The 276505-nt window shown below is 49.6% G+C and overlaps 15 protein-coding genes and 3 long non-coding RNA genes across 34 annotated transcripts in view; 11 read left to right on the top strand and 7 right to left on the bottom strand.

Moving 5' to 3' along the window:
- LOC135280113 (uncharacterized) overlaps positions 1–23251 on the bottom strand; it is a 41374-nt gene extending 18123 nt beyond the window's left edge. The window contains exons 1-4 of one of the 3 annotated variants that reach the window (XR_010347172.1): positions 23191–23251; positions 20789–20875; positions 10575–10672; positions 5964–7663 (exon numbers count right to left, since the gene is read on the bottom strand). This is a non-coding gene — a long non-coding RNA (uncharacterized LOC135280113). Of the gene's footprint in view, positions 1–5963; positions 7664–10574; positions 10673–20788; positions 20876–23180 lie in introns of those variants that run through there. The other 2 variants (XR_010347173.1, XR_010347174.1) reach the window with 2 other exon arrangements.
- On the top strand, positions 4936–19014 carry ADRA1B (adrenoceptor alpha 1B). The gene is made up of 2 exons (XM_064387863.1): positions 4936–6832; positions 18216–19014. The coding sequence occupies exons 1-2, from the start codon at positions 5860–5862 to the stop codon at positions 18725–18727; spliced, it is 1485 nt and encodes a 494-aa protein (XP_064243933.1). The 5' UTR covers positions 4936–5859; the 3' UTR covers positions 18728–19014.
- Positions 23252–23283: 32 nt separating the features above from the next.
- TTC1 (tetratricopeptide repeat domain 1) lies at positions 23284–44101 on the top strand. Of its 2 annotated transcripts, none has more exons than XM_064388248.1 (8): positions 23284–23340; positions 24049–24372; positions 32916–32976; positions 34027–34139; positions 34336–34372; positions 36091–36239; positions 38128–38182; positions 43533–44101. In XM_064388248.1, the coding sequence occupies exons 2-8, from the start codon at positions 24055–24057 to the stop codon at positions 43664–43666; spliced, it is 867 nt and encodes a 288-aa protein (XP_064244318.1). In that variant the 5' UTR covers positions 23284–23340; positions 24049–24054; the 3' UTR covers positions 43667–44101. The 2 variants fall into 2 exon arrangements, with proteins under 2 accessions (XP_064244318.1, XP_064244319.1); XM_064388249.1 differs by having other exon boundaries at positions 23309–23340; positions 24046–24372.
- A 1215-nt stretch (positions 44102–45316) lies between these two features.
- On the bottom strand, positions 45317–74980 carry PWWP2A (PWWP domain containing 2A). Of its 7 annotated transcripts, XM_064388246.1 has the most exons (4): positions 74272–74974; positions 63378–64345; positions 46036–46115; positions 45317–45413 (listed from the first exon to the last, which is right to left on the bottom strand). In XM_064388246.1, exons 1-3 carry the CDS (start codon positions 74922–74924, stop codon positions 46084–46086), a joined length of 1653 nt encoding a protein of 550 aa, XP_064244316.1. In that variant the 5' UTR covers positions 74925–74974; the 3' UTR covers positions 45317–45413; positions 46036–46083. The 7 variants fall into 7 exon arrangements, with proteins under 7 accessions (XP_064244316.1, XP_064244313.1, XP_064244312.1 ...); XM_064388243.1 differs by lacking the exon at positions 45317–45413 and having other exon boundaries at positions 46101–46115; positions 62633–64345; positions 74272–74980; XM_064388242.1 differs by lacking the exons at positions 45317–45413; positions 46036–46115 and adding an exon at positions 50617–53245 and having other exon boundaries at positions 62633–64345; positions 74272–74980.
- Positions 74981–89720: 14740 nt separating this feature from the next.
- Positions 89721–92123, top strand: FABP6 (fatty acid binding protein 6). Its single transcript, XM_064388148.1, has 4 exons — positions 89721–90332; positions 91137–91312; positions 91744–91833; positions 92009–92123. The coding sequence occupies exons 1-4, from the start codon at positions 90266–90268 to the stop codon at positions 92060–92062; spliced, it is 387 nt and encodes a 128-aa protein (XP_064244218.1). The 5' UTR covers positions 89721–90265; the 3' UTR covers positions 92063–92123.
- Positions 92124–92560: 437 nt separating this feature from the next.
- On the bottom strand, positions 92561–101774 carry C1QTNF2 (C1q and TNF related 2). The gene is made up of 6 exons (XM_064388147.1): positions 101641–101774; positions 101416–101542; positions 98026–98078; positions 97503–97911; positions 94631–94879; positions 92561–93482 (listed from the first exon to the last, which is right to left on the bottom strand). The coding sequence occupies exons 5-6, from the start codon at positions 94869–94871 to the stop codon at positions 92869–92871; spliced, it is 855 nt and encodes a 284-aa protein (XP_064244217.1). The 5' UTR covers positions 94872–94879; positions 97503–97911; positions 98026–98078; positions 101416–101542; positions 101641–101774; the 3' UTR covers positions 92561–92868.
- Positions 101775–102097: 323 nt separating this feature from the next.
- Positions 102098–104986, top strand: GDF9 (growth differentiation factor 9). Its single transcript, XM_064388146.1, has 2 exons — positions 102098–102685; positions 103726–104986. Exons 1-2 carry the CDS (start codon positions 102157–102159, stop codon positions 104643–104645), a joined length of 1449 nt encoding a protein of 482 aa, XP_064244216.1. The 5' UTR covers positions 102098–102156; the 3' UTR covers positions 104646–104986.
- A 2492-nt stretch (positions 104987–107478) lies between these two features.
- LOC135280338 (cytochrome b-c1 complex subunit 8) lies at positions 107479–108582 on the top strand. Its single transcript, XM_064388144.1, has 2 exons — positions 107479–107805; positions 108361–108582. The coding sequence occupies exons 1-2, from the start codon at positions 107652–107654 to the stop codon at positions 108453–108455; spliced, it is 249 nt and encodes an 82-aa protein (XP_064244214.1). The 5' UTR covers positions 107479–107651; the 3' UTR covers positions 108456–108582.
- Positions 108583–112006: 3424 nt separating this feature from the next.
- Positions 112007–114681, top strand: LEAP2 (liver enriched antimicrobial peptide 2). The gene is made up of 3 exons (XM_064388145.1): positions 112007–112935; positions 113358–113509; positions 114418–114681. The coding sequence occupies exons 1-3, from the start codon at positions 112879–112881 to the stop codon at positions 114452–114454; spliced, it is 246 nt and encodes an 81-aa protein (XP_064244215.1). The 5' UTR covers positions 112007–112878; the 3' UTR covers positions 114455–114681.
- A 587-nt stretch (positions 114682–115268) lies between these two features.
- Positions 115269–161865, bottom strand: AFF4 (ALF transcription elongation factor 4). Of its 2 annotated transcripts, XM_064388143.1 has the most exons (22): positions 161543–161865; positions 145398–145524; positions 143260–144039; positions 141932–141976; positions 141009–141095; positions 136069–136105; positions 134597–134645; positions 133469–133489; positions 132874–132928; positions 131898–131935; positions 131400–131562; positions 130034–130951; positions 127425–127513; positions 125712–125949; positions 124665–124762; positions 124096–124159; positions 123840–123976; positions 123375–123446; positions 122636–122729; positions 121907–121950; positions 120884–121104; positions 115269–120354 (listed from the first exon to the last, which is right to left on the bottom strand). In XM_064388143.1, the coding sequence occupies exons 2-22, from the start codon at positions 145518–145520 to the stop codon at positions 120236–120238; spliced, it is 3492 nt and encodes a 1163-aa protein (XP_064244213.1). In that variant the 5' UTR covers positions 145521–145524; positions 161543–161865; the 3' UTR covers positions 115269–120235. The 2 variants fall into 2 exon arrangements, 1 of the variants encoding a protein (XP_064244213.1); XR_010347337.1 differs by lacking the exons at positions 115269–120354; positions 120884–121104; positions 121907–121950; positions 122636–122729; positions 123375–123446 and adding an exon at positions 124942–125095 and having other exon boundaries at positions 123902–123976.
- Positions 161866–162054: 189 nt separating this feature from the next.
- LOC135280214 (uncharacterized) lies at positions 162055–163114 on the top strand. The gene is made up of 2 exons (XR_010347241.1): positions 162055–162913; positions 162978–163114. It is a non-coding gene; the product is annotated as an uncharacterized LOC135280214 (long non-coding RNA).
- On the bottom strand, positions 162487–173179 carry ZCCHC10 (zinc finger CCHC-type containing 10). 2 transcript variants are annotated; one of them, XM_064387993.1, is made up of 4 exons: positions 172972–173179; positions 171623–171784; positions 168795–168836; positions 162487–164270 (listed from the first exon to the last, which is right to left on the bottom strand). In XM_064387993.1, exons 1-4 carry the CDS (start codon positions 173010–173012, stop codon positions 164006–164008), a joined length of 510 nt encoding a protein of 169 aa, XP_064244063.1. In that variant the 5' UTR covers positions 173013–173179; the 3' UTR covers positions 162487–164005. The 2 variants fall into 2 exon arrangements, with proteins under 2 accessions (XP_064244063.1, XP_064244062.1); XM_064387992.1 differs by lacking the exon at positions 172972–173179 and adding an exon at positions 172293–172673.
- A 3028-nt stretch (positions 173180–176207) lies between these two features.
- HSPA4 (heat shock protein family A (Hsp70) member 4) lies at positions 176208–192230 on the top strand. Its single transcript, XM_064387987.1, has 19 exons — positions 176208–176366; positions 180408–180465; positions 182097–182237; positions 182438–182560; positions 183017–183116; positions 183501–183634; positions 184930–185174; positions 185552–185628; positions 185902–186053; positions 186176–186282; positions 186630–186763; positions 187200–187381; positions 187728–187814; positions 188308–188460; positions 188920–189045; positions 189764–189871; positions 190165–190284; positions 190678–190839; positions 191044–192230. Exons 1-19 carry the CDS (start codon positions 176260–176262, stop codon positions 191239–191241), a joined length of 2514 nt encoding a protein of 837 aa, XP_064244057.1. The 5' UTR covers positions 176208–176259; the 3' UTR covers positions 191242–192230.
- A 377-nt stretch (positions 192231–192607) lies between these two features.
- RNF14 (ring finger protein 14) lies at positions 192608–199593 on the top strand. Of its 3 annotated transcripts, XM_064387990.1 has the most exons (10): positions 192608–192758; positions 192976–193099; positions 193634–193815; positions 194321–194472; positions 194759–195286; positions 195941–196169; positions 196773–196945; positions 197431–197561; positions 198125–198207; positions 198899–199593. In XM_064387990.1, the coding sequence occupies exons 3-9, from the start codon at positions 193662–193664 to the stop codon at positions 198183–198185; spliced, it is 1428 nt and encodes a 475-aa protein (XP_064244060.1). In that variant the 5' UTR covers positions 192608–192758; positions 192976–193099; positions 193634–193661; the 3' UTR covers positions 198186–198207; positions 198899–199593. The 3 variants fall into 3 exon arrangements, with proteins under 3 accessions (XP_064244060.1, XP_064244058.1, XP_064244059.1); XM_064387988.1 differs by lacking the exon at positions 198899–199593 and having other exon boundaries at positions 198125–198748; XM_064387989.1 differs by lacking the exon at positions 198899–199593 and having other exon boundaries at positions 192626–192758; positions 192979–193099; positions 198125–198748.
- A 305-nt stretch (positions 199594–199898) lies between these two features.
- On the bottom strand, positions 199899–204925 carry GNPDA1 (glucosamine-6-phosphate deaminase 1). The gene is made up of 6 exons (XM_064387991.1): positions 204694–204925; positions 204519–204620; positions 202868–203050; positions 202122–202306; positions 201369–201543; positions 199899–201099 (listed from the first exon to the last, which is right to left on the bottom strand). Exons 1-6 carry the CDS (start codon positions 204815–204817, stop codon positions 201002–201004), a joined length of 867 nt encoding a protein of 288 aa, XP_064244061.1. The 5' UTR covers positions 204818–204925; the 3' UTR covers positions 199899–201001.
- A 6723-nt stretch (positions 204926–211648) lies between these two features.
- On the top strand, positions 211649–229755 carry NDFIP1 (Nedd4 family interacting protein 1). 2 transcript variants are annotated; one of them, XM_064387479.1, is made up of 8 exons: positions 211649–211807; positions 220574–220661; positions 221391–221521; positions 222372–222459; positions 222628–222752; positions 224321–224387; positions 224945–225050; positions 226150–226305. In XM_064387479.1, the coding sequence occupies exons 1-7, from the start codon at positions 211763–211765 to the stop codon at positions 225046–225048; spliced, it is 648 nt and encodes a 215-aa protein (XP_064243549.1). In that variant the 5' UTR covers positions 211649–211762; the 3' UTR covers positions 225049–225050; positions 226150–226305. The 2 variants fall into 2 exon arrangements, with proteins under 2 accessions (XP_064243549.1, XP_064243548.1); XM_064387478.1 differs by lacking the exon at positions 226150–226305 and adding an exon at positions 226983–229755 and having other exon boundaries at positions 211650–211807.
- A 19030-nt stretch (positions 229756–248785) lies between these two features.
- SPRY4 (sprouty RTK signaling antagonist 4) lies at positions 248786–262420 on the bottom strand. The gene is made up of 2 exons (XM_064387470.1): positions 262242–262420; positions 248786–252995 (listed from the first exon to the last, which is right to left on the bottom strand). Exon 2 carries the CDS (start codon positions 252947–252949, stop codon positions 252056–252058), a length of 894 nt encoding a protein of 297 aa, XP_064243540.1. The 5' UTR covers positions 252950–252995; positions 262242–262420; the 3' UTR covers positions 248786–252055.
- Positions 262421–262551: 131 nt separating this feature from the next.
- Positions 262552–276505, top strand: part of LOC135279905 (uncharacterized) — a 57193-nt gene continuing 43239 nt past the window's right edge. For all 3 annotated transcript variants that reach the window (XR_010347052.1, XR_010347051.1, XR_010347053.1), the window contains exon 1: positions 262552–262671. This is a non-coding gene — a long non-coding RNA (uncharacterized LOC135279905). The remainder of the gene's footprint in view (positions 262672–276505) is intronic.

Here is a 276505-nt window from a genome sequence, read left to right as displayed (position 1 = left end):
AGCCACTCAGTGCTTATAAGACATTTATGCTGCAATTGCAAGTTCTAAATGTCATAAAGCTGAAATTAAGTACTGTGCACACCATGATCAGAGCTTAGTGATGTGGAGAGGAGTGGAAAATAACTTTATGTTGGGTTGGTTTTTTTTAAGGAAATATTGATCTTTCACGCAAATTTCCAACGTGGAAAATGAAAGTTGAAATTTGAAAGTCCCAGGACTTCGAGCACCAAATTGCTGTGACCTCTTACAGGCAGAATAAACCACCTGGCTATTTAAAAACAAAGGCAGGGCTGTCACTGGTACAGAAATAATCCTGGTGCACAGATCAGGAGGCGTTTCCAGAAGTTTCTGAGGTCTTGTGGTGCTTAAAGATGAAGGTGAGAACTCTCAAGACAGCAAAATTCCCACTCAGCCCAGATATCTTTGAAAATCCCTTTCCCAGCCACATTTCTGTTGTGTTTCCAATTCCTCTGGGCTGGGTACTCATTCTTAGAGTGAAGAAATCACTGAGAAGGAGGCACAGAATGAGATTAATTACTTGTGACAGCAGGAGGAGCTTTATCCAGCCTGAATGCACCTCCAAGTTTATTTCCTGAGGTGTGGAGATTTACAGCGCTGTGGTCACCTCAGCCACTTTATCAGGGCTTGTTTCATGAGCCACAAACACCTCGGAGCTGCTCCTCATCTTGCTCAGCCCTTGGCACAACGTTGGTTTATGCCAGTGAGTAACAGGAGCTTTGTGCTGTGTTTAAAATGGTTTTCTTTTTCCACCATTTAATTCCTGTCCTTTTAATCTCTGGCTAAATATTTTCAATGAAGTTTAACTTATTTAATGTAACTAAATATAGCCAGCCTTTTTTAAAAAAGACTGGGCACTCTGTATTAATTTGAATTTCTCAGCTCTAGAACAGAGAGATTAAAACCTCACATTTATTCTATTAGAATTCTTCCCTAAAAGAGGCAGTTCTGAAAGAGCTGAAATGTGGAGCAAAGGAGAGGATCCTTCCAGGAGAGCCTGGTGACCCCTCCAGCCTCCCCACCGGAATTCAGCTGTTCCCCCTCTCCTGTTTCCCTCAAATCCCCTGAAATTTGGATTTAAACTCCGACAGATTGCAGAGTCAGAGAGTTCCCTGGGTTTGGATCCTCTCCAGGTGGGATCAGGCAGAAATCCTCTTTCCTCAGGGCAGCTGGCAGAGCTCTGGGGGGATTTGCACTCCTTTGGGCAGGAGGTGCCACTGGCACAGCCAGGAGAGCCCAGCACTGCCCTGTCCTGCGCCTCCCTCTCTCCTCCAGGCAGGGCTCACTTTTCCCAAACACTGATTTTCCCAGCCCAATGCACAGTCCATTGCTGGCACCACCCTCACAAAGCCTCTGAAATAAGGCCTCCATCAATAACACAAATTACTGATAATTTTGAGAGCCCCCAGCACAGTTCTGGCAGAAATGCACAGTGAGAAAAAACGTGGTTTAGTGTGAGAAATGAGCCTGCAGAACCTAAGGCTGGGAGGGGATTTAAGAGCCAGTGACAGTGTGAAAATAATTGTATTTTAGTTAATTCTACCCAAAAAATGCTCTTGAAATCCTATTTACATTAAAATGACAAGCACTGAATAACTACAAAAAAAAAAGATTATTGCAAATTGCAAGTGTGTGCAATCCTGTTTTGGCAAGTTCCAGCTAATAACCTTGGCTCTTAATACAAACCTCAGAGATATTTCCCTTACTCTGGAAATAAACCCACAAGGCTCTAAATATCACCATTGGACAACTGCAAATTAGCATTTTAAATGTATTTTTTTTCACTTCTCATCATGGAAATTCTCTTTCCTGGGTTTCAGGGTTTGTGTGTGCCAAGGAAATGTGTTCCTTGTTAATGAGGAAAGGTGAGGAAACCATAATCCAGTTATTTCCAATGTCTGTGGGAAGTTTTTATAATTCTGGCTGAGACAAAGCGGTTTTCCATGAAGGACAAAGTTCTGTCCCTCAGAAAGAATGGCAATGAAGGAAATACATTTTGTGGATGACACTGTGTGATGTTTTGTGGTTTCCAGAAGAAAGACTTGAGGAAGGAGCCTTGTACCAGCCCTGCAAAGGTACAGCACCAACCTTATCCACTGTAATTAATAAAACAAGCAGTAATTAAGTGCAGCTCTGCAGCTAACACGTTTCTATCAAAAGCAGACAAATTTCATCTTTTTATCAATGTAGTTTTAAGGACCTCCCTACAGAGAAGCTCTATTTGGAACACAATCTAGAGCCAAACATTCACAGGTTCTCAGAGCTGCAGATCCAATTCCTCATCACAGGAACCTAAACACCCACCCACAATGACACCAGAAACCTTCCCCAAGCCCAGCTCCTCACTCCACTTCTTGATAATGCTTTAATACCAGGGAGAAGAGCAGAGCAGTGAGATGGAAAGGCTCGAGAGGGGTTGTGCAACACTGTATGGAGACATTCCCATTTACCTCCTGCATCAGCTCATCCCCATGCCCAGTTAGGAGCAGAAGGGCTCTGGGAGTGGCTCTGCTGTGTCTCAGAGCCAGATCCAAATGCCAGCACATGTTTTAACATTTGCAAATGAGGGAAAGGAGCACAGCCCCTTACAAAGCTGAGCCCTGCTAAAGGGCTCCTCTTTCAATGAAGGAGCCATTGAAAAACGACTCTGGGAGCATTACTGAAGTATAATTGACTAGGATCTTTGGGTTATTAAATTCACTTTTTCACTGAACACTGTGATTCATCTGGATGAAAGGAACTTTTCCATGGATCCTATCTGCACTTCTCTGAGCAGGTGTCTTTGACTGGCTCCAAGTGCCACCTCAAACCTGTGGCAGAAAAAGTTCCCTTTTCCTGCAGTGCCTATTCCATCCCTCCCCCCAGGCAGGGAAAGAGTTAATCTGAGTTTCAATACATTTGCTTCTCTTACAGCACCTGCTGCTGAAGATCTCAGAGCAATCTGTGAGCATTCACCAGCTCAGGCTCGTGAGCATCCAGGGTTTGTTTTTGCATGCTGGTGAGCAGGGCTGGGAGAACACACCTGGCTCCTCCAGGGGCTGTGGGAGATGAGCCACAGCTTTGTCTTCCTTTGGCCCCTGGAATGGGATGTTTTTTGTCTGTTCTTTGCTCCAGAGGGCACAGAATGCAGCTCCAGGAAGGGAAGCAGACTGGCCCCGGTGCTGAGCAAATGTTTTAGTCCAGCCATGAGCAGTCAGGGCCCTTTCCCTTCCCTCTGCTGTGGGCACTGTGTCCTGGACACGCTGCTGAAAGATCTGGTTCCTTGGGACTACAAAGTCTGCTTGGAGTGTGCCCAAAGCCAGGCAGCAGTTTCAGGGCACTCTGTCCCCCTTGGCAGGCCGGGCATGTCCCACACGATGCCAGCTGACAATTCGCACCCTCACAGAGCTTTTCTTACCCAACCTCTCACATTCTGCACTGATCACGTTTTCTCACGTGCCAAAGGCTGTAACAGGGTTATGTCTGAGCTAATGATCTTATCAAACTATTTTAAATGGGTGTAGCTCAGCCCCCAGCAGAGGGAGGCTGCAGTGACTCCGTGCTCTCTGTGCCACCAGGACTGCGTTGGGTGGCACCAGGGCAGAGCTGTGGCCCCAGGACAGAGCTCCCACCCTGAGGAATTCACAGACAAGGCAGAGAAGCACGGTCAGAAATCACAGACAGAGCTGAGAGTGGAGCCCAGAGGAGCTGGGAGTGTGAAGGATGAATGCCCCAGTGCAGCTGCTGCCTGCCTCTTCAGCACTGAGAGCTCTGCTGTGCACAGGGCAGGGCACAAAAGCTGAGCTGAAGCTCAAAAATCCAGTGTTTGTTCCTCCTCCCTCCAGTGACTCCATGGCATCATCCTGTCATTCTTGTGAGCGTTTCAAAGAGAAGTTTCTGAACAACAAAGCTTTGCCACAGCCCTGCTGCTGGGAAGGGCCACACCAACATCTGCCATGCACTCCCTGACTAAAATTCAACTTCTGTTTACAAGGTTTGTCCTCAAAACCAGCAGTCAGCTGCAACTCTCAGCCATAGCTGCCTTATTAAATATGAAGTTTTTATTTTAAACACAGTACACTTTGTAACAGGAAAATCAATATAGAGTAACCCAGAGGACAGCAGACAACAGCTGGGGGACGTAATCTGATGGCAGAAAGTTGAGAACAGGATTTTGGCAGTTTTATATTCAGCAAATCTCTCACTTGTTGTTTTTCATGGCACTGAGTTCTAAAGATCTGAGATTTCTCCCTAAAGCGTCACAAGATGAAGAAACCAAGAAACCACTTCTGACATTAAAGGCCATTATCTACAGAATAAATCATTCTTTATATTTTGCTTTATAGGCTACTGTAAGAGGAGGACTCTTCCCAGAGCTATGATGAGTTAACATCAGTGACCTCAAAGCCCTGAGCAAAGACTCAGGAAGATACTTCAGCATCAGAGGACTGAAGGTAAAGTATTTCCTAAAGTAAATCCTTGTCTCTGCCTTCCCTTGGGCTGTGGCTTGGGGTGCTCAGCTCTGCTCAGGGCTGGGGTTCACAATAAACTCTGCTGGAAAAGTTACAGAGGTGGAAAAGAGGAGATGGAGCCACAGATGTGCCCGGTACAGGAGTACAGAACAGCATCAAGATTTTGCTGATCTGCTACAATTTTATTTTATTATCAGATTCTTAATTAGAAACTTTATGCCATCATTGAATATTGAATAGCAGTACTGAATATTGAATAGAACAAATAACCCAGGGATTTTTGGAACCAAGCTATTTGTCCTTAGGAGATGATTAGCTTTCTAAAATGATATGTGACTCACAAAATAAACTCCAATATATTTCCTTAACCGGCAAAAGGGTAACAGATCATTCTGTCCCAAAACTGCTTTTTTCACCACGTCCTACCAAGGAAATTCTTTCTCAGACAATGCAGTTGGTTTTTTACAGGTTTGCACTGCAGGGTCCTGTGGCCAACGAGTGAAAAATCGTGATGTTCCCGGCCAGCATTGCTGTCTAGTGCTGTCCCCTCACCGCTGTCCCCTGCTGTCCCCATTGCTGTCCCCTCACCGCAGGTCCCCGCACTGGCAGGGCACTGTCACAGGCAGTCCCCGCACCGCCACCGCACAGTCACCAGCAGCCCCTGGCAGTCACCGCACTGTCCCCGCACCGCCCCCGCCACCGCACTGCCCCGCGCTGTCACAGCCCAGCCACCGCAGGGTCACCGCACTGGCCCCGCACGGCGGAGCCGCGCAGGGGCCTGGGGCTGTCCCTCGGTCCTTCTATCGCTCTGTCCCCCTGTCCGTCGGTCCCCCTGTCCCTCGGTCCCTCTGTCTCTCTGTCCCCGGTTCCTCCGTCTCTCTGTCTCTCTGTCCCTCTGCCCCCCGGTCTCTCTGTCCCTCTGTCTCTCTGTCTCTCTGTGCCCCGGTCCCTCAGTCCCCCTGTCCCTCAGTCCCTCAGTCCCTCGGTCCCTCTGTCCCTCGGTCCCTCCGCCTCCGGCGCGGCCGCTCCGGGGCCAGCGCAGAGCCCGCCCCGTGTCAGGCACGGCAGCAGCGCAGCTCCCCCGGCTCCGGGCAGGATTGCTGCTCCGCTGCTGCTCCGCTGCTGCTCTGCTGCTGCTCTGCTGCTGCTCCGCCGCTCTGCCGCCGCTGCAGCGGCTCGGCGGGCAGTGCCGGGCTCGGAGCAGCCCGTGCCCGGCTCGGAGCAGCCCGTGCCCGGCTCGGCTGCCCCGGGCTGCCCGGGCCGGGCTGCGGCTCCCCGGGACCATGAATTCCCCTGCCCGCACTGCCCGCGCCTCTGCAGCCACTTCGCGGGGCCGGAGATGACTTTGAGCTGACTCGCCGAGGGATACGAGCCCAGCTTGCTATGGAGGATGAATTTTAAGATGAATACCTACCCTGGTGATACATCCAGTACATCAATACCGGGATATTTCAAAGGCTCTGCACTAAATTATGGCAATTTTTCTGCAAACAACTCCAACGAGACGGGAAGCGACCTGGATTCACCTGCCTTGGCCACCAGCAGGGCGATCATTGTGGGGCTGATCCTCGGTGCCTTTATTCTCTTTGCCATCATAGGTAATATCCTGGTAATTCTCTCAGTGGCTTGCAACAGACATTTAAGAATCCCTACGAACTATTTCATCATTAACCTGGCCATAGCAGACCTGCTGCTGAGTTTCACCGTCCTGCCGTTCTCTGCCACGCTGGAAGTGCTTGGCTACTGGGTTTTGGGGAGGATATTCTGTGACATCTGGGCAGCAGTGGATGTGCTGTGCTGCACAGCCTCTATCTTGAGCCTGTGTGCCATTTCCATCGACAGGTACATCGGGGTCCGCTACTCCCTGCAGTACCCCACGCTGGTCACCAGGAGAAGGGCGATCTTAGCGCTCCTGGGTGTCTGGGTCCTGTCCATGGTGATTTCCATCGGGCCTCTGCTGGGCTGGAAGGAGCCGGCCCCGCAGGACGACAGGGAGTGCCGGATCACCGAGGAGCCCTTCTATGCCCTCTTCTCCTCCCTGGGCTCCTTTTACATCCCTTTGATCGTCATCCTCGTCATGTACTGCCGGGTCTACATCGTGGCCAAAAGGACTACCAGGAACCTGGAAGCTGGGGTGATGAAGGAAATGTCCAACTCCAAGGAGCTGACCTTACGGATTCACTACAAGCACGTTCACGAGGACTCCTTGAACAACACCAAATCCAAGGGTCACAACCCCAGGAACTCCTTAGCTTTCAAACTTTTAAAATTCTCCAGAGAAAAGAAGGCGGCCAAGACGTTGGGAATTGTGGTTGGCATGTTTATCCTGTGCTGGCTCCCCTTCTTCATTGTCCTGCCACTGGGTGAGTTGGGATGCGAGGGCAGGGGTCGGGGTGGGTTTGTTGGATCCACAGAATTATCTTGGAAAGGACTCGGATGGATGAGAAGGAGATTCTGTTGGGAGAGCTGCAGTGAGCAGATGAAAGGAAGGGAATGAAAGGAAGGGAAGTCCCGATGTGCAGAGAGTCACGCTGGAACTTTGGGAATTGTGCAGCTGCACAAAGCTGCTCACCCACAGTGCTCAGGGCCCGTGTCACCCCAGGGGACAATTTCTCCAGAGTTCATATCTTAAATCCCCCTTTGTTGAATTGAATTAGGTGTCAGAAACATTACCAAAATGCTTTACCCCAAATCCCAGATGAGACCAGAGAGCTGCAGCCCTGCAATGCTGGGGGCCATTGTTCCAGGTTTGGGATATAACAGTAGGATTTTGGCATTTTTAGGTGCCCTCACTGGAAATGAACTCAGTTAATTGTGAGGGGCAAAACTCCCCTGAGCTTTGGGAAGCCAAAAAGTTCCAGTTGTGAGTTCAAACGTTACTGATCAAATCCCAAAAGCAAAGGAGATCCCCCAGATGCCCAGGAAGGTTCTCCTTGGTGTCAGTCGCTCTCCTTTTGGACACTGCCATGGGAGCTTTTCTTTTGGCAGCCACATTGTTCCCTTTCAACTTTAAAATACTGTTCAAGCATTGGCATAGCCTTAACACATTGCTCAGTGTGCCCAAAGCTGTGAAATGTTCTTGTATTGTTTTTAATATTAGCACTGCCTCTGAAGGAGAGTATCTCAAAATAGTCAATTACTGAGCTCTCAGAAATATCTGTCCAAAATTAATTTCTCTGAGACAATCTGGCAGCCTAATTATGGAAAGAGGTGGATAAAGAAAGGGGAGAAAAAGCCTTTATTAATGTTCTGTATTTGTGTTTACTTAGTTACCCAACCAAAACATTTCTGATTGAGTGCTAAGCGAATATTTTTAGAGTTTGTTGTAGAAAACTAAACTGAGTTCAGCAGCCTGGTCCTGGTGGAGTATTATAAAACTATAATTTCTGTGTATCATTAAGAATCTTTACTGCTTCAGCTATGGCAGGGCAACTTTGTCATCTCTAGCTTATTATATTGAATTTTAAAATCTTTATGACTCAACACTTGCATAAAGGTCACGTTAAGGATGTGAAAAATTCCAGACAGAAGGAAAACCATGAGTAAAGTTCTGTTTGGCTACTGAAGTTTAAGTCCTTGTGCTGGCTCATAGAGGAAGTTTATAACATAAAACAACCAAAACACCCAGCTGTGGATAGAAATGTATTTCACCATATGGAGCAGCATGAGATTTGTAGCAGTAGGTCATGATCCCCTGATAAAGCAGATGCCCTCCTTGATTTAGAATTATTGAAGGAAAAAAAGCAGCTGTGACCACAGCAGCTCGTGTGGGTGGGTGGCAGGAGCCAGGACTGCCACCCCTCAGCCAGCCCAGCAAAACCAGGGACACGGGGCAGGAGCAAAGGGAGCCACCAACCAGCTCCCATCAGAGTGTCAGCTTTCCCTTTGAGGAGTTCAGATCTGCTGGGCTCTGGGAGTTTAGTGAGAGCCTGTTAAACCACCTGAGGGAGAACTGATTGCTTGCCAGGACATGATTTTATCTCCTGTGTAAACTGTGACAAGGCAGCAGTGGGTGACAGGCTGGAGCCTCCAGCACAGCAGCAGGGCTGGCACAGGGGCTGGGGACAAATCCAGTGCTGGGGAACAAACCAGAGCTGGGACAAACCCAGAGCTGGGACAAACCCAGAGCTGGGGACAAACCAGTACTGGGGGATAAACCCAGAGCTGGGGAACAAACCAGAGCTGGGACAAACCCAGAACTGGGGACAAACCAGAGCTGGGGACCCCAGCCCAGCCCAGGGCTGTGACCCCAGCACCCCCAGGTGGGGGCACTGGCACCCCAGAGCTGAGGGCAGGAAGAGCTGCAGGGGTGAGCTCTTGGCAGTGCCATAAAACTGCTGGAATCCCCTTTCTGTCAGGAAAAGGGGACAGAGGGGGTCCACAGCAGCCCACACAGGATCCAAATGCATTTCCACAGTGGGTTTTCCCTTGGTTTTGCTGACTAGGATTAGGCTGGGTTTATCCCTTGTCCCTGATTTTCCTTTCTAAATTTATGGTGCAGCACTGTCCAACCCCTGTATTTTTATCTGTGTGTATCAGTGCAGAGCCAGTTGAGGATGGCAGGCATGATTCAAGCATTGCTCACTAGGACAGGTGGGAAAAGTCCATTCCTGACGTGCACAATGCAGCTGCTCTCAACTGCAGCAGAGGGGAAAGAATTCCTAAGGAGATGTGAGCTGCACTCCTCACAGCAGGAACCTTTTGCTGTGTATCTTGAAGACACAAAATTCAGTGAAACGCTCTTAAAAACCCTTTAGAGAGCACCCAGTGGTATGAAACCAATTCCTGGGATAGACAAACTGTAGAATCTAAAAGGTGCTGATGTTTTCCAAGCTCTCCACTGGTCCCTGGGCTGTCCAGCTGAGACAGCTCCCTTCCTGCAGGACGGGCTTCTTCCTCAGCTTCTCCTTCTCACAGCTCCTGTTTGTCCCAGTGACCCAAATCACACCCTCACATCTGCATCCTTGCTATTTCTGTTTGCATTTCCCTGCTCCCTGTTCCCCTCAGTAATTCCACGGCTCTGCAGGAGGCTGTTGGCAAAGCTGGATTTCTGTGGATCCAGCCACAGAACATGTGCCAAGCTGGTGAATGTTATTTCTGCAGCACCACAGCCCCAGGTCTGAACAAATCTACTTAGATGTAGCAGAGTTTCCTTGGTATTCTTAGCAATTCCTTGAGTTTCCCAGGCAAAATTATTCTTCTTCCAGTCTGGCATTTCAATTTATTCCACAGTTCCCCATTTGATATTCCAGCCCAGAGTTACTCCATCAGGTGGCAGCTATGCCTGGGAACAGCTGTGGTGCTGAAAGCAGGCAGATTGCTTGGAAAAATGAAAAGAAATTATATCAATGCTTCCAGAGTGTTTTTCAAGCAAAAATCCCAAGGAAATCTCTGCATCCAGTGCAGATTGGAATTGCAGCCTTGACAGCACAGGCACTGAGCAGCATTAAATTCTCAGCACTGAATTACCCCCAGTCAGGTCTGGGGCTCTGAGCTGTGCTGCCTTCAGCACCTGGGGAGGCAGAGCTGGGGTCAGGGAGGGCTGTGTGAGAAATTTGGGTTATTCCTCTATTGGATATTCTTTCCAGGCAGCAATGGAGCTGCAGAACATCCTGGCTGCACATTTATAAAAGCTCCCTGCCTGTGCAAACAGTCACCCTGCCACTCAAAATTGTTTGTGATTCAACATGAAAAATAAACTAAAGACATTTGTGTCTTTGAGACAACTTGTTGGACCATAAATTCAGTGACTCAGCTTTGAGGAGTAAATATCTTGGTTTTTTAAAATAAATGTTTCTTTTCATCCCTTTCATACAAATTCTTCCTTAGGCAGTAGGACTACATTAAATATTCATTGCTGATAAATGATGAGTAAAAGTGATTCTTTTTATTTAAAGGCTAGAGCCCTGCAGAACTAAGGTAACAATCATTAAAACTCCCTCCTTTAAACAATGGAGTGTCCAATTTTATGTCAATACCTTTGTTTAAAAGATGAATACAAAATGAAGGATTGTATAAGGACAGGTTTAGTGTCACTCCTGTAAATTGAGATGTCAGAGCAGATTTCCCAGTCTCCTCCCAGACATTCCCAGAGGGAAAACTCACCAGGCTCTTAACCAGGGCACTTCCCCAGCCTGCTGCATCATTCCAGTGGAGATCAGAGCAGGATCCACTGCCCAGTTCAGAGCCTGCTCCCACAGATCCTGCAAAGAAAAATAAAACTCTTGGAACTGAACCGACATGGGAGAGGTCCCAAGAGCCCCAGGATGAGAATACACCTGGTGGGACTGTCACTATGGATCAGGCTTTTGGAATCTCTCTGTAAGTAATAAAAAATAACATAAAATGTTCCACACGTTGAAGGTCAGCCAACACAAAATTATTCCTAAAATAAAATGCTGTTTAAGTACAGAATGTAGATTTATGTTATGTCAGGTCAGCCTCTGAAATAGCAAATTAGGCCCCTTGGTTTCCATGGGAAACCTTCCAGGCTTTAGGTCTGGTGCTGGCAGTGCCACTGGGCTCTGTCTCTGCAGGGCTTTAGGCCTGGCTTATCTTCACCTCGTTTGCCTCCTCTTCCCCTCCCTGAGCAGTCCAGCTCTCTGGAATCAATGACCTCGAGTTCATAGTTACAGAATCAGATAAATCCATGAGATGTGGCAATCCGGCAGGTCAATGCTGGTGCAAAGTTCAGCTGACAGGAGCCAGCAGGAACTGGACAATCAAACATCTGAGGGCACTCACTGAGCAGCACAGAGTGTTTTGGCACGTGGGGAGCACCAGATTGCTTTAGGATGATTTCTTTTCCTACTGAAATAGCCTCCCTTAAGCCCTGGTTTAAGCCTTTGCTTTGCACAGGGTGTCAATTACCAGTCACTTACAGATGTCTGGGGTTTAGGACAAAGTTGTTATCAAAGGAGGGGAAACTGCACAAATTCCTGGGTAATTCCTCTGTAGGCTTTGGATTTGTGTGTCAGAGGAACAAAGGGAAATCCTACAGTGGTCAGTGTCACAGAAACAAGTATACAGAGCAATGCAGAAAAAAACACAGAGAAATCACCCAGTGCTGACTCTTCAGCCCCAGGGATGGCAGCAGCTCCTGGTCAGGAGGTCAGAGAGATCCAAGGGGAAAAAAAATCAGGACTGAGCCACTGGGCAGTGAGAGGAAATGTCCCAACTCTTAAAATCAAAGGCAGGAGGGAAGGGAGTCTCAGAGGAAACGTTGCTTTTTGCAGGGCAGTTGGACATGAGGGGTTTGCAAACACCTGAGGAGCTGCTCAGGCTGGAGGGCACAGGAGCAGCACTGAGGAGAGGGACACAAATCCAGAAATCCAGAAATCCTAAAGCACCCGAGGCCAGAGCTCAGGGTCTGGAGCAGCTCAGGTCAGGAGCAGCACTGAGGAAAGGGACATAAATCCAGAAATCCTAAAGCACCCGAGGCTGTGCTCAGGGTCTCAGGTGCTTCAGGTGGAACACTGCCAGGACCAAAGAGCCAGGAGGTTTTCCACATCTTTCCTAAAACAATCCTGCACAACCCACTGCAAGGTTTGGAGCTGTTCTGATGGGCTTCAGGTGAGCCCTGGGGACTGGAAAGCAAGAACCACCCATCTCTGAGGGACCAGAGCCAAAACCTGTCCTGGAGATTCATCCAGCACCTCTGTAACAGCGCTCAGCTCCATGCTGGAGCCATTTCCTGCCAGCCATGGCCAGGACAGATTGGCTCAGCTGCCAGGCAGAAGCAAGGAGGAGAGAAAACACCAGAGCATGTCCACTAACTGCAGATATTTAAGTACAATAAATGAAATGTCAGCAGACTCAGATTAGCTTTTCTAGACTCCCTCAATCAGCTAATCCCTTGCAAAACAAGGATAATCTTGGCTCGTGAGCTGTCTAGTCAGGAGCTGTAACTCTTTTGGGCTAACTAATACCAACAGTAATGCTGTGCTTGTGTCCCTGTGCACTGCCAGCTTTAGAGACTGAGCAAGATTCTGCCCAAAACTGATCCTGGTTTATCATATTTGTCTGAGGGCAGCACAGTTTGAACACAGGCGAGTTCTCTCAGTGGTGTAAGTCACAAAGCTGGGCTGGGCTGAGAGCTGGTGCCCAGGGCAGGAATTCTGTGTTTAAACCCAAGGCACTGTCCCTTCAGAAATCAAATGTAGCTGCTGTGCCTTGCAACTGCTTGTAATGCAAGGAGGTGTAGCAGCTCTGGGGTTTGGGAAAACAGATCATGCCTATCTGTACTCCTTGAAGCCCTGGTTTTATTTTGGCCACTCCAGATAAGTTTCTATTTTCAGAGCCTTTCAAAAGCTCTCAAATTTGAGTCATTGTGAATGAAGTTCATGCTGTTCTCACTGCAGTGATTTGTTCATCTGAAATATGAGGCATCTGCTACAGGTTGTCAGTCCTAGGACATAAATTCCTCACAACCAGGACACTTTGGAGCTCTCAGCAACCTGGGATGGTGCAAGGTGTCCCTGTCCATGGCAGGTGGTGGAACTGGATGAGTTTTAAGGTCCCTTTAAACCAAATCATTCCATAATTCCAGGATATTCATGATGTACCTATCACTACTCTGAGAATAACAGCTGCCAGACTTGGAGCCCCATCACATTTGTATGCTACCCATTGTTACTCATCATTTATCCAGTTTTCCTTTCTTTTTCCTTATTGAATTTGATTCTGCTTATTTTGGATGCTCTCTGTGTTTCTTAAGATCATTTTTCACTGTTTTCCAGCTGTTTTCCCTGTTATCCTAATCCTCTTCTCCAGCAGCCTCCCAGCTTGACCAACCTTAGTTTTATAACCATCCTCTCCACTTCATCATCTACTGTTTGTAAACATTTACTGTTGGGATTTTTTTCCCTATATTAAATAAGTCCAGGGGAATGTAAACAAACACTGGATGCTGGAAGGGAAGAAATCGGGAGCTTTAGAAATCCAATTAGCTCTAAAACCTTGGCACGCTGGCTTGGCTGAGCCCGGGGTGCGAAGGGCTGCAGGAAGCTTAAACAAAAGGCAGCCACATCCTTTCAGCACATTCTAAACTCACAACACGCTGCTCAGGGGCAATTATTGCTCCTGCAGGGAGGATTGTGCTGCCTGTGCACACAGTGCACGGAACTCAGCCATCAGCAGCTTCCAGGAGTTGTGGCTCACGCAGGAATCCCAGGGCAACACGGAGGTTCCCAGCCTGGGAAGGCTCGTGCTGGTCACAGCACAGATCTGATCAATCACTTTTCCCAGGGAAAGCTCCATCATAAAGCAGATTCCTTGCACAGCAAGGCTCATTTCTGCACAAGCTGACTCCTGGGGGACAGATGGAGATGGGGGTTGATGCTGGTGAAGTTTCCTGTGTTCCCTGTCTCAGGACTCAGCTGTTACCATTTGGTGTTTTTCAATGCTTTCCCCCACCAGAGCAGTTTTTAAAACCTTGGAATTTTCTCTTGAAAAGTTCATATTTAACTCGAGTCAGAATGGTTCCAATCTGCACCAAATTGGAATCTCTGAAAGAAGATTGGCCTTGGATTGCCTTCCAAGGGTACCTGTACCCCGTCACTAATTACCAATTCTCCCTTTCTATTTTATGGTGTGCAAAAAGGAGGTTTTGAAACACTTCATTTTCAACCTGTTATTAATAGAGAGAAGGAGTTTCATGTTTTGTGGCTCTTTAACCTTCAAACAATGACAAAGGCATGCAGGATCTCCAGTTTCCCAGCTGGAATATCCAGTGGCACACAGCAAAGCCCTTGCACCATTGTATTGCAATGAATCCAGATGTTGTATTTGTTCCAGGAAACTGGAAAGGAGCTCAACACACTCCCCCCTAAGTGTGTTTTCATCTCAGCAAAACTGGATTTAGAAGATTTTGAAATGCAATTCCTTTGTAAGGCACAGAAAACAGCACCTGACAGCCCCAAATTCATCCCTAGTGACTTGTCCTTAAATCCAGGGAATCCACAGTACTCCTCCCCAGTTATTTTCTAATCTAAGTATCAAATTCAGAGCAGAACTGATCATTCTATGAGTAATTTATTATACTTAATTGATATCAAACCCACAATGCATTAAAAATGAATGTTTAATTAAAACCTCCTTCAGTGAAGAGTTTCCCTTAATTAAGAGTGCAACAATTAAGCCAATCCAGAAGATCTTCCTGCTGGCCACCCTGATATTTTAAGGACTCTTCCCAGGTCCACTGAAGTCCTTAGGAGCCTTTTCAAAGGGTTTCAAGGACTTCCCTGACTCCAGTGGACTCTGAATTTTAATGTCTCAGTGGTGCTCTGCCTCCATATTCCGCAGAATATGTGAGCAGAATTAATATGGCAAATTGTTTCCCACAGTGTTCCCTAATTTCATTGAGAAGACTTGACTGACTTCTCTGTAATAAAGCATTCATTATAAAGAACCAGTCAGAGCCTAAATGAAATTAGTTCTTCCTAAATAAAATAGTTCTTAATGCCTTTTTATGATACTTGCTCAGTGTATCTCCAAGCTCCACAACAGCTCCATCGAGCCTGGGGACTGTGGGCAAAAAATGGATCCCTCCAAACTGATGCAGCTGATTTTCTGAAATGTTTCCTGTTCTCCACTTGTGCTGTGTAAAATCTCCTTGGTGTCAGTGGTGCAGTGGGAGGGAATTGTGGTGCTGTGATTAATGAATCACAGGGTTAGTGCCAAGAAATAAAAGTGAGCAGAAAATACACATCCCTTGGAGTGGGGCTGTTAAACGTGGAACACCAGGAGAGCAATCACTTGGAGCAGGGATTTCCCTCTGGCCACCCCACAGGGAATAAATCACTGAGGAGAGAACCACGGGCACATTTTCCAGGCATTTTAAAGAGCAATTTAAATCAGCAAAGGGCAATATTTAATCTCCTTATCAGGCTGCAGTGGGGAAGTGATTGGAGATTAGAGCAGGAAATATCAGTCTGGTGTTCAAGTGTGTCCAGCAGAATTTGCTTTAACATTTTATCAAGGCATCAAAACAGCCCACACTTGTTTGCTCCTGACAGGTTAATGCAGCTAAATAGAAGGCATTGTGGTTAATTAAAATAAATAAATAAAATTAAAGATCAGCATTTAGCTACAATAATAGAAGGGTTTTGAAACTGAGAAATTCAGGAGTAAATTCTTGTGTGATATAGATGAAAGAAGCATGGCTTGTTTATCTGCATTGGTTCCCAGTTTTCATCTCTAGACTTTCACTCATTTTATCTGGCCTGTACAATTCCTCATTTATTTATTTATTTTATTTATTTATAGCATTTTCTCTGCCTACATTTAATCTGACTAAAATTTGGTAGAGGAATGTCTTACAGATTTTCAGCTGTTACAGTATCAGACAAAGGCAGACCTTTCAATCCACCTCTGTGGATTCCAATTTACAGAAAAAATAGAGGCTCCTGAGCCACTTCATGAGGTTTGCTAGACTTTAAGAGCTAAAAATAATTTCTATTTTAAAGGAATTCCAGAAAACAATTAAAGAAATTTATCAGTGTGAACTCCAAAATGTTCCTTGTACATTATGGTGCTTTGTAGCTGTTTTATAAAGCCACAGAGCTTCTCTTCTCCCTAAATTGAAATATTAGCAATTATCACTTACAAAACAAACCCTGCAAAGGTTTTGCAGCTGAGCATGGGATGCAGCAGCATTCTCCTCCTCTTGGCTGCAGTTCTAAACTTAGATCAGCTTTTCCTAAAGCGTTATGAGAATGTAATGGCTCATTCCATGGAATCCCAGGAATTGTCACTGAATCCTTCACCCGAGACATTCAGGAGACGCAGTTTTGGGAGCTGCACTGATTTGGTGCATGCTGGAAATTTTTCACATGCATTTTATGGTTTCTCTGATGTTTGACACGTTGTGCTCTGTAATTGCTGCAGCATCCATCAGGATGGAGGCAGGACCTGCAGGATCTGCAGCAGCTGCACAGAAAAGGCTCTGGCCAAACCCTACAGATCCCTGCCAGCAGCACAGCCCTGAGGGACAGGGGCTCACCCTACAGGAGCCCTGTAAAACCTCAAGTGCAGAGTCCTGAGGAAATACCTTTAAAATCTCCTTTTAACCCTGAGTGAGGAAATCCCTTTAAACTCTCCTTTTAACCCTGAGTTCCTCAGCCCCAGGGCAGAGCCAGAGCTGGCACCATTCCCAAATTCTGGGATCTGGCTGCACAGGACCCTTCATGCAGGGAGTGCAGCCCAGCCCTGGCACCATTCCCAACTCTGCCAGGATAAATCTGGGATCTGGCTGCACAGGAGGCTCCGTGCAGGGCGTGCAGCCCAGCCCTGGCACCATTCCCAACTCTGCCAGGATAAACTCTGGGATCTGGAGCCACAGGACCCTTCATGCAGGGAGTGCAGCCCAGCCCTGGCACCATTCCCAACTCTGCCAGGATAAATCTGGGATCTGGAGCCACAGGACCCTTCATGCAGGGAGTGCAGCCCAGCCCTGGCACCATTCCCAACTCTGCCAGGATAAACTCTGGGATCTGGAGCCATAGGACCCTTCATGCAGGGAGTGCAGCCCAGCCCTGGCACTGTTCCCAACTCTGCCAGGATAAATCTGGGATCTGGCTGCACAGGAGGCTCCGTGCAGGGCGTGCAGCCCAGCCCTGGCCCCACACACGCTGTGCTGGCTGTGCTGGCACCCCAGAGCTGTTGCCCAGGAGCAGAGGAAGTGCTCTTGCATAGTTTTGAGGCCCCAGGCTCGACCTCTGCGTTGCTGTGAGATGGGAACCGTGCCCAGAATCACATCCCTCCCCTCCTGACAGCCACCACTGACTCAGCTGCTTTCACAGCCCAGCTAATGCAAAACCACTCCAGAGGAAAAGGTTCCTTCCCAGCCAGGCTGGGCTGTCAGCTTCCATTTGAAAGGCTCTGCAAACCCAACTCCAATCCTTGACAGAGGAATTCTCTCCTGGATCCCCACTCCTTGGTCACTTGAGGCAGACACAGAGGTGTTTTCCTGGATGAATAACAGATCCAGCTCTGTTTGCCATAAAAATCTCATACATTCTTTTCTCCAGCCCCATTTGCTAAATTTAGCTGATCAATTGCCACTGAAAGGACAGGAAGTGGATTCCCCAGTGTGAGATTTTCATTTGGGCAGCCTCATTAGGAAAATTGTTTGGTTGTGAAGGGAAGGGGAAGTGTCCACAGAATGACCTCTTGGTCTGGGTTACACCATTTTTATGAATGCCTGAGATGTGGGAAGTTCCCCAATTAACTTCAGGTTTCGGGAGGTTTGAACTCTCACAGTAATCTGGATAAATGGAGGGCATTCAGGAGCTGCCAGAGGATGTATTAGAAGTTTTAAGGTGTGTCTGGAAATGCTCTTTTTGAGGGGCCTGGGAACACTTTTCTTTAAAAATTACTTTTGAAAGCTCTTTGAAGAAGGCAGAGCCTTATTCCTTGTGTGCCTCATGCAACAGCCTGGACAGGGGAGGTTTGATCTGTCCCTAGGATCAGGAGATGTTCCTGCAGCAGGTGTGGGCCTATAAACACAAGGACTGCCTCTTATTTTTTACCCTTCATCAGTGATGTGCTCCTTTAGCTTTCAGATGGGAAACATTTCCTTATTAGCTTTAAAAATAGCATTTTAGTACCAGAAGACCAACACTGAAAGCAACATGCATAAAAGAGTTTTAAGACACAGATTGTAACAGTGATCTGATGAACATGTTCCTTCCTAAAGGCAGACCAACCCCTTATCTCAGATATTCTCTGCTTGTTTCCCCTGGACAGGATCCCTGTTTTCAGCTCTGAAGCCCCCTGAAACGATCTTCAAGGTGATTTTTTGGCTTGGCTACTTCAACAGCTGCTTGAATCCCATCATCTACCCCTGCTCCAGCAAGGAGTTCAAGAGGGCTTTCATCCAGATCCTGAGGTGCCAGTGCCACCGGCGCAAGCAGCTGGGCTGGTGGCCCTACAGCTACCGAACCTGGAACCGCTGCTCGCTGGAGCACGCCCGCAGGGATTCCCTGGAAGACAGCGGCAGCTTCCTGAGCGGCAGCCAGAGGACTTTATCCTCGGCCTCGCCCAGCCCCGGCTACGTGAGCAGGATCAGCCAGCCGCAGCTGGAGCTGTGCACGCTGCACGAGTGCAGGAACTGCAGCTCGCTGCTCAGCCCGGCCCGCGAGGGCGGCGGGCAGCAGGGCCACTGCCAGTTCTTCACCTTCCAGCCCCTGCCCGAGCGCAACGGGCACGGCCCCGCGGCCGGCCGGGGAGCGGGGCACCAGCCCCCGGGCACGCCCTGACCGCGGCAGGGCCGGGCGAGCCCCGCGGAACCAGCGGCTCCGAGCGCTCGGGACACTGCCCTGCCCCGGGGCCAGGGAGCCAATGGACCCTGCTGTGCTCGGGAAGGAGCAGGGACAGGAGGGACAGGAGGATTCGTGTCACAGCAGTGCCCAGAGCACTGCCCAGGTTCCCGATAATTCCCAGAGAAACTACTGAGGGCAGGGAGGGTGCAATGCCCAGGGAAGGGCACAAGGGACTCCTCAGGTGGCCTGGGAGAGCTGAGCAGGCACACACAGCTGTGTGGAGAGAGGGGGAAATGGGGTGGGCAGGGTGGGGTGCCCAGCTGTGCCAGGGTGGGGAGGGATGGATGATGGATGGATGGATGGATGGATGGATGGATGGATGGATGGATGGATGGATGGATGGATGATGGATGGATGATGGATGGATGGATGGATGATGGATGGATGGATGGATGGATGGATGATGGATGGATGGATGGATGGATGGATGATGGATGGATGGATGGATGGATGGATGATGGATGGATGGATGATGGATGGATGATGGATGGATGGATGGATGGATGATGGATGGATGATGGATGGATGGATGGATGGATGGATGATGGATGGATGGATGGATGGATGGATGATGGATGGATGATGGATGATGGGTGGATGGAGCAATGAGGAATGCACTGAGGTCGTTCCTCTCCAGGCTGTCCCTGGCTCTGCCCATAATTCCCGATTGTTCCGTACATCGCTGTACACTCGCACTTTAGAGATGGAAAACAATGATTAAAGTCATTTCTCAACAACTGAAACACTTGCTGCTGTTACTGTAGGGCTGGGATTCAGCCACGATCCCTCATCAGGATTCTCACTACAGAATAAAACACTCATGGCCACTAAATTTGCCATTGTGGCTCGTGGGATGTCATTGCTTCCCCCATCACCAACACACATTACTCTTCCATCTGGAATTAGTTACAGGAGTTCCTTCACCGGGAACTCTTTAACAGTTTGAAAATTGGGAAAAACTCCACATGGATCTGAAGGAGGGACTACAAAGATTACAGAGGACAAAGTCTGATATGCCACCTTAAAATATGAAACTTTAGCAAGGCCACCTGGCTTGTCCAGATGAGATCTATTCTGAATATCTTCATTTTTCCCACTGGAACGTTTCACAACCTCCACCAGGCAAAGCCCGCCCAAACGAGGCTGTACAAATCACCCTCTTCCTTATGTTTAGTCCTTCTTTTGATGCAATGTTTTCCTTTAAAGGAAAAACTATTTGGGCCAGGGCACAATCACAAGGTCTTGTGGGACAAACCCATTTTTTGTTACAGCCAAACTGAGTTTGCCAAGCAGAACATGCAGTGGCAGTGGCACATGGTATCTTTTTATGCTCACTCACAGACTTTCTGATGAACCCACTCTGTGGGCAAACAGATTTGCCTTTCTAAATGAACTGCTGCCATTTAGCACCCAAGGTGTTCATAAAACACTGAATTTCCCCAGGTTAAGCTGCTGTGTGGAGCTTCATCCCTGAGGAGGGGCTGCTCCAGGGCCACTCAGTGGAATTCCACTCAGCTGGAATGGCTCAGGGAGCTTTGTCACAGCCCAGCTGTACAGAAATTAAACCCATTAGGCTTCAGTGCACTCAGCTCTCAATGTGCTGCTTATGTGTGAGAAGAGTTATGCTAAAATCAATCCAGCTGAATGAGGCTGGAGCTGGAGAGCATCCTGCATCCTTTGCTCTTTGGAAACGCAGCTTCCCATTATCTTTACAAATGTGATGGGGAGAGGAGAGAGAGGACATTGGCGTTACAAAGTACAGTTCCAGTCTGGAAAATGTCAAAATAGCAACTTTCTCTTCAGCAGCTGAGCTCTGTGCTCTGGGTTTGTGTGCTTGACTTTCACCTCAGACAAATGAGCAGAAAATTGCCCGGCACGGGAGATAATCACAGCAGTTATGGGATGGAATTATGGGTGTGCTCACATCCAGTGTTCCTTATCCCACAGTACAGGGAATACAGGGATTCTGGCTGGAATCACTCCACAGGAGCTGCTCACCTTCTTGCAGCTCCTCTCTGGCTCCCACATTCCAGAGGGCAGGACACGGAGCTCAGGGCTGGTGCTCCACACAAACACCACCTGCACCTGGAGAGGCAGAAAGAAACACTTCAGAATATGGACACACGTCACGCTGGGTTTGTGAAGTGTTTGCACCCACTGTGATTTTTGGGGACTGGAAGGTGGCAGTTCCACCACCAGATTTAACAATCCCAGGACAACAGGTTGGTTTGCTTGGAACTAAACTGAGGGGATAAACCAGGTTTGTCTGCTTGGGTTTGAATTAAACTGAGGGGATAAACCAGGTTTGCCTGCTTGGAACTAAACTGAGGGGATAAACCAAGTTTGTCTCTTTGGGTTGGAACTAAACTGAGGGGATAAAGCAGGTTTGTGTGCTTGGAACTAACCTGAAGGGATAAACCCAGTGTCCCTGGGGAGAAAACAGGGCTGTGATGCCAATTTATGTCACCGTGACAGGGACAGATCCCCCTGCACCCCTCTGCTCTCCTGCCTGGGTTACAGCAGAAAATTACATTATGTTTCTACTCAGGTCTAATCTATGACCTGGCTTTTTCCCAAAACAGCCAAAATTCCACTGCCACATAAGTGGAAGGAGACAGGGAAAGGAAACCTGGGGCTGTAACTGGGAATTTCTTATGACAAAACCCATTGGCGTGAGCTGTGAAGAACATGCCCCCTGTCTAGCAATTCCCATAATCTTTATAGCACTCCAGCCAAGACATAGAGAAAAAGAGAATGGATATTCAAAATTAATAAGAATCCATCACTGTTTCTCTAATAAGTCAGCCTAAAAAGCGGATGTAGTAAAACTTTAATTTATAGCTGTGATTAAAAAGCCTTTAATTGCCTATTTCACAATTTCCTTTCAAAATGTTCTTTGGGAAGCACAATCATTTGATTCCACTGAGACTTGTGTGCAAATGTTTCATTCTGGTGAAGAACCTGAACTTTCTGTGACCTCCAGAAAAATGGAAATTATTTTTCCTTTCCTTGATTTGTCGGGCTTTGGTCTCTTCCCTGTGAAGATCAAAAAAAAAAAAGCTGTGCAGAGAAGTAAATTTAACACGTGGCCTGGAGCCTGGGGTACTTGTGCGACCTTTGTCCCTCTCCTGGGGGGTGACAGTCCAGCCCTGCTCCGCTGGACACGGGGGAGCCCCAGCCCGGCTGGCACCGAACGGGACCGCTTTGGGAAATCCAACACCGCCACCTACGGGACTGCTGTGCGGGAGAGGCACAAATCCCATCCCTGCAGGCTCCCGCTTTTACACGGCTCCGATACAGCCCTTGGAACAAGAAGGCTTCCCCTTAGGGCACGGGGGGAGCTGGATACCCTGCGTTTAATAATTATAATAAATAAAGAGGAGGTGTTTTCCCAGTTCTGGGTTTATCAGCTCGAATTGTCACCTGGCTCGTGTTGAATCTTCTGCTGTAGGCAGCAGTTTGTAGGAATTTCTAAAGAGCCACTCAAGTGCAAAACCTCCCGAGTCTGTGGCTGGTTTTATCCAGGGTGTTGTTCCATCCCCTGGCACTGTTCAATCCTCCTTTGGACTTAGATTTGCAAAACCTTAATGCTTTATTTAATGTTGTACAAAACCTCGTGAGTCTGTGGCTGATTTTATCCAGGGGTGTTGTTCCATCCCCTGGCACAGTTCAAGTCTCCTTTTGGGCTCAGATTGGGAATACCTTAACTCTTTAATGTTGTACAAAACCTCCCGAGTCTGTGGCTGGTTTTATCCAGGGTGTTGTTCCATCCCCATTCAAGCCTCCTCTTGTGTTCAGATTTGGAATATCTTAAAACTTTAATGTTGTACAAAACCAGAATGGGGCGTGAGGCTGAGCAAGAGGAGCATCATCCCGATGTTCCAGGGAAAACCAAATATTCCTGAGCTGTACAAACATGAAATGTTCATGGGGAGAAGCAGGTCCTGAGGATCTCATGGGGTTGGACACAGCCAAGAGCTGGAGCTGCACCTGGGTCAGGGGAGTTCCTGGGATCAGTCCAGGCTGGGGAGGCACAGGTGGACAGGGAGGCGATGGGGGAGAGCTGGACATGGGAAATGAGCCCCCGTGCCCTGGGCTGATCCCCGTGGGCAGCAGGAAGGGTGGGCACTGTGCCCCTCTGCCCCAGGTGAGACCCCACCTGCAGAGCTGCCCGGCACAGCCCGGAGCTGGAGCTGCTGGAGCCAGGCCGGGATGAGCGGAGCATGGAGCAGCTCTGCCGGGAGGAGAGGCTGGCTCAGCTGGGATCGGCTGCCTGCAGAGGAGAGGCCCTTGTGGCCTTACAGGGTCTGAAGGAGCCACAGGAAACATGGAGAGATGGTTACACCAGTGCGGCCCTGGGGAGAGAGAGGCCACGGGCGGGACGAGGCACCTGCCCTCACCTGCTCTCACCCGCCTTCCCTGCCCTCACAACAGAGAACTACAGTTCCCGGCATGCCCCGCGGGCGCCCCCTCGCCCATTGGCTGCCGCGGCCGGAAGCGGCCCCCTCGTGCCGGGGGCGTGGCGGAAGCCGGAAGCGCGGCTGGCGCAGGTGAGTGCGGGCCCGGGGCTGCGGCCCGGCCCGGGGCCCGGCGGGGCCGGGGGCGATGGCCGCGATCTGCACCGGCCCCGCCGCTCCGGGCAGCGCGGGGCCAGCCGCGCACGGCGCCCCGGGGGCCGTGGTGGGGCTGGAGGGGCCGCGCTGGGCGAGCCGTGCGGGGCGCGGGGCCGGGACTGCGGGGCCGGGCCGGATCCGAGCTCGGCAGTTCCCGCACTGGCGGGCGCCGTGTCCCGGCCCCGGCTCTCTGCACGGCACATGGCATCCGGGGAAGTTGCCCCCGCCCCCAGAGATCCCAGTTTCCCTTCGGGATGTCAAGAGCGCTGTAAAGATTTGTAAATGTGGCTGAGAGCAGTTAAAGCATTAAATACGTGTAGATGTGTATAAACATGCAAGGGGAGGGGGCAGAGCAGGGCCAGGCTCTGCCCCGGGCCCAGCGATGCCCCAGAGCCCTGGGCAGGGCTGAGCCCAGCAGTTCCCTGCCCTGGGCAGTGCCAGCCCCGGGCAGAGCCCAGAGAGGGGCTGGGGTCTCCCCCCGGGGTGTTCCCCATCCCCCTGTGCCCTGGTGTGGGAATGCAGGGGTGGCCCCAGGGCCCCCTGTGGTCCCCTCACCCCCCGGGAGCTGGGATTCGTTTGCTGATGGCTGTTAATGATGATAATTGAGTGTCACTCCTTTCTCATCTCCACAACCCCTCCCAGCAGCCCAGCATGGAAGAATTCAAAGCTGCGAGCCCGCTTGAGGAGTCGCTGCACCGCCTGAAGCTGTCGGAGCAGAAGGCTCCAGAGACTGGCCCCAGAGATGCCCAGCACCCCCAGAGCCTGGGCAGGGGCTGTGCCCCCTCCCCAGGCCAGGAGCCCGCAGAGGAGTGCTTCCATGACTGCCAGGACTCCTTTGAGGCCAAAGCAGCTGTGCTGGGTGATGAAGGGAACGTTCAGGGTGACGGCAGCAGCTCCAGGAAGCAGACAGAGCTAGAGGAAGAATACTTGCTAGAGCTAGAGAAAGATATGCCAGAGGAGGAGAAACAGGTAATGCAGAGCACGGTGCTGGTGTGGGATGATCTGTGTGCAGGTATTAGATAATCTGTGTATGAAATAATCTGTGTGCAGGTGTAAAATGATCTGGGTATGAAATAATTTGTGTGCAGGTATGAAATAATCTGTGTATGAAATAATCTGTGTGCAGGTGTAAAATGATCTGTGTACGAAATAATCTGTGTATGAAATAGTCTGTGTGCAGGTGTGAAATAATCTGTGTATGAAATAGTCTGTGTGCAGGTGTGAAATAATCTGTGTATGAAATAGTCTGTGTGCAGGTGTGAAATAATCTGTGTATGAAATAGTCTGTGTGCAGGTGTGAAATAATCTGTGTGCAGTGATCTCTGTGCAGTCAGTGTTGGTGTGAAATGATCTGTGTGCAGGTGTGAGATGATCTCTGTGCAGGTATTAAATAATCTGTGTGCAGGTATGAAATAATGTATGTATGAAATAATATTTGTGCAGGTATGAAATAATCTGGGTATGAAATAATCTGTGTGCAGTGATCTCTGCAGTCAGTGCAGGTATGCAGTGATCTGTGTACAGCTATTAAATGATCTGTGTGCAGGTGTGCAGTGATCTGTGTGCAGTGATCTCTGCAGTCAGTGCAGGTATGCAGTGATCTGTGTACAGCTATTAAATGATCTATGTGCAGGTGTGCAGTGATCTGTGTGGGATGATCTGTGTGCAGTGATCTCTGTGCAGTCCCTGTTGGTGTTTGGAGTGCTCTGGCTCTGACACAGAGCCACCTTTAAAGCCCTCGAGTGTCTGGATTGTTCTAAATTCCCTCTTTTAGTAACAAATGTTTGTGGCTCTCCCTGCTGCCCTTATTCCAGGGCAGGTTCTGTGTGCCCCGAGCAGAGGGTGGGGTGGCTGTGACTCAGGAATTTGTAATTTCAGCAGCAGAACTCTCCCTGCTGCTGCTGTGACTGTCTGTGCCTCCCTGGGTGCCTGCAAGGTGCCTCTCCAACCCTGCTGATTTCAGGATGGTTTTCCTGAAGGTTGGTTGTGGGTTCAGCTGGAATAGACCCCTGTGCATTACTGGGGCTCCAGTCAAACAGAAGCACATGAAAGGTGTGGGATTGTTGCTTTCACTGCTGTTACACTGGACAAGCTCATCCTGCAGCAGGGAACAGACAAATGCAGTTTTTCATCTGTAGAACCAATCTTTGTAAATATAGGAGTTCCCTGAGGTGAAAAGCAATACTGGGGAAGAACAACATGGGGTGGAGTGTCCTTGGAGGAGGAGTGGGACTGAAATACTCCTGGTGTCTGCTGGGAATCCCTTTGGATCTGTGTGCCTCAGTCTGGGCTCTGAATGGGCAGAGTGGTGCTGCCAGGTGACATTCAGTCGTGAAGAGTGGGGGTGGCAGTGCCAGGAGCTGTTCTGCTGCATCCTTGGGGCATTTTAGTGCAAGCCTGTGCCCAGAGCCAGGGGCATCTCTGGCACAGCCCCTCTGGCTCCCTGTGCTGCTGTTTAACTAGCCTGGAAGCTTTTGTCCTGTGTTTAATTAGAATCTCCTTTATTGCAGAGCATCCTGGAGTCCCCCTGGGAAGTCAGGGTCTTGTGGTTGCTGTTGTAGGAAGGAGTTTGTTTGATTTGGGGGTTTTTGCCCCAAACAGGGCATCCTCCAAATGCATCTCTCAGGTGCTGAGCAGAGGGCAAAAATCCTTCCTTGACCTCACACACAAAAATCATTTCTTTGCCCTTGGGTTTTTCCAGTGAGAGTGAGCAGTCCCTTTTTCCTCCTGGTGTTTATTCCTGTCCAGTGAGGAGCACTGCCAGCATGAGTCACCCTGGGGCTGCAGCACCTGCCTGGCACTGGAGGGCTTTGAGAGAAACTGCTGAAAACTGGGGGAAATTGTTCTGGAGCTGAACTCTGAAAAGAGCAGCAAGCCTGGCAATGGGCTGTGTTCATTTTCCTGCTGTTCCTGCTTTGGGTGTATTTTTAGATAATCATCTCATTTTGCACATGGATCTTTGCCTGCTGTCAAATGACCAAAATAATTGGGAATGCTGAATGTTGGCACTCAGCTTTGTGGAACTCCTCTGAAAGGGGCAGTGGGAGTGCAAAACAACAACTGCTTCAAACGGGGAAGGTTTCCTCAGAGAAAGGCTGGGGCAGCTGCAGCTCTCATCTTCCTGCAGGGTTATTTCCAGTGGTGTTGAGCAACTCTGCCCTTCAGGGTGGTTTGTGATTTCAGCTGCCCAACCTGAGGGGTTCTGTCTCACCAGCACCACAAGTACTGCATCAGCAGGTTTGATGTTCCACTGAGAGGTTTCTGAATCTTGCAGATTTTCAGTTGTAGTTTTTTTCTCTAGTAAAATATTGCTGGTGTGTGATACAGGCAGAGCTGCAGAACTCGGAATGCAGAGCACAATCAGGAGCTCAGACAGTTGTGACAGGCACTGGAGTGGCCCCTGCCATGATCTCCCCTGGGCAGGTCACTCCTCAATTGCTGCTCCACCTCTGCTCCTTGTACTTGCTGCTGATGGCCATGAATTTATTTTTCAAAGTGAAACATTCTGTGTATTCTGATTATAAAAGATTCTGTTAAATGCTGCAGCTTTTAAGGAAAAGTCCTGCAGTCCCAGTCTTAAAACAGTGCTGTACATTCATTTACTCAGAACTTTTTTAAACCTTTTAACCTCTTTCCAATGACTCAAAAGGTTGGGGTTTTTTGGGAAGGGCAATGTGATTTTTTATTTATTTTTATTGCAGCTGCAGCAAAGGAGACAGAAATAGTCAGCAGTGGTTTTTGGCTGCTGAGGTGGGAGCAGCCTCCCAGCAGTGCTTGCTGGGCCCTTGTGAGCCCATGCTGGCACACCTCAGGGCCAGGGCAGCTCTGAGGGAGGTGGTTCACAGCGACACCAAGCTGCGTTTTTAGATCCTGGTTGAAGCAGACATCAAACAGCAGCTGGTGCTGGCACCTGGGGAGATGGATTTGATTTGGCTGCTTGCCTACAGCACAAAAGCTCCCCAGGAACTGGTGCTGCAGCACCAGCCATGAGCTGGGCTCAGGGCACAAGGAGAGCTGGGTGGGAGCCCTGCTCCAGTCAAGCTTTTGGAGCTTCACCTCCTCAGGTTGGGGTTTTTGTTAGCAAACCCACTGCTGTGCTCAGCAGCTGGAATAAACGGGCTCTGTGGAGGGAGTTCAGTGCTGGGCTGGAGGAAAAGCCTCTGATTTATGCTGGAGGTGCACAGGCAGGTCCTGGGCCTGCTCTGGGTGTTGCAGATTCCAGCTCAGAGTAAAACACTCACCTGTGCAGAGGCTGCTGCAGAGCTCAGAGGGAAGGAGCCAGGGAGGGATTGTGTGTTTTCTCTCATTACATTTCAAGAGCCCCATACAGGGAGATTTCTAAGGTTTAGCAGCAGGATTCCTTCCAGGGAGACAGCAGGGATGCCCTAAGAAATCTTCTGTGCACAGAGAAGCAAAACAAGAACTTGCAGGGATATTAAGACACAAACCTGTAAGAAGTGTTCTCAAAGCCAGAGCCTGGTTCCTTGCCCGGGGTTGCACCTCTGAGCTTTTCAAGGATTGCAATTCACCTCTGCAGGGTTTGGTTGTTGTTTCCCAAGGCTGCTGCTGCTGCCTCAGCAGAGGCACTGAGCAGCAAATTGCTTTTGATGCATTCCAAGCAGATTTTTCTGGCTGCTTGTCAGTGACAGTGATGGCTTTGACATGGGGTGCTCTGCAGAATTAATCTGAGGACAGCCAGCAGCTGCTGCAGGGTCATTGTTCAGCCTGGCCAGCCCTGTCTGAGGGCACCCTTTAATGAGGAGCTGATCCAGTGCAGCACTCCCAGTCCCTCAGCTCCTCCCTGTGGCAGATGCTGTCCTGTCCTGTGGCAAGGACTTCAGCACCTGGCCTCTAATTTTGGGTATGGAGGCCTGTGTTCTGTGAGACACTCAATAAATACCAATATTCCTGCTGGGCAGTTCCTTCTCTGGCCTCTCCATGTGCCTGGATCACAGTTCCTGTTTGACAGCAGGAAATGGGTCAGCAAGACAAGCAAGAGGAGATTCTTGAGGAGTGTCTTGTGAGCAGCTCTGTAAGGATGTGATAGATCTGAATTTAAGAAATAGGATTTTTCAGTGATGCCTGAGATTCCTCCTGGGCTAAAGAGTAAAATTTCCTTTTTATAACCCCCCTGTTTTCTGCAGGCTGTAGGATATGTTAGAGAACATTGGCTTAGTGAAGAATTTCCTTTAAGCTGCCCCCTCCTCACCCTTCCTTTCCTCCCCGTGCCTTTGGGTTGATCCCATTGTTTCCATAAGGGGAAGCTTCTGTATAGAATAAAACATCCTGTTCCATGGTCTGGGTTAAAGCCTGGAGAAGAACAGTGAGCAGCAAATCTGTATCTGCTGGAGTCATTAAGTGCAAGAGCTGGTGAGAAGAATTTGAATAAAAACTGGAATTAGAATCTCCCTGTGTGATTTCTAATTCTTTGAGTTTTAAACAAACAAAACTCTTTTGCTGAGTGGCAGTTTAATAGGAAGAGGGGAAATTGTCCCTTGGTGTCCCTTTGAGTGCTGCTGAGTCCTGTGTTCAGCTGTGCCTTTCAGAGTGCTGCTGTCACATCCAGCCTTTCCCCCGTGCTGATGGGTTTGGGGGCAGCTCCTGGCCCTGCCCCAGGCTGCTCCTCTGGAGCACCAGGGAGGAATGGCAGGAAGAGGCACACTTAGGCTGGGCTTAACTGGAGCTGTCAGGGAGGGCTGTGACCTCCTTCCCTGGTCTGGCAGTGCTGCTTCCAATTCCGTGGGATTGGGTGCTTTGGTGGTAGAAAGAGGAAAGTTCTTTTGTGTGCAATCCCAGGGAGCAGGGACAGGCCAGGCCCATCCCTGCCGTTGCCCTGGAACCTGCCAAGTGCAGCTTTGGGTGTTTTCAAGATTTAAAAAGGGGATTTGGGGGTGACTCCAACCCTAAACTGAAATCCAAAGGCTGGGATGCAGGATGGAGCAGTAGCTTCCCAGAACTGCAGGGGGAGGCAGACAGCTGCTGCTGAGTGACTGAGAAGTGGGACTGGCATGAAAAGTGCATTCCTGATCTGCTTAAAATCCCAGTTCTGTGCCCCCTCTGAACTGCAGGAGTTCGGATGCCCCTGGTTTTGGTGACCTTCCAAGGGGCTGAGGGGCAGGCTCACTGGAAGCAGAATGTCTCCAGAACTGGAGCCAGGAACAGTTCCCAGCAAAGGGAAATCCAGGATCAGTCCCAGCACAGCAAGAGCCAGAGGAAATGTTGTGGGCAGTGTCACAACTGAGGCTGTTCCTTCAGCTCCCACTGGCTGCTCAAGGATTTCACTTGCAGCACTTCTGTGGCATTGCTCACTTCCCCAGGAAACAGGGAATGTGTAGGGTGCTGTCTTCTCTGATAGCAGATAAATGCTGTTATTACTGTAAAAATTACATTTCATATCCAAATAAAATTTATTTATAATTGTATAGTTATAAATAAATTCTAGAAAATTCTATTTTATATAATGTTTTTCTTGTTAAACCTGAGTGTTTTGGCAGAGCAGCCGAGGTGCAGGGCTCTGTGGGATTTAGGTTTGTACTTTATTGTCACAAGGCCAGGCTGTCCCTTGTCATGACTAGAGATCATGTCCAGCAGTCCTGGCTTTGCCAGGCAGGTTTGGGTTAAATGGGTTAAAACTGACTTTTTCTGGGTCTGGGATTGGAATTCAGTACCAAATTTAAACATTTCTAATCAGACCCTGTGAGAATCATCACCAGTTACATTCAGTTATTTCTTCTGAACTTCAAAAAATATTTAAACCACATCACAACCAGTGCCTGCCATGCATTTTGTCATGTTTGCATTACTAAAATTCACCAAAAAACCCAAACCTTCAGATTTTGCTGCCAGTGAAGAGCAGAAAATGCTGCCCTGGGGGGCTGTGGGTGCCTGCAGGGCTGTGTGGGAGCAGCCCAGGGTGGCTTTTCCTGGGAATCTGGGAGTCAGGCTGCCCTCATTCCCTGCCAGGGAGGGAGGGAGGGCAGCTCCTGGGGTGTCTGGGGGGATGCTGGAGTGCTTTGGGCTTTCCCCTGGATCTGAACAAGTTTTCCCAGCCTCCCTGCAGCAGTGCAGCTGAAATGGAAATCCTAGGAGTTGTAGGAATCTCTGTTGCAGGAGTGTCTGACTGGATGGAGGAATAAATAATGCATTTATCTCACACCCAGCCTGCTTTGCAGGGCAGTGCCTTTGGCATGTGAGGGGCTCATCCATTTTTCATGCTCCACATTTGGTGGAAAAGCCAGAGGAATTGGCTTTGAGATGTTGCTTCTTGGTCACTGATACCTGAAATGCAAATCCATCCATGTGCAGGAGGTTCCCTACAGAAAGAGAAATCACCTTTTAAAAATACTTTGGCCACTCAGTTTGGAAGTGAAAGCCATAAACCAGGGATATGTTGAAAATGTTGGTCAGGCTCTCACAGAAATGCAAGCTTTGAACCATGGCTGCTTTGCAGGGAGCAGAATAAATTACAAAATCATACACAGAGCTCTTAAAAGTGCTGCTTTGTTGCTTTGTTGTTTTTCCTTTTAGCCCTTTTTTAATATAAAGCTTGTTCTTCTGAAGCTTTCTTGCTGCAAATCACTTTTTATATTAGCATTTTATGTATAATTAGGGTAAACATGTAATATTTTAAAATTATTTGGATAAAATGAAACAAAATATTGATAATACAGGTGAAACTTTTCATCCAGCATCCTTTGATCCCAGGGTTTCTGCCTCAGGACTGCTGTGAGCATGCTGTAGTTGTGTTGATAATGAAAATCCTTTCATTCTCGTGGAGCTGTAAGTGAACCCTGTGCAGCAGAGAGTGCTCGTGGCACTGAAAGGCCACTTCTAAATAGGTCATGAGCAATGAAGTCAGTGGGGTTTGTGTTTCAGGCAGCCCTTCCCCTCTCCGAGGGCATCGTGGAGATCTTTCCAGCAGGATCCTCATCCCAGGCCTGCCCTGTGCTGAGATGGGGCTGCTTTGTTCAGTGCCACCAGAGGCTGGGATCACTGTCAGCCTTTGTGCACTGCACAGTATTTAAAATATTTATTGTCAGCCTTTTTGTGAGGTCCAGGCAGGAATGTGTGTCTGCTCCCTGGAAATTGGAGGTGTGGCAGTTCCACCCTCCCTGTGCTGAGCAGCAGAGTTCTGCATTACAGAGCTTTGGGGTTTTCATGCAGCCTGAGGTGTGGAATCTGTATGGTCATGTTGTAAAGCACCAGGTGTGTCCCTTGGGGTGCTGTGGAAGGGCCTGGGGGTTTGTCAGCCCTCCCTGAGCAAAGGCACTGCCTGAACACAAGAGTTTGTGTGCCCTGTGTTTTGTGGGGCTTCTTTAAAATGTGAGCACTGATGGCTATTGGAAAAGCTAATTAATCAGCAATAGGAACAAATGTGATGGTCTGGGCATGTATCAAAGGGGTCAGAAGAGACTCTGCTGTGGAATTTCATGCCCTGACTCAGTGTCCCTCCCCTGAGGCTGGTCTGTTCCCGAGGTGTGCCAGTGGTCAGGGGAATGAATCCCCAAAGCCCCAGAAGCAGGAGGGAGAAGCTGGGATTTTGAGCTGTTTGTCAGCTCCTTGGCAGAGCTGGAGCTGCTGCAGTGCTCCACACTCTGTACTATATTTAGCTGTTTCCAAGGAGATGTTCTGTGTGATATTGATAATTGCATTAATCCTTGATTCACACAATCTGCAGGAAAGGAAACTGCTCCTTTTCCTACTGTTGGCTTTTTAATTGCTCAGTGATCTGTCATTTCCAGACACCTCCACTGAAGTCCTTTGTGTGCTGGGAGAAAATCCAGTGCTCCAAGGATGGTTTTGTAGCCCTCCTGAGCTCTGTGGTGTTCCTGCCCTTGCCTGCTTTGTTTCAGGAGTGTCTGCAGTGGCAGGGGGTGGCAGGGCTGGCCTGGGGACATCCTGAGTTTTCTGTGTCACCGCCTGAGCCTGGCCTCCCCTTGTGCCAGCATGTTCATGGTTGAGAACACAGCTCTGCTCACACGTGCACCTCTCACTGCACAAAGAACCTGCTTCTGGGGGTTCACTTGCTCCCCCTAAGAAATCTTCCAGGGCAGGAATCTTTCTCAGCCTGGACCTTCTCCTTGTGCATCTCTGAAAATAACCAGAATTGCTGAGGTGGAATTATTTCAAGCAAAACTTGTGAGACTTTACATTTAAAATACATTCTGCACAGTTGACCTGCAGTGAGTGAATTAAATGGAGTTGGAAAGGAGAAGCAAACAGCCAGTAAAAGCTGATGTGTGGGGTTAAAGCATGGAATTCTCCATGGATGCTCTCCCTGCATCCTGGTGGCTGTGGAGTGGAGCTTTTTAATTGCCTTGCTGTTACACTCCAGTGTTTCATGGGTCTAGAAAGCATTTCATGTCACAGGGTCTACAAGCAGATCTTGGCAGAGTTAAAACTCTTCAGGTTCTGTTTTATTCTGCTTCCCTTCAGTACTTTATTTGGAGCTGCAGCTGACCTAGTTGCTCATTTCAGTGAAATACTCTGAGACATTGTCTTTCCTTTTGCAGAAAAGAAGAAAGGAGAGCACGGGGCTGAAGGAGAAGGGAAATGAGCACTTCAAGAAAGGAGGTGGGTTGGACATCTCAGAGCACCCCGTGCATGGCAGAGAACCCCACGTTAGCACTGAGCCATCGTGGTGGTGCTGCAGGAAGCTCTGAGGAAGACCTCACACACTTCTTGTGGAATTTTCTCACCTCTTGCATTTTTCATCCAGGGAGAGACAGAGCTATCAGACCTCCTTTAGAGTTGTTTAAATCCAAGGGTTTGGATACTAAAGCAGGATTCCCACGAAAGCTGAGTGTGTACATACAAAACCATGGATTTTGGACTGCCTTCCAAGAGCCAGGCTTTCTTTTACTGATCAAAAAAGGCTTCCTTGGGGCTCTGAGCTGGGCTGATGGTTGTGCTTAGAATTGGTGCAAGATCTGGGGCTCTGTAGCTGTTTTGTAGCCTTTATAAATTTATTTTAGTGAACAAACTGAAGGGGGGAAGTGGTTTTGAACCTGCCTTTGATTGAACCTGCTGTGGGTGGAGGATTCCCAGAGAAAGCAAGGATTGCAGGCTCCTGCTTCCCTCAGTCAGCAGGACACAGGCAGGGATCTGTGTGCCCTGAGGAGCAGCACAGGCTGGGGATGCCTCGTGGAGTCTAAGGGAGCAGGCCTGGGGATGATCCCCAGCTCTGGAAGGCACCAGAGAGGGCAGGAGGGAAGTGCTGAGCCCAGGAGAGCCTCAGGCCTGGAGAGTTGCTGGAGTCTCACCCCTGGCCTCTCCTGGATCTTTCAAGGTGAAGTTGATGTGGCCATGGAAGCTGCCTGCAGCTGCTCTGGCAGTGCAGTGACAGCCTCCAGCACTTCTCCCAAAGGGATCCCACCCCTGCCCAAGAGGAAACAATGTCAGGGTTGATTTACATCCACTCCTGCTGCACTTGTTCCATTCAGCTCAGGAGTGCATTCCTACTTTTATTAGCAAAATTAAGTAAATCCTAAAAGAATCAATTGTTTTATGAACTCAGTAATGTTCTTTGAGAGCAGATATTGAGAACTGTTCCCAAAGGAGCCTCAGCCATGGGGTTCAGTGGGTGGAAATGAATGGTTTGGTTTGGGTTTTGTTGCTCTGCAGATTATGGAGAGGCAGAAGAATCCTACACCAAGGCTCTGCAGATCTGCCCAGCCTGCTTCCAGAAGGACAGGGCTGTTCTGTTCTCAAACAGAGCTGCTGCAAAAATGAAACAGGTCAGTGCTGCTTTCATTCTGTGTCACACTGACTGAGGCTGCCACAAATTGCACAAATGCAATTGTGAAGTGAGCAGAGCCCTCCAGGACCAGGCTGTCCCCATCCCCACCTTGTCCCCAGCCCAGAGTGCCACCTCCAGGGCTGGGGACATGAAGAAATGTGCCTTCAATGTAACAGAAGTGTTTTGTGTTCTAGGACAAGACAGAGGCTGCCCTCACTGACTGCACCAAAGGTACTTTTTCCTCTCTGTGCTGCTCTTGTGCCAGATTTTTATACATCAGTTGTGTCATTTAGTGCCTTTACTGCAGAGCTGTAATTCTGGGCATAAGGGGCTTTAAAGAGCTGAACAGAAAACACCTGATTTGTATTACTTATTTTGTAAAATGTCTGTCAAGCCTTTCCTGTCTGCAGTGATTTACTTTCTATTCTCCTGTACCATAAGGCTGCAGTTTGTACTTGTTTGTAATAGGAAAGGGTTTTCTGTGGAGACTGTTTCCCACACCTGTGATTTCAAACCCACTTCCACCTGCCCAAATCCTGGTTTAATCCCAGCTTCCAAAGAACTCTGAGGCTTTATAGAGTTAACAGCATTATCAAGTCCCTTTCCTGCACAGCTTTTGCTTTGTCACCAGGGCTTATGTTCCCCTGTTCCTGCCCTGCACAGTTCTGTCTCTGCACCTTCTGGTGGAATCAGTTCAGCTGTGCTTTGCTTTATTGCTTCCACCCACTCACCCACCCTCGAGTGTTTGTTAAACTCCCTGTGACAGCTGGGGAAAAAATCCAAATTACCAATCAGAGAACTAATCCAGTGGCTGTGTGCCAGCACTGCCTGCACAGAGATGGGAGCTGTGCTTGCTGAAAGGGCTCCTGGAGGTACCAAACCCTCCCTGGCCTCTCTCACTGGGGCTTTGCCTGGTTTTGGAGCTGCTGCTTTCTGAAAAACACCTTGAATTTTGCAGTGGCTCGGAGGGAATCAGTGTGCTTTGAGCAGGGAGACTTCAGCTGCCAGGGCCTGACACTCCCCAGGGACAGCAGCACAGCAGAGCAATTCTGTCACCTGCAGCTTGCTGCCTGTGCCACTGCCTTTGTCCTTGCCAGAAGATAAACTGGAATATTTACCTGGATAAGCTGAGATTTAATTGTCCCCAGAACCATTTTAATGAGCTGGGAATTATAAAACGGACAGACTTCTTTCTGTGATGAAAAATCCTCTTTCTGAGGTGAAATCTTTCACATTCCCTGTTTCTGTGGTGAAATCCTTCACATTCCCAGTTTCTGTGATGAAAAATGGATGAAGGAATTCTTGAGGAATTACCATGTGGAGGTGACTGCTGAGTTTAGCATTCAGTCTGAGCTGCCACTGCCAAGGGCCCTGGCTGCCAAGGGAAGGAGGGGAGGAAGAGCTGGGATTCAGTCAGGATGCCCCTCTGCCAGCTCACAGGGCTGAAATCACTGCTTGTGCATTCCCAACACAAGCTGAACTGTTTGATATTAAATTCAGAAGAGCTCCAGAAATTCTCCTGGAGTTTGTCTCCACTTGAACTGAGATAAGCATGGCAAGGCTGATTTTCCCTGCTGTGTGTGTCTGGAGGGATGTTTAACTTTAGCTGCAATCTAATAATAGCCACTTGCTAAACACACAAAAACTGAAATATCTTGCAGGTCCTTCAAGTTTCTGTAGCATCACTTAGAATCCCTGCATGGATAGGATTGCACATTTAAAGCTTTGTGATCATAAATCACTTCCATCTGTGAGAGGTTGTGGACATTAAATGAAATATGATCATGAGACTGTCCCAGGCAGCTGCTTCTGAATTCCAGCTTAGCTTTAAGCTTGATCCTCAGTTACATTCTAAGGACAACTTACAAATGCAATACACACTTCAGAATTCATTTGAGGGCTGGAGAAATGTTTCAAGTACAATCCTGGGCTTTGCTTTTGTTTTGCAGCTGTGGAATTAGACCCTCACTATGTCAGAGCTTTGCTGAGGAGAGCAGAACTCTATGAAAAAACAGAAAAATTAGATGAAGCTCTGGAAGATTATAAGGCAGTCCTAGAAAAAGACCCCTCAGTTCACCAAGCCAGAGAAGCTTGCATGGTAAGCTTAAGTATTTCAGTGAACTTTGGCCTAACTTATTTATCATTATTTTAGTTCAGCTTCACACCAGTGAACCTGCAATGGATTCTGCCTCAGAAGGAAAAAAAACCTCACGTGCATCACCTGCAAATTTGTCTCTCAACCCACTCTGAATATGTTGTTACAAAAATCTTCTTGAAAGGCTTAATTAAGTCTCCATTTGGGAAAATAAATCATTAGCAGTGATTGTGCCCCCCTTTTCCCCACACTGTGGTGTTGTAAGTGACAGATTAGGAACAGCTTTTATGGCATATTAGGCAAGAAACCTTGCCTGGAATGATTTCCTGGGGGACTGGATCAGTTGCACTGATGGCAGAAAATACTCTGCTTAACTGTGTGAGTGCTGTTGGTGGGGAGGGGTGACCCCATAAAACAGCTGAGCTCCCACAAAGGACCTGCTGCCTCTGGAGCTGGCCTGGGGCTTCCCCTGGGCCAGGAACAGCTCCCCAGGGAATGGGCACAGCCCAGAGCTCCAGGAGGGCTTGGACCCTGCTCCAGGGATGCCCAGGCTGGGCTTGTGCAGGGCCAGGAGCTGGGCTGGATGATCCTGGTGGTCTCTTCCCACTGAGGATGATCCAGGAGTCTGAGTCAGAGCCTCGGGGGTGGCTGGTTCTGTTCAGGCTGCTTGGAACCCCAGGCTGTCCCTGGAGCCCTGCAAAGGCAGGATTTTCTCCCAGTGGCTGTGCCCTGCTGGTCCCACAGCAGAGCCCCCACAGTGCTGCTCCCTCAGGCCCAGCTCAGAATGCCCAGTGTTCATTCCTGATTTCTGTGCCTGGGCTTGCAGAGGGTGGGGTTCACACCCTCCTGCTCCCTGAGCTCCCTTGGCCAGGCTGAGCCTTTGGCTGCAAAACCCTTTGGGCAAAATGCCCTCAAATTCCCCTGCCCTGGCATTTGGTCTGTTCTGCCTTCAGCTGGCAGATTTGAGGGGAGAAGCAAACTATTGAGACTAAAGCATAAAACTCCCTTCTTGAAAACCTGTTAAGGAAATCCTGACAGCCATAATTTTACACTTTTCAAATATTCATCATAAATCTCTGCATTTCATAATGAAAGCCCCCAAGCTTCAGCTGTGGACTCCACATTCCTGGTTACATCTCTGACCTGGAGGAGGCTGAGAAGCTTTGCTCTGCTGTCAGTTGAAAGTGTCTCTGCCTTGCAGGAATATCTCAGGATCTTTTTCCCCTCACTGGCAATGAAAACGATGCCTCAAGAAAATCTGCAAATGGGCTTCATTCACAGTTAGGCAAATCTTCCTCCTCCCTGCCCACAGGAATGATCTCACCCTGCTCTAGGGAATGTCATGACCCTGTTAAGTGACAGATTAAAATATGAAATGCACAACAGTTCTTTGATTCCTGATGTGGTACCTGCTCCAATACTTGAGCACTGTTTGTATTTCAGGAGTCAGAGCTGGGGTTTCATTTCAATCCTCAGTTATTTTTGACTTTTTCAATGCCAGACTAAACAGTTTGGAATTATCAAATTGTGCTCAAATCACCCCTATTGCTGCTTTCCCAGAAAGTTTCATTATACGGAAGCAGTGGTTAGGTTGGGGTTTCACAGGTGTGTAACTTTGGGAGAATTTCAGCCCCCACACAGTTTTTGAGGGATTTTAGGGCAGATGAAGAGATTGGCCAGAAGCAGCTGTACTTTGGGATAAGTGTCACAGACACCAGCTAAAAATGGGTGTCCACAAGGGCATTCCTGGACTGGGAGGTGCTGGGCTCTGCTTTAGCAGTGCTCAGAGTTGGAACTGCACACCAGGATTTGTGTCTGTCACTGCTCATGTCCAAAATGGGAGCATTAGTGAAAGAAGGGATCTGACTCCAGATTTTCTCTCTCTCCACAGAGATTACCACAGCAAATCGAGGAGAGGAATGAAAAATTAAAGAAAGAAATGTTGGGTGAGTAGTATGTACTTCCATAAAAACCTTCACAATCTACTAGAAAAAAAATGCATGAATAGAATCTCTTGTATAAAATTTAAAGGAGGTAAATCTGAAAGGAAATATTTGTTCAATGTTAAACTAAGCTCCTGATTTCTTTGTAGTTCTCAATTGCTTGGTTTCGCCTTCAGTAAATTGGAGACAAGGAATTCTCCCATGCAGAAAAGACCATGAGTTCCATTTAAAGAAAGAAAACTCAAAACCCTCTGAAACAATTTCATATTGGTGTATGTAAGAGCTGGGGAAGATGATCTGACACAGCCCAACTGCTCAGCCCTTTCTCCCTGCAAATAAACCCTCAAAGCAAACATTCCCATGAAAGGGATAAGCCAGGGCTTTCACTAAACCTGTGCCTAAAGGAACTCCCCCAGCTGGAATAACTGGGCATGTTTGATCTGGGGGCTGAAGAAATAAATGTGATTCTTTCTGTAGCACTTCCAGCCCAGAGACCTCCAAGTGTTCGTGTTTGCCTTGATTTATTCAGCATTTCACTGCCTTGATTTATTCAGCATCTCATTGCTCTTTGGTTGGAGGCTGAGTTGGACCTAGCCAGGGTTAGCACCAGGAGTGGAATTGCCATTCCTAAGGCAGTGGTTGGCTGCTCTGCAGAAAATCAGGTTAAACAAACTCAGCCTGTCTTCCACACTGATCTTGGGATGTTTGGGAAGAAGAGACTGTTTCAGCTTATGCTGATGTTTTTCTGTAATTTCTTTTCTGCAGCCTCTGATTTGCTCTGGCTTTGTTCTGCTCTGACCTAGCGAGTGTCAGTGAGGCTTTGCAGAGCTTTGCAGGATCAGAGTCTGCTTCCCCCATTGTGCTGAGAACAAGCCCCAAATAAAGCAGGTTAAGGGTGATGGGGCTATAAATAAATGACAAATGCAGAAAATCTCCGGAAGGATCAGGCCCACTGGTAGGACATGGGATGGGTTTCAGCACAAAGTAATATGAAAATAATTCCTGATCTTTGCTGAACTCCAAAGGGCCTCACTAATCACAAGGGATTTGACTGGAACAGTAAATCCAGCCCCTGCACTGCTGCTTTTTTCCTGGGTGTCAGACTAGGTGGGATCTCTTTTAACAGTGGTAATACTTTAAAAGTGGCAGCTGAGATTTCAAAACTGAGCTGGGCTTTTGGAACCACTTCAGACTGTTTCTGTTGGGATTCTGGAGAGAGAAATCCCTTCTCAGTGATGTCACACAAGGAGTTCAAACAGCTGGAGAGCCAGACTGAGAGCAGGGCAGGACAACACAGCACCTGGGTTCATCCCAGCCTCGTGTGTGGCAGGGCTGTCCCAGCTCTGGTTAAGTGACAGTGATGGTGGCAGTGGTGCTGTCACACACTCTGAGGGGTTTCTACAAAACATTCTCCTGAAATGAAGTCAGGAATGTGGGCAGCTCCTTCTCCTGAGTGCTCCAAGGTTCCCTGGGTGCTGTTGTTAGGGGAGGCACTGGTGATGCCATGGAGGAGGGAAACCTTGCAAGGTTTGCAAAGTGCTGCAGCTCTGAGGTCAGGAAAGCCCTGGAGGGGGCTTGGGTGGGAGTTCTGGAAGGAGTGGGAGAAGAGAAACTCGATGGAATGTGGTGGTTCTGAGATTTCTTTGGGTTGTTTTGGTGTACAGTGGATTTGTTGGAAGCTGTGCCCACTTTCCCACCTTTCTGATGGCATTTCCCACTGCCAGGATGGACCTGGCTCGTGGCACTGGGGCTGGGGCTGGGTGACTGGGCTTGGGCAGTGCCAGGGGCACATTCCTGCCTTCCCAGGGGGCAGCTCAGGTGCCTGGGCTGTATTCCAGACTTTTGGGCTCCAGCACAGCAAGTGAAGCATCCTGATAGTTTCAGGGCAGGCCTGCAGCAGAGCACTGACTCTACACTGAAATTAGGAGCAGTGCCCAGTTTGTGCTCTGGCTCCTTTGGAGCTGATCCTCAGTCAGTGACTTGGCCTCTCCTGGTTCTGCTGAGCTTTTATTCTTCCAACTCAAGCAAGGCCTGGGTTGCCCAACCATCTCCCAGTGTCCTGAAACTGGAGCTGTGTACAAACAAAGGCAGACAAATGAGTGCATCCTCCTCCTTCCCAAGTGTGCTTCCTGTTTCCCAGGGCTGCAGCTCATTTCTGTCAGAGGCTGAAGCCCTGTGCAGGGCTGCTGTGTGAGTAACCCAGAGCACACATTCCTGGCTGGATTTGCCTTGTGGCCCCTGTGACTGCAGAGGCTGATGTCACCAGAAGCATCCTGCTTTGTGGCCAGGCCAAGCCCACTGGTGCTGTGTCCCCAGGGATCTCCCTTTTGTGAGGCTGCCATTTCAGTTTCAGTTCTTGCCACTCTGATCATCTCCTCTGCCACTGAAGTTTGCTCAGGATGAAGGGAGCCCTGAGCTCACATCACAGAGCTGACTTGGGGCAGGAGGTTTGGAATCCAAGTGGCTTTTCCCTCTGTACTCCCTGAGCATCCTCTGCCCCAGTGACTGAGGGTGTGAACAGTGACTGAGGATGTGAACAGTGACTGAGGATGTGAACAGTGACCATTTTCTGGAGGGTTTTTGTTTCTCTCCTTAAAGCCAACAATTTGCAATCTTGTTTTGAGACTTTTCTAATGATTGTGATATCTGGGACCACTGGGGAGAGGGTGTGAGGAGAGGGGAGCTTTGGAATGGTTTTAGCAGTTTGGGGGCCAGGGCTCCTCACCTGGGCCTTCCTGCCCAAAGGAGATTTTTCCAGCTACCTGAGATCAGCAAAGGCATTTATCAGGCTTTGTGCCTAAAGAATTCTGGGGTTTGTTTGGTTTGTTTTTTTTCTATTGACAGTTATGTTGTGTTTGCAGCTGAGCTGCTAAACCCCAACCCTGCCCAAGGTGATTTTAAGTAGTTAAATCAGAACCAAATTACAGTTCCAGTTCAGTCCTCATTTACCATTTAGGGAAGGGAGAAGGATTTGCCCTTGCTCTTTTAATTGCTTAAAAATGTTGGTAATACAAGAAGTTACACAGAGAAGAGACCTCATCAGGAAATTTGTCTTTTCTCCAAAAGAATTCTTTACACAAGCAAGATGGAGCTTTTCAACTTCCAAACCCCACATTAGCACTAGCAACTAAGCCAGAATTATTGCCAGAAAGACTGAATAGCAATTAATTTTGGCTGTTACATCTTAATGTAAATTGTGAGTAATCTTTTCCTGCATCTGCCTCTTTCAATAGGGTGTTGAATTGCAGTTTAGGTGAGTAATGAATCACAGACTTCTGAGCCCTAAATTGATTTTTACAGTTCTGTTTTCTTGTTAACCTCTGAATATTTGCTTTGGTGAAAAACCTGAATGCGCTGGAGTTGCAGGTGGAACACAAACAGAGTGTGTTTGAAAGAAAAAGAGCAAAATGTGTGAGAATAAGGGCAGAGGGAGGAGAGGGTGACCCTGCCTGGGGACAGGGAGTGGTGGAGGCTGGGCAGCCTCTGCAGCTGAGCCCCAGCTCCACGTGGTGCCTTTTCCTTCCTCCCAGCACAGGCTGTGAGGGAGCTTTTCTTTGCCAGGGGGTTGCACTTCACTACAGCCCTTAATTTAGGGCTGAAAGGAGCTGTGGGAGGAGGAGACAGAGCTCCCCTACAATGCTGGCTCTGTGTGTGCCAGGACAGCAGCAGCAGCTCCAGGCTGGAGTGCCCGGAAAAGCCAAGGCTTTCTCCTGCCTCATTAACAATTAATTCAGTGTGGCTGCCCCACAGCCTGCCTGGGGAGGCACAGAGCAGGAAGGTGAGCTGGGATGTGCTGCTGGAATGATCATAAAGCCCAAATCCCTGCTGTGCTGGGGAGCTGCTCCAGCTGCAGGGTGGGTCCTGAGGCAGTCAGGGGGTGTTTATGGGTTTGGAAATGAGCATCCAGCTCCCTGCAATTGGAAAAAACCTCTCCAGTGTCCTGCCAGGCAAGCTCTGCTCTCCTGCCCAGCTGCAGGGCTGGGGGGCTCCAGCCATGCCAGATTCTGCAGCATTCTCACTGAGACACTGCTCAGCCCTGACCTAAAGCTCAGCCCTGGCCAAATGTTTGTCCAGAAGTACAAAAAAACCTCTTCATGTCACTCAGATGCTACCAAAATGCTTTTATAGCCAAAATGCTTTCAGGGTGCTGCATAAAGGGATGAATGTCATAGTTAATTTATCTTCAACAGGTGTACCTTAAAAAAAATGTACAAAGAGGTGAATGCTACCTGAGCTGCTGCTGGACTGGCTTTGGCCACATCCCTGAACCACCTCATCTGTGAATTCCCATTAAAAAAATCATGTTGAAGGAAACTTGTGTCTCCCCACCCATTTGCTTTGGTGGGGTAAGGCTGTCTTTTTCCAGATACTGGGAAGAAATCCTTCCCTGTGAGGGTGGGCAGCCCTGGCACAGGTGCCCAGAGCAGCTGGGGCTGCCCCTGGATCCCTGGCAGTGCCCAGGGCCAGGCTGGACAGGGCTGGAGCAGCCTGGGGCAGTGGGAGGTGTCCCTGCCATGGCAGGGGTGGAATAGGTGATTTTTAAGGTCCCTTCCAGCCCAAACCATTCCAGGATTCCCCTGCTCCAGTGTCCTTGCCCCAGAGGCCCAGGTGAGGCGAGCACAGTGCCAGGGGGTCTCAGGACTCCAAGCCCCTCCAGGCAGGAATAGCTGTGGCATTCCCAGGTGTGGTTCCAGGCCCTTGGCTGCTGCAGCTGCTCAGTGGATTTTCCATGGCAGCAATTTCTGTTGTCACGCTCAGCTCCCAGCAAAACAAAACCCATTCCCTGAGGATCAGTGCAGGTGGGAGCTTTTGGAAAGATGGGGCTTGCCTGGGGAGGCAAACCTTGAGAAGGCTTCAACTTGTCCAAACTTCTGCTTTCCTTTGGGAAATCTACAGTTCTGCATTGAAACCAGGAGGAAAAGAATGTTTTTCTTTGAAAACTGGCCATCTTCTTCCTTTGTGTTGTCATGCCAGGGGTTTGTGTGCAGCCAGCAGTGAAGTTGTTACCTCTGCTTCCTGTTTCACTTTATCTAATCTGTAATTTCTATTTAGGATTTTTAAAAGGATGTCCTTTTGTTGTCCTTCCCCTCTTACAGCTGTAGCAAGATCCATTTTCCAGAGTCAGGAATCACGTGTGCTCCATATACTGACTTTATTAACTCTCATACTCTGTGGATATTTAACAGTGATTATTTAATTCCTGCTAAGAGCCTAAATATCAACAAAATGCAGAGATTTCCTCAGCATTTACCTGAGCCGGATAAATCAGCAGGGCTGGGCTGCAGCTGGGTGTAATCCCATGGGATTTTCCTCTGCTCAGCTCTCACTGTGTTCTCTTGGAATGTCACTGCAGGCAAACTGAAGGATCTGGGCAATTTGGTGCTGCGCCCCTTTGGCCTGTCAACAGAGAACTTCCAGATCAAACAGGATTCATCTACTGGCTCCTACTCCATCAACTTTGTTCAAAACCCCAACAACAACAGATAACATGGGTTCAGTGTGGCTCTGCTCAGCCCGTGCCAGGATCCAGCAAACAACACCCTCCACCCCAGGGCAAGAGGAGACTCAGCAAACTCATTTCCCAGCTTGTGAAATTATTTGCAATGTGGATGTAAAGCAACTCATTCAACTTCTCATAGTGATAACTGTGTCCAGTGTGTGATTTATTATTTTTTATTTATTTATTTTTCCCCTTCCCTCGTGGTGTTTGGCTTTTCCAAGGGGCAGTTCCTTGGTTTGAGCCACTCAGTGCTGGCAGCAGCAGCTCAGGGGACCCCAAAGGCTGGGACAGAGGCTGGTGGTGTCCTGGGAGTGGGGGGATCCAGCAGCAGCACTGCCCACCTCAGCTGGGTGGGACTGGCACCCCTGCACTCAGCCCTGCCCTGCAATCGTGGATCTTCTAATAAAGGCTTGGTACTTCTGCTGCTGGGCTTGTGAGGTTCTTGCCTGGGCTGAGCCCTCCCCAAGGGGGGTTTGTGTTGAAGGTCCCACAAATGACACCTGGCAGGACATTCAGAGGAAGCTGTGGGGTTTTGGGCCCTGCTTGCAGCAGTGCTGTCATTTAAGTTCATGCCACCCCTCCAGCAGTTTGTTTACTGGGTATTAATTTTTCTGAAGGCAGCAAAGACATTTTGTGCCTCCTTCTCCATCTGCACACCTTGTGAAGGTGCCTCCAAATGAAATGTGCTTGTCCCAGATCCATTCATGTTGCAGGGATGCACAGGAGCTGATTGCAGAAGGTCTCCACAGTAACTGGACCTTGAGGACTTGGAAATGTTTCTAGAATGAGGTGACCTCTGAGGTCCCTTCCAGCCCAAACCAGGCCGTGACATAAATATAAATATATGTATATATATTTGTATGTTCTGTTGTGGTTCACTCAGGTTTTGGAGAAGGTGCCTTTTGTAATTCCTGCTTTCCTGGGGTTTGTCAGAGCTGGAGTGCTTACATTGGAGGCAGATTCTGCAGTTGTCTCCATGCAGATTTCATTCAGTACATGCTTTAATTAAATAATTAGCAGTGCCTGCCTTGGCTATTGGGTGTCATCTCCAAATCATTTCAGGAAGTCTCTGTGTCTGAAATTCAGGAGCTCCAGCCTTCCCAGGCACAGCAGGTTTGGTGCTTTAATGTCATTTTTGTCTCTGCAGCTGTGCAGAGTTGTTTTGATTGTTAAACTCTCTCCTACTGCATTTTTAGTTTAGTTTTAATTTAGAGCTGGGCCTGGGCTTAGATCAGCTGTGAAACCTCTGCTGCCTGAGCTGAGCTCTGCAGGGAAGGCTCGGTGGCTTGGGATTAGTGGAAATGTTAATAATCTTCCCTGAAGCCTGGAGCAGTGCAGAGCAAAGGTGCTGCCCTGGGCAGGGCTGGGCTGGGTTCAGGGCAGGCCCCAGCAGCACCAGCTGGGCCTGCTTCCACTCACCTGCAGCATCCCAGCACACCCCTGCAGGGACAAAAATGGAACTTTGGAACTACCCTGGATGCTTTAAATTTTAATATTTTTTTAATTCTTTAACATTTCTTTGCTCTGACAGCGGGTTTCTGTCCCTGCCCACACTGTGTGCAGTGTCACTCACCCGTGGGTGGCTCTTGTGCCCAGTTACCAGTGGCCTTTTCCACCCTGCTGCTTCAGGGAGAGGATTTCTGTTCCTTCCACTCTCCACTCTGTTCCTGCTTCATCCCTTTGGAAGCCTGGGGAGCTGCAAATATTCTTTCTCAGCTGGAGACTGGGGAATTTCTGGGAAATAGAAGCACAACAAAGCTTTTGAATTTCCTACCTGCTGTGCAAACACATCATCAAATCATTGTGCAACCCCCCTGCAGGATGCCTGATGTGCACCTGGAGCTTCCAATGAAGGGAAGGGCAAAGGAAGCAGGACTGCAGCTGATTAGTGTTTGTAATTTAATTGGATTGTGTGAAAGTCACTGGGAGCTGGGCATGCTGGTACTGAGATCTCAAACCTCCAGGTCATCCCTCCCTCCTCAGTGCCACTCTCCAGCTGGACCAGAAACCTCTGGCAGGTGTTCTCTGCCAGCACAGCAAGTTCTCCTCTAGGCAAAATTCCAATTAATTGCCTGAAAGTCCTTTTGCATTGTCCAAATCCTGAACAAGTGCACGTGTCTTGCTTTTGATTTTTTTTAATGGTTTTTTATGTCTAAACTAGTCCTCACATCTAGACCAGTAAAATACCTGGTGCCTCCTCCTGGTGCCACTGGCCACCACTCAGGGAGATTTGAGTCACACTTGTGGGATTTACAACCTCTACTAGGAAAAAACTGTTTTATGAAACACAATCTTTTAAATATAAGTGCTGCTAAACCAAACAGTTCCTTGCTCAAGTGTTCCAGCAGTTACTCACCCTCTGGTAACCAGCATGTGCCTCCTTTCCAGCTGCAGTTGTCCATCCTCAGCTCCTGCCTTTGTTCCTCCTTCCTCTGCCTGCCAAACACAAAACCTTTCAGTAGCTGGCCTCTCCCCTGAGGTGTTTGCACAGAAATAAAGGCAGTGCTGGTCTTGTCCTTGAGCTGGCTTAGGTCTCTCCCTACAAAGAACTTTCTCCAGGATTTCCATAACATTTGTGGCTCAGACCTTCCATTATTTGACACCAGAGCTGACAGTGGGATTTGTCTCTGCTTTGTGCAGAGGCTCTCACTCACTTCTCTGGCCCCTCACAGACTTTGATCCTTTTGGCTGCAGATGGGCTGAGGTTTAGGTTTAGATTGTCAGGATGGTTTGGGCTGGAAGGGAGATTGGAGCTCATCCAGTCCCACTCCCTGCCATGGGCAGAGACACCTTCCTGAGACCAGGGACACCTTCCATGGGCAGAGACACCTTCCTGAGACCAGGGACACCTTCCATAGACCAGGGACACCTTCCACAGACCAGTTTGCTCCAAGCCCCATCCCACCCAGCCTCATTCCAGATCCTGCTTGTGAGTCCTGACCCTCAGAGGAGCTGAGCACCTGCACTTCCCTCCATCCCACCAAAGATTTGGAGCATTTAACATCTCTGAAAAGATAGAAAAAGCAGCTCCCCAGTTCACATCTTCAGCTCTGTCCCCCAAAACCCCAGCCCCAGAGCAGGCTCAGTGGGACTGACAGAGGCCCAGCACAGCCAATCCCTCCTGCCCAGCAGGATCCAAAATCTCCCCCAGCTCATCCCTTGGGACATTCAGGCTTTGACAAAGCACCAAGCTTTGAAGCCCAGTCCTTCCCTCCTTGATTAACACAAAACTTCCAGGGATCTACCTGCCCCTGATTAGCACAGCCCAGCCTGGGAGAGAGGAGAAGCTGCTGGTCACCAGCTCCTAGGCTTTAATTAGCTGTGTTATTCCCAAGGGATTACTGCTGCAGCCAAGAGCCAATTACACCCCAGTGCCTCCCCCCAGCACGGCAAGGATGCGCTGGGGCACATTTAATGTGCAGCATTCATACATTGCTCATTCACAAGCTTTCCCTCTTTGGATGAATCCCAACATTTTCTTGCTCAGCAACTTTTTCCCACCCCGGGCAGGGCTGTGACTGCTGGGGGGGCTCTGGGTAGCGCCTGGCACAGGAATTGTGGCACTAAGCCAGAGGCATCACTGCCTCCCCTGACAAAGATTAAAGGCTCTAAATCAACTGAAAATTAAAATAAACCCCCTTTTTCCTGATTCTGCACGTTCAGTGGGAATCTCCCAATTGGAAACCATCTGCAGCTGCAGCCTGGAGTCCCCAGAACTGCATATTTCTCCCCCATTGTTTCTCAGAGACAATTTACAAATCCTGCATTCCCTAAATGGATGCAGCAGGATTAGGTTTGCCGTGCCTGCTCTGGGATAAGCACAGGCTGGCCAGGGGGACTTTTGTTCCTGTCTGCGGCCAGGGAAGGGCAGCACCCCTCCCTGCAGACACTCCAGGGAGCAGGGATGGCAGGAAGAGGGGGAATGCTGCTATCTGGTCTGGGCGGTGGCTGCTGGCTCAGCTCCCTCAGTGTATTCCTGAGTGGTGCTGGCGAGTGCCCAGCAGGTCCCTGGAGAGGCAGCGGGGCCAGGGCTTTGCTAATTGCGTTTGTCCTATTTCCATGAGCTCCTCTGGCTGTGACCCTCCATCCTGGGGCGCTTCTCTGTCTGAGGGATGAAGAATTGCAGTATTTGGAACTCGGGGAAAGGAGGAGGCTGGGAGCTCACAGATTCCCTGCCCCTGGCTCCAGCCCTGAGCTGCCCTTGAAGCGTCAGCTCTCGCTGTGCCCCAGCACATTTGTGTCCCTGCTCCCAGCTGGAATGCAGCTGAGGCCCTGGAAGCTGGAGGCAGCAGCAGGTTTTCCAAGGCAAGATGCAGCTGATGGCTCCTGACAGGATCCCGCAGTGTTAATGCAGAGGGTGTGAAGTCCAACCCCCCCAGCTCTGCTCTCACAGCTCATGCCCAATGCTGCCTTTTTAAAGGCAACCACAGCCAACTGAGTGAATCACAGCAGCACCATCCCCATCCATCTGAGCAGTGTCAGTGTTCCTGGGGTCTTATCCTCAGCATGGCCCAGAATCCATCCCTGAACACTCTGGGGCCCCCAGCCCCTTCCCCTGACAGCCCAGAGCCTTCAGTGTTTGGATGAGCCCTCCAGCAGGAGCAGCCTCACTTAATATTTAATGACCAAGACAACCACAGTCAGAAATTCCAGTCCCCAAGCTCTTAAGATGCAGAGTTCAGCTGGAAATCTGGATTTCAAAATCAGAACTACCCCTCCTGGGCTTGGAATATTTACCCCAAATATAGAAAATGCCAAAAACCTCTGCAGGGGTGCCCAGTCTGCACGGAGCACCCATGGCTTGTGCTGCAAACCCAGCAAGGAAGGCAAAACAAAGAGCACAGAGACGCTCGAGGGAAAAGCAGGAGCAGAACCATAAAAGCCGGATATGGCATGTGAATAAACCCCACAGTACGACCCAGCAAACAACAGGAGCCTTTTCCTGGCGCCCTGCTCTGCCTGCGGAACACGACAGGGAGAACAAATCCCAACACAGCTGGAGCAAGGACAGGGGGGAGGACACACAGCCACGGCGGGGAGGGGTTGGTGCCAGGGCCGGGTTCTGCCCGAGGGGCTCGGCGCTGGCTGCTCCCCTTGGAGCAGAGGGACGAGCCCTTCCCAAGGCTCCCAAGGCTCAGCACCCAGCACACCTCCCCTGCACGGAATCCTGCCAGCCCGGGCCATCCCAGCTTCCCACAAAGCCCTCAAGCTCAGAAGGGCCTCTCCATGCCAGCCCGGCACTCTCCGTGAGGCAGACGAGCCCAGGCACCCTGAGGGAACCGGGAGCCCCTCAAGCCAGCCGGGCCTCACCCAAAACACCCCCAAATACCCGAGTGTGACACTGTGAGCTCCCAGTGCCACTGTCACCGAGCCACCAATACCTCCAGCAGTGGCCCTGTTGGTCTGACCCTGCAAGATCTAAACTCTGACCCCTCACACTTTGGACGGGAACCTCTCCAAAGCCCTCGTGCCAGAGCTGCACTTTTGCCCGCATTAAGCGTCGCCCTTTGGATGCCCGGGGGCAGCAGCAAACTCCATTAGAGGGGCCTTGTGTGGGCCGTGGGTCACCTTTATCCCTTTGCCAACCACTGGAGTGAGGATTAATCCACGGAGTAATTGCAGAGCTCTGAAATCTGCCCGGCCAACCCCTCTGGTGGCTCCGTCCCCACAGCGCTGCTGCCAACTCCGTGTCACAAAGGAGAAGCCATTAGCGAGCAATTACACTTCAGCAGGATTTCCCCGCCTAATGAGGATGGCCGGCTCAGGAGGAACGGCTGCAAGGCTCAGGGAATAATGAGAGAAAGGGGATGGGAGTTCCTGTAATCCCGACAGAATGAGAAACAACCGCGAAGGAAAAGAAAACCATCTGCTGGAGCTGTGCTCGGGCCACAGCCACATGTGGGTGTTTGTCACGGCGCTCCCAAAGCACCCCAGGCTGAGCCGACAGCAGCACTTCACAGTAAATTCGGTTTTGGGAAAAACTCCTCATTATCCACAGCAGGCCACTCAACAACCCCTTCCCAGCAGGGTTAGTACCTTTGGGTACCCACCAGCTCCTGGCACCCTCTGTGCCATAAAACACCCTGTGCCATAAAACCACCAATGCGTCCTGGAAATCAGAACTTCCTAGAAATCAAGGTAACTCAACCAGCTTATTTTTTGTTTAGCCAAGGAGCTCAACTCCTTAGGGAATCTTTCTTTACAGTACCAAAATGCAAGTGAAAAAAAAGTGTGTAAATTCTGCCTTCTATTTGATGGGAAAATGCAGTTCCAGAGTCTGCAACTCCATAGAATCATGGAAACACGAAGGTTGAAAAAGAACCTTTCAGATCATCAAGTCCAAGCACCAACTCAACACCACCAGGTATTTTGGAAAAATACTTGCTGGCATGGCCCTCCTTTGAGCGCAGTGGGATGGAGCTGTGGAACAGAAATTACCTCTCCAGCACCACCTGATCCCTGCCCCATGGCAAGGAAACACTGAGGACAAGGCAACTCCTCCCTGGATGGAGAAATCCCCCTGTACACTTACCTGTGAGGGCAAGCCTTGTCTGAAACTGTGAGACTCCATAAAAACCAGCCCAAGGACTGCGTGTGCCAGGGCAGGAGCCCCTTCCCATGGCATCCCCTCCTCCTGGGACTGTGGCAGAGCCACCAGGGCTTCCCTGGATCTGTCTCTACCACACCACCTTTTCTTGCTAATTACAATTTTTCCTACTGCTTTGGAAAGCATCCAGCTGGCTGAGCATGGCTTGGGATCCTTCAGCCACTGTGGTGAAAGGTGCGGTTGGGTAGAGACTTGTCCACATGATGGAATTCCAGCAGTGGACCAACCTGAGTTTAATCTTTGTTTAATGCAGAAAAACCACTTCTGACACAAATCAAAGACTTTGGGGTCAAGGACTAATAAAGCAAGAAAGTTAAAGACATCAAAACATTATTTCCCTTTAAAAGAGCACTGAAAAAAATCAAGGCTTTATTTGAATAAATGTTACACAACATTCTTTATCATTTTTACTTCTCAGCAAACCTTAAAGGGTGAATCAGATTTTCCTCATTCAAGTCTACAAAATGAAAGAGGCATAGTGACCATTCAATATACAGACAAGAAGGTAGCACGGAGCAAAGCTTAAATATTAAGCAACTAAAGCAAAAAAGTGAAAAGCAATACATTACTGTCACTCTCTCTCATTAGAATATCCCTGACAATTTCATTTCCAAACGAAAACGTGGTTTCCAACGCAATGCTGGGAAAAGCAAGGCAGACATGAGCTCCCTTGGATGCTATTTGCTCTGTACCCATATTCTCCAGTGCACACCTGCATCCCTTGGGTTAATCCCTCCTGGTTCAGCTGCTGTGCTCAGGGAGGGAAGGGAAGGAGGGAGGGAGGGGAGGAGAGCCCTGGGGATCCGGGGGCACAGCCAGGCACTACGGGCTTCCAAAACAACAGCAGGCACTCCTCAACGCCATGTGCAACAACCCTGCCACCACAGTCCCGGGCCTTTTTCCTGAGCAGAAACTGGTTTGTGCCATGTGGTTTGGTGGCTTTTCTGTTTGGTTTTTTGGGGGCGTGGGGGACAATGTACCTGATTAGGCCAAGCCCCCATCCATCGTCAATCCAAGCGGAGGTGAAAGGCTGGCACGGACCCGGCACCAAGGCACCCCTGTCCTCATTCACATGTCTCAAGCTTTCAGTTCTAGTCACATCCCAGGCCCTGAGCAGGACCAGACTGCTGGGCCTCTTCCACTGGTGAAAAGGAAAAGCACTGTAGAACAAATATTCATCCAAATTTTAAAAAAAAGTTTGTACTTCATGGTGAAATCGTTATGGCAAACGGTACAATTTGAATGCACTGCACAGCACTGTACAGCCTGTTTTTAAAAAGTAGGTAGTGAATATTCAATTTATGCATTTATAAATAAAGAATTTAGCTCTGAAAACAGACACTGAAGCAGCACAAAGCACGAGCTGCCACACACTCAGTGTGTGAATCCCTGATGGGCCTGGCTGGGTTTGGGGGCCTGTCCCAGCCTGTCACTTCCCCCTCTCCGATTGTTTAACAAGTATAAACCTGTTGCCAATGACAGAGTTGTCCTAACTTCAAATTTTATGTGGTTCATTCAGGCTCCAGACACGAAGAAATTGTCTTTGTGCTGACCCAGAGGCCCCTTGAAAAGTCCCTCTGGTTTTAAACGATCCAGACAAAGACATTCTATTTTCTCCAATTGAATCAGGATATCAGTAAGGAGGAAAAGAGTTTCCTACAAGTCCTTTCATCTCTATAGAAACAGAAATTTGACTTTTAGTAGATTATGTGCACATTTTCATATCTTCAAAACAAATATTTATTTTCCCGGGTTACACAATAAATCCCCTGCTAAGAACTTTAAAGAAATGGTTCTGCCGAGACAGTGTGCACACAATGGAAATAATTAGTGACAAATAAATTAATATTTAATAACTCAAGATTTCAGCAGCGTGTCCAGCATTCCCAAGCTCCACTGAAGTCAGTCTTACCCAAGACCTTTCTGGGAGGGGAATAAAATGGATAAAACCCAGTGGGTTTCTTTTTTTTTTTTGATTTACAGCTTTTCAAAGAAGTCAACGCAACTCAGATCAACAACCATCAGAAACTCTAATAAAACCTTTGCTCTCTACTAGTTACCTATCTGAAAAATATCCATGTCAAAAGGAAAAAATAACCCATGATTTGAAATAGAAATGCCATCCCATTGAATCACTCTCCATTCATGATTCCCATGCTGTTATAGGATTACAAGCAAAACGCTGCTCTCTGCCTTGTAGCCCCTCTCAAGGTTATTTCACAACCCTCAATTGCCTAAGTGTTACAATAGCATAAATAAAATGCAACCATATTCACACAGAAGGAGCTTTCCCATAAAATCCATGGAGTTTGTGGTCACTGTCCTTTCCATCACCTCTATGGGAAATGTTGGTCTCAATAGCAGGACTGTTCATATTTCACAATACAACTGGGTTTGGACATGCTTTGATCACAGATCACAGCTCTGCTAACACCTGCACTAAATACTAACTAAGCCTCAGAAAATGGAAAATTGCAATGCTAAAGTCAAGAATTAAAAGAAAAGTTCAAAAGTTACAGTCAACTTCCCAGGCAAATTGGCTCCGTCACTGGCACCTCTCAAAACATACAAACGTGACTGTCACATTACAAAAACCCCAGTTATCTGCAGTGAGTCTTCATCCTAATAATTCAAGTGGTTCCTTGCATGTAAGTGTCATAGAGTCTTTCGTAATTTCATGCGTCATTTATTGCAAAAAAGTTTTATAAAATATTTCCTAACATCTTTTGAAATTTTAAGGAAAATGTACATTAGGTACAGATGCCCTAACGGTGCGAGGGGGAGCTTTAACATCTTTTACCCCCTTTCCCCTTCAAAAAAATGTTTACTACTTGGTGAAGATTTCAGAGGAAAAATAGGACAAGTCAGTCTCAGATTTCTCTCAGTCCTGATGAGCTGGTGCTCTTCGTGGCAGTGTAGTGAGGTTCCATAAAAACAGCGGGTCATTAGTGTCTCTGAGCTGAAAAGGGGAGAGAAAGGGAACATGGTTAAATGTCTTCCAGTACATACTGCAAAAGTAGGTAAAGCAAAAGCTGAGGTGGCCAGAAAAGTTACTGGCTCACCTGCTTTGTGCATCGGGTGCAGAAGACAAAAAATAGATTGACATTATCACAAGACAGACACAAGTGAGCAAACTCCTCCGGGGCTGGGGCTTGAGGAGGAGCCACAGAACCAATCTGTTACATCTCACCCCATTTCAGCATCCAGAGAGAATTCCAATTGTAAAGACATTTAAAGACAGCTCAGGAAGCAGGGAGATTAATTCACAAAATCTATCCATTGATGGCAGCTCCCAACACAAAGCTAAATGTGACCCTGCAGAGCCCTTCCACACACGGGAGCCGAGTGCCTGAGGGAGCAGGAACTGCAAACCTGCTAATGGTGTTTGCTTCCCATGGCTGCCTGTGCCTTCCCATTTACTGCAGGGAACAGGAATAAATGATGATAAAGCACACAGGAACAGCCCAAGTTCTGAGCCCTGCATGAGCCACCACCAGTCAGCCACCAGTTCTTACTGGGAGTAGGGGGAGGCCCTGGCACAGCGTCCAGAGAAGCTGTGGCTGCCCCAAGGCCAGGCTGGACAGGGCTTGGGGCAACCTGGGACAGTGGAAGGTGTCCCTGCCCATGGCAGGGGTGGCACTGGATGAGCTTTAAGGTCCCTCCCAACCCAAACCAGTCTGGGATTCTGGGATTCTATGGAGATTGTGCTACTGTGAGGAAAATCTGACTGCCTGTGTCAGCTCAGTGTCTGTGCCACTGAATTCCCTGAGTGCAGCCCACTGCCTGTTTATCACTCATTCCATGGGGCCACTCACTCCCTGTGGATCTGTGGGTCACTCACTCCAGGTGGGATCCGTGGGTCACTCACTCCCTGGGATCTGTGGGTCACTCACTCCAGGTGGGATCCGTGGGTCACTCACTCCAGGTGGGATCTGTGGGTCACTCACTCCAGGTGGGATCTGTGGGTCACTCACTCCAGGTGGGACCTGTGGGTCACTCACTCCCTGTGGATCTGTGGGTCACTCACTCCAGGTGGGATCTGTGGGTCACTCACTCCCTGGGATCTGTGGGTCACTCACTCCAGGTGGGATCTGTGGGTCACTCACTCCAGGTGGGATCTGTGGGTCACTCACTCCCTGGGATCTGTGGGTCACTCACTCCAGGTGGGATCTGTGGGTCACTCACTCCCTGTGGATCCGTGGGTCACTCACTCCAGGTGGGATCTGTGGGTCACTCACTCCCTGTGGATCTGTGGGTCACTCACTCCCTGTGGATCCGTGGGTCACTCACTCCAGGTGGGATCCGTGGTTTGTGGGACAGTGACAGCTCAGCCTGGCTGAGGGCACAGCTCCCCCAGGATCTCCAGTGAGCTCACAGGCTGGACTCTGCTTTGGAGCAGCTCCATTCAAGTGCTGGAGGCAGAATCACACAGAATCCCAGGAACACACAGATCCCACACTGGAAAAGCCCTCCCAGAGCACTGAGTGCCAGCTGTGCCCCATCCCCACCCTGTCCCCAGCCCAGAGCCCGAGTGCCACCTCCAGCCCTTCCTGGGACACTCCAGGGATGGGGATCCAACCCTCCCTGGGCAGTTCCAGTGCCTGAGCCCCCTTTCCATGGTGAAATTCCTGCTGTGCCCACCCTGAGCTGCCCTGGCCCAGCCTGAGGCTGTTCCCTCTGCTCCTGTCCCTGTTCCTGGAGCACAGCCAGACCCCCGGCTGTCCCCTCCTGGCAGGAGCTGTGCAGAGCCACAAGGCCCCCTGAGCCTCCTTGGCTCCAGGCTGAGCCCCTTCCCAGCTCCCTCAGCCTCTCCTGGGGCTCCAGCCCTTTTCCCATCCTAAGGACTGCCCCAGAACAAGGTGCAGGTGTGTGTCAGGACAGGCAGGGACACGACTCAGGCCCTTCCTCCTGCCCCACTGAACCCAGCTCACACGGCCCTTTCCTGGCAGCCAGCACTGCCACGGGGATTCTGATTCTTCAGTGTGAACATTTTCTCAATCCCTTTATTCACTGCTGTCCAAAGAGAAGTGCTGCCTTTGAAACTCCTGGCTTTTATCTCCAAAGGAAAAGAGAAGGACACCAGGCAGCCATGGAGGGGGAGAAAAGGCACCCCAGAAGGACAAGGGAAGCAAAAATAGCAGCACATCCCATCAGGCATAAAACTCAAGGCCAGAAGTCCAAATTTAAATAGTTACAGTAACATTTATGCACCTTCCTGGGGGATAATGCTGTGTCTGTGTAAAACTATGGAACAGAAGGCACAAAACTCCTATTTTCCTGCTACAGATTCCATTTGTAGCTAGTGGAGAAGAGGGAAAGCAGGCTGCTCTTCCAGATGATGAACTACTAAAAGCAAGAACTATTTCCTTCCTTTAGAGCCTCCAGCAGCAGGACCTCAGCCACCAGGAAAACAAAGATCAGCAACACATTCTTCCCTTTGTGTGCCTAATTCCCTGAAATATACAACACAGTATCAAGAATTCCTAAAACGTCGTCCAACCCAGTTTTTTCCATGTAAATGTACCAGAAGAGATTATTCCTAAATCCTTCAACACTTGAAATACCTCAAGAAAATACTTTTTTTTAAATATGAACTAAACTTCTAACTGAACTGACTACAATTCTTTTTAAAATCATTTTTGTGGCTTTAGTTCTTTTTCGCCAGAGCTACTAAGACCCCAAACTGGCACCACGTGCTTTAAAATCCTGAAGCACTGCAGAGGTGCAATTAAATCCCAGCATTTCCTAAAGCCAAACAAAAATCCTACACATTACTAAAAAAAAAAATTATGCTCAATTATCATTTAAGCAAATATTTGCTTGGAATTGTATCTGCTTATTTTACTGACAAAGCAAGATCCCTTCTCCCCCTTTGTGCACCTGTTAAAGGGTGGCAAGGACAATTCTGCCACCTGAATTTGCTGTGGTTCTTTACAGAATCTCAGTGCTGCCAACAAGCACTTGCCTTCCAAAGCACATGCCTGGCATAGAGGAATATTCCTTATCCACACTGCATATGTGACATCCAAAACATCTGTAAACAAACAAGAAAACTGACCTAGATCTGCTTTGCTCCTAAAGAACAGCCTGATTTCCAGTTGCTGTTCCATAAATGGCACCAGCCAAGCAGGAGGCTGCACCCCGAGCCTGGCAGGAGGGCACTGCAGCTTCCTCATCAAACCTGGGTCACTCCAAGTGTGATTCCTGCAGGACGTGAGCAGGACACAGAGGGCAGCATCCTCCGTTACAGACATACTTTTACAAGTATTCTGTTTTTCCAAAATCAGCCTTGCTAATGACAAAGTGACAGGACAGACCCATCACCTGCCCTCTCCCAGTCCTGGCTGCACTGAGCCCGGGAGCTCAGCCTGATCCACTGATTTCCAAACCCTGCCATCACCCAAACAGCACCCAGGCTTTCACTGTCACAAATGCCATCAATATTCCAGTGCTTGATTCCAACTCCTGCCTCAGTTTTAGTGTTATTTCCTGTCCCAGCTGCAACTCAACAGAGCCCAGCTTCCCCTGTGCCCTGCCCCATCCCCCAGGGATGCACACACCTGGAGCAGCCTCGGTTCCCACAGTCCTCCCTTCCTCCTCTGCACTGGGGAACGCAGTCACAGGCACAGAAATGCAATTACAGCTGCTCACAATGTGCCTGCTCCTGGTCTGGGAAGTAACGTGTCAAACACAGCCCAAGGAAAACCCACAGATCCATTTCCTCTCACTGAAGGAGCAAAGCTTGGACTCAAACTTGCTCCAGGGAACCCTGATTTGCTCCCTGAGCCAGTTCCTACCTGCAGGCTGCTGCTGAGCTCCCCTCAGGCCATGGGCAGGAAGAGGAGATCACACACCACATCCCATGGCACAAGCACAGGGAGTCACCTTTTCCAGGTTATTCCACCTGTTTTTTTTTTTTCCTTTTGCTCCATGTGTGTCCCTCTTGGATGTACAAGGTTTTCTGAAGCCCTGCTCTGTCAGCACCACCCACTTCCCAGCTCCTGCTGTTCCCACCTCCCGCCAGCAACACCAACTGTATTTTCCTGAGGAAAACATGGAGCTGGACATGGATCCAAGCTCTGCTCCGTGGCTGGTGCCTGGCACTAAGGTGCTGCTCCAGGGAATTATCCCAAACTGTCCCACCTGGGAGCAAGAGCAAAGCTGGGCAGGGAAAAAGCAGCATGGCAAACCAGTCACCAACTCCCTGGCACCTGCCTGGGAACCCCTGCTCTGCCTTGTGTTCACACAAGGGCACTTGTGTCACTGTTAAATTTAAGGGGAAAAAAATAATAAATTATTTAAATGACAGTCTGGTTTGTATCCACATCCCAGGTAACACAGAAGATTGAAATGTATGAGTAAATCATAGGGAATCACAAGCTGCTATCAGGATCCAGCAATTAACCCCACTAACCAGAGGTATTTCTGACCTGGGAGGAATTGCTGCTGCTTGGTAAAACCCATCCAAATGACCACAAAAAGTTCTTACCACAGAGGTCAGAGGTAGCTGGGGTCAGACCAGACCAGGTGCCTGAAAATGCCAGGAGGGTGAGCAGGGAAGAGAAGGAAAAGCCAGGGTGCAGGGGATGTTATTCACCTGAACTGCCACACCACGAACAACTGCCAGGGTGAGCTGCAGGAGGGAACTGCTTAAACCAAAATGCAGAGTGTCCCAGAGGGCAGCTGGGGAGGAATTGCTGCTGCTTGGTAAAACCCATCCAAATGACCACAAAAAGTTCTTACCACAGAGGTCAGAGGTAGCTGGGGTCAGACCAGACCAGGTGCCTGAAAATGCCAGGAGGGTGAGCAGGGAAGAGAAGGAAAAGCCAGGGTGCAGGGGATGTTATTCACCTGAACTGCCACACCACGAACAACTGCCAGGGTGAGCTGCAGGAGGGAACTGCTTAAACCAAAATGCAGAGTGTCCCAGAGGGCAGCTGGGGGGTTCAATGCTGACTGGGAACTGCCATGGCCACTGCAAGGCCAGGGATCACACACTGGCTCTTTCCAGCAGGGATTAATTAAGAATTTGACACTGGATACTCCCATCCCCATCGCTCAGACCTGATCTAATGGATCTTCAGGCAGCTGCACAAGTTCTCAGTGTTAAATGTGGGTGATCCCTGATCACTCCATGGTCAGAAGCTTTGTCAGTTATGGAAAAATTCCCTTTTCAAACAGTCCTAGCCACTGTACCCAGTGGATTATGCCAGCACAGTGCCAGCCATCCCTTTGGGCTCCCTCACTGCACTTCTCTCCCAGCTCAGTCTTCAGCCACAGATCAGTGAGGGACCCCCTGCTCTGCCTGAATTTGCTGTTCCTGCAGGCATTCATTGGAACACAATTATAAAGCCAAGGATGCACTGGAATAGCTTTCCCTGATTATCAGTCTGCTCCTTTGCACAGCTCCTCAGCCAGGAAAGGAGCCCTGCTTTCTCACTGGACTGCACAGAACAGGCAGGACAGATGATGATGCTGAGAATGAACTACTGACATTTTCCAAAATTCACATTCCTATTCTACTCTTGACAGTTGTAGCAGACATGAAAGAAAATATCAGGACTTAAGAGAGTTAAATAGCACCAGACCTAAGGGCTAGCAATGCAAAAAGCAACTCTTACCCTTCCCCACTTGTGCTACTCTTAATCCTAATCACAGTTAGAAACTATGTTTTAAAAACCCAAAGGTATTTTATACCATGCTAAAACAAAAAAAGTCTTTTCAGCCTTGCACAGACCTAAACCACCCCAGGAACCCCACCCAGGGCAGTTCTGAAGGTTCCAAACTGAACACAGCAGCGTCTGAAAGAGAAACCAAATCATCCGAGATGATTATCTCACTGAAGTGTTGACACAAAGTTCCAACTCTAATTAGAAGAGCAACAAATATCTGTTCAATTTCCTGCATGACTCCACTTCAGACACACACAAGCATTTCCTGCTGCTTCCAGCTCTGCTCTGGAAGCCTCACACCTTCAAACACCCCTGGGGAAAGAGCTCTGAGCTTTGCAATAACTGCTCTCCCTCCAAGGCATTGTACCTGAAGATCTTGGGAGGAACAGAACACCTGCACTGAAACTCATCCTGTCCCACTGTCCCCTAAACTGGCAGGCCATAAATACCCAACAACCACACAGAGACACTTCATTAACTAAAAAAAGGCATCACTTGCCATTTATCCCACTAAACTGATGGGGAAACAGCAGCCATGCTGTTTGCCTTCTGAAGGCAGAGCCACAGAAGGATTTAGGCTGGCAAAGACCTCCAAGGTCACCAAGTCCATTCTGTGCCAGGTCCTCACCTTGTCCCCAGCCCAGAGCCCCGAGTGCCACCTCCAGGAATCCCCTGGCACCTCCAGGGCTGGGCACCCCAACCCTCCCTGGGCAGTTCCAATCCCAGCCACCTTTCCAAGGAGAAATTCCTCCTGGCACCCCCTGAGCCCGCGGGTACCCACGGGGTGTTCCTGGAGGGAGCCATGGATAAACCATGGGCAGCTCATGGCAAGTGCCAGCCCTGGGAGCACAGGCACACGAGGTGGGGTTTACAGCTCAGCTAAACCAGCCCTAAGCCCCAGCCCAGCCTCCAAGGCTCTTCTCTCCCTGGGCCTGGCTCTGCCCCAGCCCTGGAAACTGCTGCCTGCACAGGAGCAGCTCCTTTGGACTTACAATCAGGGAGTGTGAAGAGAAGATTTTCAACTTACTGCAACACGGTGTTGTAAAAAAATAATTAAACAAAACAAATTACTTGTTTTGATACCTGTTCAGTCTGCAGCCATACAGAACATTCACTATGAAACTGAGGAAAGACTTAAAACTCATCTGCTACAAATCAAAACTGACTTTAAATGCCTTCCATAAACAGCTCTTCTGAACATAAACCAGCTAAAGAAAGCCCTCCTATACCTCTTGTTCCCCCTGTGAACACCTGAGCAAACTCAGCCTAGGTAAGCTGCAGTGCTATTCTAATTTTATATAAATTAAGAGAACAAAGCTTCCAGGTCTTCTAAAGAAAAAATAACAATGTCAATATTGATTCTGCCACTACTTGGCTTACAACAACTAACTTCAAGCCAGTTCACTTGAGCTTCTAAACCTCAAGGAAGTGGTGCAGACATCTGACCCACCTCACATGGGTTCCTGACTCCAAAAAGCAGTTTGCTTCAATAACAAAATACAGCTTATTGACTTAAAGAAACTGTTTCTGTTTGCAGGAGAGAATACAGAGAAGTGAAACAGATTTTTTTTTCCAATTTTTTTTTTTTTACAAAATCTATTGTGTGTTTATCACATTCAAAAAGCATTGACCAGTGGGGCTTTTTGGGAACTGTTAGAATGCCAAGGTAAAGCTGGTATATTGGGAAGCTTAATTAGCAGCTAATGACTGTCATCTTGAGGAGAATTTGAACAGCCATGGCTTTGACTTTAGACTTCCAATAGTTCTGTGGGCATGACAGAATAATTAAGGTAAAAAGAAACTGAATGCTTTGCAAGACCAGACAGTATCATAAACATATGAAATTAAATCTTAAAATAAAAACATTTTCAGGGTTCAGCGGTTAAATCCTTGCCCCCTTTTTCATGTCTAATTTCAGTCTGAGATTCAATTTTTACATCTGTCACAATTGCCTACATGGGCAATCCTGGAAAAACCAGGATGAAAACTGCTTTGGGATGAGCACCAGGAGACTCTTCACAAGGCATTGCAAGGCTGAAGCTGGAATGGGTTGGAGGACACAAATGGTCAGGTAAGGACCAAAACTCACAGAAAAAAAAAAAAGTCAAGTGCATTGCATGAAATGCCCCAATAGTGAGCAAAAACCATGCAAGAAAAGCTGCAATGGCAGTGGAGAGCAGCTCTGACTGCTCCGAGATGGAAACTGAAACACTCCCCACTGTACAAGTGACATTATCCACAGTCTCTACTCAAATATATGGCCCAAAAGCTAATTTAGGGAGAAATTTAATCAACTTTCCAGAAAGCCCTCTACAGAGCTGGTTCTGAAACAAAAGGGACAGATAATTAATCATCTCCAAATTAAGACTGAAGTATACCAATAGTATTTACATCAAGCACTTCATCTTTAAGAATGCATGGAAAAGGACAATTTACTTTTTAAGGGTGTCCTCTAAATCCGGCATACAGATAAATACTCTGACATCCTGGATTTGTTTCAAAGCTTTTTGAGAAACACACACAAATAATTCAGATTTAGTCAATTTTATTTACAGTTTGTTTTTTTTACATTTCAGAGCATTACACAATTACATATCTCATTTTTCTGACCTGCAAACAGATACCTTAAACGGAAATAGTTTAAAAAAAAAAAAGAAAAAAAAAAAGAAAAAAAAAGTTAGATACATCCAAAATGCAACAATTACACATCTGACAATTCACAAAGTGTAATTTACTAGGACGTATCCTAAGAATTTAGGAACAACCAGTCAGGAGAAAATCTGACCAATTTCAGCAATTGATTATTTACACATTCAAAACAAAGCCTCTCTTAAGCTAAACCTCCAGGCTAATGGCCTGAAAGATTTCTTCAGGAAGAAAGACCAGAATGATTCACACTATGCAGCATTAACAGCCCTTGATCCCAACCACTGAGGCCTCCTCAGCTTTGTCTCAGAGCTACAGGCATCCCTCGACTTCTCCGACCCTGAAGTGATTTAGTTGTGCCCCATGTGCATAGAAAGGTTGAGTGTTTAAGTGGTCACTACGATAAAACCCCATTTAATCTGGTCTTTAAGTCACTAAAATTCTTCTTCCTTACAACCTGGAGCACGTCTCCAATGCCATTTAAGCCGGCCTGCAGAGGGGAGCTCGAGCCCACCGGGCCTGGCCAGACTAAATCCATCAGAGACTGGTTAAAAATAATCTTTAAAGACCATTTAGACAAGGCTTACATTTCTACACTTCCCTGATGGGCCACCTAATAAAACAAAAAAAGTCACAGCTACTACTTTCATCCCTCGTGTCAACCCTTGGCCACACAGAACTAGTTATATACTGGGTAGAAACTACTAAAAAATTCCCTGCAAATCAGCTGCCTTCCAGCTGAGGCTATGGCTCCTATGCATCGGGTGGTTTGGTTTTGTTTTTTTTTTTTGTTTTTTCTTTCTCTTTAAAAAAAATTCTCGCTTGAAAAATACCTCAGTCCTGACTTTTAGGCTAATTTTGATTGCGTGTTCAATTGGTTTTAACCGTCACGGCCCGCTCCGCGCGGCGCGGGCCTCGTGTGAAAAGAGCAGTCAGTCAACCGAGAGCAACTCCTGCCTCTGCCACCTCTTCCTGGCACCTCTCTAACCTGGCTAGGGTTTGGTGGAGCCTCCAGGTTTCTTGCCTACCTTACTCTCCACGTTCACGTCTCAAACTGCGTCAGCAGGGCCCGCACCTCGGGCGTGAGCTGCTTGGCAGCCTTGGCTGCCTCAGTGACGGCCTTGCGGTACAGACCCTTTCTCTTCTTATTAAAGCGCAACTGGAAGCTTTCTAAAAAGGGGGAGAGCTGTGCAAGAGCAAGGAAGGACGTGGTGGTGGAGCCGAACCACGAGATACGAGCCTCCTGGCGCACCAGCAGCCCGCTATCCTTGCGGCTCACGGTTATGGTAAGGATACGGGCCGGCCACCAAGGGAAGCCATAAATCTTGGCCCAGACAATGTCCCCTACACATACGGTCCTGCCATCTGGTGTGACACATTTAGAGACGTTTTTGGAAAAGACTTCTGTTTTCAAGGAATTACTGAGCTTTTTCTCTTCCTTCGAAGAGGAGGAGGAGGAGGAAGAGGAGGAGGAGGAGGAAGGTGCATGCATGCTGCCTGGAGGAAAATCAAAGCTTTCAGTAGAGCTACACTCAGAGTTGGTGGATTTCAAATCATCTGTGCTATCACTACTACAAACTGATGCACTGGAAGAGTCAGATTTCTTTTGATTAAGGGTCATGTAAACCGTTATATTGCTTTTGCTGCCTCTCTTGCCCAGTGTCTGCTGTTCATCCTGATCAACAGTTACATGCACTTCACTCGTGTCCTGAACCTCACTGCTGGCCTCTTCGGGGCCTTCTGAGGGGCTCTGGGTTTCTGAAGGGGCCTCACCTGCTGAGCGGGTGGAGGAGCAGCGAGACTGGGGCTTAGTTGCCATCTTGCCACTCCGAATTTTCTCAAGTCCTGTCTTGAGGGAAGAGTCATTCTCTTCGTTGCGGTACCGCTGGGGCTTGAGGCGCAATCGGGGCGGGAGGGACCCTGAGCTGGTGTTCTGGAGACGCCGCGTGAAGTGGACCTTTGAATGTGCATTTTTGGAAGAGGAGGTTGCACTCTGCTTCTTTTGTGCCTTTTCTTTGGCCATTTTCAAGACTTCCCGAGCTTTTGCATGATCCATGTTTTTGCTCTGGAGAACTTTTTTTGTGTTTAACTGCGCTTTTGAAGTATTTGCTTGTGCGGAAACTTTAACTACTCTGCTTCTGCTGTGGGCAATATTTGAAACCTTGACCACAGCGTTCCTTTTCTGGCTTTCGTTTTGGCTTTTTCCATCCACCTTATGGTCAGTCTTAAGTTTTTTATTCACAGTAGTCACGCTCTCGTTTCTTCGCTTTTTACTATCCTCGTATTTGGAAGAGTCACTTGCATTGCCACCTTTCTTGATCTCCTTTTTCTCTGCCACCACGCTGTTTTTGCACTTGTCACACAGGACCTGCCGGGGCCGTAGCTTGATGGCGTTCATGATGGAAGTGGGTTCCTCCCTGTACATTTTCCGCTTGGGCCGCTTGATTTTCCGGGGTGGAGGCTGAGGTATTGACTGGTTGTAGGTGTCCCTGATAAACAAAGGAGGAGGGTACGGAGCTCCCTCGTGAAAGAGAGGAGGTGGTTTAGAAGTCCAAAGGCTTTTAGCTCTGCTGGGCTCGGAGGGCTGCGTGAGGGAGGAGTCATCAGGGACCGCGGCGTCGGCCTCGCACTTCACCTGCGCCTCCTCTTGGAATGGTTTGCTTTGGAGCTGCATGGCTTCAGGTTTGTCCTTGTACTCCCTTTTAGGAAATATGGTCACTGGGATTCCATGGGGGCCAAACCTTCAAGAGAGAGGCGAAAAAAATGTCAGCGTTTGGAGGGAATTTTTGCGGCGTTTATCACAAAGCATTTGAAAACTTGTCAGCCAGCATTTGAAAACCACCAATCCCAGAGAAATTAAAGCTTCACATCCAGCCTAATGGGAAGCTTTGAAAATGCAAGACACCAAAATTAAGTCAGTGGAGAACAAAACAAAAAAAACCCACAACTTCACTTATTATCAGTTTCTCTTGTATCAACAAGATGCACAGAAAATGTAAAAATATCCCCGAGACAGCAGCACAAGAATTAACTTTATGGAAAAGTTAATTTTCTTCTGAAAAATGCTCATAAACATCCAAACTCACCCCAACAACTCCCAATCTACCCAAGCTCATTTTCCATACTAAGTCAGCTTTATGAAAAGGCATCTTCAGGAACTTTTCTTCCATTTTTAACACAGCAGAAAAGGATGAACAGTCCAGATTTAACAGAGACAAATCTGGGCTGCCTAAAGCCTTGCAGTGAACAGGGAGTGCCTCCATCCACAAAAGCTCAGCACCTGATGCTTCACAGCCCAAAACTCCCCAGGCAAGTCTGAATTTCTCCCAGCAGAACTCCCCTTATTTCAACTCAGCAGAAACTGATCCTCACTGTTCCACGAGCAAACAAGATTTTAAACCTTTCACTCCTTTTCTCCAGACTGGAATTGCTCTAGATCAGGACAAGGAGCAACTCCCCAAGATCTGTCCTCAGGTCTGTGTTGCACTGTGGCTGCTCAGCAGCAGCATCCCCTCAGCTGATTAAATTGAATTTTATCTACTTTTATTTGTATAAGTGCCTACATGTTGCGTTTATTTCCTCAAAATTTGATTTGAAAAAGCCATCATGTGTTAGAAGGTTCCTTACAGTGTCCCCAACAAAAGCCACCCCTTGTTTGTCTTTTTGCTTATCACAAGCTTCTTTCTACAGCTAAAGTTGTAATTGAAGCAAACAACCCACCCAAGATTAAATCATCCACCCAGTCTGCATTTCAGCAGCTCGTACAGACATTTTTCCAGCCTATGGTCTGGCATTAAACCACAAGGGACTTGCTCACAACTAAGTTTTACATTCCCTAAAGCCCCACAAGTCCATCAAGGGTAAAGAAGTTACTTTTCCACAAATACTTTTCCCTCCACAAAGGATTGTAAGCAAGCCACTCAATTCCAAGTAGGGCTTTAAAAGAAACTATCAGCTGACAGTAACTAAATTAGCAATATTTGCAGTGTTACTGCATCAAGAACTTCAGCTCCTAAAAGAAAATAAGATCCAGATCCTATCATTCACCACCTGATAAAGATTAAGAGGATTTGGTAAAAAGTTAATCTATGCTAAGAGCTGAAAACAAGACAGGGCAAGATCTCTGCTGTGCAAATTCCAATCCCAAAGAGCACAAGAGCAGAACTAGACAGGGGTGGGATATCAAACCCCACCCAGACAAACATCCCTCACCCTGCTCTCAGTGCCCCAGGAACTGCATTTCCAGCCCTCCCAGGCCTTCCCTGAGCCAAGCCCTTCTCCCAGAGGGCATTTATGGGACTCTGTCTCAGGAAATCACCATAATTAGCTGTCACTGGGATGAGGTGGGTGAAGAGGACTGCAAGGGTTCCCAGAAGGATCCCATTCAAGCATCTCATCTCTCTTTTCCCAGGTTTTCATTCCATTGCCTCCCCAGCAAGGTGTGCACCATCTGCACTCCAAGGGCACAAAGAAGCTGATGGAAAGCTCAGCACAGGCCTGACACCAGGAAATCAAAATTCATTCTGCCCCTTCCACTCTTCCTTCCTTCAAGCACAAAACACAGGCCAGAACTGGAGAACAGGAAGCCACAAAGGGTAATTTTCATCCTGCTTTAGTAAGACACATGAAGCCCTGAAGACAGAGAATCCCTCACCAAAGGTACTGCTTAAAAAACAAACCAGACTCTCCCAGCCCTGTCCACCTACAAATGCATGAGCTGGGGAAGTAAAGAACACTCATGGATATTGTGGCAGGTATGTGCAGCACTATTCCTGCAAATGATGTGTTAATACAGAACACACAATTAGTCAGGACCACCTGCAGGACAAAATATCTTTGGTAAGCCAAGAGACTGACCATTATTTCCAACAGCTCAGGGTATTGTGTTTTCTCTTGGCCTCACCCAACAGCAGACTGTATCTATAAACAATTTCTGATTATCTGTTTTCTCCCTGGCTAACCAAGGTCTGCAGCAACTTGGAAGAATGGCATGAAAACAAAGAAGAGAAAACAATGGCAAAAGAATGTGCAAATGAAACAGTAAAGGTTACAGGAAAGAATAAAGACAAAGAACAAGTAAGAAAAGAGGGATTTATTTTTCCTAAGAGAAGCAGCAGAATGAAGACTTGAGCTTAAACCTCTTCAGGACAAGGGATGACACAGCATCTAATTAGCTCTGCAGCAAGCACAAGTGTTTATTGCATGCACCAGAATTTCAAGGCCTATTTTCACACACCTGGTTGGTGGACCTTGAAGAGAAATACTTCTCATACACCCACAGTAATTTTTGTCACACCAGCTGCAAGGCTGAACTAGTTAGTTGTGTTAGTAGTTAGACAGAAAAGCTGCAAAAGCATTTGGTTCATCTGCCACAGAGATGAAGGAGAACCACAAAGCATCTATATAAAATAAAATTTAAAAACTCCAAGGCACACAGCTCAGTTGGATCATGACATTTACTGGTCCCCCAGTCAGTCATGGCTGGCACTAGATCAGGCCTGGACAGAATTTCAGTTACCCACAGTGAGAGTCCCAACAGGCTCCTCTCATCACACATTCCATGTTTAAGCTCTACAAGGAACTGCCTTGTCTTTATTCCAACAACAAAATATTTTTTTTAATATACTGATCCCAAATATCACCTTACCCCACAAGATTTCAAATATGGATGGAAGTAGAGATATACTGCAATTACTGTTTGCTTAAAATAAAAATCCCTGGTGCCCAAGTTGCAGCTGCTCCCTGCCCAGCCCACTCCCACCTCAGACCCTCACAGCCAGGGATGGCCCCAGTCACTGGCAGGGATCTGAAAGGAAGTGTTAGAAAAACCAAACTCACAAACAGGAATTGCACCCTCAATCGAAGGCAGAGCCCTGCTGCTTCCTACCTGGGAAATCAGAGCCAGTTCCCCACGGTGCCAGCTCTGATTTGCCTTGAGAATGCACCTCTGAGAGGATGGGTGTGCTGTTGGACAAAACTCACTTCTCTGAGGTTTTTCAGGTAACCAGGGCAATCAGCAGGATCTGATGGCACCTCTGCTGTGGTGCACTGCAAAATGTGCATTTTCACTGGAGACAGAAATAGCACCAGGACATCAGGAGCTACCCTGAACTGAGAGCCTGATCAATTCTGGCACTGCAATGATATTTACACTGAGAGGAGCTTTCAGTTGACAGGGTGTGCAGGGACAGAAATGGGGTAAAAACAGGCAGGCTTCATTTCCAGTTTGCCAGCTGCCAGTTAATTAATGGGCAGCCATGGCATCCAAAAGCCAGTTTGGGTACCAAACCCAAGATTCTGTCATTTAAAGCCAGAGAGTTTTGTATTACAAAACTTAAGTACTTAAGATATATAAACTTAAGTACTTAAGGGAAGTAAAGCCACTTTTTTTTCAAATCTAAATCCTGCAGCAGAATTACTACAATGAATGCCTATTACTGTTCCATTTATATGCAAAACAGAACAGTTAGAGAGTATTTTTTCAGAAATAACCATGAGAGATACAGAACAAATCCCATTTTAACTCATGACTGCTTGTACATAAACAAAGTACATAAACAACACACCCTGGGGAAAAGTGTTTTCCATTAGTACCTCAAGTTTTAAGTTCTCATGTTCAGCTCCAGTGTCTGACTTCTCTACTGAAAGGGAGAGAAATGAAAAGCCCCTTGCTCTGCCAAAGGAGTGAAGGCACTGAGCAGGTTCAGAACTGCTTCCCATTTGTCTCTGGACATTGAACTGACATCAACAAAGCAGAAATTTGTGTTCAAGAGTTCAGTCTGTGGTAAAGGACTGATCAAACCCATCTTCAGCACCAAGGCACTGCAGAAATCTCCTGTTAAATTTCTGCTCTTGTACCAAGATCAACCTTGGTGTTCTGCAAAAGCCAGGACAAGCAACAGCTGAAGCCATTTTTACTGCATGGATGGAAGTTCCAGGAGTATAATAATATGCTGAAAGAACTATGGATATGTATTTCATGCATCTAAACTGAGGCTTTAAATTATAACATTCCATGTAATACACAGTTAGATCACAGCTATTTGAACACAAAGTTTTGTAGAACTCCTCAAAATAACCTGCACTGAAAACACAGATTATACAACAACCTATTTTTAATGAAGGATTTACTTGGTGTGATAAAGCACAAGATGGAATATATTGCTTTAAGTGCAGGCACCTTCCTGAAAAAAGCACTCCCAGAAGCCAAAAAAACAGCTCCATGGTTTATTCACCTCCTGAGCAATGTACACCAGGCTAAATTGCTAGAAAATGCACATTTCACTGAGAGCTCTGAAGCCATTGCAAAGGTCTGCAGTGTGAGTGACTCTTTGGAACAGCAGGGCATGAAGAAAAGTCAGGATGCTCTGAGTTTAGGCTTTCCATCAATAATTACCATGACCATAATTTTACTGGCACATCCATAAAGCTGAAGGCCTGTTTAAACTGCAATATCTTTTAATTTTTACATCTGTTGCCATTATTAGCTGTCAGTTGCATTTGAAGTAGACACTTTGCTGAGATCTATTTTGAAGGATTTTACCTTGAATATTCTCTTCAGAAACATCCACATGCCAGACCCAGGACATATGGAAGAGAATGACACCATTAAATAACGGATGAACTGAAGATGGCCAAGATTCATCAGTCCCACAACAGAAAATAAACTGAATGCAGACTGAACATTTCATCCCTGCCCTGCCTCAACAGCTCGAGCCAAGCCAAGGAACCTCAGAAAGCCAGGACAGACCATGCTGCTGGAACACAGAGAATTCCACAGGGAAGGACAGGTCAGCCATCATCTGTCACATCCCAACAAAGACCACTGGAGACCACAGATTCCCTCTGGAAAGGAGAGCTTGAGGCACAATCCAGACCCCAGTTCTCACCCTACCCTCTAAGAGAGGCTACACTTGACACCTTCAACAAAACCTCTCTGAGTCACAAGCTAAAGCCACCTGAATGACTCTCTGAACCACACTCCCATCACACCTGAGCTTCCCACCTTCTGGGGATCATAGAAACAAACCTCCAAGAAGTGTTGGGGCTGCTCCCTAAATGCCACAATTTCACCAAGCTCCTCTGGGCTCCTGAGGAACTCGGAGAGGGCAGGTGATGGGGTGTGGGGACACCCCGGGAACTGAGTGCAAGTTTGACAATAAAACAAACCAAAACACACAACCCTGAGCCACAGACATTTCTTTACTGCTGAGAATGTGCACCACAGAACACCAGGCCTCCTACAAAGGCCAGTCCTTCCCCAGGCAAGGAGGAGCACCTGCTGGCCCTGGTTATTAATGGAAGAGCAGGGAGAAATGTGCCACGTTTTTCAAGTCAGGCTTCTGCTGTTTCCTTCTCACATCATTCTTGTGCAGCAGAAGCTGAATTAACAAACTGGGAAAAGCACAGGATTCAAGAGTCAGGGCTGTACCTGGAAAGTGCTTCTGGGATTGTAAGAATTGCAAATTGCCTATAAAAGTTTATTTTCATCATACAGCTCATGCACACCTTGGTGCAGGAAGTCCCTCCTTATCTTCCATAACCAAAGCCCAATAAAGAGATAATTTCAAACATATGTCTACTAGGAACACACTGCACATCTTCTGCATATCTAACCAAGGCTCTTAGGTCACAAAACAACTTTTTGCTCTCTCTCTCTCCCTCAAGAAATATTATGAACACACACAAGTCAGAAGGGAACTGGTTTAGAGAAGAAGACAAGACACATGTCCTTCACATCTGCAGGACTCGAAGGACAATTTCAGTTAAATGATAAAGCAATAAAAAGGCCAAGTCTTGACTGTTGGCAAAACAACAGAACATAAATTTAATCCTCCCTCCTCCCCTAATCTTTAGAGAGGTAAAAAAAAATACACACAAAAATAATTATCCTTTTTCCAGATGATCAAACTAAAACCACAATTTCTTAATCCTGCATTTTAACATTTTCAAATGCTACACTCCTCAGGTATTTCCCTCCCACCTACTTCCTCCAGGTGCAGAGCAGGATTCACCCTGAGCCAGCAGGTGGGATGGACATCTCGTGTCCCCTGAGCAAACAGGGAGGGGGCAATGCCAGGGACAGGGACTTTAAACCCCACAGAAGCAGGATGGGCTGGAAGGGACCTTAAATCCCACCCAGTGCCACCCTGCCATGGCAGGGCCACCTCCCACTGTGCCAGGTGCTCCAGCCCTGTCCAGCCTGGCCTTGGCACTGCCAGGGCTCCAGGGGCAGCCCCAGCTGCTCTGGGCACCCTGAGACAATTCCTGCCCAATATCCCATCCAGCCCTGCCCTCCGGCAGTGGGAAGCCCTTCCTCTTGTCCTGCCACTCCAGTTCCTAATGAAGTTCCAGTTCAGACTCTGGAAGGTGCTGTGAGGTCTCCACACACCCTTCTCCCCTCCAGAATGAGCATTCCCAGCCCTGCCAGCCCCCCTGCACAGGGAGGATGCTCCTCCATCCCCTCAGCAGCTTGGTGCCTCCTCTGACCTCTCCAGCTCCCTGCTGTGCTGGGGTCTCACCTGAGCAGGAAGGATCCCCCTTTCCTGCTGCCCAGGTTTGGGGATCAGCCCTGGATATGTTGAGTTTTCCCCCATCCATTTCTGCTCCATTCCCTGCCCATCCCCTCAGGACTCCACCAGGCACAGCCACCCCAGAACCCCCAGCAGAACCTCACCCGTGCAGCAGGAAAGCACTTAAAAGGTAACGGCAGCAGCACTAATGAATTTAACAGTAGGAACACATCCCTAATTTGTGCAATGAGCCTTCAGAGTAAGCAAAGTGGGCACAGGCTCCTCTGCAGATGAGGATTTACTGCACAGCAAATGGATCTGGCACTCAGGACATGCAGGTCCTGCCTTCTGCTGGTTTGCAGAACTCCCTGGGCAGCAGGTACAGGAGACTGCCACGGGGGCAGGCAGGGAAGGGCTCCCTCACCTCCAGTAAATGCAGGAATAAAGGTCACAACACCCAGGGGCTTGTGCTACAAACTCCTAAAGGAGATCCCATTTCCAGGGGTGGGAGAGGGAATCGGCCCCTTCACACAAATACCAACATCAAAGTCCCCAAGAGTAAAATGCAAAGTCAGGGCACCATCTCAACAATGAAAAAAGAGATAAAACAACCAAAAAAAACCCTTTAAAATCACAATATATGGAGATGGTTTTGCTTTTCTTTCATTGTGGAGTGCAAGTAATTCAGAGCATGACTCGAGAAGACAAAAAAGAACACAATGAACAGGTTTTTAAAACAGTCACTTAAACTTGCTCTTCTTAGTACTGAATGGAAGTAGCACCTTCACTGCTCTGGAGGGTGCAGAGGGGAAAGAGAAATTAAGATCCAAAGAGGAATAGGAATTATTTCCCTCTGACCATACAGTGAACACAGCATTAGCGTGTGCAGTGAAGCTACTGAATGAGTAAATTCTAATACAAATTGTCACTTTTACTTAGTAAGAACTGTCAGTCCTAAAATATTGATCCCTCTGGCATTAGGAAAATTGAGATTACTCCCATGCATTTGAATGAGCCAGATTTCAGCAACCACCCATCTCCCATGCTGGAAATCCCAGTGTTGTCATGTAAATGCCTGGAATTTTGGTGGTTTTCATTTAACCCTGCCCTTCTCTTTTCTTTTTGGTCCAATGGAAAAACTTATGACAAGAAATCCAGGGCCTGCCACAGACACAGAAGGAAGTTCATGGAAAATATTCATGTTCTGCAAGTCCAGGTGCTGCTACACCAAACAAAAATAAACAGATACAAGGAAAAGCTGACACCTACAAAATACCACCTGTTAGTCACCACAGAAGTGATCAAATGGAATTGTTGGACACACAGGCAACACTTTTTAAATAATGCTTCGATTTCCTAGAGGTAGGAATTTCTTGGACTATTTCTAGAGCTTGTTTCCCACTGCATTTCCTGCTCTGAGACACCTGATAAGAGACTCCTGTTATCTCCCAACGTTTTGCTGTCACCAGCCCAATATTACAGACTTTATGTCTCAAAACTCAGTTCTTGTCCAGCCCTTCTGCAGAGCTCGGCCAGTTTAAGCCTCCCCTCCTGCATTCCCATGCAGAAGCACCTTGGGAGGAAGAAATGGCTCCACTGCCAAGAGAGCCTGGGAGGGGCAGCCCCAGCCTCCCTGGATGGCTTCTGCACAATTCCCACGGCCAAGCTTTGTCCCAGGAGGCTGGAGCTGCTCCCAGCGAGGCACAGCAGCAGCAGCCAGCCTGCAAAGTGACTTGTGCTGCAAAGAGCCGCAGACCTGCTGCCTGCCAGAGCCCCCTCGGAGCCTGGGAAAACGTGGGATGTTTGTGGCCAGGGTGTTCAGGAGGACAGGATCCCTTCCAGGAGAAAAGGAGAAGCTGGTGTTTTCCTGCACTCCTGGCAGCAGAGGCTGTGCCACCCTCCTGCCCAGGGCAACCATGGCACGCTGCTGGGACAACTCCAACCCTACAGAAGAACTCGTGTTTCCCAGGATTACACCGCATTTGTGCCGCCTCCTGCCCGGATCTGAGATGCTGCTTCACCCTAAAAGTGGCTGGAGTTTTGCTCAGCATTTCACACCTCATCAAGTGACAGACTGAAGGCGTCACTCCATGGCATCATCCAAAACTTGGGGGTCACACAAGTTTGCCTTTTGAGTCAAACCCCAACCACGCACTGAAGTGCCACAATCTCCCTTTGAGGGAGCACTGACAATATTAATATTCCAGGAAGTTGCTGAACAGCCACTAACAACATAAAAGGAGTGATAAAAGACATGTGTCCACACACAGCTTAAACCTGGGGGAGAAAAGTGCTGCATATTTAGCATACCGATTATTTTAAATAATAACCTTGCTTAAATTTCACTTTTCTCTCATGAACTTGTAAAGTCCTTACAGGTCTAGAAAAAAACCCACTAAGACGAAGTATTGTCACCTGCAGATATAACCTAGACTGTTTGTAAGATACCATGATTTCTGGTCTCCCAAGCGCTTCTCACTATTGAAAGGCAGTGAAAAAAAGCAAACCCCAAACCCTGTTGTCTGATAAGTTATTCAGAGATACAGAAGAATCCCCCCGTACACACGGATATTTAAGAACCATGAAACTTCATCCCGTTCATTGCATACAAGGAGCAATCAGTACTAATTAACAACTGCAACAGCCTAGCTGGAAAACCAATATTCTGGAAACTAGCGTGTACCGAATAAGGAGGTTACCTAGGCAATGTCAGCCAAGGAACAGGGCAGTCACACCTCTGACTGTACAAAGGGGAACACACGCCGAGCCCGGGCTCGGGGCTGCTCCGGCACACCGCGATGCTGCCGGAGCCCCGCAAGCCCAGAGGCTGTGCCCATGTGCTCACCCTCTCCCAGCTCTGCCCACTGCCATCCCCGGGCTGGAAGGGCCGAGGAGGAGGAGGAGGAGGAGGAAGAGGATGCCCGGGAGCTGCGGCTCCGCTCCCCGGGGAGGACAGGGGCAGGAGCTGCTTGGCCGGGGCGGAGGGGCCGAGGAGGGCCGGGAGGGTTGGGGAGCGATGGACGGGAGGGAAGGGAAGCTGCGGAGCCCACGAGGCTCCCGGCGGGGCCGCCCCCATCCCGCCCCCGGCGGCTCCGGGAGCGCTCCCGGTTCGGCGCTGGGTGGGGGCTCGGGCTCGGCTCCCCCCGAGCTCTCACCTTTTCGAGAGGTCCATGAGGACCCCGGAAAAAAGCTTCTCTCCCAGCCGGAACGAGACCACCAGGGCGTCCTCGATGATGTGGTCCAGGGTGACCCGCACCTCGGAGCCGGGCAGCAGCGCGGGCACCTCCGCCTGCCCCGCGCCCGGGGCCGCGGGCACGGCCGGCTCGGGCTCCACCGCGGCGGCGGCGGCAGCATCCGGCTCCTCCTCCTCCGGCCGGGGCGGCTCCTCCCCGGGCCCCGCGGAGCCCCCGGCAGCCGGCGGGCAGGGCTGCGGCGGCTCCCGGGCCGGCTCGGGCGGCGGGCAGGGCTGCGGCGGCTCCGAGCAGCCCGGGCTGGGCGCTGCGCGGGGCTCGGCCCGCGGCGATTCCACCGCCGGGCTGCGCGGCGGCTCCTCCGTCCTTCCCGCGTCCGGCTCGCGAGTCCCGCCGGGGCTCCGGGCGCGCTGCACCGGCGGCGGCTCCTCGGCCTTGCCGCCGTCGGCCTCCTCGCCATCCGGCACCGCCGACTCCACGGCCTCGCTGACGGCGGGTAGAGGGTCCGCGCCGGCCTCGCTGCCCGGGATCGGCTCCATCTCGGGCTCGGCCTCGCCGGCCCCGCCGTCCCCCGGCACCGCCGCAGTCGCCGCCGCCTCCGCAGCCATGGCCGCCATTTTCTCCGCCGCCTCCCTCCAGCAGCGGGAGCGACGGCCACGGCCCGCGGGGAGGGAGAGCCCGCCCCCCGCGTCCGCAGGCGGCGTCGGATTGGCGGGCCTGCCGCGATGCTGCACTTCTATTGGACAGCGCAGCTGTCCATCCAGCCCCGCGGGAACTTCTCGTTGGCCAGCGGGGGCTTCATTCAGTGCAGAGCCGGGAAGGGGAAGAGGGGGCGTGGTTTAGTGCTTTATAGGCCACAGGGGAGGGGAGGGGTGGGGCTGGTGGGGCTGCTCCGCCATCTGATTGGTGGAGGGAGGCGTCGCTCCCGAGGGAGGCCGGTGATTGGCGGCGCCGAGTGTCTGTGGCGGGGCGGGAAGGGGGGCCGGGGAGCGCGCGGGGGAAGATGGCGAGGGCGGCCATGGGGGACGGGGCGCCCCTCAGAGGGGTCGGGTCGCTCCTCAGCGTGGTCAGGTCACCCCCCGTGGGATCGCCCTGGAGCGGCTCCCCGCGGGGCGCAGCCCGGCGCTGACACTGCCTTGTGCAGCGCGGGCAGGGGAGCGGCTGGTCCCCGTGCTGGGGAGCACTGAGGGGGTGACGCTGAGGAGAGGGGAGACCACCGAGTGTGGCAGGGACCCACAGGATCATGCAGTTCAACCCCTGCCCTGCACAGACACCCCAACAACCCCACCCTGGCATCCCTGGAGCGCTGTCCAAGCCCTCCTGGAGCTCTGGCAGCCTCGGGCTGTGCCCATCCCTGGGGAGCCTGGGCAGTGCCAGCACCTCTGGGATGAACCTTTCCCAAAATCCACCCTGAACTGCCCTGGCACAGCCCCAGCCCTTCCCTGGCTCCTGCCCCCGGTCACACGGATCAGTGTCTGACCCTGCTGGGGAAGGCAGAGGAACTGCTGCCTTTTGTGAGCTAAATCGGCATTTTCAAGCGTTAAGCGCCACGGATTAGGCCCATCAGGTGGCAATGCAGGGTCGGAAGGGGAGAAAAGCGCTGAGGGATTTCCTCCCGCGGCAAGCCGGGCCAGCCCGGGGCACGGCTCCGGCTGTGCCCTCAGGACATTCAGACCCCTCGGGATCCTGCCACAGCCACCCTCGGGCACGGAGGGAGGCCAGAAGGGCCCGGCCTTGGCTGCAGAGCACAGGGGTTTGTCTCGTGTGCTATTTCCATTCTGCGCTCAGGACACTCCGTCCCTCCCCTGTGCATGCTGAGCAGGGAGCGGGGCCGTAAATCCCGAGCCTACAAGAAATTCCCGACTAACACAGGAAGAAACTAAAACTCCTCAGCCCTGGAGCTGGTGGGATGCTCGGATCCAGCAGCTCAGCCCAGCAGGCTCTTTGTTATGTTAAGCTCGGGTTTATGTAAAGGATGGGCATCAAATGGAAGATTTCTCCCTGCGAGTCTTCTGCTGGAACGCACCTTTTCAGCAGGTGTTGCTCGTGGAAGACATTCAAATGCAAATTGTTGTGGTTTAGATCCCCTGGAGTCGCCAGCAATTCCTGTGCTCCGTAGGGAGCAGAGTGGGTGTATGGCTTGTTCTCTGCTTCACTGCAGTACCAGCAGATTATGTGCTTGACCCTACTGAGGGATCAAAATAAAACATAAACGGCTCCTTTGAATGCTGAAAGGTGCTGTGTGTGCTTTTAAAAAGAGGTAAATCAGGACATTTATGTCCCAGAATAATGCCACGCAGAAATATCGTACCATAGGTAACTCTAAAATTCACCTCACCAACACAGGCATGTGGCTGCACGATGGAACTCGTAAATTTAACAAAAAAACACTCACTATATATTTTTTTCCATCCCAAATACCTTAGGTCACCATTTAATTTCTATTTATTTCGAATCTAACCTGTAATCTCCTTTAGACAGGATTTGCCTTACAGAGACTGGTCTGCAGAGTGATTGCATAGTTGGAGTCTTTTTTTCTATCCTGGAACCTTTAGAAACTGCCAAAATAAAACTAATTAAGTTAATGAAACAGATTGCACTACCACACTCTCTGTAGATTAAAACAAGTCTCTCTGTGTTCAGCAAGTGGCAGGAAGGACAGAAATGGAGAGAAGAAACTATAAATTACAGAGAGGAACGGAGACAATCGGAGGGAATAAAACAATTAAAATGAAGGCAGGAAAAATGCCCAGCTCCATAAAGATGTGTTGCAGTGAATTTCTGGGATGGGCAGCTGGGGAAGCTGAGTTTGGGTGGAGAGAGTGAGGGGATGTGGGGAAGCAGCAGATCCAGCTGGAGCTGGTGCCTGGTACCCACGGGAAGGGAATTGTTTGTGTGGGACATGAGGAACCTCTAAACTCAGCATCAGTGAAAGTGATTTGTTCTGCCATGAAACTCCTCTCTGCAAGTGTGAACAGTGCCAGCGGGTCTGAGGACTTCAGCGAATAGCTGATGGGGTGGGGTGGGGACTTTTTAGGTGCTGGGCAGCCAGAGCATCACTCTGGGCATCCAGTTCCCTGGAAGTGCCGTGCCATGAAAGAGCCACCGGCCAGTGCAGGGCTTTAAGGAGCAATGCTCATAAATGTGCAGTGGCCAGGCTCCAGAGAAGCCAAACCCGTGACTGCAGCTTCCCTCAGCTCCCTGGAGCCAGGCTGTGCCAGCAGGCTCCACGAGGAGCTGGCCCAGGAATTGCCCCGTGGAGTTCGAGGTGCTGCTGGTGTGCAGGGCTGGAGAGGCCCAGCTTTCCTGAGCTGTCCTTGCTGCAGCTGATCCCTCTGAGCGGGCACACAGGGCTCTGGAGGAGATGTGGGTCTACAGGGACAGCAGATCCCTGTCCCGATACCTGCACTGGGTGGAGGAACCTTAGAGAGGAGGTTCTGAGCCTGCAGCTCCAGCAGCCCACTGAGGCTTTGGGGCTCCCCACGTCCCAGGATGAGGTTTGTATCCTGTATCTCACTGCAGCATTGCAGGCTCTGCTCAGGCACACAGAGCTCTGCTGCCCTGCTCAATCCCAGCTGCAGTCACGGTGGCTTCCTGAGCCTGCCACAGTGACAGCGGCTTCCTGTGACCCTGGGCAGGGCCACCAAACCCTCCCCGAGTCAGGTTTAGTGTTCACAGCTTTACACAGTGCTAATAAATCCAGCAGTCAGTGTTCTCCAGGCATGATCTGCTGGTGGGGAATGTTCAAGGCTTCTTAAGTTAAAAAGTGTAACCAGTGAAAACCACTGTATGTGAGCAATGCAGAGGGATACAGGAAAATAAACTAAATGTAAATCTGGGTCTTGGTTGTGTGCTGCAGACTCACTGCTCCTCTAACAGATTGGGAAAGTAATGTTCTTACAACAATTGTTAATTATATTTAAGCTGGATTGAAATGTGTTAGAAAATTATTACAGAAAGTTAGTTTGGGATGAGAAAATCATCAGTCCTCCCTGTAACATTGGTAACTGATTTCTGTGGCCCTGTGAACACGGAGCTCATTTTGTTGGGTTTAGGGATGAGCATTAAAGGATTTGGGAAACTTCACTGCAGTCTCACGTGCCCCAGAATTCTGCCCTGCAATCTGAAAAGTCAATTATGTGCTGCATTCCTTGTGAACAAGAGATGAAGTCAATGAGTGAGGCTTAATCTAATGTTCATATGGAGAATTGATTGAAAAGATTTCCAGAACTGGGATTGCTTTAAAAAGATGGTAATTGTGGGTGCCAATGTGAAGGACTGGCACTGTCTCACTGCTGAGATCTCACTTGGTGATTGTGAGGAAATGGAGTCTGAAGGCACTTCCTGCCTTATCTCCTGCTCTGACTGGGTCCTGCCTTCTTCTGCAGCCCCTGCAGCTGCAGCTGCTGGTGGCAGCCACACTGGATCCCCGTGGATTTCCCCATTCAGAGAAAATGGGCATCATCCCTGCAGCCAGCACAGATGGGGAGCCCAAACTCAGCTGTGGGCAAGGCTGCTTGGTAATTAATAGGGAATTTCTCATTAAAGTCTTCTGAGAAATTACGGAAGTCTCTTTAGCCATAAATATGTCAGAGCAACTTTTTTGTTCCTGGTGGTGTTTGTGAGGTTATTCCACATCTGCAGCCAAGCCCTGTTCACATCAAGAGTGCCCAGCTGCTGAGGTGTGACCTTTCCTCACTGTGGTCCCTGGAAATGCATCCTATTTCAATCAGGAACAGCAGGAAGGGTAGAGCACCTTAATTAGAGGAGTGGGAATCCTACACACGCTGTTCTCATCGGGGTTGGTTGCTGACAGAGCTCAAGGGGACAGGACAGTGGAGGAAATGGAATTGAGTGGGAATCATTTGGATCCTTTGTACTTGTGAGCTGGAGGAGCAGCTGCCAACTGCCTGTGTCACTGTGTCCTTCTCTTTGGCACTTCCGTGGAGCCTCAGCTCTGCTGGCTGTGAAAAATGGACAATAACATTTCATTCACACAAGAGTGATGTGGTTTAATTATAGTGAAGGTTTAAAAACAACTTGAGGATGAAGTGCTGTGTAAGTGCTGAATGTTACCCTTGACAATGACACAGGGACCAGAAGATTGGTCTTTCAGATGCATCAAGTTATTCCATAAATTACAAACTAATTTCTCTCCTTAAATGAAGACTTACTGAGACATTCAGCTTTCTTGCTAATTGTTTGACTTCAACAATTGGGTAGATTTCAGTAAATTGACTGGTGGAGACAAATGTGTTTTCCAGCTCGCCATTGTGTGACATCCAACAATTGGAATGGACTGGCTGCAGCCCAGAGCCAGGCACTGCAGGTGGTCCCCAAAAGAGAGCAAATTTGTGGTGGGATTTGCCAGGGAGATTTCCAAAGGGCCTGTACCAGGCTGTCCCTCCCGAGGGCAGCTTGCCTTCATGGTTTACCTGGGTAAAATCCCATCACGTCTGGAACAAAGCAGGCTGTGGCTCTGCTGCTGGAATCAATGCAGCACTGGGATTTGGGGTGGCAGGGTGGCTGATTGGCAGCTGCTCCACAAAGCCACGGCAGAGATGATTGACGTGAGAGATTTGATAAGGACCCGTGGTGAGCTGTGCAAAAAGACTGTAAATGTTGTTTGTCCAAGAGTTTTGGGGAGTGTAGAGCTGGACTGATGCAATCAGAATGGGAACTCTAAAAAATCCTTTTCCTTGGTCCTGACACAGACAAGTCCACAAAATGCCAAATGCCAGCAATGAGAACATCTCTGTCAGGGGTCATTCAGCTGTGACTCTTGCACATCTGTCTGTCAGCAGCTCCAAAGGCAGAAGATGAATGCAATTAGAACCAATCTTGATGATTTGCAGAGCATTGTTTGTGCTTTTCACTGCATTCCCTGGGACCAGGGGCTGGATCTTGCCCTTGACCCTCTTTCTAGAGCTGGCCCAGTGAAACTCTCCCCACTCACCCTTCAGCAAATAATAAAAAGAAAAATGCAAGCCTTCAACAACAGTGTCACCACCCTCTGAGGAAATGTGTTGGTGTAGCCAATATTTCTCTCTCTTGCCCTAATCTAATCCTCCATGTGGGGCTTATCACAGAGCAGGGCCCGAGCTGCTGTGCCCAGGATGTGCTGCTGGAGCTGGATAATGCTTTATTCTTAACAGTTCTTTCCCCACTGCTGCCGAAACCACCGTGCTGAGCAGCACAAACTCTGCTGGCAAAAGGTACCTTTGCCAGCTCACATTTATTTCTGTTCACTGGAACAACTGGCTGGAAGTGTGTGGTTGTTTCTCTTGGGTGTAGGCAAGGTTAAGCTTCCAAAACACTGAGAAATGCTCTAAAAAATGCATTTTCCAGGCACAGTTCATACTAGTTAAGAAAATACAGAAATGAAACCACAACAGAGGTACTGGATGCTGAAAAGGAAGCACCCAGTAATGGCTGCTCTGCTGCAAGATTGTAGGCTTCCTCTGTTTAGGCTCAGCCTAACTTCTGGAATAAAAGGGGATGGAAAACTGTGAGGGAAACAAACGAACTGTACCCATGTCATTGTATTTGTTCTGAGGAAAAAATTGAGAATTACAGGCACTGTTTGCAAGCCATCTGCCCTTCACCCAGGGCTCCTTCTTGTGTTTGGAGATCTGCACTCTGGATAACCCAGAGCCCCTGGCATGGGCACTGCTCTGCTGGCAGAGGCACCTGGCCTGTACTGAGAGCTCCTGCTCCACTGGTGCCTCAGTCCAGGGCATGTCTGGGGAGCTCTGTTTGTTCTGAGATCTGGAATTTTGTGCTGCACCCTTCAAGGGACACAATTCTGTAGGAAATTCTCTTGGTGAATCACATAATGCAAGGTGAGGGACTGGGTCCCAAAAGAATTACCAGGATTGAATCAAGTTATCCCTTAATGAGAATGGAGAAGTCTCAGTCAGGATCCTGCATAAAAGCAGCCAAAAACCTCCCCAGTGCAGGAAGGAACAGGGGAGGAAGGAGAAAACCTCTTGTCCTCTCTGAGATGAAGGAGGAAAGATGTAAAAACAGTGCTGTTTAAAATTTGGTAAATAGAATATAATCAGTCCTCACAAAGCATCCTCTGTGCTCATCTGTGCTTGCAGGCACAGAACAGACTTGGCAACTGTCTCCTGCATGAAATGGGAAAGGTTTAAATGCCTGGGTAAGCTCTTCAAACAAAACAGCTCTTTGCAGTTAAAACACTGTTCTCCAGGACATTGTATCTGGGAAATGTGACACAGTTTCTCTGGTGTTCACCGGGGGTTCTAGCCCTGTGTGAGTGGGGTTTGCAAATCTTTTTCTCTGTGGTACAGGGAATTTTTTGTCATTGCAAAGGGTTTTCCTCTAGGGGATAAATTTAATATGAAAGGGATTCCTGATACTCATGATGTTTTCCCCTCAGAATGAAATCAAATTGGCTGGAGGATGCAGGCTTGGACCAGTGACAGAGCCGAGGAATCCTCTTCTGCCTGCGGACTGCAGGCAGGAATACTTTGTCACATCAGTAGTTACAATTTGACTTTAGTTTTGCTTTTTCTCCACCAATCTCAATTTGGTTTGAATTTCTGAAGTCACCCGGGGTGAGTCAGACGTGGTCAGGCCAGAGGAAGTTCTTGAATCATTCCCAAATGAGGGAAAAGATGAGTCAGTTCCCAGGGTTCAGCGCTGGGATGCAAAGCTCTGCAGATCCCTGCAGGTTCGGGGGCAGAGAAGGAGCCCAGGCTGGAGCTGTTGGATTGCAGGGCTCTGGTGGCTGCAGGAGGAGAGCTGAGGATGTGTTTTCCACAGGGAGGACACAATTCCTGGCACTCGTGAGCACTCCTGCTGCAGCTGGGTGCACAGATTGCAATCAATGCCAGTGCTTCCCCAGAGTCCCGGGCAAATCTGTGCTCCTGGCAGGGCCACAGGAGCAGCCACTGCCCAGCACCGAGGGAAAAGCTCTCTGCAGGGCTTCATCCTCCACAGTGACACAGCAGAAGTCCGGGGTTTTGGATGGTGGTGCTTGCTGTGCATCAGCACAGGCAAAGCACACGGCACAGTCCAGAGGAGCTGCTACAGTGCAGAGCAGGCTCTGGGGGTGGGGATACAAAACCAGGTGAAAAATCCTCTTAGAAAGGCAGGACCTCAGTGATAATTTTAATTTACAGCCAGGAATGTGCCAAGGCAAATCCCTTTCTTTGAGCTCCCCTCTGGTGATTGCTGCTGCCTCATTACCCCCCTGGCCTCTGGTGGGGCAGTAAATCTGGAGGCCTAATGGTGCACAGGGCCCTTGGAGGACAGCCCTGCCTTTTCAAATATTCATTTCTATGCGGATCAGGGATGTCCCAGTCTGCCTGTAATCAGGGGAAGAGGGAAGGAGACAAATAATCACTGAACATGACTGTTTGGGGAGCAATTCCTGTCACAAAAACAATCAGCAGCAGAGGTGGATGCGAGCTGGCCTTGCAGCCCCAAGCACGAGGAGTGATGGGGGCCTGTTTGATCCCCATCAGCTCTGATTTGCTCCTTCCCTCACCCCCAGCCAGCTGCTTCCCTCGGCTGGGCTGACATGCCAGTTGTTGTCTGGGAGCAGGGAAAGGTGCCAGGCTGGGGGAGCTGCCCTTCTTTGAGCAGAGCCTGCCCTGCAGGGACAGGGCACCGGGCACAGCGCCCTGCAGGGCACCTCAGCCCGGGGGTGGTCTTGTTTCTGCAGGAGGTGCCAGCTGGGGCAGGCTTTGCAGGGCTGGAGCAGCAGCACAGCTCTCCTCCAGCCCAGAGCCTGGGTTATTCCAGGTGGAACAGACCCCTGGGCCATGAAATGAGTTTGCAGCAGGTCTGCAGCCCCTGGGATTTGAGCTGATCCCAGAGTGATGTGACCCAGCTGAAGGAGCAGTCAGCAGGAGTCATGGTGCCACTAATCCTGATTTAAATGGGAGTCAGAGCAGGCCTTGGATTCCACATCTGCAGAGCGACTCCTTGTGCCATCCAGACCTCAGCAAAGTGTCCTGGGGAAAATGATTCTAACCCAGCTGTTGTGCTGTGTGTTGGACAGGAGCCCAGGGCTCAGGGTGACCGAGGTGTGAGCTCCCAGAACATCCCCCTGTGCTCACTCCTGGGCTTTATTCAGAGGCACAGCTCCAGGCTGGGCTTTTCTTTATATTCTCAGGATAACAGCACTAGCAAGGGGGTGTCCATCCCTTCACCCTCAGTGGGTAAACTCCACATTTTTCCTTGAGGAGGGATATTTAAACATTCATATGATAATGAAGAAAAGAACCCAACCATACAAAATTTATATAAACTCATTTCTGGCCCTGTGTGAAAAAGTATTCCAGAGGCCACAGAACTGCAGGGCTGGCTCAGCCAGGCAGTGTCACAGAGAGCTCTTTCTCTTTAATTTTTTATTTGGATCCTCTCTGTATGTAGGTCACAATGACTTAAAAGAGCAGGCACTGACCAGACAAAACCAAACCTCTCAGAACAAAGCCATTGTTGCAGGAGGAGGATTTTTTCTCAGACAAGACCCTAAATCAGCACTGAAGGATTGCAAATTCCCTGGGTCTCGCTCTGCTGGGATTGCCACTGCCAGCATGGGCAGAGCTGCAGCCCTGTGTGCCCTGCTGGGGAGGGCAGGAGCTGCTCCCTGGGCCTGGGGCTGGCCTGACCCATGGAATCCATCCATGGAATCCATCCATGGAATCCATCCATGGAATCCATCCATGGAACCCATCCTGGCTGGGCCCCCTGCCTCAGCAGCACAGGAGGGATGGGCAGCCTCTCCCTGCAGCTCCCACCCTGGGAGCATCACTCCATGGCCAGCGCCACTGCAGGGCTTCACTCCCTGCATCCATGGGGGAATTCCTCCTCCTTGCAGGGACACACAGCCCAAACACCTTCCCTGAGCTGCTCCTGGGGGACACAGAGCCCAAACACCTTCCCTGAGCTGCTCCTGAGGGACACAGAGCCCAAACACCTTCCCTGAGCTGCTCTGCAGGGACACACAGCCCAAACACCTTCCCTGAGCTGCCCTGCAGGGACACAGAGCCCAAACACCTTCCCTGAGCTGCTCTGCAGGGACACAGAGCCCAAACACCTTCCCTGAGCTGCTCCTGAGGGACACACAGCCCAAACACCTTCCCTGAGCTGCTCTGGAGGGACACAGAGCCCAAACACCTTCCCTGAGCTGCTCCTGAGGGACACACAGCCCAAACACCTTCCCTGAGCTGCTCCTGAGGGACACAGAGCCCAAACACCTTCCCTGAGCTGCTCTGCAGGGACACACAGCCCAAACACCTTCCCTGAGCTGCTCTGCAGGGACACACAGCCCAAACACCTTCCCTGAGCTGCTCCTGAGGGACACAGAGCCCAAACACCTTCCCTGAGCTGCTCCTGAGGGACACACAGCCCAAACACCTTCCCTGAGCTGCTCCTGAGGGACACAGAGCCCAAACACCTTCCCTGAGCTGCTCTGCAGGGACACAGAGCCCAAACACCTTCCCTGAGCTGCTCCTGAGGGACACACAGCCCAAACACCTTCCCTGAGCTGCTCCTGAGGGACACAGAGCCCAAACACCTTCCCTGAGCTGCTCCTGAGGGACACAGAGCCCAAACACCTTCCCTGAGCTGCTCTGCAGGGACACACAGCCCAAACACCTTCCCTGAGCTGCTCCTGAGGGACACAGAGCCCAAACACCTTCCCTGAGCTGCTCCTGAGGGACACAGAGCCCAAACACCTTCCCTGAGCTGCTCTGCAGGGACACACAGCCCAAACACCTTCCCTGAGCTGCTCTGCAGGGACACAGAGCCCAAACACCTTCCCTGAGCTGCTCTGCAGGGACACACAGCCCAAACACCTTCCCTGAGCTGCTCTGCAGCTTTGGGGAGGGGAGGGAAAACAGATCCTGGCTTTGGCCCTGGCTCAGCCTGGTGCCAGCACAGAACAGCAGGGAGTACCAATAACCTGCAAGGTTTTATTTTGGGAGAGGAGGGGGAGGCAGCCAAAGGTTGGTGCTCAGGAGGTTCAAATGCTCTTTGAGTCTTAGTGAGCTCTGACTTGCAAACAATGCTGGGTTCCAACAGTGCAGATAAAAATCCCCCAAAAACCAGATCTAAACAGGCCCTGAGTACAGATCACAGGTAGAAAAGCTCTGTAGAAATGCAGATTGAAACACAACAGATCCCCCTTCAGCTTCAAAATCCATGTTGTGCCCCAAAACTTTGCATCAGGGGGTTGGAAATGGAGGATCTTCAGGGTCCTTCTAACCCAAACCAGTCTGTGATCCTGTAATCCTGCCATCCTGAATTTTGTAAATGTGACAAAACCCCCAGTTCTGACGCAGGGAGAGCTGAATTTTTGATTTCTTTACCTCTCCTGCCTTTTAGGACAGAGCTGCAGCTTGCCCCTGGAATTCCCAGGCAGGGCTCAGCAGCAGGGAGCTGGCACTGGATGGTGCTGTGGCCCAGCACAGGTGAGCTCACCTGGCTGCCACACAAATCCTGCTGCTCCTGGAGCCACCAGGGGAGCCACAGGGACAGCCAGGATCCTGCAATACTTCTGGGTGCAAATTCTTTTCAAAAGCAGATTTTGCAAGAGCATTTTGTGCCCCAGGAAGCAGAATTTTGGGAAGTTGGCATCTTCCCAGTCACTGAGTTTTGAAGCACCCTGAGAATGAGCTGTGCATGTTACCAGTCTGAGCCACTGGAAAAGGCAAGTTTAGGTTAAAAATCAAGTTTTAAAAAATAAACCAATTTCCAGATCACAGAAGGTTCTGAGTTGGAAGGGACCCACAAGGATCATCACGTCCAACTCTTAAGCCATGCAGGGACTGAACCCACAAACCTGGTGTTCTCAGCGCCCTGCTCTGATCAGCTGAACCAATCTGACATTTTTAGGGGCTTTTGGGCCCCTGATGCTTTCCCATTGTTCAGGAGGGAAACAGCTGTTGTTTGGCACTCTGGAGTAAAGCAACACTTAAGTACAAGTTCAGATTTTGAAGTGTTTTCCAGATTTTTTTCTAATTCTGGAAGGAATCTTTAAGAGAAATGTGGCTTGTTCCAGGGTTTGAGAAAATCACAGCTGTTACCAACCCAGCCTCATTTTCCCACTTTCCATCAATGTTGTTTGATTAATAAGAGCCAGCTTAGTGCTGAGCAACTCAGGAATAAATCAAGCTGTAGAAGAGGGACACCAGATGTAATAAAAGCAGCTCCTGGAACAAGGAGACGCAAAGATCTGCTTGGTGTGGAGGTGGGGAAGGACTAGCACGTGAAATGTGTGTATTTTCTCTGCCACAGAAGTATATTTTCTTCTCCTGATAAATGTATCCAAGGCAATATAAACAGTTTCAAAGAGCTGAAAGTATGCAGTGAAATGTTGCTGTGGATCACACACATCAAAGCAGAGCTGAGGCCCAGAGAGGCTTTCTGTGCAAAGAAAACTGGCTTTTCTTGTATTTCAAGGAAAGAAATCCTTCTCTGCTTCTCCCACTCTCTCTGTCCCTGCACACTTGTCTTGGATCAACATTTTCAGTGGGGCACTTGCTAAACACCGCACTGACATGGGAAAAATTCACTCAAATATTGGTTTCTGCTGTGTGCCTCGGAGATGATTCCAGACCTAATCCCTCTTTGGGATTAGATCCTCTTGGCTCCTGGGTGGTTTGTGCCCACTCCAGGCAGGTGCTGCTCCACCTGAGCCCTCTGCAGGGTGAGCTGCAGGGCGAGGGGGAGCAGGAGAGGCTTCAGAGGGTGACACGGACAGGAGGGGACTGGGAACACCCAGAGGTCAACTGCAAACCAGATGTGGCCTCAGAGAAAGAAAAGAGCAGTGTTTGAATTGAATGTTCCCTTTGACAGAGCTCGGGAAGCAGAGCTGGGGGAATGCTCTGGAACAGCAGGAGTTCTCTGGGTGGGAGCCACAGGCTGTGAGGAAATCCCAATTAGATTCCCTGGAGGATAAGCTCCATTTGGAGCTGTGTTATCTGATGTGTCAGCAAGGACAAGCACACAGATATTATCAGGTAATAATTCCTTTACAACCCAGCCCATGAACTCTGTAGATAAAGGGGTGGCTTTGGGGTTTGCCCAGAAAAGTCCAGAAGAGTTGCAATGATTTCTGTCTTCAGGGCTGTCACTTATTCACTTTATTAGAACTTGATATATTTCTATATAAGAAATCCATAGAGAGAGGGGCTTTAACTCTGATTTTTGACCAGAAGACTGCAGATAAAGCTGAATTATATCTTCCTTTTTAGCAACCTTTGAACTATTGTCTATATTAGACTAAAACCATTGGAGTTCAAAATATTCCACAGTGGCTCTTAATCCAAGAGCTACTTCAAAGGATCTGAGCAGTTTTGTGGGAGCCAAATTGAGAGCAGCCAAATTAGTCTTCCTGTGCCTCTTCAGGGTACACACATCCAAACTGGCATAACAAAATTCAAATCTTCTGTTTTTGTTGTTAAAAATCAAGGTAGCTTCCCATTCCTGCTGTCCATCCCCATCCCATTTAAGTGGAGATCAGTGAATTTAACCACTGATAACATTTACTACAGGAGAACTCATTAAAGGGAAGAATCCTGGAGAAAGGAGGAAATTCAATTCCCAAGAAGTTGTGGTACCAGGTACATTTTCCTCAGGTTTAGTTTTCTGTCTGTGTAATTCCCAGCCCAGACCCCAGCAGTCCCCTGAGGTTCCAGAGGGAACTCAGAGGGATCCAAGCCCTTCCTACAGAGGCTGGAGCACCCTGGATGAATCCTTTCCTTGTTTTTCTGGAAATTTCTTTTCTGGAGGCCCAGACACACTAAAGGTTCTCCCGATGGAGTATTGTCACACAAAATAATTGAATTTTCTTTTAGGGAGTCCCCAAAAATACGGGATTTTTGGGAGATCTGTGCCTTCCTGCCCTGTCTCTGAAGGTCTGGGAGCTCCAGTTTTTCCTGGTTGTGTCAGGCAGGTCCACGTCCCCTCTGGAGCAGGGACAGGCTCTGGGCTGTGTCACCTCTGGAGCTTGGCAGGCACATTTCTGTGCAGTGTTTGAGCTCTGCCCAAGCTGTGATAGTTCTGCCCCACTCTGGTGATGAATTCTCTGCTCCTTAGGGCTGGAGAGCAGCAACACCTCGGACCAGACTAAACGGGCACTTAAGGAGGCCGAGTGTAACAGGGCTCCCCTGGAATTACCCAGCACATTAAGGCCAAATGAGCTCATCCTGAATTCATTAGCAATGATTACTCTGGGTGCCAGAGGAATTAATAACCATTAGCATTTCCTAAGGAGGGCTGCCAGGTCGGGCTGCTCGGGGCTCACAGGCTTCCCCAGGCAGCTGCATTCGAGGGAGTCACTAACTGCAGCTCTGTGGGCACTGCACTTCCCTCTGATATTTGCAATCCCCACTCCCAGTTCGGTTGGAATCCAGCTCTAAAAGCACTTCAAAGCCCGGCACTGCCTGCCTCAGCCGCTGCTGGAATTACCTCCCTTATCCTCGTTTTGTCTCCCAGTGAATCTCCCCTGCGTTCTGCAGCTCTTCTGAAAGGTTAATAAACCTGGGAGGCTGCTGGGAGCCACCCAAGGGCAAGGGGACTCCGCAGACAAAAGGAATGCAAAAACGCTCTGTTATTATTTTGTGCAAGCAAATTCTCAAAGTAAAGACATCCAAGGCTTTGATTTGGCTCCTTGAAGCTCCCTCTGTTCCCAGCAGCATTTGAAGACTCGGCTCTTTTGCATATCAGAGGCAGCTGACTTGGAGGCACAGGGAATTCACTGCTCACTTTGGATGACCTTTTCCTTTGGGGATGAGCTTCCACAAGAGTTTTACTTCTCTGACAACTTACTCCTGTTCGCTGTCTCCAAATACCACACACTTGGAATTTACATCATCCTGGTACATCAAATACAGCAATGAGCTCTTCTGCAGAGCTGCTCCTTGTAACCAGCAGAATCAAATCATGGCAATATGGAATCTCCTGTCCATGTCTGTGTGGAGCTGTCAGCATTTCTCTGTACCTCATCATGGGCCAGCTATCAAAATAATCTGATCTTTATGGCCAGGGAGCATAAAAGCTCAAGTACCATTTATATAATCTGATTATCTCCTTCCTTTTACCCAGGACTGGGCTGCTTTCCTTATCCAGCTTGATCTCTGTCCCAAGGTCCCTGTAGAGTTACTCCACCAGTGGAATTGTCCCCTGCAAGTTTTATGTGAGCAGGAGAGTTTATGGCTTGAGTTCATGGACCTCCTTCCCAAGGTTGTGCAGGTCCCTGTGGAGCAGAGCAGGGGGGCCTGAGGCTTCCCTGCTGTGCCACCCCTGCCCTGCTCCCCGTGCCATCCCTGCCCTGCTCCCTGTGCCACCCCTGCCCTGTGCCACCCCTGCCCTGTGCCCTGCTCCCTGTGCCACCTCTGCCCTGCTCCTTACAGCTGGGGCCTCAGCACTGGGGTCCAGATGGGAAAGGAAGTTTCCTTTTGTTGGGTTTAGCAATCCTGGGATTAAGCTGAAGGAGTTTTAATTAACAAACTAAGTGTCAAATATGTTTTCAGCATAGTCAGAGTCATTTTACAGCCACTTTTATATCAAAAGTACAAAGGAAACCCTCGTGGTGACACAAATTTCCCCAGATCTTTCTCTGCAGAGCTGAGAACTGGTGCATGGTCTGTTTTTATTTTACTTTTACTCCATCCTGATTGCAAAACCAGTGAAATCTTAAAAGGAAAAATACATAATTTTGTTAAAGCCTGCACTAAAGGAAAGCTGAGCCTTTGGCCTTGATTGCTGCTGATCTCCAGGTTGTTGGCAAGGATGCACAATTGCCTGATAACCTTGGCTGTCACACAGGTCGATGGCATTGCTGTGACTCAGGGGCCATAAAGCTCCGTTCCCAGGTGGGCTGAGGCTGGGGCTGCTCTATAAAGGCAGGGCTGAGCCCAGCCCATCATCCTGCTCCGGCCAGCTGCTGCTCTGCTTCCCAGCCCATCCCAGGGGAACAATGGCATTCTCAGGCAAATACGAGTTCGAGGGCGACGAGAACTACGATGCCTTTGTGCAGAAGATTGGTGAGTCTGGCCGGGGTCAGGCACGGGGCATGGATTGCAGAAAATACTGGGGAAAGGCTGGCAGAGCTGAGATTGTTCAGCCTGGAGAGGAGAAACTTCGGGGTGACCCAGCTGTGGCCTCCCAGTGCCTGAAGGGGCTACAGGAGGGAAGGAGGGAGACTTTATAGGAATGGAGGGACAGGACAAGGGGGAATGGATTCAAATTTGCAGGGTTGTAGGTTTAGATGGGATATTAGGAAGAAATTCTTCCCTGGGAGGGTGGGCAGGCCCTGGCACAGGGTGCCCAGAGCAGCTGTGGCTGCCCCTGGATCCCTGGAATTGTCCCAGGCCAGGCTGGACAGGGCTGGGAGCAGCCTGGGACAGGGGAAGATGTCCCTGCTGGATGATCTTTAAGCTCCCTCCCAACCCAAACTGTCCAAAGATTCCATGTGCCTCTAGTTAAAGAACAAGAGCAAAGATACAAATAGGTATGTGCAGCTGAATAGCAAAGGCCCAAGGTCCCACAGATGAAACTCCAAGCATTGCATGTGTAGGTTAAGGAGAAGGGGATATTTTATGTACTTTGTGCATTTTTCCCATGTATTGTTTCTTAAGGAAAAGAATGCAAGATTTGCTTTAGCAAACATATTAATGTACCAATATCTTTCTTTACACCAGTAACTTCAACTCAGAGATTTGATATTGTAAAGAATTAAAAATAAGAAATGAACAACAAATCAGATGCTCTGAGGACAAGCACACCACTACCATCCTTCAGTTAAATTCAGCTTGGATTTGATAAACTCTGTGTTTTTGTTGTTCAAGGTCTCCCCAGTGACAAGGTTGAAATGGGAAGGAACTGCAAGATTGTGACAGAGGTGGTGCAGAATGGGAATGACTTCACTTGGACACAGCACTTCCCAGGAGGCCACACCACCACCAACACCTTCACCGTGGGCAAGGAGGCAGACATGGAGACCATGGGAGGGAAGAAGTTCAAGGTAAATTCAGGGAGTCTTCAGCTCCCCAGCCTCAGCTGGGTTTGGATTTAGGGTGAAAAGCAAACCTGTGTCAGGCCTAGTGAAGGTCCCTGCCCATGGCAGGGGTGGAACAGGAGGGGCTCTAAGGCCCTTTCCAGCCCAGACCCTCCTGGGGTTCCCCGAGTCCATCATCACTGATTCTGGGCTGCCTGCCAGCACTGTTTTCAGGGCTGTTACTGAGTGATGTGCAGATCTGGAACCTGCAGGAACTGGAAAATGAACAAGTGTCTGTTTAACCTGAGAACATTCCAGAACTAAAGCCCAGGGATTTCAGCCCTGTGCAACACAACCTCTGTCTCATAAACATCCAGCAGCAGGTGTGCAGGTGTTTACAGAATCTGGCCACAGAAATTCCAGCAAGCCCAGCAACATGAACCCTTTCTCTCCCACAGGCAACTGTCAAAATGGAAGATGGGAAACTTGTAGCTGATTTCCCCAACTACCGCCACACTGCAGAGATCTGTGGGGGGAAGCTGGTAGAGGTGAGTGCTCAAAGATCCAGGGTAGTTCATAAAAACAAAGAGAATCCACAACATTTGAAATTTAGGAAAAAATCTCAAGCAAAGGAGAGGCCCTGAGCCAGCCCCAGGGCTGCTCCCCTGGGACTCTGGGGCTCTGATTACACTGCTCAAAGTTTTGGGTTGTTCTTTGTTCCAGATTTCTACTTCTTCTGGTGTAGTCTACAAAAGGACCAGCAAGAAGATTGCCTAAGGCAGCAAAGGCCAGTCTCTTCCAGTGCATTGAAAGCCAACAATAAAATAAATGAAATAAAGTTCTGTCTTCGTCTCTTTCTTGACTTTATAAACATCATCGTGTTAATGCTGACCCCATTACTAAATAGCTGATAGGGGTGGAACCAGATGAGATTTAAGGTCCCTCCCAACCAAACTCTTCTGTGACTCTGATTCTCTCCTCTGAGGGACACCAGTGGTGCTCAGAGCACCACTTTGTGCCCTGAGAGGAGCCCTGAGCCTTAAAAACAAGACCTTTTAATCCCTTCCTGTGCAGACTAGGTGCCTTTGGTCTTAGAGCTGCCTTGATGGGGCTGGGAGGGACTTTTACAAGTCCAGCTGACAAATTCCTGACTCTTTTTGGCTGGCAAAGCCCAATTCAATTATCAAGGAGTGTGCTGGGGTGTGGGGGAGCAGGCCCAGTGAGACAATCTCCAGCATCAGTGGCACTTCCCAGCTCAGCTTGAGGAAATGACTGTTGGTTTCCATGCTTTATTATAACAATGCAATAGCCAAAGCATTCTGCACCAGTATTTGAGTTACATGTCCATGGCATGTTGGAATAATCACGGAATACATAACGGGTGGCTTTGGGATGGAAACATTCATGAGGCTGCTGAAAGCCTGGTAGCCTGTGGAAAAGTCTAAACAGCCCATACAGGGTGCAATCAGCTGACAATCCCATAGGCAAATGTGGAATAATCTGACAATCCCAGGCATGTCCCACGTAAGGCCACACTTTGTTGGATTGAGGCCCATTTCCTATTTTTCCCATAGTTTCTCCTTCTACACTTCATTGAGATAATCTTGGTCGGGATAAATCAAGAATCCAGTAAATAAGCTGTCTGTCCAGTAGGGATCGTAGAAGAGCCCATTTTGCTCCGAGTAAAAGATTTGCAGCCACACCTCATCCTCCTGCTTCAGCGCCAGGATGGTGGAGCCAGAGGCCACGTCGTGGTTCCCAGTGTTGGCATCAAAAGTCTTGACCCGGTACTGGCCGTTGTGCACCAGCCCGATGGCCAGGTGCTTGTTGGCCAAAGTGATGTCGTAGGTGAAGTAGTAAATCCCCGGGATGCTGCAGATGAACTTCCCGCTGGAAGCATTGTAATGCCCTCCCTCGTTCATCAGGATTCTGTCGAACTTGATGGGCAGCCTCTCCCTGGGGTAGCTGGTGGACACGGCCACCGAGAAGGCAGACCTGGCCCTGCTGCCGCTGCAGCTGCAGGGCCCCGGCGGCCCGGGCTCGCCCTGGCCCCCCTTGGGCCCTTTCTTCCCCGGGGCCCCGCTTTTCCCGGGACTGCCCTTCAACCCCTTGGGCCCGCGGGGCCCTCCCTTGCCAATGGCTCCAGCCTTCCCCTTCGGGCCTGGCTTGCCCGGGTTTCCTGTTCTGCCCTGGGGACCTGGAAGACAAATGATCTTATCAGTGCTTATCACTCTTGAGGGAAAGAGCTGATACAGAGAGTGGAAGGGGGTTAGAGCACTGCAGCAGGGATTTCATTTAGCAGGAAGCCATTGCTGGTGTGAGAATCCCAATAAAATCCCACCAGGGGCTGGACTGGTGACCAGCCAGGGTAGGCAGGGAGCTGGTGTGGTAACAGTGGAATTCTGTCTTTTTAAGGACCAAAAGGCTGATTCCATTATCTGGCTCACTTGAGAAAAAGGAGGAATTACAGAACAAGCTTTAAATGCTTGGGTTTTGTAGAGTGGGGCAGGTTTGTGAAGCTTTCAGAGCCTCAGTTTGAGCAGGTGAATATTTTGATCTCATGTCTTTTTTTTTTTTTTTTTTTTTTTTTCATTTAGCATGAGACAAGGTAAAATTAAGCCTAGATGTGGTAAAAAGCCCAGCCCAGCCCAGCCCAGCCCAGCTGGGGGATGAACCAGCAAACACAGGGACCAGGGGCTGCCTTGAGATGGGAAGGGAGTTGGGCTGGCAGTGATTCCGGCTCGGTGGTATCTGATTTGAGCAAAACCGTGAGGATTTATGCAGTGTCTCTTGACCTGCTGCTAGCAAGTGCAGATCGAAATGCAGCTGTGGCTGGAAATCTGCTCTCCAGATTGCCGGTCTGGGGCGGGAGCAGGGAGGCAGCCGCAGGCTGGGCTGGCTGGCGTTGCTGAGGCAGGAGTGCTCTCTAGTGTGGCACAGGGAAATCTCCGCTGTCGCAGGCTGCTCCTGCTGCCGCTGCCTCGGGCACAGCCCCGCCTCGGCTCTGTTTGCTCCGCGCTGGGGCCAGCGCCTGTCCCGTTCCAGCGCCTGTCCCGTTCCAGGCTCGGGACAGCCGGTGCTGCCTTTTCCCACTCGGCTCTGGTTTTCCTGGGAGCAGGAACCCGAGACAGCTCCGTGTCTGCTCTAGAGAGCCCTGAGCAGCGCAGGGCCAGCCGCACTGTGTCACACAATGAACCCAGCACAAACTGCAGCTGCCGGGACACGGAGGAGCCCCCGGGACAAGCGGGACCGTCCGGAGGAGGCTCCCATCGGGTGGGGCTGTGGAGGGGCTGCTGCCCCACAGCTTCCACCCTTCCACTGTCGTGTCGAGCGCTTCTCGCTTACCTTCATCGCCGTGCTCGCCCTTGGCCCCGTCCTGGCCGTCCTGGCCGTCCTTGCCCGGGAAGCCCATCCTGCCCACGGTGCCCGGAGCGCCGGGCGCGCCCGGGGGCCCGGGGGGCCCGGGGGGCCCGGGCAGGCTGCAGGCCAGCTGGGCTCCCTCCTGCAGCTCCCGCTTGGCGAATTCCCCCACGATGTGGTTGGCCACGCAGGGCACGGTCCAGAGGAGCAGCACAGCCGAGATCATGGCACAGCCTGCGGGGAGCGGACGGGATCAGGGAGCAGCCGGGGGCACGGCTGGCATGGTGGTGCAGAAACTTGCACCAAAATGAGATTATTTGGCTTGTCCTGGCAGGCTGGGGGAGCTGTTTGCTTTGGTGTGATGTGATTCCCAGGACTTGGCTCACGGAGTTTTCTGGGTCAGACCAATATTTGTATCAAACTTACTCTTCTCCAAGTCTGTATCTGTGGCCATCCCTCATTTCATTTTGCTCCCTGAGCCTCTTTTCTCCCAAAACACCAGGAGCAATGGCACAGGGGTGCAGACAGCAGCTGCTTGGGAGCAGGGGAGTGGAAGAAGGAGAAGGGGTTGGTGTGGACATCCCCAGCATGACCTGCCTGTGGTTGGGTCACTGGGGTTTCTTCAAAGCACAAAGCCCATCATGTGATGAGGGCAGGACTCAGAAGACAGGCTGGGCTTTGGGCCAGGCCTTAGTGCCTTTTGCCTGTCAGATGAGCTGAGCCTCATCCCTTTCCCCACTGCAGCTCAGCTTTAGCAGCTCCCCAGTACTGTTCTGTGCAACTCCTGCACTGGAAATAAGACCTTAAAGCACTGGGTAAATTCCATGTTGGCCTTAGCTCTCATCCTGCTCTCAGCTCCTGAGGGTGGAAATGCATATTTAGATGCTCCAAATCCAGCCAGCTGATCCTACATATTTATGCTCAGTTGGAGCCCCCAGTTCTGTGATATTATAATTAAGAACATGCAGAGGAGAGGGAAATGCAAACCAGATCCAGGGATGGATTTGGCTGCTTAAGCCCTTTGGTTCTTCAGCTCTGATTTGCTGCTGCTTGGTTTAATGTGAGATGGAAAACACCACCCAGTGTTCATGTGGAAAGTTGAATGAAGGCTTCTGAGTTCATGGGAAGGGAAACAAAATGCCTGTGGAGTGGGAGATGACAAGGCAAGCTGCATCCCTGCTTCCCAGGAAGGCCTCCAAAGGGGCAGAGCAGTGAGAGGTGTCTGGAGGTGGATGTGACTCACAACTGTGGCAGGGAAAAATGTCATTGTGGAGCATAACCTGGAGAAAAGCTGGGAATGCCTCATGTGGAGAAGAAAGGTGTGAGAAGGATGGGAGGCAGCTCCTCCTGTGGCAGTTTCTCACCATAATCACTTCTGTTCCCTTGAGACAGCCCAGCTCATTGACCTGATGGGATCAAAAGTGGCAAACAAAATCCCCCGGGGTCGGGAGGTCTGTGGGACCAGTTCTTGGATAAGTGGGGAGGATGCAAGTAGCTGGGGCTGTGCTCTGGCACAGCTCCAGAGCTGGTGCTAATTAATGGCACCACAAGAATGCTTCATCCCATATCCCAGCACTGTGTGTGGGATGCAAAGCACCACCACTTCCACAAGAGCATCTATAAATAACCTCTTCAAGAAATCTTTTTGAAAGAGAACAAACCTCATGCTGTTCCACCTTAAAAGGAAAATTGTTCCTTGATATAGAAGGTCCGATGAGCTCCAAAAAGCAAATTGGAAGCAGATCAGCATCTCCCCTCTCCGTGGTGTGGGCAGCCAGCCCAGCACAGGAGGCTGTGCAGCAGCAGGGCTGATTTTCCAATGACACTTTAACCAATGGCTTTGCCACCAGGGTTAGAGACCTTTGGGCCATGACCAATGCCTGTTATGCATTAAAGAAGTGTTTCTGTGAGAAAAGATCCTGCCTGGAAGAGCCAGGATCAGCTGTACTTTCTGCTGCTTCCAGGGCAGCTGGGCTGAAATCCCAGAGGAAAATCCCTGAGGGTTGCCAGATGCAGGGTTTGGTGGCACGTGCAGTGACGATGATTTTTTGGCCACTGAAGCCACCCTGTGCCATGTGGTGGTGGGAATAGGAAACTGAGGGAATTGCTGCTTGGAGGGAGGCAGGAGCAGGAGCAGGGACCCAGCAGTGAGCGAGCACTGTGACTTTCTTCTCTATTTCCTGTCAGTATTCAAGGCTTTCTCAAATAAAACATCCATCTTTCTGCCTCACACTTTCCTAGTGTACCTCAAGGTGTCTTAATTAATCTTCAAGATAATAATTATCCCCATGAGCCTAATTCTCAGCTCTGGAGGTTGCCCTGCAGCGTCCCGGGGTGGAAGCAAAAGGAGCCCTTGGGTGTGAGGCAGATTTTGGTGAAATCAGGAGTGACAGCAGTGACAGAACACAGGAAATGGGTAGATTTAACTGATAGGGAAGCACTTACACCAACAGGGGTTTGATGTGCTCCCCGATGCTGCACAAAGCAAAGCAGGGAAAGCAGAGGATGCACCTTCTGTCCTTGGCTGCAGGCTCCGGGAATTCCTGTGCCAGACCTTCCCTAGCCTGGAGCAGAAGCACCAGGAATTGCTGTGCCAAACCCTTCCTAACCCCGAGCTCAAACCCGTCTCGGCAGCTGCCCAGTGCAGGACAGGCTGAAGGAGGTGGGAGCTCCCACAAAAGCGGAGGAATGTTTCCCTCATGGTGTTATTTCTTTAACTGGCAACTGTTGCCTTCATGGATTCCTGTGCAAGCTTTGGAAACCTGAGTGCTCAGTGACTTAGGCCTTATTTGGGAAGTTTTCAAAGCTAAGGTTAAGAGGAGGGAGAGGCAGAGAAAGGAAAAGTGGGTCTACTCACCAGCCTGATCTCCTCAGAGATGCTGACAGGCGCTGGCAGCCCCCAGGGCTTCAGGCAGATGTTTTGCTGCAGATCCACAGCCCCGTCCTGCCACAGCAGGGCCTGGGAGGGCTGTGCAGGATTCACTTTGGTCCTTTTTATTCCTGTTTTACTCCGTCTCATGCGTAGTTTGAGCTCCCTGCAGCAGCTCCACTTTGGCTCCACGTTGCCAAAGGCATATTTTTATTATTGTGTAATGGATCTGTGCCTCTTCCTCGGTCACGTGGCGCGGGAAGGGATTTTTACACACATGTGGCTGGAAAGCTCTTGATGCCTGGGGAGCTTTTCCCTTTCTCCCTCTCCCTCACAGTCCTGCAGGAAAGGCTCAGGGGCTGCCTGGATCCTTTCTGATGGATGCTGCCCCTCTCTGCTGTAGTCACAGAAGCAGGGAATGGGTAACACAGATCCAACAGGTGAATAAATTTTACCCTTTATCCTGGAGCATTAAAGGGAAGAAAATCTTATCCTAGGGGTGGAAACTCACTTGAATCACTCCAGACTTGAATTTAAGGACAAAGCCATGAAGCAGCAGCAGCTCTGCATAGGCAAATTTGTACCTCAGCACTTCTTCAGGTTGATGTGCACTACCAAATACAACTTTGTCTTAGCAATGGCAGGGCAGGAATGCTTCTGTCTTGGGAAAGGATTGGGATTTTGTTTTAAGCTTGGAAAATAATTACAACCTCCCAACAATTGCTTCAGGTAAGGCAGGAACAGCAGCTGAGGATGGAGCAGGATGCCCTGGGATGCTGCCAGGGCTGGTATTGACCAGACTCTTCTTTGGTTGTGGGTTCCTGCTCTGGCCCCACCAGGATCCCCCATGGGTGTGGGACAGGCGTGTGCCTGGTGGCAGGGCTCCAAACCCTGCCCTGCAGCCACTAAATCCTTTCTGCTCAGTGCAGAACATCAGCTGATCAGGAGAATGCTGGAACTGTCATTCCTTGCTCTGCCCAAATTCATCCTTCTCAGAGCTGTCGTGGTTTATTTTTAAGCTTTCCCCTGTGCTTGCTTTTGGCACTTGGTGGGAACGGATCTGACATAAAAATGAAGTCTGTGCACAGTTGGCTTTGTGAGCTGGGGCCAGTTTAGATGCTCCTGGGAGGACTGGGAACATTTGGCTGAGGAAGCACAGGGCTGTTTTCGTGCTGTGCTGAGAGTCCCACAGAGCTCCTGCAGAGCCAGCGCCCCGGCCCCAGCTCCTGGCACCGAGCAACCTCCAGGGGAACAGCCCTTCCCAAACCCTGCAATCTCCAGCTTTGCATTTCCCTGGGAAAAGGGCTGTCCTAGAAAAGCTGGCTCACCTCTGGCACTGGGGTGAGCACAGCTGGGACAGACCCAGACACTGCTGTGAGGGCTGCTCTGGAAGTTGGTCAGAGAAAGTCTCACTTTTTGCTGGTTCCTATGAATTTGTAAGAACCCAGATCTGGTGCTGGGCCCCTCTGCTGGGTGTGGGCCAAAGGGCTCAAGGCATTGCATGTGAAATAGGAAACCAGGTGAAATCTTCTGTGGGCTTTGCTGCCATGCCAGTGGGATGGGTCTGGGAAGCCACAGTGGTTTCCTGATGGTGTGGAAAAGGAACAGCTCCTCTGCTGCTCCTGCTCCTACCCATGGCACCTGTGCTTTGGGATGGGTGTGGCACGGGCCAGGGACAGAGGATGCTTGGACACACAGCAATCCTGCCAGGCAGCTCCATGCAGGAGCAGGGAATTCACAGTTCAGGGTGATTTTGTGCCCAGGTCTGCAGCATGGGGAAGGCAGTGAGAGCCTGACCTAGTTCAGCAGCATGGGGAGAAACTGCTGGGAAGCTCCTGCTGGGCAGATGGAAAATCTGTCTGTGCTGCACGGCCAGGCCAGGCTCCACCAGGGTCCCAGACAGCTCTGCTGAGAACACTTGGCAGCACAATTTGTTAAATAAACAAACTGCACAGAGAATCAGTGCAGCCTGAGACTCGTGCTCAGTGCTTTTTGTGTCAGTGAGACACTGCAGGGGACATTCAGCAGATCTCATCCCCTCTGTGCAGCTTTTTAGCAGAAGCCTCTGTGCTGTGACTCCCGTGGTGTCCCCAGGGAAGGGGGCTGGCTCAGGGACAGGTGTGGGCTGGGGGTGCAGTCCCTGCTCAGGATGCTCTGCCTGGAGTGGGGAGGGGGAAACAACTCAAACAATGCCCTGCTTGAAAAGCTGTCAGTGAGTGGAGAAGGGGTTCACGCTGCTTTTGGGGTGAATAATGCTAAAACCAGCCTGACCCACAGATCCCAAAGTTAAACATCCTGAGAGCAAGGTGAAAATGTGGCAGATGATAAAGTGCCTGATAAAGGAACAAGCAAGTGATGCTACTGACACCTCACCCAAAGCTGCCGAGCTGGCACAGCTGGCCCAGACACATCTGCCTGGCAGCCCAGGCCCACTGTTTAACAGAGAGTTTTCCAACACACCCCTCTTGGAGAGTGTGTGGAGATTCCTCCCTGGAGTGGGGACACTCCTCAGGGCTGAGCCAGAGAGATTTGCCCACTGTCATTGGTCTGGATAAGTAACACCATCCTCTAGCTTATACTTTTTGCTATCTTTAGTATAATTGCCTCAATATAACTGCTTTAATATAAATGCTTCAATTTTGCTTCAAAACTAGTGCACTGTACTATACTAGTAGTTCTGGCTACCCATACTGGCTAGCAAATAATTCTGTTTAAGGCCTTTTCAGCCTTATCACTAGCATGATAAATCATTTATTTCTATTTAAATATATCTGGTTTGCCATCCTTAATCCTGCAGGACAAAGTCACCTAAAGGTTCATTCACCCTTTAGTGTTGCTGTGCACGTGCTGTGGGGGAGAAGTGGGAGTGCCTAAATGTGGGTAACCATCAGTTCCCAGCCCAGGACAGGGCTGTGTCCCAGCCTGGAAGGATTTCCCCTTGTTTACCTTCTGAGAACTCACTCGTTTCATTGCTAGGCACTGACCTTGCAGCTACGACTTTGTAACCAAATAAAATGATTCAGCTAGTGCCAGAAGAGCTGAAATTCACACCAAGGCTGGAGGCAGCTTAAAGCCCAGCAGTAACAATGGGAGTGTGCCTCACCACAGATGAGTGTCAGTGCTTTGGGGGTTTGGGGACATACTAAAGGGAAAGAAGAAGCATTTTTCCACCCAACAGGCTTTCAGTCTTATTGTGGGATGGTGATTTGAGTAATTTTTATTGCCCTGCATAAAAGCAGTTTGGAAGTCTGTAAGCAGCCTACAGAGAGTGATTGTCCCTCTCCAAAAGCCCCCATAAAAATGAGTCAAAACCCTGTTTAAACTTAAAGGATGCCCTTGAGACCATTAGCTCTGCTTAGGAGCTGCAGCCCTGACCCATTAAGATAAAAATAAATAGAGCTTATTTTGGGAAGACGGAAGTGGGAACCAGCCCAATCACCAGTGAGCCACTGCCAGCACTGAGCAGATGCTGTGTAAAGCTTGGGGTTGATGCTTTTTGTTCCATATACCTTCTCTTAACAATTCAAAGGAAATTCAGTAAATTCTGTAATTCAAAGTAAATTCAGCAACCTTTTTGACTCACCACAATTGGCGTCTGCCTTGACTCCAAGTAATATAGTTAGACAAGAAGGGATTTCTGAAAACACCCTGTATTTCCCAATCACAAAAATCCTCCAGCCCCCCTGCTCTGGAGTTTGCAGCACCAGACTTGCACCTTAACCACATCCAACAATAATGTAAAATAAACAAGACACCAGCAAAATGAGAAACAATTTCCCTACTCCCACCTTAAAGCCACAACTGAAACCCCATGACGGAGATCCTGCAAGAAGGACCAGTAGAAAAAATTTCTGAAAAAATAACTCAAATCTGGTGTACAGCAGGTGACCTCAAACCTCACCTCAGGCAGCAAACAGGGCAGGTAACACCAGCAGACTCCATTTTCACAATTTTTGATTCTTCAGAGATTTCTTTGCTCTCCAGCTTGTAAACAAGAGCTTCTCAGGCAGGAAAATACACCAGGGAAGCTGAAAGAGATAGCAACAAGCTTGGCAAACTCAGCTTTCCACTGCAGCACACCAAGGCAAGAGGGAGAACGTCTGATAGAACTCCTAATTTAAGCTACCTGTAAGATGCTCTCAAAGCAGCCTCAAACCTTCTTCCTTAACAAAACCCATAACTTTATACCCAGCGAGCAGGTAGGGGCTGGATTGTTCCACTCAGAGCTGGTAAAACTGCTCCACCAGCACATGGAAAGTAGGCCAAAAGCTAAGAGCAGTAATATTTAGCTTTATATATTCTGCAAATAAACCAGGATTAATTAGAGCAGGCAACACTAACGCCTCCCCAGCTCCCTCTGCGGGCTGGCACTCACTCCCAGCCTGTCATTTCCCATGTGAAAAAGGTTAACTCTGAATTAGTATCTCTTTATAATAAGCTTCCAGGGCCAAGGCTTAGCCCAACTGCACTGAACCTGTGGCTTCAGGGGCCAGCTGCAGACCTTTCTCTTTGCTCCCTAATCAGAAGGAAACCTCCCTCACATTCCACAGCTGCAACCTATATAAGGGATGGGGCTCAGGCCCTCTTGTTTTTCCTCGAATACTTGAGAGGAGGTAATCTTTCATCTGCAGCCCTCGAGAGCATGGCGAGCGCTTGGAGGATTTGCGTTTGTTTGTACTGCTGCTTGCCCTGGCTCTCTGCTGGCACGCAGTGCTCGCCCCGCTCCAGGGGCCGGGGGGGCTCTGCGGAGGCCCCTGCGATTTTGGCAGCTCCTGGGGATGCTGCCGGCCAGCAGGGCTCTGTGGAGACCCCTGCGATTTTGGCAGCTCCTGAGGATGCTGCCGGCCAGCAGGGCTCTGCGGAGACCCCTGGGTTTTTGGCAGCTCCTGAGGATGCTGCGGGGCTGCAGCTGCCCCAGGGTCCGGCCCCAGCCCATGCCCTCCTGCCCCCGCTGCTGAAGGTGCTGCGCGACCGCGGCCCCCGGGGCTGGCACGGCGAGGCGCCGCGGCTGCAGCCGGACTCCAGGGCCCTTCGCTACATGAAGAGGCTGTACAGGATGTCTGCCACCAGGGACGGCATCCCCAAGGCGCAGCGAGGCCGCCTCTATAACACGGTGCGGCTCTTCACCCCGTGCTGGGAATGCGAGCACAGCCCGGCGCACCTGGGGAAAGGTAGGTGTGCGGTGCTGCTGGCTTTCTGCGTGTTCTGTGCCCAATAAAAATACCTGATAAAAATACCTCCTTCCTTCCTATTTTAGTGCTGGAGGCTCCTCTCCCGAACTGGGGGAGTTTTTCATAGCCTACTTCTCCTTGAGTGGTATTAGGTACAGACTTTACAGGCTGGGGAACACCACACAAGTGCTATGTACAAGGCATGCTGATGTTTCAGGCTGACTCATCTCCTCATGAGTCAGAAAAAGCCACAAGCAGATCTGAGCGAAGTAAGAAAAAGTGGAAAAATTGTTGAGGTATAATGGGCAGTACATTTCCTTCTGCAGCCCATCTTGGCTTTGCTTTTTTCAAAGAGCTGCAGCGCTGGTATGAGACTTGTACCAAGCTGCCAGAACCCACTGCCAGAGATTCCTCTCCTTGCCTGGTACATTTGCTAGAGAAGAATCATGACCAAAGCCTGAAGGGAAGAGCAGAATTACCTTTTAAATCAGGCTCAGAGCTGGGATGGCTGGGCACACTGTAATTTATGGTGCTTCCATGGCTTTCTTAAATGTGGGCTGATCACAACAACAGCACCTAGAAATCGTTGGCTGTTAATCCTGCTGAGGTGACCCGAGTTCTCCTGACTCGGGTTTTTCTCTAGAAAGACAGATAAATACCAGCATTGTGCTGCTGCACAGGAACAGCCCTTTGAGGAGGAGTTCATGGTTTGTATCATCTGGAGTGTTTATTTCCTGTTACCCCACACCAGCACTAAAGAGACAACAGCTGACTTCTTCCTCTGCTGGTTCTTTTAAAGAAATGAATTCTAATAACTGTTAAAATTAGGGGTTTTCTTTTTTTTTTTTTTAAGATTTCTTAATTTTTAGCTCATATGTCCCTGTCCAAAGTAGAAATTTCACACAGTAAATGTAAGGGAGGGCATTGAAATTGTTTTCTTATGCTGCTGAATGTTTTTTACTTATCCACCACAACAGTATTTATGTCTAGGTGGAAAAATAAGACATACTAACATGACAGGAATCTGTTTCCCTTCCCAGGAGATGTTCACTCGGTGGATTTACTCTTCAGCTTGGATCGTGTTACTGCTCTGGAGCACTTACTCAAGTCTGTCTTGCTCTATTCCTTTGACACATCTGTTCCCATTTCCTCTTCCATTACCTGCATCTGCCATTTATCCCTTAAGGAACATGATTTTTCCAGCCAAGTTTGTCCCAGCATTTCCCACTCTTTAGCTTTTAGCCTGCACTTTGACGTTAGGAAACGCAAATGGGTGGAGATGGATGTGACTTCTTTCCTCCAGCCTCTGATTGCTACGAACAGGAGGAACGTGCACATGGCTCTGAACTTCACTTGTCTGACGGGTGACCCACAAGGGAGCACGAAACTGGAAAACGCTGTTAACGTGACACTGGTTCCCCCTTCCCTTCTGCTGTATCTGAATGACACCAGCGAGCAAGCTTATCACCGGGGGAGCTCACTGGGGCACGGCAGGAAAAGCAGCAGCCCGCTTGTGGACCCTCCCAAGGGCGACCAAGGCAATCCCCGGGGTAAAAGGGCCTCTCGCCAGCGAAGGAACGAGAACCCCAAAGCCGCCTCGCCTCGCAACCTGAGCGAGTACCTGAAGCAGTTTGCGCTCCCTCCGCACGAGTGCGAGCTGCACAATTTCCGCCTGAGCTTCAGCCAGCTGCGCTGGGACCGCTGGATCATCGCCCCGCACCGCTACAGCCCGCAGTTCTGCCGCGGGGACTGTCCCCGCGCCCTGGGCCACCGCTACGGCTCGCCGGTGCACACCATGGTGCAGACGCTCATCTACGAGCGCCTGGACCCCTCGGTGCCCCGGCCCTCGTGCGTGCCGGCCGCCTACAGCCCGCTCAGCGTGCTGACCATCGAGCCCGACGGCTCCATCGCCTACAAGGAGTACGAGGACATGATCGCCACCAAGTGCACCTGCCGCTAGTGCGCTCTGCTCGGGAGGGGTGTGCGCTGCCGAGCACCGATTTTAGTTTTGCGTTCTCAGGGTCCTGCCGCTGCCATCCACCGAGCAGCGTTGCTGCAGCTCCGGGAGCTGGGAGTTAGCACCGAGTTAAGCAGAAGGGGGTTCACATCAGAGCACTGCTTTTTGTACTCACTCAGCCTTTCTAGGATGTGCAATTAAATGTAAATAGCGTCTTTTTATCAGGAGAATGTTGCATTTAAAATGGGGGAAAGGTTTCAAGTACTAAATGTCTATTTTTAAACTGCTTTATTACAGATTAAAAAAGAAAAGAGATGAATAAATGGCTATCACACATACCCTGACATGCAGTGCCTGCTACTGTGCCTCTACAGAAACCTTGTGTGTGGCATCTCCAGCAATGACTAGGGAGGGGAGAAAGTCTTTAATGTCGGGATTATTTCTGCAGTTTTTTATTCTCTTCCCCTACCACATTCCAGCTCTTCCAAGCAGGGTGACAAAACCCTTCCTCACAGTTCTACAGTTAACAGGTTGTTTTTTGCTTTTCTTCTGTTGCACTTTTTGGGCTTTCTCAGGTAAAAGAAGGGTAAGAATTTAAGGGCAGCTGTGGGTAATTTGTGAACACTAAATCAAGGCACGTTTTTGGTAACAATTGGCATCAGGTGAGGCTTCCGTTGATTTAAGAATGAGGAGCAGCTGTCCATGGGGTGAGGGCAGAGGATTGTCCACTGGAGCCACACTGCCACTGGCTTCTGAAGCAGGAAGAATTGTTTAAAAAGCTTAATCCCCCAAAATGGCTTCTAAAAGCCTTAAATGTTGATGTAAATGCTGTTCAGTGGGTTTAATATTCTGAAATCCGAGGCCACAGCTTTATTTCCTCTCACAATGAAACTGTAGGTAACAACTGCCTCAACTCTAGATGCTTTCACACCAAAATTTTGCTGTAATTGATTTATTATTATTTATTTTCTCCTCCTGGACTTGGGGTTCATACACAAAACCTCTCAGCTTTAGTGGGGATTTTTCTTGTTTGTTTGTTAGTTAAAGGCTGTGGAGCAGCACTCTCTTGTAAAACTTGTTCAGAACATCCTTTGGCTAATGGATTAATGAATAAATGCTGTACCTTTCTGCACTCAGCCACCCGAGCAGCCCTACCTGAGATCCTGAGCACTTCCAGAGGCTGGGAATTCAGCCGGGCAGGGCAGGGACTGCTGAGAGGTGTCTCTGGTTCACCTGGTCACTGAACCCACGGGTGGTGGGGTGTCTGGAGAGCTCCTGGGGCACAGATCTGCCCCAGAAGTGAGGATCCTGCTCCAGCTTTCAGTCTCTGACTGCTGAAATCAAAGTGCTCAAAACAGAGTCCTGGTGTCACATAAAACCATCCTGGTGCCAGCACTGTGGGCAGCTGGGTCAGCCTGGGTTGTACCACTGCTGCTTCTCCCTTTAAACTCTGGGATTTGGCTTTGCTCACCTGCCAGAAGAGAAAATAAATGGAATTGTTTCCTGAGACAAATCCTTCTAATTATGGTGAAATGTCTAATGTAGTGCAATAATCTTAATATATTCTAGTAGTCCATTAATGGGTATAATCTTTAATATAGTATAATAACTGCAATAATAATATATTAAATATGTGTAATATATTGTAATAATTCCAATGTTGAACCTAATATATTCTAACGTGAATTCCAACAATGTTGAAGATGTTTAACATATTCTAACAAACATAATATAGTGTAATATTAGTTTATATAATGGCAAATATGTCTAATATAGCACAATGATCCAAATAAAGTTAAAAATGTGTAATGCAGTCTAATAATTCTATTATAATTCAAATAATGATGAAAATGTCCAATATTCTAACCATTCTCATCTAGTCTAATAATAATTCCAATAATGTTAAATATGCCTAATAATTCTAGTATCTAGTAACTTCAATTATGTGGAAGATGATTATATTCTATTAATCTTAATAATTATCCATTAATGTGGAAGCTGATATACTATTATAATTTGAATGGATTCTAATTATAATTGCAATAATGCTGAAGATCTCTAATATAGTCTAATAATAATTTAAATAAGTTTGATGTTGAATATATTCTATAATTGAATAATATGGACTATGTCTTATATAGTCAAATAATTCCAGTAATAGTGAAGATATCTAATATAATCTAATAGTAATTTCAGTTATGTGGTAGGCGTGTCATACATTTTAATACTAATTCCGATATTGTTTACAATGCTCATTGAGGGCGGGGAGGGAGCGGGGGTGTGGCGGAATATTTAACCTTTAAAAGCATTTTCCGGCGCAAACTCTTCCATAATTCCACGATTTTCTGCTTCAGACACTTCGCAGAACTCCACAATCGCCACACGAAAAGTGGGTTTTTCCTCAGACCATTCTTTATTTTTCATCGGAGCTCCACAATCACCACACAAAAAGCGGCTTTTCCTCAGACCATCCTTTATTTTCCATCGGAGCTCCACAATCGCCACACAAAAGTGGGTTTTTCCTCAGACCATTATTTATTTTTCATCGGAGCTCCACAATCACCACACAAAAAGCGGCTTTTCCTCAGACCATCCCTTATTTTCCATCGGAGCTCCACAATCGCCACACAAAAGTTGGTTTTTCGCCAGACCATTATTTATTTTTCATCGGAGCTCCACAATCGCCACACAAAAGTGTTTTTTTGTCGGTTATTTATTTTTGGCGGGTTTTCCGCTCTGAGGCACCGCCCCGCTTTCCCCTCACTGCGCAGGCGCCTCGCGTGACACCCCCCCCCCCCCCCTTCTCCCCTCAGGACGGGGCCCGTTCGTGGCGCACATCATTTATTACAATTCGCCTGTTAAAAACACACTTTAATATAACTGTGATTCATTTATCGCCTCTACCGTTCATTACAAACGGAAAGGCAGCTGGCGGTGCCCCGGAAGGCCTCGCCGAGGCAGTTCCGGGGCGGGCGGCCATTGCGCGGTGACCGAGGGGACACCGCGGCCATGGGGAAGCACTTCGGGAACCTGGCGCGGGTGCGCCATGTCATCTCCTACAGCCTGTCGCCCTTCGAGCAGCAAGCCTTCCCCAATGTCTTATCGCACGGCGTCCCCAACGTGGGCCGCCGCTTCGCCTCCCAGGTGTTGAAGGTGGTGCCCCGTGAGTACAGGGGGATTTATTCTTTTTTGTACCCCCTTCGCAGTGTAAATTTGGGGAGGGGGAGGCACTGGGGCAGGGTGTGGGTTTCAGGAGGGAGGTGCTGAGCGCGGTGCGGTGTCCCCTCACTGCGGTGTCCCCTTATTGTGAATATTCCATTCTCCCAGTGTCCCCGTGTGGTGAAATCCCCTTATTCCGGTGTTCCCTCCCTGCAGTGAATTTTGTAGGTGTTCCATCACTGCAACGTGTGCCACTTTATTGTGAGTGCCCCCTTAGTGCAGTGTCCCCTCACTGCATTATTCCCTTAGAGCAGTGTCCCCTCATTCCACTGTCCCTTTGTGGAGTGTCCCTTAGAGCAGTGTCCCCTCATTCCACTGTCCCTTTATGGAAAATGTCCCTTTCTAGCAGTGTCCCCTCATTCCACTGTCCCTTTATGGAAAATGTCCCTTTCTAGCAGTGTCCCCTCATTCCACTGTCCCTTGATGGAAAACGTCCCTTTCTAGCAGTGTCCCCCCGCTGTGGTGTCCCCTGACCGTGCCTGTCCTCTGTCCCTGCCAGCTCTAGCCATCGGTTACCTGATTTATTCGTGGGGCACGCAGGAGTTCGAGCGGCTCAAGAGGAAGAACCCGGCTGACTACGAGCACGACCAGTGAGCAGGAGCAGTGACAGTGCCCGCGTGGCTCCGGAGCTCCCCGGGGACCTGCTGTGCTTGTTCCCATGGCCGGAGGGGATTAACGGGCAGATAAGCCTTGGCTAATAAAGTGTAACTTTGCCCCATGACTCTGTGTGAAATCCGTGTCTCGAGCTGTTTGAGGTGAGGAGCATCAAATCCCTCGTCTGGTTCTCTCTGTACAGGCAGATAATCAGGCTGAAGTTCCACGTGCTCGGATGTTTTATCTTAGAGCACTTCCAGCCTTCGTAATTCCTGTTTCTTTGAAATATTCCTCAGTATAAAGTGCAGCAGGGGCTGGTTTGAAATTGTTCCTTGTCCCCTTTATTTTTCCCATCACTGGCTGCTGCTTTTCCTTCAGCCTTGAGATCTGTGAAAAACAAACACTCCCTGGGCTGGTATTGATTAAAGCTGGATGGGCTGGCTGGTGGCTTGGGATTTGGGATGGACCCTGACCCCTGGCTGGAGGCTCGCTCTTCACGGGAGCCCCGGGCAGAGGATGAAGGGAACAGGTACAGGCTGCACCACGAGAGGTTTCATCTCTGTGTAACAAAGGAATTTTTTCCAGTGAGAACAATCTGTCCCTGGAACAGCCTGGGGTTTCAGGAGGTGACTGGACGGGGTGCCAGGTAACCTCCTCTGGGCTCCCTTCCCACAAATGCCTGCACCAGCTGATCTGCCAAGGTCCCTTCCAACCTGGGCTGTTCTCTGATCCTGTGATTCTCATTACCTAGTTATGCTAATGTTAATTGGGTAATTAACTACACCTGTATCTGATCAGTGGTAAGAGACTGCATCAGAACCTATTTGAAAACTGCCAGGAGAAGCAAGACTGTTTAATGCCTGAAGATTAAAAAATCAGCTGCTGCTAATAAACTTGACACAGGGTGACAAATTCACCTTGTGTCTCTGAGTATAGAAACACCTCCACTGTTGGAAGCTCAGAACACCTGGCTGGTTCCTTTATCCTAAATTTTCCCTCCCAATGTTCCTCTGACTTTCCTCCAGCTCCCACCCCATGCAGAGCAACACGTTGGTGTTCCTGCCGTGCTATTCCTGGAGCTGTCCTGGGAGTTTATCTTATCTGCAGGGCAGGAATGACGTTTCCCTGTGTGCTCAGGGCTGGGCTGTCAGGAAGACAATGATGCTCAGGCTCTCACTTCAGGAAGCTGGGGCGATGCAGTTTTTATAGCTCAGTGCTGGAGTATTTTGGGGATCAGAGCACGTGAGACAGCTCAGCCTCTTGTGTTTCCTCCAAGCACTGCCTGAGGCTGGCATAAGTAGCAATAAAATCCATCAGCCAGTGCTCCCAAGTTGTCCCCACAATATCCCAGGTTTAGCTGCATTTTGGGTCACTGGTATTTTCTAGGCAGCTTAAGCAAGTGAGGGGCAACAAACTGGCTGCTGTGGCTGTGAGCTGGCAGAGATGTACAGAGGCAGTTTTATCCCAGAAGAGACCTCAAAGCCCATCCAGTGCCATCCCTGCCATGGCAGGGACACCTTCCACTGTCCCAGGCTGCTCCAAGCCCTGTCCAGCCTGGCCTTGGGCACTGCCAGGGATCCAGGGGCAGCCCCAGCTGCTCTGGGAAATGTGTGTCAGGGCCTCACAGGGAACGATTCCCAATATCCCATCTCACCCTGCCTCTGGCAGTTTGTCTGTCACTGTGCCTGTATAACAGTCCCTGTCCCTGAGGTGTTTCATTCAGAACGTGGTGTCCTGCCGCAGAGCTGCTGGCCTCAGTGGCAGCCCCCGTGAAGCTGTGCCTCAGCAGCCCTGTCAGCGAGTGCTGCCCCAGCACTGCCCGGGGCTCTGCGAGGTCCCTGCTCCTGCTCCCAGACGGCTGAACTGCGCCTGGCCCAGGGGCCAGCCTAACGCAAACAGAGGGGCAGCGGCACCGCGGCCACGCGCCAGGCACGGGCAGCACCGAGGGACAGGGTCAGCGCCCGGCTGCTCCACAGCAGCCTGTTGCTACCCTGCCCAGCCTCCCTGCCCCATCCTGGCCTTGCCCAGCCATCCCAACCCTGCCCTGCCATCCTGTGACTGTGCCCACCCACCCCAAACTTTCCCAGCCATCCCAACCCTGCCCACCCCTCCTAACCCTGCCCTGCCATCCTGTGACTGTGCCCACCCCTCCTAACCCTGCCCTGCCATCCTGTGACCCTGCCCACCCCTCCCAACCCTGCCCTGCCAGCCTCCACCTCGGATGCAGGCCCCATTCCCAGCTGGGATGGCTCCTGCCAGCCCTGTGCCAGTGGGAGTTCGACCCATGGGCATTTCAGAATCTGAACCATGTGCTTGAGAAGTTTTCACTCACTTATTTCTGTTCTCCTTTGGGCGATTATTAGAAGTGGCAACAGAGCAACATTTTGTGTTTATTTTCTCACATCTCTGCTGTGGTGTCGTACTGGCCTGAGGGAATTGAGGGCATGGAAAGGACCAGCTCACTTACACTCTTTTTTTCTCAGTTTCTTGCACAGAGTAGTTTGCTGCCTGACAGGGACAGTCTGATGCTATTAGTGACCCAGAGGGTCAGACAATAATTCTGATCTATCATCACAAAGTACCAGCCTTCCCCAGCCAACAAAGCTGAGAGATGATGACTTACAGAGGGCTCTGCTGCTCTTCCAAACCCTGTGCTTCATGGACGTAGTCAGGGCTCCTGCTCCTGCTGCTTGTCCTCCTTTGTGTTCTACACTAGTGCCTGATGGAAACAGCAGAAATTAAACTCAGTTACATGAAAAGGAAGGACTCCATGGGAAACACAACTGAGAAATTCCCACCCAAATATAAAATAAACTTTTAAAATTCAGCTACTTGTCCGCCATGATTTACTGTCCTATTTCCTTCTCTTCTTAAGATCCAAGAAGGTGAAATAACGAAAATTTTGCTTCCTCCTCCCAGAGAAGCAAAACAAGTAGGGCAGAGGAAGGTGTGTAAGAACCATCCTATGATGGGAATGATCAAATAGTGTTATACACTGTGCTGGGAAGGTTTTTCTTTTCATCCCAGGGAAATTTGGGCTAAGGGGTAATCATCTGACATCGCTGCATTATCTTAATCTAAGTCACTTGCCCTCCACGCTGGCACTTGTGCCTTCACATTAAGCAATCAGAGAAATAGAGCCTGTGACATCCAGATCTGTATTTACAATTTAGCTAAAACAGTTCATTATACACTTACTACTTTATAAAGTAATTTAGTAATTATATAGTAATTTAATAAAGTAATCATATTTACTTGAATTCAAACAGTGTGTTCCAAAAGCTGCACACAGTGACACAGGCTGGAATTCTCTATGTCACTCTGCACTCTCAGATGTCTTGACCTGGCAGACATGGGTGCCAGACAGAACCAGAGCGTGCTTTGGGTTGGAAAGGCCCTTAAAGCTCTGGCAGTTCTCCCCACCTTCACTAGCCCAGGTTGCTCCAAGCCCCATCCACAAGATCCCACAGGTGAGGAGCCACCAGACACTGGGACAAGCACAAGTGTGTAGGCAGAGGGGAGATGAGAGGTACCAGCTGTGCTCACGCCTGTCTCTGCTGCAACCTCACTCCACAATGGAAAAACTGCATTTTCCTCTCCATGGCAATGAGCCCCTCCACCCCCGTGGGAGCTGCTGGCACTCCTGGAAGCCTGATGGTGAGTGACGCAGCTCGGGGCAGAGATGGCTCATCCATGAAACCACAGTCTGCACATGGAGCTCCTCAGCTCCAGACAAGCCCTGAGCAGCCTCGTCCATTATCTACCCAGAGATGATTATCTGCGACACCTTGGGATTCCTGGGAGAGAGCTCTGTGAGTTATCACACGTTTTGCATTCCCAAACCCAGCTGGAAAATGTTACACCTGCTCTTTGAGCACTGTGTGCCTGGAAATAAAGGTTAAGCAACTTCCTTATGGTTCTTTCATGTACCAACAGTGAGAAACAAATCAAAAGCACAATTCTCTGCTCCAAATCAGCTTGGCAAGACAACCCTTACCCCTGGTTGGCTAACTCAGAGCTACAGAAGTTAAATTAAGCTTTTGATCTTTACCACAATAATTTGGGCCACCCCCCCTTTTGCTTACAAATAGACCATGGAGTTCTGGTAACATCTTAGGAGGGCTTTAAAAAAAGGAACAGCTGGCACAAGGGGTCAGCACAACTGACCAGACAAAGTACAAGTGGAAGGGGAGTAAATCATTAGCTCGAGTCAGGCCTTGAACCAGATCGCTGCAGCAGATGTAGACTTAGCAATTCCCTCTTGCTCCAAAGCGAACTTTGCTCCTGTAATAACGGGCAGCTGATGCAACGATAAGAGAATGAAGTCTATAAAAATGTAGCTGACAGCCTGGGAAGTCCTGACTGGAGCTCTTTGTGCCTCCTCTGCCCACGGCTGCTCCAAGGGACAGCTCCCGCTGGGAAGATGCACTGGTGGAAAGTGATGGCAGCCCTTCTGCTCTGCTCACTGCTGCTCAGCCAGGTAAACTGAGACCATACTGAAATAAACCATTTAAAGGGCTATTCAGAGGACAGGCAGTCCACAAAAGCTGTTATGATTTGGATGGAAAACTGGCAGGAGCTAAGACATGACACCAGGGCTTTTTAGAGGATTCAACATCATAAAAATGCAGAGTTACTGCCTAGTGAATACTGGGCTGCTCTGAGCCACAGCTCAGCCAGTGATTCTGCCTTCACTCCCAAGAAGATGGAAACCATCACTAATTTGGGTAGATATTTCTCTGGGGTCAGGCTGCAAGCCGTGCTTCACCCAGAGGGTGCTGCCATCTGGAAACCAGAGAGATTTCAAGTGCTTCACTTGAAACGAAGGCTGTTGAGCTGAGCAGCAGGACGAGGGCGCGCTGCGCTGGCCCGTGTGCTGACGCTCACCCTGCTGTGTTTCAGAGCCACGGCGTGTCCCTGTCCCCGCGGCAGCCCCAGCCCCAGCCCCGCAGCCCCCGGCAGCGGCGGATGACGCCCTTCTGGAGAGGAGTGTCCCTGAGACCCATCGGGGCCTCGTGCAGGGACAACAGCGAGTGCCTCACCATGCTCTGCAGGTAAGCACGCAGCAGCTCCCACCTGGGCTCCTCCACGCGGGGTCCAGAGGTCACTCTGTGCACAAAAAAAGATACCAGGAATAGGGATGGGGTAACAGAGTCTTTAGTAAGCAGAGCAAACAGAGCAGAGTCCAGCTCTCCCGAGTGCCAGCCCCAGTCCTTTCGCTGCAACCCCAAATAACCTGGCTGGGCAAAGAGAACACAGGGCTCCAGACAGCTTTTGGGCAATTTATAGACCTTTTAGGCAATTTATAGACCTTCCCATTAATCCTCCCTTCTAAAGCATGTACTGATGAAAAGTAAAAAGCCTGTATTGATATCTTACCCTAAATTAATCACTTTAAGGTGTTACTTAAGCTATAGTTTAAAAAGCAACTACAACATCAAAAGCTATTCAGTTCTCATTAGGCATGAGCAAATTGTCCAACTACCTATAAATTGATTAGTTAAAATTATTACTTAATGACTGAAAGTTGATTTTGTATGGCACCTGCTGTGTACACACACCAGCACTCAAACAAGACAGAAAAGAGTAATTTTGTACTATATGTAAACAGCAGTAAAAGATAAGTACATCCTATTATGAATATGATATACTATATATAGTATATAACAATATAGAGATAATATACTATATATATATCCTATTATCAATGAATATTATTATAAATAAGCTTATTTTGTATTAAAAATTATCAGGATAAGTAAGTAGGACAGGGTGGGGTGCTATACTATGTTTGGAATTCTGATGGACAGCAAAGACCAAAAACTGAATTAAGGTTGAGTGGTTGAGGGGACCACAGAGTGGCTGAAGCCAGCAGTGCTGGCACAGACGTACCTGGCAGCCCAGGCTGAGCCTGGCAGGGCAGCCCCAGCCCCCAGTGGCTCACGAGGGTTTTTCTCCCCAGGAAGAACCGCTGCCTCCTCTCCACGGCCTCGGCGTGAGCTGGCACCAAGCACAGCCTGCACTGTTACTGCTCACCATGCTCCACACACTTGGGATGTATTTATTGACTGCTCGGGAGCTGCAAGGGCCTCCAGCAAGCAGAGTATTTAATATTTCTGTCACATGTGCTGATGAAAGGACTTCAAGGAGCTCGAGAGCATCTCCTCCCCAGCCACGCCTCTGGAGGCTCTGGCCAAGCTCAATAAAAGGGCTCTGCATCTCCTCCTCGTTTGGTTTTTTTGTAATGCTTCCTATTATTTATTTGAAGGTGTGAATTAAAATATATATTCAGCAAAGCAGCTTGGTTTTCCTTGTATCTCGAGCAAAGTGGATGCTGAGCAGAGCTGGGGCTCAGTTCCAGCCAGACTTTGGACATTTCTCCTTCCCCCTGGCAGGAGCATAAAGTAGATCAGGCCCCATCCCCTCCCAATCTTATCAGCCCTCTGATAAAGGCCTGTTGAAAAGAGGGAGCCAAACTGATAATCCTGATAGCAATTCCAATATCCCAAATATATCCAGCAAGAAGTGGAACGAGAACTATTTACTTTTAATTACTTCTAATCAAATTTACTTAAATTCATGTCCTAGACTGACTTTTGTCACTGACCTTCTCTCCTGTCTTAAAATGAATTGATCAAAATGTTTTGATGTGTTGCATGTCGACTTGGAGGCTGAAAGACAAAAAAAAATATCAACAAGTCTGGACACACACACTGGATGCTACTTTTGTTTTGTTTCACAGAGCAATAGGAACAAGGAATGAAATTCTGCCTAAAAATGCACTTCCAGGAGGAGAAGGCCCCACAAAACAGATACAAGCACAGAGGGTTGGAAGTTTAATACAGAAAATCTATTTGATATTTATTAAACTTAGTTTCTCCAGTTACAGTTTTGCATTGTACAAAGCATTTTAATGACACAGTAGTTAAAAAGATCTTTACAAATTGAAATGTGATACCCTTTTCTCCAAATATTTTAATTGCCATAAATTTGTTTAAAAATACACATTAAACGCATGTTTCAGACACTAAACTTTCTATAATCTCAATACCACAAAATACATAGAATATACTATACAGATGTGGAAAAAATCTAGTTAGTATATAATACTTTGCTCACCATTAACAGCTTTATTACGTGAAATGCACATACTGACTTAGAAATCCTAATTTTGAGCCCCAAAGTACCCTTTGAAATTTCAAATGTATTGCAACAAATAAAATCACAGTTTGTTTCTATTTTTTCTGGTTTTGGTTGAAGACAGATGCCCAAATCTTTTGATAGAAAACAAAATGTAACACATGGACTTGTCATGTACAAAGCATAAAACAGAGACATCCCATTAGTTACTAATAGTACCTTTCTGTAGGATTAATCAGGGCTTCATTTATAAGTGACAGGTTAAAAGTTACCTCCCCTCCCCAGCCCTCCCCCAAAAGAAAAACCCCTTCTTCACCAAATAATAATTTCAAATAAGATAAAGGATTTTTAATAAATATATAAGCACTTTATCCTCCATATACAAAATTTTTTAAAACAATTTAAAAGGGGGACCAGATACAAATGTCAGGAACTGTGCTTGGAAAGTCATGCCTGGTCCTTGGAGTAGAGTTTGGGATGTGGAATGCCAAGGCAGTGCCAGGAGCTGGGACAGGGCTGGGGGCTGGAGGCAGGCTGGCCCAGGAAGGGGGAAACAGCCCAGGAATTCAGCTCCAGGTGGGATGGAACCAGGGGAAGCACGGGCACAGCAGAGCCCAGCTCACACAGCCCAGGAATCCAGCTCCAGGTGGGATGGAACCAGGGGAAGCACGGGCTCTCCAGCTCCCTGTGAGATGTCTCAGCAGCTGGAGCTGCTCCCCTGCTGCCAGGGCTGAGCCTGAGCCGCCAGGGGAGCCCAGCCTGGACCCCTTCCCTCCCAGGGGCACCCCAGCCCCAAAGCCTGGCACACAGCAGGAGCCCCCCGACACCTCCTGCTCGGAGTCCCCTCCTGAACAGCTCTGCAGCGGGGGGAGTTGGTGAGCAGAGCTCTGGCTCCTCTCTGTCCCTCAGGATGCCCAGCACTGACCCCACTGCTCGGGAACAGGGGTTTTCCAGAACACTGACACAGCACAGGGAGAAGGTTCAACCCCGACCCAAGGATTTGTCGTGAAGGTAAGAATTTGGAAGTTGTTTACTCCCCAATGGGTAATTCAAACTTGACTTGCTCAGGCCCTTGTGGATCTGCCTCAATGGAAACACTGCAGTGACAGCAAAGATCTGTTCAGAAAATGACATTAAATACAGCAAAGGTATTTTCTCTCTCTCTCCAGCAGTTTGCCTTTTGGGCAAACTCCGTAATTCTCTGCCTACGGCTTTATTTTACTTGCCCCAGGCAAGTGCTACATCATTCCCATAAATTCTGACTCTCTGTGTGTTGGGGCCATTCATAAATACATTTCAGGGCATTTTTTGTTACCACAGCAATCAAGCCTCAGCAATCTAAAGGAATATACATTGCACTCCTGGATAATATGCAATATTTATCACCAATAAGATGGTGACTCAGCACTCAATAAATAATATATCAATATAGTCAGTTGCACCATAATCTAAAAAACAAGTATAACATATACTTTGGACAGACTGAGTCATATATATATACATATATATTAAAAGACACATACAATACAAATTGCATACTGCCATCGAAGCCAAGGAGAGCCATCCGTCTGCTCTGCTTTATGGCTGAGATTCAAATCAAAACAAAACTCTTGGGCTGGTTTACTCTGGGCTCCTGAAGATTTGTTTGGAATTATAAATGGTTTGCACCTTTATCACCTGGAACCTGCAAGTCTGAGAGCAAAGTCAAACAGCACAGATAGCTGAGCAAGCCTAGTCTGATTGAGCCATTTGTAAGATTCACCAACTGGGGCCATGATCAGCAAGGGAATTAAAATTACAGCATTGATATGTATTGATCCATACTCCCTGTCCAGGGAATCATCTGGGAAGCCAGGATTGGGGAGTCCCTCCTCAGTCACTCCTGTGACCTGCACTCCCCCTGTGGTGCTGGAGCTGCCCAGGACAGGGACAGAGCCCTCCTGCTTCGGCAGAGGGATGGAAGCCTAGGACTTATTTGCTTTTTTTTTTTTGGCTATAAAATCTGATCAAGTACAGAACTTTCCTCACGGAAACAAGGGTCAATCCCAAACGAAGATATGCTTTTGGAATTGCGAGGTTTGAGCTGATCTGTTTGCACCAGCCCCAGCCTAACAAGGCATTTCCTATCCATGCCCAAGCCCCTGCGGATCCCCCGCACGGACACAACACTCCAGAGGATGTGCCACCATGGAGCTCACCCTTCAGCTGGGACACTTCCAACCAGCTCAGGTCCACATTTTGACACTAAAAAAGCCTTCTGGTTGTTTGAAGCCAATTTCTAAGATCCACTGCTCTAGGGATAAGCGATGCGTTTCCAAGGGGCCGATTTCGCGTGACACCAAAAGGTATTTGTGGGACTCTAGTTAAGGAAAAAAAATTCCCCGAGATGACACCATTCCTGCTGACAGCAATGGTGACTGTGCACAAAGGAGCAAGCCAAGAACAGCCACGCTGGCTAGTGCAGCACTACACACAAACCCACCCACGAATGCAACTTCTACCAAGGGATTTCTCAGCGTCAGAGGTGTGCGAGGCACTTCAGAGGAGGAAAGGAAACACAGCTGACAGTGTCCCATGCCCACGGCGGGGAGTTTGAGGGTACAGAGTTCTGTCTCCAACAGCAAAGACTAACAGAAAGGTGACCTTGCACAGTGATTCCATAAAAAGGATGCTCCGACAGACCTGAAGAGTCGAGTCAGGGAGAGCCCCAGGTCTGTTCCCCGTTTATCAATCCGGACGTAGCAAAGCTTTTCTGGAAGTACAAAACACGCTGGGACGCAAAGGAAGCTCTACGAAGATGCAGCTACCTTGTAGTAGGTTACTAATTTGCAAAACTTCTAAACTCTTAAAGCCCATAGGACATACTGCAGTACTAAGGAGCGTAGAATTCTATTCCTTCTCTCGAGGTTGCCGTGATTTTGGCACTTAACTACACCTACACAAAAAATTTAGTGCAATAATTTTCCTGAACATGCACGTTCATATCTGGTACAGAATAAAGGGTTCGATGGGAGAGAAAACAAAGCAGCATTCCACAATCTCACTCCAAAGGATTCAGAGTTGGACTCTGGGGAAGGAGACCACCACGATGAGTCAGTTTGTGTGACAGACACCGGGACTTTGAAAAAGGAAATGGAATTTTACCCAAGTACTGCAGAAGACCACTGCATACAGTATACCTGGTCCTGCTGTAAAACATCTTGTAAACAGTTCATAAAATCTTCATCTAAAAGTAAGGCATAAGGCACACCAGACATGTTGGGGGCACTAAGCAATACTGAAAGCAGTAGTATTTGAAACCTTTAACTCAGACAAGCACCTCACGTGGAAAGGTACTTTGGTTTGCACTCGGAGAGGGGCCACCTGCAGCTCCACCACCCCTCTGTGGCACCAGCAGCCCCCTCGGGAGTGGACGTTACGTGACATGAACGGGACCTTCATTAGCACGGGGTCAAGCCAAGTTTGCCATCCATCCATCCTGCACAGAGCAGGGCTTCCTGCAGGAGCAGCTCTGCTCCCACCCGCGGCGGCTGCTGCGCTGCCAGCCTGTAGTGTCCATCACCCAGCAGACCCTAAGAGGACAAAATGGACCTAGAGTTCTACTAAAGATTCCTGGTTTCTCAGTCAATGGAAAAGATGCAAATGACCGTTCTGCTAGGAACTGAGCTACTCTTGGGTTTGGAACCACAAAGTTCCCCAATTTCGTAACTGTCAAAAAGTGACAAGCACGGAAACAAAAGGTATTTGAAATGAAGAGATGCAAAAAAGCACGAGATTGTCCTTTTCCAAAGCCTTTCCTGTTTGCATCGCACCCATCGCACTGAAGGTCATTCCTACACCATTGCCTGGACGTTACATTAAATGCAAATTACTGTAATGTTTTGTGATTGTTATAGTGTTAATCGATGGCTTGAAGCTGCCTTGGAAACAATCCAAGGCAGATCCAGCTAAATATTTTTCCATATAAATTTCTTTATAATTCATTTAAATGAAGTATCTCAATACGTAGAAGAATATCTGGAACTTTTCTATTTAGTACAAATTCTGCAATAATAAATCTGTAGTTGTCATTTATTAGTCGACTCATAGGCATTAGGCATGAGAAGTATGGTGTCCCTACTCGTTAGAACCTATCAACCCTAGTTCCTTTTACAGGCTCTACCACCACAAGACATTACAGAGTAACAAAGCTCACAAAGTACTTAAATAAAGTGTCTAGGTTTAATTTCTAAGTACTCAAAAGGGGAAATTTAGGGAAGAAGAAATAGCTAAAACCAGCCCCAAAGGGGGCTTTTCAAAATTAAAATTAAAAAAATTAAAATAAATAGGATTTAAACTGACTATTCATGTATTGTGACTGGAATCCCAATGATCTATCCGTGACAGATCAGCAAAACTACAATTTTTACGTAGCAAATTTTCAAATACTTAAATAACTTAAACCGGGAATACTGGAGAAGTCCATGAACCAGCTGATTTGGGGTTAAACACAAAACACGAATGAGGATGGGAGACATGGGAAAGCATTCCTTGCTCTTAGTGTCAACTAAGCAATGTGTTATGGCAGTCTTCCTTATTGACATGACACAGTGTTGTGGAGAGGAGGCGAGGCAGCCGAGGGGGCAGGGCAGGGCTGCTCCTCACTTGGCGTCCAGGCGCAGCCAGTGCAGGCCCTGCCGCGTGTAGCGCACCAGCTCCGTCATGATGCTCGTGTTGAACACCAGCGGCCCCATCACCTTGTCCAGTTCTGCAAAGAACTCTGCAACAGCACAAACACACGGTAAGGGAGCACGTTGGGTAAGCACAGCCCAGCCCAGGTCCCACAGCCGTGGCTGGGGTGGAGAGGAAGAATGAGAAAGAATGAGAGGTGGGGGAGTCAAGGAGGGTCACTCCTAATCCACGTCTTTGCTCTTCTGCACAAGACTGCTTGGAAACAACTGAACCATTGCCCAACTTCTTGGTTTTCCCCCAAGACTTATATTTCACTAGTTGAAAATAATTAAACTACTGCCAAACTTCCTTAGGAAGTTTCTTCACTAAAGAATTTCAGAAAGGGAAATGCACTAAGTTCCTCTTCCTACACTGAACATTTTACAGGAAACACAACAAAGATTTTTATGTCACAACTCCAACACCACCTTGACAGCCACACCACCCAGCCTGGGCTATCCCTGCAACCCAAGCTGTCACTTTGCCCCTGATTTTGCAGAAGGTCAGCACCCAGGGCACCATCAACAGAATCAAAGCCTGGGAGTGTTCGGTGTCCATCCCCCCGAGGCAGCCCTTACCTTTCTGCTCTCTCGAGAGCTGTTCTGCTTGTTCCCAGATTTCAGTGGCATAGAGGAAGTTGGAGGTGACCTGGACGTAGCTGGCAGCCATCTGGTGGATGCGCTGCGGGATCGTCACCGAGGACCCGCTCCCTGAAGGGTTGGCTGCCCCGGAAGAGTAATTTCCTGAATTCCCTGGAGACAGCTTTGGAGACACTGGAGATGGCATCCCAACAGGTTTGCTGCTCAGCCAGAAGGGAAGATGGAATTGGAAAGGCAGAAATGCACCAGCTTTAGACACACCATGCTCTGAGATGTCGCCTAAGATCCCTCTGCCCACACTCAGGGTGTGGGATGGGAGAACACTCCCACTCTACACACCAAAAATCAGGATTTACCCTACAACAAATGCAAATCTTGACCTGAGAGCTGCTGAGGCTCCTCCAATAATTATTTATAGCTTACAAAACCTAATTACCAAGCCTCAGCATCTCAGAATTCTATAAAATCTTAATTAATTGTTTAAATGAATAGTGAAGAGTAAGAATGAAAAAACTGCAGCTACCTGGTAACTCCACTGCCAGAATATTGCATTGTATAACGTTATTGCAGATAACACAGTGGAAAGCTGAAGTGCCCCCACCCTTAAACTCATGGAATGGTTTATCAAAGGTCCATTATTGGGTTTAAAAGAGCAGAAGTAATTGCAAAACTATGGAGCAGAGAATCCTGCCAGTGCTTGTAACCTCTGGCCTTGCAGCACTAACAAAGCTCTTGTTTGGGGGAGAAGCATTAAATTAAACAGCAAAACTCCCTGGGATAAATGGTTTGTGGGTTAGTGGCACACTGCTCCTTTTTTAGCCTGACAAACCCTGCAGAGCTGCAGCACCTCCCTCCACCACGACAATTGCACAAAAAATGGATCAAAATCCACACCCTTCAAATAATCACCCCAGAAGCTGCTCCCCAAGCCCCCTGGCACACAGGAAATGGAGAAAATGTCCCTTAAGTTGAGAAACAGAAGTAGTAACTTCTACCACTCACCTTCCCATACCAGGTGATGGTGCTTGAGAATTATTGTAGCAATTCTGTGTGGGGAAAAAAGACACATTTCATCTGATTTGTCCTTATACTTTCACTAGTTACATTTTAGTTGCTTGTTTAATTGGCTTTTTTAACCATTTTTTTAACAGTTGTACTTTCAAGTAAAGTTCTCAATAATATCACAGTAAACTGAAATTTAGGGAAATATCCTTTTTACTGATGGCTAAGACACAAATTAAGGGGTTATTTTAGCAAAACAAAGTATTAGTCCATCGCCCCTTATGGGAATATTTGAGATTTTTTCAGCCCTTTAACAGAAAGAATCTGTTATCACTGGCAGTGAACAATTAAAGATATCCCAAATCTGAGAGATTGGGTATGTGATGAGCCTGTTTGCTCCCAACATTGACAGCTGGAAACTTCAGAATCAGCTGCACAGAAATTCACATCAATCCATGGGTAATTTCCCTAAACCCAGCCAACATCCCACTGCAAACAACCTTCTCCTTGAAGCCTACTGCATTTATTAAAGATCAAATTAACAGCGTTGTCATGCCAGGACAGCAGGGTTATGGTTATAAAAGCTCTGCCCAGCTTTAATACACCTTCAAGTCCAGTTCTAAATGGGTGTTCACATGCAGCAGTCTGAAATTGGGTTTGGGAACTTGACGTGATGCAGAGCTTCCACACCATTAGGTTTTAATGTTCAGAAAATACAGATGCAATTACCTTCAGATGTTCAGTCAGAGTTTTTGAGTATTTCAATGCACTTTCCTTTTTCAGTTTGAAAAGCCTCAGGTACAGCAGAGCTTGGCACCGAAGGCTGCCCAAAGACAGGACAAATCAGTCACAATTAAAGTCAGGTTTATCTCAGCTCAGTGAGCTTCAAAAATCTAATAGCTGTGGTCTTGATGTTCTCTCTACCAGCTCCGCTCTCAAGTTGTAACTCAACCAGAAAATCCACAACCACCTTGAAATTCTGAAGGGAATTCAGAACCGGAACAGCTCTGTGTTCCTCCAGCTGGAACTGGAACTCTCAGTGCTGCTGCTGGGCTCAGGAGACACCAGCCTGTGAGTTCCCAGGCAAGGGGTTCATTATCTGTGAATATGATCTGTGCCAGGACACCCTGAGCCCCTGCCAGGGCTCTCCCCTGAACCTCTGCTCCTCTGCTCCTTCTGCAGCCCCTCCTCGGCCTCAGGGCTCCTGGCAGCCCCAGAGCCAGCCCAAGTGTGATTTATCCCTGGCTCAGAGCTCAGGAGGCACCTCCTGCCCTCACCCTGCCATGCTGCACAGCCTTGGCCCTCGCTGGCAGCATCATCTACAGCAACCAGACACAGATGAATGTCTGGGTACAGCCAGTGGAAATCTCCTGTGGCTGCCTCAGGAACACCCACGAGCTCAGTGCAAAGCAGCATTTTGTGTGGGTCACAGATGTGGAATGCATGAAGGAAGTCCCAGCACACTCACCAAAGCACTGCCAGCCTTTTGTCTGCAGCCGTCGCATCCGGGGCCAAGTAATTCTTCAGTTTCATAGTGTACCTGCAGAGAAAGGCAGATCAGCCCCCAAACAAACCACCTTCAGTCATCATTCACAAAACACTCCTGTTCTCATTCATTTCCAGTTTCAGCTGTCCCCACTGTTTTAGGAACATCTCAGCCCCAAATACAGCAGTGACTCAGCAGTAACCAGAACAATTCTGCTCCTTGTGGGTCACTCATTGTAGAAGGACTTAAAGCCTCAGCAGAAATCACCTCCCCCTTCCTGGAAATGCTTTAAACCCCAGCAGCTGGAATGAACTGGTCACTGCTCCAGTGTTACTGGGAATGACAACACATCTCAAAAACCAGAGGCAAAACCTCTGCACACCTCCAAGCTCTGATTCCCAGAGCTGCCCCCACCCCCTGCCCCTGCAGGAGCTCTGCAAAGCTTACTTGATTAATTCCACAGTTTCTGAATACATAGGGAACGGGGACTTGGATTCCTGAGCATTTTTCTCCAATGCATTCCCACACTCGATGAAGGACACCACGGCATCCAGGTAGTACACGGCCTTCTCGAACCTGTCCGACTGCACAGGGAGAGCAGCTCAGCTACACAGCAGCCAGGGAATTCCAGCCGGGGGGGAGAAGGGCAAAGGCAGCCCCAGCACAGGGGCACACACCGGGGGGGCACTGCAGAGCCACTCACCAAAGCATCTGCATTGTGTTTCAGCTTCTTTGCCTCCTGCAGATAGTGATCAGCTGAGTAAGTCCTGCAAGAGAGGACACACTGAGGGACTGGAGCCACCACGGACACTGCCTAACTGCAGCTCCTCAGTACTGCCACATTCCAGGGCTTTTTCTGCTCTAACTCAAGCTACACTGTGCTAAAACTGTTTAAAGGAATCTGCTAATTTACTTAACTAAAAAATGTTAAAAGCAGTTTCAAGTTAATTCTGTGGTTTCAGGTAGTTCCAACAGTATTTCAAGCAAGTTCTTAAGCAGAAAGTTATTTTACATTTGGTGCAAACATAATTTCATCTGTAAAGTGAATTTAAAGAAGTGCTTTCAGAGCAAGCTGCCACCTGAATTGGCCCAACCAAAACCTCAAGTCTGCACAAGATGGTGAAATATTTGTTTTACTTTCTTTTCAAGGTATTTTCTTTGACAAAGAGCTTGTGTGTAACATCTTCTGTGGAGCAAAATGCCAGCTCTGCTCCGTGGGAGCTGCCTGTGATCAAGATCCATCCTCCCCCAGAGGGAATTTTCTGTCCTCACCTATCATCAAAAACAAGCTTGGCTCTCCTCGACTTCGCACTTTCCGTGGCCTGAGCAGAGGCAGGAGGGCAGCTGGAGGAATTGTTCAGGATCTTCTCCTGGAAGGGAAATCCATGCCATGATTACAAGAACATTTGTTGTTTAAATCCCCCCATTCCACCCAGAAGGACAGCCTGCAGGAGCTCTGGGAATAACTCAGCTCCCAGGATGCTCCCAGGAGGTGCAGCCAAGGCTTTCCAGATACAGCAGGGTCAGGAAATCCCTCCCTCCATCTCACCTGTCACTGTTTCTAAATCCTGTTTGTCTACTCTAACAGAGATGAGGAGGATTTGGAGGACTTCTATCAACAACTCTCTCTCTGACTGCCTTTGCCTTGAAAAACTCACACAGGAGTAGCTACTCCTCTGAGAAAGACATGAGTAAAAGCACACCTGAAGTATAAAACAACAAACACATCACAAATTAACAGCTGGCTGGGGGACATTTGTATTTTTAAATCTATCACATAACTCTTCCCAACCTAAATCTCTTACAAACCATTTTCTGCACCATCTCCATAACCATGTTTTCTCCCCTCCAACCATGGAGAGCTCTGTAAATTGCTGAGCTGGAGTTGAAATAATCTTTCTACAATGTCATAAAATGAGAGCCAGAGCTTGTCATCCCAGCACTGAGCATGGACTGGGCTCCTGCTGTCCTGTGAAACCAGGACAAGCTCTGTATCTGCTCTGAGGAGCAAAGAGCAGCCTCACAGTTCCATTTCCAGCATTTCCACAGTTCCATTGCCCACCTAAACAATGAACAGGCAGCACCAGCCACCAGGGGTGGCTAAACCCATTCCTCTACTAGCAGAGGGATGTGGCAGGGTAAACATTTGTATTCCATGTTCTCTCCAAGTTGTCTTTTCATTTCTGGCCTTCCAAGGCACTTGAGCTGACAGGAAACAATGCACATCCCAAACTAATGATGTTTAAAACTGAACTGGAAATGGTTGTTTAGATCAAGCTAAACAAAATACAGGAGGCAGGGGCAGAACCAGCCCTTTACCTTGGCTTCCTTGGCACTGCTGGAGCCCTTCCCCTCTGTCTTCTTCTGCTTGGAAGAGGAGCTGCTCTTGCTGCCACTGCTGCTCTCCTTGCCTGGGTTGCTGCTGGACTTTAGGGATGAGGACTGACTGACTGTTCTCTTCCTGGAGCTGTGTTCCTGCTTGGCATCCTTCTGCAGGGCTGGGGCAGCAGGGGAGGGCAGCAAATCCTTCTCTTTAACAGCACTTGGCTTTGAAGACCTGGAAAAGAGGAACAAATTCAGGGTTTGGGTTTTTTCCTTAACAAACAGAACCAAAACAAACAAAAACAACCCCAAAAAAACAATGCACATAAGTCTGATTTTTAAATCTCTAACTAAACACCTTTTTCCCCCCAAGATTTTTAGTGTCAGACCCAGCTTTGGAGAAAAGCAGAACAATCCTCTCAGTGAGTAGGTTTCTCCAAAGCCAGATTGAACTTGTTTTCACCATTTTATTTGTTCTGACCTGAAAGCACAGGCAAAGCCAGACAAGTTCTAACCATAAAACCACACCCCTGCAGCAGTTCTGGACAAAAAGCAGCCAAAGCCTCCCCATCAGCAGTGGGAGCCAATGCCAGCGCCAGGCTGTCTGTGCACCAGCCAGCCAACAGCTCCAGGGAAAGATGCTCCAGATAAAGCTCTGGAACCCAGGGAATGGGAAACTTCCCCAGCACAGCCTTTCAGGACACTCTCACTGGGCTGCTGAGGGATGCTGCTGGCTCTTCCTGTCCTCCCACCATTAATATTTTTACACATTATTTCTGGAAAAATCATATTTCATTTAATTAAATGTTCTTCAGAGAACTGCACTGGGAATCAGGCAAACAACAGAAAAAAATCAAATATCAGGTAAAAACCAAACTATCCATTCATTCTACAGCTGTTCCCTAACAAACAGGAAGACACTGTTTAATTCAGAAGGGGCAAACAAAAGCTGTAGCATCCAAACTGCTGCAGCTTCTCACACCTCTGTAATTTGGCAATTGCTCACTGGACAGGAATATTTTCCATGACACAATTATACCAGTTTTCATTGCTTGAAATGAAACAGAAGTTTCAAAATGCAGTGGAAAAAACCATAATCTCTCCTGTGGGTTAACACTGACCAAGAAATCAACCAAATAAAGGCATAAGAAGTGTTGCAAAGTGTGGGGAATCCAGACAGAACATATTAAACAATGGACTGATCTGCTCATTCTGTACTGCCTTGCTTTGGTATCACTCACACTTTTCTTGCACTAACAAACCAAGGAGATGGGAGGTAAATCCATGGATCCAAAGCTTCCCAAAGAAAGCCAGTTCAGGAGTTTATTCCCAGTTTAAAACTTACTAAACAGAGAATTACCAGATGGAGTTAATTTAAAAGCACAGATTTTGATTTCTAGACCAAACCCAAGCCCCACTGTGTATCAGAAAACCAGGAAGGAAATAAATATTCCCTTCACAGGAGGGGTCACCTCATTCTGTTCAGGAGCACAATTGTCCTTGGCCAGTGTTTTTGGGGATGGAAATTCATTTCCACCAATTGCTTGTAGAAGCTCTGAAGTAACTTTGTTTGAAGGGCAAGAAAAAATGAAATTTTACCAATTATTTGAGGAAATCTTGGGGTGGGAGAGAGCAGAGGAGGGGGAAGATGAGCACCATTGTCTCCAGGGCCACCCTGGCCCTCAGAGCAGGAAGAGCAGAGATACTCACTCCCTGCTGCTGGAATTCTTGTGTCCTGAGGGAGCTTTTTCTTCCAGTTTCGTTTTCTTGCTTTCACTGGCTCTGTTTTCATCCTCGTTCTGAGCAAAGCAAATGAGAAAAACATGCAGCAAAGATCCACATTTACACATCACTGAGAGTGGAGCATTTCCCACAGACAGCACTGGGCAGGTGTTTCAGTCACTACAGACCCAAAACCACGGCCTGTCCTCATCCTCAGATCCTCACCAGACCCTGGTACTGGAACAAAATGAAAACCCAGCCTGGCTGCTAAATTACAACCTGATAAAAGCAGCAACAGCCAAGCTGCTCACTTCAGCACAGACACATTACAACCATGAAATCTCAGGAAAATCTGCCAAAGGCTTTGGCAAGATCAGGAGACAGATTTGATGTTGTGGGGTCTAAAGAGCTGTCTGATAAATGCCAGGAAAGGCCAAAAATCTAATCAATCTATTAAAGTCAGCTCAGAGATGCTGAGACTAGGTATTGATATTAATTTAATCCTCAGGTCACAGGGCCTTGAAGGTAAATTTCTACACTGAAGATGTCTTCACTGAGCACTGGAGGGATCAATCCAGTGAATAAGAGGGAAAATGGGGCTTACAGAATAAATCATCTGGTGACAAACCCCAGTTTTGTTACTGATGCTGCAACCTGAGAACTGTGATCAAGGAAACCCAGGAAATCAAGTGGTGCCACTTGTGTTTGGAGCACACACTTAAAACTGCAGGGGTGGGGAAAGGGGTCCTGTCCTTGCATCACCCAGGTTTCCATCCTCTCAGGAAGCAGCAGAGGGATCTGAGGCTTCACAACATTTAACCACCACTGTTTCCTGGCATAAAGCCTGAATTTAACTGGTCTCACCAAAGCTTTGTGGTTTGGATTTGAGAGCACAGATCTTTAATACTGGAATTCCAAATGTGTGCTTAAAGGCAAAACTGGCCAAAGAGAGAAAAGTCATGTGTGAGTGCACTCCCAGGAACATCAGGAGTTATACAGCAACACCTGCAAAAGTAATTGTTCACTGTAGTGGGCAGAGTTATTCCCTTTTTACAAAAGAAGTTCATTTCTCACTTCATTTTCTCATACCAGAGAAAAGAGGAATCTCAGTTAGGAACAGGATAAATCTGTTTGCAGTTACATGTCAGGGCTCCTGCACAACACTGACTTCAGCCAGTGATCCAGCTTACTTTGGGTGCTCAGAAGGGAACTGCTGTAACTGGAATGATCCAACTGCTGTAACTGGAATGATCCATCTCCTCAGGTGGCTCTGGGAATGACCTGCCACAACCCTGGGACTGCAGATGTCCACAAAGCCTCCAGCCCCTGTCAGGTCCCTTGGACGTGGTAAAATGGAGTTTTCAGAGGCACATCCAGAGCAGCAGAGGGATTTCTGAATCCCTGCCCCAGGGCCTCAGAGCCCTGCACTCCTGGAAACCAGACTCCCTGGATCACTGAGCCCAGCTGACAGCCCCAGCTTTGCCCTTTATACAGGGTCCCTGTGCTGAGCTTTCAAAAAGCAGTTTAAAATTACACCAGCATTGACTTCTCACATTCCCCCCTCCAAGAGTATCCCTTCTGGTCAGCTCCACACTGACTCCTGCCATTTTACTGTCCCCCAGCCATTCCTGCTTTTTATTTCTAGCTGAAAAGATGAAATGCTTTTGGGAAATACTCAGTACTATTACAGAGAGAGGACCCTGCTCCCAGCAAAGCAGCACCTGAGATGTTTGCTGCTGCTGCCATGGCCCAGGCCCAGCCCTGCCCCATCCCTTATCCTGGCAATGGGCATTTCCACGGCTCAGGGAGCTGATCCAGCTGAAAACTGACTTTTGGGGTTTTTTCCCAGGTGGATTTCCCATTGGATCAGCTGCCTGAGCCGGCCTGCAGAGCACCAGGGGCTGGTTCCAGGGAGGCAGGAGAGGGCTGCACGCACAGCTCAGAGGCACAGGATCTCCCCGAGCTCTGGCTACAGGGCTGACACTCCCACAGGTGTTTCTGCAGGAAAATCCCAACTGCCTCCTGTAGCAGCACTGGGATGATCCAGGGGCTCCACACAGCAGAGCTCAGCCCCTGCCCTGAGTGTCACCTGCATTCTGGGCTACCCAAGGCCCTGAGAGCACAGGGGGATGTGGCCAGGGGGCTCACCTGTTTGTGTCTGAGAGGACAGGGGGATGTGGCCAGGGGGCTCACCTGTTTGTGTCTGAGAGGACAGGGGGATGTGGCCAGGGGGCTCACCTGTTTGTGCCTGAGAGGACAGGGGGATGTGGCCAGGGGGCTCACCTGTTTGTGTCTGAGAGGACAGGGGGATGTGGCCAGGGGGCTCACCTGTTTGTGCCTGAGAGGACAGGGGGATGTGGCCAGTGGGCTCACCTGTTTGTGCCTGAGAGCACAGGGGCATGTGGCCAGTGGGCTCACCTGTTTGTGCCTGAGAGCACAGGGGGATGTGGCCAGGGGGCTCACCTGTTTGTGTCTGAGAGCACAGGGGCATGTGGCCAGGGGGCTCACCTGTTTGTGCCTGAGAGCACAGGGGGATGTGGCCAGGGGGTCACCTGTTTGTGCCTGAGAGCACAGGGGCATGTGGCCAGGGGGCTCACCTGTTTGTGTTTCCTCTTGCCTTTGGTGGAGCTCTTGTCCGAGGGCAGCTTCGGGGCCTCCCGGGCGTGTTTCTCCGGAGCGCTCTTCTTCTCCGCCTTGGCTCCCTCAGAGTCCTTGTAAGGCTTCCCTGGTATCCTGGATAAGAGGCTCAGGTCAATCTTCACAATGAGTGGGTACCTTTCATCAGGATCACTCAGTGGGGACAGAAGCTCTTTCTCTTCCATAGGAGAGAACATTCTTTGCCGGAAAAAGCTGTCATCCTCCTCCATGGAAGATTTAACAGGAGTCCTATTGCTCTCAGAGTATTTGGGTGTTTGTGAGGAAGGAGGCAGACTCTCATTTTCATCTGAATCAGAGGATGAGGTATCTGTTTCGATGAATTCCCTGGATTTCTGGGCAGATTTGCTTGAAGCCTTGTATTTCTTTTTCTCTGTTGTAGGTCGAGGGGAAGACTTGGGCTCCTTCTTTATATTGGGTTTCCTGGAGCCTTTGGTGGCTGCCTTGTGCCTGTTTGAAGGGATATTTGTTGCCATGTCTACTGGGGTTTCGCTTTCTATTTTAAGACCTCCTCTGGGCTCTTCCACAGATGTCTTTTCTGCTTTCTTGGGCTGTTTTTTCCCTACAGTCCTCCTCTGAGTCGAGCTGTCGCTCTGGGCAGGTGATTTCTGCCTGCCACGACTGCTCTCCGAGCCCTTCTGGGTGGGTTTGGAATCCCTCCCTGGTGTAGAAGAAATGGAGTCCTTGGATCCACCTTGATCAGTGTACCCACTCCCTGTACCCTGATCCCGTCCCTCTTTCTTGTAGCCTTGGGAAGAAGGGATATTGCTGTCCACGGAAGAAGCTGGTGACACTTTATGGGAATTAACTTTGTTCAACCAGTTATCCAGCTGCCACTTGTTTGTGGGTGGTGGCTCTGGCTAAAAACAAAGTAAAAAACAGAGTTAGATAAAATATTTCTCATTTCTTCCATTTTTTCCACGTGGCAGCTGTACGATGCTGCACACCAAAGCACGAGGTACACCCAAAACCTGAAATAAATAAATGAAAACCAGGCCCAAACAACACAAGTTTTCCCTTTGTCTGCTACCGAAAGGCAATATTTGACGCCATGGTTTTTTAGGGTTCTGATACCACATCTAAATGTGCTCTCCAACAGACAACTGGTGGTAAAAACCACCTCAAATCAAACATCAAGTGTGGGCTTGTCTAGAGAAGTGTCCCATGCACCACGGGAAGTGCAGCAGAACAGCCCAGCCTGACAGCGAGCGCACGCTGCTCGGAGTTTTGTCTCCAGCAGTGAGAATCTGCTGCACCTTTGTGCTGTGCAAGGGCAGGAGTGCAGGCCAGGTGCTGCAGCTGCCCTACCTCGGGGGATGCACTCTGGGAGGGCTCGTTGGCCTCGCTGTCACTGGAGCTGCTCTCGCTCTCCGAGTCGGAGCCCGAGCTGCTCTCGGAGCCGCTGTGGCTGCTCGAGTCATCCCTGGAGTTATCTGCTCCTTCACTGTTGTGCTGGGAAGGCTCAGAATTACTGCAACACAAAGGAGGGACAGCAAGCATTACCCGAGGCACAGGTACAGCCTTCAAATCTTTTCATTAGATGTAACAAAATGCAACATTTTAATCAACATTCAAAAGAAAATTCAGCCAAAGTGAGCCCAGCTCACAGTTCAGGCAACACCTAAAGGTGTTACCCCTCTCTAAGTGGTGTTTTATTTCCAGGAAATATTTAATATTATATTTATTACTATTTAATCACTGATTAAATTCTCATCACTTCTGCTTTATTACAAGCCAAAGGTGAATTTTGGAAACGAGACCAAGCCAGGAGTGCTGCCTGTGCTGCAATCCCCCAGGAATTCCTACCTTCCAGGTGTGCTCCTTGGCACGGTCTTATCGCAGTCCTGCAATTAAAAAAAAGAGCTTGAAGCTTCTAGAAGCTATTTTAGGCTGGTATATACAATTAAGCTGCAAAACATTGGTTTATAGCCTTTAATTTTTTAAAAATACATTATTTGCAGTAGTTTAAATTTCTCTGCATTTCCAAGAAGGAAGAAGCAGTGTTATTTTCTCCAAGTTTTCAGCACAAATCTCTATATTCTGACTCCATTTCTGAGAGTTCCCATTTCTACCACTAATTAACATCCCATTTCCACCTTTTTGAATCAGATGATTCAGCATTTCACGATGATTTTCCTGAGATGCCCAGGGTAAGTGGAGCTCACCAACTCCAAGTTTTCCACTTGAAGAAAATCAAGTACCAGAACTGAGAAGAAACTGGGGGTTATTGGGCAGCACAAACACATATTATATTTTTATTTAGCATGTTAAGTGCCAGTCTGGCAGAAGCTGCATAAAGTTAATCCTGAAAAGAGTAAAAAAGAGATTTTTGGATAAATATTTAGGTGCAGCTGCACTCCCAGGGACTCCTTGTCACCCCAAACATCCCAGGGCACCAATGCACACAGATGTTCACCATGAGCTCTGTCACTGGGATGGCAGAACACAAAGGGGTTTATCTTTAATTAAGGAGCCATGATATCAGTTTTAAAGTGCCCCACTGTAATCTGATGTTCAGAGAAGGCCCATGTGAAATAAGTTAATAAGAATTTCTAGATAAAAGCAAACTGTTTCCACAAAACACAACATTTCAATTTCTTGAAAATGAAACTTTCCCCAAGATCACATTTAGGAGTGCCTGAGGTTTGTCTAAAAACTTTCCATGAGCTTTAGTTCCACAGACCCCTGCTGAGCTGCCAGGTTGCTGCTGGGCCACTCTCCCTGCCAGGGCTGCCCCATGGGTGAGTGCAGTGATTTTTGGGAAGCCATCTGAGGAACATACCTGCTCTCCATCGCTGTCTTCACTACTGCTGAGTTTTAAGTCATCTTTCAACATACTAAGGGAAAAGGGAGAAAGTGAGACAAGTTTTTCCAAGTACTTGAATTACTTGCAAAGCATTCTGCTAGATTTCAACATGGCACTGTTTATCCTGCAGAGGCTGCGTGGGTGAGAGGCACCAGACTGCACTCACACATTTCATGGTTGAGAATGGTGAGTTGAGTCATTCTTAGAGAAGAATGAGGATTCAGGTACTTTGGCTCCTGAGTCCATTCTGTTAAACTTAGAAAGGAAATCTGACACAATTTACTGCTGTGGGAGGAGGTAACTTGTGTTATGTTCAACTTTTTGCACACAATGGGCAAGAATTGTGTTTGGAATGGAGGAAAGCAAGCCAGCCCCAGTGGCTGCTTCCTGTCTCGTGGCACAGTGCAACTGTCCTAAGCCATCATTAATTACTTTATCCAAAGCCATAATTACTGCTGGTAGTCACACACACACAGCTCCACAAACTGAGAATGCATGAGCACAAGGAAAACACACAGCAGGGCCTCTGTGATTATTGGAAACATTTGATTATGAAAATAAAACAGCTTACTCTGTCTGGTTCGATTCACATCTGTGGAGGGAAAATGAGAAAGAATTAAAAGCCTGACTCCTGAGTTTCCCAGTGAGCTGCTCTGCTCATCTGAACAGCAACATCAACCTCTAGGAGCTCACTGCTGAACTACTGCTCATTGCTACCATTTTACAAATGATGCATTCATCTCCTTTTCAAGGGTTTTCTCTACCAGATCATAATCACTTAAAAATACATTTAAAGTTGTTTTGTCACAGCAAACATCATTTTAATTCCTTCTCCTGCATCCCAGCTCAGCAATGCCCAGTGCTGCCTCTTGCTCTCAGGGCTCTCCCACTCCCAGCCCTGGCACAGTTCCCTCCCAGCCCCTTCCTGAACTACCTGATTTTGGGACACTGACTCCAGGGTTGGATGAACTGGAGGGGGTTTCTTTTGTTTTATTTCTTTCCCATAGGTCAGGTGCTTTTTCCATCTTACCAATTCTGTGGCAGAAGCACCAGGCTGCACCCTGGGAGTGCATCCCAACAAAAGTTAACTGGGGCATGTTACTAACCCAGAGTCAGCTTTCAGAGTCTGCAACCTTCATTAACACACTGCTAAATATTTATTTTTATGGGCAGATTTATTTGGAAACCACCTTTTAACTGCATATCACAACTTTTTAAGTATGAGAAAGGTGGACTACAGCCGTGCAGAACATTCCAGTTGCCTCTGAGTTTTTCTGTGTTCAAAACATTTGTCAGGGACTTAAAGGGAGAGCAGAACAAACCTCACAGGATCCCAGACCCCGTTTTCTGTCTCCTCCAATCCAAAACCTCTCCTCATCCTGAATTTGTGCAACCTCCAGCTGCCAGCTCTGTTAGCTCCCATCCCAGGCTGATGCCCTTTCTGATTCCAAGCCAATTCCAAGGTCCAAACTCCTGCTCCTCTGCTGGCAGCTGACAGGACAGCAAAGGAGCAGAAAGGCAGCTCAGGGTATTTTTGCTCACTCCAGTGAGCAATATTTGCTTTATTGTCCCAAAAACCTTTTGCTGCCAGCCAAGGAGAAGGATGCTGGAGTGTCACTCACATTCTACTACACACCTTTTCCTAAATCTGCTAAAATACAACTTGTGTTTGTGAAATGTTTTCCCAGCAGGCACTTACGATTTGGATTGATGACCATTGGATGTTTTGGATGAGGGATTGTATCGTTCTAGGAGAGGAAAAGAAGAAAAGCACAGCTGAAAACTCAGGCACAGCAGAGGAAGTCCCCCCAGAGCTGCCACAAGGATGGATAAAGCAAGGCCATGTGAGGGGACAGGAGGGAGCAGCACCCAGGGGACACCAGGTACCACCTGCCCCAGGCTGAGGGAGGGAGCAGTGCAGAGCAAAACACCAAATAATCTAACCAAGAAAATAGAGAAAATTGTTTAAATCATTGCTGTGTAAACCAAGCCACAATAATTTGTTATTAACAGTGGAAAACTGTTCTGCTGCTAGCACGATGAAATTCTTGCCTTACACATGCAGGACCTGGGACACAGATCCATCTGCTGAGCTCTGACTGCTCCAGCATCCCCACACAGAACCCACACCCCAAAATCCAACTCACACACTAATTCTGGCAGCAGGAATACACCCTGAAAAAAATCTGCTCCTTAGTCTGGGGCTTCTTCCCTGCCCTTTTCTTTCATTCTGTAAATAACTGGGTGCAGCTCAACAAAAACAAGAACTGAGGCTGTTAAAAGCTCTCCAGAAAATCCAAACAGGCCCAGGAAACTGGCTCTGTGTTTAATTAACCTTGGCTCTTCTTTCCCACACCTAAAGATCAGCTGCTCCCATAACGTGGGCCTACAGTTCAGCATTATGGAATTAAGTTGAATTTGTTTCCTTAAGTCCCCACTGTATCAGATGTTCAGATAAGCTGCTTGTGAATATCTAAGAATAAACCATTCTTCTTTTACTATTTAAGCTGTTTAATCACTTCAAGAGGGAGTGGAAGGACTTTTGGAAGGTAACAGCACTAATTTAATTCAGTTTTACCTGACATTTACTGAATTTCATGCTCATTTCAGTAATATTCAAAACAATGACAGTTTAAAGAAATAAAAGCTACTTTTTTCCAAGGTCCAAAAGTGCAAGAAACTCAAGGACAATAACATGTGACTGAAGTTCTTGACCAGTTCTCTCTCTTGACTTTAAAATGTCAAAGTAAAAATAAATGGTGAAACTGCCAAGTGCTTCTTCGACTGAAATAAGAGCAAAAGCACTCTTCTGTGCCTAAGCAGGGAGTTGGGTTTTTTAAGGTGTTTTGCTTTAGTACTCAGTTATTTTCAAATCAACTATAGAGGCATTTTGTAAAGAACTGGATCAATTAAAATACATCTTTTCCCTCAAACACACCACCCTTCCACTCAGGGATAACCTCCAGGATCTGAACAAGAAATGCAGAAGAAAATCAAGCAACTGTTTAACAGCTTAAAACTTGAGGAAGCAGAGAAAATCTGCAGTCAGCCTCCATCCTGTGAGCAGTCTGGAAAACCTCATTTCCTAAAAGCCCTGAGATCTTGGGAGATGCTGAGAGCAGAAAGACAACAAAAACATTCAACACTTTCCGGGAAGTTTCAGGTACTCACTCTGTTCTCCAGTGCCAAAACTGGACTGCTGAGACTCCTGGGGGAATAAAACATCACAAGTGGGTTTTATTTCAGTGGGAATTCAAGGTGCTAAAAGCCAGGCTGTAAGGGAGATATTCTTTCTACCTAATGGATGACAGTCTCTGGAAAAGGGGAAAAAACAGCAAGAAAAAAAGGGATTCTTTCCCTAGGCCCTGGGGCACCCCGGGTGAGACCTTCACACTCCTCTTCCTCACCCACTTCCTGCTGTTCCCAAGGGCACATCAGGGCTGACCCTCCCAAATCCCCGTGTGACTTCCCCAAATCCCCTCCTCCTCTGTGTTTAGGATGGAGAGAACTGCTCAGGATGTTTGTTTATGCTCCTGACACACACACGAGCTTTGCTGCTGTTTGAAGTGCCTTCCTTCCAACTCTTTCCTCCTCATTTTCCTTCTCCAGGCTCACACAGCAATTGGAACAAAACACCTCAACAAAAACCATTCCTCAGCCACCAAGGAGCACAGGGACAAGGTGAGGTTCAAACGGGACCAGCTCTGCACACTCTGCCCCAAAGGCTCCCCGTGGGTGCCTGGCACACCCGGGCTGGGTGGGCAGCACAGCACTGCAGCCCAGAACAGCCAGGCCTGGGAGGAAGGCAATGAAATGTGTGTTACATCCACAGATGGGCTGGAAGGGACCTCGCAGCCCACCCCGTGCCACCCTGCCATGGCAGGGACACCTCCCACTGTCCCAACCCCTGTGTCCAGCCTGGCCCTGGGCACTGCCAGGGATCCAGGGCAGCCGCAGCTGCTCTGGGCACCTGTGCCAGGCCTGCCCACCCTCCCAGGGAACAATTCCTGCCAGTATCCTACAAAACCAGCCAGGAAAGAGGAAGTCTTGCAGATTTCAGCACTTTTATCATCCTCAGTATTCCCATTTCAGAAAGCCCAATTCTGACTCCCAAGACACAGCTGATTATGAACTTTACTGAAATCCCAAACCCTTGTTTTAACAAATACACAGAGGCTGCTGAGCCACTGCAAGCTCCCTTCCAGGCTCCAGTGCTCTTTTAAAATAGGACCTTCCTGACCTCGTTTCAAAATGAGGACAGCTGATGGCCCCAGAAAAATAAATGGAGTCCAATATTTGCAATTTCCAGTGGTGTATACACATTTTACTTACATGCCCTGGCAATGGCAAACCAGAACTACAATCCAACAATGAATTCCATTTTTCCTGGTCCACCTGTGACCTGGTTTTCCCTCACACCAAGCCAGTGCCAGGCAGTGGTTCCAGAGGCAATTTACAGAATGAAGTTTTTAAACACACAAAAGCTTTACACAGCAAAGCACCCCTGAGATGTTTTCAATTTCCCTCAGCTTTGTATTTCAAAAATAGAACAATGCATTGAACAAGGACTTTGTGGATGGAGATGTTCCTAAGGAGCTTTTCTTGGGAGGTGTTTCAGATACCTCTGATCTTTACTAACTGAAAGGAAGGGACAATAAAAACAATAATAAATTTTAAGAAATAATTCAAGAGCAAAGCGAAGATGAAAGAAGCCTTGTGAACAGCCATGATCCCTTCAAAATAAATCAATTTCTTATCATTTGCACAGGTAGGAGGAGGCAGGTGGGAATCCCTGGTTTTCTTTTGCCACTGGCAGCTCAGCCAAGCCAACAAATTGAGTGAAAAAAGAAACAAAGACCTCAAACACTGCACGTCCAAAGCCACAGCACTGGGGGAGCACGGCGTGGGGAACTGGCACCCCTTCCAGCTGCACATGGATTGGGAATTGTGCAGAACACACCTGCCTAATTCCCCACTTGAGTCAACTTCCTATTTCAGAGGCAAAGCACTGGCTCTCAGCTAAGTGCACTTTAATGAGGTGTTATGGTTCAATGTGCAACTTTTTCCAACTCCCTTGCCATCCACTGGATACATATTTCTTCAAGAAACTCAGAGACTGAAAAAAAAAAAAGCTCTACTTTCAACTCCCAGTTATTGAGAGCAGCAGCTTCTAAAGGTCTGCTTCAGAAAGAAATTGCAACTGAAAGGAAGGAAACCCTTTAAAGCAAAGTAGAATGGACTGAGGTTACACAGGGAAGACACTGGAGCAGGAAACAAAAACTCTGACAAAAACACCTGGAGAGAGGAATTGTGCAGCTGGACAGGAGGCAGCAGGGCTGGGCTCCCACCCCACAGCCAGGTGGGAACATGAGGGGAACATTCCCAGCTGACACCTGGCAGCTCAGGTCAGATCTCCTTTCTGCTGCCCAGGAGAAGTCTGTGCATCCCAGCAGGGAAGGGATGCAGCAGGGCTCGTGCTGGCCCCAGCTCTGCAGAGGGACAGACAGCCACCCCCTGGGAGCCAAGCCTCCCCTCCAGCCCAGCTGGGCTGCTCAGTGCACTGCATGAACACTGCCAGCATTTCTGGAGTGTCTGACTGTGAGCCCACGGATAAAATTATGGAGTGTTAGGTCACAGGATAACATTTTTTATCAAGACACAGCAATCTGCATTTTTCCATAGCATCCACAAAACTTTCCCTGACCTATTTTCATGGAGTTCTCTCTTCTGATCCAAGACTTCCTGGGAACTATTAGATATATTTATAGTAATCAGAGAGGCCCCAGTCAGGAGGTTGGGTTCCTTCGAGTTACTCACTCCCTACACACAGGGAAAGTGATCCCATCCCAAGAGCCAGGCAAATAAAATCAAGTGGTGCACCAAGGGCAGCTCCATTTAATGGGAGCAGGAAGAACACACCAGGCTCAGCCCACAGGGGCAATGCTGTGAAACACTCCAGCAATAAATGGAGCACAGTATGAAAGAGAAGGAGCTTTCCTCCAACAGAACTGCTTGATTAAAGCAAACCACTGTTGTTTTGTTTGGTGGATTCTGCTCTGGGCCCAGACTGCACAGGCCCATGGCTCACTAACTCCCTGGAATTCTGCAGAGCTGCTGCTGCCAAGAATGACAGAGGGGAGAAGGCAGAGGAAATTATAGGCTTTGGATGCAGAGAGAGAATTTGACAGAGTTCCATGGCTAAGATGTGCAGCCACAAAATAAAGAAGCTGGCAAAAAGTCAAAAAGACTCAGAGCTGCCATAAATGGAATTTTTTGCAAACTGGGTGAAGAGACACAATCCAGGTTGAGAGGTTCAAAAATCCTCCTTTTTGTTCAGGCACTGCCAGAGCTGTCAGGGTTACATGGCCTCTGTGCCACAGCCACAGGGATTTCTGCACACCTTTCCCTTCCCAGTCAAATGCCAGGGAAACTAAAACCAAGCAGCCCCACAGCCAAGGGTGCCCAAAATGCAAAGGGAAAATTCCTCCCCAAAGGCTCAGGAATGAGTACTCAAATGAGCAGAGGAATAAGGACCTTTGTTGATGAGGAAAGGTGGGGAATTTCCTTGTAAGAAAAGGTATGAATTATTTCCAGGCTGACAGTTTTACATAGTTCACAAATAAACCCTGAGTAAAAGCAATATTTGCAAGATTAATATTGATCTAATGCTAGGAAAACAGAAAACAGGATTTATTCTAGGTATGCCTTCCAAAGTAAAGCTGGGAACTGAATGGTAAATTCTGCATTTTTTGATACTGAAGAGAAGCAAAATGCAGTGACCAGGGACAGGTCACACAGAGGTGGTGACAGCAGGACTGCCCCTGCTCAGGGATACCCAGGCAGGATGAGAACCTGAACCTGGAGCAGCCTGGGGGAGGCTTGTGGATGTGCCCTTCCAGCAGGGACTGCCACCTTTGGCTGCAGGAAGGTCATGTCAAAGCACTCACATAAAAGGATGGGATTAGGGAGATGACAGTAGAAACCTCAGTGAGAAAGTCTTCTCAAAATGATTCCCTCAGATGTTCTGTTTTGGGGAGCAATTTGGATCAAACAGGAATTTAAGAGCAATTAAGTGGTGCCTAGAACAGCAGCTGGTCAGAGAGAGCATGGTCTGAATTATTACATAGGTGACTTTTAAAAGACAAACAGCAATTTTTTCACTCTGAAGCTCTGCCAAGTTAGGGGTGGAGCACCCCAATTCATCCCAGAGAGATGTTGAGTCTGGAGAAAGATCACGTCGTGGAGCTGAATCTTTTACTGGTGATCAGCAGACCCAGGAACCAGAGCATGAATTCCTGGGTGAGTCAGCTCCCCACGCTGGGTTTTACCCACACTGCCTCCCCTGGCCTTCCAGGATCCTGCAGAGCTGCTCTTCCAGGCAAACAATTCCCAGTGCCCTGCGTGTGCCCTGCAGCTGCCAGCCCCAGCCCCAGGGGAGGCAGCAGCAGAATTCCCTCCTCAGAGGTGTCAGCTCCAGCAGCTCCCCTGGACACGTGCCCTGTGCTCTCAGCAGCACACGGTGGATTCCTCTCTGGAATTAACTGCTTAAACCCTTCAGCACTTCTTAAGAACACAGCAGGTTGGGAAGAGGATCCTTTTGGAACAACTGATTTCTTCAGCAAAACGTGTAATTCTTAAACTGTCTTAATTTTTTGTAATTGAAAATGCAAAAAAAAATCTCACACGACTATTAGTGGACTTCAAACTAAGAGGAAAATTCAGTTTATGCAGAGAAGTCCATTTAAATTTCTGTTTTGCTACATGGAGGGAAACTCACTTGGTTCTGCACAAAATGGTGCAGAGCATTTCCCTGTTAGGGAAAGGGCTCAAAGGCGTTTCCAAGCTTCAGAAGTTTGAAAGTTTGAATTTATCCAACAAAAATTGAAAAGGTAAGTTGCATCACATTTTGCAGACTGTCTGTGCAAAGCAGAGGAAAACCAAGGACATTTTTCATAAGGCCACTGCTGACAGATGAGGTGAAGATAAATAAAGAGAGCCAAAGCACTGAAACAAACCCAGATTACACAGAACTGAATGCAGCAGCTCCAAAATCCTGATCTTTAACTGGAGTAATTTTTTCAACAGCATCCACTGTTGGATTCAGCACTGACCTTAGTTGGAAAGGGGAATTTGGAGGGTTCAGTTTTGCAGGGGGTGTGGATGGCAGTCAGTGGAGGAGGCCAGGAGTGGGTCATCTCCTAAAACACAACAAAACCACAAGTTATTAACAAAATAAATCAGATTTCAACTTGCAATCTGGATTCTCCCAATTTTCAGTTCACTGTTCACCCTTCACTAAGCTTTATATTCAAATCTTAATTTCCCAAATGTGCAACCAAGATTTTGCATGTAAACCTGAATGTTAAATTGCTACCCAGGAGAAGAGAGAGTTATGACACAATAGCAAGCAGCAAGGCATAAATCAATCAGCTGGGCTGGCCTGAAGATAAACTGCAGTGCAAGTCAGAGTGTGAGGGGAGAAGAATGCTAGGAAAGGGAAGCCTGTAGAGTTTGAGGAAAAGGGGGAAATCAAATGCCTGCAGCTGGAAAGTGCCTCCTGTCCTCCCACAGCATCCCCAAGGCCCTGGAGGCCTGAAGGCCACAGGAAATAATAAGCCATGGAAATGCTCCAGAGGGGCCTGATGATCCTTTTGTGAGAGCAGACACAGGACAGGGCACCACAGGAGGGGTAAAAGGACTCGGGAAAATAACCCAGGCATGAGAGAGGGAAAGGGCTGCCATGGGGCAGCAAAGCATTTAATAGAACCTAAAATACCAGGATTAAAACCTGTAACTGGGTGGAAGAAATGCAGTTCTGGTTGTCAGGGAGGAGGAATGCAGGGAGGATCTCCAGGAGATGATGTGCACACCACAACAGCCGTGGCCAGCTCTGCTCCCAGTTTGGCCCAGTCCCCCTGGAGAGCCCTCCTGTGCCAGCCTGCTCCTGGACAGGCTGTGACACTGCAGAGACCTTCCCTCCTTGGGAATGGCTGTACTTTCAACAAAGTAGGGAACAGGAACACCAAGAACTTACTTTGAGGATTTCATCCACGCAGCTCACCTCACCAGAAGCTGATGCCTACAAATCAAAACTCAAAATTAACATCTCCCAGATTTTCCAGGGACTAGAAACAGTTAAAAACAAACTTCAGTCCTTATTGTGACTCATATGGACTCTACATAGACACAAACAGCCCTTGCTAACTCTTTTCATCAATTTTAACATCAGATAGATCCATGTTTTTACGGCATGAGTCACAGTTATGAAAAGCAAATACATGACATCCATAAAACTGTGATAATAATCTCTCACTTTTCACTTGACAGTTGAAGGGATCACAGGCAGGCAGTGATATTAAAAACTTGTAGAGAGGGGAAAGAGAATCACAGCTTTCAGTCATTTCCTGGAAGCAGCCCCAGGATAATATCTGAATTCAAGTGCAGGACCGTGAATGCACAGGAATGACAAACTGCATTCCCAAGCAAAACACTCATCACAGAGAGATCCCAGAAACAGCAATAATTACCAAACTATGAATCCTCTGCACCCCTGGCTGCCACAAGCAGAGAGAAGCAAAGCTATTTAAGGATTTACTGCATCAGCATTGATGTGGCAGGTCTTCACAAATAAAGTAATTTCTGATTTCCTTACCTGGGTGCTGGATCTTACTTTGCTATCTGTTGCAATCCCAGGAACAAGGGCTTTTCTCTGGCTACCATGATTCCAGCAGTTAGACAGGAGATGAAATGAGACTTTATTACTAGCAAAGGCACTCTCCTTGTAAGTGAGCTGGAGTCAGAGTCAGTGTCCTAATGATTTGGGAATTACCAAACTCCTCCAAGTTGTTAACCCAATAGCATTTCATATCCAGCACAACTGATAAAAGTTCTGCACCCTGTTCCATTTTGTGTGAAGGTATAATAATCACATCTAGTAATTGCTACTCACTTCAAAAGAAAATCTGATACCCGTATATTGTATCAACAACTCTAAGTCAATTCAGCTCCCAGGAACAACAATGTATTTACCTAGCTTGTCAAAATATTTGTGGATATCCTACAATTTCCCTAACTCCTGACTAGAGAAATACTCTGTGAAAATTGGCCTCTTGGGGTTAAGTAAGCCTTTCTGAACGTCTCAGCCTTTATTTAATAAAAAACCCACTATCCACACTGAAGAAGCAGAAGACAAAATGCTCCCCACTGAAAATACAGTTTAGGTGAATGTGCTTTGAGTAACAAAAACACAGTGTTTACTAAAAACTCCATTTGGGTTAGGCAAATTGAGATTTTGGAGACGCTGGAAAATCCCAGCCCAGGTGGATTTACATTTCAGAAGGCAGGACAGGGCCAGCAACTTACATCCAGCGGCTGAGAAGGAATCTTCAGCTTGGTCAGGTGGGCCTTGCTGCTGGGCTTCAGCTCGCTGACGCCGCTGCCGTGGCTCTGGCCGCTGTAGTGTTCCGAGGATAGCTTTGGTTCCATGGACTCCTGCCCGTCCATCGGCCTCACGTAGGCAGTGGGTTTCTGCAACATTGAGCTGGACTTGGACATCAGCGAGGGGGGGAAGGACTGGTTCGAGTGCTGCCCGCTGGCGAACGAGGGCACGCGGGAGGGGGAGTCCCAGCTGGGCTCGGGGTCCCGGGGCGACTTGGAGCGCTGATGGTCCTTGCCGTGGTGGTCGCTGCCGTGGGCTCTGGAGTGGCCGGAGGCCAGCGAGGACACGGCCGGCGGCTTCCCGGGGCTGCCGGAGCGGCCCTTGGAGTGCTCCGAGCCGTGCTGGCCCTTCTTGCGGCCGCCGCCGCCGTAGGAGTCGCGCTCGTGCCGGGTCCCCGCGCCGGCCGCGCCGCCCCCCGAGCGCTGCCCGTGGCCCCCCAGCCCCTGCGAGCGCTTCTGGGACTGGGCCGAGGTGCTGGGGGCCGGCCCCACCGGGGTCCATTTGCTGCTCTGGTGAGAGCCCGCGCCGTGCCGCTGCTCGCCGAAGAAGCCGGGCGTGGGTTTGTCATCGGGCGCCGCGGGAACCGAGGGCTTGGGGATGGCCACGATCTTCTGCAGCGGCCGCTCCCCGATGAGATCCGTCATCTCGTCATAGTTCCCGAGCATGCTCTGGATGCGGCTCGACAGCTTGTCTTCTTTGCTGGTCTGGGACAACAAGCCACCAAAAGCGGGATTTAGAACCAATTTAGAACCAATGACAACTTCACATGACGTTAAATGATCTGATGATCAACCTGAATTTCAGCTAGAATACACCCCCTTTCTTTGCCACTTTCCAATTCTGAATTTTAGTCCTCAAAACAGCAATTTGACTCCCCAAAACATATTAAAAACATATAACAATACATATTTAACTCCCTAAAACATACTAAAAATTTGGCAGCGGGGAGAGCTGAACCAGCAATAATCAAATAGTGCACTGCTGAGCTGGACGCCAGGTCCAAAGCTGCAGATGCCTCCTGTCACCTTACAGACTGTAATTTCTCTAATACAGAATGCATCAGTCCTAAAAGGTTTTAATTAGCAGTAAAATAAAATCAACTTAACCTCACCCCCGTAAGTCATTTTTAATTGGTATTTATATTGGCACGATGTTTGTTGCACGCAGTTAAAAGAGTTCTTTGTTCTATAACAATTTTGTTTTCCAATTCTGGGATCCTGGATCATTCCCTCATGCATCCCAACCAGCTCCAGTTAACTTCACACATGTGGAATTTGGTTATCAAGCACAGGAACAAAAAAACCATCAGGTATTTCTCAACTTTCCTCCTGCAGGAACAGAGTTTTCAGTCATGTTTTACTTCTTGCAACCCAGCTGGAATTGCAGCAAGGGAAGGGTTTGCTTTCAAAGTGAGTTTTGAACTACGTAATTAACCTATTAAACAATATTTTATTAGTTATTCCAGAATTAGGTTATTTTTTCCAGTACTGTTCAGTAAATCAACCTGGAAGGAAACCCAGCACAGGCTGAAAGCTGTGTAGGACCACAAACAGAATCAGCTCCTTCAAAACAAACTAAAACATCAGATACAAACTACTGCAGCACTAGTCAGAGCTGATAATTCATATCAAACATAGTCATATCAAATATTCCAGCATTTTGAATTAACCTCCTATTTAAACATTCTCTTCCTGAACTTATCCAGGTCTGGATTACGTTGATGAAAGGTTAGAAAGTTTAGCAACAGGCTAGAGCACCCCAAAAATGGCAATTTGGCAGCACACAAGGACAGTTTCATTGTTTTGAGTCACTGTATGGAAGGTGAAGGAAGGAAAAAATTTTGATGGTTTTATTTTCCTTTTTCTCACTCCCTATAAGGCTCCTCCCCTTCCCAAGCATTACAAATCTGCCAGAGGAGCTGTGACTGTCCAGCTTTATTTCAAAGCCCTGCTTAAACACCTGGCTGCCCAAAGAGCTTTTGATCTAACAAGAATGCAGATAAAATATGAATAACATGATTTCTGTCACAAACCCTGCATTTTCCTGAGGTGCAGGGACTCACCACTTTGTAGGGTTCAGCAAAGAGAGGAGAGTTGGGTGGGAAGGCTTCGTCCCCCTGCTGAATTTCTTGATTGCGCCTTTCCCTTTCTTTCATTCGCAGCACATTCCGGTCTTCACGGTTCATGTTGCTACGAGCAAAAAAAAACATCACTGCTGATCACACAGGGAGGCAGGAGGGATGTGGGGTACCAGGGGAGGGATGAGAGTGCCCACAGGAGGGATCTAAGGGCCCCCAAGCAGCCTCTGGCCCTGTTTGGCCATGGAATGATCTCTGTAAGGAGCCACCGAGGGCCACAATTCCTCAGAACTGTCCCATTTCCTAAGGGCTGTAACCCCCAACCCACAGCTGGCTCCTAACAGGGAAACTTTATGCAGCAATAAAAAAAATAAAATTGAAAAAAAATCCACCAGGTCCTCAGGCAAGCAGCTATTTCAAACCACTTCATCCGCTCGAATCATCTCGGCTCCAGCCCACGCCAAACATCTCCCATTCATTTCTAAAATACCTTTTCTCCCCCACATCCCCCAGATGTTCTGCCATCCCCCCCACGAATCACTGCTTGACTTCTCCTGTAGATTAGGGTTATTTTTGGTGCTGACATACCTTTTTTTGGCACCCATTCTCCAACATATTCTAACCTCAAGCTTTGATGTGGTTTCTAGGTCTCTCTCCCTCCCCGACTCCCAAAGGCATTTCAACTCAAAGCAGTAATTTCAGGGAAGTTCTGGCAATAATGCACCTTTTGCTTTGGACCATATCCTCCTACTGCAAAAATGCAGATTAAGAACCTGCCAATCCCCCTTCTCAACAAACTTCCCTTTGCAGTTTGGTCTTGCTGCTTGTGTTAACAGAAATACACCAAATTCTTGCAAAAAACACACAAAACCTGGAAAGATTCCCTCTGAGCTTGACACAGCATTGGGACATAAAGGAGTAAACAGCATGAGATGATAAATAAGACGCCACTAACTCCTTTAACATCAAACCCCAGAGTGCTGTGGGTTGGGAGGGGCCTCAAAGGCCACCCAGTGCCACCCCTGCCATGGCAGGGACACCTCCCCCTGTCCCCAGGTGCTCCCAGCCCCATCCAGCCTGGCCTTGGCACTGCCAGGCATCCAGGGGCAGCCACAGCATCTGCCACACTCTGCATCAAGGGATTTAGAAATGTTCTTTCCTGATCTGCACAAAGCACAGGAGGTGCATCTGGAAAAGAAAGTGATGTTCCACCACATAATTTGCAGTCTAAAATGAAAATGTTGGCTGCTTAGAAAATCATTATTTCATGTCTTTAGACAGCTGATTATTAAAAATAATAAATGACTTGCTAGAGCATGTCTCTGAAACTGTGCAAACACAGCTATTGCATTCTCAACAAGAAACTTCCACCCATCAGCCAGTTTTTAAAACACCAGTCTTCTCACCTCAGTAACATTTTTGCCTCTTACATTTCTCCCCATTTGGCTCCACTTTGCCTGTTGCTCTGAAAGCAGTGAAATCTCAGAGGCTGCCCAAAGCAGACCAAAGCCAGGCTGCAAGCTGAGATCTTTGATGCTTTCTAAGGCACCAGGTTTGTTGTATTTCCCTGCCTTGCACACAAGGTACAAGCACTGGCATAGCCCAACTCTGTGCTGATACCAAACCCATGAATACAACTTATATTTTATGTGAAAAATCACTTTTTTTCTGCAGTTCTCCTGGAACCTGCTGAGCTCATGTAACCACAGGTGGCCACCAGGGCTGAGAGAGGGACCTGGCACTGGAACGTGGCCAGCAAACTCCTGGGGTCACTCTGGCACTGACAACAAACTTGTTTTAGAAGTCTGAGGCTTGAAAAGCTCATTCTTGAGACTGCAGCCCAATTTGTTACATATGTAGGATTTCAACACAGATAAATATCAGATTTAATTATAGACACTGATCAGTTAAAGCCAACTGGAACAGTCTGAGTCCATGGCATTTAGTATTAAAGGCAGATTTGGAGGCAGGGAATAGGAATGCTCTGGCTCTGGGTGGTTCATTCCCACCAATACACTAAGATCAGGAATTACATACATCTATAGATCCAGAATATTATAATCTTAACAAAGAATTTTATATCTGTTTTCCAAATAGAGGGTTAAATATTTACAAAGACCTTCACTATTTTTTACAGAGATAAGCATCACCTTTTAAAATTGCACCAACATTTCCTGTACCTCTCAGAGCAGAAGAAAAACCCATCATTTGTACCACCACTGTCACCAAAAGGAACATTACAACAAAGATTCACTTGAGATGTGAGCTGGTGCAAACCCAGAGCTGATCTGGCTGTACCTGCCCAGGTCAATGTAAAATTAGTCATCAGAAAGACACCAGTTAATGACACTTCCAACCACTCCTCCCCAGCCTTTTGTAACACAGTAAATGATAAACACCCTCATGGGGACTCACCTTGACTGACTGTATGGGGATTTAGCTAGCTTTCTTTAACTCTTTTACATTTTTTATTAGAGCAAATAGTTTGTCTGTGATACGAGTTAGACTTGTTGGTATCTAATCACCCAATCTCCACACAGAGCTATTTTAAGTGCCTATAATGTGTACCAGGCCATTAAAATCACACCAGCATGAAATGTGGAAATAGGGGAAGTCCGTGGGGCTTCCTTAGCTCTGTACTTCAGACAGCTTCCCACTCAAACCCACAGCCACGGGCTGCAGAAGGGAAATGTTCCCATGCTCAGGAAAAGCAAGGAGGTGTTTTGAAAGGCAGATGACCGAGGCTGTCTGCTGATCAGCACTGCTGGCAGTGAACCCCAGCAGGTAGGAAACTGCAGCTCAGTTTCAGACCACCTGAAGTTGTAACAAACCTTTAACATCCCCTAAAATGCACTGCTCCCACCACTCCTACCCCGTCCTCTGGGAACAATGACAGCCCCTCTGCTCCTCCCTGCACAGGCCTGGGAGCGGAAGATGAAGAACTTGCTGCCTTGTACCTGGTGCTACCAAGATAATCCTGCTAAAACTCCCCTTTCCCAGGTGGCCTGAGCTAAACAGTGAAGGAGGAGCAGAGCCAGGATGAGAGAGCCAGAACAATGTCCCTGCAGCAAGGGCCAAAGTCATCTTAGTTTCCACATCTGGGAAAAGAGAAGTTCAAAATTTTTTTAAAGAATCAGAGAACAGCCCTCAAGCACAGCAGAGTATTTCCGTTTTTAGGAAGTTGAACTCCACGTGGTTTGAGTCACTCCTCCTGCAGTGTCCCACTGTACTTTGAACAGTCCCTGTGTCTGAGACATCCCTGCACAACCAACCCTTCACATCTCACACCTCTGCTCCAGCTCAACAGGAAGAGCTGAAAGCAAGCAGGAAATCCAGCAGGGAATTCACAGAAACTCCTGAGCCAGCCTCCCCTGTGTGTGTTCCTGAAGCACCATTCCAGGCTGCTCCAGGCACACCAACACCAGCACCACACCCCCAGACCAGACACAGCTTTCCCTTCTCCTTCCAGCCTCTTCCCAAATCCCATCTGGTATTTCTGCTCATCCCTAACCCAACAAGGGCATGCCTTTGGTTGAGAGATCATCACCCTGGGTGTGTAACCTGTGGAATGAAATGGCAGCGCTGGTGCTGCCTTCTCCTCCCACCGGGGGCACATCCCAGCTCTGGGGCTTTTGGAGCACAGCTCCAGCCTAAAGATAAACCCCAACCAGCACTCCCACACTGCCTGAGTTTTCCTGGCAGAGCTGTTAAAGAAAGAAGACCTTGGCCAAACCCTCCTCACCGCTCTGAACCACATCAGGCACCCAAGTGCTCGTTCCAGCTCAGCACCAGCAGCATCTCCTCATCCTCCCAGAGTCCAGGAGGCAAAACCACCAAAGGCAGGGCTGGCCCAGAACGCTGCACAGGCAGCCCAAGCAGAGGGCTCTGAGCCCTCACACCTCAGCCAGAGCACCTCCAAACCTGCCACAACACCTCTGCTTCCTGCAGGACACCCTCGTCTCACCCCAGCCCTTCTGCAGTCTCAGCTGCTTTCGTGAGCAAGAGGAATCAAACAGTTAATTGGTTAATTGGCTGCGATGAAACCCCAATTTTGTTTGACAACTTTTGGCGAAGGATGTGAAGGATAAACAGGCTGAGAGGGAACGTGCAGGATCCCAGCTCCGTGTGGGGCACACCCAGCTGCGGGGGCACACCCAGCTCCCATGATTTCATCCTTTTTTCTTAAAAGGAAGGGGGAAAAGAGCTGGAGAGCCTGCCTGTAACAAGGAACGATATTTTCAGAAGGCATTTAAGAATACCTGAAGCTGCCTTAATGGTGCATGCAAAGATGCCTGTTAATTATTTTAAATACTCTTTTTACCACGGGCAAGGGGCATCTCCGGAGCTGGCACAGGACACTTCTCCCAGCTAGTGTATCAAGTAGGGCATCACCACAAATCCTGCCCTGAAATCATGTCCGTGAGCCTAAAATGCTATTCTGTCAGCTTTTAATAAAACATACTCCCAGAGGAGCTGTTTAAAAAGGGAGATATCGAAAAATAACAACAAAATTAACACAAAAACACTGACACACAAAGAGGAACATGCCTTGGTGTCACCAAGAGCTACTTATAGAATTGTACATAAAATCTTAACTTCCACGTTCTATGTGATGGTGAAGAAGAAAAACAGAGAAAAAATATAACATTTCCCACTAAAACAATAAAGCTTTGCCCAAAAAAGCACAAAAGGGATGATTCTCCAGGACAGGTTTAGAGGATAACTGTGATGGTACAAATACAGAAGCAGCAGAGTACCTTCAGAGTTTTATAACTGAAATAAGGAACACAATTAAAAACAAGAGTTTACACAGAATTCAAGCAGTTTTTGAATGTGTCCAGACAGAGAAAAACCCAACTCCTCAAAAGCATGAAGTTTTCTGTTTCTGTGCCTCACCTTCTGACACAAAGGCTCCCTGCCAAGGGAGGGGATTTGCTTTGGGATGGCTCCTGGTGCACTTGGGACCTGCTCAGCCAAAGGAAAGGCTGTGATACCTCCAGGAGCCCAAAATTCTATCCCAGGAACTGGGAATCACAGGGGTGGCTGCACAGCTGAACACAGGAATCCCTGAGCCACCATCCTGCTCAGCTATTTTGATGAGAATGAACTTTTCCACAGCTCCATCTCCCTCTTTCCAAGGTTTCATTTGAGCTCTTGGGAATACAATTAAAATACAATTGCACTGGTAATATGATACAAATATAAATCAGATTCACCACTAACTGAACATAAACGTTTCTCATTGCTACAATACAAACACAAACCTCCTATCCCACCCTTCACATCAGGAGTTCCTACTGCACATTCAACAGGGAGAACATAAAGTGCCCCAAGAGCTGTCTGGGAACACCTTTGTGCCTACTGAGGGTGGGAGAGCTTTAAATAAAAATAATAAAAAAGTGACTTGGCCTAGGTCTGGTTAATGTTTGACAAGAACTCCCAGGGAGGGCAGAGCCAGCAGTTTGCTGCAGGCACTTCTCCTTCCCACTCAGCTCTGGAGCACCCAGAAATCCCCACCGAGCACGATGTGCCTGGGCTTGTGCTGCTCCCCAGACAAAGCAGCACAAATCCCTCACCACCGTTAGCTGCAGATTCCACAGCACCTTCTGTGGGAGCACTGCCCTAATTCCAGCGTCTCAGACAAGTGATGGTGCAAGTAATTACATCCTGCTGTTGAGTTTTAGCTGCCAGAGTCCCCTTCATCCCCCAAATATCAGGTTACCTGAGGATCAGTCAGCATCTTCCACCTGAGAAGCCAACACACAGCGATGGTGGATAAAAGAATTACAGTCAGCATTTGTAACTCAACACTAACCACTGGAAAAGGACTTGGGGATCCTTTAGAAGGAGCCTCTGTAAGTGTAGTATTTCATTTAACAAGTCCAGATGAGAACTGGGTGCATCATTCATCATACATGAGATTCAGCACACGGAAGCAAGGGAGAAGTGGAGTTTGGGTTGGAAGAGACTTTAAAAATCATCAAGTTCCACACCTCCAGACAAGGTAAGGTAAAAGTGAACCCCCAGCAACTGGATTTTAGAAGCCAAGTCACAGAGGACATTTCTAAATTCAGCACTTGCAGTGCAGCTCATTTAAAACAATTTTAAGTCCATTTTAAAATCATACTACTAAAACAGCTTAAAATTGTTTATATCCGAGAATTTGCAAGACTGGTTTGATGTAATTCACTCAAGGGACCTTAAAAATGCACAACAACACATCTTAAATGCCTCATTTTTGTGCAGAAGTACTACCCAGGAGGGAACACGTCTGGTCCCCCCTCCCTGATGAACACAGAAATTAATTCCCAGCTCTTTTCCTTCACAGGGAGCAGAGCTGCCCAAAGGACATCAGTCCCTCCTTTCTGTCCTGTCTCCTCAGGAAGGGGAGAGGAACAGGAAAGCCCAGCAAGGGACAGCACAGAGCCCTGCTGCCAGGAGCACAGGGAGGTCACTGCTCCAGCCACTGTCCCTCTGCCCCAGGCTCCATCCTGGGAGACCCCCCAGTCCCACAGGGCCACCCCTGACTCAGAGAGGAACCTCGGGGACTGACACCATGAGACACAAAGCCACTAAAATTGTCATTTTCTGCCCCTAGCCCAAGGCCAGGTCAGGATCCCAGGTCACAAAAGGCAGGGGAACCTCAATGAACTGCTGCCACAAGGAGCAGCCCCAGCCAGGAGAGGGAAGTGAAGCTGCTGCTGCTCAGCAAAGCTGAATTTCACCTTTGCCTTCCTGAGCCTCTGCCTCTCTGTTTGCCCATCCTGCAATATGTGCTCTGAGGAACAGGGGGCTTCCTTAAGCAGGCAGTGAATTCCTTACCCTGAGGTGCCACAGCTGAGATCACCCCACCAGCAGTGCAGGCTGACCTCCAGCTCAGCCATCCACCAGGAGCACTCTTTTCTTTCTCAGTTACATCTCTTCCCAGCCAACTTCAGCCCAGTTCCACCTCCCACTCTACCAAGGACATCCTCCCCATCCTTCCCACTCTCCATCGCTGGGAGAGTCTTTAATTCCCCCAGTGCCAAGATGGACCATCAGAAATTCAGCTCTTTTACATGCAATCCTTTCATGTCCACACAGGCTAACCAAAGCATATTCTAACACAGTTTCCCAACAAATTTCTGCCCTTTAATTGGGCAGAAACTTAATAACCCAATTCCTGTGCCTACATGTTCATCTGCTTAAACTTTGAAGCCAAGACAATTGGCATTTAGATTTTATTAAGCAATAGTTATTCAGACATCTAACATTAATCTGGCTATTATCATTCTGACTTCCTCCCAATAATTTACTTTCATAAAAGACATCATTACATTTGAGTGCTATGAACTCTGTGGCAGTAGGATTAAGAAAGTATTCACTTGACAGAAATTCTCAGATAAATCTGCTCTGTGTAAGATTTGAAACAGCAGACAAGGCTTTAATGAGGTGCCATCTAAACCAGGAGTGAAAAGGCAAAAGGGAAAAATCACATTCAAGGTTCACATCCTTCTCCCACCTCAACTAGAGAAAAAGAGAGGAGAGAGAAGTTTATCAGACACTTTAGCCTGGTTTAATTGTCACTTCCTCCAGCCTTGGTGTAAGTTCATGTCTGCACTGTCTCACAAGACATTTATCTTGGACTTCCCATGGTGACCAAGGCTCACGCACTGTGCTGCATCCCCCACTCAGCTGAACACCAGGTTTGAGATAATAATTCTGCAACGTGCTTGTGAGGGATGGAGGAAGAGCAGGAGGATGCTGGGGAGCAGCTCAGCAGGGCAACCAGAATTAAATCTGCACTGTTCCATGATTTAACTCTCCCCAGAACCATGGGAAACCACAGAACAACTGAGAGGGAAATCTGTGTCCAGGCTGCTCCCAGCACAGCTGCAGGGGAGGCTCAGAAGTGGTTCTGGTGCATCCAGGTCAGCAGCAATGATGCTACATGATCATCAATTCATTATTATCACTACTTCCCAAAAGTGGTGCCTTGAACTCCCACAGGGCAGTGCTCCCCACTGGCAGCAGCAGCAGCTCCAGGATTGCTTTACACATTTCACAGAATCCACAATTCTCAGTACCAGAGAAGAGAGAACACAAGTTTTCCTCCCAGTTTCCAGCCCTAACTCGTATTCAAAGGTTCTCCAAACTCAGCATCATTTCTACTTGTCTAAAATCTGCTGTGAGAACATGAGAGCTTTGAGACCTGGGATGCTTCCTGCTACCTTCAAACTTTCTTTTTAAATTTCAACATGCTGAAGATGAGAGCACAGTAGTTTAACTGTGAGAGCACACAGTTTTAATGAATAGCTAAAACTCTGGAAAAGCCTAAGGAAGAGGAGCACTTAAGATTTGCAGGCAGAGCAAAAAAATTTGGAAGGGCCCAGAACTATCTACAGAGGGAAGCTGAAATGCAGCAGGAAAGGCACAGCTTTGATGTGCTGTGCTTCCAAACAAACACTGCTTAAAACATTGGAAAGTTTTCACTTTTCATCCTGCCTACTAAATGCCACCTGTACTTTATAATCCCCCTGAGCAGATTCAGAAAAACATTCACATTTCTGCCCCCACTGAGCAACAGGGTTTTAGTGAAGTATATTTTACCTCAGGAAAACAACTGATAAATGTTAATTTAGCTGTACAAACTCCTTTAATATAAATGACATCATATTTTCCCATAATAATGATGTTTGGGTTTTTTTCCCCCAAAGTTCTTACAACTTTTTGCACTTTTCTGGATGTGGCCCTAAACCAAAAGACAATAAACTACAAAATACAGAATTCTACCAACACATTTCTCTTCCAGCCAGGGAGACTCGGAGAGTTTTGCCACCAGAATGAGAAATTCAGCTTTTTGTGGCATGAAATTAAAGGCAAACACAAGGACATTGCAAAAGCTGAGTCAAAATTCAGTTGGGTTTCAAAACCCTTCATGCAAGAGGCCACTTCACACCGAGCTGGGCCAGAGCTGGAGCCTGGAAATGTCTCTGGAAGAGCCAAAATTGCCTCAAGTGCCACAGAAATTCCATGGTGGGAACTGCCACAGCTCCAGGCTGTGCTGGGCAAACCAGCTGCAGCTCAGCAGGCACCAGCACTGATGGAACCCCAGCCAGGGGCTCAATTCATGGAATTCTGCTAAACACAAGTTCAAATTAATTTTTTCTAAGGTATGATTCACTATTCATAGTGAGAGTCACACATAATTTTTTAAAAATTGAATAATGCACTGGAATAAATTGTATAGCAAGGAATCAGCCCATTAGAGCAGCTAATGAGATCCAAATCTCATACTCTAAAATAGCAATGGAGATTAAACCACACCCATTTCTGACCATCTTGAGCTTCAAGTCTGTCAGCAAATCATGACTGGATGGATTTCAACCCTCCTCTGAATAAATAAGAAAAAACAAACAAAAACATTTCTGAATGCCAATTCAGCATGGACCTAGCTTCACGTGGCCAGGAAATAATGCAACTTTTTCCACTAAAAAAAAGGAGAAAGCTGAAGAAAAAACCTGAAGAAAGAACCTGAAGAAAGTAGGTTTTTAGGAGGTTATTAGTGATTAACAAATTTAAGCTGAAGACTACTTGTTAAAACTCTCCTATTAAAACATATTTCTGGTAATTATTGGCTAAGAATGTGTCACAGTGCAAAGTCCTTACTTGTGTTTTTTGCTCATTAAATATAATTAGTGGCGCTCTTTCAGCACGAGCAATTGCTCCAGGAAAAACCTTTTCACCCTTTATCTTTCAGAGGCTGCTTTACACCAAACACCAGTTTCCACCATGGCAAATCAATGCTATTATATGATGCTAATTTATCCTATCAGCATCAGAAGGCTAAATTAAATCTAAATTAATTAATTTTAAAAGAAATTAATGAGCTAGAAAGCCCAAACTTCACCAGGCAATTTAAACCAGTATTCCATGTGGCCACAGTGCTTTTCACCCCAGCCAGAGGGATTCCAGCAGCTCCACACCAGTAAGAGTCAGAGGTGAACTGGAAGGCTCAGTGGGAAATGTCAAACAAACACAGCACCTCACTCCAAAACATAAAAACCTCCTCAAAACACACAAACAAACTCTCAGGAAGCTCTGTTCCGCACAGGACAACTCAGAACATAAAAAAAAACCCAGGGGAAAGGAAAAATACCAGTACATGAGTCCATTTAACCTCCTCTTGGCCAACCTTTGTGCTTCAAGGCCTCTTGAAGTTACAAAAACCCAGTAATATTAGGAGATCTTTGGAAAATCAAGCATTTTTCACCCAGCAATTTCCATTAGGTTAATTTCATTTATGCCAAAGCACAGGACAACTTGCTGAAGTTACAACATGTTCCTTTATGTTCTTCAACCTGTTTCCCATATTCAGTTTTTTGAAATTTCCATCCTAATGTTTTCAAGTCTGGATTTTGACCAAACAATTTTAAAATTATCTTTAAACAAGGAAATGCTTATGTTAATTGTAACGCAACACTGGAAAGTTACATTGGCAGATCTCTCCAATTATTGTTTTTTTCCACAGAAACTCTGGTTATTCCTCTGCCCACGAAATGCACGACATCACACAAATCAAATTCCCATTTTGATGTAGCTTTTTTTGGTTTGCTGTTCCCCTTCCCTGCAGGAAAAGCAGAATTATAGAATTGTTTAGGCTGGAAAAGCCCTCCAAGTTCCTCGAGTCCAACCATTCCTGCTGCCCCAAGTCCCCCACGTGCCACCTGCACATTAGAGCACCAGGGGTGGGACCCAGCCCTGCCTGGGCAGCCTGGGAGGCTGCACAGCCCTTCCCACGGAGGAATTTTCCCAATATCCAGCCTGAAGCTCTCCTGGCACAGCCTGAGGCTGTTTTCCCCTGTCCTGTGCCTTTGGGATTTCCTGAACATTTCCTCCTCCCTGAGTTCCTCTGCAGCCCAGGCACACAAAGGGACCTGGGGACTCTGATCTCCTCATCCTCCTCGCTTTAATGATTTGTGCACATCAAAGCCTGATTAAAACCATTTAAGCACTTCCATCACTGAAATCTCTTTAACGTCTTTTGGAAATTAAATTAAATGCAGAAACAAAAAATCTCTTTGAATGCACAAGGCTGGACAGTTGTGGTCAGGTTTGAGCTTTTATACTCATGTCAGCAGGAATGGGGAAACACATGGGAGTACACAGTTTTGGGAATCCAATTTATATAAAAATATAGCAGACAACCAATATAAATATCCAATACTCATTTAAAATCAGACACCTTCAACAGGATCACACCAAGGAAAGTGAACACTAGGAATTTCAAAGGAAAATGAAGTGAAAAACTGAGTGACTGTTCAATGGCATGAAATTTCCACAGGAACCAACTGTTGAGGGAAATATCTACTCTGGAACAATTTACCTCTGTGAAATCTTAGAATCCCAACTAAGGACAAGTGGAAAGAGTTTCCTCTGTCTCAGGAGTTTAACTTGTCACTGATCACAAACACTGTTTTCCCAGTGTCTGGTTCTGCAAATTAAACATCCTTTATTTTTCTTCTTAAACTGGAAAATGTCTGTCATTCAAGTGAAGTGTGACCCAACTGCAGTGAGGCACCAAGGCCTGCCCCCACTTCCAGGAGATGACAAAGTGACACCAAAACCTCTCACTTTACCACCAGAGGTTACAGAGGCAGAAAAGCTCAAAGGTTTGGGATCTGCTTTGGTTTGGGACCTTTTCTGACATCCCCAACCCTCAGGAGGAGCACAACCACCCCAGGGCTCATTTCTGCCCCTCCACGAGGAACCCACCGAGCTGAAGTTTCTGGCCCAAAGGACAAACAGCTTAAAGCTGCATAATGTGGGAATATCAATCCTTCAGAAATTGTAGAGAAGCACACATTGTCCTGCCTCTGCTCTCCTAGCTCCTCATGCTCCCAGTGCAGTACTGGGAACAGTGAGAAACTGCTGTGGGGCTGCAGGGGAGCACAGCTACCACAGGGAGAGACATGGAATGATAAAACAGCCTCTCCTGGAAAGCAGGATCACTACAGGAGTACACATTAATGAAAGTACACTCTATTTGCTTAATTATAAAACATGAAAGCAGCACGTTCAAGTAATTTATCAATAAATGTGACATGAATAAAAACTAAGACGAACTGTAAAAAAAAAAGGCAGTAAAAGGGGGCTCTGAGCTGCCTCATGAGGTGTTGTTTTCCATAAAAAGATGAGCAGGAAGATTTCTCTTAATGAGCTGTTAACAGAAGAAAATTAGTTCAAGACTTCAGGGCAAGCACTTCTTTATTCCAGGTTTGTACAGTATGGAGGATACGGAGATTTTTCTTCCTGCTGGTACCTGGTGCTACTGGCAGTTCATAACCCAGGTTTTACATTCATCAGCAGGAATTAATGAACCAAGAAAGAACAAGAGACAGGACAAGCCAAGGAAAACTCCAAGCACTGGGGAGAAAAGGGGGTTGAAACACAGAGCTGAAGAAAGCAGGGAGCAGTAACAGTCTGAGAGCCTGGGGAGGTGGCAGACCCCAAAGGAGACACGAGGCCAACAGCCCCCAGCTCCGGGGACACGGAATTGTGGAGCCATGCCAGGCCAAGCTCTGAGCACAGCTCACCCCAGAGCACCAGCCCTGCTCCACACTGCGCAGGGCTCACCCAGCTGGCACCCAGGGCCAGCAGCTGGAAGGAGAATGAAGTGGGTTCCTGCAGGAGAGAGGCACAGGGAGGGCAGCACAGAGCAGCACCGGGGCTGCCTGCGCCCGGGTGACTCGGTGACAGGAAGGAGCACTGCATTTCCCAAGCAGTGACAGCAGCCCTGTCATTTCACAAGCTGCAGAGCATCTCCTTAGTCATTAGTGACTGCAGAGAAGGAACCATCCTGCCAGAGAAGAGTAACTGCCACACAAGTTCTTTCATCTTGACTTTAGCAATTCTATGAACTTGATTGCTTATTTTCTTAGTTTAACACAGTTAGCAAGATATTTCACATAGATCTAACCCTGCTCTAGCTAAATGTAATCTGTTAAAGTTTCTTGACTCATTTCCAGACACTCCCTCTTCATCCTACAGCCTCTCCATCTCCCCACAGCTCAGGGTGTTCTGTTCTCCCAGTTCAGAGGAGGTGACACCAGCCTCATTTTGGTTTGGTACATACTCTGAGACAGACACTGAAGGTGAAGGAGGATGGGGAAGGAGGTGGGAAGAGACCTCAAAGCCCAGCCAGTGCCACCCTGCCATGGCAGGGACACCTCCCACTGTGCCAGGCTGCTCCAGCCCCAGTGTCCAGCCTGGCCTTGGCACTGCCAGGGACCCAGGGGCAGCCACAGCTGCTCTGGGCACCTGTGCCAGGGCCTGCCCACCCTCACAAGGAGGGATTCCTTCTGTGCATCTAATCTAAACTGAAGTTTAGGTATCTAATCTCAAACTCAGCTCTTTCTGAGCCTCTGCTGAAGATAACTGTGACACAGTAGCGAGAGAAAGGAAATAGGCTGTACACCAAACCACAGGTGAGTAACAAACTGAAATTATGTGGCCAAGAACAATTACTGCCACAGAAAAGAAACCTCAGTCACCAAAAACTCCAGACTATTCCTACATCCTCACACAGGGGACTCCAAACACGACACTGCAGCTCATACTCCTCCCAGCTCAGCACACATTGCTGTGGCCCCTGGAAGCTGCTCGAGCTCTCTCCAGTGCCCAAATCTGCCCACGGCAGAGGTGCTGCTTTCCTGGCTCAGCCCTCAAGACTCAACTCTCAGTACTTCCTCCCTCAACACTGCAAATTTCTGATGATCTGGAGCAAAGAGTAAGAGCAGCGCTGATGACAAAAGCCCCAAAGTGAGAGGGTGAGCAGGACGGGAAGGGAAGGGAGGGAGGCATCAGGACAGTCACGAGCAGCTTTGGCACCTGTGCCAAGCGCTGGAAAGGCAGCGAGGGACACGATGACAGCAGTGCCACCATCACCTGGCCAGAGTGCCTGCTGCCAGGGCTGTCTCAGGCAGTAAGGTCACACATGTCCTGAGTCACATCCGACACGGGAGCACCCACGCTGGAAACACCGGGGCAGCAACTGCTGGCAAATGCCAGCCTGGCACGGGCCAGCTGCAGCCTCAGGACACGGTTCTGCTGCAGCTCTTTGTCCACAAGGCCCCCAAGAAGCAAACTCTGCTTGTGCAGACAGAAATGTGGCATCTTCTCAGGAAAGAACGGGGTCGTAACCGTGCAAAAGCATCTGCGCATTCCAGCTTCCCAAAAAAACACCCCAGACATGCAAGCCATATTTCACCGGGGTTTTAGCGTGGTTTTTCAAGCCCGGGTCACTAGAACTGGCAAGAATGCTAAAGACATAAATATGAATGATTTCTCTGGGTTGCTGTGTGGCTTCTCACACAAAAGCTGACCCAGGGGCTCAGCCTCACTCGCTCAGTGTTTGAGACAAGGAGCAAAGTCATAAACCAAGAACTGCAGAGATGTTTAGAGGAAATATCAGGGACCTGAGACAGATTTTGAGAGCAGAGTTGAAATCCACTCTTTTCTTTCGTTGCTGTTAAACTGCACTGGAGTGCTGGGGGCACTTTTGGGTGCCACAATACAAAAAAAAAAAAAAAAGCTGATCCAAAGAAGGGACACCGGGATGGGGAAGAGTGTGGAAGGACCAAGAAGGAAATGCTGAGGGCACTGGGGTTGTTCTGCTGGAGAAGAGGAGCCTGAGGTCAGAGCTCATGGAGGCTACAGCTCCAATCTCTGCTCCTGTGGCAGGAACAGGAGCCAGGGAGGGTCAGGGTGGATTTTGGGAAAGGTTCATCCCAGAGGTGCTGGCACTGCCCAGGCTCCCCAGGGATGGGCACAGCCCGAGGCTGCCAGAGCTCCAGGAGGGCTTGGACAGCGCTCCAGGGATCCCAGGGTGGGATTTTGGGGCTGTGCAGGGCCAGGAGCTGGGCTGGATGATCCCGTGGGTCCCCTCCAGCTCAGGAGATTCCAGGCTTGTCTCACTCCTGAACACAGGAGAGTCTGCTCTCACCCCGAGCTGCAAACACCCCGTGCAGGAGGCAGCAAATGCCAAAAATCGACATTGACACGTTAACAAAGCCAAGATATTAACAATGCCAAAAGAGAAATTGTCCCTTTTGCTCCTGACCAACAAGACCAGCCCCAGTCCAACCACGGAGTAACTCCAGTGTGACACTGGGATGTCCCACACCTCAAGGCTGGCAGTTTAATCACGTTCCCCTCATCAGAGGAGCCATGAAATGCCCAATCAGGTGCACAACCACTCCTGCAAACATTTCACCAGCCCCTGTTCTGCAATACCCCCCCAGGCTGCAAATCCCCTCTTGCCAGGGACCTGAGAGAAGAATTCAGTAGTTGTAAAGGAACGCCAGGAACTAGAAACACACCTGGGAGATCAGCAGCTGGAAGGGAGCCCAGGTGACAAACAAACAGAGCAGCAGCAGCTCAGGGACACGGGGAAGGGCCCACGGGGGCACCGGGGCCTGGCTGCCACGGCTGTGCACACGGGGTGTTGAAAACCAGGGAAAAGGCTCAAACAAGGCTGTAATGAGGTGAGAGATGAGCTGGGGGCACACACCTGCCCCTTTTCGGGCTCCTTTTCCACAGTGCAGCCCTGCCCAGGCTGTGAGCGAGCTCTGGCCCGCAGCTCCCCCAGAATTCAGTGAGCTCGTGTCCAGAACAGCACCGCGGAGCCAGCACCGGTGCTGGGCTGCACTCCTCCACCCCTCGACACCTGCTCGCTTTGTGTTGTTCATTCCGAAAGGGAAAAAGGCAAATCTGGGCGCGGAGAGCAGGAGCGCTCCTCCGCAGGCCGGGCACCCCACGGGCAGGAGGCTCGCGTTCCCAGAGCCGTGCCCCCGGCCCTGGGCAGCCCCGGCCGGCCCCGGGCCAGGGCGAAGGAACAAAGCCCTGACGTCCATGACCGGAACAGGATTAGACCCGTCCCGGGCCGGGCGGGCCCGGTGCCGCTGGAGCCCGGGCCGTCCCCGGAGCGCCCCCGCCCTCCGCACGCTGTCACCGCGGGGCCGAGCCGCGCTGCCCGCGGGAGACGCGCCCGCAGCGGCCCAGCCCGCCGGGGGGGCCGGGCTGTCCCGGGCTGTCCCGGGCTGTCCCGGCGGCCCCGCTGCCCGCGGCAGGCCCGGCCCGGCCGCGCTCACCTGCGCTGGCCGCTGCGCTAGGCCCGGACCATCTCCTGGCTGCCGCCACCGGCGAACGATGAGGCCCGAGGAGCCGCCGGCGAGTCGCGGAGCGCCGGGGGGCGCGGGGCGGGCCCGGCCCGGGGGCGGCGGGGGGGGGGGGGCGGCTCACAAGCGGGCGGCCGCTCCGTCGGGGTCCCGGCGGTCCATGGCGGGCCGGCGCCGGGCTGGCGGCTGGCAGGGCTGCGCGGGGCCGCTCCCGGGGCCGCTCCCGGTGCCGCTCCCGGGGCCGATCCCGATCCCGGCCCGGTCCCGCCTGGCGCTTCCCGGCGGCCCCCGCGCGCCGCCGCCGCCCCGATCACGTGACGCGCGGGGGGAAAAAAAAAACCACCCCACGTGATCCCGGCGGGGAGAGCGCGCGCGCAGGGGGCGTGGCCAGGGGCAGGCCCCGCCTCCCTCGCGCGGTGGTGGCGGGAGAGTCGCGCGGCGCCCCCTGGCGGCGGCGGGCGGACGCGGAGCCCCGGAGCCGAAGGGGTTAACGAGGCAGCCCGGGAAGAGCTCCGGTTAACGGGGCTTTCATCGAACCAGAACCGCCCCAGCCGCCAGCACGGCACGCGGGAGGCACCGCAGATGGACCGGGCAAGGCCGGAGTAACCACGGGGGTTACTCTGTAAAATAATAATGCCTAGAGACAAAGTAGCCAGAAAAGGCAGGAAGAAAACAAAAAAAAGCCAGTACAAACACTGTATTTGAAACTAAATTAAACAAAAAAATCTTGATAGCGAAGGGCTTCTGGCTGGAGAACTTCCTGGGGAGCAATCCTGCCCCTCTGTGAGGGAATGCCAGGGCAGCTCCAGCTGAAACCTGCACCAAACACCACAAATATTTCAGATATTTGCAGTAAGCCTCTGGTGTTTAATAATTGATTCACTTTCCCATCGAATGGCACATTCACTCCACAAGACTTGAACACCTTTCTGGTAGTTTTATTTACAGCCTGCAGCGTGTTCTGTAAAACACAGGAGTGGTCACAGACAGACACACAACATGGGGATTTTCAAACATTTAAATAAGTACAGTTTATTCCAAAGTAAGTCTACACGCTAGTCTTTCCATAAAAATATAAAAAATTGTTTAGTAACTGTATTTAACCTAAATCAGGATGCTTGAGAATTCTTCAAGTGATGCCCCCTCCCCAAAAGGGCACTCCAAGGATAAGAAATTCAGGAGACTGAATCACCAAACAAAACACTAACTGCAACTGTTTCAATCCACCAGAAAAAAAAACAACTCCCACTCTGCATCCAGCAATCCCTGCTCTGCAGCATGTTTGGATCTGCTTTTGTTGGGTTTGTGGGGTTTGCACTCACTGCTCCAGGGCCACTCCCACAAGCAAAGATCGAGGGGATTCCTGCAGACTGGAGGCAAAGATCGAGGGGATTCCTGCAGACTGGAGGCAAAGATCGAGGGGATTCCTGCAGACTGGCACCCAGCACAGCTGGCAATCCTGCATTCACACATTCCTCGGGAAGCACATCCAGAGGGGAGCACTTTCCCTTGAGACCTTCCCTTCAGGGAGTCTCTTTTTACTGAGCATCCAGAGAGAACAGTGCCCAGCTGTGTTTGTAATTAATTCTCTGGTTTTGCTGCCCATGTAACAGACGGGGATATTCTGCTGGAGCTGTGCAGAACACCCACCCCAGCCCTTGTCTCTGGGGTACACTGAATTTACAGAAAAAAGGCACAAAGATGAAACTCCTAAAGCAGCAGCAGCCCCAGTTCAGTGAGCTGCAGCTCTGCCACACCAGCCCTGTGTCTCAGCAACACCTCCAGCACAGCACCAAGCACACAGGGCAGGCAAGGGCAGGACAAGCAGACACTGAGCAGGACAAATCTACACAGCTCGGCGGGTGGTGCAGGGCAGACTGGAGCTGGAAGCTGCAGGAAAAGCCACTGGAACACAAGCTCAGCAGCACAGAACCTCAGTGAGGTGGGAGGATCTGTGTGGGACACGTTGGGCATTCAGGGTCAACAATGCCAGAGCTCCACAGCAGCACTGAAAAACTTCTGCTTTTAACAGTTTAGAGGATTTTTCTCAATGGAAGTGAAGCTGTCATTAACAGAGGAACAGCACATGATGCACAGCATAATCTGCAACAAACAAACAAAAAAAAAAGCTTTTGCTTTGCAGCATGTAAACATCCAGCTTTAGCTGCTACTGGACTTCAGCTCTTATAAACAAATCTGATGATAGAATTTTTTTTTTTTTGGGAGCTAAAAAAGTAAAATCTTCCATAAAAGGATAAACCACAAAAATACTCTCTCAGTAAGTCTCACGTGCCATTTAATCCCTTGCATGTCCTATGAACAACTATGCAGAGCACTAAGGAATGGGAGCAGCAGAAGGGCTGACCACTGGCAGCCGTGTGCTCCAGCCCTGGCAGGGCAGTGTCACTCGCTCCAACCAGTCCTGCACCTCCCCAGCTATTTCTTCTTCTTCTTCTTTGGGGGCTCATCCTCAGAGCTGCTGTCTGTGCTGCTGCTGCTGCTGCTGGAGGAGCTGGAATCCGACTCGAAGTCGGAGGAGGAGGAAGAGCTGCTGGAGGAGGGGGAGGAGGAGGAGGAGGAGTTGCTGTCCTCACTGTCACTGTCCGAGGAGGAGGAGGAAGAGGAGTCGTCGCTGTCGGAGGAGGAGCTGCTGGCTGAGCTGTCAGTGCTGCTGCTGCTGGAACTGGTCACACTCTTGGACCTGAGAGAGAACAAAGAGCTGAGCACAGCCCTGCCAGAGCCCATCACACACAGAGCGTTCCCTCTGCTCTGTCGCAATAACCCAAAGATCAGTTATTTGCCTTGAAAATTTCCACAGCTCACCACCGAAATTTCCAGGCCCCACCAGCTCAGATGAATCCCTGTGCCCTCCCCTCCCTTCTGCACTCCTGGATTTGTGGATTTTGGCCACTTGAGCAATGGCAGAGTGGCCCCAGGGCGTGACATAACCCAGAGGGGAGCAGAGAGGGGCAGGGAGGCAAAGCTGCCCAGGACCCCTGGCCCTGAGCAGGGCCTTTGCTGGCCTGAGTGCCCTGAACCAGCCAAGCCTGGGGGAATGAGCCAGGCTCAGTCCCTGCCTCACCACTGCAGCAGGGACATCCTGCCACTGCAGGAGCCAGGCAGGCTTCAGCAGAGATTCACCAAGGTCAGAGCTGCTCCCAGCAAAAACTGTTCTTCGATTACTCCTGGCAGAGGAACCCAAATACCTGCCACTACAGGATGCTTGTGTTTTCCAGGTGGAGGAGAAGGGTGGAAACAAGCCAAGGTTAAGACAGAATGATGAACACAGCAAAGAGGATTTCTGTAGGCTCTGCACTTTTTTTTCATGTTCAGCCCTTCCTGGGGCCATTGTTCTCAAGACCAATGTCTGATTTAGGGAGGTGATATGAATTCCAAGAAAGTACAATTCAGTTCTCCCAGAGATCTTTCCCTGAAGTACAAGACACTGATTCACCTCCCTTCCCACCAAAGGCAATCAAAGAGCATCCCAAAATGTAAATTATGATAATGCAGAATCTTGTTTCCATTAGAAAATTAATGCAGTATTTTTATCAGAAGGTTTGGGTCAATGTAACAGCTCAGGAAGTGCCTGTGTTAAGGTTATTGAAGACTGTGAGGTTTTTCATCATATCAGCCCTGTCAGCTGACAAATGTGGGTGTGGATTAAGCCACAAAGCACTGAAGTTGTTATAATACATCTGTAATCTGCTGTCTCTGTGTGCAGACACAACGACTGCTCATTACTGATAAATCCACAAGGGCTGCTCAAACACTGACTTGTCTGGGGAAAAAACAGCACTAAGATGAGGAAAATAAAAAGTATGGGAGTAGCACTTTCAATCTGAGCAGTCCATGAGATGGGCAGGAATGAGAGGATATCCTGAGTAACTCTGAACTTGCTTTTCCTGATCACCTTTCACAGAACCCATAGCAGCAACCCATGGACATCCAGTGTTTAGGATTATTCCAAAACCCACTCCCAGAAACACCAGGATATTGCACTTAAAGCTGCCTCTCCCAGAGGAAACAGGCAGGAACTTGTTCTGAGGGGAGGCACCATGTGGGCTGCTGGTATTGACAGCAGGAGGATGGAGATGGGGACAGGTAAAACTCAAAACACCATCTGGGAGTGTGACAGTGCAGAGCCTGCAGGCTGGTGATCTGATTGGGGGGTTCATCACACCTCTGGAAAGCACAGAATTTTAAAAGTAGGTACCACTCATCCTCCTCAGGACAAGCTTCCAAGAGTTCTGGTTCTGTGCCCCTGTGAGGGCCAGGTGCTGTTGGAGCCCAGGCTGTGCCCCCAGGCTGGCACCCTGCTCTGCCACCCCAGGGCTTGCCAGTGCCACTGACAGCCAAAAGCCACAACTGTGGGCACAGCCACGGCTGGGGCTGAGGGAAGGAAGGAAGGAAGGAAGGAAGGAAGGAAGGAAGGAAGGAAGGAAGGAAGGAAGGAAGGAAGGAAGGAAGGAAGGAAGGAAGGAAGGAAGGAAGGAAGGAAGGAAGGAAGGAAGGAAGGAGCAGGAAAGGAAGGAAGGAGCAGGAAAGGAAGGAAGGAGCAGGAAAGGAAGGAAGGAGCAGGAAAGGAAGGAAGGAGCAGGAAAGGAAGGAAGGAGCAGGAAAGGAAGGAAGGAGCAGGAAAGGAAGGAAGGAGCAGGAAAGGAAGGAAGGAGCAGGAAAGGAAGGAAGGAGCAGGAAAGGAAGGAAGGAGCAGGAAAGGAAGGAAGGAGCAGGAAAGGAAGGAAGGAGCAGGAAAGGAAGGAAGGAGCAGGAAAGGAAGGAAGGAGCAGGAAAGGAAGGAAGGAGCAGGAAAGGAAGGAAGGAGCAGGAAAGGAAGGAAGGAGCAGGAAAGGAAGGAAGGAGCAGGAAAGGAAGGAAGGAGCAGGAAAGGAAGGAAGGAGCAGGAAAGGAAGGAAGGAGCAGGAAAGGAAGGAAGGAGCAGGAAAGGAAGGAAGGAGCAGGAAAGGAAGGAAGGAGCAGGAAAGGAAGGAAGGAGCAGGAAAGGAAGGAAGGAGCAGGAAAGGAAGGAAGGAGCAGGAAAGGAAGGAAGGAGCAGGAAAGGAAGGAAGGAGCAGGAAAGGAAGGAAGGAGCAGGAAAGGAAGGAAGGAGCAGGAAAGGAAGGAAGGAGCAGGAAAGGAAGGAAGGAGCAGGAAAGGAAGGAAGGAGCAGGAAAGGAAGGAAGGAGCAGGAAAGGAAGGAAGGAGCAGGAAAGGAAGGAAGGAGCAGGAAAGGAAGGAAGGAGCAGGAAAGGAAGGAAGGAGCAGGAAAGGAAGGAAGGAGCAGGAAAGGAAGGAAGGAGCAGGAAAGGAAGGAAGGAGCAGGAAAGGAAGGAAGGAGCAGGAAAGGAAGGAAGGAGCAGGAAAGGAAGGAAGGAGCAGGAAAGGAAGGAAGGAGCAGGAAAGGAAGGAAGGAGCAGGAAAGGAAGGAGCAGGAAAGGAAGGAGCAGGAAAGGAAGGAGCAGGAAAGGAAGGAGCAGGAAAGGAAGGAGCAGGAAAGGAAGGAGCAGGAAAGGAAGGAGCAGGAAAGGAAGGAGCAGGAAAGGAAGGAGCAGGAAAGGAAGGAGCAGGAAAGGAAGGAGCAGGAAAGGAAGGAGCAGGAAAGGAAGGAGCAGGAAAGGAAGGAGCAGGAAAGGAAGGAGCAGGAAAGGAAGGAGCAGGAAAGGAAGGAGCAGGAAAGGAAGGAGCAGGAAAGGAAGGAGCAGGAAAGGAAGGAGCAGGAAAGGAAGGAGCAGGGAATTCAGGCATTCTGGGTGGGACACAGGCCAAGCAGCACCTGGAAGGTGGCTCTGTCACCCGAGGTCACAGGGCTCTGCAGCAGCTGCTCTGCCTCAGCCTGTTTTTCTGGTTAGGCCTGAGCTCCCCTGTTAGTGTTTATATCAAAACAAACACACTCTGTGGAAAAGGTTGTGCTCCTCCTGCCAGAACCCAAACTTTTACAGCTTTATTTTAAATCTGGAACTTACAAATATGCTGGATTGTCCACATTTAATTCTTCCCATGTTATAATAAAAATCTAAATAGCAAACTGACTGGAAAGGAACTTATATTGATGGATTATTCTGGGCTTGCCTAGAAGCAGGAGAATAATTCAAATCTACATGACTTTTAAAATCTGAAGGAAAAAGTGCCCAAACACCCCCTTCCCCATAAGACCCCATTGCTCTGTCCATTCTTGCACTGGTTTGGAGCTCAAATACTCTGTAAATAATTATGCCAGCAAGGGCTGCAGTGTCTGAGGAAGCTGAGGCAGGAAGAGGCCTGAGCTGCCCACCTCAAAACCAGTAAATTCATGATCTCACCAGTCCTGAGTAACTCCAGCAATAAATTTGCCCTTCTGGGAAAGCAGCCTTTGCTAGAACACACTGAGGCAGCCCAGCACTGCAATAAACCCCATTCCACAGGACAGCCTGGAATGAAGAACCCTTTAAAGATCTGCTCTGCCTTATTCACTGCCTGCCACACACAGCAAAGGCCTGCCTTGAACACCTCCTGAACACTGGCTTGGATCACACTGGGGGACACGGAGTGACTCTGAAGGGGAAGGGATGCTGGGCTGCTGCTGCACAGACATTCCCTGGTGTAAAACTCCCAGCACCATTCCAGGAGTGCTACAGAACAGTTCTGGCTGTTCCTCCTTTCCATCTGCTAAGAAAGCAAATTCCCAAGTAAACATTAATGCAAGGTAAAGTACAAACAATGTCAAAAGAGTTCCTGGCTCCAGCCAGGACGTGGAGAGGGTCAGGGTCATTGCCTGGATTTTGCTTCAGCTTGGGATCAAGGGGGTTTTGTTTGGTTTTGGGGTTGGGTTTTTTAAGATGTTTTATTTCACCCTCTAGACACAGCTTGAGAGAGAGAGAACTGGCAGGAGAAGGGAATGAAAAGAGCAGAAGCAATGAGAGACCAGAACCCCCTGTGCCAGTCTTTCAGAGACTCCTGATGGACTCAGACAGAAATAGGAAGAATTTTATTCCTACAGCAAGATCATGCAGGGGAGGAAAACCAGCAGGGAGAAAAACAGAGAATAAAATTTTGAGAGATTTTGGACAGGGAGGAGTAGAAATTCTCCACATGCCTGTCAGACAAAAGCTGTAACAGCCTCAAAGCAGAACAACCAAAACTTATTGCACAGCTGACTTCTGCAACCCCCTTCCCAAAGCCCTGCTGGAACAGCCAGGGCAGGGCCAGTCCCACCAGGGCAGGGCCAGTCCCACCAGTCCCCACATACCTTTTTTTCTTGGTCTTCTTTTCTGCAGCACTTTCTCCAGCGCTAATTAAAGGGGGAAAAATAATGGCTTTGATTAATGCAATAGGAAAATGAAATAAATAGCAGCACACTGAGGCTGAGTTTCATATTCAAAGGGCACTCAGTCCTGTGCAAAGCAGAGCAAAACCCACCTCTGAGCCAGGGGAGGAAAACCCAGCAGTTCACCCCTAATTTTCTGTGCTATTTGTGCTCTGCTCTCCCTTTTGCCTCATTTTGTACAGACAGCAGGAGCTGGGATGTGAAAGGCACAGGAGAAAAGGACACAAAGAAGTTGTGTGTAACTATATTTAGCAATAAGTGAATTGATTGAAATCAAGGGTAAAAGCTTGACTTAGCCTGTAGCTTTCACATTTCTTTCAAGTGCAAAAAAGAAACAGAAAAGTCCATTTATATTGATGCTTTCCAGCTGTTTGTCTGTCAGATTCCCAAGTGTTCATCCCCTCACACAGTTTTAGTGGTGTCACAGAAGAAAGTTTTGTGTGCCACCAGAAAAATGAGATTTCTGCAATTTTTTATTTTCACACACAAGGTATGAAAACATTATCAGCACACAAGAGTTCTCCACACTCTCCTGTGGGCAAAAGGAAGACTCTGACATTCAGATTCCAGCCCTTCCCATCCACATTTCCATTCCTAAGGCCTCAGACCCTCTGCAGGTAAGCAGGGGGTTCCCAGGTAGGAGGAGTCACTGCGAGAACAGAATTCAACCCCAAATCCCCTCTGAGGAGACAGACCCAGCTCAGGGAGTGCCTCCCTCTCAGTGTGAGGTGAGGGTTACTCAGCAGTTACTCCAGGAGCTCCTACTGTGCCCAGGCCAGCCCTGCTCTGGACACTCCCTCCCCAAACTGAGGCACAAACCCAGCTCAGGGCTGGGCTGAGCCCCAACCCCCCAGGAATGAGCATCCCTCAGCTCCCTGCCCAGGGCTGGCAGGCCCTGGGGCTCACTGACACCTCCAGAGGGGCCACCAGAACCGTGGGGCCAACACCAGGCAAGCACGGGAGCCTGGAACAACTGGGAAGGGAGTTCCTGCTGGAAAAGCCTGGAGGAGGTTATCAGAGGTAAATATTGACCTTTTTAGGCTGGGTTTGCCTCCTGGTTAATGATTCCTGCGTGGCTCTTTAAAGGTGGTGACACAGGCTGTCCAGAGCAGACCTCTGGGACACCAACTGCTCAAAGGCAAGGAGAACCTCCCAAAGCAAGTGCCACAAAAAGCACAAGTGTGACCCAGGAAGTTGTTTTTCCTTGAAGGAAAAGCTTCATCCTTGGAAGTGCAGCCCTGGCAGCTGAGGAACAGGACCCTCCTGGCCCAGCTGGAGCTCAGGGTGACAGAAGCCCTGGGAATGCAGCCCCAGGTTGAACCTCAGGTTAAACACTGCTCCCACCTGGGGATGGCTCAGGCTTCCCTTCTCAAGAGGATTTTCCCCAGCACTGCCCCTCACTGAAGAGCCCCAAACCTCCTTTTGTGCCAGACTGGCCAGTCCTGTAACTGCCACACACTGATCCCACACTCAGGCTCAAGCCCAAGGACAGGACAAGGAATTTCACCCTCAATCCACCATCCTCCAGTGGTAACCTGCAGAATCCCCCAGAAAAGGGACAGAAAAGCAACAAGGAAATAATCTGAGCCCTAAACTCAAACTGAGCCTAAAAGTCTTGAGTCTCTGAAGAGACTGTGCCTCCAAATGGAGCCAAGTGTCAGAGCCCAAGCACTGCTGATCTATCTACAGCACTGGGTGACTCTAATTACACCACAATTACTCACTGGATGAGAATTAATTTCAGAATCAATCACTCTACATCACTCTCCACTGCAGGCAGGGTTCCAGCTGTGACTCAGGACTGCTGCTGGGCTGGAGCCCCAGCAGCCCTGGCTGAGCTGCCAGCCCTCCCTGTGCCACAGCAGGGACAAGAGCTGGCAATGCTGTCCCCACCTCCCCCCTGGCAGGGGCAGTGCCTGAGCACACTGGCCCAGCCTCAGGGATTCCAGGTGCCAGGAGTGGCACTGGGCCTGACCCTGTCCCTGTGCAGCTCCCAAAACCAACCTGGAGGGGCAGAAAGGACCCTGACACATGGAATTGCAGGGAAAACTGAGGTGCTGCATTACTTTTGCTTGTTAAAACAATTATTAACCTGGGGGAAGCACTCAGGTACTCCCAGGGCAAAGGGGAAAGGAAATGAGGTGCCACAGGCAGAGCTCTGTTCAGGTTTCTCTGCTCCTTCCCCTTTTGGGCTGCCACAAGAGGAAATAATTGTGCAATCCAGTGAGCTGTTCTCACTCCATGCCTGGGTGTGAGTGCTGACCCAGCTCCCCCTCAGCTGTGTGAGCCCTGCAGCTCCCAGGGGCAGCTGGGCCAGGTGAGCAGCAGCTCTGAGCAGCACATCTGGGCACAGGTGAGAATTGCTGCTTTGCTGGATAAACCCACAATAAACCCACAGCTTCCACTGCCCGGGCAGCACAGAAACAACAAATCAAACCACCAAGGAATTCAGGAAACTGCTCCACTACCAAAAGGGCTCCAATGATGGAACTTTGGCTCAGTGCACAGCTTTTGTTTCAGACAGGCCAAAACAGTTTTAAATGCATTTCAGATGAGCAGGTGTTGACAAAATTGAAATACTGATTTTAATTCTCTGGACCTGAGTGCACATATTTCACCTAACACAAATCAGCTCCAACATTAAATCAAGCACACATTCCACAGTCTGGAGGAAAAGATCACAGGAAATGGTCTGGGACAACATCTTTTATTTCAATGACAAACCACACATTTCATCTAGCCAGTCTTACCTCTGTTGCAGCAGGAGCTGCTTTTCTTTCTCCTTAAGGATTTTGGCCAGCTGAGCTGTCCTTGAAGGCCTGTGCAGGTATTTTCTCTTCCCTTTACACTCATAGGTCCAGTGGCCAAACTCTAAACACTTCTGACACCTCACATGCTGCTTGTTTGCCTCCCTAGAAAAATGCAGAATTGCTTAAGTAACTCATTCCAGCTCTGCTCTACCCTCTACTAAAAACAGTTAGTTTTTTGTCATGCAGCTTTAATCAAGCTGTGATTAAACCAGATGCTCACAGCTTTTCTTTTGCATCATGGGCAGTAACACCAGGCAAACACAGAACTCAGGCAGACAGATCTTCATTAATTAAAACACTTGCACGTGGGAACAATCACTGCTCACTTTGCTGCTACCCAGCAGCTGCAGGTGGGTCTGGCTTCAGAGAAATCACTGAAATTCTGGTTTAGAGCAAGAGCAGCAGCTTCATTTCCAGCTCCTGAAATGTAACACCCAATTCCAAACTGCCCAACACCCACCCAGAGCCCAGAACCCTCAGAGGCCCCAGGCTCCCCAGAAAGCTCCAGGAAAAGGCTGGCACAAGGTTTATCTTTGGGACACTCAGATCCCTGCTCCTCCTGTGCAGAGTGGCTCTGGGCAGAGCTCCCTGGCTGCCCCGTCCCCAGCACCTGCAGCAGCAGGGACACTTCACACTCCGGGGCTCTGCTAAAATCCCACGGGCGTTTTTGGACATCAGAGGAGGAAAACCTCCTGTTTTCATGCTGGAGCTCTTAAGCTGCTCTTCCGAGGCTCTGCAAAGCTGTTCTGCCCCCTGTCCCAGCTGCTCTCCTCCCTTACAAGGGAGGGAACTCAGCCAGCCCAGGAGCTGCCAAGGTCACAGCCAAAATTAGTCCCGAGCTCAGGGCTGAGCCACTTCAGCTCCCTGCCACCTGCAGGTTTTGTTCCAAGCACCAAAACATGAATTTCTCAAGGCCAGGCGATCTAAACTCTCTGAAAGTGCAGCGGGCTGACGGAGGATGCTCCCAGGTTCCTCCCGGCAGCGCCCAAGGCCAGCAACTCCCCCAGCCCCTGTCCCCCGCTCTCGCGGGACGCCCTGCGCAGAGAGGACCTCCCGCGACGCTCCAGTCCAGGCCCCGGCGGCGCACGGACACCGGAGGCCGCCGCCGTTTCTCCCCAGCCGTGTTTTGGGGCGGTTTCCCCGCAGCCGAGCTGCGCCCCCTCCCGGGACGCAGCGCAGCGGCGCGCAGGCCGCGGGGCGCCGGGGAAGCGCCGGGCGCCGCGGCCCCGGCAGTGCCCGCCGCCCCCCAGCCCGAGCCCGGCCCGCGCGGCGCCCCCGGCCCCACTCACGCCTGTCTGCGGGCAATCAGCCGGTGCATGGGCGTCGCCATCTTAACGGCCGCGCCGGAAGCCAGCCTGCCGCGGGAACGACGGGACTAGCGCGGCCGCGGGGAACGACGGGACATGCGGCCCTGGGGGCAGCGCGCGGCCGCCATAGAGAGAGTCCTCCGGGGCCATGGCGGGTTGGACCTCCAGGGTCATAGAGAGCGACACCTCCCGCACCACAGAGAGCTCCCCCGCGGCCTGCGCTCTCTACCGCCCCTGCCGCTCCCGCCATGTCATTGCAGCGCCCTGGCCCGGTGGCTTTTTGTGTCCATGTCCATGTCCCGTCCATGTCTATGTCCCTGTCCTGTCACTTTCCCTGTCCTGTCCCGTCCCTTTCCCTGTCCCTGACCTGTCCTGTCCCTGTCCCTTTCCCTGTCCCTTTCCCTGACCTGTCCTGTCACTTTCCCTGTCCCTTTCCCTGACCTGTCCTGTCCCTGTCCCTTTCCCTGTCCCTGTCCTGGATACTTTGCGGTCTGTTCGGTGGGCACTCATCCAGCTCTGACGGTTTACTTTGGAAAGCCGTGCTGTCTAATTCTCTCTCTGATTTGATGGAAAGCTATGAAACCCGAAGGAAAGGAAATGTACCGTTTCAGTATTGATTTCCCGCAAATCGCTGAGCTAACGGAGGCGGTGAAGCGGCTGCTGGGCACCGTGGGCAGCACAGGGAGGCGGGTTTGGGAGAGCTGTGCTGTGTGTCGGAGCTGGGGCAGCCTGGCTGCGGGTCCCTGGGCGGAGGGGATCACAGAGCCCTCTCCTGCTGAATCCCAGAGCAGCCTGGTGAGCCTCAGGTCAGTGAGGGCTATTTCCAGCCCGAGGACCAGCCTGTGACACACAGGGATTATTTTAAGCCCACGCGGGCGGTGGTGTTTGGCTGGCATTAATGAATCCCCAGGCTGAACTGGGGTTGCAGCTCTGAGGCTGGAGCTTTGGCAGGACACCGGGACACACCGTGCCCGTGGATCTGCTGCTTCTGCAGGTCACAGGACCACGAGGCTGCTGGGTGTGCCAGGACTGCCCACGAGTAAGTCTGAGCAGCTCTGGGGCTGCAGGCTGGGCTCAGGAGTGCCCCTGCCCTGAGTGAAGGCCAGGCTGGGTCTCTGGGGAACGCAGAGCGTGCCCGGGGCTGGCAGGGCCCCTCTGCCACCTCCCTGCCGTGCCCAGCCAGCAGCCCTGGCACGTCCCAGGGTCCTGTGCCAGCCCAGGGACACCCCTGGCACGTCCCAGGGTCCTGTGCCAGCCCGGGGGCAGCCCTGGCACTCAGATCCCCTCTGGCACCGCGCCCTGCTCCCTGGCTCCCTCTGGAAAAGCCCAGTAAAACACCTGAGAGGGAGCTGGGCTGCACATTCCCCACGCGGGGCAGCAGCCAGGGCAGTCCTTGGCACCGTCTGTAACACTCAGGGGATGCCTGAGAGGCTGCAGGGGACAGAGCTCAGGGATAAAGCAGGGATTTATTGAAAGCCCTTCCCAGGACACACCCCGGGCAGTGCAGGAGCCCGGCCGTGGCTCCACCCCACAGGGACTCCTGGCCACGAGTTCTCACTCTTGGATCAGTTCTGCTCCATTCCCACACTGGGTTCAGTGTCCCATTCCAGCCCCAGGTGCTGCAGTCCCACCCTCCCAGGCTGCTCTCCTCCATCCCCTGGTGTTGGCACTTTTTGGGCTGCAGCTGCAGCGGTGTCCTTGGTTCTGGGCTGGCAAAGGATTGTTCTGTGTGCCTGAGCTGTGAGGAGAGCTGCTGGCACTGGGTGTGGAGTTCAGAGCTCTGCACCAGTGCAGCGCAGAGCTGGGAAATACCAAAGCTCAAACTGAGGGCTTCACAAGGATGCTCGAGGTCAATCACTTCATTAATACCATGTCATTAGCACGGTGATGCAATTCCCGAGGCAATTCCCAGCCCACTGCAGCTGCCAGAGCGGAATGGCTGAGCCAGGCAGCGGCTCTGGGGCAGGAGCCCCTCCTGCCTGCCCCAGTGAGTGACTCTGGGTGTATTTTCTGTGTCACTAAAGCAAGGAGCAGCCGAGTAAATGCAGCACTGTTTGTGACACGCTGCACTGCCACAAAGTTTTTAGTGTATTTCATCATGGAATTAAAAGTATTCATAAACATTCAGTTTCATGAAACTCACAGAAGTGAGTATCAAGGTTAGGTTTGTGTCAGGATGAATGCACCAATCCCTCGTGCTTTCATCCCAAAATGCTTCCCTTGGCAGAACCCTTCTCACTGCCCAGGGGAGCAGCTCCATGTCCACTGCCCCCTCCACTGCTGGGACCAGGGGATGTCCCAGGAACTCCTAGGGATTTAGAAAATAAAATAAATTGTTTAGCTCTTTAGGGATTCCTGATCCTTGAAAGGACTTTTCTCCCACACGTCCACAAAGCACTTGGTGGCCAAACACTGCTCTGGAAAACACAATGTGTCTGTACTCATCCCAGCTGCAGCAGAGGGCCCCAGTGAGATACAATAATATTAAAATATTCTGTGATGATTACAGACCAAGTGTACTGTAAATCCTATTGCACATAAAGCAGTCAAATGCTGAATTTTATTGGGAGCACGGCTGGTATCAAATTATCTTTTAACACAATCTCAAATTCTGGCACCTTGGATTTTCAACCTGGGATCATCAAAACCAGCCTTGCACTTTCTGCTGTAATTCAGGAACGATCAGAACACCGAATTCAGAACGGTTTGGGTTGAAAGGACCCTAAAGCTCACCTCACTGCACCCCCGCCATGGGCAGAGACTCCTTCTGCCACCCCAGGCGCTCCAATTCCTGCCCAGCCTGGCCTTGGACATCTCCAGGAATGTCTGAATTTCAAAAGAAAATTTCTAAGAAGGCGTTTAAGTAGTTTTCTGCAAAAACTGTGTTTCCAGAGGCTGTACTTGTATTATCATTACATCCCACGGTGTGCGCGCTGCTCGATCCGCCACATCTGTGCCCCTCAGGTCCGTGACGGGCAAGGCAAAAGTTTCACTGAACAACTTTTCTGTGGCACCGACCGCTTCGGGCTGAGGGCAACACCTCAGCGACCTTTGCAGTGCTGCCAAGCTGTGCCTTTATCGCCTTTTTCTGCCATTCCTGACGCGCGGAAAGAACCTTGGCAAAGGGAGAAGGCGCCGGGCGCCCTCAGAGCCCGCCCTCAGCGCCGCGCTCTCGCGAGATCTCGGGCGCGCTCAGCGCCGGCGCGGCCGCGGCCCGACGGGATCTTTCGAGAATTGCCGGCACCGCGCTCCCCCCTCAGCGCCGCCGCCATGTCCGTGGTGGGCATCGACCTGGGCTTCCAGAGCTGCTACGTGGCTGTGGCCCGCGCCGGCGGCATCGAGACTGTCGCCAACGAGTACAGCGACCGCAGCACGCCGTGAGTGAGCCCGGGAGCCGCGCGGAGGCGGCGGCGAGGCGCCCGCGGGGCCCGGCGTGGCGGGGCCGGGAGGGAGGGAAGCGGCGGGGCCGGGCGGAGCGGTGTTATAAAGTGCTTACGGAGATGCGGTAAAGCGCGCCGGACGCGTGAGGGGGCTTCGGGAGACCCGCTCAGGTGCCTTTCGTAGAATCACAGAATTATAGGATGCTAAGGGGTGGGAAGGGACCTTAAAGCTTATCTAGTTCTACCTCTCTGCAATGGGCAGGAACACCTTCCACCAGGTCGCTCCAAACCCCGTCCAGCCTGGCCTCGAACACTCCCAGGGATGGAGCAGACACAGTTTCTGTGGGCAGTCTGTGCCAGTGGCTCCTCATCCTCACAGGGAAGAATTTCTACCCTACATCTCATTTAAATTTCCCTTCTTTCAGTCTGAAGCCGTTCCCCCTTGTGCTGTCAGTCCAGTTGGTGATGCAGTTCCTCTCCGGGTTCCCTGCAGCCCCTTGGGACGCCGCGAGGTGCCCGCACACCCTTGTCATTCCCGGCTGAGCAGCCCCAGCTCCCGCAGCCTTGCGGGGCAGCCCGGCCGGTTTGTCCCCCCGAGGCGGGGCCGTGCCCTGGGGATCAGAAGGACGGGGGCTGTGAGTGCAGAGAAAAGCATGCCTGGCTGCTGGAAGCGGCAGCCTGAATTCCCTGTGTGTTCAGGTAGCACGGCTGCCATTCCCCTGCTGTCCCACCTGGGCTCGTGCCGCGCTTGGTGTGAGCCGTGCCTTGTCCTGGGAGCAGAGTTTGGAAAGCTGCTCAGCAGCCTGCAGTGCCAGGACGAAGGGAATGACTTCAAAACCGACAGAGAGGAGGTCAGGATTGGATCTTGGGAAGAAATTGTTCCTTGTGAGGATGGGCAGGCCCTGGCACAGGTGCCCAGAGAAGCTGTGGCTGCCCCTGGATCCCTGGCAGTGCCCAAGGCCATGCATGAAGCTCAGAACAACCAGATAGAGGGGGTGTCCCTGCCCATGGATGAGCTTTGAGGTCCCTCCCAGTCCGTGATTCCATGATGCAGTGTGGTCAGTATGTTCTAGCCCTGCTTGTGTAGTGATCCCTCCTACCACATTCTCAACAGGAGCGTGCAGTGCCTCCGTTTATTAGGGAAATTCCTGAGAGGGAAGGAGAGAGCTGCTATAAAACTCTATGAATGGCTTGCAAAATGAAAGTGGAAAAAAAAATTGCATCAGGAATTGGGCATCAGACCTGGAGAGGAACTGTGGGGAAAGCTGTCCTAAAAGTGTTTCTGGAGCTTCCCCTCTGTTGCAGTGTGGCTGTACTTCAGCAGATCCTGAAGTGGCTGTCTTGGTGAGACAGCTGCATCATGTTTGAGGTTTTTCAGACCCCTCGCATCACTTCAGAAAGCCCAGAGTGACCTTGCTTCTCATTAGACAGTACATCACTGTTTGCTTTTTGCTGTCTCTGAGCAATGAATAAATGGAGAAGGAAATTTTGAATTCAGCATGTGTGCCCGAGTATCTGGAGATTTCCTAAATGTTCTCAATAACGTGGAAATTTAAAGGTTAGATGTACTGGGAAAATATTGAATGTAGAGAGGATCAGAGCTGGGTTCTAATAGCTGTAGGTATTTGGCCCTCAGGGGGTTGAAGTTCTGCTGATAAATATGTCTGTATATTTGAGATGTGAACACAAATTCCCTTGTTGAAGGAGATGAGCTAAATAAAATATCTGACATCTTGCATCTCTTGGGAAATAACTCAGTTATGGGAGCCTGAAGGGAAATTGGAAAAAATGAGCATAATGCAAATGAGAGGGTTTTAGCAGGGCTTAATCTCCAGGTGCTGTTCTGAGGGAATGCAGAAAACCATTCTGCAAGCAGACCCTTCTATTAAAAGAAGTTCTGCGTGGTTTTTGAGTGAGCTGGAATCAGCAGCCTGGTTCTGAATGGTGCTGAGCAGTTGTTACAGTGGGGAGGTCATGCAGGCTGCAGTGGCAGGTTTCCTCAGGCACTGGCTCGTGCTCAGGGTTAAACACTGTGTTTTGGGTGTGTGATTGTAATAATTTGTATTATTGAAACAAACCCCGCTGAGTGCATTGGACTGAGCACAGTGGCACAGCTGACACTGCCACAGAATCTGCCTTCAGCTCTGGAACTTGGATTCTTCTGGGGTGCTGCAAAATTTGAACTCGTACATCCCAAAGCTGTGCAAACTGTGTTTGCCTTGGACCTGGAAAAGTGGTAGAGAGAAAGGTAGTGGAAACTGAGAGGAAAAAATAAAATGGTTTAATTATGTCTGTAGGGATGAAGGGCCTTGAGTTAAATGAAATCATTGTGATTGATGTTCTGGAGCTGGTGCTGATGGTCAGTGCAGGGGACATGAGCTGTCAGGGACAGGGGATCTTCCCAGGAAGTGGCAGTGGGTGCGAGGCTGAGGAGGTGCCTCCAGGTATTGAAGCAGAGATTTTAACTTTCTGAAGTTGTTTCATTAGACCTCTGATGACCTTCACTGTGAATGGTTCTACTTAAAGTGCACTGGTTAGTTTTTCAGCTCCCAGAAATTGTGTAATAGTGTAACTTGTATTTCATGAGTTTACTGGTTCTTGTGAACTGATTTGGGGAATGAGACTGGTTGAAAATTCTTCCTTCTCTCCCTCCTTCTTCCTGGTTTCACTCACCTCTGTGCTGGGTCCCTGCCAGGGCTCTCATCTCAATTTGTGCATTTGTGTTGGTGAGGGGATCTTGATTTGTGAATTCAGCAGTGAAGTAGCTGTATTTTTTTTTCCAAGAGAAGGGCACAATTCATGTCTTAATTCCTTTCAGGAGACCAGAGTAAATTAATAACCAGCTCCCTGCTCTGGGCTCATTAGGTTTTTACCTCCTATTCCATTGGTGTCGGCCTGAGGGTCTGCAGAGCACAAACTTGGTTGTTTTTTTTTTTTCTTTAACTAATGTCATTAATAGTTGTTTCAAACAACTTCAGAAATGTTAATTCTGTTGCAGCACATACATTAGGGTAGTCCTTGTTCCATTTGTGAAGTTGCTAATAAATTGGAAGAAGATACAAAGCCAATGCAATTCTGTCACCCCAGCCTTCAGGCTGGTTTTGGTTAGTTTCTGCTTGGAACACCCAATTCCAAGCCTCAGGCTGAGCTGGAATGGTTTCTGTAGCAGCCCTGTGGCATCACCCTGCTGTAAAGCAGATTCTTAACCTGCTGCATGGAGAGCAGCTTAATGAGACTTAGTTGGCACGTTGTGTGAGCAGTAAAGATCTGCTTACCTAATGGCAGGGCTCCCCCCACCAAGTTTACCTCAGTGGTATGAACAACTTGGATTAGAGAGCTGGATTTTGTTTTGGTAGGGCTCCTACAGTTTGTTAAATATGTAAATCAAGGGGCTTAATCTGCCAAGGAATTTCTCCTAAAAGGAGAATTTCTCTGTTCAGAACTGCAGGCTGTCACAAAGCAGGGGGGAGTAAAACATAATTTCTCTTTTTGTGCTCCACGTTGTTTCAGTGGGTACAGACGAAGCCCTGGAAGTCCAATCTTTCTCTGCAGGTTGTTTCTTTCTGCCCTTGAAGGGTTTGCCTTCAACCTGGAAAGCTTAGTTAGCATCTGCTGCAGACGTGTAGGAACGATTTCCTGAATACCTGATTTACCCCGTGTTTGTCTGCTGAACAGTCAAATGTCTCCCGTGTTATTAGCTGCCAGCTTGTCCCTGAGTGCATCTCACACACTGTGAGGCACTCACTGAGATAAGGCTCTGCCCAGTCGTGCTTAGGTGGAAGCTTGGAGGAGCATGGGTGAGTCTGGGGTGAGTCTGCTCTGCAGGGAGGACCTTTGCTGTTTTAAATGCAATTGTAGTGCCTGATTTTCCCAGAATCCACAGAACGTTCCATGCACAGATTGCAGCGAGTGGCCAACGTTTTTAATGGAGCAAATCATATTAATTAAGGTGGTCTTCTAGACAGTATCAGTAGTTTTTACCCAGCAGATGTGCAGTGCAGCTGTAGAGTCACTGACTGAGCTGTGTCTTCCTTGCAGAGCCTGTATATCCTTCGGGCCCAAGAACCGCTCCATCGGTGCTGCAGCCAAAAGCCAGGTGAGTTGGGCTTTGGGTAGAGCAGCTTCAGAGCAGCAGTGTGGGGCTTGTCACTGCAGAGAACAGACGTCCCTGAGCTGCTCCTGCTGCCTGCCTAACCAATGAACAGCTGAGCTGCTCTCAGCTGCTCACCACGGGCTGCTGCTTTGTCATCTGCCAGAGAAATCTCAGGGTTGATCCTTGCACGTAATGAAGTGTACAAAATAAAGCTGTGCCTCTTAAGAAATTCTGATAACTACTAATTCTTTTTTTCAAATTGCGAACCTAAATTCTCAAGTGGTGCTTCACCCTGCCCTAGTTTGTTCCAGTCCCTGTGCTTTATGATGGCTTTTAATTATGTGACTCTGTTCTATAGAATTCCATTAAGTGCATGATTTTGGCAGAAAGGGGGCATATTTGAGTGTAAATGGACAGAGCTTTCTTGACCCTTTGTGGCTGAATTGCAACCTAAATATCTCTCTTGGGTGCTCTTGCCCATAGTCTGAGTTTCTGTTGCTGTAGGCAGATAAATGTGATGTAAGGACTGGAAGAAGTTAAGGTGATTTGTCCTACTCGTGGTATTTGGGTCTTGCTGTATCAGATTTTATGTTGCTGTGTAAGTAACTCCTATAAAAGATGATTAATTTTTTTCAAGTCTTCTACAGGAAGTGGCTAGTCAAACAGTTGTTTTTTCTTAGCCTAAAAAGCCTAGAGATGTGTGAAGATTTTTTACCTAAAATACAAAAATCTCTGGACACAGCCATGTTATTCAAGAACAGCACAACTGTACTAGAACCAAACACAGCAGTTTTTTCTGGAATTGAGTCTGCTTAGCTTAACGAAATCCATTGGTGCAGAGCCCTGTAGAGATGAGTGTGTCCTGCACAGACTAAACTTAGAGAACATCCAGCCCAAGTTACTTGGGAAGTAGACACCTGCCTGAGCCCAGATCCCAGGTAATGCTCTGTGGAACAGTGCCTGTGTGCTCTCTCAGTGCCTGTGGTTTTCAGTGCGTGCCTCGCTCTGGTGTCAGTGACACAGTCCCCTTCTCTTGTGCTCCGTGAAGCCAGCTGGGATGGGCTTTCACTTCCCTGTGCTGATCTCTGCTGATGATGAAAGTCAGTCTACCTTTTGTCAGTTAAATCAAGGTGACAGCATCATTTGAGGGGACCTCCTGACCTCCTAAAGCTTCATAAGCAGGTCCTTGAGCTCTTTTGTGAAAATACCTGTGTGTTGAGTGTCATGTGCATGTGATGAACCTGAGCTGGAGTTTACATCCATGTGCTTGTTCTGTTTGGGCAATCACTGATTGTAGAAAGGTAGAGGGTAGGGAACAGGTAAGTGGAAAAGAGATTTTTGCTAACAGTTCTAAAGAGTTTCCTACACGTGCACTATGAAATTTGAGTGTGGTTGTAATCAATATTTTATAGACTTGGCTCAGTTTTTAGTGTACATTTTATCTTCCATCTCAAATTGCTGTAGGTTCCCTGAGCAACCAGAGGGAAGTTGCCTCCCAGCACCTGCCCAGATGCTGTTAAGATACAAATGACAAAAATAAGCCGGTGGGAGAAGCATGAGAACAAAACTCTGTCTTCTGTTTGAAATTCAGATGTTCCCCTGCCACGTTGTATTAAAGATTTCTTTTCCTCTAGGTTATTTCAAATGCAAAGAATACAGTACAAAGTTTTAAAAGATTTCATGGTCGTGCATTCTCAGATCCCTTTGTTCAAGCTGAAAAAGCAAGCCTTGCCTATGAACTTGTCCAGCTGCCAACAGGCTCAACTGGCATCAGGGTAAGTCTGGCATGTTTGAGGAGCCAGAGGAGGAAACTGGTCAAGTTTCCTTTTATTTCTGTGTTTTGAATCTGCTCGCTGTAGTTTGTGTTCTCTTTTGAATGGAAAGCCTTAATAGGGAAGGGAATAAAAGGCTGATAATGGGGATGCTGCATGGGTTCCACTGCGGTGTAATGAGTGTGCACAATTTTTATTTGAAGGCCATGTATATGGAAGAAGAAAGAAACTTTACAATTGAGCAGGTGACAGGAATGCTTCTGACCAAATTAAAGGAGACTGCTGAGAATGCGCTTAAGAAGCCTGTGGTTGACTGTGTTATTTCTGTAAGTACAGAATCCAGCAAAACACACAGAACTGAGTTAGTGTCTGAACTGAATGGCTGCAGCATTAAATTAAACCTGATTCAATTGGCCAGTAAACTTGAACGTCCAGGTATCTTTCTTTTCTGTTTAAACCGAATCTTACACCTCTTGGAAACTAGATTTACATCATTAATGGTCTTAAAATGCTGCTAATTAGCAGCATAAATAATATTTGATTCCTACTTTCTGATTATGTGCTCCAGAAATTAGTGGTTTGTGATATGGAATAGAAAAAGGAACTTTGTCCTTATGTCGTTTTTTTTTTTTTTTTTTGCTTTTTTTCTATTGCAACTGAACTGAGCACTGCATTTGAAGGAGGCCTGTGTTCCCCGAGCTCACTGTCCTGTCCACCCTTGTAACTGTTTCCTCAAGGTGGCTCCTGGAAATGTTAATATTGGCTCTCTGACCTCCTTGCAGGTTCCTTGTTTCTACACAGATGCAGAAAGGAGATCTGTGATGGATGCTACCCAGATTGCGGGTCTCAACTGTCTGAGACTAATCAATGAAACAACTGCAGGTAATTCCTTCCTGTCCCTGGCAGTGTTGCAGTTTTACTACATGAAAAGGCTTTTATTCTGCCAGTGAGCCTTGCTTTCTGGAATTACAGCTGGTTTTATACACTTGGAATAGATGAGTTGATCAGAAAGTTTCTTAAATTCGAGTCTGTTTTTTCATTGCTTTCCAAAGACATAACAATATTTGGTGAATATCTGTTTTAATGCAGCTGAGGGAGGGTGGTACTGTTTAATGTTCTTCTGTGTTTCATTAGCACTGAGAATTCTGTTTATTCAATGTCTGTAGCTTGAGGAGCACAATGAAATGCTAATGCTAATTCCTGATTACCACTTATTTCTTGATAATTGCAAACCTCGATGTCCTAACTTTACTTTTATTTCTGTAGTTGCACTTGCATATGGGATCTATAAGCCAGACCTGCCTGCCTTCGAAGAAAAGCCACGGAACGTTGTTTTTGTGGACATGGGGCATTCTGCATATCAAGTTTCTGTTTGTGCATTCAACAAAGGCAAACTGAAAGTAAACAAGCTGTTACACATCCATTTTGATTATCTGTAGAACATTCATCAGCACACCCATGGACTGTGGCAGGCAAGCCTGCCTGGCTTCACAGAGGGGCATCCACACAGCTCAGTTCTTGTTCTTAAAATTGCACTTTGTCTGGAGCAAAAAGTAGGGCAGGGAACTAGAGAGCTTTAGAGCAGTGTGTGGAGGAAGCAAGCATGCCTTAATCAACAGACTCTGCCAAAGAATAAAAAACCTGGATTAAATGGTTTATTCAGAAATTATCGTATCTGACTGTGCTGCCTTCATTAAAATATTCCAGTTCAGTCATGAGATCTGGTGTTGAAGCAGGAATTCCTGCAGTGGTGTAAGTGGCAGACATTGTTTCTGAACTCTCACTGTGGTGCTCACGTGCCATGAAGAAACATTCCTGATTGCTTTAAGCTGCCAGTGGAAGCTCAGCAGATGGCAGTGTCTTTGTGAGTGTACACTGCCAAAGCATTGCTGTTTTGCAGCAAACACTAACATTTCTTACTGGCATTTTATTATTATTATTAATGACTACAATCTGGACTTGCAGTTACAATACCTTTCTCATGATTGGCTGGAGAAACAGATGCAGAATTTAAAGCATGAGATAGTGAAATGCAGAGAAATGTTCTGACAACATTCGTTTTCTCATAGTTTTATTTATGTGAGGAAATGTAACCTTTGTGTTTCTCTTGGATTTGTTTTTTAAACTTGGAAGCCATGAGTGAGAAGTGTGGAAAGGATGCTTTGGGGTCCAGAGTGCAGGGCTGTTAGGCAGTGTAGAGGCCAAAGCCATCTGAAGGGGTATTGAGGGTAATGATTTCTGTTCCTAAACTAATCAATTCCTGGTGTGTTTACAGAGCAGAATGAGCTGAGGTGGGTGGGCTACAGGTGTTCTTTGCAATAATTCCTTTATCAAAAAGGAGCACCTGTTTTAAGAGTTAATATCATTTATTTTCTTCCTGTTTTATTTTTAGCTTTGGGTAAGCATGTTCCACCCTTAGGAGGCATCAAATATTAAACTGGGATATGACTCAAACTGGCAGTGGCTAGGCAGAATTTGGAACAGAGATCTGCTCCCAGCACAAGCTATGGAACAGATTGTGTTGCTAAGTCCTGCCCAATCTCCCTAAATTCCATTTAAAGCAGTTGTCACCTCATTCCAGGAAGGCCGATTTCTTTGACTTAGAGTTGAAGTATATTTGAAACAAAGCACTGCTTTGATGTGAGCTGCTGATTGCTTTCATTGTACTGTTACTGAAGGGTGCCCTTCCTTTAAGGTTCTTGCTACAGCGTTTGATACAACCCTTGGAGGCAGGAAGTTTGATGAGGTGTTGGTGGAATACTTTTGTGAGGAGTTTGGGAAGAAATACAAACTTGACATCAAGTCCAAGATCCGAGCGCTGCTGAGGCTGTACCAGGAGTGTGAGAGGCTGAAGAAGCTGATGAGTGCCAATGCCTCGGACCTGCCCATGAACATAGAGTGCTTCATGAATGATATAGATGTGTCTGGAACCATGAACAGGTAACCTTGGCTGCTCTGCAAGGGGAAAACTTCAGAGTGCCCTTCAGGCAGTTAAAAACTTGGTATGAAGTGTCAGCTCTTAGGACTGCAGGGAGGTGAGAAATCAAAGAACAACATGTGCAGGAATGCTGCTGGAAATGAAAATGTTTAGGGCCTGGTCAGTGGCCTTGAGTTAGGAGGGAGGGCTGGGAATGTTGAAAGGATGCCAGGGTTACTGGAACCAGGTTTTGTCTGGGAGAACATAAAGTATAAAGCTAGGACTGGGGGAGAGAAGACCCTGCAGTACACAGTGAAAGTGGTGTTCCTTCAGTTTGGGCATCCTGTTTGCAGTGTTGATTATGGTGTGCTAGAGCTTTGTTTATGGATTCTTCCAACAGAAGCAAATTTTTAGAGATGTGTGAAGGACTCCTGGCAAGAGTGGAGCCACCCCTTCGCAGCGTGCTGGAGCAAGCCAGTAAGTGGGGGTGTGTGGGGGCTGCTCTGCAACAGGCAGGAGCCAGCCAGAGTGCAGGCTGCCTTTGCATGTTGGACACAAGGGTTTACCACAAACAACAGTTTCTTGCTTAGGGGCTACAAGATTAAAAAACTTTCTCACTCAGGCTAAGAGCTGAAATTTTTACTGCTTAGAAACTTAGCCTAAAGTTGGTCCATTAAAACTTCTGGTTTATGATGTCGGTGTATTAATGTCAAAGAGAAACATTTCATCTATTGTCTGACTCCTTTCTAGGGTTGAAGAAGGAGGATATTTATGCAGTAGAGATAGTTGGTGGTACCACAAGAATCCCTGCTGTCAAAGAGAAGATCAGTAAATTTTTTGGCAAAGAAGTCAGTACGACCCTGAATGCAGATGAGGCTGTGGCACGAGGCTGTGCACTGCAGGTAAAAAGTGCTCTTTGCTCTTGCTGTGAGAATATTAAGCAGCATCAATAGCTACTTGCTGAATGAAATACTTGCTCACCTCAAGTCTGAACATTTGTACTGTGGTTTTTGTGCTCTTGCAGTGTGCGATTTTGTCCCCGGCTTTCAAAGTGAGAGAGTTTTCTATCACTGATTTGATACCATACCCCATCTCTTTGCGATGGAATTCACCAGCAGGGGAAGACCTGAGGTAAAACCAGTACAGTCTTCTTGCATGTTACAGCTTAAAATGACTGGTGATGCTTAGAGTAAATAACAAACATCAGTAAATACCCTCAGAACAGGGTATTTCCAGGGTTGAATGCCCATTTAACACTTCCAGTTTCGATACTCTGAAGTTAATGATGGCAGAAAACAAAACCAAGGTTGAGTGGCAGTTTGGCACTTCCTGTGTGGCTGTTGTGTTACTTAACCTGAAAGATCAGGACAGTCTTACCACTTCTTAAGCAAGCTTTTCCCCTAAGAGTATCTAGAAATGTTGTGTTACCTTACCAGCTGTGTTGTCACACTGAACACAGGCTGTGTTTTCTTTTGCAGTGACTGTGAAGTCTTCCCCAAGAACCACCCTGCTCCCTTTTCCAAGGTCCTCACTTTCTACAGGAAGGAGCCCTTCACTCTGGAGGCCTACTACAGTGCCCCCAAGGAGCTGCCTTACCCAGACCCTGCTATAGGTTAGCACCATTTTGTACCTTTAACTAAGAATATTTTCTGTGTTTCAAGCCTTTTCTGTCCAATTATGTAGTCTGGACGTGCAGCCTATTGGAAATGCTCTCAGGACAACATTTCAAATGAATTTTCAGTAAAATAGGTGGAGTAGCAGGAAGTTTATGGGCAAAAAGAGCATTCTAATACTGGAGCAAACGTGGAAGAGCCACACTGAGAGTTGTGCAGTCTTTTGCTCTGATAAAAGTGACACGAGGTTTAACATTAAGAATTCCCAATAGCTGTGCCCCAGCATTGCTGAATAAGAAATCTGAGTTGTCCAACTTGAGTAGGTTTTAACATTCCCTGAGCACATTGCAGTGAGCTGTGTCAGCAGCAGTTGGGGTTTGCTTTGCGTTCAGAACTGAGGTTAATCAAAAGTGTTTGGGTTTTTTCTCTGTTTAGCTCACTTCTTGGTTCAGAAGGTCACTCCTCAAACGGATGGATCCAGTTCCAAAGTGAAAGTCAAAGTCAGAATAAATATCCATGGCATCTTCAGTGTTTCAAGTGCATCTCTGGTGGAGGTTCATAAATCTGATGAGAATGAGGAGCCAATGGAGACAGATCAGCACCCGAAGGAGGAAGAGGTAACAGACTCAGCTGCTCTGAATCCCCCTGAAGCACAGCTGCCCAGGGGCTCAGGCTTGTGTAAGGATTTACTAGACATGCCCACAACTGAAATATGAGACTGAGTACTCATTGTAGTATGTTACACCGGTGCTAGATCTCTTGAAACCAGGACTTGAGGTGTAGATCAAATTCTTATTAATGGAGCTGTGGATTGCTGGAGCAAAGACTGGGAGCTCATAATTTATTCCTGCAGTTTGTTTGTTTTGCCTAAAGAGTATTAGAGGTGTTAAGGGATCAGCCTAGGAACTGAAGCAGTGATCTGCATTTTTTTAATGTGTGAAATTGGATCTCTCTGAATTTCAGAAGATGCAAGTAGACGAGGAGCAACAAAAGGCTGAAGAGCAACAGCAAACCCAGCCTGAAAATAAGGCAGAGTCTGAAGAAATGGAGGTAAGAGGAGCATTTGAGACTTTATTTTCCTGAGATTTGTGAGAATATGAGGAATGTGAGCACATCTGCTGCCTTTGTCATAGTTCTAGAAGCTGAACTTTTATTTCAGTGCATTGGTGGTCTATTGTGATTAGAGCTTTAGAGAGGACACAAATGGCACTGATAACTGCAGACCTGTCAGGTGACCTGGTACTGATAAAATGGGGGAACTCTCCTGTTCAGGGGAGAAATAATCATCTAGTTTTCAATAACTTGAATACTAGAACAGTGTTCTGCAATGAGCACCCTCTCCCATGAATGCAGAGTGCCCAGAAAAGGTCTGGGCTTCATTAATTGTCTCAGGCTTCAGCAGCTGAGGTGTCAGAATGGCAGGGAGGGCTTGATTCTGTTGTTGAGGTGCTAACTCAGTTTTTGTGATGTAAACCTTGGCTGCTCCCCTTGAATTGAGTGGTGCTGCTGTTTTTACTGTGAATGTAATTATATTTTAATGCAGACTTCTCAGGCTGACTCAAAGGACAAGAAAGTGGATCAGCCCCCTCAGGCCAAGAAGGCCAAAGTGAAGACCACCACTGTGGACCTTCCCATTGAGAACCAGCTGGTGTGGCAGATAGGGAAGGACATGCTCAACTTGTTCATTGAGAACGAGGTAAACTCTCCTGCCCAAGCTAAAAATCTCACCTGTTGGTCTCCAGAAATGCTGTTTTTCATTGAAGTGGTTAAGGAAGGTCAAGGAAAGGATTAAAGGAATAAAACAAGCAGTTAGAAGTCTGAGGTGAACAACAGTGCCCCATGGAGGCAGAACACATTCATTGCTCCTGGTCAGGGGAGCTGTCCTCTCAAAGGGCTGTTCTGCAGGAAAGCTCCACAATCACCTGTGGGTACAAGGTGAAGGTGACCCTCAGCTGGAGGAGGATTGTCCTGTGCTGTATTGGACATCACACCAAAACTGAAATCAGTTTTCAGTCATGTGCTGTGTTAGAACAGTTCTGTAAATCACAGTTTTGCAAAATCTTGGTCTGGTTTGAGCCTTTGCTAACAAGGTGTCCTGGAAATAAATGTTAAATAATGAGCTTTTTAGCCAATTAATTTGACCCTTTGTTCACAGGGTAAGATGATAATGCAGGATAAGCTGGAGAAGGAGAGGAATGATGCCAAGAATGCAGTGGAGGAGTACGTGTATGAAATGAGAGACAAACTCTGCGGTGTTTATGAGAAATTCGTCAGTGAGGATGTGAGTGTTGCTGCTGGACTGTCCTGATACATTGTGGTACCATCAGCACTTGGGTTTATAACTCTTGACCTGTATCACATACTATATTTACATAAGTTACATATTCAAACTTTAAATTTGAAGAAATAATTGTAACCTTTCTGGCTCTGATGATAATCTACTAAATGTGGGCACCTGTATCTGAACTGGTTGCCTAAAAATCTCTTGGCATTATTAATCAGCTTTCAGCTTTGTTGTACTGAAGGAGCTTGGTGTGTAATGAATTTAACTCTGCTTCCAGAGATGAATCTTTGAGCTCCTGACTGCATCTCCATTGACTGCAATGGAGCCTTGCCAGCCAGGTGTCTGCAGAGCCCAAACTGGGACATGCCAGGTGACATTTATGGCACCTTTGCTAAAGAAAAGTTTCCCTCTGTTCTCAGGGTTGCTCATGCAGTGACAGTGAAAACGTGCAGGGGACAAAAAAGCCTTTGATGTGACAGTGCTTGATCTGAAATGTGGCTGTCACACATGAGTCTTCTTTGGGCCTGGAATCCACCACAGAGCTCTACAGAAGAATATTTTATTTCTTATTTTTCACTAAAATAGGATAAAGAGTTCCAGACAGAGTTCTTTATATTCTAAAAATACAACCCTTCAGGAAGGTTCCAGGTACCATTTAATGCCATTTGTCACCTAATAAATGATGTCACCTGCCTGTTTGTGTGTGTTGCTGCAGGATCGCAATAGCTTCACACTGAAGCTAGAAGATACAGAAAATTGGCTTTATGAGGATGGTGAAGACCAGCCCAAACAAATATACATTGATAAATTGGCAGAACTGAAGGTGAGTGGTTTTTACATTCCCATGGGAGTTTACCAAAGCTGAGAACTTTGTTCCAGCAAGGAGCTGTCTGGGGTCTGCTGATTCTGAGGTAACTACAGCCTGCTTTGGATTGTGTGGGGAGCAGGTCTCCAACAGACCTGTAACAAAGGGCTGAGGGAGGCTCAGTCTTTCCTGTAAGTTGAGGGAAGAGTCAGAGTTCCTAGGAGTTCAGGAAAGTTGATGTATCCTGTGAAACCTTGAGGATCCCTCAGTGATGCTCCATGAGTTTTGATACCTGTTGTGCTTTCTTTCAGACTCTGGGTCAGCCTATTCAGGCAAGATTCCAAGAATCAGAGGAAAGACCAAAAGCATTTGAGGACTTGGGGAAGCAAATCCAGCAGTACATGAAAGCTGTTCATGCATTCAAAGCAAAGGTATTATCATACTTAATTTCTGAAAAACGCAAGCAAATTGTACAAATATTTTCTGAATTTTGGGTAACCTGCTTCAGACAAAACCCTTGCAACCTTCCAGTGAGCTTAGGAGTTCTTGGTGTTTAATAGATTTTCAGAAGTGGGTTTTGGGCCTTGCACATCTCAGTCCCTTTTCAATCAGGTGTTGATTTCCTCATGGAGGCAGAATGCCAGCAGCAGGAGATCTTCAGTCTCTGGTTACTGAGCTGTAACTGTGATCAGTTCTGTTGATTTGTTAACCACAACAGCTCTTGGCTAAATGGTCTTCTTGTATTTTGAAGCTAAGTTTTGAGGAAATCAGGATGCAGTTCGTGCTCAAACACTGACACAGCTGCTCCTGTTTGGGTGTTGCAGGATGAACTGTATGATCATCTTGATGAAGCAGACGTGGCAAAGGTGGAGAAGAGCACCAATGAAGCCATGGAGTGGATGAACAACAACCTCAACCTTCAGAACAAGAGGAGTCTTACTTTGGACCCAGTTATAAAAGCAAAAGACATACAGTCTAAAGCAAAAGTAAGTTTTTCTACATAACTCCCTGTATTTCCATGAGTTTTTGTGTTTATTACTCTATCAGAAAACTCTGAGGTGAGAAATCCCAAAAGTACTAGGGAACATCAGCCCTCAACTGCAGTATTCCCAACGGTGGTTTCAAAAGTTAAAGTTCAGCTGTGGGAGATAAAACCATTCCTAAGCATGTGTTATTTCCGTGTTCTCTAGGAATTGGCGAGTATCTGTAATCCCATAGTGAACAAACCCAGACCCAAGGTGGAGCTGCCCAAGGAGGAGCAGAAGCCGACGGAAGCCAACGGACCACTGGACGGGCAGGGCGACGCCGGGAGCGGGGGCCAGCCCCCCGAGCAGGGCTCTGCCCCCGCCGCTGCCGACAAGAAGCTTCCAGAGATGGACATTGACTGAGTTTCAGCACTTGTTTATATTATTGCAAACTACAATAAAGCTTTAAGTTGTCAACTTTGTACGTTCTGAATACAAACTGAAGCAAGTGAATCCCACGGCACTCTTGGTAACTCTTGGAGAGGTTTGGGCAGGGCAGCAGGTCGGAACACGGAGGTGGCGAAGGACTCGCTCAGCTCAGCAGTGTTTGCCTTTATTGATTGTATTTAGAAGTTTTGGTAGTCTAACTAGACCTCTAGGAACAGCCATAAGCTGCTTCTCCATTTTTTCATGTCCAGGCTGAGTCAGTTCTCCCTTGAAGGAGGGAGACAGCAACATCTAAGTCTGATGTGCACCCTCCTCTTCCCTTTCCCTGTGGATTGCAGCTCTGGCACTGCAGGGAGGGCAGGGGAGAGCCGAGGCAGAGTCTTCCATTGCTCTTGGTTTAGTGTGAATGCCTGCTCTGGACTCACTCTGATTTGCACTGGAACAGTTGATGGTTACAGGAGGTTTGCAGAGCAGGGGGTGGCTCATCAGCACCTTTATTCCTTAGCCCAGACTGCAGATCAGACTCAGAATGTGCTCCTGGACAGGGGAGTGGGTTTCTCATGAACTCCCCAGCTAATTAGGCCCTGTAAACTCCTTGTCTTTAGTTAAATTAGCTGCTTGTAGAAAGAGTGAATACTTGTATTTCAGCTGCCTATGCTGATAGTTGATTCTGACTTGTTCCTAACTTTTTCTGGCAGGGGTATGCTTGCTTCCACGAGGCCTTCATTTGGAATGCTTGGTTTTTTGTTTTGGTTTCTTTTTTTTCCAGGAAAACCAAGAACTGACGGATATGTTGGTTTGTTTTGTTTTGTTGTTCTTTTTTTCTATGAGCTTTATACAATGAATTGCTTCTAGTACTGATTGTCATTAAACTTGCAAAAAATTAATTTGTATGTGTTAAAATCCAAAGCTGAAAAACACCCATTCAGTTATTGCAAGAAATAAATGCACTGGATTCTACTGGACCACCTGCTGCAGCTGTTATTGCAATGCAGGGAGAGCGGGGTGGAGGGAAGGGTTCTTGGGGCGTGCGAGGAGCTCTGCTGCTCCGGGGCTGCGGGGTGGGTGCGGTGGCTGTGTTTAAACTCCCTGCGATGAATCACAACCTTGGAATGCCCGCGTTAGAAGGGACTCGGGACTCGGTGAGTCAGCTCCTGCCCCTGCACAGGCACCCAGCGCTGCCACCGCGCCCCTTCCCGGGGGAGCCCGTGCCCGTTCTGGGGGTGCCCGTTCTGGGGGTGCCCGTGCTGGAGGTGCCCGCTCGGTGCCCGCTCGGTGCCCGCCGGGGCCGGGGAGCGGCGGCAGCCGGGCGCGGAGCGGCCCCGAGCCCCGCGGGCCGGGCCGGGCCCTCCCGGCCGCCGGGGGAGCTGCGGGGCGGGGCCGCCGCCTCCTCCGCTTCCCGTCCCTGCCCGTGCCTTCCCTTCCCTTCCCGTCCCTCCGCGAGGGGCACGGCCGGGCCCCCTCGCCGTCCCCGGCCCGGCCGCGGCTGCCCGGTGAGGAGCGGGCGGGTGGGGAGCGGGTGAGGGGGCGCGGGCCGGGCTCTCCCCGCGGAGCCGCCGCAGCCCCGGAGCTGGGCCTGGGACGCGCGGCTCGGGCCCGGGCCCGGCTGCCGCGGCTGCGAACGAGCCGCAGGCCCTGGGCACGGGGCAGCGAGGGCACCGTGCCCCCGAGCCCGTGCTGATGGTGCCGCGGGTGTTTGTCTGTCCGCAGCAGCCCCGGGCGGGCCCTCAGCAGCGGCGGGCCCCTGCCCTGAGGGAGGAGCGGCGTCCGGCCCGGGAGGGATGCGCAGGGAGCGGCTCCTCGGCTCGGCCTCCGCGCTGCTCTCGCTCGAAAGGTAACTCAGCCAACTGCCTTCGTCCATAGAAAGCCTCAAACTGGCTTTATTTCCCCAGATGTGGAGCTGAGGTGCTCCACGAGTGCCTCTACAAGATGCCTGTGCAGCATTTCAGCCTTTTTCTGATCTTTTCAATCACAAACGGGACTGTTTCCCTGTTTGCGTTAGAGCACTGCACAAGAGCTGCTGTTACTGATTGATTTCTCCTGTGTTTTTTGGGATCTGTTTTCTTCCAAACATCAGTGAAATGTCCCTGTGTCTCCTGTGCCATCTCCATCTTTCATTATTTCCTGCCTTAAAGCTGTCTTTACCTAATAGCACACAGTTTGCTTTCTGACTTTTCAATATTCTCTTGGGGATTTTTAAAAATTATATAAAGCTACCAATATTATTTTCAACCTGTAAAATACCTTAATTAAATTTCACATTGTTTTAGGTTGGTTATGTGGGTTTTTCTAAAGCTTACTATGCTATAAAACAGCTGCCTCAAATTGATCATTTGAGTTGGATGCATTAACTTGGTTGATGTTGCAGAGTGGTGGCAACTCTACAGAAAAGTTAAATGTCTTCAGAGGACAAGGAGGCTCAGGAGGACGAGCTGCTGGCTCTGGCCAGCATCTACGATGAGGATGAGTTTAAGAGAGCAGAGTCTGCCCAAGGAGGAGAGACAAGAATTTGTCTGGACCTGCCTCAAGACTTTAAAATTTTTGTGAGGGGTGAGTTGAGATGTTTTGCGTTATCCCAAGGGAGGCTTTGCCAAGCTCAGGGGGTGGTTGGGGAGTGACCTGGGGAACAGTGACTGGACAAAGCTGTGGCTCACCCTCTGCTCTGCTTGTTGGGGGGGATTGTGTTTGAGCACTTTAATCCTCATCCACAGAACGTCCTCAGTAAACTCTAAAATCACAGATGAGTAGTAGCACTTCTTCAGAATAATTAAGTTCATTTATTGGGTTTTTATTCCTCCGAGGATATGTGCTTCCAAGTTCCTGGTTTGTGCAGGATCTGACATTTCACAGTGCTGCTGTTTAACTGCTTTAATCACAGACCTTCAACCCTTGACATTTTACTGCACTGAGAGTTTTATTATTTAGGGCGGAACAAATAGTTTTAACCCCAGAAGCACATCAAATTAGCAGACACTGGGTGCTGTCAGAAGCAGCAGCAGTTGGTTGATTTTAATTTTTCTGTTATTTCTCCCTCTGCCTCGGTGGCCTGGCTCAGGCAGTTCCACAGAGAGCCTCCAGAGCAGTGGGTTTGAGTACTCCGTGTGCTTCCTGCCTCCCCTCGTGCTGAATTTCGAGCTCCCACCTGACTACCCATCGACCTCCCCGCCCGTGTTCACCCTCAGTGGGAAATGGCTCTCCCAGGCCCAGGTTTGCAGGGGATTTTTTACATTTTGGCTGCTAAGTTAATAATTAACAGCTAAGCAAAGTAAAAAAAACAATGACGTTGCTCCTCAGTTGGCTCTTCTTTTGTCTCTTGCTGGTTTTCATTTGATTACTCTTCTGAGGAATGAAAACTTGCATCTGTGAGAAGTATTTTATTCAGCATAAAAACTGCTGAATCTGAAATCAAGTTTGCAGTAAGGACTGTGTGAGGGGAGGAGCCCAGTGAGGAGTTACAAACTTCCTGACATCAGGAATTCTTTGTCTTTCCCAGCTCAGCGCTCTTTGCAAGCACTTGGACAATATGTGGGAGGAGAACAGAGGCTGCGTGGTGCTGTTTGCCTGGATGCAGTTTCTGAAGGAGGAAACACTGAATTACCTGAATATTTCATCACCGTATGAGCTGAAAATGTGCCCTCAGGGGAAGGGGCAGGGCCGGACAGCAGCGGGGCCCCTCGAGGCTGGGAAGGACTGTGGGGGTGCCACAAGCTCTGCCACAGCTGAGGAGGAAATGGTGGATGCCAGGGCGGTGCAGGATGTGGAGTCCTTGTCCAGTCTTGTCAGGGAGATCTTGGACTTCGACCAGGCGCAGAGGAGGAAGTGCTTTAACAGCAAGATGTACTCGTGTGGTATCTGCTTCTGTGAGAAGCTGGGCAGTGAGTGCATGCGCTTCCTGGAGTGCAGCCACGTGTACTGCAAGGCCTGCCTGAAGGACTACTTTGAGATCCAGATCAGGGATGGACAGGTGCACTGCCTCAACTGCCCCGAGCCCAAGTGTTCTTCTGTCGCCACTCCAGGCCAGGTAATTCCTGTGCAGGTAATTCTGTGGAGCTCTGGAACCCAGCCCGAGTTCAGGGCCTGGCTCTGCATGCTGGACACTGTTGGTCACAGAGTCATTTGGGTCAGAAAAGGGCTCCAGGATCACCAAGTTCAGCCTTTGGCCCAGTCCCACCGTGCCACTAAACCGTGTCATGGAGTGCCACATCCTTGGACACTCCAGGGAATGGCTCCCCAGCCCTCCCTGGGCAGTTCCAGTGCCTGAGCACCCTTTCCATGGGGAAATTCCTGCTGTGCCCACCCTGAGGCTGCCCTGGCCCAGCTGTTCCCTCTCCTCCTGTCCCTGTTCTCCCTGGGAGCAGAGCCCCACTCCCTGTGACCTGTTTGAGAATCTAAAGTGGATTCGTCCCAGCTCTTGGTATCTTTCCACTGACTGTAATTCAGACTGACAGGCTCAGAACTACAGATGCAAGGAATCAGGGAATCCCAGACTGGTTTGGGTTGGAAGGGACCTTAAAGCCCATCCGGTGCCATGGCAGGGCCACCTCCCACTGTCCCAGGCTGCTCCCATCCCTGGGCACTGCCAGGGATGCAGGGGCAGCCCCAGCTGCTCCGGGCAGGCTGTGCCAGGGCCTGGGTGTGTGTGCTGATCTGTTGCCTGCCCGGGCTGTGTTGGCAGGTGAAGGAGCTGGTTGGGGAGGAGCTGTTTGCCCGCTACGACCGCCTGCTGCTGCAGTCCAGCCTGGACCTGATGGCTGACGTGGTTTACTGCCCCCGGCCCGGCTGCCAGACGCCCGTGATGCAGGAGCCCGGCTGCACCGTGGGCATCTGCTCCTGCTGCAGCTACGCCTTCTGCACCTTCTGCAAGATGACTTACCACGGCGTGTCCCCCTGCAAGATCACGGCAGGTCAGGCAGCTCCCCCTGGGCTCCACGCTCACACCCACACACCCCAAGTGCTGCGTGGCAAAGTGCAGGGCTGGGCACGGCAGCGCCTCGCCCTGAGCTTTGTGAAAGGTGCACTCATTGCAGGAGGGCTGCTGCTGGCAATTCAGTATCCCTTCGGTGAGACTCCTCAGCTCAGGAGCTCCCTACACTGCTGGTTGTCAAATGCTGAGAGGCTGTAGCAGGGGAAGAATTCCTTCATATTTTCACTACTTTGTATTGTCAGAGTTAATACTGGAATCAGATGGAGGCTTCTCTCTCTGGCCTTTAAATCCTGTGACAGAATTTCATTAAATATGTAGTCTGAAAAAAAATAATTCTATTTTCAGTTTATTTTACATTGTTCTAATTCCATCAAGAGATCTCTTTTATAATAAAACAGTGTAAAACTGCTGAATGTTGGGGCAGAGTGGTTTTAATATTATCATCTTATGTATTTTAATAGTTTTCTTGCTTTTTAATTCATGACATTATTGTTCTTTGATAATCTTTGTGCTGCAATTAGCAGGACTTTTAAATCTAGTATCTTACAAAAGCTGTCTGGTTTGGTTTGATTTTTCCCCCCAGAGAAATTAATTGATGTGAGGAATGAATACTTAAAAGCAGATGAGGCAACTAAAAGATATTTGGAACAACGCTATGGCAAGAGAGTGATTCAGAAAGCCCTGGAGGAGATGGAGAGTAAGAAATGGCTGAAAAAGAACTCCAAGGCTTGTCCTTGCTGTGGGTCCCCCATTCAGGTGAGTGAGGAGGCAAAGGCTGGGAATCATGGAACAGAACATAACCCACAAGGAGGCAGTTCTGGGTGTGCTGGAGCCTCTAGGGAGAGGAAATCTCTAGGAAATACTAAGAGAAGTTCCATTTCTGTGTGGCATGGAAGAGGAGGTGAGGTGATACTTGTGGATGCCAAGGGCTGGAGTACAGACAGTGCCTGGTGGTCAGGATCCCACACTGAACAGATCCAGGCTGATTCTGGATCTCTATGAACCCTCTTGTTTTCCTGGTGTTTCAGGCTACCTCTGGTTTACCCTAGAGCTAGGAAATCAATCCAGCTCCAGAAAGATACTGATTTCCAGCATTTTTAGTGTTCTAACCAATTTCCAGTGCTGGGACCCCAGCTCCCAGTGGAAATGTCAGTGTGTGATGGAGCTGGGGGTTTGTGCTCACTGACTGAGGGCTGCCACCGTGGCTTTCTGTTGCCACCATTTCTTGGTTTTTCCCCCAGAAACTGGATGGCTGTAACAAGATGACGTGCACAGTGTGCATGCAGTACTTCTGCTGGCTCTGCATGGGTGCCCTGTCCCAGACCAGCCCCTACCAGCACTTTGAGGACCGCTCCTCACCCTGCTACAACAGGTCAGTGCTTCAGGGACCCCTCACTGCTGCTTCTCCTCACAGTCTCTCCCAGATTCTCACCTGGAATGTGTAGATACAGTTTAAGGCACAGTTTCTCCTCTCAAATAATTGGCACTAACAGTAAAAATCAGGAGTGATTCAGGATTGGTTTTGCTTTTTTAAGAACTTTGGTTTCATTAATTTAGTTCTGGAGGAGTCTTCTGAGCCTGTTCCTGATTTTTGTTGGTCAGGTCATGACCTCAGCCTTTCTGTGCTGAGTTTCCCTGAGTGTTTCCCTGGCAGTGCTCAGGAGCAGCTCGAGGATTGGGGAAGAGCTACTTTAAGGAGCTGCAGGATTGCCTGACAAGGGGAAGAGCCAAGGGACAGAAGTGCTGCTGGGGACAGGTGACAGGCAGCTCACGCCAGGGGGACAATGGCAGCCTCTTGTCCCTTCCATGGGCACAGATGGTGACACTGAACAAACCAGGGGAACTTGCTGTACTGTTGTTGCATTTAGGGTGATACTGTTTTTAACATATTTGACTGTTTTTATGCCCTGGTGTCACTGATTTTCTGTCTTGCAGATTGTTTCAAAACGTTCAGCTTGCCAATGGGGAGCTGTGGGAAGCAGAAGATGATGATTAGTAACTTCCTCCAGCACCAAAAGGTGATAAACAGAGACAGATGCTTTTTGTGTGTCCTGTGTTTGCTTTTCACTTCCATTGTGTGACTGAAGAGTGGTAGCTGCACTGCAGGACACTCACATCTCAGATTTGCCAAAACCAAAGGAGACCTTTTCCCCATCCTGGGATCAGGATCATCATGGAATGTCCAAACAAACATGTCCATTATTAAAGTCAGAAATTGGAAAACCATTGGAAAAAATAAATACCAACAGGTGCCCCTTTTTTAAAAGCCAACAGACAAAACTGAAGCCTCAAATCCTGGAAATATTTTGGGGTTTCCTTTAGGGACAGTGACCCTTGGATCGTGACTATTGTGGGGTTTGGGGTGGTTTGGTGGAGCTGTAGTGCTCCCTCTGGAGCTGCTTGGACTGGGGGAGTTTTCTGATACAATACAGAAAATTTCTTCTGTATTCAGCAACAAAGTTTATTGCTTTTATGAATTTCCTGATGTGCTTCTCTGAAAAGCAGCTGCTGGCTCTGTCACTGGTACTTTCTAATGACATTAAAGCTGATTATCCCCAACCCTTCTCGTTGGCTGCTGTGCCTGAGCCTTTGCATCCCTGAGAGTTGGGCAGAGAATGACCAACAGCCATTCCCAGGGATTTCTGTGAGGTTGGTGACTCCCTGTGCTGCTGCTGGATTCCCTCACGTTACCTGTCCTTGTTTTGGCAGGGATGAGTGCCAAGGCAGTGAGCTGAGGATGTGACCAGTGAGAGGGTGAAAAGTATCAGGAAGAGATGAACTTGAATTCTTCAAGATACTGACAATTACCTTGTGTTCTCAGTTGATGAATATATTTTTTATTCATTCTTCATATAAGAAATTTGATGGTTAATACTTTTGCTTCTGGACTAGATCCTTTATTTCCACTGGTTTTGCACTTCAAATTATTTCAGAAACCAAATTTTTTCCTCTAAAATCTCAGCAAGTGGTTTTGAGAGTATGAAGGTGATTACTGGAGGCAAACACTGTTTTTTTACAAGTTTTTCCACTTGCAGAACAGTCTAAAAGTTTATTTGGAAGTTAAAGCTGCATGTGCTGTGTTCAAGAGCAGTTGGTCCTGGATGGAAAGCTCTGGAGCTGAGACTCCTCAGGAACTCGAGGTGATCACAGCTCACTCAGTTCTGACTGAGAATTAATAAATTTATCCTGGATGTGTGGCCAGAAGGAGTGGTGCTGCAGTTCCCTGTGCAGAGGAGGAGTCTGCACTGTTGGGACTGGCACAGAGATTAAAAAGATGGAAGGAAGAGCAAATCTCACCTCAGCTGAATCTCTAGGTCAGCGTGTAGGAAAAGTGTACATTGTGTATGGTCTGAGTTGTTCTCCTGCACCTTTCACATGCACTAAATTCACTTTAAGATGGTAAACACAGCGTCCCTGTTTGTTTTCCTTGTGGCATGGATTTGGCAGCACAGGTGTCCCCAGGTGCTCCTGGGAATGGGACAGCCCAGAGCTCCCACCTGGAGCTGTGGGATGTGTTCTGCTCGTGGCATTTAATGCATGCAGAGTGCCCTCCCACCCCAAGGGCCCTGCTCTTCCCTCTGAGGAAAACCTGCCAGCAAACACTGGGCAAGGAAGGGAGGAGCAGCAGGAGCTCTTCCCACCAAAGTGCCTCCAGCACAGCTTTGCCACCATGAGCACACTGAGACCGAGCACCAGATACAGTCAAATGTCACCATTAAAAAATTAAACATTTACTGAAGAAAGTTACAGTACAGATCAACAACTTACAAAACTTTTGTATAAAGAAAATAAATGTTGCCCAGTTTTCTTGCCCCTTGTGTGAGAGCATTGGACAGAAGTCCCAGGAGTCACATTTCAGAATTGGTGGGGTCTTGCCTGTTGTCCGCCTGTGTGGGGTGTCTGTAATTAAACAGAGCCTGAAGCCAGTGGGAACAGAGTGTTTCCTTTGGGGCTGGTTTGGCTTTTCCTCAGAGAAATGGAAAATTCTGGAGAAGAGGGAGCACCAGGCATAGCAAATCATACCTGGGCCTGAGAGCAGTGACATCCTCAGGTGCCTGAGCTGCAGCCTGGACCCCGCCTGGGGGATGCTGCTGGAGCCTCTTCTGCTGAGGGGTCTCAAGTCCAACACGTGGCTCAAAGCAGGGCTCAGCCAGGGCTTTATCCAGCCAGGTCTTGGCAGCCTCCTCAGGAGGGAGCTGCACCGTGGGGATCCTGTCCCACTCCTTGGCTGTTCCCACAGTGGGGTTTTATCCTCTCCAGCATGAGCATCGTGTCTCCACTCCCACCCCACTGTCCCTTCTCTTCTTCCCCCTGGCTCCATCTTCTTGCTGCCCTCTCCTGGCTGCGGGTGCAGCTCTGAGCTTCCCCTTCTCCAGCTGGACAATCCTCTTTTCCAGGATTCTAATGTACAAGTGTTTCATAGAGGAGGAAGGAACAGAGATACTTGTGCTAATTGCAAGTAATACACCCCAAAGTTATCACCCACTTGTTTCTGAAACATTGTACTTTCTTTTATCCTCACATTCCAGTTCTGCAGCCTTCAGTCTGTGATTACAGCCAGTTCACAGATCAAACAATTCATTCTTCACTTCCTTCAGAGAATGAGTTGGTGGCAGAAGTTTGTGGAACACAGAACACTGGATCCCATCCTCCTTTGCTTAATTAAGGCAGGTGTTTGGCATCTGTCTCTTTAATGGAGAAAAGGAACCATAGGATCATTCTAATTTAAGAGCAAATATGAGATCAGTTTCTGCAGCAATTCCCTTTTGTCCCAGCTGTTTTCAGCAGCTGGTTCAGCACTGCCCCAGCACATTAATCACTGTATGGCTTCTTGGACTGGCTCCTCTCTGCTCCCATCTCCTTCATGCTGTACAAGGGCTCCACAAGCTTGTTGTGAACCAGCATTAAACCTGAGGGAGAGAGTCAAAAGGCAATTTAAGTAGACATAATAAAGGAAAGTTCTCCTTCATTGGATGCTAATGGAATTAGACATTACTGTTGTCCTTGTGCCTTTGCTCCCACACCAAGCATTAAGCATTTACCTTCACACACACTGCTGTGGTATATTTAAGGAATATACTCCTTTGGGAGTTACTTATACAGCACCACCTCTGCAAAGCATGGCTCGTGGCTCCCAGAAATGTAACAGAGCAGCTGCCTGGCCTGGTCACACGCTCACCTTTGAAGTATTTCACGGTTTTGACTTTGAGCTCCAGCGTGGCGTCCTCGTCGCACACGAACACGGTGTTGGGGTGCTGCTGGAAGGCCGACACCGTCCACATGTGGTTGACACCGTCCTCGATGGCTTTGTACAGAGCAAAGGCCTTGTGGGCTCCTGTGATCAGGATCATCACCTGCACCCCCACACACAGAGGGCACTCAGGGCCTGGCAGTGGGGCCAGGGAGAGCCCAAGCACACCCTGCCAAGCTGGGAATGGGGACACCCCTGCCACCCTCCCCACAGCCACTTCTCTGTGCTGCTGCTGCTCTGGCTGCTTCAGCTCTCAGCGAAACCACAGCCTGGTGGGTCACTGCCATGGTCCTTGGGCACCTGTACACTGAGATTTGACAAGTGTAGATCAAGAATAGACTCCAGTAAAAGTGGTCCCACAGAGTTTTCATGACCTGCTGGTGTGACATCAACTCAGCCTGATTTCTGCAGTTACTCTCCAGGTGCGATTGCTAACCAAAGGCACCCTCCCAAACCCTCCTGGCTCCCTGGGGGGAACAGCTGCTGCAGGGTTACACAAGCACAAGTGCCAGCAGAGGCAGAGCAAGAGCCTCTCCATGGTGTTGTGGGATGCCAGAGGACAGAGGATCAGGCATTCTGTGGCAGGAATACCCTACACCAGAGGACACGTGGCTGCTCCATGACAGGATAACCTTTGGCTGCTCCAGAGGAACTGCAGGAAGCCACTTCTTATTTCCTCACCTCTCTGGCATCCATGACAGTGCCAACTCCAACTGTCAAAGCCATGGTGGGCACTTTGGAGAGGTCACCATCAAAGAACCTGGCGTTGGCCAGGATGGTGTCCATGGCCAAGGTCTTCACTCGTGTCCTGGACACCAGACTGGATCCCGGCTCGTTGAAGGCGATGTGACCGTCGGGGCCGATACCTGCACAGGGACAGTGGCAGCAGCTGGGACAGCAGAGCCAGCAGCTCCCCCAGGAGAAGCACAGGCAGTGCTCCTGGGAACAGCTGAGAAAAAACCCCTGCAGTTCCTCTGCTCCGGCTCAGATTTGTGTCTGCCAGGAACAGCAAGAGCCCCCTCAGGAGCCACCAGGCAGTGCCCTGATTGTGCTGGGACAATGACAAAGTAGGTGGCAGAACCTCGTGGCAAACGGATGGGAAGAGCTTGTGTGGGAAAAGCCACTCCCAGCAGTTTCCTGTTGCCACTGACAATTGATAAATACCTATTTTTACACTTCTAGCCCTTCCCATTTCTCCTGCCAACACTTCCTGAACAATTCACTGACTGCACTGAGGGACCTAAAGCTGGGAGTGGTAGGTGGGGAGACAAGGCTGCCAGGACACTGCAGTGCCAGGGCCGTGGACTGTGAGGTGGATTTCACTGCAAATGCACTGAAAGTGAACAATTCTGGCAATAAATGAGAGCTGGGGAGGACAGGCACAGCTTTGGGACAGGGTTTAGAGGCTGCTGCTCTCGGGTTCTCACCTCCAACAAAGAGCTCGATGCCTCCAGCTGCTTTGATTTTCTCCTCAAATGCATCACACTCTGCCTGGAGATCAGGGGCGTTTCCATCCAAGATGTGCACGTTCTCTGGTGAGATGTCAATGTGCTTGAAGAAGTTATTCCACATGAAGGAATGGTAACTTTCTGGGTGATCCCTCGGGAGGCCTGGGAACAGAACACAGGACTGAGGCCACCTGGAACAGTATCACCCATAACAAAGCACTTCCACAGCCCTGCAGTGGCCTTGGTGACACAGCACTGCTTCTCTGTCCTTTGTCACGCCCTCAGCTTTCAGAGTTGTTTCTATTTCCCTAAATACCAGAATTAAAATCAGCTCCTGTAAGATATGCCCATATTAATACACAACAGATGTTCAAAAAGCATGTGTGTGCTGTGCCTCATCTGTCAGTACCTTTTTAACCCTTTTCCCATTTCATATTAGTAAGAATTATTAAAAAACTCTGCAGAAGCCTGGGAAATAATAATTATTGCATATTTACCCCTCTTGAATGCTGTAAACCCACACTGGACTGCTTATTCCCTAATGCTGCTTGATTTGGATTATTCACAGGAAAAAAAAAACCCTCTTGACCAGGATAAAATTAGCATTAGCAAATATTTATCTTGTATGTTTTTCACCTTTGGATCTATTTCTTCTGAGGAGACTGTTTCACCATGACTTCAGCGATGGCAGTCCTTTGCTAACTCAGCAGGAGATACCAGAGGGCACTCAGGGGACACCGTGGTCTTTGTAAGGGACCTTTCTAGCCCCAGAGCAAAGGTGGAAGGTAATGCTGCATGCTGAGCCTGCAGTGATAAGCTGTTCTTGCCTGCTCAGTGCCTGAGTGCAGCTAACACACAGCAGTGTCTGCAACAGTGTGTGCAGTACTGGGCAACACCCAGCAGCCAGCTTTGGCCATACCTTTTCGAACCTATGGAAAAATTTCAAATTTCTTCCATAGGTTTTCAAATTGTTCCCCTTTGCTAATTCCCTGGAGGTGTTTAAGGAAAGACTGGATGTGGGACTCAGCACCATGGTTCAGCTGACAGCGTGGTGTGGGGTCACAGGCTGGACCCGATGACCTCAGAGGTTTTTCCATCCTAACTGATGCTGTAACTCTATGAATGCTGATGCTGTAACCCTGTGAATGTTGGTGCTGTAACCCTGTGAATGCTGGTGCTGTAAGTCTATGAATGCTGGTGCTGTAACTCTGTGACTGTTGGTGCTGTAGCTCTGTGAATGTTGATGCTGTAACTCTGTGAATGCTGGTGCTGTAACTCTGTGAATGCTGGTGCTGTAACTCTGTGAATGCTGATGCTGTAGCTCTGTGAATGTTGGTGCTGTAACTCTGTGAATGCTGGTGCTGTAACTCTGTGAATGCTGATGCTGTAACTCTGTGAATGCTGATGCTGTAGCTCTGTGAATGCTGGTGCTGTAACTGTGAGTGTTGGTGCTGTAGCTCTGTGAGTGCTGGTGCTGTAACTCTGTAAATGCTGCTGCTGTAACTCCGTGACTGTTGTCCCTCTTACCTGCACCGGTGGATTTCGGGCACCGCCAGGCTCTGCCGGGCTCAGGGCCCAGCAGCTCCCGGGCAGGGCCAAAGGCGACAGGACAGGTGGCTGCGGCACTCACCCACGTACTCGTCCATGTTGAAGGTCTTCACGTACTTGAAGGAGAGGTCGCCGTTGCGGTAATACTCCACCAGCTTGCTGTAGCAGCCCAGGGGGGTGCTGCCTGCGGGGAGCGGCCGCCTCAGCCGGGGCAGGGCCCGCGCTGGGCCCCGGCCCGGCCGCCCCCCGGCACCCACCTGTGGGCAGCCCCAGCGTGAAGAAGCGCCCGGGGCCCGGCCCGAACTGCACGATGCGGTTGCGGATGTACTTGGCCGCCCACTCGCTGGCCTGCGAGTAATTCTCCAGGATGATGAGCTTCATGGTGGGGCCGCCCGGGACCGCCGCTGCCTGTGCCCGCGATCGCCGCCTGCCCGGAACCGCCGCTTCCTCCCGGCTCGCCCTGCCCGGCCGGGATCACTTCCGCGGGCCGGGAGGCGCCGCCGGGGCCGCCCCGCGGCTGGGCGGGGAGCGGCGGGCCCGGCCCCGCGAGGGGACCCGGCAGGAACGGAGCGGGGGCTGGAGCGGAGCGGGGCGTGGGGCAGGAACGGAGCGGAGCGTGGGGCTGGAGCGGGGCGGGGGGCTGGAACAGAACGGAGCGGAGCGTGGGGCTGCAGCGGGGCGTGGGGCAGAGCCGGAGCGTGGGGCTGGAGCGGAGCGGGGCGTGGGGCAGGAACGGAGCGGAGCGGAGCGGAGCGGGGGGCTGCAGCGGGGCGGGGGGCTGCAGCGGGGCGGGGGGCTGGAACAGAGAGGAGCGTGGGGCTGCAGCGGGGCGGGGGGCTGGAGCGGCTGGAGCGGGGCGTGGGGCTGCAGCGGGGGGCTGGAACAGAGCTTGGGGCCGGAACAGAGCGGAGCGGAGCGTGGGGCTGGAACAGAGCGGAGCGTGGGGCAGGGCCGGAGCGGGGGCCTGGAGCGGAGCGGAGCGGGGCGGGGGGCTGGAGCGGAGAGGCTGGAACGGAGCGGGGGACAGAGCCGGAGCGTGGGGCTGGGATGGAGCGGGGCGTGGGGCTGGAGCGGCTGGAGCAGAGCTTGGGGCTGGAACAGCACGGAGCGTGGGGCTGGAGCGGGACGTGGGGTTGGAGCCGCTGGAACGGGGCGTGGGGCTGGAACAGAGCGGAGCGTGCGGCTGGAGCGAGCGGCTGAACGCACCGGGACGGAGTGCGGCGCTGCGGCTGCTCGGTCAATGTCACCGCGCTGCAAGCTCTCCTGTCATCCAGGCACAGCTGTGGGAAGCAGTGCTTCCTCCAGATACGTTAAAACGGCCCTGAATATCTCGATGTGGTTCTGCTGCAGTGTCACCATCGCAGCAGGGATCCACCCGACTCTGTCCTTCAGCTTTGCAGCCCTAAAGGGAAGCTCCCAGCTGTGTCCCAGCAAAACGAGCTGCTCTCACGGTTGAACTGCTCTGTAGAGACTCTGGGGCATGTTGAGGTCGTTCTGGGGGACGGAGAGACCATGATCTCTGTCTGTCCTAGCTCCTAGCACAGCAGTATCCCCAAAACACCTTCCTGCTCTTGCTCCAGAGTTCAAACTCTCAGGAAAATGTGCCCGACCTCTCCTTGCACAGGCTTGGTTCGTTGTTGGAATACAAAGCTCTTACTTCAAAGTTAGACTGATATTCAATTTCATCAGAAGGAAGAATGAGCTACAAATTGCTTTGCTGGGATCCAGCCCATGCAGTTTCTGTTCATTTTAATAATTTAGATGACCTGGCTAGAACCAGTGCTCCCGGTATTGTCTCGTCCTGGAGAGCCCTTGGGTTGCCCGTGGGAATGAGGGGTGTGGCACACACGGGAGGAGTTTTAGGCCACAGAGGCTAAATAAATTCCACGGCCGCGTGTTTCCATGAATGTCAGCCCACGGGCAGGTCTCTGTCTCCCGGTGGCGGGGCTGTGTGAGGAGCTGGCAGCAGCGGCATTCCCGGCTCTCCCGCAGGGCAGGGCAGCCTGGGCTCTGGCTCTGCGGGACACAGCTCTTCCCTTGTGCCATCGGGGCCATTTCGGTGCCACAGACCATGGCTTCCCCGGGCACGGGCAGGAATCACGGCAGCGAGGGTTCAGGGGCACAGGACCGGGGTGCTGGGCTGACCGGGGGCTGTGCCCGCTGGGAGGGGAACGGGCACCCGGCTGAGGTCCGGACCCTTCCCACCCCGGAGCTGCTGCAGTCCTTTCACCAGGCACGCAGGACGCCTGGTGAGCGCACACCTGAGCCGCACACACACCCGGGAGCTCCCACATCACCCCTGCTGTGGCACAACTGCAGCTCCTGGCGTGCAAAGCCAAACCTGCAGCAGGGCTCGGCACGGAGAGAGCGCCGAGGATCCCCAGAGATCCCCCGGCAGAACGCTCAGTTACCCTGGAAACGCGGCCAGCCTCGCAAATTTCCGAAAAGCAAATCCTGGAGGCACAGCCCGCATGGGGATTGATGGCAGGGACACCACGGAGCTCTAGGGCGGCAGCCGGGGTGAGCTGTGGGTTGTGGGCTCTGTCTGCCCTCGGAGCCACCTTGGCCAGCGTCACCTCATGCCCTGCCTCCTCCTCACCTGCCCGGCGCCCCTGGGACCAGCGGAGAGCTGCTGCCCTCGGGGGACCCGCAGCCCCCCAGCTGCTCACCTTGTGGGGATGGGGTGGGTGAAATCCGAGTGCTGCAGCGCTCTGACTGCACCGGTGTGGCTTGGGCAGCTGCAGTGCACAGAGATGCAGGGGGAGCCGAGAGCTCCCCGTGAAAGCAAAGCGTGTTTTGGTGAAACAAAACTGCGGCAGAGCCCGGCAGGAGCCCCCGCGCTGCCCGCACCCCGAGAAGCCACACGCTCCTTCCACGCCGGGCTCTGGATGGGTATTTTTAGGTATGATAATTTCTGCCCGTTATTGTTCCTGCATTTACAGCGAGCTGTTCCCATGCTGAAGAACTTCCTGGTGTCTGAACAGGCTGTTTTCCTTCCTTGCAGAAGCAGCAGATGGAAGGAAACAAACACTTCTCCACAGGAGAAGTTGATGTTTAATGGGGGAGCTCTAACAAACACAGCGTTTTCTTTTGCCCCATCTTGAAGGGATCAGAGTCAGCAGTGCTCAGAGACCAGCATTTTGCTATTGGGAACTGCTTGGGAGCCCTGGGATTCTTTTCCTGAAACAGCAACAATTAAAAAATTACCTCCATGAAGAATCCTCTCTCCAAATCCTGTAATTAAAGAGTCTTTTTAATATCTGTCACCTCTTCCTGCTCCAGCATGTTCCATTTACCTTCTGACCCCAATTTATAAGAAAAGGAGAAATAATAGATCTGGAGGGGAGCTGCTCTTTCCTGCAAGCCCCACTCACATCTTGGCTCTCCCAGCAGCACCCAAATCCTTGTCAGGATATTTTTGAGGTCACAACAAGCCTATGGGTAGGGCAGTGCATGAACAGGCAGCTCTGGAGAGCACCCCTGCCAGTCCCTTCCCATTTTGCAGGTGATGTTCCCATGACAAAGCTGTCAGGACCTCACTCCTCACCAGGTTCAAAACTGCCAGCCTAGGCAGTAAGGGATTTAATCTGGATAGCAAGGTTAAATTAACCACTGGTTAATTGTGATTTCTGCAGCAGGATGAAGAAATAACAGAGCAACAAAGGGCATTGGTGAATTCAGTGAGCTGGGGCCCCTGAAGTCAGGCTGGACTGAGCTGCCTGTGCTGTGTGGAGGCAGTTTGGAGCTCAGCTCTGCTTGCCCCTGCACCATCCAGCACAACTCACTGCATCCCTCCAATCTGCCCCTCGGTTCTGCTGCTGGCTTTCAGAGGAAGAGAACTCCCATTGGGAAATTCCTCCAATTCAATGCCACTGTTGTTCTCATTCCTCCTCCTCACAATACTCGTGGCTTACTGGGCCACAATTTTCCCCACCAGTGAACAAGGCGCTGCTTGCAGCCGGCTGTGGGACGTGTGCCTGTGCTCGTTGGGGCTCTCCTCCTTCCAGCACACCCCGTGTGACCCAGTGGCTTTTGTTGTTGCAACAAACACCAAAATTGCAGCTGCCTGCGTGTCCAAAACCCCGCAGGGAGCCCACACCTGCAGAACCTGCTGCTTCCGAGGCCGTGGGCAGCTGTCCTGGGCAGGGGCTGTCGCAGAGCCACAGAATGGTTTGGCTGGGAAGGGACTTTAAGATCGTCCACTTTCAGCCCCTGCCATGAGCATTCCACATCCCAGGTGGCTCCAAACCTGATCCAACCCAGCCTTAGACACTTCCAGGGATGGGCCAGCCACAGTTGGGCTTTTTTGGGCAAAAAGATCAAAGATGATTCAAATACAAGCTGATCCCAAGCACAAAAAGTCTTTGTGGCCAAGTGATATTTTGGGGAGGAGCATCTGTTAGACAGCATTTACTAATCCTTAACAAATCTCTCCAGCTTAATTATACAACTCTAATTCAGGATGTTATTCCACAGTGGGAAATGACATCTATGGATATTCAGATCCTGTGGATCCAATTCTGGCACATGGAGTGTTTCTGCCTCCAGGGACACAGGAGTACTTTTGAATTGATGACAAAAAGGTTTTTGTCATGTGAACATGTTGATTTTTTTTAATTGGGTAATTTAGCACTAAAAGGTTAGAAGAAAGATCTCGCTTTAATGTCCTGCTCAGTTGTTACTAGTTTAGCTTACACGCCCTGCTTTTGAGGTTTATTATTTAGCTTTTAGTGTTCAATATTTATTACAAAGTGCAGATTAAAAGCGTTCCCTTTATTGCTCAGTTGTACACAATAATTAAAGGAACACATGTACAGCTCCAAGATTTCAGAGGACTCACTCCACTAGTTGTCATACTTTCAATTGCTTTCAAATACTTTCACAGCACATCCCGTACGGAAGTCACTAAAATCAATGACTTCAAGCTTCAAGTGTCTCTTGGGAGAAAAGACATTTTGTACTGGAGAAAAAGACCAAAAACACAGAGGCATGAAGTGATTTGCCTCAAACCACTTGGGAAATGAAAGCAGAACCAGTCATGTGCTGTAACCACAGCATCATCTTTCTACTGAGCTTCCCCACCTTAGAAAATAAAAATAAATACAGGGAGAGAAACTGGAAGAAATTGCCCTTACCCCTCCGGAGTCAGTCATGCTCAGACTAGATGGACTAATTAGGCTGTGATTTGCCTCCACTGGCCCCAAAATGGCTTTGACACAAATGGTTTCACCATTTCTTCAGGATATGTTCCAGCATCTTCTCTGAGGACATGCACAGGTTGCATCTTATTTTAATCTCTGTGCTGTCCAAGTCAATCACTGTGCAGCTAATTACTGCTGCTGCTACAGCCTTACTTAGGGGTGTAATCCCACCTCAGCAGCGAGTAAATCCGTGCATGTCATCAGGACAGCTCCTCTCTGCAGGGAAATTCTCAGTGCAAATTGAGAGTCTTGTGGAAAGGTGAAACCAGAGTCTGCCAGTGCCTGCAGCTCTTGTTCCAGCTCCTTCAAAGGCATCTGTGTTGCAAGAGTCCTGCCTCGTCCTTGTGTCTCCAGCATTTCTCAGGAGTCACTCTTTGAGGTTATTCATGGCTAAAATCCTTCACGGTTCCTGCCTCTCCTCCAGCAGAACTGGGATGTTCATTCATCTCACTAAGACATCGATGAACTCCCTACCCCTCAAAGGCAGAATACAGGCAGAAAAGAATCCAGGCTGATTATGGCAGGGAATAATGAGCACTGAGGCCTGTATTTATGACTGAGTGTGCAGTTCAAAACCATGTCCTCGGGCTTCAATGCTTGCAGCTCCCTGAATTTGCAGTTTGGAATCCCAGCGGGGCTGATTCAGCCTTCCTCATCCTAAAGCTGATATATTTAAATCTCATCCACCTTAGGGATTGATGTGGGTAATTTTGTGCAAGCCTGACTAGAGCTGAACCGCGCCTGCAGAAAAACAAACGTTACACAAGCTGAGAAGTGTTTTGGCCAATGTAACACTGAAGAACTCAGAATAAACCAACTTCTCTCACTGCGTGGTTTCCTACACGTGCTCCTTTTGGAAGGAAGGAGCTCAACACCATCTGCTCCCCGTGGATATGGAGGAGCTGACGGCCAGCACCTCGTGTTTGGTGCAGCTGCCCTGCTCCCTGCTCGCGTGGTGGGACAGGGATGGGCTCAGGTGTGACCCAGGCTTGTCAGTGTGGCTCACACAGGGCTGGCTCCTCAGTGCTGGCTCTGGCGTGTCCCTGCTGAGGCAGCATGGCTTTTACATCAGTTTCCTGACTCCCTAGGTTTCACTAACACATCTTATAGCAGCTTCCACGCTGAAAATTATACCTAAGTTCCACAAAGTACATTATATATAGTGCACGGAGCTTGTGGGGTCACTCCTGCAGCTGCAGGGGTGTCAGGGACATGCTGCTGGCTCTTGGCATTCCCACAGGCAGTGGCACACTGGGTCCCCACACACAGCCAGGCTGCTTCTGGTCACCCTCCAGCCCCACTGGAGCTGCCCTGGCTGGGAACCTGCCCAGAGAAGGACCGGGGGCTGCTGGCTGATAGCAGCTGAACATGAGCCCAGGTGTGCCCAGGTGGGCAAGAGGCACCTGGGCTGTCTCAGCAATAGTGTGGCAGCAGGAGCAGGGCAGGGACTGTCCCTGTGCCGGCACTGGTGAGGTGACACCGAGAGTGCTGTGTCCAGTCCTGGGCCCCTCAGAGGAGAGAGCCCTGGAGGGGCTGGAGCGTGTCCAGGGCAGGGAATGGAGCTGGGGAAGGGTCTGGAGTATCCCTGAGGGAGCTGGGAAGGGGCTCAGCCTGGAGCAAAGGAGGCTCAGGGGGCCCTTGTGGCTCTGCACAGCTCCTGCCAGGAGGGGACAGCCGGGGGGTCTGGCTGTGCTCCAGGAACAGGGACAGGAGCAGAGGGAACGGCCTCAGGCTGGGCCAGGGCAGGCTCAGGGTGGGCACAGCAGGAATTTCCCCATGGAAAGGGTGCTCAGGCACTGGAACTGCCCAGGGAGGTTTGGATCTCCATCCCTGGAGTGTCCCAGGAAGGGCTGGAGGTGGCACTGGGGCTCTGGGCTGGGGACAGGGTGGGGATGGGGGCACAGCCGGGACTCGCTGCTGCAGTCCCCCCAGCCGCGGCCGTTCTGTGCCGCGGCCGTTCCCGGAGCGCCGCTCGCGGCCCGGGGCGGCTCCGGCGGCGGGCGGGGCGGGAGGCGGCGCGGCCGAGCGTGACGGGGAGGGCGGGAGCGAGCGGAGCCCGCAGCGAGCAGCGCCCGGGCCGCCGCCGCCTCCGCCTGCGCAGCGCCCGCACCGAGCCCGCAGCGCCATGGCGGCCGCGGCCGCCGAGCCCAGCACCGGCCGCTACCAGCAGGTGAGGGGCGCGGGGCCGGGGCCGGGCGGCTCGCGGGGCGGCGGGGCCGGGAGCGGGGCCTGTGCTGGCGGCAGCGCCCGGGGCGGAGGCCGCGGGTCCCGGGGGGCCGGGCCGGGCCGGGCCGCGGAGCCGCTCCCGCCGGCTCGGGGCTGGGTGTGCCCGCGGCCCTTGTTTGCCCGCTGCCGGGGCTGCTGTTTGCTCTGTCCTGGGGCCGGGTGTTTGCCCAGCCCCGGGCCGGGTGTGTCCGGGGCCGGTGTTTGCCCAGTCCCGGGCCGACCTTGGCGCAGGGCGCTGACCCCGCCGGTCATTTCCCCCCGCGGGCAGCGAGCCCCCGGCCGCGGAGCGGTCTCGTTCCGCATCGTCCCCGGGTCACCGTTAGTTTTCTTCCATCTTCTACGTGTGGACTCCCTCTAGGCCAGGGGCTGGCCTTAAAGAGCTCCGCGGGGAATTCGGGCCGTTCTTCTCTCGCTGCCTCCCGTTTGCCCGCAGTACCGGCCCCACGGAGAGGGCCCCGCTGTGACCCACTTCTGGCAGGCGCCTTTCTGGCACCAGACATGGAGAATTCTTTACTCAGAGGAATGGAGAAATCCCCCAAAGCGGCAGACAGCTCGCTCCGGCTGAGCTGAGGCTCTCCCAAGGAATCGCTGTGTTGTGACTTTTCCTGGGTAGCATTCCCAGCGTGGGTAGGCAGAGTTCGAGATGCACCCTCCCATGGGATGGAGCGCTTGTCTCGCCTGACAGCTGCAGGTCTCCGTGTTTTTACATACTGGAAGTGTAGAAGTTAAGTAAAACTTAGGCTTTTTTTTTTTCTGTTCAGTGCTAAATAGATGCACTCACAATGACAGATCTCTTTGTTTTCTGGGACCTGCTAGGGACAGGTAACCAGGTCTCTGCACTAATCGCCTTTCCTGGCAGAGTCCTGCTGGTGGTGTTGACCCCAAGCAGTGTCTTCACAAATGCCTTTTCCCAAGGGATGAGTGTTTTCACAAATGCCTCTTCCCAAGGGATGTGCAGGTGTGCCATTCATTGCCCAGAGCAGTGGGGATGGGTGACACAATCCCTGAAGGGTCCCACTGTGGTGTTCCCTGGCTGTGCAGCACTCCTGGCTTCCCCCAGGAGGGGTGTGTGAAGCTGGTGTTCCCCTGCTCAGTGCTGTGTCTGCTCACACCTCGGGCAGAGCCAGGGCAGTCTCATCTGCGGAGCTTAGAGAGCCAGGCCGTGCCAGGGGATTTGCACTGCTGAAGACAAGCACATCATGGAGGCCTGAGGAGCCACTGGTTTAACTGGAGCGAGAGGCAGATTCTCACATGGAAATATATTTACTTTTGGGTAGCTGTTTAGAAATTGCTTCTGTTTCCTTGCCCTGTGCCCAGGTGTTCCCATTGTGAAGTGTGTTATCACTGAACTGGCTCCTAATGCTTGTGCTGCTTCAAAACCCTGCAAGCTGTGGAGATGCAGTTGGGGTTTAGAGAAAGAGAGGATGAGAGAGTGGGAGAGTCTCTGTAGCATTGAATGTGTCAATTCTCCCATATTTTGAAACTTATTGTGTGTGGGAATGTACAATAATGAATGTACCGTGTGCCAAGGAAGAGAGAGTGATAGTGAAGTGATAACTGCAAGGGCTGGAGTGAATGCAGGACCCAGCCAGTGGAGGTAGCCTGGAGAAATTCATAACAAGCTCATTTAATCCTTCAAATTATTGGATTAGGAGTCAGTGGAGGAATTTTAAAAGCTTGATGTTTTTGGGTGATGGGGTAATGCATTAATGGAGTTGGTTGTGCAGGCAGGTGGTTCCTGTACTGGTAAATGTGATTGACTGTCCAAGCCTGCCAGGGATGTGCAGCCTTCACTCTGGGATGGGTTCCTGATGTGTCCATGTCTATGTGGGAGCAGCACTGGGGTGTGGGCACCCTGTACAATATTTGTAGGATTCCTCAATGTTTGTATTTTCAGGAAAAAGAGGTGAGAGTTAGTGACCATGATCTGAGCACAACAGAACTGGATACCCGAGTCTGAGACCTGTGTGTTCCCTCTCCTCTCCTCTGGCAGCCCTTCCTCAGCCGTGCAGGTGGGATGTGGGAAGGTGGGAACGTGGGCTGAGCTCCATCAGCAGCCTCTTCCTTCCCTGCAGGCTCCCAGCCAGGTCTGTGCACCATCGTGGGCAGTGTGCACGGGGCGTGCACTGATTTATTTTCCAAAGCCAACTCCCCAGGCCATGGCTTTGTTCAGGCATTAAATAATCTGATAAAAAGGAGCCTGCAGTGATGCCTTTGGGCGATGTGAGCCTGAGCTCAGTACTGAGGAGGTGCAGCTCTGTGTCAGATAAAAATGAAACTCTGGAGAAGGGATTTCAGCCTCCCCCAGCCCTTCCAGGGGGAGCAGGGCTGGGACAGGCTCAGGCTGCTGGATTTGGATCCTCCTCTGCAGGCCAGGTGCTGGGGCTGTGCCTGTGGAGGTGGGATGGAGAGGTTTGGGAAGGAGAGAGAGCTGCAGCCCGCCCTGGAACTGTTATTCCGGGCACTGCTGTGTCCCCAAAAAGGGACACTGAGAGGCTGTTGTCATTTCAATCTGCCTTTGGGAAAGTTATACAGGGATGTTGTTTGGATTAGTGGGCTTAAAACCTTTCCAGCATAACCCTGGATTGAGAGTTCACTTGGCAGAACTGTATTTCGTCCTTGGAATAGAAATTACCCTCCATTCTGGAAAAAATAGCCCAGCTTTAACAGGTTTATTTACACTCTGTGTTTTCCAGGCATGCTTTGCACTTGGAGCATCCGAAAATACATGTGAGGTGTATGAGTAATGTAAACCCACCTAGGAAATGGTGGGAGTGTTAAATAATGAAGATGTATTCCTTTTTAAGTGTCTTCCTGTTCCACTTGTTGAAGGTTTACATGGATCATGAATCATTCCATGGAGGGAGGTGTCAATGGGAAAAATAAGGAAGAAAGATCCTTCCATTTGTTTGTTTTTTGTTCTGTGAAAACTGTAGAAGAAAGACATTGCTGGAAATAGAGTTTAAATCCATGAAGGACTACAATGCTTCTTTAATATCTGGGGAGGCTGCAGTGGAACAGGGAGGCAGATATCAGTTGCTGCCTTGTGTGTACCTTGAGCTTGTGTTGAATTTTGCAGCTGAAATGGGCACACAGCTTGAAACTGAAAAATGAGAACATCCCAAATCTTTTCATGTCAGCAGTTAGAATCAGAAAATGTTTCCTCAGCGAGGTCCTTGCAGTGTGCAAGATGTGCTGGCTAAAGATAAGAATGCTAAGAAAAGTTGCAGGGTAGGTTGTTTGCATATTTATTTATATATTTTATTTTATTTTGCCATTGACATAAACCGAGTAAAATTAGAAAAATTGCAGAGTATAATTGTTTGTGCAGCCTCTGCTCTGAGGTTGTGCTGAAGCTGCCCCGTGTCCACCCTCAGCTGTGCTCAGGTGACTAAAATCTGATTATTTTCCTCTGTAACATCCACCTCTGCAGGCAACTGTACCTGTCAGGCAAGTTGGCAAGGGTTTAGTGATTCTGTGAGGAAAAGTTATTGTAGAATTTAAGTACATTCTGTCCCTAAAAATCAAAGGATGTGGGAAAGGCAGGGAAAAGCAGCAGTCCAGTGTCATCTCACAGCTTGTGTAGCAGGAGAAAATAGCTTTGCATACAAACTTTTAAATACAATATTATCTCAGGCATCAGGATGGTGTTGAGCTCTGAGTTGGGCTTTTTTAGTAACTTTTCTCTCATGACTAAAATTCAGGGGGCTCAGTAACCCCATTGGGAAGCAGCTGTAGGAACAATCCCTGAGGGCTTTGGGTTGTTGAGTGCTCCCAGGAGATGAGCAACCTTTTTTGTGGGTTTGACATCATGACTTAACCTACAGAATGCAAGGATCAGAAGTTCTGTATGTGTGTGAATTCTGATCCTTTGTGATGGGGACGAATGAGCAAAATTCAGTATCAAGGGCTATCCAATCATTCTGTCCCTGCCTGTTGTGAAATATCCAAATTTGATCTATGGTGGCACAATGGGTTTTTTTCCATGGAAGATACTTAACCTTCTTCATATGACCATTTAAAAAATGTGATATTTTAAAACGTTTAGAAGTCTTACCAAAATACCCTAATGTCCAGAAAAATATTAATCTGATTCTAAATATTATGAGAAGGCCTTATGCTTTAAGTGTGGGAAATTTAATTACAGCTATCCAAGATTAAAACCTAATTTTTCCATATTAAGACCTTGATCTCTCAAGTCTAAGGCCCGTGTGTGGCACAGGTTTGTGCTGGCCCCAGTGCTTGTTTCCGTCTGTCCAGACCAGTCTAACTCCCTGTTTGAGCAGAAACAGGAATTAGACCAGCTTGTTTCCCAGGACTGAGGAGCATTTCTGTGGTGTCAGGCCCTTGGCTGCAGTGAGTCAGAGGACAGCACCCTCATGAGCACAGGTTGTATTTTATGGACATAAGCAGGTTTTGATGTGTGTTTTTGCCTTTTGGTGGCTCAGGGCGTCGTTGCCATCACCCCCTCAGTGGATGCTGCTGCTGGCTCCTGCTCTGTGTGCTCACCCAGGGAGCTGCTCCAGCTGGGGAGGAACACCTGGCTTTGGGGACTGGGGACACAGTTTTCAGTCCTTTGTTAAGTCTCAGAATCTCAAAGTCACTCAGTTTGGAAAAATGGAGTCCCAGCTGTGCCCCATGCCCACCTCATCCCAGCCCAGAGCACTGAGTGCCACCTCCAGGTGACACCTCCAGGGATGGCACTCCAGACCCCCCTGGGCAGCCCCTGCCAGGACCTGAGCACCCTTTCCATGGACAATTCTGGGGCTGGCACGTGTAGGGAGGTCACTGCTGGGGCTGGGCTCTGCTCGGGGAGCGGGGCTCGGGCAGGAGCATCAGCATCTGCCAGGGAGGGCTGCCTTGGCACAGGTGCCACCTGTGTCACCTGAGAGGTGCTCAGCACACCTGTGCCCGTGCAGGGGCTGGGCCAGACGCGCAGGGCTGTCACTGCTCCAGGGAAACGGGCTGGAAAACTGTTATTTGCTCATCAGGGAGAGGGCTGGAGGGTGTGGGCTGGCTTGTCTGGTAGCTTATCATTACCCCTGCTGATTAATAAGCTGATATTAAGTTAAAGAAATTTGCAACAACATCGAGCAAAAAGTCAGGATTTTAAATCAGGATGTGTTTAATTAAGTAAAGCAAAAATCAGTAAAAATTACTCTCCTTTTTAGAGTTGGCAGTGATTTTCATTTACTTCCAAAAGGCTGAAGATATGTAATGATATGTGATCTATCGCTAAGGCCAAGCTTGAAGTAATGCTGGTTTGGTGTAGTGATGCTCATTTGCAGCCTCAGAACTTGGCAAAAGGGAGTTAAAAAATAAAGATTCAAAACTATGTGAGCAGCCCATATGCTGAGTTTGGGAAATTTGGAAGAATTAACCAATATATTTACTGGAAATGCTTTTTTTCCCAAGTTTACATGAAAATATTTTCAAACAGCTTGGAAGATTTCAACTTTTACGTTGCTGTGCTGTGTATTTACATGAGATGGGTCTCGGTCAGGGCAGGTGGCAACCAGAGGTGATGTCCTGCTCAGTGCCAGGCTTCTGATGATGGGGTTTTTTAAAAAAATAATTATCCCTGGGTGTTCTGTCAGTCAACTTTCTGTTGGTTTAGCAGTCTGGTGAGAAAATCCCAGCCAAGCTGTTGTTTCAGTAACTACACGCATGGCTGTAAAGACTTAGTTTTTTATGCTATGAATTACCAAAACCTTGCCTGAAAAGCTAAAATCCATCAGTGAATCTAGGAAAGAATTACCCCACAGCCTCAGCAGAAGAGGCTGAAGCCAGACCCTGCTTTTCAGCAGGCTCTCTGGGTTCTGAGGCCTCGGGAGTTCTCTGGGAGTCCATACCTGGGGCTGAGCGGGGCAGGTGGGAGCGGGGCCAGGCCAGGCCAGCGAGCCTGTTGAGTCATTCTTCCTGTCACATGAACCCTCCCTGCTCTGCTAATAGGCACTTAGTTGAATTTTAGATGCCTGGAATCATTAAAAAGGCTGGAAGGCATTTGTGTACCTTGTCCATTAGAAGAAAAATATGTTTTCTATAATAACTGCAACCTCCTACAGCCTCAAGCTCAACTTCAGAAAGTAGCTGCATTTTTTGTGTCGTTATCCATTACCTGAACTGGGATGTTTGAAGGCAGCAGTGAATTCAGCTGCTTTCTCCCACGTGACACTGGTGGAAGAACATGTATTTCTTTTTACGATTGAAAGAAGAACCAGTGGTAGGAGTTAATATTCCACTCAATATCTGTGTCCTCTTTTGTGTCATTTCTTCCAGCGTTGTCACATGTGGTGCTTTCCTCCCCCCTCCCTGGTGACTGTGCTCTCAGGCTGTACCTGCCTTCTTTCTTACATGGGGGGTTGAGTTTCTGCCACCCCCTCCCCTGGAGAGCAGGGAACAGAGGGCACATGGAATCCAGAGTGTCCCAGCTGTGACACAGCCTTTCCTCCTCTTAATAGACCAGGTTCTGCACAGGCAGAGGGAGAAAAGAAGTGCTGAATTTGCATGGATAGACTGACAATAAGCATGGTGGAGCATTTTCTGAGAATTGATAAACTACAGAGCTGGGGGAATCATGGAATCACAGCATGGTTTGGTTGGGATGACCTTAAAGATCATCTTTTTAATCTTTTTTTACCCTTGCCATGTCCAGGGATCCAGGGGCAGCCTCTCTGGGCAGATTGAATCAAGCAGTTTGTGTTTTCCTGTCCCCTCCATTGCCCCTCGTGCTCTGTGCAGGGTGGTTTGGGATTTCTGGAGTAATGCTGTCTTTTTATAAGAAAAAATTAAAGCATATTCTAACAGGCAATTACTTCTCGAGTTAGTTTGCATTTACTTCTAGTGCTGAGCTCCGTGGGGTTTATAAACGAGGCGTTTTTGTTCCCTGGAGAGGCTTTGGGTGCCTCGCTGTGGTGGGAGCTGCTGCAGCTCCTCGTGGCCCTGCTGGGTGCCCGGGGGCTCAGCAGAGCTGCAGGTGAGGCAGGTCCTGCCCCAGGCCCTCACCCCGGGCTGGTTTGCTGTGCCCCACATCTGGCAGGGAGCAGCTCGGGGCTGTCCTGCTGACAGCTGTGCTGGGAGCTGCTCCCTGGAGCACGGATTAAATGTTCATCCGGATCACTGATTCCTCCTTCTTCAAGGAAAAGGTTCAGCGTTGTCATGTGAGGGAGGACTGCTTATCCACACAGCTTGGGGCTGACCCAAGCACCCTTTCTTTCTTTCTTCCCCACCTGTTCTGTTTAGAAAATGTTCCTGGGGAGCAGAGTGAGCTTTGGCTGGCATGGAACTGGAGTGCAGGACTGTGGTGCTCTGCTGTGCTGCTGCACCTGGACTGGCAGACAGTGCTCCTGATTTTGTTCTGCTGCTTTCCAGTGTAATTTCCTCCCTTTTCCCCCTCTCAGCTGATCCCTTGGACCTGCCAGCAGAAAACCACTTGTTGTCATCTGCTGAGCACAGTCAGGGCTCTCACAGAGGGTGTGGATGTAGAGTGCCCTGGAGCAGAGTATGGATTATAGACATGCCCTGGCTCAGAGCAGCTGGGGCTGCCCCTGGATCCCTGGCAGTGCCCAAGGCCAGGCTGGACACTGGGGTTTAGAGCAGCCTGGGACAGTGGAAGGTGTCCCTGCCCATGGCCGGGGTGGCACTGGGTGGGCTTTAAGGGATGGCCCAACCCAAACCATTCCGTGATCTTAAGCAGCAAAAGGAATAAAACTCCAAAGCATAGAACACTTGGATATCCAAGATCTGTATTTAGGAGTGCAAGCTGATTTATTTTCCCCTGATACAAATAAGATAAGAGCATCCCCCTACGCCCCCACCCCTGTGGTAAATGCTCAAGGAGGATGGCAATGTGTCTCTCCAAAGAAAAGAGAGCAAAATATCCTGGATGGCTTCAGGAGCAAATGTGTGGGCTTGCAGGAGGGAGAGCTGGAGGAGACTTTCAGTGGTGGTTTCAAACGAGGGCAGTGCCTCCTGCTCAGCCCAGTGCTTCAGTCTGGAGGTGCTTTTGAGGTGAGTTATTCTGCAGGAAACCTCAGTGCTTCTGCTGCTGAGGTGGTGAGGAATGGAAGGGAAACATGAGATGGCAGCTGTAACCTCCTTTCTGGCCTGGTACTGCTGCTGCCCTGATCAAAGCTGCCACGGCACACCTGCCTCGTGCGGGTGATGCTGCATCTGTGATAGCTCCTGGTTATTTATACAGAGCTGTGGGAAGCACAGTGCACAAAATAAACCGGCTCCTTTTCAGTCATGCAGTGTGAAAGGTTGAAGGGAAATGGCAACATTTGTACTTCTGTGCATCATTATGTAATGTATCCATGGAAAAAACCCTTCCTTAGCAAAGCCACAGGCAGCAATGGGGCCTTTTGTTGGGTATCTCACTGTATTTCTTTGACTAAAACAGATGCAACTGCAGCTTCTAAGCAGTGTGAGCTGAGGAAATGCCAGGGAAATGGAAAGGTACTGGAAAGCTGTGTGCTGTGCTTTGCTGGAGTCCAGGTGTGTGAGGAGGTGATTTAAAAACATTAAAACTGAGATGGAAGATGGATCATTTCAAGTGGGAGCGCTTCGGAGGGAGGCCGAGCAGCTGCTCTGTGTCCCGTGGTGCTGCAGAGCAGCCTCCTTCCAGAAGAGTCTGCTGTGTGCAGTTAAGCTGCAGGGGTGGTCTCAGAGCTCTGAGCACCCCCTGAGCCCTGCTGTTGGTTCTGTTCAGCTGCAGAATGAAGAGGAGCCGGGCGAGGCCGTGCCCGTGGTGAACGACGCCCCTCCGCCCTACAGCAGCATTTCTGCAGAGAGCACAGGTACTGTCACCTGGGGACATGGCTCTGCTGCCACTGGCTGCTCTCCTCATCCACGCTGGCTCTGCAGCACCTTCCCAAGCTGCACGGGTCAGGATTGATCCACACAGCCTGTCGGTGCTTGTGGTTTAGGAGATGCAATTTGGCTGCGCTCATCTGATGTCATCCCATCAAGGGGTGTTCAAGTTACAGTCCACAGTGTTCTCAGTAAATTTGAGACAGTTAAAAAATCAAAGCTGGGAGGATTTGTGGTTCCCCTCTCATTATCTGGCATTTGGATGATGCTGTGCCCCTTCCTTAAAGGATTCGTTACTTAAAAGGGTTTAAAGAATTCACTTTTCCTGCACTTTCCAATAACTAAGCACTTGGTCAGAAGGATGGGACTTTGACTCATCCTCCTGTCCTGTCACTAATCACTTTAATAACCACTTGGATCTGGAAACGTGACTATTTCTGAGTATCCAAGTCAGCAGAGGCACAGCATGTGGTGTTGTTTTAAGCAGAAGCACAGCCAGACGTGTCCAGTGAGTGTTCTGTGGGTTGCTGGCTATCAGACAAGGTGCTCCTGTGCTGTTCCCTCTCTGCTTTGGGATGGCAGGAGGCTGGCATGGGTGGAAGGGTGGGAGGGGACAGGCTTTAACATCCTGGGGATGCCACCTGGAGCACTCTGGCTCCCAGCACGGTGTTCCTGGGGCAGTGCTGAGTTCCCCCCGTGTCACTGCTCTTGTGCAGCTTACTTTGACTACAAGGATGAGTCGGGGTTCCCGAAGCCGCCGTCCTACAACGTGGCCACCACCCTGCCCAGCTACGACGAGGCCGAGAGGAGCAAGGCTGAGGCCACCATTCCCCTGGTTCCTGGCAGGGTGAGTGTCCCTGCCTGTCCCTGTCCCTGCCCTGCTCCTGCATTGCAGCTTGAGCTCCTGCCCGTCGTGTGTCATCATGACTCTTCACATTTGTGACGGGTTTTTGTGTTTCTGAAGCTTTCTGGGGTGGTGATATTCCACACTTCTGAGTCCTGTGGCTGTTTTTTTTTTTAGATTTTCCTCTGAGCACTGTGATGATGTCAGACATCTCAGTAATGCCAGCATGTGCTAGCCAGATTAGCTTGGCAAGCTGACAGAGGGACTGTGCTGTATCCCTGTGCACTGACACTGGGGGTTTTGTTGGGTTTTTTTCATTTTAAAAAAAGATTTAGGATTAATTCTTCAGCTGTCTGCCATATCTACCCTTGACACTCCTGCTGCTTACTTAGTTGAATTTTCTGGAGGTCAGTGTAGCTGATACAAGGACGATAAAACCATTCTGTCAGAGCTATATATTTTTGGTTTTTTTCAACATTATCTTTTGTTCAGCCATTCCCTCCACCCCTGCTAGCATTAGAAGTCCACTGCTCATTACACTTCTTCACAGAAGCCAAATTCCTTGCTGAGATGATAATTTTTTGATGAGTTGAAGAATTCTTCACAGTGAGAACAAGAACATGCTGGATCTTGACTATGTTAAAAATAAAGATACATTTCCTATTATATAGGTAACATTTCATGCCCTGCACCATTTCAGGATGAGAATCAGGAATTTTGTCGTGCTTGCATTTGTAGCCTTTTGAGATTTAGGATTCAGCCCTTTTTTTGAGGAGTCACACCCAGAAGTGGGGTTGCTGTGTGGGCTGGACTGACCTAAATCCCCCATGTGCTGCCTCCCTCTGCACTGCAGGATGATGACTTTGTGACACGGGATGACTTTGATGACACTGACCAGCTGAGGATAGGAAATGATGGCATTTTCATGCTGACTTTCTTCAGTAAGTACTTGATGGAATGAGCTTTTTTTCCAAGCAGTGACCCAAAATAGTTTGGGTCACATTTAAGTTCATGTAGCACCAGGAAAAACCTGTGTGCAAGGGGTTTATGGTTTTTTCCCTTGGAATATAAAGGTGTCTTGACCTGCTGCTTTTCTCCTGCTTTCTCAGTGGCATTCCTCTTCAACTGGATTGGATTTTTCCTGTCTTTCTGCCTGACTACTTCAGCTGCTGGACGATATGGGGCCATTTCTGGCTTTGGTCTGTCTCTTATTAAGTGGATCCTTATTGTCAGGGTGAGTTGTGTGGTGCAAAACCATGTACACAGACACTGATACTCTTTTTCCCCAGCAGGTTTTTATCTCATACTGAAGTTAGTGATAAATTTAGGGATTTTTAAAATAATGAAATAATTTTATGAGCTACTTACTAAGAACAGGGCTTTTTCATAATTGTATCCTGTTTATATGCTGGAATTACAACTGTAGTAAAAGAAAAGAAAGATTGCACACCCAGATATGCTTTGGGGATGCTCCATCCCTGGAAGTGTCCAAGTTTAAGCTGGACAGGGATTCCTGGGTGAGTGGAAGGTGTCCCTGTCTGTGGCAAAAGAGAAGAGGTGTAGGATCCTTTCCAGCCCAACCCACTCTGGCATTCTGGGGTTCATTCTGTGGCACTGGCTGATCAGTGTGCTTTTGTGCTGAGCAGCAGCACCTCTGCTCCTGGGAGAACATTCACCCAGGCAAAGCCAGCCCTGCCTCAGCCTCTGCAGCCTGCTGTGCCCTGGGCTCTCCTCTGGAAATCAATTCCCCAAAATGCAGGATGGCTGATGAGGAGAGGGAAACAGGGCTGTGGGAGGAGTGAGCTGTGCACAGCAGTGGGAGAAGGCCGTGGGTGCCCTCTGGTGCAGCCTCCCTGCGGCACAGGAGCCAGCACCAGGAGCAGGCTGCCACCCTGCTCCAGCATTTTGGGCTCTTATATTTTTTGGAGGGATTGGGAGAAGATATTTCCATTGGGAAATCTTTATTTGGAGCCTGTGAAGTGATGGCATTCCAAGCTGAAAGCTGAATTTCAAGCAAAGCAGCTCACTGGCTGTAAGTAGAAGTCGAGAGCATTCATGTCAGAGCTGTCACTTCCTACCCTGTCTTTTAGGGTTGGGAATTCTAGTTTGTAAATACAGCATCTCTTCACTTCTCTGTAGACAGTTTTTGTGGTCATCTTGGTTCAGAGGTGTTAAGGACTGTTTGCTGGATTAAGAGGTGTGACAGAAGGAGGTGACATTATCTGTGGGTTTGATTTAAACATCAGTAACAAGTTTATCTTTTGTTAGGTTTTAAGTTTGAATAGAACAAACCCAGAGGAGTGGTACTGTATTTATACTGAAACTGTGAACTTCAGTCCTCTCATAGTGTTGGTGCCCTTCATTTAATAGCAGTAATTTTCCCAACTGGGCATCTTGTCAGTGGGCTCCACAGATGTGGGATTTCTTTTCCAGCTGTTACAGTGTTTGTGCTGCCCTGCTGCAAGCCTGCTCTGCCCTTTCAGAAACTGCAGCTGGGCTGCATCCAGGGCACAATTTAAAACAGGAATGTCTGCCCAGCAGTGTCCTTGTGCCCCACTGATTGCCAGAATTCATAGCTGGGTGTTGTCTGTCCCATTCCCCTTGTTGGAGCTGGTGCAGAAAAACACCAATATAAATAACAGTTTGTGGAGGTAACTCATTCCTGCAGCTGCTGAATGCAGCATCCCATGAGATCTCTTGTGTGCAGCCCTGATCTGGTTACTGCTAAAATTGATGGCATAGACTTTGGTTCACAAACTTCCATGTGCTCTAAACTGTATTTTTTTTTTTGCTCTTTTTCAGTTCTCCACCTATTTTCCTGGTTACTTTGATGGCCAGTACTGGCTTTGGTGGGTCTTCCTTGTACTAGGTGAGTGTCTGTGGGGGGAAAGATGCTTGAAAACTGTAAAGTCAGTTAGAATTTTGTGAGCATTCCTGGCTGTTAAATATGTGTGTGTGGATGTCCAGATGAAATGTGACCCTCATACTCCTCTGAGTGAGCACATGCAGGTTTTAAAGGCACAGTAAACACTGTCCTGCCAGTTCTTGGTGGCAGCACCCTGACATCACCCAGAAGTTAAGAAGAGAATAATGCTTGTAACTGATGCTGTGTCTGCCCTTGCATCTTAAATGGAGGAGTGGTTTGTTCCCTTCCTCATTTTATTTTCTTTTTTCCTGCTTTGGGAGTGACTGGATCTTGTTTGGAGTCAAGAGTTTTGTGATTGCCCAAGGAAAGTTTGTTTTTGAAGTTACTTGAAATGGAAAGATGAGGTGTTACTGCTACCAGAAATAATTACTGTGTGTGATCAGCTGCTGTGCATCCCAGTGATGAGGTCCCTCTGCAGTGGTGGCAGGGAGTTCAGCTGCTCCCTCTCCTTGAAGAAGCAACACCTGTGTTAACTGGACAAATGTCTCTCTCCCCTGCAGGTTTTCTGCTGTTTCTCAGAGGATTTATTAATTATGCAAAGGTTAGGAAGATGCCAGATACGTTTTCCACTCTTCCCAGAACCAGAGTTCTCTTTATTTACTGAAGGTAAATTTTCTGCTTTCCTGAATTTGTTCTGCTTTGATTTTAACTCTATTTAGTGACTTTTCTAGGCTACACTTTCCATCACTTGAATATTTTTAGAACTCAGGGAAGCAGGGAGCAGTTATTTCTTGGTACCCCCTACCCAGCTCCTGAGTCTGCAGAGCCCAGGCTGACCTGATGGGAGGCAGAGGAACACTGGACATTTCTCCCTGAGCTTTTGTTGTGATGAATTGTGTATTCATTTAATTCCCTGACTAGATACTGTGAGAACAAACCCCCTGCCCCTTGATACTGCTGAGTATTTGGCAAATGTGTCTTTGAGAACAAATCACATGCCTGAAACACGTGGTGTGTCCCAAACCCGAGGAGAGGTCACAAAATGTTGTCAGAGGGGCGTGCCAGTGCCTTTGGCTTTTGTCCCAGAACGAGCAATTTGTCTGAATCCTGCAGTTTGAAATTGCTGCCAGCTTCCTGAAGAAGTGACACCCTTGCACACCTTTGCTCTCCTCAGGCCCTCCCACACACCTGAGCTGTCCTGCCTGAGCATCTTGCAGAAACCTGAGTGCTGGGAGTCTTTTTCTTCAGTGCTGAACCTCAGCCGGGCTGCCTTAATGGGCTTTGAAGGAGGAGGCTGAAGTGGCTGGAGCCTTGTAGCATCATTTCCTGCTCACAGCAGATAATGGCCTGGCATTAACTGTCCCTCCCCGAGGGGAAGGAAATCCTGGAATAGGTTGCTTCCCAGCTGGGGAGTGCAACACGATGCTCCCTTTAGAAATATCATAATAACACTGCATTTCCCCAGAGAGGCAATTGCAGCTGGGACAGTCAAAGAAACCAAACCAACCCCAGCTTTAAATTGGGGGTCATTAAACTGTTGAGATTTGAAAACCGAGCCTCGGGTTTCCAAATGCACTTCCCTTTTATTAGAAACTGCAAATTGCTCATGATTCTACTTCATTTCCAGGCTGAGAGGGGAACCTGCAGCACAGAGCAGCCTTTGTGCACGGCTTTCCTCTGGTGATAGTGTGTAAAAATAGTTCAGCCAATTTCTTTACGTGTTTCAGTTCTGGTTAACAAAGTTCTGGTTTGTGACCTCCTCCAGGATCTGTCATGTCCTCCCAGATTCCTGCTGAGTCACCAGAGGCTTCATTTCCCCCAGTTTATGGTCACGGGATGTGAGCATTTCAAGTCAGCTTTATCTCTGTATTTTGTCTGACTGAACAATTAAAAAAAATTTTGCTCCTTTATCAAAACTTTATTTTTTATTTCCTAAAGGAACTCTGTGGTTTCTTTTTGCATGGACTTTTCCTATGTTTGAAATTTGAAATTACAGTTTTAAAGACCTGGCTTCACTCCTTGCTTGTGGAGGTGGAGTGTTTAAAATCTTATTTATGTTTCATTTTAGAGCATTATCAAAAAGCACTTTCAGATATGCTGATATAAATGTCGAGAATAATTCATAAATATTTCAACTGTGATACTTCCCCTGAAAATAAATCTTTAATCCTGAATTCTGAGTGAAGAAACCACAAAAGACTTGGATTTTTAGTGTGTTATTGTCCTTAGATGAGATTTCCTCTTCAGGGCATGATGCAGAGGGCACACTGAGGGATTATTTTTATTTCAGAGCCAGGATAATTTTTAGAAAATTAGGAGGGAAATAATGAGTGCAAAGCAGAAAATACAACCTGATGAAATGAATCTGGTGGAAAGCTGGAGTTCACTGCTCCAGCTGTGTGTGCAGTAAGGGACACAGTCCTGGTGTTATCCTGTAAAATACACTCAGATTCCTGGGCATTTCGCTGCAGTCACATCATTGTGTGCTGAGACACTTCATAAGCCCTTAGACATCCTGTGCTGTGTGAACAACATCCTCCTGTTATCCAAAATAACCCTCTGACTGCAGCCTCGCTGTTCAATATCCTTCTCCAACAGATGTTTTCTGGCAAATGTCTTCCTGCATTAGTGAAATCCCCCCCAAGAAGCAGCAGGACACCTGCAGGAAGTGAATCAAGGCTCTGGAGCAGAAGAAAAAATAATCACCTGCTTTAAAATAAATAAATAAAAGTACTGTTGGAAAAAGAAAAAAAAAGGAGAAGCATTTCTTTCGATTTGTTTTTAGGTGTAAAATTTGAATAATTAACGCAGAATTCTGTAATTGTTGACTCATTAGTGGCTGATGTTTGGAGCAGCTCTCGCAGTGGGTCAGCCCGGGTGGAGCTGGGGCAGCAGCAGCCCCGGGGCCAGCAGGGGCCAGCCTTGCTTTAGCTCCTGCTGCAGCCTGGAGCTGCCTGCGCTGGCCAGAGTGACATCTGGGCTGTGTGTGACACCCCGTGCTGGGCAGAGTGTGACACTCTGTGCTATGCAGTGTGTGACACCATGTGCTGTGCAATGTGTGACACTGCCCTGCACAGTGTGTGACACCCTGTCCTGTGAAATGTGTGACACTGTGTCTTGGACTGTGTGTGACACCCTGTCCTGTACAGTCTGTGACACCCTGTCCTGTGAAATGTGTGACACTCTGTGCTGTGCAGGGTGTGACACTGTGTCCTGTTCCGTCTGTGACATTGTGTCCTGGACTGTGTGTGACCCCCCCTGTCCTGCACAGTCTGTGACACACCCTGTGCAGTGTGTGACACCCTGTGCAGCGTGTGACACCCTGTCCTGTGCTGTGTGTGACACCCTGTGCAGTGTGTGACACCCTGTGCAGTGTGTGACACCCTGTCCTGTGCAGTGTGTGACACCCTGTGCTGTGCTGTGTGTGACACCCTGTGCTGTGCTGTGTGTGACACCCTGTGCAGTGTGTGACACTGCCCTGTGCAGTGTGTGACACCCTGTCCTGTGCAGTGTGTGACACCCTGTGCTGTGTGTGACACCCTGTGCAGTGTATGACACCCTGTGCAGTGTGTGACACCCTGTGCAGTGTATGACACCCTGTGCAGTGTGTGACACCCTGTGCTGTGCTGTGTGTGACACCCTGTGCAGTGTGTGACACTGCCCTGTGCAGTGTGTGACACCCTGTCCTGTGCTGTGTGTGACACCCTGTGCAGTGTGTGACACTGCCCTGTGCTGTGTGTGACACCCTGTGCTGTGTGTGACACCCTGTGCTGTGTGTGACACCCTGTCCTGTGCTGTGTGTGACACCCTGTGCTGTGTGTGACACCCTGTGCTGTGTGTGACACCCTGTCCTGTGCTGTGTGTGACACCCTGTGCAGTGTGTGACACTGCCCTGTGCTGTGTGTGACACCCTGTGCTGTGCAGTGTGTGACACTGCCCTGTGCAGTGTGTGACACCCTGTCCTGTGCTGTGTGTGACACCCTGGGCTGTGTGTGACACCCTGTGCTGTGTGTGACACCCTGTCCTGTGCAGTGTGTGACACTGCCCTGTGCAGTGTGTGACACCCTGGGCTGTGTGTGACACCCTGTGCTGTGCAGTGTGTGACACCCTGCCCTGTGCAGTGTGTGACACCCTGTGCAGTGTGTGACACCCTGTCCTGTGCAGTGTGTGACACCCTGGGCTGTGCAGTGTGTGACACAGTGTCCTGTGTGTGACACCCTGCCCTGTGCAGTGTGTGACACCCTGGGCTGTGCAGTGTGTGACACAGTGTCCTGTGTGTGACACCCTGCCCTGTGCAGTGTGTGACACCCTGGGCTGTGTGTGACACCCTGTGCTGTGCAGTGTGTGACACCCTGGGCTGTGTGTGACACCCTGTGCTGTGCAGTGTGTGTGCCCTGAGTCCCGTACAGCCCATGGAACTCCATGTCCTGTACAGTCCCCACGTGTCACATCCTGCACAGCCCGTGTGCATCATGTCCTGTACAGCCCATGGAACTGCATGTACTCAGTGTCCTGTCCATCCCGTGTGCTCCATGTGCATCATGTCCTGTCCATCCCAGTCCATCCCTGTCCCCCATGTCCTGTCCATCCCTGTCCTCTGTGTCCTGTCCATCCTGTGTGCTTCATGTACATCATGTCCTGTCCCTGTCCATCTCTGTGCCCTGTGTCCTGTCCCTGTCCCCCCTGTCCTGTCCATCCCAGTCCATCCCTGTCCCCCGTGTCCTGTCTGTCCATCCCTGTGTCCTGTCTGTCCATCCCTGTCCCCGTGTCCTGTCTGTCCATCCCTGTCCCCGTGTCCTGTCCATCCCTGTGTCCTGTCTGTCCATCCCTGTCCCCGTGTCCTGCCTGGCAGCACAGGGGTGGCTCCAGGGCTCAGGTGACAGCAGGGGTGGCTGTGCTCCTGCAGTCCCCCAGCACCCAGGGGGCTGTGGAGGAAAAGGGGTCACTGCAGTCCAGACTCCAAGGTGTCCTTGGGAATTTAGAGGCACAAGTATTAACTTTTAACAGTCTTTATTCTCGGTGTTGTAGTATCCTTTCCTTTCGCACCACCAACTTTTTGGGCTCTCCAGGGGTTTTCACGGAACAAGTCTGTAGTGTAAAACTAAAAGATCATGTTGCAACTTTGTATAAAAACCATCTTGCAAAACAAAGGCCTTTTTTTTTCTCTTTGGCTTGGGACTTTTGAGACAATTCCTAACATACCTGTAATTCTTGCTTTTATAATTTGTGTTAGCAGAGACTCTGATGCGTTGGAAATGTAGATTTAATGTGCACTCCTGTGCTTTCTGCCAAGTGGTCATTCACTTTGGAGTTTTACTATGTTCAACCTGTAAATACAGCAGAACGTCAATAAATGTCACTTCTGTAGCAATTGTTGCTGTAGGACAATGTTTAATTGAGTTTTGATGTGTTATTGCACCTGGTTATTTATTCATGACAGACACTGATTATCTGGGGGCATTTCATCTTTTTCCATGGAAGGCGTAACAAAAATCTCCAAGGGGTCCATCTTTTTTGTAAGCAAGCCTGTCAGAAAATGGTGATTCCATTTTGGGGCATTTGTTGGATTTTTTGGTATTTATATGATCTACTGACCCATGAAACTGGTTTTGGTTCACAGCTGAACTTCTCAAATGTGCAGTCCCCACAAACAAGCAGCTGGGGCTGACAGAGATGGATAGAGGTTCCACAGATTCCTCTTTAAACAGGAATAAGTGAACACAGAATTAGGAATTTTATCCTACAAGGCAAAATCTGCAGCATTGGGGAACTCTGAATCACATTTGCCCAAACTTGGTCGATCAGCCTTACGTTTGCTCTCCTGGCATCTGGGCCTTATTTGGGCTTGAATTCCAGAGAACTGGAATATCTGGCATTCCTGTTGCTCCTGCAGCGGTGGCCTGAAGCTGCAGACACCTCCAGCTCCGTGTTCTGCACACACAGAGGCTCGGGGGACGGGAGCTGCTGGGTCTGCAGAAGCCACGCTGGGTTTGGTGTGGGTTCACAGGCTCAGACACTTGGGTTGGGTCTGGGCCAGCTCAGCCACTTCACACCACCAAGAGGCAGGGCTGTGGGCACCTGCATGACCAGGTAAACCCCTCTGCCTTCCCCAGCAGCCGGGCTGGGGCTGTGGAGGGCAGACAGGACTGTGGAGCTGCTGTGCCCTGCTGGGGAGGGAGCTCAGGCTCCCCAGGGCTACTGCCCCCAGGGAGTGATAGGATGGGGGAATGGCTGAGGGCAGGGCTGGGTGGGGTACTGGGAGGGAATTCCTGGCTGGGAGGGTGGGCAGGCCCTGGCACAGGGTGCCCAGAGAAGCTGTGGCTTCCCTGGCAGTGGCCAAGGCCAGGCTGGACAGGGCTGGGAGCAGCCTGGGACAGTGGGAGGTGTCCCTGCCCATGGCAGAGGTGACATGGATGGGATTTAGGGTTCCTTTTACCCAAACCAGTAAGAAGAGCATCTTGAGATCTGATTTCCAGTTTCCATGGAAGACAGAAAAGCAGCCCAAGAGGAGAAGGCTCAGCTGAAGGGAGAGCAGCACGTGCTGGAAGAAATCAGATCTGCCTGTGGAGGAGGCAGGAGCACCACGGAGGAGAGGAGAGGAGAGGAGAGGAGAGGAGAGGAGAGGAGAGGAGAGGAGAGGAGAGGAGAGGAGAGGAGAGGAGAGGAGAGGAGAGGAGAGGAGAGGAGAGGAGAGGAGAGGAGAGGAGAGGAGAGGAGAGGAGTCTGCCCATTGTCTGTGCTCTTCTGCCTGCTCTGGTGGGAATCCCAGTGAAAACACTGGTGCTAATTGTCCATGGCATGATGTGAAATAGAGGAATACACTGAGGAATAAAACCACTCAACTGGAGACCTCCCAGTTTCTTAAACTGGATGTTTCCCCTCTCCTCTCGGTCTGGGTAATGCATGAACAAGAAATTGATAAATATGGCTGGATTTAGGAACAATTTCTCTAAACCTTTTGGCTTTACTGCAGAAGTCCTTTCTCACCAGAGCAACACTCCAGTGAATGAATCCCTGTGTGCCTTGGCCACACAAAGGCAGGGACTGACTGATTTGGGTGCCTTCGTTAGTGGCAGTGGTTCACGGGTGGGATTGCCCTGATCTCTCCTGGGGCTGGGGCTCTCCTCTCCTTTCCTCTCCTCTCAGGTCTGTGTGATGGCCCAGGGCATGGCCTGAGACCCTGGAGCAGGGGCTGGGAGGGAACAGCTGAAAGGGCCAGAAAATGGAACAAGGGCTGAGCTCATCCTGGGGCTGCTGTGGCTCCTGTGCCCAACCCGTGCCTGCAGGGCCTGAGGAAATTCCTTTTCACAGGAAGTTAAGTTTTCACAGCACCCACTCTTGTTTTCACTGCCTTGTGTTCCAAAGATGGCACAGCTTCCCTGGGAGCGGAGAAGAAACCAAAGTGTTTGAAAATACACTCAATACTCCAAACCTGGTAGCAGCTGGATTAAAGAACTGTTTAAAGCCTCGACACAGAACATTTACAAGGGCTGTTTTAGTGCTGATACCTGTTACTCATCACATAAAACACTTCACAGTGTGGTACTGGTGGGGTCGTTGTGTTCCCCCAGGTCCTGGGAATGCCCAAACCCATTCACTGCTCCAGCTGGTGCCCAGCTGGGCTGTCACCCATCATCCCACTTCTGCTCAGGGCTCGGTGCTGCTTAGGAGGAGAATTTCCTCTTGGCTTTTTTTTTTTTTCTCTGAGATTTTTGGGTAAAATGGATAAAAGCCAGGCAGGGAAGGAAATTATCTGAGCACAAGGATGAAGTCACTGTCTAAAGTAAAAAATCAACCACAAGATATATCCTAGAAAGTAATTATAAATCATAGGGCTTGCATGGACACAAACTCCATTTTGCTAAGCTTAAACTATGTTAATAAAGCCTCATATCAATGAATACAGCAATAAAGCAAAAGGCAGGGATCTGTGCCAGGCTCTGCAGCATCAGGAAGGTCTGTGCTGGGTGCCATGGTGCCAGGGGGTGAAACATGGTCCATGTGCCAGGGCCAAGGAGCAAAGAACAAGAGCACCCTGGACTTGCTTTTAAAAAAAACTCGACTTGATAGAAGCTCTGCCAAATAAGAAACTGGTGTTTCCAAAATATCCATCACCCCTCAGTGAGCTCTGACAGGCCCTGAGCTGTAACCTGGGGTGTTTTTCACTGGAGCTCCTGGGATCCCCCCTGGAGCATCCTAGGGACACTGAGGGTGGTGTGAGGGGCAGTGGGTGAGGGCAGGGTGTCCCTGCCCCTGGGAGTCACCTGGAGTGGTGTCACCTCTACCTTGGGAGTCACCTGGAGTGGTGTCACCTCTGGGTCTGGAGGCAGCATGAGGGGCTTGGTGAGCCAGGACACCCCAAGTCACAGCCACACAGCACAAGGACAAAGTAGGCGGCAGCTCAGAGGAACCATGGGAGGAAAAGCCCAAATCTTCCACCAGAATTGTGTTTGGTTTTGTTGTTGCTTTAACCAAAGTGGCCAGAGCGCTGTAATTAAAGGCTCAGTGGCTCTAATTGGAGTAGGTTTAAACTCGAGGTCAAAATCCCTTCTGGCACTTCCTCTGCCTAATAACCATCAACAGAAATCAAACAAACCCCAGCGGCTCCAGCCCCTCATCTGCGAGCAGCAAAGGTCGTGCTGCTGATAAGGGACTCAGACGTGGAAGGGCAGCCCTGTGGGCCCACAGTGCCGGGGGACAGCGGGGACAGTGCCACGGGGGGCTGCTGGGGCTGGGGGAGGCTGGGCACGGTGCTGGGCTGTCCCTGGGCTGTCCCTGGGGGGGTGGGATGGGATGGGATGGGATGGGATGGGATGGCATGGGATGGGATGGGATGGGATGGGATGGGATGGGATGGGATGGGATGGGATGGGATGGGATGGGATGGGGTGGGATGCCATGGGGTGGGATGGGATGGGATGGGATGGGATGGGATGGGATGGGATGGGATGGGATGGGATGGGATGGGATGCCATGGGATGGGATGGGATGGGACACAGCACGGACGGGGCATCCTGCTGCCAGTGCAGCTCAGCGTCTCGATTTCACCGAAATGCCCGTTTTCCGTGGGCAGCCAGGGCACATCCCCACTGTGCTGGGATGCAGGAGGAGGTTTTACAAGGCGCTGCTCCTTGCCGTGTCCCCCCGGCCACCCACGGCTGCCGCTTCCTGCCCCCCCCCAAGGTCACTGCCCTCGCCACTTTAACTGCTTTGCTAATTATGCCCTAAGCTGGACCTTTAAAGTGATCTGGGAGGAGAAAAGGAAAAAAAAGAATAAAGGAAAGCAAAGGGGTTGCAGATGTGCCGGGCCAGGGAAGGTGGGGCTGTCCCCTGCCCATCCCCACCGCGACCCCCCGGAGCCTCTGCCCGCACATTGTGTCCCTCGAATGGTTTTGGGGATTTTGTTCCTGCTCCTCTCGCTGCCAGGCCCCGCACACCCCGGTTAGAGGGTCTGAGTGTGTTTTGGGGCCCTGGGCTTCATCTGGAGTGTTTATTCCCGTGTCAGGGGAGGGTTTATTGCTGTGCCAAGGAAGGGTTTATTCCCATGCCAAGGAAGGGTTTATTCCCGTGCCAAGGGAGACCCTGAGCTGCGGCCGGGTGGGAGCTGAGGCTGCCCCGAGGCTGCCGAACTCTCCAGGATGGGATGATGATGATGGGATAGGGATGGGATTGATGGGATGGATGGGATGGGATTGGGATGGGATGGGATGGGGACAGAGCTCCTGTGCAGCACCATCCTGTCCCAGCCAGCCCATCCTGCTGCGGGTGTCACCGCAGGAAGGAACCAAGGCCACCCTCCTGCTGCCACCCTCCAACAGGAGCATGGAGCAGCTAATAAACCACAGAACCCCAGAATGATTTGGACTGTGAGGGACCTTAAAGCTCCTTTCATCCCACGCCCTGCCCCAGGACACCTTCCACTGTCCCTGGTGCTCCAAGCCCGCCCTGGGCAGGGCCAGGGCTGGGGAGGAGGAGCAGCTGCAGCCCCCCAGCCCTCGGTGCTCCTGGGCAGCTGTGATGAGTCTGCCATCACTGCCCAGCCCCTCCCGCAGCTGTGAGCGGGTGGTGGTGCCCAAATCCCCAGCCCTGGGCAGGTGTTTCTTGTTCTGGGGCTCCTGTGCCTGCAGCAGGTCATGGGAGCTTTCTCTGGGGGAAAACCTCTCTCCCCTGTACCCCAGCCTGCTCTGGGACCCCAAATGGGCTGAAACCTGTGCCAGCAGCACCCTTTGCCATGGGATGTGCTCCTGGTCCTGTGTGAGGACTTGCCTGACTGATTTCCCAGCTCACCAAGGTAAGTGAGAGCAGCACAGAGTCCTCCTGCTGACACAGGGCACTGGGACCTGTCCCTTTGGGTGGTGAAGCTCTTGATGGAGCTGCACAGGTCCCTGCTCAGACTGACCCTTGGCTTCAGGGTTAGCCCTGGGGCTGGCCACAGAGCCTGGAAGGGTAAATTCTCTTCCAGTCCCCTGAGGAGAGATGAGGGGTTGGCTGTTTCACTGATTGAGTAAAGCTGGGATTGGGAGGCAGAGATCCTGGCGCTGTTTCCTGGTGCCAGGGTGGGTGGGCAGGGATTACCCAGCCCTAAAGGGGCTGCCCAGTCCCAAAGGCCCCACAGGGCAGCTGCTGAGCCTGGGCAGGTGTCTCAGTCTTAAATGCCTCCTAGGGAGTGGTTTCTTGTGGCACAGGATGCAGAACTCTCTGCTGGCACTTCTGGCTGAGTCCCTTGTGCTTGATTCCTGCATTGTGTGGGTGTTTGTGTCAGTGTCTTTTGTTGGTTTTACTCTGTTTGGAGCAAAATACCTCCTGAATTCATGGAGGAGTTTTACAGCCCTCTCAATCTGTGTCTCCAAGGACATAAAGTGGCCCCAAGCACTGGGGATGAACCTGGGGCTGGGCTGTGGGGCCAGCGTGAGGGGTGCCAGAGCCCCTCGTCCTTGGCACTGCTGGCACTGACCTGGATCTATCACCCCAAACTCCCAGCTGGAAATGGAGAGGAAGAAGCACTTTACAGGCCTGAGCTTCCTGAAGCTGCTGGAATGACTCATCCTCACGCTGGCAGAGCTGAGCCAGCTGCCAGGGAGAGAGCGGGCAGGGCTGTGCAGGAGGAGGAGGAGGCAGGGGAAGGCTCTTCCTGCTGCTGCTCCCCTCAGCCAGCCCCTCCTTGGCCCAGTGTGTGCCCTCTGCACTGGGACGGGGCTCAGACCTGTAAAGAAGGAGCCAAGGGGTTCTTTCAGCCCTCCTCAGCCACAGCAGGCTGTGGGAGCGCCGAGGGATGCCATTCAGGGAGCTGCTGGTTTTTGGAGGTGCAATGCTTCTGCTAAGGAACTGCTCCGGTTGTGTCCCTGCTAATTGAAGCAAATTGCTTTCTGCCATCAAATTGGGAAGTTCCCCTTCCGGTCCTAATGCGAGTTTAGAACATGATTTCCAGTCTTCAGTCTGCTTTTAGTGCTCTCCCTTTAATTAGTTCCCTGGATCCCGCTGATTGCTGCCAGCCTGCAGAGGTGGCACTTGCAGCACTCTGCTTGGAGCCAAAGGGAGCAGGAGGGGTTTCTTTGCTGTGTGTTGCTTTTCCTCAGCCCCAGCTGTGGCCCTGGTGCATGGCTGGGGCAGAGCTTGGGTAATTTTGAGGCTGGTTTCATCCAGGCAGTGGCCAGTGCTCCCAGTGTGGGCTGCTGCATCCCCAGGGCCACAGGCTCAGCTGGAGGAGAAACAGATTTAATCTGGTCCTGCAGTAAATTACTATTCTAGATTAGAAATGGAGACCACGAAGTGGGCATGAGTCACTCTGTTTGCTGTGGTCACAGTTTTTCCTCTCGTTAATCTTCTGTCCTGTTCTCACTCTGTGTTCTGCATGGGAGGGAAGATGGAGATGGGAATGTCAGGGCTGTCCATGGCTCCTCGGGCCCTGCACAACTGCTGGGATTTCTTCTTTGAATTCTTTCCATTCTGTGGAGTATCTCAGTGTTGCCCAGGAGTTTTGCAATAGCTGTGTTGAAAACCAAGGTTGTATCTGCAAGCAAGCACAGCCCACTTTAATTCAACCACTGCAAAGCCATATCTTGTGTTATGTAGAATCCCAGCCTGGTTTGGGTTGAGCAGACCTTAAACTTCATCCCATCCCACCCCTGCCATGGCAGGGACACCTCCCACTGTCCCAGCTGCTCCCAGCCCTGTCCAGCCTGGCCTGGGCACTGCCAGGGATCCAGGGGCAGCCCCAGCTGCTCTGGGCACCTGTGCCAGGGCCTGCCCACCCTCCCAGGGAACAATTCCTTTATAACACCTACCCTAAATCTGCTTTCTTTCCTCCCAGCTTGAGACCATTCCCCTTTTTCCTGTCATTATTAAAACTGATTCCTTTTGGTTAAGCTTAAATTGATTTCTAACTGGCATAAAACAAGGTGGAGTGGTAAAATCACAACTGAGATAACAAACAGCTCAAATAATGCTCTGGGAGGCAGGTGAGCTCCTGGTCCACGTCAGGAGCAGGTGGTGTGAATTGAGGAGTTTGGCAGGGTCCTGTTTCAAAGTCTAAAGCCAAATCCATCCTGGGACAAGGCCGCTGCAGGCATTGGTGCTGATCAGGCTCATCCCAGGTTTTCACTTTCGCTTGTGGGACGAGCAGATCTGGGTCGCTTGTGGTGGCCTGAATTCCTGTCTCTGCCAAGAGTAGCAGAGAGGAGCCAGTTGTGCTCTGGACTGCAGCTCTGTGCTGTGATGACATGATCAAAACAGTAAGGATTCTGCTTCTTGGGGAAATGCAGGAATCCAAAACATCTGGGCAGTTTGTTTGTGTGTGTGTTGCCTTCCTTCGTGCCTTTGTTCATCCTTTCCAATTACTGCTGCTAAGTATAAACTTAAAACAGAGACGAGGCTGGGCTTGTGGGGAACATATGGACAAATGGAAAATAAACAGCATGAGGAATTCCTGCCTAATGAGCTCTTGGATGATAAGATACTAAAAAAAAAAAAAGAAAAAAGGCAAAAGAGGTCTGAGCTTTGCTTCTGTTGTAGCATGAGAAGAAAATTTCCCTAATGATGCCCAACATCACTTTGATGCTGCACTGCAGCATCTCCTTTGTGGGCTGCTGGGCTCTTGGGGGCTCCTTTGTGGGTCTGGGTCCACTCTGGGTGCACCCCTGGGCTCACAGGTGGGTTTGGGCCGTGGTCTGCAGCCACCACCTCTGGGAGGGGATGGAGTCACTGCCCCCCAGCTGGCTCCATGCTGCCCCTCCGTGCCCAGCTCCTGTGCTCCCCACGTGTGACTCATTGCCCCAGCTGAGCATCAGGAACGGCTCCTTCCTCCTGGAGTTCAAGGTTTGTGCCTCGTTCCTCCTGGCAGGAGAAGAGATGCTTCCTTGCTCTTGAGGCCAGCGCTGCCCCACAGCTTTGCAGTTTGGTCGTGGTTTGGTGGCTGTGGGATGATTTTTGGTGCCAGGATTTGGGATTAGCAATCACACTCTCTAAGTCAGGATAAAGCCATGGAATCACTTAGGTTGGGAACCTCTGAGATCATCAAGTCCAGCCGTGCCCCCAGCACTGCCAAGGCCACCACTGACCATGTCCCCAAGTGCCACATGCACAGGGTTTTTGAACACTTCAGGTGCTCATCCCTGCTTGGCTTTGGCACCTGGATCTGACACTCGGTGCTGCTGAAATCCCTTGGTGTTCTCCAGGAGGAGATGGGAAGGAGGACTGAGGCAGCAGGGGTCAGGACAGGGTGGCACAGCACATGGGAAGGGCAAATCCACTGCAGATGTAACTGAATAAAGTAAAAAAGAAATACAAATTCCTATAAATGTAGAAAAGGGGATCAAATACACGGAAAACAGGAGCAGAAGTGTTTCTGAGGGGTTCCTGCCCAGGCAGGGCACTGTCAGACTCTGCTGGCCGTGGCTTTGGGCTGGGGGTGTTCATATCTCGAGCTGCCTATGTGATCCCCAACAGCACATTCAAGAAAAGCAGCAGTGGAGTGTTTCCTTCCAGAGGGCAGGAATGCAGCTGGAAATGCCTCTATCACATCCATCTCTCTGGCCAAAATGCTATTGAAGCATCAAACCACATGGACCCAAATGAGGTGGCAGGTTTCGGTTCAACCTGAAAACAATTAGTTAAAAATTAAAGCAGCAAACACATTGTTTGTTACTGGTTTGTGCCTTTTTTTTTTTTCCAAGGGAAATTGGGATTCTTTAATTGGCTCAGCTGGAGCAAAAACCCCAGATCAAACAGCGAGTGAGCTGGAACAACAAAGGAATGTCCTGGTATTTCTTTTTCCAAGTTTAGAAATGGAAGTCAGGGCAGCCTTGGGATTTGTGGAAATTCCTCTGTGCATTGTTGGGAGGCAGAGGAAGTGGTTTCAAGTCGAGCTCCTGGCCTGTGCCTCGTGGAGCAGAGCCAGTTTCCACTCGCCCGACTCCCGTTGTCCCGGCTCGGCCGGCGGCTGCTTCTTGCAGCAAGATGATCCTCAAACATCCACCCCTGGCCACTGCAGGCACCTGGGGCTGCCTGTGCCCCTGCCCCGGGCTCTGCCATGGCAGCCAGCCCAGCAAAATACATGGAAACATTTTTCCATTCCTGCTGGTGTTTCTTTCTTGCAGCTGCTTGGCACAATTGGGGTTGGAAAAGGCTGTTTTCAGCCCACTATCAGCTTCTGGAAGAGTTGTTCCTGTTTCTGTACAAAGCTGTTCATGTACAGAGCATAATTTCAAGTTTTGATGCCTGTTTCCCACAGCCACTGGGGTCATTTGATGACAGAAGACTTTCAATACCCACGGGCAGATCATCAATGAGAGGAGAGTGCTCCTGCTTTAAAGCGTGTGCTGCTCGTGTTCCCGCTACAGTAGAGATGTTTTGTTGGTGGTTTTTGGTAGTTTTTGGGTTTCCCTCGTTATTTGGCCAGCCCAGCCATGCAGCTGGAGGGGAGTTCTCCAGCTGGGACATGAATGGGATGTGCATCCCCGGGGGAAGATGTCCCTGTGCCGGGCAGGAAGCAGAGCCCCCTCGGCTGCTGCCAAGAAAAACTCTCCAGAACCTCCGAGCCCGGAGGATTTTCTCTGCTCTCAGAGAAAATCTTCTTCAGCCAGGGCTGGAGACAAGCACAGCTCCTGCTGTGGAGCTCCCTGGTGCCTCTTGCTGCTGCTGGGGTGGTGCTCCCAAAGAGTGCATCGCTGCTCTGTGGGGCAGGGATGGAGCTCAGGGTGCCAGGGGACATCAGGGTGCAAGGGCCCCTCTCAGCCTGCTGCCCTCTCTGCCCGCTGCCTGTGGGCATCCCAGCCCCACAGAGGGGACACCGTTGGTCTCCAGGGTCGTGCTGTGGAGGTTTCAAAGGCAGGGATGGATTCTGGATGTGCTGAGCCAGCTGGGGCTCATCCCTGCTCCTGGGGATGTCCACACGGAGCAGCCCTGGCCAGTGCCCCACTGTCCTCCCGTGTATAGAGATATATATTCCCCTTTTACATATATATTTTTTCCATATGTGGTTGATCTTGTATTTTTTTCTGATGTTTTAATGCAGTTTCTTTCTTCAGTCACTGAAGTGCTTTGGATGTTAATAGGAAACAGTATCACATTTTTGTGTGTTTTGGGTTATTTGTCTCGGCTTTTATTAGGCTTGTCTTGCAAGTCATCAGGCAAAAATGTAAAAGAAGAAATGATGTGTGTGTGTGTTTGTACTGGGGACCAAAGCCCAGAGCCAGCAGTACCGATGCAGGGAATTGTTCTTTGTTTTCCAGGGAAGTGGGTGCCGGTATGAGGAAGCCCTGGGGGCGGTGAGTGGCACCTATTGTTTTATTCATGGTCTCTGTCAGCGCTGCCTTCCCAGCCCTGCCGCACGGGCTGGGGGCTCTGCCGAGGGGCTGAGAGATCTGTGGGACAGCAGCACATCCCACTGCAGGGTTTTTCCACTGCTTTTACAGAGATCTGAGCTCAGGGGCTGTGGCTCCTGGCTGGATGAGCGTCCTTGCTGCAGCACTGCCCAGCCTGGCTGCTGGGGCTGGTCACAGGTACCCACTGGGGAGCTTGGCAGGCACACAGGAGGGACAGAGACTTTCTGAAAGTGGTTTCCCTTATGTCAGTAATTATTGGTTCAATCTGAACAGAAAATCCAGCTCCAGGAGAGGCACTGTCCTCTCTTTGGGCTCATCTTGGTGCTCAAGAGATGCTCTGCTCCTTCTGCAGCCGTTTGCCGTGGTACAAAACAGCTGCAAACCCCTGGGTTGGTTCAGTTCTCCCTCCTTTGTAGTTCAGAATCCTTTTTTGTTGCTGTTTTTAGCCTTGTTGGCAGCAGGGTCCCTGCCTGTCCCCCAGCCCAGGGCTGCTCTGGCAGGGAGAGGTTATTGGTGCTGAAAGGGGCTGCTGAGATGTGTCCTGCAGTCAGTGCAAACACCAAATTATAACACTCCCCGTTGGCATTTCAGGGTTTTTAACTCCCTTGTTCCTTCCAAAGGATGTAATTTTGGGGGCAGCCTTTTTGTTGTAGCGTAATCATTACTATAATAATTTCATTTCCAGTGCTTGTGGTGCAGAGGGCAGGGAATCCAGAGGGAGCAGGAGCAGTGTTTTGTGAGCTGACAGGTGGGATGGTGTGCGCTGAGCAGAAATGGCACCAGAGGTGTGGCTGAGCCCTCCCCTCTCATGGAGCTGCTCCAGGCTGAGGAAGCTCCTGCTCTGCTCTGTCCTTCCATTAACGCTTGAGAAACCCCTCAGCCAGTCAGTGGCTGCTGGTGCTCCCTCAGGAAAAGGGCAAGGAAGGAGCTTTGACAGTAAAGGACAAGATTTCATCTCTCCAGAGCTTTAGGCAGTGCTTGTCACACAAAGGTGCTGGGCAGGGTTCTGAGCTGCCCTTCCAAGGGCTGGGTGTTGGGATTTAATATCAAACACCATTTTAGAGCACAGAATCCCAGGCTGCTTTGTGTTGAACAGACCTTAAGGATCATCCAGTGCCACCCCTGCCATGGCAGGGACCCCTTCCACTGTCCCAGGCTGCTCCAGCCCTGTCCAGCCTGGCCTTGGGCACTGCCAGGGATCCAGGGGCAGCCCCAGCTGCTCTGGGCACCTGTGCCAGGGCCTGCCCACCCTCACAGGGGAGGAGTTTTATTTATTACCCTACAATCCTGTGTTTTTATCTCCACACGTGAAGTTGGTTCTGCCAGTCCCTGCATGTGCCCCTTGCAGCCTGGATGAGCTGTTCAGGGCTGGAGTGAGCCTGGGTGGCTTCTCTTGAAGCCATCTGAGATCCTGTTGTGTGAGGTTTTCACATAAAAATCCCTCAAAACTCGCTGTTCCTGGCTCCAGTTTGTGCATTCCAGTTTTGGCTGGGGTTTGTATGGGCTGAGCATCCTTCCCTCGGGGTTTGCACGGGCTCTGTCTCACCAGGGGCTCATGGCCTTTCCTCCTGGGTGCCTGAGGGTGGGACTGGCCCTGCTGCAAGCTTCCAGCAGCCTGCAGGGAAAGCTTGGCTCTGGTCACAGCTCAGGGTTACAGCAGGATCACAGGATGAGCTTGGTTTGGGATGGGAGGGACCTCAAAGCCCATCTGGTGTCCGTGGGCTGGGACACCTGGCCCTGGATGCTGGTGGTGGTGAGGAAGGTGGATGCAGGGTTGGTGTCCCAGTGTCCTGGCATGGTGGGGCAGCCTTGGGTGCAGCAGAACAGACTGGGAGAACTTTTAAAAACCAAGATGAAAAGGAATTAATTAGACTTGAGAGAGAAAACCCTCATTTGCTGAAGGGCGAAAGGAAGGAAGACGGGGAGAAGTTGTTTGTTAATAATAAAGAACGAGCTTTTACAAAGACCTCGTGTCCAAAGCTCTTTAACTTTTCCTGGCATTTCCCATCCATTCCATTGTTAAGCCCTTCGCCGTCGGAAAGCAGCGCCGGGCCAGGGCCTCGATGATCTCATCCCCAAGGCTTCTGCACTCGCCTCTGTTTACCCATCCCACAGCATTTGCTCCTCAGATTTGGTTTCCTACTTTGAAGAAAAAAATAAGAAGGAAAAAGGAGGGGAAAAAAAAAAATCTTTCATTTGTGCAGTGTCTCTCCCCGCCCCCGGCGCTGGGCTCCGAGGAAAATAGCACCTCGGTGGTTTTCAAGGAGAGGATGGACCACAGTGCATTCCCACAGTTTATAAGAGGAGACAGGAAGGCCTCAGTGACTCATAAACACTAACAGATTCTGTGTATGAGCTTCTCTTTGTTGTTTGTTATCCTTAATTTCATGGTTTTCCTTCTTTTGAGCGTGTTTGTGTATTTTAGACGATGCCATCATTTTGTCAGGACACTTTGTGTGTGGTTCCCACACAGGAGCAACGTTGTCTGCCTGATGGCTGGGCTCACAAAAACAAGCCAGCAGCCAGTGGAAAGGCTTGAGGGCTCTGTTTGGTGCCACATCCTGACACGAGGACCCTGGGACAGTGGGGCTGGGCAGGAGGGACCCTTCCCTGTGTGTCACCTGGTGCTCTGCATGGAAGGGGGTCAGAGCTCCTGCCTGGGAGCAGCTCCGAGGGCTGTGCTCAAAGCTCCCCAGTCCAATGACCCTAAATCCATCACTCATGGCCACTCAAGTGGCACTGGGAGGGTCAGGCTGGCGTGGCCAGTGTGACCTGCCCTTCTTGGGGTGGCTGTGCCCCACCCTGGTGCTCCCAGCCATGACTCCCTGAAAGTTGGGTACATCTCTGTGTGAGGGTTGTTCCAGCAGCTTTTCCTGGTTTAGTTAAAAACAATCCTTTGTCGGAGGGCTGGGATGAGTTTCCTTGAGCAAGGAGGTCTTTAGTTCTTTGTGTGGACGTTGGCTTCATCTTGCCTTTGTTTTCCCCTTGCCATCCCACCACAACCTCCCTCTTGCTGTGGCAGAGGGCATGAGCTGCACCCACTCTCTGCCCAGAGCTGGAGAAGGTTAAATCCTGCTGGGAAGCCAACACGTTGTAAGGCAGATAGAAACCCCTTCAGACAAGGCAGCTCATTCATGTGAGGTATTTTTAATAAGTCATGGAATGGTTTGGGTTGGAAGGGTCAAGATCATCCATTTCCAACAGCCCTGCCATGGGCAGGAACACCTTCCACTGGACCAGGCTGCTCCAAGCCTTGTCCAGCCTGGCCTTCCAGCTCAGTGCAGCCATCAGCTGTTGGGATTGCTGGGCAGTGGTGGTTGGGGTGCCAGGAGCAGCCCTCCAAGCTCTCTCCCTACTCCCCTCTGGATCTGGGGGCAATACCAGTGCAGCTGTTTAAATATGCTCAAAAATTCAGAAACACAAGTAAGCACTAAACTTTCCCAAGGTGGCTGAGTAACTGTGTTTGCTTTAGCATTTTAGTCCCCCAATTACCCAAGGCAAGGATATTGCCTCTTTAAACAGAGTTCAAAAAGCCCAAGAATTTTTTATAAATAGCTCACATCCTCTTGATAACAACCCGGCTGCTATTTATTGCCCACTTCCCCTCAGACAGACAGGTCAGAGGACTGAAAATCGCACTTCCCATGAAATCCAGAGGAACTGGGCTTTTCAGGTTCCTACAATTGTTTGTCATTCTGGGTTTCCTTGGCAGTTTACAGCGTTCAGCCAGGCTCACCCTGCAGAGGAGGGATCGTTAGGATATATTGCTGCCTCCCTCAGCCCTAAACCCCATTTTCTGCATTGGGACCAGCAGGAAATCCCTTTGCTTCCCAGCAGCATGGGATCCCTCCAACCCATTTTTTTAAACTCCACACTTGACTGAGTCCTCTCTGGTCCTATTTTGCACTCCCACCTTCCCACCCAGCCCAAAGCTGTGTGGCCAGAGCTGTCTCCTGGTGCTTCCTTGCCTCTGTGCAGAGGGAGCAGCAGGCACAGGGCACCGTGGCTGCAGAGGCTCCTCAGGAGCTGGGATTTGTCCTGTCCATGACTCATGCTAACCCCATCCCACTGGCCAGCTTCAGTCACTGTGAAATCACAGAATCAAACAGGATGGTTTGGGCTGGAAAGGACTTTAAAAACCATGTAGTTCTAGCCCCCAGTACAGCTGGAGGGTTCTTAGCAGTGGATAGACACCCATGTAAAGAAAAAATAAATTTAGTTGTATTCCAAAGGATAGTTGACAGCAATATCAGGAGAGTTGGTTTGTGCCAGCCTTGAAGCTGTTTGTCATGGGGCTGCTGCTGAGGAAAGCAGAACTGTAACCCCTCATCCTCAGACATGAAAGATGATGAAAAATTGGCTTTGTTGTGACTCTAGATGTGTTAGACCATAGATCCTGTATGCTGGAACTGGAACATCTGTGCTGATGGCTCACCCTCTCCATGAGAAGCAATTAAATACTGTCACAGGGAGGATGGAGCTTTAATTAATTCATTCATTCTTTAGCTTCTCTTTGGACATGGGAACTTCCCTGAAGGAGCACCATGAACCATTTCCTGGCCAGCTCAGAGCAGGGCATTCAGGCTGGGGGGTTTTGCTGCTCCACACGTGGCTGGAGGCTCCCGTGCCATACCTGGAGCAAAGGGATGTGGTGCAGCATGTCCCAGTTTTGTGCTCTGACAATATTGTGTTTCTGATTAGGAGCACCCGCTTACATAATGGCATCATAATCACAAACATACCTGGCTCTGAGCAGAACGGGGCTGGATGATTTATTCATGAGAGTTTCTTCATGCAGAAACTTCTATTTATTCCCTGTTGCAAGGGCAGGAAATTGTCAATGGAAGCTGCAGTGGTGTGGTGCTGATGGGAAGAACGTGGTTCAGTCTTCCCCCTCTTCAGGAATACTGAAGAGTAAATTTTTTAGGCTTTTTAAGGAGAAATTCCTGTGCCTTTGTGCTTGGCAGCACAAGCCTTGCTGGGGTTTGCAGATCCCAGCTGGTCTGGGAAGGGAGCAGGAGGTGCTGAGGGTCTGCTTGCCCTGCCCAGTCCCTTGCTGCTGGTGGAGTCTGGCAGAGTGACCAGAAACCTCAAACTTGAAATCCTGGCTGGTTCTTGGCTCCTTTCAGGGTTTAACAGGCTGTGGTGGGGTTGAACTCTGGTCCTGAGCCCTCACCCAGCCCAAGCTGCTGCTGGGCCCGTGTGAAATAAATGCAACTGTTTACACCAGGGAGACACAAAGATTTGTGATTTGGTTTCTATTTATTTATTTATTTATTTATTTATTTTTATAAACACCTTTTGAGTTTCTCCTCCAGCCACAGCTTTGGCTGATGTTTCTCAGCTTGCTGGTTGTTTTTTGACATTTACTTATTTTCTGCAGCAGCAGAAGCCCTGTTGTGTCCTAGCTGGTCATCCAGGGCTGTGATGGGCTCTGGTGGCCTGGGCGTGGTCAGAAACTTCTGTGAAACCTCTGTGAAACCCAAAACCTGGTGTCCATCTTGGACCCCGGGGTGTGTTTGGGGTGGCTCTGTCCCAAAGCCTGCGGAGGCTGTGTGGGTGCAAGAGGAGGCTGAGACCCTGCTGAAAGGCTTTGCCTTGACCTCTGTTGCCAATTCCTCCTTGCCCTGGAAAGGGAAGGTTGCCCTGTGTGGGAACTCCTCTGAGGACATCCCTGAAGTTTTATGGTGCTCAGCAGGGGCTGGAAAGGGAGCCCAGGGATTCAGTGCTCCCACGGGAGGTTGTTATGGGGAGGAAGTAAAACCAAGTGCAAAGGCAATTTATCTCTGTCCTGGCCATTTGTCTGCCACTCACAACGGGGCCAAACTTCATCCCTGGGTGCTGTGTGCTGTGAGGAGTCAGCTCTGTGCCTGGCCAGGAATGGGGCTCAGCCTCCATCATCCCACTCACACACCGCTAATCCCAGTGAGAGAAATGATTGATTTCTGGGAAATGGTGCTGTGGGAGGTGGTGCCCACGTGGGAGGTGGTGCAGCCCCCTGTGCTGCAGCAGCTCCTTGCTGTGCTCACCCAGAGCCAGAGAGTCAGAACTCTGCAGTGACCACGTGGCAGTGGTGGTGGTGGAAGCCACGTGGACCCGTCGTGACACTGAGCTGGGCTTTCACCAGCTGGGCACAATCCCAGAAATGTGTTCACATCTGTGAGTCTCACACTGTGTGTGGCTGATCTGTAACAGGTTTGGGTTTGACAGGTTTGACACTTGAGTTTGAGTTTTGTTTCTGCGACGCTGACCCCGTGGCCGGCGACGCTGCCGACGGTCGTACCAATGGTCATACCAATGGTTGTACCAATGGTTGTACCTTGGGTTGTACCAATGGTTGTGTGGCATGTTGTCTCTCACAAAGCTGGGTTGCTGGTTTTCCATGTTTCTTCCCCTCCCCAAGGCTGTGGCCGTGTTTTTGTGGCTCTGCACATTCTGTATTTCAGTCCCATGAGCCGTTATCACAGCAAGGCTCGGCCGTTGCCTTCCGCAAATCATGTCAGGTTCCACCCATGCTGGAATAAGTCACCTGGGACTCCATTTCTTCATGCAGAAAAGCCAATTCTTTATTCACATCACTCATTTTGTACAGTTTTCACAGACCTTGTGTGCACCACAGGTGGCTAATAGTTTTCTTACTACTTCATTTATTGGTCAGGAGGTGATTTGTGTGTACGTACTCGGGTTCAGGTGTTTACATTCTTCCTTTGTGGATTCTCTTGGGACAAGTTCTACTGTTTATACAGGTGCCCCTATTTTTCTCCCCAAGGAATAGGTTGTTGTGTTCACAAATTTTTCATACCCAAGATTGTTTCATATGGGAACTTGCAAGTTGTCTGCAATTAGAAGAAGTGATGGACTAGCAGAGCAAGGCCTGATTTCATAAGGCCTTTCTTTTATAACCTTTTACCTGTCTGCAACACTTACATTTTTGGGAAAATCCCATTGTGTTTATTAAGTATATATTTTAGAAAAACAGTTTTAAAAGGAATTAAAAATTAGGTTTTTATCTCGTTTTGTAGAATCCCAGAATGGTTTGGGTTGAAAGGGATCAAGGGATGCAACCTGCTCAGTCTGGTCACTTATTTCTGTAAGTCCATAATTTCTGTAAGTTTCAGCCCATTATCTCAGAATTAATACATTGATTTAGGGTATTTTTAGGGTGCTTTGATTCTCTAGAAATTCCCTTTCAGGTCTGATATCCAAGAGCTGGGCTTGCTCTAGGCCCTGGGAAGTCTCTTGTACTCTCAGCTCTGTGCATCTCTTCACCATTCCATAGCCTATGCTTGTGGAATTGCAGTTGGTTTCCTGTGAGAGCCAATAACTGAAAATGATGTAAAAAAGGATTTTAAAAAAAGCTGATAATTCTGATAGATTTAAAAAATATTGCTTTAACATCTACTGCTCAAATCAAGCAGAGTGCTCTGGTTCGCTTCCAGCAGAGAGACATGAGCGTCGTGTTGGTATTTTTAAAGCTTTATGTGCAAGACATCAGTTGGTGTTGCCAAACTCTGATTTAAATTTATACATCCTGGCTCAGCCTGTTTGTTAAAAAAGAAAAAAAGAAAAACCACCCTGAGCATAACAAATTCAGTATCTTTTACTTATTGCAGATTTTTTGGCGTCCGATGGCGTGGTCTGCACAGTGCAGTTATTGTCTCTCTATCTGATCCATTCACTAATTCAACATTATTGTTTCAATAATATTATTTCAGGCCAGGTAACACACTCGGGTTACCTCTGTGATGACACAAAACATGGCACAGCTTCCAGTGAGTCACAGCTCCACAGTGTGTGCAAATAAATAACGGGAATGGTGAAAAATAAGCCGGCTCCTGTATTTTTAGCAGTCCAGTGTGGTGCTGGTGACACATGAGGAGCTGGGGCAGGAAGGGTGGTGGGTGCTGCTGGGTGGGAGCCCCAGGATGTGGCTCAGGGGCTCTGCAGGGTGAGCAGGGACCCAGGGAGTTGGTCCTTGGCAGCTTCTGGTCCTTTTCCTTTCCTTTTCTGGCTGCCCCCATGTCTGGGGGCTGGAGGAGGCTCTGTGCCCACACACGGCCCTGGTGGGGCTGTTCTGGTGTGGAAAGGAGCAGCAGGAGGGCTGGAGGTGGCTCTGAAGGGCTGAGGGAGCTCTGAGGGATGGGCTGGCACAGCCCCTGTGTGAGCTGGGGCTGCTGACTTTGAGGTTGGCTCCCTTGAGTGTCGATGCCCCTGTCACAGCGAGGGCTCAGCCCCGTGCCAGGAGCAGCCTGACTCCCAGCTGGGGTATTTTAGGGTGCAGGGAAGGAGAGGATTGCTCCTACAAGTTCACTCCTCACTGAGGTGCTGGCTCTTCCACTGCAGGGGATTTGAGGGTAATTAATTGATGAGCCCCTGAAGTGCTGGGCAGCCCCAGCATCACCCTGAGTTCCTTGGCAGGGCTGGAGAGCATCAAATAACCAATTCTGGGCTACTCTCTGCTTGTATTTTTAGAATAATTGCTATAAACATTCTTGGGATTTTTTTTTTTTAAAGAACCACAACAGCCATTTATATATTTAACAATATATATTTATATATATATATATAATTTCTAGATCAGTACATTCATCAGTACTTGTTTTTCTTCACAAACAGAAGAACTCTTACAATAGTAGACTTTCTAAAATAAATACTATTAAAATAGAGCTTCAAAATAAATATTCTATACAAAGAAAAACCTTCTGTGGTAACTTTTCAGGGTGTACATGTGAGGGGGTGGTAAGAGGAGATGGGGGAAATATTTCTCAGGGTGTCTGAGCGTGGGAGGGGAAGGGAATTCCCAGTGCTGGGAAGGGCAAGGGCTCGTCAGGGTGGCAGAGCTGGTGCCCAGGGAGCACCAAGTCTGGGATCTGCTCCTGGCACCCTCCTGGTGGGCACAGGGCTGGGGTGATGGGTGTTTGTCTGTTGGGGAACGTGGAGTGGCATTGCCAGCACCCTCAGCTCCCCCTTTCCTTCTGCCTGGGCTGTTTTGTGAGGGCAGGGCAGCCCTGCCATGAACCTGCTGCAGCAATCAGCAGTGCAGGCGCCCTGCCATCCTTCCCCAGAGGTGTCTCCTGTGCCAGGGGCAGCTCCCTGCCCTGCCCTCCTGCCCCATGCCCGTGCCACCGCGGGGCCATGGCTGGGCAGGGTTGTGCTCGTTAGCAGCTGTCCCTTCATTAGCGGGGGGCTCTGCCATGGCAGCATGGCAGGGCTGTGACACAGCACTGTGCCCCTGGTACATCTCTGGGCTGGCAGGAGACCCGAGTACCTTCAAGGGGAGGGGATGGACTCGCTGGGATGGGGAATGCCGGCGCTGCTGATGGGAGCTGCTCCCTTGGCACAGCCCTGGCTCGGGCCAAGCCCGGCCCTTTGCCAGCTCCAGCCAGGGCTCAGCACCTTCCTGCCCTGCCCTGGGCTGGGGGAGCTGGAGCAGAGTCCAGGGGCCGTGCTGGGAGCCGAGGGAGGAGGGAGGGCACTCTGCTACACTGACCACGGCTCTAACACATCCACAAAGCCTGGCAGGCTCCAGCACGGCATCGCCGGCTCACAGGGCTTGGGTATTACAACAAACCAACAGAGAAATAGTTTACAGCTATGTACAATGAGAGGAAACCCGGCTGGAGGGCTGGAGTATGTACATGAGTGTAGATTGGCACAGGGGCGACCATTCCAGCGGTGCCTTTGCTCAGGAGGACCATGCAGCCAAGCCACGGGCTCTGCCAGGGCAGGTTTCAGCACAGGATCCCCAGGGACAGAGGGTCAGAAAGGCAAAGCAGCCGTGGGTGGACACGTGTGGTCCCAGCAGAGGAGGGCAGCAGGTGAACACCTCTCCTGCTGGCCTTTTCTAGCGTGCTCGTGTCTTAGGACAATGATTTCTCTTATTAAATACAGTATCTTATACATTCAACCAACAGTTCAGCTAGTTTGGGGTTGGTTTTCCTTTTATCTTTTCCCCTCCAATTTGTGCAAGGTAATAAATACAGCTCTGGATCCCCCACTGCTTCCTGGTGCCCACATACAGTTAGCATGAGGCTATCCTACAGGAACTGGTGTCTGGTAACAGACATTGCTTCCTTTTTTCTATGATTCAGCATGTACAAGCTAGCAAATGTTATAAATAGAAAAGTTGGTTGTTTTTCTTTTTTTTTAACTCCTCCATTCAATAAATATCTACAATTCAATAGAGCTGAACCCCAAGTCATCCAGCTGAGCTGAATTCTGCAACCCAAAGACACCAGAGTCCCACCAGGGTGCTCCTGCCAGCCCCTACCCGTGGCCAGGCCAACGGGATTCCTGGAAATGCTACATGAGCTCTGCCTATTGCTTATCTAATTAGAGATGACATTTCACTGTCACTGCTGTGCATTTACTGAGGAAATCTCCTCTAATTAAAAACACCAAGAGAGACTAGGTCAGCTTTCTGCATGCAACAAGTACCTACCTACTCATGAGAGTGTTGCATGTTTGGACCAAGATTCTTGTTTAGCACCTTGTAGTTGTCAAGAGAGAGGGGTCACAGCATGCTTGGGGAGGCAGAACCAGCCCCAGGACGAGGGCACGGACAGAGCCAATATTTTTGTACTGAAAACCACGGGCCCATTTGTTAACTGCGCTCTCTTCCTTCCCCTGGCTTTCCCTAGTGTGTGTTAACACTAAAATAAACACTAAAAGCGTTCTTTACATTTAAAAAGACACTTTTGTACAGAAGAGGCAAAAGTCAAACAGCAGCAATAGGGGTGGGGGAATGTGCTGTACTTCAAGCAAATGCCATTCACCCCCAAGACAAAAACAAATCTTAATATCTAATGAGCAAAGAAGAGCTTGTTCCAGGAGGGGAGGTACTGGATTGAGATCCCTAGAAAAATACATCTGTGTGCATCGTACACTTAGGTTTGTGTGACTTCTTACCAGAGGTCTGGAGGAACAAACCCTGCCCGTCTTCGCTCTGTGCCTTGAGTTACATCCCCTGTGCTCCAGCACCAGGAGCAAGCTGGGCCAGGGGAACCAGGATCAGCCACCCTCCTCCTGCAGAGGGGCTGCCCTGCTGAGGGAAATCACATTCCATGGAGTGGAACCCGATGCCAGGAATCAGCTCACAGGCAGGAGGAGCCGGCGGTGCTACCACTGCCTGAGCACATCCTGCTGCAATTCCCCCTGGGAGGAGCAGCCCTGCTACCATCTTGCTTTAGGAAGAGGGTCCAAACCAGTGAGGCCGGGTGGGAAACGCCCAAAGGGCAAAGACCCTTCAGCAAACGAAATGCAGCTTCACTTCTGGTCCACTGATCTTTGAGGGATACAGAAAGCTTTTGAGAAACACGTACTTTGTGTGCAACCAGCCCTTGGAGTGGTGTCTAGGAGGGAAGGAGGGTGGAGGGAGCTCCCCCATCACCTTCAACAGGCTGCTGGGAGCGAGCTGGGGTTTGGAAGGAGACAGGAAGCAAGTAGCCCGCCCTGAATCTGAATTCAAAGCAGCTTTTTGCAGCTGGGAATGGGGATTGGTTGTGAGGCAGTGCCTGCCAAGCGAGCAGTTAATGGTTCCTGTGGTGTGCAGGCCTGGTGAGCAGCCGTCCCTCCAAGCTGGGAGTTTTTCAGCAGCTGTACTTCATGATGTACATGGGTTTGCAGCCTTCACTCTGCATGATCAACATTCCTCCTTTGGCCCCGTCTATTTAAACTGCGACCAGTTCCAAAAACCCTGAATAACCCAAAGTGCTTCAGTTTGTGGAAATAGTTGCTTCCGCTTTCTCCGACGGCGAGAGGCTGACGCTCTCCTCGGAACACAGGTTATTAAACAGAGCCAACACCACCCTGCTCCGCGGAGCATCCTCCCAACTCCATCCTCCCAAGCCATTAAAAGGGCTTTTCTGCCCCTTTGCCCTCGGGCAACGCCTTGCAGATGACACTGTTTGTGTTTTTGCATCTGCAGCCGGGCCGGCTCACTTGGTCGTAGCATCTCTGGGACAGCTTGACGCAGCCGGTGGCTGGCAGGTAGCAGAGCAGGCAGGGCAGCACCAGGGACAGGGCGCTCATGAAGGACCAGCGGGCGCAGCAGTTGGAGTGGGAGCAGGAGCAGGGGTGGTCGGCACACGTGCCCTCGTCGTCCTCGTTGGTGCAGTGGTAGAAGACGCCCTTGACCAGGCACATGCAGGTGGAGTAGTTGACCAGGTTCTGCGCCGAGCACAGGCACTCCTGGTTGCACACCCAGCACGAGGGCAGCGTCCGGGGCAGGGCACACTCCTTGCACTTGCATTTCCCACAGGCCTCGCACAGCAGGAAGTGCTTGTCCAGCTCCTGGGACACGGGGCCCTTCAGCTCCAGGGGTTTGCAGTTGATCGCCTTGGGCTGGATGCGGACGGCGCGGGGCGACGACTGCTCTGCCACGGGCACGGGGGCCATGTGGTCCAGGAGCCTTTGGTCTGAGGACGTGCTGCTGCTGCTGCTGATGGAGCTGGGGCGCCCGCTGAAGGAGATCCAGGGGTGGGTGACGTCCTGCTCGCAGCGCTGCGGGTGCTGGCTGGCCAAGCCCAGCTCGTGGGGGGCTCGGGGACGCTTCGGGGCCGGCGGCTGGGAGGCGCCGGGGTTGTCGGTGTAGTCGTTCTCCATGTGGGTGGTCTTCATCTGATCGATGGGCAGGATGGTCAGCGGGTGCTGCAGCCGCCCGTAGGGGATCCGACTGTCCAGCAAGGGCTGCACCATCACAGAGTTGGGGACAACGGTGATGTTGTGAGGGATCCGCGGCTCCATTGAGAAATCAGTCTGACTGCTGGGGGAAATTCTGTGCTTAAGTGTCCTGGGAGAAGGGAAGGAGAAAGAAAAGGGATGGGGAAGAGAGAGAGAGAGAGCACTTTGTTATTGTGGTGTCCTGCAATCCCAGCCCCAAAGGGCTCCTTGCTGAGGCTGGTCGTTGTGCTGAAGGTCTTGTAAGGTAAACTTGTGTCCAAGGGAGGCAGAGCACTCAGGTACAAAGTGCCTCACTCCTTTGCAACCGTGTCCCTCTCCCTGACCTTGGCCATCTACAGCTCCTCCAGCTCTGGGAGGGCTGCAGTCACTGCGGGCTCCTGAAGAGCCCACTCATGGTTTTACTGAGGGAAAGCACATCTTGGGGCTACTGGTGTACATTTACATGTGGTTTTGTCAGCAAATTTCCTGAAATGATTTATCTAAACTTCTGAGGTTTTCCCCAGTTGACCCTGATCCCTAAAAAACCTGCTGCAGGACTGTGGCTTGTGGAAGCATTGGCCTGGTACAAAGGAGCTTTTGAGCACGGGGCTGAGCACCTGTCCTTGCTAAGGATCTGCCTGTGGGAGGATGGATTTTGGTGAGGAAGTGTCCCCTCTCCATCAGCAGCTGCTGGTTCCAGGGGCTCCTTCATCCCTCCCAGGGGGGTGGAAGTGCTGGCTCAGCACCTCGTCTGGTGGCAAACCAGGGTGGGAGCCGAGGGTGCAGCTCCCAGGAGAGCAGGGCTCAGGCTGGATGCCTCACCTCGCACAGGTGATGAGACGCTCTGCAGCCCGCTAAGTGCACCAATATCCAGCTGAAGTGCTGTTTACCAGCCGCTCTGGCTGAGCCGTCAGCGCCGCAGTTTCTAATTTCATTGAAAGAGTGCAATTTATCCTGGAGTCAATCCAAAGATTCAGCAGTGGCGTAGGACAAGAAACCACAGGAAGTAACTAAACTTAAATCAAAGAACGGAAACGACTCAGTTCAAATTTAGAAAGTGCACATTGTTTTCTAGTAGAAGTGCCATTTCCTCACAGGGTGACCTTTATTCATAAATAATATAATGCTGGAGATCAGTTGAAAGAAGGGGTGAGTAAAGCTTTGGTTGCAGGAGGGGAAAAGCTGCTGGTATCAAGAAAAAGGAAGCAGTGAACAGCTTAAGGCATTGCCAGTTGTTTGTGTTCAACAAATAAATTAACCTTCTCCAACAGCGTGAAAGATCTGGACTTGGCAGCGCTGGTTTAACAGCTGGGCTCGATGATCCTAAAGGTCTTTTCCAACCTAAATGATTCTGTGATTCTATGACTTCTGATATCACAGCAGTGGGAAAAAGGAAAAAACTGCATCCAGCTACAACCAAATAATGCACGAGAAGTGTGTGTGTCAATGCGTGTGCTCTTGTGCAAGGGCACACCTCCCCTCAAACGAACGCGACCCCGCAAAAATCTGAGCAAGAACCGACTCCGCGTTCTTGGAAGAAGAAAGGGAAGCCCATTTTTACCCCCTGAAAAATGCCACCAGAGTCCACTCTCGCGTGTGTGAATGTTGCTTTGATGGATCACTTGGCACTAGTGGCTGGAGGAGTGCCAGTTCTCCCGGGATCAGTAGGAGGGCGGGCTGAGCTGCAGCGTGGGCAGGACGGCACATGCCGGGTCCGGCACCGCATCCGGCCCCTTTGTGCCCTGCCCCACACCAGCAGGGAGAAATGCTTTATTAGCACTAATGATCATTATTGTCATGCAGCCCTTATGCTGCTGCTCTTCCCCAGTTAGAATTCTCTGCTGGGTCTTAGCCATTCATTTGGATTTTTTTTTATTTCATTATTCATAGCTCATTGACATCCTGACTGGAGGAACAAGAGGGTTTATAAAGCATCTCTTCCTAGTTACTGTATGTAAAAAACAAAGAGAAGCAATGATTCTGACAACTATGGTGCATGCAGAGGAAAAGAACTTGATTTTCTTTTGTGCATCAGAATCCAGTGTCATGATATAAAAAGTATTTGCTGCAAGTCAGAGTTTAGCAAAATCATCAGTTCTGTGTCGGCTGTGTGTTACATTTGCAGGAGACTTTGATTCCACTGGGGTTTTTTGTTGGTTTTTTTTTATTTTAAGGAGAGAGATGCAGCTGTTTTGGTTGCCAAGAGTAAGTGCAGCAGAGCTGATCCTAGATGGAAGGTAGCTGGAGGAAATGGTGGCAGCGCTGCAGGGAGTTCCAGCCTGTCTGCTCCTCCCCAGCCCTGCCAGCCCTGCCCTGTGGCCTCTCCAGGGCTCTCTGCCCGCCCCCACTTGGTACCAGCTCCCAGGAATCTGCTCTGTTCACCAGATTTCCACTGCATCCGTGGAGAACTGTTTGTTTTAAAGTGCCCTGTGTGGAGCAGGGTGGCTCAGCCCAGGCAGTGAGCTGGTGCTGCCCGTCCCCAGGGTGGCACCTCTGCCCAGGGTGGCACACCGAGGGTGTTCTGCATCCCTGGTGGCAGTGTGGCAGCCCCTGGAGGTGCCACTCAGGCTTTCCACTAACTCTGCAGTGCCCAGTCTGCCGTGGGCCAGCCCCAGTGATGCCATCACACAGAAATGCTGTCCCCAGATGAATTTGGGGAAGGATTAGAGCCAGGCACTCCCTGAACACCCCCGTGCACAGATGGGGTCTCAGGCAGGCAGATGTTAAAGATGGCTTATCTGAGATAATGCTAATCAAGATTTCAGTTAATTACCACAGGAAGGAGAGGGACCCTGCCCCAAACACCCCACATCAGGAGAGTTAAGGATAGAAGTTTTTCATCTTCTTTTTTCTCTGTAGCACAGTTTCAAATTATCCTTTTAATAGGCAAACAATTTCTGCAGGACAAGGGGAAGGGAAGCCTGAACTCCAAGACCCTGCAGATATCTGGGCACAGGAATTACTTGGATAAAATGTGTGGAGGGAAAGCAGCCAAGCAAGACCCAGCTCTCCCCATCCCCAGACCCCTGCTCTGGCCAGTGTCCCTCTGGCTCAATCAAGATCACTTCAAACCCCCACAGACGTGCACCCTGACAGGTTTTGGTGCTTGGACACGTGGTCCTTCACTCTCTCTCCTGAGCAGAGGGATTCTGCAGTTACCCGCTCTCCCCTTTCATGCCGCTCTTAACAGACAAATGTTTCTGATATTTATGGAATTTTCCAAGGACCACGGCCCCACTGCTGCTGGCCTTGTCACCAGCAGTTCCAGCAGTGCAGGGAGATCCCTGGTGACAGATCCAGGTCAAACCCCTCGGGTGCTGAGCTGGGGTGGGCTGGGTGCTGTTCATGCTGCCAGGAGCCTCCTGTGCCCTGGGCTCTGCCAGGTGCCAGCCCTGGCAGTGCTCGTGCTGGAGCTGCTCCAGGGGTGTCTGTGTGCTGTGGCACCTTTCCCCCAGCTCCTGTGCTCGTGTCCAGCACGGGGCAGCTCCCAGGGCAGGGCCCTGGGCAGCTGGGCAGGCACACAGAGCTCCTCCTGTCCTGGCACAGAGCAATCCAGCCCTGGGCTCAGGGATTTGTGCTGGGGCAGAAGGAAATTGTGAGCCAGACTGCCCCTGTGGAGTGTCACAGGCTGGGATGTGCCTGCCTGGACGCCTGCTGGGGCCTGGTGACCTCCTGCAGGATCCAGGATCACAGCTGGACCTCTTGTGCTTGAGTGTGCCCAGAGGCAGGGCAGCATCTCCTTCACCTCCCCCAGAACCCACCACACACCTGGGCTGTTTGCTCACAGGGTAACACTGCCTTCAGCAGCCACTGGTACCTTATAAACTGAATTTATAAAGCTTATCCCAGCAGATCCCAAATCCAAATTAATGCTTGGGGTAACCTGGCAGAACTTCAGACCCCGAAAGAGGACAAGAGCTGAGGGGTGCAACCTTAGGGATCTTTGTTGTCCACTGCACTAATCCTGACTGTAAATTGCATTTCAATTGAGGAAAAAAAGCCATACAGCACACAAAATGAATTAATTTTTGATCACAGGTAATTACAGATGCATTGCAGCATTAACACAGGCACAAATTCACTGGTTGCAGCTGTACAGATACTTTTCTTAAAGTAGACAACAGGAAGAAAAATTCATGACTATCTTCTTGTATAGGGAGTTTTCATTCTTTAGAGGCAAACAATGAGGTTCTTTTCAAGGCAGCAAACTCCCATGTAGAGAAAAAAATTTCTCTTCCCCCATGACTGTACAGTCACTCACCACATACAATTTTCAAGTCAAAATATACTTCCTTCCAAGGGAGTAAAATTGGACTCCAAAGTCAAGTTCATACACGTGTTGCAGTGTTTGTTCCATCTCTTCATCAAGATATGGCCAATTTAAAATTACTGTTGTACTGGGTAATTGCAAGTCCTAAAGTTGTAGGAAACCAACTGTTATTGTAAAGTGTTTTGGTATTATTTCAGACTCAGAAGTTTTGTAGGGCTTGAAATCAGATGAAATTAAAACAAAAGGCATTTTATGTTTTAGTAGGATTTTGGATTTGCCTACTTTATTTTTTCCTTGTAGGCAATTCCTTGAGAAAGTCACGTAAACACTCAAGAAAACATTCCCATTAATGTCTTCAGAACAAGTTCTGAAAGAATAAGCTTCCAATATCTTTATTTTCAGAGTGGAGTTGGACAACAAATCTTCCAGTAACTGAAAAACAAAATGGATCTTGACTTAAAAATCCAGTGAGTGCAGAAATATCTAATGTTCATAACCATCTGAGTCACCCACTGGTTAATAATTTTAATAAGTTCTTTCTCACATGTTTAACAATATTGTAGATGTTTGTGGCAATAAAAGAATAACAGAATAAGGGACTCAAGTCCAGAGGAGGGTCCCATGTGGAAGCAATCCTGGCCAGCCCAGGACTGCCACATCCCCAGTGCAGCCAGCAGGAAAATGGGAAAATGGGAAAAGCTTCCATGAGCTCCTGCTCTGCAGCCAGCAGCAGGTCCCACAGTTTTGCCCAACCCTTTTTGGACACAAGAAATGGCTAAAGGGAATTCAAATGTCACAGAAACCCAAAAAGCCCCAGAAGTGCTGCTTGGGGTGTTTGCTGAGAGACCCGGGGTGGGCAGGGGAGGGGTGCAGCCACCAAACCCCTTCTGTCTGTGCCAGCTCCAGACCAGGGGCCACTTATCTCTAATTAATTACACCTTAATTACACCTCATGAGCAGCCTGTCCCTTCTGCTGTGTCTGACAGAGCTGGTGCCAGGAGGAGCCTCAGCAAACCAAGATCCCTGCTGGGGTTGCTGCCACTGGCTTGTCCCCTCGGTGTCCTGTGACACCACTGGTGGCTCCTTGGAGGCTGGCCTGTGCCCTGGCACACCAGGGAGCTGCTGGACCTGCAGTGGTGCCATGCTGCCCTTTGCCAGGGGCTGGGGCCACCTCCAGCATCATTATATATTCTATATCCTATAAATGAAAATGGTTCTGATGGTGCAGAGGGCATGGAGAGCACTGGGGCACAAAAAGCCACCTTCTTATTTTAGAATTGTTAAGGTTGGAAAAGACCTTTAGGGTCATCAAGTCCAACTGTAAAAGGAATAAAGCAAATTTGATGCTTCAACGTGAATTTTCAATCACAGGTTTCCAAGGATTTCCCAGCTGTTGAAGCATCACAAGCTGCTGTGAAGAAGGGATGGAGAAATTGCCATGGACAGATGAAAGGCTGAGCCTGGCACTGGGACAGGGTAAGAGCTGAGCTGCTCATCTGGGGACCTGCTTTGGGCCAGACCACACAACTCTGAGTCTTGGCACCTGCAGGGGGATCACACCTGCTCTGGGTCACTGACACTGGACCTGGGCTAGATTCAATTTTAGGAAGAAATTGTTTCCTGGGAGGGTGGGCAGCCCTGGCACAGGGTGCCCAGAGCAGCTGGGGCTGCCCCTGGATCCCTGGCAGTGCCAAGGCCAGGCTGGACAGGGCTGGAGCAGCCTGGGGCAGTGGGAGGTGTCCCTGGCACAGTGGGAGGTGTCCCTGCCATGGCAGGGTGGCACTGGGTGGGCTTTAGGGTCCCTTCCATCCCAAACCAGTCTGTGACTCCATTACCAATGCAGAAGTTGAGTTAGCCCGTGGCAGAGTTGTGACAGTCCCTCATTGACACTGACTCAGAGCAGCAACAGTTGCAGTCAATGCACTGCAGAAATTGCTTTATTTTCTTTGCTGTCTGGGACACACAAATTTCTGAAAATACAGTGCAAGGGGAAGAAAACAAGAAAAGCATAGAATATTTAGTCTTAATACAGGAAATGAGCATAGCTGACAGCAATACATTGGAAGCAGCATCATGGCAGGGCTGGGCAGAAACATTTCCAGGCCTGTGAAGGCAGCACAGCTCAGGATCGATGGCAGCCAGTGCCAGCTCTGATCTGTCACCAGCAGCCTGCCTCCTCTGCTGCTTGGTTAAAAAGCAGTTTTTGGTTAAAAAGCTCCTCCAGAAGAGCTGGCAGAGCTGCACCTGAGCACTGGGCAGGGCAGGTCCCACCCCAGTGATCAATAAGGGATTTGCTCCCCCAGGCCAGGCAGGGAGGGGAAGCAAAGGGAACAAACGCTGCCCCTGCCTTTGTTTGGGATTGAGGACATCCTCTTGTCCAGGCCTGCCAGCAGTGACAAGGGACACGCTGCTCCTGCTGCAAGCCAAAGGGCTCAATTAAAGCTTTTAATGAGGAAGACTACTCTCAGAGGCGGTTAAAGGAGACCTTGCAGCAAGCACATGTTTTTAATGTGGGATTAAGAATAATTCATAAGGTTGGAGTTCATTAAGGCTCAGTTCGGCCGTCTGGATTTTGAGTCAAGCTGTAAATGCTTCAAAAAAAAGGAAAAAAAATGCTTTTCCCCCCTAAAGTGTGTATTAATATTAACAAAATATTGACATTCATTCTTTTTGTTCCCCTCCTTAGCAGCCTTGTCTAGCTAAAGCCAGCTAGAATCTTCTCTACAAGTAATAAGGCAGCAAAAAAAAAATTAGAAAGCTTATTAGGGAAACCTGCCATTTTTAAAAGGAGACACTAAATTCTTGCCAGAGCGGGGAAATTCAGGAGCTGGGAAATGAGACCTGTAGACTTCCAAGAAGCTGTCTCTGTCCAGCTAAAGTCTGTTCCTATGGTGCGAGTGAATAAAGCACATTTTGGCCCACTAGCATTCAGATCTCTGGGGACTTGGATTTCTCAGTCCAAGCCTTTTACTGGACAAAAACATTTATTTTAAGGTCAGAAAAGTAAGCTCAGATATGATCTATTAAGCTAATGGCACTAAATGATAACCTTATTGGAAGGATTGTAGATTTTCTTGAGGAAATACATTTTATTGCATTGAAAAAGGAAAAAAAACCCCAACACTTGTGCAACTGTTTGCCTATAAAAACAGTTTTTACTACTGGGCTGAAGCTGGAAAGTTATATAGCAAAATGATGAATGAATTTTTTTCTTTCACATTTAATTTTATGAAAACTGTCAGAACTGGTAATTAATTGTTGCTGTAGTGTTGTAAGGGATGTGAATTTGGTTTCACCGAAGTCTGAGAACAGAATTTTTTTTTGGGGGGGAGGTAGGAATTGCTTTTTGAGATGTTGCATTCCCCAGCACGGTTTGGGAATTAGTCATGATTCCAGGAAAACAGCTTTTGTTTTGCTGTTTCGGGAGGAGAACAAATAATTTCTCCCCTGCACATACCTCATGGAGAATTTCAAAAGGACTGCAGCATTCAGAAATGGTCCTTTTAATTTTATAATCCCAATGTAGAGTCCCTTCCAGCAAGGGGAAACACAGGAGCCCATGGAAAAGGGCACATTTATCAAGGAGACATCCCCAGCGGGGTTCCAATAACTGGGAAGAACCCCTCCTCCTGCTATCATTCATTTTTACATGGACAAGGGGCAAGCCAGTCATCGGGATCATTGTGATTCCGTGCACAAATTGCAGCTTTATTCTTTAACCCAAAATAAAGGCAGAGAGGGGAAGCTTTCCTATGGGGAAAGCTGAGTTCCTCTTCACCTAATTAAACTGCAATTTCTCGCCATCCTGTCCCCTTGGCGTGGTATGGAGGAGAGGCAGCAGCTGGAGAAGTTGTAAAGAACCTAGAACGTGCCTTTTCCACTCTGGAAATGCAGGGATGCTGCTCCTTTTCTCTTCCCTTCTCTCCTTCACCCTTTAAAGAAAAACTTGGGGCTACAAAAGACTCAGATGAAGAAATCAGACCCTTGGTAACTGGAGGTGAAAGGGGGAATATTCCTCTGCACTGCCATTTCCAAGGTCTGCATTCCCAGTCCTGCTTTCCTCTAAGACCTCTGTGCCTTTTTTGTGCCCCTTTCTGCTTTTTCCATTCCCCTCCTGATAATGAATTTTCAGAACATGTCGTCTCTAGGCTTGTCTTTCTCCTGTGACGCCAGGACTGGTACCAGAAAATAAAATCCTGGCTTATCTTTGCTACGCAGTGGTGGAAAGGAGCAGCCAGCACAGGTTTTTTTATCCATGCATAAAATATTTCATATATTAGATGAAGTTATTCCAGGTACACATTTTTATTACTCATCTAGCCTTTAAAATACAGCATCCATCCAGATTTAAAACAAGTGTGCAGCAAGACAGGGAAGAACAGTGATGGAATAAGGCACTGAGGCCAAAAAAATGAAAAAAAGGCTTGTATGAAATAAAATGCTGAAGAGCAAAGGTCATGCAGGAAAGGTCTGACACACGAGTGGCTGATTTCTGAAGTGTCCTATTATGGAGACAGCAAAAAACTACTTGACACTCACAAGACAGGGCTTTGGAAAAGAGAGGAAATGCGGATAATCCATTCCACAGCAAGAAAGATCCAATTCTGACTTGTCAGCCCAGGTGCCCATGGATTTATGCTGCTTTTCGGGGAAGGAAGGAGGGATGGAGGAGAAGACATCCCATCAGCAGGAAAAAGCCACTCATTCTGCTGTAAAAGCCTGCAAACAAACCCGACCCCAGAGTGCTGAAACCTGCCTGCCATATATGTACAGCAAATGCAGATGTTGGTGGGAGAACGCAGAAAAGAGGTACAAATCAGAGCCGCAGGGACGCAAACGGGAATTCTGCAAGAAACAGGATATTTCCCCAGAATGCCAAGTCTCCTTCGCGCTGGGAAGCACCAGGCAGCTCTCCTCTGTACAGAATCACAGCTAATCACTGTTAGAAAAGTCATGGCCAGAAACACGCTCCTGACCAGCGAGCTGCAAGGAGCAGCCCAACACATCCAGAACGAGCGCAGGATTTTCCCTCGGGGGAGCAGGCTTGGCTTTTCCTACTCAAAAAAACACTTAACAACCGCTCGCAAGCACCGACCTCGTACTTACTTTAAATAATTCAGCTAGGACCATGTCTCCATGGGCGAGTTACTCCCCCGGCGAGGCGCAGGAGGGGCCGGGAAGGCTGGGGCAGGCTGGGGAAGGCTGGGGCAGGCTGGCAGGAGCGGCAGGAGCGGCGGGCAGGAGCTGCGAGCGCGGCGCTGTCAGCGGCGCTGCGCCCGCCCGCCTGCCTGGGAAAATGGCTATTTTATGAATGGGAGGGCAGCGCCCGCTCCTGCGCGTGCGCGGCCGCCCGACTCTATGAATGGGTGGGCACCGCGGCGGCACGGCGCATGCTCCGCTGCCTTTTATGAATGGGGGCTGGAGGGGAGCGCGGATGCGGCTCCCGGTTTTTTTTTTTTTCCCCCATTTTTTTTTTTTTATGAATGAAGGGCAGCGGCAGCTGCGCATGCACCGCGCCCCCCGCCCGGGGCTGGAGGTAACGGCGGGGTGGGGGGCACCCGACCCCCGGGGGGCACCCGAGCCCCCTCCGCTGCGGGCCCGGTCCCGGGGGGCGGCCGGGAGGGTGCCCCGGCCCCTCGGGCATCCCCGGGCGGCCGCATCCCGCCGGGAGCGGGGCGAGGGCGGCAGCGCGGGCAGCGCCTCCGGCCGGGAGCCGGGGGGGGACAGGGACACGCTCGGCTGGAGGTTCTGGCGATCCCCCTTTTGGGGTGCGTGCCCATGAGTGCAACGATGGGAGCGTTCCCCGTCAGCGCTCGGCCTCGCTTGCCGGCGCTGAAGCTGCGGCTCGTTCCGCTCACCGCAGCACCGTCACCCCCGTGTCCGTCCCCTGCGCCCGGCACCTGGGCGAACCCGCGAGCGCAGCCCCCCAGCGATGTGTGCGCAGCCCCCGCGGTTATCTCATGGCTCTCCTCCTCTGGGGAGCTGGGGCAGAGCCGCAGGTTCCCCGCACCCCCGGCGCCAGCGGCCGCTCCCGTTTCACGGACGTGAAACACTGCTCTCACCCCGCAGCTCTGCCCGGGCTCAGCTTTTTGGGGAGCCTCTCCCAGGCAGCTCCTGGGCCCGGGCTTCCCACCCGTCCTTGGCAAAGGAGAGCCCGGGGCCGTGCCCAGCGCTGGACGCCCCTCGGTGCCTCAGTTTCCCCGGCACGGGCGGCCTCCGCTCCCGGCCGGCGCGGAGGCGGCGCAGGTGGGGCCGCGGTCCCCCGGGAGCCTCCCAGCCAGGTTGCTTTCCTGAAAACGTATTAATGATGTATTTTAATATCTGTGAGGAGTCATCTGCAGAGCACAAACCGAGGCCCCGCTCATTTCCTGCCGTATTTATGGCGTGTGGATTTCAAAGCTTGCACAACGCTGAACAAAACGCCGTTGTTTATTTATTTAGTGCTAATACAAACAATGTATGTTACCGCAGATACAAAACCAGGGAGGTTCCTTTCTCCGGGAAGGATTTCTCCCTCCAAGAGCTGTGCTCTGAGCCTGATCATTCTCTTAGGTGTGTTTGTCTCGAGGGCAGCCGCGTTTCCGAGTGGGAGCCGTGCTATGGGTCACGGGCAAATGCAATTTCGCAAGGAAAGGACAGAAGATGGAGACTCCCTGAAGAACAGCTTTTCCAGAAGGCTGCGTAAAATCTTACTGGCCTTCAAATCCATCAGCTGGCTGCTTTTGAAAATAAATAGGAGGTGGTTGGTGAAAGTGTTGCTTTGTTGCTGGTTGTGTTCTTTGCAGTGAAGTACTGCTGGAAGGACAGGCAGGCAGAGAAATTCGATGTCTGTGATTTTGGAAATTGGAAAATAAAGAGATAATGGAAGAAAATGTGATTTTAAAAAAGCTTGTATAGAAGAAAAGATGAAAAATATAATCGTGCTGGAAACCAGCCCAAAGCTGAGAGACTCAAATTTCTGCGCACAAAAATTCTCTGATCCCATCATTTCACAACACTGGCACAGGACAAATTCTGCACCTTGATTTGAGTGCTGCCGGTGTTCTGTAACGTGGCAGCAGTGGGAGAGTCAAGCCCCTCAGAACTGAAGGCTTTTATCTCTGAATGCGAGTTCTGCGCTCCGGGGCTGCGGGCACAATACCCGGGGGAAGTTCTTTGTTGCAGAGCGCTGAGCATCTCCCTGCGAGCCCCGGCCCCTGCAGGGCTGCTCTGTGCTGGCTGCGGCTGCAAGCCCACAGCCCTGCCCTCCTGGGACCCCCCGGCAATAAAACTGGAGAGAGGAAACAAAAATGATTATCCAGGTGTGAAGGAGTGAGGAGGAAATGGGGTCTGGCTGTGCGGTTCTCGGGAGAGAAAACGGGGAATATTGCTGGTAGGGCTGGGGATGGATGAAGCCTTTTCAGGCAGAGAATTATGAGATTGTAAATCTTGGAGCTAATTTACCTCTTCCTTAAGACCTATTGAAAACATGATTTGACTAATTCTCCCCTATGGACAAAGGTGTTTCTTGCTAGATCTTAGCCTGGTTGCTACGCTCAGGCACGCAAGGCTTTGGGTTTGGAGTTGTGTGTGGGTGTGGAACTGTGTGTGGGTGTGGAACTGTGTGTGGGTGTGGAATTGTGTGTGGGTTCCTCCAAGCTGCTGTTTCCCTTGGTACCAGCGGGCTCTGCTCTGGCTCAGGCCCCAGAGCTGGGGATCAGTGAGGTGAAAGCCCGGATGAGGGTGGTGGATGCTCTGCACTCTGGAGATTCCTGGCTCCTCTGGAGTCCCTCTGCAAGCAGGGGGAGCTGGAGATGCCTGTGCTGCTGCGCTGGGCTGGGCAGGGCAGGGGTGGTGTGTCCCCACCTCTGCTGATGCTCTGTCTGCTCCCCAGATCTCCTCTGCTGCTGTGGAAAGCAGGTTGTACCTGTGGGGAGGAGACTCCTTGTCGGGAGGGCTCTGCAGTGCCAGGGAGGAGCTTTGTGTTATCTTTGCGGGATTCTGGAGGCTTGAAGGGAAATTCCTTATCCCAGGACATGTGATAAGTTTATACACGTTGGCAGTGCTGCTGATACTGAACTCTGCACTCCTTCCTCGTGCAGGAAATTAATTGCTCGCTCATTTCATGCCCGTTTAAGCCCTGAAATGGCTGCAGATTTTCCATCGTGATTTCTTCTCTGGGATGAATGGAGGTGCTGCCACACTTGCTTTGCCTCTGAAGTCCTCTAGTTCGGTTCTTGTGCATGCTGGGAGCAGCCTGGCAGAGCTGGGTGTGTGTGAGCGCGGGCACTCACCGCCTGCCGGGCTCCCTCGCAGCAGCTCGCTCTGGAGCGTGGTTCTCCAGCTCTGCTCTGCTGTGTGGGCTGGCAGGGCTCCAGGCAGGGCGTGTGTGTCTTGGCCCAAAGCTGGCGGTTTAAGGAAATGCATGGTTCCTAATCTGCCATCAGAAAAAAGCAAATATGCAGGCAATTTAGGAAAGTGAAAGTGCAACCCCCTGGGGAACGCGTAACTCGGGCTTCAGAGGCTCTGAGCGTGGAGCCGTGTTCTGCCTTCAATCCTGGCCCACTTGGCTTTCTGCTGGCTTGAAGCTGGATCAAGAGCAGATGTGTGGACTTTATCTGCTGAGGTTTTCGTGCTCCTCCAAATCCTTTCTGGCTGGCGTCGGAGCCTGGCGGTAACAGGGCTGAGGAAGGAGCTCCTTCCCTCCTCAGCTGATCCTGCCTCTGGAATTTTCTGATTTGCTGGCAGTGGGTGCAGGTGACTGTGGAGGAGGTGGTTTGTAACCTTGGCCTGGCCTCTCAGAACCAAAGGATGCCCACATGGGGGGTTTTGCCATCTCTTGGTGGTGGAAGGAAAAGAACCTTTTCCTTCTCATTATTTACTTCACCATTGTCATGCATGTAATAAGGATAGAAACTGTAGATTAACTTTTCTTATTAAAAATGAAAACTGAGAATTTCAGATCTTATCACCTCTTAGAAAGAATTGATAAAACCTGGGGAATGGAACACTTCTCTTTTAATCCACTGGCACAATGTGCCCCTTGCATGGAAATGCATTGCTCTAAAACCCATCTGGGGCAGCATCCCACGTTCCTGATTTGCCTGATGCTTGTGATGCCTCCAGCCACAGGCAGAGTGGGAAGGATGAGTCCTGCTGATAAGTCCTGGTGGATTGTGCCAGATATTTGTCATACATAAGGCAGAGAAATTGTTTGGATGTTGCTATAGGAATTCTCCTCCCCTTGTGCACTGCAACCAGCAGTTACTGTGCTGCTCTGTCACGGAGATGAGCGACAGGGGGTTGGTGTGGAATCACAGAGTGTCGGGAAAACAGCGGGGTCGTGGCTCTTGGGCACAGCCTGGAATGGGAAGGAGGTGCCAAACAGAAAGCAGGTGCCACAGAAGAGGTGCCAGCCAGGAGCCAGCAGTGCCTGCCCAGCTGTGGAGGCGCTGCTGCAGCTCTCACGGGGCTGAACGTGAGCTTGGCAGAACCTGGGAGGATGGGAGCTGGTGGAGCTGGTGGAGCCTGTGGTTCCCTGGGAGACACCACCTCCCAGAGCTTCCCTCTGGATCACAGCCTCTGTGGGAAGGAGGAGAGGAGCCTGGTGGTGTAACCAGGAGGGGATGGATGGATGGAGATGGATGGATGGATGGATGGATGGATGATGGATGATGGATGGATGGATGATGGATGGATGGATGATGGATGGATGGATTGATGGATGGATGGATGGGTGGATGGATGGATGGATGATGGATGGATGGATGGATGATGGATGGATGGATGATGGATGGATGGATGGGTGGATGGATGATGGATGGATGATGGATGGATGGATGATGGATGATGGATGGATGGATGGATGATGGATGGATGGATGATGGATGATGGATGGATGGATGGATGGATGATGGATGGATGGATGATGGATGGATGGATGGATGGATGGATGATGGATGGATGATGGATGGATGGATGGATGGATAGATGATGGATGGATTGATGATGGATGGATGATGGATGGATGGATGGATCGATGGATGGATGGGTGGGTGGATGGATGGATGGATGATGGATGGATGATGGATGGATGGATGGATGGATGATGGATGGATGGATGGATGGATGATGGATGGATGGATGGATGATGGATGGATGGATGGATGGATGGATGGATGGATGGATGATGGATGGATGGATGATGGATGGATGGATGATGGATGATGGATGGATGGATGATGGATGGATGGATGGATGATGGATGGATGGATAGATGATGGATGGATGATGGATGGATGGATGATGGATGGATGGATGATGGATGGATGGATGATGGATGGATGATGGATGGATGATGGATGGATGATGGATGGATGATGGATGGATGGATGGATAGATGATGGATGGATGATGGATGGATGGATGGATGGATGAGGGATGGATGGGTGTCACCTGACTGGATTTGTGTGGGTGGCAGGCAGTGCTGGGCTCATCCGCGCAGGGACACTCAGGAAGTGTCCCCAGCTGTATCTGGCTGCCTTGAGGTGCCCTGGCACGCAGCAGGGGCCTCTCCCTGGCAGCCAGGCCCCTGGCACGTCCCCTCCTGTTATGAAATCACCTCATAAACTCTGCAAACTGCCCTGGGGGTGACTAAGAGTCCTTATCTGTGTTCCCAGTGAAGCTCTCAGCCCTGCGTCTGCGGCACACATGAAAGGTCTGGGCTTCCTCCTCTCTTATCAGGCACCTGTTGTTGTATCCAGACATTACTCACATCCTTGGAGTCACATCTTGTTTTGCATAATTAACACCAACTGCTTCGTTTCCTTCCTTCCCTTGCAGTTCTGCTCTGTGGCCTTACCTGGCTGTGGAGCCTGCAGGGTTATTTTGGGTTTTAACACAAGCAGTGGAAATTCGGGAGCACCAGCTGGGGGAAGAGAGAAGATTTTAGTCAGGTAGAAGGGAAGATCTTCAGTCTTGAACTGGTGCTGCAGCCGCGGGCTGTGGTGGGGAATTCTGTGCCAATTCCTCATGAGTGGGATAAAAAATCCTGAAGCAAACCTAAAGAGAAATCTATGCAGCAAATTTGGAAAATGGCAAAGCACAGAATCCTGGAAGGGTTTGGGTGGGGAGGAACTTTAAAGCTCATCTCATTCCACCCCTGCCATGGCAGGGACACCTTCCACTGTCCCAGGCTGCTCCAAGCCCTGTCCAACCTGGCCTGGGACATAAAAAGTATGTAAGGGTTTTTTTGAGGGCTTGGGTGTTATACTTGTTTATTTTTTACAATTATATCTGACTTACCTCGTAGCTTTAATTCCACCTGAATGCCCCATCTTTTGTTCTTTTTGGAGTTCTGCTGCTTTGAAGACGTTTTCTGGCTAATGTTTGCAGTGTGCTGGCTGTGTCATCATCTCTCAGTGCAGCAGAGCAATTTGCCATTCACTGGCATGAAAAATTCCACTGAAATAAATACAAATTCTGAAGCTGGGACCTGACCAGGCTTGGGATTTTGGGCTGGCTGCCCTGCAGAGCTGTGCTTTGCACAGGTAGAGCTCCCCAGGCAGAGGGAGAGCAGCTCCAGCCTGGCTGTGATGGGTGAGGAGGGCTCTGAGGCTGCTGGGATCCCTCCAGAGCAGTGCTCAGTATCAGTCTGAGATAAGGATTGTCCCTTCACAGGCTCCAGGTGTGACACTGCACCTGCTGCTCCATCTTCTTGGAAGGGCTTCTTTTCCACCCTGCAGGACTCAGCCACTTGATGGTATTTCGGGGAGGGAAACGTTTCACCTGGTTTTGATTGACTCAAGCATCTCAAGGACCATAAATTTCTGAATATTTATTTACGGTTCAGGTCAATAGTCTCCAGAAACACAATTCTGCTTACAAACGAAATTCCTGGGCTGCATTCCCAGGCGTTCCCATGTGACTCGAGCATTTTTAGCAACAAAGTGAACAAATGCAAACATATTTTCAGGGCAGGGGGAGCGTGGCTATGCACATTCTCCCCGAGAGCCCGGGAGCTCTCCCCAGGTGCCCTGGGGGTGACAAGGCTCAGGTCCCTGTGGAGCTTCCCTGCCTGGGGACCCTGGCCCTGGGTGGGGCAGGTGGTCCTGGCAGGGCACAGCCCCTCCCTGCCTGTCTGCAGCACCTGGGAATTGTCTTTCCTACGGACTTCTAGGCTCAGGAGGGGTGGATATCTGCTCTTTAAATGCCAGGGAAGAAGTGACGGCTCAGGGCTCTCAGCAGCTTCACCTGTGAGTAGGAAATGGATTTTCACAGGGAGGAAATGGTGCTCCCCGGCCCACAAAGCAACTTTGTGCAAAGTCCTGCCCTCAAAAGTCGTGCTGGCCATGCAGCAGTGCTTCACGGGTCTTTTGGTGTCTGTATTGCTGCAGCAGGTCAGGCTGAGCCTGAAAAATCCGAGTTTTGGGATTGCTCTCACTTCCCAGTCCGTGGCCAGAGCTACAAATTATTGACAGCAGCCTGAAGAAATGCTGCATCCACGCCTGAAACCCTCGCAATACCCAGCTACATTTTGGTCAGAAAGCCCTCAAATTCCTTCCTAAAAAGCCACATAACTTTTCACTGCATGACGTAATTAATGAACAGCAAAGCAAACACTTAAATATCAACTGATCTTTTGCACATATACTGAAGTGACCAAAGGCAGACAGAAAATCCATCTTTATTTTGGCAGGAATAAGGTCTGTATCTTCCACCTGAGACAGACAGGGATACTGATGAGTAACAGCCATGCTGTATTAATGTATCAGCATAAAAGCTCAAATAAATTACTGTTATATTCCTGTTTTAACTTCTTCTGTAGAACTGAACTTTCCCCAAAACCAAATTACATCAAAATAATCTCAGAGGTCTCTTCAATTAGATAATCTAGTCAGCTTTCAAACATTTTTTGTGTCCAATTAGTTTTGGTTTGCTGGGAAGATGTGGGGGCTGTTCTTTAAAGAGAGCTGAAGCCCTGCAATGCCAGTGGATAAATCCCTGGAGCTGAGGGAGCTTTGATCACCAAGGCACTGCCAGTGTCTTTTTCCTCTTGCATTTCTGGCCTGAAGTTTATGAAACTTGGAGCAAAAAAGCACAGGTTTAATCCCAGTGTAGCTGCTGCAGTAGCTAAAGGTGTTCCTGTGGAGTAATTCCTGTATTTCTGAGGTTAGGGTTTCAAATGTGAGGACTCCCTGAGAAGATGTCTGTGGGCTGTGCTGGGGGGGAACAATTGCCTTGGGGTTTTTGTACTGTAAAATCACTCTGGATCGTAGCTCTGTGCTGGCTCCCCAGGATGGGGGGTGATTAATTAACTGCATATTTTGACCAGAGCTCCTCTGGGCCCTGTGGCATTGATCTGGTTTGTGTGGCTCCTGTCTCCAGCCCCACGGCATCATTTTTGACTGGCTTTGGTTTTTGGGGGATCTGTAACACACATCACAATGGAAATGCTGAAATCTGGCGTTCCACTCATGATTTATAACTGCTAAAATAAACTGCAAGGGAGAATATTCCTCCAAGTTAAATTCCCCTCAGGAAAGTGCCATTCCTTGAGGAGCTGGTGTGAGTTTGTGCCGGGCTGAGGGTTGGGGTGAATGTCCCAGGGGGTTGGTGGTGCCTGTGGGGCCCTGCTGGAGCTGCTGGGGGGCTTGCACCTCACCCCAGCTGCACGTGGGCGAGGGGGGTCTGACTGTCCCTGCAAAATCAGCTCTGATGCCCCTGGTTTTCCATCCCTCGTGTTTACTCCTCCACAGGGTACAGCAAAATCAACCCAACCCTTCCCTCTTTGAAGTATCACTGGGTATTACAGAGTCACATAATTGTATATAATTACCACATTCTAACACTTAAATATTTTCCTGACTAATTTCCTCCTGTCCCTGCTTTGAAAATACCCAGATTATATCCATTAAAAATTTACAGACTGGAAAATATGCGATTTGAAAGGAAATTTTTTTTTTTTTTTTGCACTTAAACCCCACTTTTCTTTGTGGCCTTAACAGAATTGTTGCCTTTGACAGAATTACTGGGGTTTCGTGTTCTGTTGTGGTTTAGTTTTTTCTTTAAAAGCCCCCCAGCCCACAGCCCCTCATGCTGTATATCAGGATGTTATGACAGCTCTGCTGGGCCGAGTCCAGCACTCGATGCTCTGTCAAAATACCCATCATTTCCTGTAGTTTTGCCTAATTAATGGTCCAGTAATGTGGAAACTTAGAAGAGCACCAGAAGGAAAAGTAAATGTTAAATGATTTGCCTTTAATGGATCTCAGAAGCTTTTCTATTTTTTTTTTTTTCATTTTCTTTGTTCCTCATGAGGTCTTTTTTGGGCACCTTCCTCCTCTCTGCCGTTCCTGGTTCCCTTCAGAGTTTTCTTCCTTCCTGTGAGCGGGGGATTTATCAGTGTCAGGGGCTGGCACACAAGGGACACTCAGCACCTGTGAGGGGATGCATTTCCTCAGCACCCTAATTAGCCCTGGCTGCTGATGAACAAAAGCAGATAGTGCTTGAAATGAATGTGACTCATTCCAGTTCGGCTGATAGCACCCTTTTGTTCCTGTCCCTCCTTAGCTTCCTGGCCTTTGAATACCCAGAGAGTTTGGGGAAGGCATCTCCAGAGCCTCCTGTTCCTCCAGGGGAGGGGAGGGAGGTGGGGCTGGGTGCTGGGAACAGGTGGAAAGGTGGGCACGGAATGACAAACAAGGGAATTCCCCCTGACAGAGGGCAGGGCTAGATAGGATACAGGGAAAAAATCCCTCCCTGGGAGGGTGGCAGGCCCTGGCACAGGGTACCAGAGCAGCTGGGGCTGCCCCTGGATCCCTGGCAGTGCCAAGGCCAGGCTGGATGGGGCTGGGAGCACCTGGGACAGTGGGACATGTCCCTGCCATGGCAGGGGTGGCACTGGATGAGATTTCAGGTCCTCTCCACCCCAAACCAGTCTGGGATTGTCTTTCATTTATCTCAGAATGGGCAGTGAGTAAAGCTCAGACAATGAGCAGGACCTCACTGATTTAGGAAAGCTCTGAGCAGCCCCAGGGGTTCCTCACCTGGGCACTCTGCAGAGCCCAGGGGAGCCTTGCAGCCCGGGGTGAAGGGCACCAGCTCTGCCAGGACTGGGAGGATGCTGGGCTGATCCTGTTTTACGGTGTTTTGGTTCGCTGAAAAATATTTTGTTGTGAGGAACTCCAGATGGACGTGAATGTTCTCAGGGGTGGAGGGAACAAGTGGAGGGAGAAAGTTAGTCATCGTCCTGGCAGGCGAGAGCCAGCGAGGACAAGCACTGGATGATGCACAGGGCAAAAATAGCCCAAGTTCCAAATGGAATGGGATGTGACGGCCGAGTTCCTCCGAGGGAAAACACTCCCCAGTCCTCGGGCACGTCCTGGCTGGTGTTTGGTGCAGAGCAGTGCAGGGCTCTGCTCATCTGGGGGACAAATGGGAAAACCAGGGAGGAGAAACTGGTGTGAATTATTGGTCTGGAATTTTGGGAATTTTGAGATTTATATTTCAGCCCAGTCTAAGACTCCACTTTTTCAGCTCTAAAACAAAGCCCTCGGTCCATCTAATGGATGGGAACTTCCCAAGACCATCAAGTTATGTCCAATGTCCCTTGAAAGGGTTAATGTTACAAGGCAAAAGTTATTTGTACTAATTTTGACCTGTTTATTTTGGTTTTGTGAATTTCTTTTCATTAAAGCATGTGTTGAAAGAGACTGGAGATTTCACCTCAAAACTTGTCTCAGTTATCGAAGTAATTAGAACCAGAATGAATACAGTTTGGAAATGACCCTGAATTTTCATAATCAAATCAAATCTTGGTCCCCAGAATTGTCAGGAATGTTAAATTCTTATAGCTGATCTGCAAATTGATATCCCTGACAGGAGCTTGGCAGCCAGAGGGGCAGGGAACCCTCAAATTTTTTTGTCCTATCTCAACAAGTTCAGTGATATGAGTAGTGAAATTATGTGGATTTGTCCTACTTGTTTGACCCTGGGAGTGTTTTAGGCAGGAGGCCCTGGTCCAGCTCTGTGGGCTCTTCTGGGCTTGGAAGCTCCAAAGGGAAAGATTTTGCTGTCTTCAGAAATTTTAGGGAGATTAGTGGAATTTTAGGTAGAGCATGGAACAACAGGTTGAACGGAACTCCCACCTCAGTCCACTTTTCCTTATTCCCCATCCCAGGCACTTTACTGCTCCAGCCACATTTTTTTCTTAAAAACATTCCTTAGAGGGTGTCATGTGTCCCTTTTCTGTCCCAGGCTCTCTTATGAAGCCTGGAGCAGCTTCAGCACCTTTGACAGGTCAGCTCTGCTTTGTCCAGCAGAAAGCAGTGAGATTGTTTAAGGACAGCCTTGGGGAGGGGCTGCGGCTGTGCCCGTGCCGTGCTGTGTCTCTGGGAGTGGTGGGGTGTCCTTCCCTGCTCCCGTTTCCTTGTCTTGCTGCTTCCCAGCAGGAATGGTTTGATGTCAGGGCAGCGGGATCCCCAGGGAGCCCCGTGCCTGTGGGGTGTTTGTGATCGCGGCTTCTCCCTCCCCAAGCTTTTTGTGCCTCAGGGCTCGGATTGACTGCTCCAGTGGAACACTGTGTATCTCCAGTGGAAGTGTTTTTGTTTTCAAAGGCAGGCAGCACATTGTGGACACATGGAAGTGTGTGGCTTTCAAAAAACCAGCCGCTATTTGTGGATGCTTGAAGAGCCGGCGTCGGCCAGTTTGGGGTATTTTTAGCAGCAGAGACTGGACCATTGATATGGAGGGATTAAGGTTTGGTGATCTGGAGGCTGGAGATTTCAATTTCAGGTGTTGTCATTTGTTCCTTGGCGATGGAAAAGCCCTGGGCTATTAAACTCCTGTCTCTGCAGCCCTGGAATAGCAAGTTAAAGCATCCCTGGAGAAATGAGGATCTGATGCCACTCAGACAGGCTCCAGCTATTGCATGGCAAGCTGACCCTAAGCTTGATCTTAGCCCAAAACAAAGTCCAGTCCTAGTCTTTGGCCCTGTCAGTCACTTGTGAGTTATGACAGGGAACCCTTGAGGTTGAAAATCTGTCTAATGAAACATACTTTCATTAGAATGAAGCAATATTATTAAGATATTATGGCTTAAAAGAGAATCTGTGCCAGCAGTTTCTTCATCTGCTTCTCTTTGGAGGACAAGCTCACCCTCCTAATTACTGTGTTCCTGTTCTTAGGCATACGAGTAGTGAGAGCATGACAATAGCCTGGGATTTAATGTATGCACAGGTAAAATGAATCCATAATTTTCAGGAGAGCGGTGAACGAGTATCAGAAGCTGAGGAGGGAATTTCCTACGTGCTGCTGACTCTGCTTGCAGGAGGACGTGTTGGTCCTGGGCGAGCTGCTGTGTGTGACAATGGGATCCCTGGACAAACAGTGCTGCCTTCTCCACACACACAAAAAAAAAAGCACCAAGGAATTTTTAGCACGTTGTCATGCAGCACTCTCTGTTTCCTGGCTTCCACATTCAAGCTGTGTAATAATATTTATATACAAATGCTGACTGTGATTTTCCACCCCGGAAAAAGGAGATGTCATTTAAAAGTGCCGTGTGTGATGTAAAGCAGAGATTTGACTCGCGGCCTTGCATATGGTGTGGGCGTGGATTTTAATTGTTTGAAAAGAGATCATTTCAAAAAATGTAAGAGTCTTGCTGCAAAAGCACATTCTCCTGGAGCAAAGGTCATTTTGCTCTTTAGAAGTTGCTTTTGGAAGGGAGCAGAGGGTTCTGCTCTTGCCTTTCCTCCTTCCTACCTTTGGAAACATCCTGGAGAGCAGAGGTCTCTCACTGTGGGGCTGAAGCAGCTCCCAGACCTTGCTCAAGGTGGGATCCAGCTCCAGGGGATCTGCAGCTGTGGCTGGATGTGCACTGGCACATGGAGGCTGGTTTCCCCATGAAGATCCACCCTGGTTTCCCCTGAAGATCCACCCTGGTTTCCCCATGAAGATCCACGCTGGTTTCCCCTGAAGATCCACGCTGGTTTCCCCTGAAGATCCACCCTGGTTTCCCCATGAAGATCCACGCTGGTTTCCCCTGAAGATCCACGCTGGTTTCCCCTGAAGATCCACCCTGGTTTCCCCATGAAGATCCACCCTGGTTTCCCCTGAAGATCCACGCTGGTTTCCCCTGAAGATCCACGCTGGTTTCCCCTGAAGATCCACGCTGGTTTCCCCTGAAGATCCACCCTGGTTTCCCCATGAAGATCCACGCTGGTTTCCCCATGAAGATCCACGCTGGTTTCCCCTGAAGATCCACGCTGGTTTCCCCATGAAGATCCACGCTGGTTTCCCCTGAAGATCCACGCTGGTTTCCCCTGAAGATCCACGCTGGTTTCCCCATGAAGATCCACGCTGGTTCCCCCATGAAGATCCACACTGGTTTCCCCTGAAGATCCACGCTGGTTTCCCCTGAAGATCCACGCTGGTTTCCCCATGAAGATCCACACTGGTTTCCCCTGAAGATCCACGCTGATTTCCCCATGAAGATCCACGCTGGTTCCCCCATGAAGATCCATGCTGGTTTCCCCTGAAGATCCACCCTGGTTTCCCCATGAAGAAAGATCCACGCTGGTTTCCCCATGAAGATCCACGCTGGTTTCCCCTGAAGATCCACGCTGGTTCCCCATGAAGATCCACGCTGGTTTCCCCATGAAGATCCACGCTGGTTTCCCCTGAAGATCCATGCTGGTTTCCCCTGAAGATCCACGCTGGTTTCCCCTGAAGATCCATGCTGGTTTCCCCTGAAGATCCACGCTGGTTTCCCCTGAAGATCCACACTGTTCCATGTCCCCGGAACCGACGCCCGTGTCCTGGTTTTCCTGAGTCAATGCTCACACTCAGCCTCTTCACTTTTCTGGAGCTGGGATTTGTAAACAGTTCCAAGACAAAATCCCTGCCTTTTGGCTCCAGCCAAGGAAACTGTTCTGATATCTTGCCAGTTGCCAGCACATTTCTAATCCTGGTGTCCTGGGGCCCTGGTTTGCATGTTGAAGTCTCTGTTCCTACCAGGCTCTTGGTGGACTGAACACACAAATAATAATGACTTGCTGAGCTGGGATGTGTTTGCTCATCTTCTGATCCACGCTTGACCAAAGAAGGTTGGATCATGGCTTTGTTTTATCCTGCTACAGTGACAGAATCCAGATGTAAGGATCCTAAATCTTCAGTGGTCCTGGTTTTCTCCTTCACAAACCCTTTGAAAGCAGGGCTGTCACTCTGGCTGTGCAGCTCCTGGTCTGGCAGGGTCCCCACCTCTCTGACTCTGTGATCATGGGGCCATTGGGCTACAGGTGCATTTCTAGATAATCTCAACAACAAACCAGAGGGGTCCAGAGAAGAATAAGGTATGGAATAAACAATAGGTGGCATAAAACTCATCT

Source organism: Passer domesticus, chromosome 13 (genome assembly GCF_036417665.1).
Source record: "Passer domesticus isolate bPasDom1 chromosome 13, bPasDom1.hap1, whole genome shotgun sequence".
Taxonomy (NCBI): domain Eukaryota; kingdom Metazoa; phylum Chordata; class Aves; order Passeriformes; family Passeridae; genus Passer; species Passer domesticus.
This window is presented reverse-complemented; position numbering and strand designations above follow the sequence as displayed.

Bases quoted from the DNA above. Each gene is read 5' to 3' on its own strand.
- NDFIP1 (XM_064387478.1), top strand. From the start codon at position 211,763: ATGGCGGCCGCGGCCGCCGAGCCCAGCACCGGCCGCTACCAGCAG. The intron at 211,808-220,573 runs GTGAGGGGCGCG...GGTTCTGTTCAG, and splicing joins GCACCGGCCGCTACCAGCAG to CTGCAGAATGAAGAGGAGCC. The intron at 220,662-221,390 runs GTACTGTCACCT...GCTCTTGTGCAG, and splicing joins CATTTCTGCAGAGAGCACAG to CTTACTTTGACTACAAGGAT.
- LOC135280338 (XM_064388144.1), top strand. From the start codon at position 107,652: ATGGGGAAGCACTTCGGGAACCTGGCGCGGGTGCGCCATGTCATCTCC. The intron at 107,806-108,360 runs GTGAGTACAGGG...TGTCCCTGCCAG, and splicing joins GGTGTTGAAGGTGGTGCCCC to CTCTAGCCATCGGTTACCTG.
- SPRY4 (XM_064387470.1), bottom strand. From the start codon at position 252,949: ATGGAGCCGCGGATCCCTCACAACATCACCGTTGTCCCCAACTCTGTG.
- HSPA4 (XM_064387987.1), top strand. From the start codon at position 176,260: ATGTCCGTGGTGGGCATCGACCTGGGCTTCCAGAGCTGCTACGTGGCT. The intron at 182,238-182,437 runs GTAAGTCTGGCA...TTTTATTTGAAG, and splicing joins CAGGCTCAACTGGCATCAGG to GCCATGTATATGGAAGAAGA. The intron at 186,054-186,175 runs GTAAAAAGTGCT...GTGCTCTTGCAG, and splicing joins CACGAGGCTGTGCACTGCAG to TGTGCGATTTTGTCCCCGGC.
- GNPDA1 (XM_064387991.1), bottom strand. From the start codon at position 204,817: ATGAAGCTCATCATCCTGGAGAATTACTCGCAGGCCAGCGAGTGGGCG. The intron at 204,621-204,693 runs GTGGGTGCCGGG...CGCTCCCCGCAG, and splicing joins CACGCTGGGGCTGCCCACAG to GCAGCACCCCCCTGGGCTGC. The intron at 203,051-204,518 runs GTGAGTGCCGCA...TTCTGTTCCCAG, and splicing joins CAACATGGACGAGTACGTGG to GCCTCCCGAGGGATCACCCA.
- RNF14 (XM_064387990.1), top strand. From the start codon at position 193,662: ATGTCTTCAGAGGACAAGGAGGCTCAGGAGGACGAGCTGCTGGCTCTG. The intron at 193,816-194,320 runs GTGAGTTGAGAT...GGCCTGGCTCAG, and splicing joins CTTTAAAATTTTTGTGAGGG to GCAGTTCCACAGAGAGCCTC. The intron at 196,170-196,772 runs GTCAGGCAGCTC...TTTTCCCCCCAG, and splicing joins CCCCTGCAAGATCACGGCAG to AGAAATTAATTGATGTGAGG.
- ADRA1B (XM_064387863.1), top strand. From the start codon at position 5,860: ATGAATTTTAAGATGAATACCTACCCTGGTGATACATCCAGTACATCA. The intron at 6,833-18,215 runs GTGAGTTGGGAT...TCCCCTGGACAG, and splicing joins CTTCATTGTCCTGCCACTGG to GATCCCTGTTTTCAGCTCTG.
- PWWP2A (XM_064388243.1), bottom strand. From the start codon at position 74,924: ATGGCGGCCATGGCTGCGGAGGCGGCGGCGACTGCGGCGGTGCCGGGG. The intron at 64,346-74,271 runs GTGAGAGCTCGG...TCTCTCTTGAAG, and splicing joins CTCATGGACCTCTCGAAAAG to GTTTGGCCCCCATGGAATCC.
- GDF9 (XM_064388146.1), top strand. From the start codon at position 102,157: ATGGCGAGCGCTTGGAGGATTTGCGTTTGTTTGTACTGCTGCTTGCCC. The intron at 102,686-103,725 runs GTAGGTGTGCGG...TTCCCTTCCCAG, and splicing joins CCCGGCGCACCTGGGGAAAG to GAGATGTTCACTCGGTGGAT.
- C1QTNF2 (XM_064388147.1), bottom strand. From the start codon at position 94,871: ATGATCTCGGCTGTGCTGCTCCTCTGGACCGTGCCCTGCGTGGCCAAC. The intron at 93,483-94,630 runs GTAAGCGAGAAG...TTTGTCTTCCAG, and splicing joins GGGCGAGCACGGCGATGAAG to GTCCCCAGGGCAGAACAGGA.
- FABP6 (XM_064388148.1), top strand. From the start codon at position 90,266: ATGGCATTCTCAGGCAAATACGAGTTCGAGGGCGACGAGAACTACGAT. The intron at 90,333-91,136 runs GTGAGTCTGGCC...TTGTTGTTCAAG, and splicing joins TGCCTTTGTGCAGAAGATTG to GTCTCCCCAGTGACAAGGTT. The intron at 91,313-91,743 runs GTAAATTCAGGG...TCTCTCCCACAG, and splicing joins TGGGAGGGAAGAAGTTCAAG to GCAACTGTCAAAATGGAAGA.
- AFF4 (XM_064388143.1), bottom strand. From the start codon at position 145,520: ATGAACCGTGAAGACCGGAATGTGCTGCGAATGAAAGAAAGGGAAAGG. The intron at 141,977-143,259 runs GTAAGTTGCTGG...TTTGATTTGTAG, and splicing joins TTCCTTCTCAGCCGCTGGAT to GCATCAGCTTCTGGTGAGGT. The intron at 134,646-136,068 runs GTGAGTACCTGA...TTCCTCTCCTAG, and splicing joins TTTTGGCACTGGAGAACAGA to AACGATACAATCCCTCATCC.
- LEAP2 (XM_064388145.1), top strand. From the start codon at position 112,879: ATGCACTGGTGGAAAGTGATGGCAGCCCTTCTGCTCTGCTCACTGCTG. The intron at 112,936-113,357 runs GTAAACTGAGAC...GCTGTGTTTCAG, and splicing joins GCTCACTGCTGCTCAGCCAG to AGCCACGGCGTGTCCCTGTC. The intron at 113,510-114,417 runs GTAAGCACGCAG...TTTTCTCCCCAG, and splicing joins TGCCTCACCATGCTCTGCAG to GAAGAACCGCTGCCTCCTCT.
- ZCCHC10 (XM_064387992.1), bottom strand. From the start codon at position 172,384: ATGAAAACAGGAGGTTTTCCTCCTCTGATGTCCAAAAACGCCCGTGGG. The intron at 171,785-172,292 runs GTGCTGGGGACG...GCATTTTTCTAG, and splicing joins AAGTGTCCCTGCTGCTGCAG to GGAGGCAAACAAGCAGCATG. The intron at 168,837-171,622 runs GTAAGACTGGCT...CCCTTTAATTAG, and splicing joins CAGCTCCTGCTGCAACAGAG to CGCTGGAGAAAGTGCTGCAG.
- TTC1 (XM_064388248.1), top strand. From the start codon at position 24,055: ATGGAAGAATTCAAAGCTGCGAGCCCGCTTGAGGAGTCGCTGCACCGC. The intron at 32,977-34,026 runs GTGGGTTGGACA...GTTGCTCTGCAG, and splicing joins TGAGCACTTCAAGAAAGGAG to ATTATGGAGAGGCAGAAGAA. The intron at 34,373-36,090 runs GTACTTTTTCCT...TTTGTTTTGCAG, and splicing joins CCTCACTGACTGCACCAAAG to CTGTGGAATTAGACCCTCAC.